At 47.4% G+C, this 235,207-nt stretch overlaps 13 protein-coding genes and 3 long non-coding RNA genes across 34 annotated transcripts; 8 read left to right on the forward strand and 8 right to left on the reverse strand.

Annotated features, from left to right (window-relative positions):
• Window positions 1-367: 367 nt before the first annotated feature.
• On the reverse strand, window positions 368-12,533 carry LOC307207446 (uncharacterized protein). Of its 2 annotated transcripts, XM_079961307.1 has the most exons (7): window positions 11,913-12,533; window positions 10,242-11,058; window positions 8,719-8,842; window positions 7,991-8,073; window positions 6,492-6,618; window positions 5,446-5,526; window positions 368-1,976 (listed from the first exon to the last, which is right to left on the reverse strand). In XM_079961307.1, the coding sequence occupies exons 2-7, from the start codon at window positions 10,893-10,895 to the stop codon at window positions 772-774; spliced, it is 2,274 nt and encodes a 757-aa protein (XP_079817433.1). In that variant the 5' UTR covers window positions 10,896-11,058; window positions 11,913-12,533; the 3' UTR covers window positions 368-771. The 2 variants fall into 2 exon arrangements, with proteins under 2 accessions (XP_079817433.1, XP_079817434.1); XM_079961308.1 differs by lacking the exon at window positions 5,446-5,526.
• Window positions 3,007-93,499, forward strand: LOC307208513 (uncharacterized protein). Its single transcript, XM_079963153.1, has 3 exons — window positions 3,007-3,014; window positions 89,691-89,877; window positions 91,747-93,499. The coding sequence occupies exons 2-3, from the start codon at window positions 89,778-89,780 to the stop codon at window positions 93,468-93,470; spliced, it is 1,824 nt and encodes a 607-aa protein (XP_079819279.1). The 5' UTR covers window positions 3,007-3,014; window positions 89,691-89,777; the 3' UTR covers window positions 93,471-93,499.
• LOC307208117 (uncharacterized protein) lies at window positions 18,573-42,285 on the forward strand. Of its 8 annotated transcripts, none has more exons than XM_079962491.1 (8): window positions 18,573-18,818; window positions 24,855-24,931; window positions 30,316-30,453; window positions 33,342-33,470; window positions 34,987-35,073; window positions 36,015-36,037; window positions 36,592-36,698; window positions 37,713-42,285. In XM_079962491.1, exons 2-8 carry the CDS (start codon window positions 24,890-24,892, stop codon window positions 39,125-39,127), a joined length of 1,941 nt encoding a protein of 646 aa, XP_079818617.1. In that variant the 5' UTR covers window positions 18,573-18,818; window positions 24,855-24,889; the 3' UTR covers window positions 39,128-42,285. The 8 variants fall into 8 exon arrangements, with proteins under 8 accessions (XP_079818617.1, XP_079818615.1, XP_079818616.1 ...); XM_079962489.1 differs by lacking the exon at window positions 18,573-18,818 and adding an exon at window positions 23,871-23,990; XM_079962490.1 differs by lacking the exon at window positions 18,573-18,818 and adding an exon at window positions 23,888-23,987.
• On the reverse strand, window positions 30,857-33,335 carry LOC307209272. The gene is made up of 2 exons (XR_013835498.1): window positions 31,635-33,335; window positions 30,857-31,493 (listed from the first exon to the last, which is right to left on the reverse strand). It is a non-coding gene; the product is annotated as an uncharacterized lncRNA (long non-coding RNA).
• LOC307209187 lies at window positions 40,174-43,814 on the reverse strand. Of its 2 annotated transcripts, none has more exons than XR_013835394.1 (2): window positions 42,786-43,814; window positions 40,174-42,402 (listed from the first exon to the last, which is right to left on the reverse strand). It is a non-coding gene; the product is annotated as an uncharacterized lncRNA (long non-coding RNA). The 2 variants fall into 2 exon arrangements; XR_013835395.1 differs by having other exon boundaries at window positions 42,665-43,814.
• Window positions 44,990-53,163, reverse strand: LOC307208641 (uncharacterized protein). Of its 2 annotated transcripts, XM_079963466.1 has the most exons (4): window positions 52,993-53,163; window positions 52,471-52,602; window positions 49,374-49,508; window positions 44,990-47,829 (listed from the first exon to the last, which is right to left on the reverse strand). In XM_079963466.1, exons 3-4 carry the CDS (start codon window positions 49,393-49,395, stop codon window positions 46,298-46,300), a joined length of 1,554 nt encoding a protein of 517 aa, XP_079819592.1. In that variant the 5' UTR covers window positions 49,396-49,508; window positions 52,471-52,602; window positions 52,993-53,163; the 3' UTR covers window positions 44,990-46,297. The 2 variants fall into 2 exon arrangements, with proteins under 2 accessions (XP_079819592.1, XP_079819591.1); XM_079963465.1 differs by lacking the exon at window positions 52,471-52,602.
• On the forward strand, window positions 56,448-65,224 carry LOC307208518 (uncharacterized protein). The gene is made up of 4 exons (XM_079963173.1): window positions 56,448-56,591; window positions 57,912-58,765; window positions 60,301-60,427; window positions 62,378-65,224. Exons 2-4 carry the CDS (start codon window positions 58,028-58,030, stop codon window positions 63,331-63,333), a joined length of 1,821 nt encoding a protein of 606 aa, XP_079819299.1. The 5' UTR covers window positions 56,448-56,591; window positions 57,912-58,027; the 3' UTR covers window positions 63,334-65,224.
• On the reverse strand, window positions 68,313-73,730 carry LOC307208839 (uncharacterized protein). Its single transcript, XM_079963835.1, has 3 exons — window positions 73,713-73,730; window positions 71,889-72,009; window positions 68,313-70,889 (listed from the first exon to the last, which is right to left on the reverse strand). Exons 1-3 carry the CDS (start codon window positions 73,713-73,715, stop codon window positions 69,877-69,879), a joined length of 1,137 nt encoding a protein of 378 aa, XP_079819961.1. The 5' UTR covers window positions 73,716-73,730; the 3' UTR covers window positions 68,313-69,876.
• Window positions 73,405-79,828, forward strand: LOC307207252 (uncharacterized protein). Of its 2 annotated transcripts, none has more exons than XM_079961071.1 (4): window positions 73,405-73,697; window positions 75,358-76,219; window positions 77,075-77,195; window positions 78,167-79,828. In XM_079961071.1, exons 2-4 carry the CDS (start codon window positions 75,467-75,469, stop codon window positions 79,627-79,629), a joined length of 2,337 nt encoding a protein of 778 aa, XP_079817197.1. In that variant the 5' UTR covers window positions 73,405-73,697; window positions 75,358-75,466; the 3' UTR covers window positions 79,630-79,828. The 2 variants fall into 2 exon arrangements, with proteins under 2 accessions (XP_079817197.1, XP_079817196.1); XM_079961070.1 differs by lacking the exon at window positions 73,405-73,697 and adding an exon at window positions 74,335-74,463.
• A 2,667-nt stretch (window positions 93,500-96,166) lies between the features above and the next one.
• LOC307209255 lies at window positions 96,167-99,280 on the forward strand. The gene is made up of 2 exons (XR_013835481.1): window positions 96,167-99,177; window positions 99,219-99,280. It is a non-coding gene; the product is annotated as an uncharacterized lncRNA (long non-coding RNA).
• Window positions 99,281-99,937: 657 nt separating this feature from the next.
• LOC307208573 (uncharacterized protein) lies at window positions 99,938-110,030 on the reverse strand. Its single transcript, XM_079963314.1, has 4 exons — window positions 109,925-110,030; window positions 105,074-106,069; window positions 102,762-102,861; window positions 99,938-101,189 (listed from the first exon to the last, which is right to left on the reverse strand). Exons 2-4 carry the CDS (start codon window positions 105,929-105,931, stop codon window positions 100,444-100,446), a joined length of 1,704 nt encoding a protein of 567 aa, XP_079819440.1. The 5' UTR covers window positions 105,932-106,069; window positions 109,925-110,030; the 3' UTR covers window positions 99,938-100,443.
• Window positions 110,031-117,207: 7,177 nt separating this feature from the next.
• Window positions 117,208-170,458, forward strand: LOC307205645 (adhesion G-protein coupled receptor G4-like). 4 transcript variants are annotated; one of them, XM_079958299.1, is made up of 25 exons: window positions 117,208-117,351; window positions 117,975-118,116; window positions 122,391-123,014; window positions 125,559-125,630; window positions 128,772-129,227; window positions 131,708-131,802; window positions 132,805-132,869; window positions 134,339-134,378; window positions 137,021-137,046; window positions 138,148-138,290; window positions 140,415-140,547; window positions 142,927-143,045; window positions 146,892-147,102; window positions 153,234-153,399; window positions 153,658-153,807; window positions 153,926-154,039; window positions 156,799-156,844; window positions 158,499-158,602; window positions 160,009-160,121; window positions 160,926-161,194; window positions 164,183-164,279; window positions 164,965-165,254; window positions 166,543-166,641; window positions 168,329-168,472; window positions 169,386-170,458. In XM_079958299.1, exons 2-25 carry the CDS (start codon window positions 118,020-118,022, stop codon window positions 169,511-169,513), a joined length of 3,801 nt encoding a protein of 1,266 aa, XP_079814425.1. In that variant the 5' UTR covers window positions 117,208-117,351; window positions 117,975-118,019; the 3' UTR covers window positions 169,514-170,458. The 4 variants fall into 4 exon arrangements, with proteins under 4 accessions (XP_079814425.1, XP_079814426.1, XP_079814428.1 ...); XM_079958300.1 differs by having other exon boundaries at window positions 118,020-118,116; XM_079958302.1 differs by lacking the exons at window positions 117,208-117,351; window positions 117,975-118,116; window positions 122,391-123,014 and adding an exon at window positions 124,913-124,940.
• Window positions 170,459-188,541: 18,083 nt separating this feature from the next.
• Window positions 188,542-198,218, forward strand: BRS3 (bombesin receptor subtype 3). Of its 2 annotated transcripts, XM_079963776.1 has the most exons (4): window positions 188,542-188,625; window positions 188,766-189,207; window positions 193,059-193,410; window positions 197,748-198,218. In XM_079963776.1, exons 2-4 carry the CDS (start codon window positions 188,774-188,776, stop codon window positions 198,141-198,143), a joined length of 1,182 nt encoding a protein of 393 aa, XP_079819902.1. In that variant the 5' UTR covers window positions 188,542-188,625; window positions 188,766-188,773; the 3' UTR covers window positions 198,144-198,218. The 2 variants fall into 2 exon arrangements, with proteins under 2 accessions (XP_079819902.1, XP_079819901.1); XM_079963775.1 differs by lacking the exon at window positions 188,542-188,625 and having other exon boundaries at window positions 188,644-189,207.
• Window positions 198,219-201,861: 3,643 nt separating this feature from the next.
• Window positions 201,862-209,842, reverse strand: LOC307208482 (uncharacterized protein). Of its 3 annotated transcripts, none has more exons than XM_079963091.1 (5): window positions 209,745-209,842; window positions 208,835-208,952; window positions 207,442-208,474; window positions 205,374-205,500; window positions 201,862-203,633 (listed from the first exon to the last, which is right to left on the reverse strand). In XM_079963091.1, exons 3-5 carry the CDS (start codon window positions 208,237-208,239, stop codon window positions 202,636-202,638), a joined length of 1,923 nt encoding a protein of 640 aa, XP_079819217.1. In that variant the 5' UTR covers window positions 208,240-208,474; window positions 208,835-208,952; window positions 209,745-209,842; the 3' UTR covers window positions 201,862-202,635. The 3 variants fall into 3 exon arrangements, with proteins under 3 accessions (XP_079819217.1, XP_079819218.1, XP_079819219.1); XM_079963092.1 differs by having other exon boundaries at window positions 208,895-208,952; window positions 209,745-209,826; XM_079963093.1 differs by lacking the exon at window positions 208,835-208,952 and having other exon boundaries at window positions 209,745-209,839.
• Window positions 209,843-212,257: 2,415 nt separating this feature from the next.
• LOC307207537 (uncharacterized protein) lies at window positions 212,258-220,887 on the reverse strand. Its single transcript, XM_079961540.1, has 4 exons — window positions 220,392-220,887; window positions 216,832-217,726; window positions 215,312-215,441; window positions 212,258-215,140 (listed from the first exon to the last, which is right to left on the reverse strand). Exons 2-4 carry the CDS (start codon window positions 217,573-217,575, stop codon window positions 213,807-213,809), a joined length of 2,208 nt encoding a protein of 735 aa, XP_079817666.1. The 5' UTR covers window positions 217,576-217,726; window positions 220,392-220,887; the 3' UTR covers window positions 212,258-213,806.
• A 1,026-nt stretch (window positions 220,888-221,913) lies between these two features.
• On the forward strand, window positions 221,914-228,691 carry LOC307208538 (uncharacterized protein). 2 transcript variants are annotated; one of them, XM_079963211.1, is made up of 4 exons: window positions 221,914-222,113; window positions 223,968-224,925; window positions 226,262-226,388; window positions 227,652-228,691. In XM_079963211.1, exons 2-4 carry the CDS (start codon window positions 224,143-224,145, stop codon window positions 228,494-228,496), a joined length of 1,755 nt encoding a protein of 584 aa, XP_079819337.1. In that variant the 5' UTR covers window positions 221,914-222,113; window positions 223,968-224,142; the 3' UTR covers window positions 228,497-228,691. The 2 variants fall into 2 exon arrangements, with proteins under 2 accessions (XP_079819337.1, XP_079819336.1); XM_079963210.1 differs by having other exon boundaries at window positions 221,914-222,109; window positions 223,961-224,925.
• The last annotated feature ends 6,516 nt before the right edge of the window (window positions 228,692-235,207 follow it).

Consider the following 235,207-nt stretch of genomic DNA (forward strand, 5'->3'; position numbering starts at 1 on the left):
CCAAGTTGTTGGCCTTCCCTGCCTCTTATGTGAGGGAATTCCACTTTCTTTTGCCAGTCCAGAATGTACCACTATCCGGGACTAAATGGCCCTTTGGCCTGATCCAGCAAGGATCTCCCTATTTTCCCTGCCAAGTATGCAAAAAGAGAGTGGCGTCCTATTTCTTCCATTTGTGGAGTTCACACTTCCACATCCGTACACTGTCACTGGGAGCTGTTGTTCTCATTGTGGGTCTGTAGCTGCCCTTGTGATGTGTCCCTGGCCTTGGTTGGGAACCATCAAGTTGAGATACTTCATAATGGAGTCTAGAACATTTTGGGACTTAACGAATTAACTTGGGCTGGGGTATTTTTTTAAAAAATAGCTATTCACCAACAAAACACAATCCATTTTGTTATCTACTGCAGTTGGTGCAACAGACTCTTCAAAATAAACTTTCCTCCCACTCCATCCTTGAACCCCATTGTTTTTCTACTCAGATCATATAAATCTTCTAGAATAATACCTATGACATCAACTGTTTCTCCTCCTTTTAAAAAAATCTTTTTCTGATAACAGAAAACATTCATCTGATTTCTATTTTTAATCTATTATTACTTTAACCTTCCTGTTGAACCAATTTACTTATTTCAGCCTATTTCCCCTAGGTTTCTCTGTTGTCATCTGCCTATGTCTCGTGACATAGATAAGGTTTGGCTTCTCCACTGCAAATCAGGATGTAACCAACACTTCTCCCTCTTCTTTCTGTGGAATGTGGCATTTTCAAGAATATTAGCTGGACGTATTCCCTAAATGAATTATCTGGTGTCTGATGAATGCCTTCTTCTGAATGAAGCTTTTCCCACACTCAGGACATTCATAAGGTTTCTCCTCCGCGTGGGTCCTTTGGTGTTTGATCAGCGTATCTCGCCGAGAAAAGTTCTTCCCGCACTCAGGGCATTCGTGAGGCTTCTCTCCCGTGTGAATCTTCTGGTGGTCAATCAACCTGCAAGGATGATGGAAACTTTTCCCACACTCGGGGCACTCATAAGGCTTCTCCCCTGTGTGGGTTCTCTGGTGCTTGATCAGCGTATCCCGCCGGGAGAAGTTTTTCCCACACTCGGGACATTCGTGTGGTTTCTCCCCTGTGTGCGTCTTCTGGTGTTCAATTAAGTTGCACGGGTGGTTGAAGTTTCTCCCGCAATTGGGGCACTCGTACGGCTTCTCCCCTGTGTGAGTCCTCCGGTGATTGAGTAAAGTATCTCTCCGGGAAAAGCTTTTCCCGCAGTCCGGGCATTCGTGAGGTTTCTCTCCCGTGTGGATCTTCTGGTGCCTCTTCAAATGGAGTTGCCACCGGAAGCCTTTCCCACACTGGGAGCATTGATACGGCCTCTCTCCCGTGTGGATTCGCAGATGACTCACCAAATTGGTCCTCTGACTGAAGCTCTTCCCACAGTGGGAGCACTTGTGCGGTTTCTCCTGGGTGTGGATCCGTCGATGCCGCATCAGAGTCGCTCTGTAACTGAACCCCTTCCTGCACTTGGGACACTCGTATGGTTTCTCTTCCATGGGGCCGCTCTGATGGTGCACCCAGATCTCTCGCTGGGGAAAGGGCTTCTCTCCCTCAGACCCTTCGCACAGTTCCTCTCCCAAGTGCCTCCTCTGGTGTTCAGCCAGAGCGGATCCTCGCTGGAAGCTCTCCCCACGCACGGGGCATTCGTAAGGACCTTCTTCTGCATTTAGCGTACCCAGACCCAAACTGTGCTGGTTGTTCCTCCCGTGATTTGAGGAGAAGGGCTTTTCCACTCCAAACTGTGCTGTGTTTTCGCTAACGGGAACTTCTGGGAGATTGCTGTATTCCTTTGTTTCCTGGTGCCCTTTGGACTCATGCTTTTGCTCTGCAATCGCAGCTAAAAAAGGAACATTCCCCTGGGACATTTCCTCTGGCACAGCTTCCCCTGGGTGGGAACTCTCCATCTTCATCTCTCTCCTTTTACCTGCAAGTGGTGGTGAAACGAAAAACATTTTTTTAAAAAAATTATTGAAACTAGATGCCCAAGGGAAACCCATAAGTAAGATCTGAGCAGAAGAGCCCTCCCCTTCTAGAATCTCCAGCAACGAATATTCAGAAACAGTATTCTGTTAAAAAGGGACGCGGGTGGCACTGTGGGTAAAATCTCAACACCTAGGACTTGCCAATCGCATGGTCGGCGGTTCGAATCCCCACGGCGGGGTGAGCTCCCGTCGTTCGGTCCCAGCTCCTGCCCACCTAGCAGTTCGAAAGCACGTCAAAGTGCAAGTAGATAAATAGGTACCGCTTTATAGCGGGAAGGTAAATGGCGTTTCCATGTGCTGCGCTGGTGCCGGTTCGCCAGAGCAGCTTCGTCACGCTGGCCACGTGACCCGGAAGTGTCTGCGGACAGCGCTGGCTCCCGGCCTCTAGAGTGAGATGAGCGCACAACCCTAGAGTCTGTCAAGACTGGCCCGTACGGGCAGGGGTACCTTTACCTTTACCTTTATTCTGTTAAAGCCCTCCAGGTTTAATATTAATTAATAATAATAATCAAGATAGTACCAAGCAATCATATCTTAGGAAAGAGCCCCATAACTCGGGTGCCACCATGTAAAAGGCTCTTGTCTCCAGTGGCAAAGCATGTGCATTGCAGGCAGAAGGTCTCATCCCATAGGACCACTGGTCCATTGAGGTCAGCATTTCCTCCACTGACTGGCAGTGGCTCTGCAGGGTCTTCAGGCAAGGGCAGGTGGGCAAGACTGGAAGTGGCTGTTTCAATCTCAAGTTCTTTGCCAGCAGGCTAAAAATGGATTAAGTTAAAATTAGCAAGCAGACTTTTAGGAGTTTTCTTCACGGAATCAAGTCGAGGAGACTAAACCAGAACTCCTGTGGATTTAGAGCAGCAGATTTTTTTTTCCAATTCAAAAATATCAAGGAAGCCTATGAATGAAAATGGTACCACAACATCCTAGGTGCTTGTGTGTGTAAAAAAGCTACTTTACAACTTCTTGTAAAGAAGCTGGTAAAATGCAGACTTGACTATGCTACCACTCAGTGGATTTGTAACTGGCTGACTGACCGAACCCAAAGGGTGCTCATCAATGGTTCCTCTTCATCCTGGAGAAGAGTGACTAGTGGGGTGCCACAGGGTTCTGTCTTGGGGCCGGTCTTATTCAACATCTTTATCAACGACTTGGATGATGGACTCAAGGGCATCCTGATCAAATTTGCAGATGACACCAAACTGGGAGGGGTGGCTAACACCCAAGAGGACAGGATCACACTTCAAAACGACCTTGACAGATTAGAGAACTGGGCCAAAACAAACAAGATGAATTTTAACAGGGAGAAATGTAAAGTATTGCACTTGGGCAAAAAAAATGAGAGGCACAAATACAAGATGGGTGACACCTGGCTTGAGAGCAGTACATGTGAAAAGGATCTAGGAGTCTTGGTTGACCACAAACTTGACATGAGCCAACAGTGTGACGCGGCAGCTAAAAAAGCCAATGCAATTCTGGGCTGCATCAATAGGAGTATAGCATCTAGATCAAGGGAAGTAATAGTGCCACTGTATTCTGCTCTGGTCAGACCTCACCTGGAGTACTGTGTCCAGTTCTGGGCACCACAGTTCAAGAAGGACACTGACAAACTGGAACGTGTCCAGAGGAGGGCAACCAAAATGGTCAAAGGCCTGGAAACGATGCCTTATGAGGAACGGCTAAGGGAGCTGGGCATGTTTAGCCTGGAGAAGAGGAGGTTAAGGGGTGATATGATAGCCATGTTCAAATATATAAAAGGATGTCACATAGAGGAGGGAGAAAGGTTGTTTTCTGCTGCTCCAGAGAAGCGGACACGGAGCAATGGTTCCAAACTACAAGAAAGAAGATTCCACCTAAACATTAGGAAGAACTTCCTGACAGTAAGAGCTGTTGGACAGTGGAATTTGCTGCCAAGGAGTGTGGTGGAGTCTCCTTCTTTGGAGGTCTTTAAGCAGAGGCTTGACAACCATATGTCAGGAGTGCTCTGATGGTGTTTCCTGCTTGGCAGGGGGTTGGACTCGATGGCCCTTGTGGTCTCTTCCAACTCTATGATTCTATGATTCTGCCAACTATGATCAGAACCAAGAAAACATCCCAGATGTTGGATCCAAAGTCCCTGCAAAAAAAAGGTAAAGGTACCCCTGCCCGTACGGGCCAGTCTTGACAGACTCTGGGGTTGTGCGCCCATCTCACTTAAGAGGCCAGGGGCCAGCGCTGTCCGGAGACACTTCCGGGTCACGTGGCCAGCGTGACATCGCTGCTCTGGCGAGCCAGAGCCGCACACGGAAACGCCGTTTACCTTCCCGCTGGTAAGCGGTCCCTATTTATCTACTTGCACCCGGAGGTGCTTTCGAACTGCTAGGTTGGCAGGCGCTGGGACCGAGCAGCGGGAGCGCACCCCGCCGCAGGGATTCGAACCGCCGACCTTTCGATCGGCAAGCCCTAGGCGCTGAGGCTTTAACCCACAGCGCCACCTGCGTCCCTTATAGTCCCTGCTACCCTTTAACAAAAAATTAAGGGAGACCTGTTTTATTATCTGAATTTCACCTTAGTACTCACCCCTTTAATAAAACAGGACTTCAAATCCTTCATGGCTTCTTCATTGGTAGGTGACATGTGACTGATCACCAGAGCCCCTTATCCAGTCTCCACAGGGACAGTCGCTGCTCTTTAATTAGACATGGATTTAACATGCCCCAAACTTTTCTTCTTTTTTTGCAGAGAGGCAATACTAAGGATGACTGTCCTGCGAGCCCTAAACACCTCCTAGCCTAAGGACCTCCAAAGAATCTCGCCTCTTCACAACCCCCTGGTGACTCAGCCAAGTGAGCAAACATGGCTGTTTGTTCCACAAATAATTTTGGGGATGAACTTCTGCATTATCAGGAAACTAAAGTGATCCACACTGAACAATTACAGTTATCAGGGGATCCTGATTATCACTGTCTACACCTGCCACAGATTCCTGAAGGGAGTCTCTCTAACTTTGGGTTATAAGTATAAGTTCTGCTGGAGCAGCCAAAGGCCCACGGAGTCCAACGTCCTCTTCTTCCAGGGGCCAACAACACCCTCCCCACTTGTGATTCTCAGCAATGGGCATTCAGAGGCATCTCCCCCCCCCCCTTGTACAGGTGAAAAATAGGGTCATCCTCCATTAACTTGTCCTAAGACCAGCCAAATTTGTGGCTACAGTTATCTTTTGTGGCAGCAAATCCCACTGTTTAACGATGCAGCCTGTGAAGAAGTCCTTTCTCATGTCAGTCCTGGGGAGTCAGGGGGAGGTATCGGCTGTGGCCCTTGCCATAGCACAGTGGCCCCCGGCAGCTGCTGAACAAGGTCAGGGGCCAGCAGCACCCAGAGCTCTTCTCAAACTGCAAGCATCACCCAGCAAATTTCACCAGCCTCCTTTACCTGGTTCTGGTTCCTGCAAGAACATCTTCCCCCCCTTTTCCGTTTGGAAGAAAAGGTCAAGTTTGGGAATCAGAAGCCCCTCTGGGGATGGGGAGAGAGAGAGAGAGAGAGAGAGAGAGAGAGAGAGAGATTATTATTTGCAGAATCTGGATCATCCAAATAATATTCCTGGAATTTAGTCTTTCTGGACAATGGACACATTTCTTTTCAACATTTTCATCCCCCTTCTTAAAAAAAACAAAAGCAAGAGATAAATATGAAAAAACACAGAAAATTAAACAGTTATATACTGCTGTGCTATAACTCGTATTTATTTCTTAGTTGATTGACATGCAGAACAGGGCTTATGAAGTAGTGATATTTATTTTGGTTTGTGGTTTTCAATGGGTATAGACTTCTGGACTAAGTTGTTGCATTTTTATCTCCTTATATAAGAATTAAAAAGAAAAATAAACAGATTGTTTTCATAAACAGTATTCCAGCAGAGTGCACTTAAATCATTCAGTACACACAGATGTACATGCGTGGATACATACATTCACCCAAAGGACACATTTTTATTGTTTATGGGACACAACCTAGCCAAAATTAAGCACCTTTTAAATCCCACTCTGCACTCCCAAACTATGTTTATTGGACAGTAAGACTCACTGAACACACAAGACTTGCCTCTGAGTAACCATGCTTGAATCGTAGCCAATGGGCCCTGGTAGAGTTGAGTATGAAAAGAAAGTGCTGCAGTCTCCCCAGTGGGGCTGACCCCTTGGAAACACGCCTAGGATTGCAGCATGAAATGTTTCTGGGGTTTGCTGCAATCCTCACCCCCACTTACCTGGGAGTAAGCACCCCCAGGACTTACTTCTGAGTAAACATAATTAGGGCTGAAGCCCTAGGCCAGCTGTGGGGAACCTTCGACGCTCAGATGTTGCTGAACTACAAATCCCATCATCCTTGGCCATCGGCCACACTTGCTGGGGCTGAGGGGAGATGTGGCTCAGCCCCACCTTGGAGGACCAGGTTCCCTCCGCCAAAACGCTATTCCTTACCCAGAGAGCCCACAATGCCACAGTTCTCCTCTTTGACTTGCCAGAACATCGTCCTCTGGCCTGGCTGTGTCAGAGATGCCTCCTCCTTGCCAAAAGGCCCCTCCTTCTCCTTGGCGCTCGCTGGGCCCTGAAACAGCCAAACATCCCCCACTCAGGTTCTGCCATCCTAGAAAACGCCATTTAAAGATGGAGGCCCAAGATCCCACACATGCTCCCACTCCCGATTTCACAATGCCAAGCCGTGTAAAATCACAGCCCCCAGTCCCATCCCTAAGCAGCTGCTGAGAGACAGTGTAGTGTAGTGGTTAGAGTGTGGGACCAGGACCTGGGAGGCCAGGGTTCAAATCCCCACTCGGGCATGAAGCTCACTGGTGACCTTGGGCCAGTCACGGGCTCTGCCTAGCCCACCTCACAGGGTGGTTGTTCTGGGGATTATAAGAGGAAGGGGAGAACCTGCAGCTCCTTGACGTAAAGGTGGGATATAAAGCACTCCATTGTGGGCCCCATTTTATGGAACTCCCTTCCAGATTGTGGTCAGACAGGCCCTTCTCCCTGTTGAACTTACTGAAGACATCATCATCATCATCATTAAAGGTAAAGGTAAAGGTACCCTTGCCCGTACGGGCCAGTCTTGACAGACTCTGGGGTTGTGCGCCCATCTCACTTAAGAGGCCAGGGGCCAGCGCTGTCCGGAGACACTTCCGGGTCACGTGGCCAGCGTGACATCGCTGCTCTGGCCAGAGCCAGAGCCGCACACGGAAACGCCGTTTACCTTCCCGCTGGTAAGCGGTCCCTATTTATCTACTTGCACCCGGAGGTGCTTTCGAACTGCTAGGTTGGCAGGCGCTGGGACCGAGCAGCGGGAGCGCACCCCGCCGCAGGGATTCGAACCGCCGACCTTTCGATCGGCAAGTCCTAGGCGCTGAGGCTTTAACCCACAGCGCCACCTGCGTCCATCATCATCATCATCATCATCATCATTATTATTATTATTATTCTAGCAGGCTTATTTTATAATTTCCACTCTTTTTCATTGTACTGTATGGAATACTTTGCACACTGCTTAGAAGCAATGGCAATCAAGCGGTATAGAAATGGTTGAGACAAATTAAACTCGGCTGGGAAGTTCCCCAGTGATGTGGCAAATGCGCTCTAAACGTGGATTTCGATTTGATATCCCGCTTGATCACTACCCGAAGGAGTCTCAAAGTGGCTAACATTCTCCTTTCCCTTCCTCCCCCACAACAAACACTCTGTGAGGTGAGTGGGGCTGAGAGACTTCAGAGAAGTGTGACTGGCCCAAGGTCACCCAGCAGCTGCAGGTGGAGGAGCGGAGACGCGAACCCGGTTCCCCAGATTACGAGACTACCGCTCTTAACTACACCACCACACTGGCTCTCACACATGCTCAGGTGTGCTCTGATCCTTAGCTCATCGTTTACATTCGCCCTGCTCAAGGGAACACCCCAGGCCTGCCACTAAGTGAGATGTCCACTTACCTCAGTCAGCCCAGCTTCGGCCACTTCCAGTCCCTCAGGAGGAAGCAAGGAACAGGGGTGAATTGGGAGCGTCGTTCCGTTGGCTGTGAGGGACAGAAGAGAGGAAGACGACTGGCTCAGGGACAGGGCACAAGCATGGCAGGAAGATCCCGCTCTCCCTCCCTGGCACCTCCAGTTAAAAAGCAGTCAAGTAGCAGGTGATGGCAAAGGTCCTCTGCTGCAAGACCCCCTGAGAGATGCCACCAGTCAAGACTGGGAGTTGGCCAGGTCCTTTGCGGACTTATTTTCTGGCTTCTGGGGTGCTTCAAGCAGGAGCAGATACACATCTTGGGTGGCATTCAGTGAAACTCGAATGCCAACTCGAGGTTTAGGATTAGCACAAGGAGACTTTGCCCCCTTCCTCCCCTTCCTGCCCACCCAGATCTGCTAGGGAAGGTCAGGGGGAAACCCAGAACAGATTTGGGGAGAGGAGAGGGGGATAACGTTCCGCCACACAAGGAAGGCTCTTCAGAGTCTCAGGAAAACAGGATGTCCATCCCATTCAAGTGCCAAGTTGAAAGAAACAACACACAGAGGGAGGTCTTCTGGGTGTACGATATGCAGTTACGACATTCCCTCACCCTGGAGAATCCGCCAAAATCTTGAACCTGCTTACAGGTCCTCTGGAAGACCTCCTCCCAATGCCTGCTGGAGTTTTATCCAGTAAACATTTAAAAATAAAGCCTTACCCGGCAAAATCATGTCCTCATCGCATTTCAGTGCTGTGGTGTCCACGTAGCTTTGTCTCTGGGAGTTGTCTGGTGAAGCCTCATCTGTCTCAAGGGGCCTGGTGGCTGTCCCCTGCGACGGCATCTGAAACAGAGAGGAAGTCAATACTGCCATAAGCCAAAGTCCCTCAGCCGCATCCTAGTTTCCCTAGCAGAATGGCTTGTGCAAAAGAAGGTGCAGAAAGTCGACATGCTTGTGGGGGCAAACGACCACCAGCGCTGATCACCCTGCTAGCTAAATTCCCACAGGCTGCCAGTCAGCTCCTGGGCCAATATACCAAAAACCAGAGAGGGGCTTATGCCTTATACACCACGAGATACCTGCAGTCTGTGGGTGTGTCTCTCCTGCACATCCCCAAGATCTCAGAAGCCCTTTTGCACAGTGACTCTGAGCAGGGCCTTGAGAGTAGCTGCCCCTCTTCTATAGAATACTGTTCCTGTCAAGATGTGAAAGGCACTCTCTGCACTTTCTGGAGACATTTTTGCTCCAACAGGCTGCATAAATAGCTCTTTACCACAAGGGTCCACTTGGGATAGTATTTAATGTATTTGCTGTTCTTGTGATTTAAAACTGTTTTCAATTGCGTGTCAATTGCCTTGAAACGGTGGTTTAGTGAGGCAATTAATAAATCGATGGCAATAATAATAATGGGTCCCTTGACAGATTCCTGCCCACATACTTCCAAACTTTTTGGGGGCCATCGCCCCTTTCGGTTCTATAAATGCAACCTCTTGCCCCCTACCCTATAAAAAGCATTATTCAGAACAGAGGTTTGAACAGCCCACTACGGAAGGTAACAGCATAATACAGTGGTACCTCGGGTTACAGACGCTTCAGGTTGCAGACGCTTCAGGTTACAGAATCCGCTTACCCAGAAATATTATCTTGGGTTAAGAACTTTGCTTCAGGATGAGAACAGAAATCGTGCTCTGGCGGCGCAGTAGCAGCAGGAGGCCCCATTAGCTAAAGTGGTGCTTCAGGTTAAGAACCGTTTCAGGTTAAGAACGGACCTCTGGAACGAATTAAGTTCTTAACCTGAGGTACCACTGCAAAATCCAAAAAGTTCATGATTAATTGCACATTTAGTCAGCATCCAGTTGAAACTAGTTTAGTTTAATGAGTGCAACAAAACTGATGAACTTGTTCCAGTGATGCCAGCTTTTCCAAGTCTGGTAGTCATTTCCATCGCCAGCTCCCCACTGCCTCTTAGTGCCCCCCCCCCATGTCATGCCCCCTCCCCTTTCCCAGGGGGCAGTACTGCCCACTTTGAGAAGCACTGCTTTAAACAGAAGCATGAGCACCTTAAATTAACCCCAGAAACAACCTGGCAGCCAATGCAGCTGTTTTAGGGGTTCTGTGAGTACCAGCGGCAACCCTACCCAGGGATCTGGCTGCTAGTCGTCTCTGAGGGCAGCCCCACACACAGCACACGGCAACAACCCAATCCGGAAGTCCCTGGAGAAATTGGATTAAGCGCTCTGACCTGCCACCTCCACGTCTCAGCTTTCAGGAAATCCTCCGCCAGGGCCACGGCTTGGGCGCAGCTCCCTGGCCCCTCTTCCCTGACCCAGCCCTGCAGCTCCTGAGGAAGGATGGCCAGGAACTGCTCCAGGATCAGCAGGTCCACGATCTGCTCCTTGGTGCGTCTCTTCGGCTTCAGCCAGCGGTGGCACAGCTCCCGCAGCTGCCTATAAACCCTCTGGGGGTCTCCGGCCTTCTGGTAGCAGAACTGCCTGAAGTCCCGGCGCTGCGCCTCCATCCTCACAGCATCCTCCCGCAAGACAGCGGCCTTCACTTTCCCATAATCTTCCCTGTCAGCGGCTTCCAGTCTACCCAAAGCCTGTTCAGTAGAGCTGCTCAGTGCAGGCCGGAGCCGGCCCACCCATTCTCCTCTGGGCCATTGGCAGGCTTCGGCGATTTGCTCAAAGGAGGAGAGGAAAGCTCGGACGTTGTCCCGCTGTGTGTCTTCCAGAGGAACTGGGTTGCCCCACGCCCTCAAGAACTCCTCAGGACAGTGCAACCCCTTCCGCTCTTCTTTGCCTGACCACTCCAGATTCCCCTTCACGCCTTCGGGTAGGTCCCCTCCTGCTTCCGTTCTCCCTTCTAGTTCTGGACTTGCAGGGTTTGGTTGCTCCATTTTCAGCTCCAGAGCAAGCAGAGGTGACCATCCAAGTTTGGGGTGATCCCTGGTCTAAGCCGAGCCTCTGATTTTGTAGACAGGTGGGGATCACAGGCAGCTGTGTCCTCAGGGGCCGATCACAGCCCTGGGTGCCCTGGTTTGCACGATGGGGAAGCTCTTCCTACAAGAAAAACAAAAAGCGACACATACACAACTGCACCTTCCTACATGGCAATCTTATTTCTTTATAATTATATGGCGAGGATTACTTGGATTCAAGATGAGTTAAGGAAGTTCAAACAACGACGTTTGTATCTCCCTCATGCCTCCAGCATTAGTGTTATCAAAGCTAATAATGACAACCCGCATCTTATGCTCCTTTTAAATGTTTTTGTGTCAGGCGTGGGGAGAGGAGAGGTATTGGTTTGGAGTGAAGTCCCAGTTTTTATCGTTTATTTTGTGCTACTATACTGTATTTTTATGTCGTGAACCGCTCCAAGATCTGCAGGTGAAGGGAGCCGTGCAATTTTTAAATAATAATAATAATAATCATAGCAACAGTAGTAAAAAATAAAAATAATACCGGGAACAGCTTGGATTCCCAGACAGAGGCAGATGTTGGCCTTTCAAATTTCAGCAGCACTCTTTGCAAGGCCAAAATTCTGCATACCCCCTGCGCCTCTGCGATCCTATGACTCTATATGAGGCAGATTTCCACGTTCCCATAAAACGTGTGGCTTGCTCAAATCTGCCTGGAAGCAACATTTCTCCGATCTTTCGGGATATTGTTCCTTTAAGGTCCCAGATTATCTGCCCTCCTTCCAAGGAAGGGGACCCCATGCAGTCAGAGACCTGAACACCCCCCTCACTGGGTTTTTTTGGGGGGGGCGGGTGTCGTGGTGGGCTGCAGCTTTCTGCCACTCACCCTTCTCTGATGTCTCCATTTCCTGAATCTCCATCTTTCTTTTGCACAAAGACCTTTTTGGGGAGGTTAAATATATATCATTTTTTTTAAAAAAATAAAGACAGACTTACCTCTCCCGCAGCCATTCAGAAGCAAAAATCCCTGCAAGAAGAGGAAGCGGCCTTTCTTTGTGGGGGGAGGGAATCCCCACTGATACCCCCCCCCCCGCGTTTCTGCATTGCTCCCTGGAAGCCCAGATTTTAACCCTTTCGAGTGTTTCAGGGAAAACAAACCCCCCGGAAACAGCGGCCGCGCGAGGGGAGCAACGAAGGGTCCTGGGTCCTGTTAGACTTCGCATTTCTCCCTTCATTCTGCCACCCTCTTCCCACAATTTTTCCGGACACGAAGGGAAAAAGAAGTGATGGAGGAAATGTCCTCCTCCCCATCCCGCGGCTTCATATATTTGTGTCAGTCTGCTGCAAAAGGGCACAGGAGCAGAGGCAGGGGTGGAAGTTGGCAAACCCCTAACACTATGTTTTCCAGGGTGAAGTCTTTTTCTGGTGGTTTTATCTGTCTTTTTTAAAAAGCGTTTTTCTTGTTGTTGTTTTTTTAAGGTGCCGTTTGAGTCAAGCGCTGCAAAGGGCACAGGAGCAGAGGGGAAAGCTGGCAGCTCCTAGCGTCAAGTTCGCTACAGAGAAAGCAGATTAGAGACTGTCCATGGCAGGGACAGAACTGCTCCTGGTTTGGTTTGGGTTTTAATTGACTTGGGAGGTTTTAAAATTGAGATCGGGATGTTAATTAGTTAAAACTATTACTGTTGTGACGTGGGGTTTGTGATTTCAGCTCTCTTGACATAATATGCTGGAGACAGTTCTCTAGTAACACTTCTTTATTAAAGCAACAAGACTGGGACCTGAGGAGGGGAGAGCTACATTTATAGGGACAGGGAACTAGCTAGAAAGGATACATTTTGGAGGGAACAATATCAGGCAATCACAGTCCTGCCTTTTGGAGGAAACCAATAAGACAGAGGATCCAAATACAGCAGCTTAAATGAACCAATAGTAGCTGTACCCTCTGGACCCAAAAGGCAGTTAAAGGTAAAGGTAAAGGTACCCCTGCCCGTACGGGCCAGTCTTGACAGACTCTGGGGTTGTGCGCCCATCTCACTTAAGAGGCCAGGGGCCAGCGCTGTCCTGAGACACTTCCGGGTCACGTGGCCAGCGTGACATCGCTGCTCTGGCGAGCCAGAGCCGCACACGGAAACGCCATTTACCTTCCCGCTGGTAAGCGGTCCCTATTTATCTACTTGCACCTGGAGGTGCTTTCGAACTGCTAGGTTGGCAGGCGCTGGGACCGAGCAGCGGGAGCGCACCCCGCCGCAGGGATTCGAACCGCCGACCTTTCGATCGGCAAGTCCTAGGTGCTGAGGCTTTAACCCACAGCGCCACCTGCGTCCCATCAAAAGGCAGTTACTTTACCCTAATGCAAATACAGACAATAATAATACAGATATAAAATCCTTTGACTCAATACACAACACCCCTCCCCCCCTAGTGAGCACAGCAGACGTAATCTCTCAGGTACTGTGGGGTCCTACAACTTCTACTTGATCTCCTGACAACAGGTGTTGCCGGTTCTGGATTGGGTGTCACCTGTGGTAGGGGGGCTGCTATAGGGGTTTCGTCAGGAACAGATGAAGTCCCAGACATCTCAGGGTCCCCTACCTGTACCTCGTCATCCTGAGGACTAGCAGACCCTGGTTCATTTGCTGAAGCCCCTGGTGATTGCACCTCTGGGCCATTTTCACTCTGGTCTTGCAGCTCTGCGTCATTAGCCAGGGATGAATTATCAGACTCCTCCCTGCTGAGCGCCCGGCGCCTCAGCTGATCTATATGTCTCTTCCAAACTTGCCCATTTTCCAAGGTCACATAATAGGACACAGGTCCACTAGTCCGGGTGACCACACCAGCCACCCACCGCGAACCTCGTGAATAGTTCCTCACCCAGACCAGATCTTCCGGGGCGAAATACCTTGTTGTGTCAGTCTCAGCCTGGGGGTTTGCTCTTGAATTACGGTTTGGCATTTTATCCGGGTGGACATAATCCAGCACCGTTACCAATCTTCTACCCAAGAGCAGCTCAGCTGGCGACTTGCCCGTCGCAGTACATGGTGTCGCATGCTGCAAAAATAACATTTGCGCGACGCGAGCTGACCAGTTACCCTCCATTAAGCGCACAGTGGATTCTTTGGCTGTTCTTACCATGCGCTCCGCCTGCCCATTGGAGGATGGGTGAAAGGGCGCGGATGTGACCCCTCTTATGAAGTTATCATCCAAGAATGCCCTGAATTCTTGGGATACAAAAGCTGCCCCATTATCTGATACAATGGTCTCAGGTAACCCGTGGGTTGCAAACAGCTGCCTCAACACCTTGATTACGGCAGCTGATGCCATGCTAGGGACCATCGCCACTTCTAACCATTTGGAATATGCATCGACGATAACCAAAAAGACCTTCCCCTGGAATGGCCCAGCAAAATCTAAGTGCAGCCGGCTCCAGGGAGCTCTGGACTGCTCCCACCAGTGAACTGGTGCTCTGGCCACTTCTGGCCGCACCTCTTGGCATGCCTTGCATGTTCGTACCCATTGTTCTATGTTCTGGTCCATTCCAGGCCACCACACATAACATCGGGCTAGCGACTTCATCCTGACCATTCCCGGGTGTCCCATGTGAAGTGTCTCAAGAACCCTGTTTCTCAGTGGTGCTGGGATGATCACCCTATCTCCCCACAGGAGACAACCCTTATGCATGGATAACTCGTGCTGCCTTGTCGCATAAGGCCTGAATTTGTCTTCATGCGGACCACCTGGCCACCCCCTCCCCACCCAAGTGAGCACACGGGAGAGAAGAGCATCTTTCCTCATTTTCTCAGCAATATCAGTAGCCGTTACAGGAGCCCCCGGAAGTGTTTCCAGCATCATTATGTGCTCCGCTGGAGCAGGATCCTCATTGCTCCCGCCAGGAAGGGGCAATCGACTCAGCGCATCAGCGTGGCACAACCGCTTCCCCAGCACATGGGTCAAGGTGTACTGAAACCCGTTCAGGAATATAGACCAACGCAACATTCTGGGGGAGAGAATTTGTGGCGTTTGTTTGTTCGGGTTGAACAACCCCAACAGTGGTTTGTGGTCCGTTTCAATGGAGAAATGACAACCATACACATAATCATGGAACTTTTTGATTCCTGCCACAATTGCAAGTGCCTCTTTGTCAATTTGAGCATAGTTGCGCTCCGTGGGCGACAACGTACGGGAATAGAAAGAGATGGGCTTTTCCAACCCATCCGGTTCCCTATGACTCAGCACCGCCCCAAGGCCGTATTGAGAGGCATCACATGCCAGGACCAGCGGCTTCGATTCATCATAATGAGCAAGGACGCTCTTGCTACTCAGCATTCCTTGCAAGGAGTCAAAAGCCTTCTGCTGCTCCTGCCCCCATCGCCACACATTCTTTTTCTGCAACAGTCTATGTAATGGTTCAGCTACCGAAGCTTTCTGGGGTAAGAACGAATGATAAAAGTTAATAAGTCCCAGGAATGACTGCAACTCCGTCTTGTTCTGTGGTCGTGGTGCCTCGATGATGGCCTTAACCTTAGCATCTGTGGGGTGGATGCCTGATGCATCAATTTTAAACTCCAAGAATTCCACAGTTGGCACCCCAAAACTGCATTTTTCCTTTTTTAGTTGCAACCCCACCTCCTTGAACTTGAGCAACACGGCACGGACACGCGCAACCAGTTCCTGTGGGTCTTTTCCAGCAATCAAAACGTCATCAAAAAATGGCAAGACCCCCGGCAGACCTCTTAACAGGCGTTCCATGAGCCCTTGAAAAATCCCTGGGGCCACACAAACTCCAAATTGTAATCTGTTAACTCTGAACGCCCCTTTATGTGTGACAATAGTCTGTGCTTCCGCTGATTGTGGGGTTACTGGCAGCTGTTGGTAAGCTTGCGCCAGGTCAATTTTGGCAAACACCTTGCCCCCAGCCAGTTTAGCCAACAGATGTGATACGATTGGAATGGGGTATGAGTTTCCCCTGAGTGCCTTATTGATAGTACATTTGTAATCAGCACAGATCCTGACTTCCCCATTTGCTTTAAGGGGCGTGACGATTGGAGTCTCCCACTTAGCGGAGTCCACGGGTGAGAGAACTCCCTGCTTGACCAATTTATCCAGCTCTGCTTCGATCTTGGGTTGCAGTGCAAATGGCACTCGCCTTGGTTTGAGTCGGATTGGGGCCACCCCAGGGTCCAATTCAAAGTCAACTGGGGGCCCTTTATAACAACCCAGTTTCCCATTAAAGAGACCAGCAAATTCTTTGCATAATGCCTCGCTCATCTCAGGGCAGGTTTGGATTGAATTAAGCCCTGATATACTCAGTCCCAGGGCAGGGAACCAGTCAGTGCCCAGGAGACTGGGGCGACTGCCCTTCGCAATCACCAGTTTGAGTACCGCCTGTTTGTCCCGGAACTGTACTCTCACGGCACACATTCCCATGACATGGATGCGGCCCGCTGAGTATGACTGCAAAGTTGCCGGGAAGGGCTCCAGAGGGGGCAACTTACCCCTGGGAAAGAATGTCCTCGCGGTCTGGTCCGACACGATAGTGAATCCAGATCCGGAGTCCACCTCCATGTCGCACAGCTGACCCTCAATCTTCACCTTGACGTGTGCCTTGCCTTGTGCTGGAAACTGCACGACCCTCCCGTTGATCTCTGTTACGTAGTGGCAGTCCTTTAGAACATGGTTTGCTGTGGGCGATCTGCGATGCTCCAGTCTAGGTGCTCCTGTCGCTCCCAATGCCGCCGATCTACAGACCCTGGCGATGTGACCTGTCTTTCCGCACGTCCGGCACATAGCATCCCGGAAACGACAACTCTTCCGCTCATGGTTTCCGCCACAACCAGGGCACCTGCCTCGGTGATCTTTGTGCACTGTGCAGGCCTGACGCACTGACTCGACCCCACGGACTGGGCTCTGGCTCGGAGTAGCTTCTAGCTCGTCCATGGCATGCGCAGCTTCTATCTGTGGCTTAGGGGCCCTGCGACTGGCATCAAGCTCCTCTCTTTCATAATTCTCCGTGGCGGTGGCCTCCTTCAAGGCTGAAGCAAGGGTAACCTCTTCTTTGGCCACGATGCGTCTTCTGGCTTTCTTGCTGCTCAGACCACCGATAAACCGATCCAGGAGAGTCTCTTCAAGATCTTGGAAGTCGCAGTGCTGAGCTAGCTTCCGCAGTTCAGCTAGAAATGCAGATACAGAGTCCCCAGCACGCTGCTGCCTCTTATGAAACTCCATCCGCTGGGCCACCTTGGTCTCAGTAGGCGCTAAATGGCTTGTTAGGCAGGCAAGAATATCTCTGAGAGATGTCTCACTTAGCTTCGCTGGGGCAAGCAATGCCTTGGCCAGCTTGAAGATCTCAGGCCCACAGTAGCTCTGGAATGTGGCCCTTCTTTTGCTGGCATCAGTGATCCCTTGAGCCACTGCAAAGAACTCGAAGCGTTCGACGTAGTCTTCCCACGTGTGGGGCTCTGATGGCTGGAAGGGCTCCAATACCCTTGGACTCTCCATTGTCCTGTGGGCAGGGTCGTCTTCTCAGCTGGCCAGTGAGTCTTGTTCTTAGATACAATCCAGACTCTGAGGCAGGGCTGCGTTTAACCGCTCCTCAGCATTCCGGATCCCACCTTCGTCGCCAGTTGTTGTGACGTGGGGTTTGTGATTTCAGCTCTCTTGACATAATATGCTGGAGACAGTTCTCTAGCAACACTTCTTTATTAAAGCAACAAGACTGGGACCTGAGGAGGGGAGAGCTACATTTATAGGGACAGGGAACTAGCTAGAAAGGATACATTTTGGAGGGAACAATATCAGGCAATCACAGTCCTGCCTTTTGGAGGAAACCAATAAGACAGAGGATCCAAATACAGCAGCTTAAATGAACCAATAGTAGCTGTACCCTCTGGAACCAAAAGGCAGTTACTTTACCCTAATGCAAATACAGACAATAATAATACAGATATTAAATCCTTTGACTCAATACACAACAATTACCCCCCCCAAAAATACCACCACTTAACACCAGCAAAAAATAAATCAATCAATAATCCAAGGTCAGCTGATGTACTTTGTTTTTAAAATAATAATTGTTGAAAGCAACTGTAAAACAGACAAATTCATTTTTATCGATTTCGCTTGTGAATTCATTACCAACAAATATTCTCTAGCTGACAAACACCGTGAAACAGACAAAATCAAGACCTAGTCTTGCAATAATAAAATCTAGGGATAAAATCCAACATAGACTGGCATGGATAAAAGCCCCAGCTAACAACACTCATCTGCATTTTTAACAAAACATAAAAGTGGCTGAATTTCCTCTTGGATTTATGCTAAAATACTCTTTTAACATCCTTAAGATATCAATGACTTCCCTTCTTCTCTTCCCATGGTTCATTTTAGATATCATAAATCCCTGCATACAGTGGTACCTCAGGTTACATACACTTCAGGTTACAGATGCTTCAGGTTACAGACTCCGCTAACCCAGAAATAGTGCTTCAGGTTAAGAACTTTGCTTCAGGATAAGAACAGAAATTGGGCTCCAGCGGTGCGGCGGCAGCAGGAGGCCCCATTAGCTAAAGTGGTGCTTCAGGTTAAGAACAGTTTCAGGTTAAGAACAGACCTCCGGAACGAATTACGGTATTCTTTTTTTTGGAGGGATGTTTTAAATGTACACTGTTGTAAAGAGCCACAGTATGCATCTTGTAATTCAAAAAATAAAGCAATCCCTCTCAGGCTCCGCCCACCAACAAGGGGAGGAGCCTACAGTCACATGAGCAGGAAAGCAAATCTTACTTAGCTCCTGTCCTCGTACAGTGTGGAAATAAAGCATGTGAAGGCCGTCTCCCACTGCACAAACCTGATGCCAAGCTACCCAGCGTGCTGAGAGGAAGGTGACTGACTTGTGGCAAGGCTAGGGTGAGTTCGTATTGCGGCAAGCTATAGCTTTGAAACACAACCCCATTTTTTAGAGTTTGGGCAAATGGCATCAGGACTTAATAAGCCGGGATGTGAAGAAGACTTTTGTGCGCAGACACAGGCCCTTCAAGAAAGCGAGCCAAGCAGGGAGTCTCCACCAGGTTCCCATTTTCATCCGAAGCAGGAAGCTGTGGTTAAAATGGCTCCGCAGCAGTTGAAAATAATAACAAAACTTCAGTTAAAAACCACTGGTATACTCATACATGTGTGTGTGTCATAGCCATGGAGAAGAAGGAAGATCTAAATCATCCTGTTGTGGCAAGACCACCTGGAAGAATTTTACCCTCATGATTTCTATATAATCATATATCCATATATAACCATATATCCTAGAGATGATTTTTATATATCCATGTATCCTTGTTGTTGTTGTTTAGTCGTTTAGTCGTGTCCGACTCTTCGTGACCCCATGGACCAGAGCATGCCAGGCACTCCTGTCTTCCACTGCCTCCCACAGATTGGTCAAACTCATGCTGGTAGCTTTGAGAACACAGTCCAACCATCTTGTCCTCAGTCGTCCCCTTCTCCTTGTGCCCTCCATCTTTCCCAACATCAGGGTCTTTTCCAGGGAGTCTTCTCTTCTCATGAGGTGGCCAAAGTATTGGAGCCTCAGCTTCAGGATCTGTCCTTCCAGTGAGCACTCAGGGCTGATTTCCTTCAGAATGGAGAGGTTTGATCTTCTTGCAGTCCATGGGACTCTCAAGAGCCTTGTCGTACTCCTTTCCCAATTTTGAACCAATCAGTTGTTCCAAATCCAGTTCTGACTGGAGCTTCTTGTCCCACATAGAGATTTCTCAGGAGACAGATGAGGTGATCAGGCACTCCCATTTCTTTAAGAGCTTGCCATAGTATCCTAATGATGTTTAAAATCACTAAGGCTTCAGCAGAGCAAAAAGTGCTTAAATCTCAAGAAACCAAAGTTTCCCCTTTGCCCTCTTTCTCTCTGCCCTGCTACTGTGCTTGAAGGAAACAATAAATCTGGTGTGCTGGCATTTTTCTAGACTGCTTCTCATGTTCACGAGATGGGGTGGGGGAGTGGTATAGGAAAGAGCAACCACCACAATGCAGTGTTCTAAGTCGATAACAGATGGTGGGGGTTATTCAGGCTTCAATGGTCAAATAGATTTCTTTTCCTCTTTATTGCTGAAAATTGACGCACCATTTGAGAAAAGCAGAAGTATTCTTTACATGGTCAGAAGAAGAGCTTGTGCGCGCTCATTGGTTTGATTTTTGCTGCAACATACGACTATGTCATGTTTTATGCTATTTGTAAAGGTAAAGGTAAAGGGACCCCTGACCATTAGGTCCAGTTGTGGCCAACTCTGGGGTTGCGGCGCTCATCTCGCTTTACTGGCCGAGGGAGCCGGCGTACAGCTTCCGAGTCATGTGGCCAGCATGACTAAGCCGCTTCTGGTGAACCAGAGCAGCACACGGAAACGCTGTTTACCTTCCTGCCGGAGCGGTACCTATTTATCTACTTGCACTTTTGACGTGCTTTCGAACTGCTAGGTTGGCAGGAGCAGGGACCAAGCAATGGGAGCTCACCCTGTTGCGGGGATTCGAACCACCAACCTTCTGATCGGCAAGTCCTAGGCTCTGTGGTTTAACCCACAGCACCACCCGCGTCCCTTATGCTGTTTGTACTCAGGTATAAAACCCCAATGCACAGGGGTTTCGGCGTCCAGGCTCTGGAAACAATTCCACTGGGTCTTTATTGCTCAGCAATAAACTTTGCTTTCTTTTTCTCGACTGCTGCGTCTGTCGATTCTTGGACACATTTTGAGTGGGCACCAGGTATTCCTTATATACTTGCAACATTGTGATGGCTTTTTTGGTAGAGCATCTCAGGGTCATGGGTTAGAGCCTCACTTGGGGCAAAAGATTTCTGCATTGCAAGGGGTTGGACTAAATGACAGCCGGGGTCCCTTCCAACTGTACAATTCTATGATTCTATAAAGCAAGACTTGTTTCAGGGCCTGAGGACTTGGATGATGGACTCAAGGGCATCCTGATCAAATTTGCAGATGACACCAAACTGGGAGGGGTGGCTAACACCCCAGAGGACAGGATCACACTTCAAAACGACCTTGACAGATTAGAGAACTGGGCCAAAACAAACAAGATGAATTTTAACAGGGAGAAATGTAAAGTATTGCACTTGGGCAAAAAAAATGAGAGGCACAAATACAAGATGGGTGACACCTGGCTTGAGAGCAGTACATGTGAAAAGGATCTAGGAGTCTTGGTTGACCACAAACTTGACATGAGCCAACAGTGTGACGCGGCAGCTAAAACAGCCAATGCAATTCTGGGCTGCATCAATAGGAGTATAGCATCTAGATCAAGGGAAGTAATAGTGCCACTGTATTCTGCTCTGGTCAGACCTCACCTGGAGTACTGTGTCCAGTTCTGGGCACCACAGTTCAAGAAGGACACTGACAAACTGGAACGCGTCCAGAGGAGGGCAACCAAAATGTTCAAAGGCCTGGAAACGATGCCTTATGAGGAACGGCTAAGGGAGCTGGGCATGTTTAGCCTGGAGAAGAGGAGGTTAAGGGGTGATATGATAGCCATGTTCAAATATATAAAAGGATGTCACATAGAGGAGGGAGAAAGGTTGTTTTCTGCTGCTCCAGAGAAGCGGACACGGAGCAATGGTTCCAAACTACAAGAAAAAAGATTCCACCTAAACATTAGGAAGAACTTCCTGACAGTAAGAGCTGTTCGACAGTGGAATTTGCTGCCAAGGTGTGTGGTGGAGTCTCCTTCTTTGGAGGTCTTTAAACAGAGGCTTGACAACCATATGTCAGGAGTGCTCTGATGGTGTTTCCTGCTTGGCAGGGGGTTGGACTCGATGGCCCTTGTGGTCTCTTCCAGCTCTATGATTCTATTATTCTATCATTCTAGGACACATCCACACCATACATTTAAAGCACTGTGATACCATTATAACAGCCATAGCTACCTCCACCCCATAGAATCCTGAGAACTGTCATTTGTTATGGGTGCTGAGAGTCTATTCCCTCTCTCCAAGCTACAGTTCCCAAAGTGCTTTGACAATCAACCCCTCTTTAAAGGGAACTCTGAGATTTGTAGCTCAGAGAGGAGTCTCCTAACATCTCTCAGGGATTTATGACAGTCAAACCTCGGCTCCTGAACGGCTCTGTTTTCGGACGATTCAGCTCCCAGATGCCCAAAACCTGGAAGTAAACATTCCAGTTTTCGAATGTTTTTTGGAAGCCGAACGTCCGATGTCGCTTCCGCTGAGTGCTGGAAGCTCTTGCGACCAATAGGAAGCCACGATTCCGTTGTCGAACGTTTTGGAAGCCAAACGGGCTTCTGGAACGGATTACATTCCACAACTGAGGTTTGCCTGTATTATTATTATTTTAGAAATCATACCACCATTCACCCGAAGATCTCAGGGCGGTTCACAGCATAAAGAAGCGATAAATAATAGTAATAACTTCTGCCTGTCACATGGCTGCAAAAGGCAGAGGAGCCCCCCTCCAGAGAAGAAAGAAAAAGTTGGCAACTGTTTATTTGCTTTGCTCTTAATTCTTGCACTCAACATATACAGCCACAACCAGATGGTTGGCTACTCTCCCCCGGGAATGTTCTCCTGGCACCTTCATTATACACCTTTAGGCACCAGGAGAAAGTATTCCTTTTCTTCCAGGCTGATTGACATCCAACGCCCTTAAATGGATTACGGGAGAGGGATTATTGGTTTGTTTTTGTTCTTATGTTTATTATTTATTATTTAGCATGGAGTTTTTTGTATTGTAATTTCATGTTGTGAACCCCCTGAGTTCTATGGATGAAGTTGTTGTTGTTGTTTCTGACCCTTCATGACCCCCTGGACCAGAGCATGCCAGGCACTTCTGTCTTCCACTGCCTCCCGCAGTTTGGTCAAACTCATGCTGGTAGCTTCGAGAATACTGTCCCACCATCTCGTCCTCTGTCGTCCCCTTCTCCTTGCGCCCTCCATCTTTCCCAACATCAAGGTCTTTTCCAGGGAGCCTTCTGTTCTCATGAGGTGGCCAAAGTACTGGAACCTCAGCTTCACGATCTATCCTTCCAGTGAGCCCTTCATGGATCACTGTCTTCCCGTGGCGAAGGGGCTTGAATAACTCAGAGAAGCTATGAACTATGCCGTGCAGGGCCACCGAAGATGGACAGGTCATAGTGGAGAGTCTTGATCCAACGTGATCCACCTGGAGGAGGAACCGGCAAGCCACTCCAGTATCCCTGCCAAGAAAACTCCATGGACAAAGACAACGGGCCTGGATGAAGGGCGGTATACAAATTCGATGATAATGATGATGAGCTCTCCATGGCCACAGGAGGGCCCTGGGCATAGCTGTCAACTTTCCCCTTTTCTCGCGAGGAATCCTATTGGGAATAAGGGAATTTCTCTTTAACAAAAAGGGGAAACGTTGACAGCTATGGCCCTGGGTAGTCCTGGCAGAGGGGAAGCAGAAGCCACGGATTCCTCTCCTTATTGCTCTGCTCGCTTCGCAGGGCAGCCGGGTTTTGTCCCCGGGCGCTGCCCGTGTGAACGGTGAGCTCAGCCCGCGCCTCCGCCCGTCCCGGATCCCTGGACCCCGAGGGGCGCGGGAGACAGGCAGCGGGGAAAGAGGTCTCCTTTCCTTGAGCGGCGCGAAGCCGCGTCTACACGGCGCCCCTTTAACCCGGTTTCAAACCGGTTTCCTGAAAAGGAACCAAACTCCAGATGCGGGGCGAGGAGACGGACAAGAAGTAAAGAAACTACAAATGAAAACAAAAGCCCCCTGCTTTGAAGGTTTCATCCCCCACTGACTCTTCTCTGCAAAACTGGTCTCTGCTCCAGGCGCTTCTGCTCCGATCCCTTTGCAAAGCTCGCCGCGTCCATCGCCTCGCAAGGAACCCTGGGAGTTGTAGTCCCGGAGGCCGCGCGGAGAATGGCCGCGCCGGGCCTGCCGCCCTACAACTCCCAGGGTTCCGCGGGAGGGGAAGCGAGTGGGTGGCTAACCGGTTTAAGTTAGCAATGCAGACGTTCCTCCCAAAGACTCGGGGATTAGAGAAGCTAGGCTCCGCTGGAGCTGCTCCGGCAGATTTGCAGAATTAGTAGTATTATATTTATATTTATATTATTGATTTTTCCCTCCCGCTTTCCTGCACAAGAAAGGATCTTCTAGCCTGCGGGCGGGGGAAGAAGAGAGGGGTGCACTTTGCACATGCTCAGAGGCATTCTCTTCAACGATTTCCGCCTTCCCCCGCCCCCAGCCCTAGGTGGGTGTGGGAGGGGGCGGGCTGGTGGGTGGGCGATCCTTGCAGGAAAGGGTAGCGGGGCGCGCTTTGCACATGCTCAGAAGGAGCCTGGCCTTCCCTGTTGCATCACCCTCCGCCTGCCGGAGGGACTTCTCGGCGCCTTCAGACGAGCTTCGCTTCGCCATCCGTTTCCGTAGGTTGGAGTGCGGGGGGGGGGGGGAAAGGGAAGACTTTTTGCACATGCTCTAAAGCATTTTTTAATAATAATAATAATAGTAGTAATAGTAATAAACTCCTTCCGCCTCCGCCCGCAGACACCTTTTATTTTCCCTGAATTTTTTTTTTTGGGGGGGCGAGTTGAAGTTAGGTTGTGCTTGCTTCCCGGGGAGAGCTGGGTGGTGCTACGATTTGCACTCTGCACGTGCTCAGGGGCTCGGCGCTGCAGCACGTGGGGCCTAGCGCTCTTGACCGAAGCGATTGCTCCTCCTGATTTTTCTCCTGATGCGGAAGGAGATCGAGAAGCAAATGTTCTACGATGGAGCTTTGGTAGCGCTGCAAACTTGAACTCACGACTTTTCTGCGCCCCCAGAGAGAGAGATCCGGGTTGCTTGCTTGCTTTTTCTCCCACCGCACCCTGCTTTCCCTTTCAATCATTTAAAAAAAATAATTAAAACTCCCTTTTCTTTTCTTTTCTTTTCCTCTCCTCTTCCCCTCCCCCACTAGGAGCACAAAATTTCCGCCATCACCCCAGCTTTACCATGGACACCGGAGTTGAAAAGGGTGCAGAAGAGAAAATTCAGGTAGGAATTATCAGGGAAGAAAGGGGAGCGTGCAAATGTCCACATTCAACAAAGATCATTAACTTTAAATTTTTTTTAAAAAGCTGTATTAATTGGTCTGGATTAGAGCGTTGCTTTTGAATGGAGGAGTTTGCAGGTTCAAACCAGTTGCATGGGTGTAGCCAAGGCAAGGCGGGGGAGCATCTGCCCCCCCAAAAGAAATCAATTTTTTAAAAAATCAATACAGATCTGAGGTGCTGCTCCCACTTTTTATAGGGAAGGAAGGCAAATTACTGGCAGAGAACCGGCTTTTTATGCAGAAGGACCCAGGTCCAAACACCAGTGGCATTTCCAGGTAGAATCATAGAGTTGGAAGGGACCCTGAGGGTCATCTAGTCTCCAACCCCCTGCAATGCAGTAATCTTTTGCCCAATGTGGAACTCGAACTCACAACCCTGAGATAAGAGTCTCCTGCTGTACCGGCTGAGCTATCCCAACTGGTAGGACTCTGGAAGGTGGTGGCGGTCTCCTGCCTGACAGTCTGGAAACCTGCTGCCAGTCTGTGTTGACATTACTGAGCTAGATGGACCAAAAGTCTGATTCAATATATGGCAGCTCCCTTTGTTCCTAATTATCTGAGGACAGGCTGTAGCTCAATGGGAGAATGCTTTGTCCCAGGTTCAATCACTGAAATCTCTTAAGTATTTTTTTAAAAAATAAAAAGAGCATCTGGCTGCTGTGAGAAAAGGGTGCTAAACTTTATCCAATAGCTGAGCCTTTCTTATGTTTTAAAACAGTGGTTCTTCAAACTTTTTTCTCCAGGCCACATTTTCAGAATAAAAAATGTGCTCAGACCACACCACATTTTTATTTGATAAGAAATACTTTGGAAAGCAAAGGGACGTGGGTGGCGCTGTGGGTTAAACCACAGAGCCTAGGACTTGCTGATCAGAAGCTTGGCGGTTTGAATCCCCGTGACGGGGTGAGCTCCCGTTGCTCGGTCCCTGCTCCTGCCAACCTAGCAGTTTGAAAGCACGGCAAAGTGCAAGTAGATAAATAGGTACCGCTCCGGCAGATAACTGTTTCTGTGCGCTGCCCTGGTTCACCAGAAGCGGCTTAAGTCATGCTGGCCACATGACCTGGAAGCTGTACGCCGGCTCCCTCAGCCAGTAAAGCAAGATGAGCACCGCAACCCCAGAATGGGTCACGACTAGACCTAACGGTCAGGGGTCCCTTTACCTTTGACCTTACTTTGGAAAGCAAAAAGAAACAACACCTTGCAGCGCTTGATTTATAACGTCGAATAAAATTACTGTAGTTTATAATGTAATCGTGCGACACTTAGAAACTGTAAAAGAATGCATCCGCATAGCAACAGGAATTATAAACGAGCCTCGTACCTTAAGTATGTATACAAACTCAATGAGTCGTGAGCTTGCAGCATCACTCGATGCTGCTGCTCGCATTTTGAAAAAAATATCTGGACATACTCTGCAAATAAATAAAATCATTTTGATGCTATACTACGCTGAAATGTTTAAATGTTTCTTGGTGGTTCACAAACTGCACCTGGTTCAGAGCCTGGCAGCCAGGTTACAAGTTGGTCTGGGCACACAATGCCAATCCTGGCCCAACTGCACCGGCTACCAGTTAGTTTCAAAGTGCTGGTTTTGACCCATAAAGCCTTATGTGGATCAGGATCCCAATACAGAGGTGCCTCGCAAGACGAAAATAATTCGTTCCGCAAGTTGCTTCGTCTTGCGATTTTTTTCGTCTTGCGGAGCACGGATTCCCCGGGTATTAACGGTTTTACGAAAAAGGAAGCAAACCCGCAAGACATTTTCGTCTTGCAAAGCAAGCCCATAGGGACATTCGTCTTGCGAAGCACCTCGAAAAACGGAAAACTTTCATCTAGCAAGTTTTTCGTCTTGCGAGGCATTCGTCTTGCAGGGCACCACTGTACCTCGACCGGGACATTCGCAGGGAAACCAAAATGCTTGTTTACAAAGCTATTGTACCACCAGCCTTACTGTACGCTTGTGAAACATGGGCCACTTATAAACACCATCTCTAACTCCTCAAAAGATTCCATCAAGGGTGTCTCTGAAATTTTTTTGCATATCACTTGGGAAGACAGGTGAACAAATGCCAGTGCACTGGAAGAAGCAAAGATCACCAGTGTTGAGGCAATGATTCTTCAACATCAACTTCGTTGGACAGGTCATGTTGTGCGGATGCCTGATTATCGTCTTCCAAAGCAACTACTCTTATTCCGAACTTAAAAATGGAAAGTGTAATGCTGGTGGTCAGCAAAAGAGGTTCAAAGACTCTCTGAAGAAAAGTCTTTAAAAATGTAGTATAAACACCGACAACTGGGAAACACTGGCCTGCGAGCGCTCTAATTGGAGAACAGCCTTTACCAAAGGTGTCATGGGCTTTGAAGACGCTCGAACTCAGGATGAAATGGAGAAATGTGCTAAGAGGGAGGCATGCTTGGCAAATCCACACCGTGATCAACTCCCACCCTGAAACCTCTGTCCCCACTGTGGAAGGACATGTGGATCCAGAATCGGCCTCCACAGTCACTTACAGATTCACTGTTAAAGCCATATTCATGGAAGACAATCTTACTTGGCTATGAGTGATTGCCAAAGAAGAAGAAGAGAAGGCCTTGAGGACTGCCTCTCTCCATTTGAACCTTCCTGCAAACCCTGGGATCATCATCCATGTGGGAAATCTGCAAGATGGAAACACGAGAAACAGGCCTTTTCAGTGGTGGCTCCCAGTTTGGGGAATCCTCCCCTCAGGGACTCTCGCCTGCAGCCCTCTTTGTCGAGTTTTAGACTCCAAACAAAAAAAAAATTCTCTTCAGCTGGGTTTTTGACCCTAAGTCTGAAAGGTTTTTAAGTATTTGTGGCTTTTCTAGGGCAGGGTCTGCTAGGCCCTGTGATTATTTGTACAGAAGGTGTGCATTTGTTTTTATTGACTATGTTTATTGTAATTGTTTTTGATATTTCTTCTTTTGTGTCTGTAAGTTGCTTTGAGCTGTTTTTATGAGTGAAGCGATTAGTAAGTATTAATAATGCCTGAGGAAGTACCATCCACCTTGGGCCCATAAAAAGCAAGTTGAGACTTTTGTGGGTAAGCTGAGAGCCTTTTTGGACCCTGGGAGATAACCTGGTGTGTCAGAAGGAAAATTAATTGAGATATATATAGTAACTTTGTATTAAGGTAACTTTTTTATATGTAACTATATTTTGCAATATTTTATTTAAGTTGTTGTTGTTTCAGTTTTCTGTATACCACTTAGAGATATTTTTAATATATTAAGTGGTATAGAAATTAAATGATGATAATAATATTTTCAAATGCAGCAAGGGTTGGGCCTTATCTCAAGTACAATTAAATTTATTAAAACAGGAATAAAATACATGTTTCTATTTTTGTAATGTCCTTTGGAGACTGGCCAGACCCGTGTACCAGACCAGTACATCACTACTCCCTGTTCCTTATCTTGAAACAATGCGTTTAGCGTCTCCTGTTATAAAAATAAAACTTTGAATTGGTCCAACTTAATCAGTCTTCTAGATTAGTCAAACAAGTTGTGTTCACAGCAAATGCTGTTTTTAGCACTGATGCTTTTAGTATGCCCAGATGCGAACCAAGCACATTCTTGGTTTTGGTAATATGTCTTACATAACTTCTATCCGAATATACTTTTTAAAAAGCAGCAGTTGTTTGCTGTTTGATATAGTTTTATTAGATGTTGCTGAAATGGTTTTGCTTTAATGATAGTAAGCTATGTTGTATCAAAATTGTTGCAGAAGTTGCAATGCATGTATTTTGGGCATACGATTTATCAAATCCTTTCATGTGGTTGGATATCTGTGGAATGTAATCTTGCTTTTCTTTGATAATGGCGGGGGGAGTCTCCTCCCAAGGAAAAAAATGGCTACAAATATCCCTTCATTTGAGCATCTCTCATCCCTTTTCCTTGTACAATTCTAGCTTTGCTGATTCTGGTAATTATGATTTAATTTCTCAACTCTGCTTCAAATCAATATTTTAGATTTGTAGTAATATTCATAACAATACTTTTATTTTTGTACGGCTTTTATGCCGTTAGCCTCATTTTATCTTCTTTTCTGTAGTGCTTAAGTTCTGCATGGTGGTTGTGGGGAGAGAATGGGTGAGGACAGAATGGTCCCTGAGCTTTTCGGAGGAAGGAAGGGATAACTGTCAGCTTCCTCCCGCCCCAGTTTATTATTTTCTTTATATAAAATATTTATATACCATTGTATCATACAAACACACCACTGCGGCTTACAACTTTATAAAAATAAAAAAACGGAGTAAAATAATAAAAGTAAACATCAATAGACAGATGGCTACATGGCAAGCAAAATAGTGTTTGATATTGAACACGGACTCTGGGGGTTGGTCTTGTTTTTATTATTATTAATTGAGTTTGTATACCGCCCTATACCAAGAGGTCTCAGGATGGTTCACATAAAAGATATATATGAGCATACAGACAGTAAGGGTGGTAATAGGATGCCAGAGGGGAACTTATTTTTGGAAATAAGTTATTGAGATTATTAGAAATGCACCACTCAGTCTACAGTGGTGCCCCGCAAGACGAATGCCTCGCAAGATGGAAAACTCGCTAGACGAAAGAGTTTTCCGTTTTGGAGGCGCTTCGCAAAACAAATTTCCTATGGGCTTGCTTCTTGCGAGTTCCTGCGGGTTCCCCCCCCCCTTTTCTAAGCCGATAAGCCGCTAATAGCGCTAATCCGCTAAGCCGTCAATGGGCTTGCTTTGCAAGACGAAAAAACCGCTATACGAAGAGCCTCACGGAACGGATTAATTTCGTCTTGCGAGGCACCACTGTATTACAGTTATAGGAAAGAAGAGGTTAGTATTCCCCTCGATAAAGATGGAAGATCTCATAGTGACAAAAGTCACTATGCATGCACTAATGCACTAATACATGCACATGATTTAAGCCACAGGGGTCAGCAAACCTTTTCAGTCCACTGTCCCTCAGACCTTGTGGGGGGCCGGACTATATTTTGAAAAGAAAAGAAAAAAAGGAACGAATTTCTATGCCCCACAAATAACTCAGATATGCATTTTAAATAAAAGGACCCATTCTAATCATGTAGAAACATGCTGATTCCCAGACCGTCCGCGGGCCAGATTGAGAAGGCGATTGGGCCGGATGCGGCCCCTGGGCCTTAGTTTGCCTACCCATGATTTAAGGCCTTGCCACATAATTTGTGGCCTTTAATCAGTTGGGAAGAAGCCGTAGCACAGAGCAAATGTTTCAAAGGTAGAAATGTCCAGGTTCAGTTCCTGGCATCTTGAAGCAAATCAGCAAGCAGGTAACGTTTCTCTTTCTTCAGGTGGTGCCGAAGGAACGCCTCACGCTCCTTAAGCAAAAGAGAGGAGACCGTGAAGCTCAGCCTGAGAAGCCAGCGGACAGCAAGAAGATGCTGACTGAAGAGAAAGTTGAAGCATCAGCTGCCACTGAGGAGCTAAAGGTTAGGAACATCCTCTCCTGTTTTCCTAGGGCTCCGTAAGACCTTGGCGTGCTGCACAAAAAAATTTAGGAGATTATCTCTATGATGTTAGGGTGCCAAAAGGCAAGAAAAAGATCTGAAAGCCTTTATGAGGTGTAGTTCAATTGGCAGAACATCTCTTGTACGTTCCTGGGTTCAATCCTCAACATCTCCAAAAAGAACTGGGAATGTTCCCGGCCTGAGACACTGCCATTTAAGTGTAGACAGTCCTGAGGTGGCTGGCCCAATGTCCTGATTCGGTATGAGGCAGCTTTCTGTAACTCTGGCAAATATTTCCACCTCTGCACCAGTGTTAGTGTTGCAAGTATATATGGAATACCTGTTGCCCACTCAAATTGTGCCCAAGAATCGACAGATGCAGCAGTGGAGAAAAAGAAGGCAAAGTTTATTGCTGAGCAATAAAGACCCAGTGGAATAGTTTCCAGAGCATGGGCGCCGAAGCCCCTGTGCATTGAGGTTTTATACCTGAGTACAAACAGCATAAAACATGACATAGTCGTATGTTGCAGCAAAAATCGAACCAATGAGCGTGCACAAGCTCTTCCTCTGCCCATGTAAAGAATACTTCTGCTTTCCTCTGATGGTGCGTCAATTTGCCCTTTACCCTAATTTTCAGCAATAAAGAGGAAAAGAAACCTATTTGACCATTGAAACCTGAATAACCCCCACCATCTGTTATTGACTTAGAACATTGCATTGTGGCTGACTGTTTTTTCCTGTTCCCTAACTCAGAGTCGGTCACGACTGGACCTAATGGTCAGTGGTCCCTTTACCTTTACCTAACTCAGCCCCATCTTGTGAGCCTGAGAAGCTGTCTGGAGAAAGATCCCTATAGAAAAATGCCAAAACATCAGATTTATTGGTTCCTTCAAGCACAGTAGCAGGGCAGAGGGCAACTTTTGGATTTTTAAGATCTAAGCACTTTAGTTCTGCTGAAGCTTTAGCGATTCAAACCTCATTAGGATACATGGATATATAAAAATCATCATTAGGATATATGGCTATATATGGATATATGATCAGTTACAGATAGGTAGCCGTGTTGGTCTGCCATAGTCAAAACAAAATAAAAAAATTCCTTCCAGTAGCACCTTAAAGACCAACTAAGTTAGTTCTTGGTATGAGCTTTTGTGTGCATGCACACTTCTTCAGATATATGATTATATAGAAATCATAAGGGTAAAATTCTCCCAGGTGGTCTTGCCACATTAGAAAACTCAAATATATAAGCTAGGCGTCAAACGGCTCCTTAAAAACCAGGGTTACAGTTGCCAAAACAGAATGCCTAGGTGCCATTTCTGGATCAGGCGGCTCGACAGTTGTATTTTTCAATGCAACTTTTGCCTTCCTGAAATTCATCCCAATTGTGCAGATAAAATATAGCAGATATAATCCTACAGGATGTGAAAACGGTCAAGATCCAATGATCCCCAGGCATGCACCTCCAGATGGTGGAGACATCAGGCGCCATCCTGGCACCTGGGAATCTTTATTTGGTTGCAAGTGGCCAATAACCAGGTGCAAAATGCGCCTGGAGAATTTCAAACGCTTCTTTGCACCAATGTGGCTGGTTCCAGAGATAACTGGAAAAGGACCTGTAGCTGGTTTTCCTCACCCCAGTTAGGCACAATTCAGCTTCTTGGAATGGAAATGAAAGGTATCTTCCTATTTGTGACGTCCTTCAGAGGCAAGGCAGACCGCCATACCAGACTGGTTCTCCACCACTTCCCCATCTTGAACCAAGGCACTTATGTCTCATCTCCTCCTTTAAAAAGAAAGCCTAGAATAGAGCTTTATAGATTACTTAGTTGTCTTCACAGCAGATGCTATTTTTAGCGTTGATATTTTTGGCATGCTCAGATGTGAGCCAAGCACATTCTTGTGTAATTTAGGATTTGATAATGCGTCCACGTAACCTCTGTCCAGATACACTTTATAAAAATAGCAGTTGTTTGCATTTGATGTCGTTTTATTAGTCGTTGCTAAAATTATTTGGTCTGAGGGTAGCAAACTGTTTCATCAGAATTCTTGCAGAAGTTGCTTATGATTTATCAACTCTTGCAGCAGTATAGAGGGAACTTTAGAAATCGGAACATAAGCCTAACAACCAGTTAAACCAGTAAACGATGCCTATAAGCCCTTCGGATGCTGTTGGACTCCCATCAGCCACCCAGCTAGCACGGCCATGGATGATGGGACTTGTAGTCCAGGAACTTCTGAAGGGCAACAGGTTCCACATCTGTGAAGTAAGAGATAAAACCTAGCCTAGCCACATCTGGAATGTTCCTCATCCCTTGTGTAAGCTGTTAAATGTAATAATACTGTAAAAAGAAAGAAAAAAACCCATAAAACTGGTCTGAGGTGCGAGTGGTTCTATCTGGTGGTTTGTTTCAGACAGTGGACCATTTTTCTGGGCTTATCAGCCAGCTTGTGTCTGATTTCCAAACTACTCAAAGTACATCTACTGCAAGATGCCGAGGTACATGTACATCGAGATGAGGTGCTGGCCTGTGGATTGTATAAACCATGGTTTCCTGTTACACCCATACCAGGAAACTGATTTAATCCCCGGTTATGAAACCAGGACTGATTTCTAACTAGTAATTCAGCCACGTGCCCAGTAAACCATGGTTTCTGTCAGAGAAGGTGGAGCCTGTGACCGACGCTTGCACAAATGGCAGACAGAATAATGTAAGCCGGATTCATAAGGGAACACTCCATGATGACCCAACTGCTGTTGTTTGCTGAAACCTTTTTAAACCACAGAAACTGCCGTGGTGATCAGGAATGTTATTCCAAATCAGATCCTAAAGGTTTCATTCTTTCTCCTTCCCATCCCCCATTTTCAGCACAAGAAATTGGAGGAGAGTCTCAGTGATCCATTAGACTTCGTAAGCGAGAAGGTTAAAGGGGACAGCAGCAGCGACGAACTGATGATTGAGGATGCTATGGAAGAGGAATGCGGAAACAGCAATGAGGTACAGCCAGAGGGGTGGTTTTTCTTTAGGGTTGTGGCTAAATGTTCCTGGAAATACAGGCAGAAATATTTTCCTGGAAATAAAGGAGGAAAAAGTATTCAGTAGTCCTTCCAAGACCACCAGCAATTTTCAAGTGGTCCGCTGGGGAGAGGGGGCAGGAAGTTTGGGAATTTTGTTTGTCAGTGTTGACGCCTTGAATTGGGCTTCGTAACTGGCAAGCAGTTGCAGGAATAAGCCATGATACAATCAGTGCAATCCCTGTTAAGGCTTCTGCACATATCACCACTATAGGCCATGAGTTTGATGGCACAATGATTTTTAATCTCCTACTAAACCAGCATCCCAAGGCCCTTTGCACGGAAGAGAATACAACAAATGCTTTTAAAACAAGACCAAAGCCCTAACAAGTGGCCGCTCGTGGTGAACACCCATTTAGCCTGCTGGGAAATACTCTTGGAACCAAAATGAGATTTGATCGCTTCCAGGAAGTGGGTGCTTGTTGTATCTCGACCAGAGTGCTATTCCACAGAACAGGGGTTGCCACGCTAAAAGCCCTGTGCCAGGTTACTCCTGAGGCCTTTGGGAATTTTAGGATAAACATTCCTGCAGACTGCAGCATGATCTAGGTAAAGGTAAAGGGACCCCTGACCATTAGGTCCAGTTGTGGCGCTCATCTCACTTTACTGGCCGAGGGAGCCGGCGTACAGCTTCCAGGTCATGTAGCCAGCATGACTAAGCCGCTTCTGGTGAACCAGAGCAGCGCACGGAAACGCCGTTTACCTTCCCGCTGGAGCGGTACCTATTTATCTACTTGCACTTTGACGTGCTTTTGAACTGCTAGGTTGGCAGGAGCAGGGACCGAGCAACGGGAGCTCACCCCGTTGCAGGGATTTGAACCGCCGACCTTCTGATTGGCAAGTCCTAGGCTCTGTGGTTTAACCCACAGCGCCACCCGCGTCCCTGCAGCATGATCTACTTGGGTGTAAAAGGGATAAGGCAGTTTCCCAAGTAAAGTGGTCCTGAGCTGTATGAGGGTCTTCTATGTTAGTACCAACACGTATACAGTCATACCTTGGAAGTCGAACGGAATCCGTTCCGGAAGTCCGTTTGACTTCCAAAACGTTCAGAAACCAAAGCGTGGCTTCTGATTGGCTGCAGGAAGGTCCTGCAGCCAATCGGAAGCCCCTTCGGACATTTGGGTTCCAAAGAGCGTTCACAAACCGGAACACTCACTTCCGGGTTTGCGGCGTTTGGGAGCCACAACGTCTGAGTACCATGGCATTCGGGATCCAAGGTACAACTGTATATCACAGCTGAAGTGGCTGAAAATGTGGATAGATTTCGTGGCTAGATTGGGATGAAACTTGAAGAGAGACACTAGGAGAGTGTCTGGCCACATGAATTCTTAATCTTCATAGTAACTGGAGCTGCAAATTTCTTTAAAAAGGAAATACTCAAAAGGAGGAAGCAGCGGCTGTTGGTTTCTGTTGATCTTAGTAATTTTATTCATTGGAAGGTGTTGCCGGATTCCGAAGCGATGGACCTGAGGAAAGAGAAGAAGGAAGAGGATGGAGAAGAAGGAAACAGCAGTGAGGAGATAGTGGTAAGGTTTTTTGGGGGGTAGAGTTCAGTGTAGGGTAAGCAGACTCAATAGTTGACACGGGTGGGCAGATTCCTTATTGACCCAAAACACGGAGCCAAGCCGGCTATCATAAATTGCAGGGATTGCCAGCATATTGCCCAAGGATGCCAGCATGCCTGCCAGTACCTCCAGCAGTGGCACCTGCAAAAAACCTTTGTAAATATCCCCTGAAAAATCCACAATGTACAGGAGACCCTTTGCTCTTCTTGCCAAATTCCTGTTGCACTGCCTCAGCTTCTCCTAAATGAAAAACTCCCTCTTAAATGTGCCCACGTTTCATTGGATGAGAGGACTGGGCTCCTTCCCTTCTGCGCTGAACAGGGGAGAGGTGCAAAGAGTTGATGTGGGTGCCTCTTCCCCCATTGATTGGGGGGCATGCCCACATCATCTTGGGGTCCTGTTTCTTTTTCTTTTTTGCTCATCAGTGTTACACCACGCCACCATGGCGGCCATTTTGTGACTGGTGCCCCCGGCACTTTCTCAACCTCTCTAATATTTATATATTATCTATATAGTTTTAAAAAGGTAAAGAAAATGTGTTACATTTGCAGTAACTGTCCAGTGTCTGTGAGTTCCACAGCTGCTGTCCATTTTTATTAGCTCCTTTTTCCAAACAAACATTAAAAACAAGTGCAAGAGAACAATCTAAATTTTTCACCCAGGACCTCCGTACAGACTCGTGCCCCGGGAAGTCACTTTGGTACTGCACCCCTGGAGGTGCTCTCCATTGCCCCTTGGGGCAGAGGCCAACAACCTGCTGCCTGTTGTTCTTGCTGGGCTCTCATTTTTTGTAAGAAAATGAACAATTTTTCCCTGTACAGCTCATGGTTTGTGCCTTTCTCTCTCTCTCTCTCTCTCTCTCTCTCTCTCTCTCTCCCTCCGCCAACACTTTTCCTTTGTAGGATTCAGGAAGCATTGAAATCAGGTAAGAATCCACCTGCTTTAGGGCTTTTTTCCCAGAGGTGGGGGTAGGAATCATCATACTTGTGTACATCAGACGCCCCATCCGTACCATACATTCAAAGCAGTAATGTACCAATTTACACAGCCACGGCTTCTCCCAAAGAATCCTGGGAAGTGAAATTAATGGGCCTACAATCTCCATGTCCATTAAGAGCCAGCATAGGGTGTTGAGGCCTGGGAAATCATGGTCGAGTCGTAAGATAAGAACGACCTACAACCTTCCAGATGTTGCTGGAATCTCAGTTTGCCACCATCTCTAGCCATGCTTGCTGGGGCAATGGAAATCCAGCCTTACCCCCTGTTGCCCATCTTTCCTGCAAGGAACGGAAAAATAAAACACATCTCTGAGGTATTTTGTGCTGAAGGTCTTGACAGGGATACGAACCCAGGGCATTAAGGAGGCTTTCTATTAATGTAGAGTCTTTTTTTTGCTGTTCAAACTTAAAGCTATTTACATGGTTCATTTTCTGTTTACGTATTCCCCCCTCCCCTCTCCCACTGCCTCATAATCCTCAGGGAAGAAGAGGACACGCTGGCGCAGAGACTTGAGGAGCTCAAACGGAAATACGGTGATCTCTGTCAGAACAGCCCTGCCTTCCAGGAGATGATGCTGAGACTCAAAGGTCTGCATCTTCCACTCAGCGTTGGGCAGAATGACCTTTGTTTGTGAAGGGTTTGGGGATTTTTAGCTCTGAAGGGGGAACAACAGATCCCAGGGTGGGTGTCCTTTAAATGCATGCCCCTTAGCTGCTTAGATCTCTCTTTGCAGTGAGCTGCCTAGTTTGCTTCCTCTTTTATTTGAAGCATTTTTGCTCCACTCTTTAGTCGAAAATGCTCAAGAGTGACTTGGAAAGATCAGTCATAAGAGGGTCGGCCCTCAATCCGGAAAACACAACGCATGTGGAAAAAGTGATGGGGAGTGGGGGAGGAAAAAAGCAACTGCACCCGTTCCTTGAAGCTGCAGTTCTTATAATGATTAGTTCAGATGGATAATTACTATTTATACCCCACCCATCCAGCTGGGTTTCCCCAGCCACTCGGGGCGGCTCCCAACAGAATATTAAAAACACAATCAAACATTAAAAACTTCCCTAAACAGGGCTGCCTTCAGATGTCTTCTAAAAGTCAGATAGTTGTTTATCTCCTTGACATCCATGGGGGGGGGCATTCCACAGGGTAGGTGCCACTACCGAGAAGGCCCTCTGCCTGGTTCCCTTTAGCCTCACTTCTCACAGGGAGGGAACCGCCAGAAGGCCCTCGGAGCTGGACCTCAGTGTCTGGGCTGAAGGAGAGTTCAGGTAGCTAGATGATGCCAGTTCAAGGATGGCCAAATGCAGTCAGGCTTCCTCAGCAGAGGCGATGGAGTAGCCTAATGGACTGGCTGCCACTAGGTAATTTAATTTAAGTTGCCAGCTTGATTTCAGTTCTATCTTTGCAGCAGGAGTAGATCTGCTGAAATGAGTGGACCTCATACTTAGCTGCTTTTGTAAATTTCAGTGGGTCTGAAATACAACCCATGAGGAATAGAACCTTGTTTCCAAACGGCGCCTGCAATAATATCTACCTTTGCTTAGCCAAATCTGCTGCTGCTCCTTTTGATGATTTCTCTCCCTGTCTTGACATTCTCGTCCCTGCAGCTGGCTGGTTAGGCCACAGCAAGGAAGGGGAGCCTTCTCTGGGGAGCTCGGAGCGGCTGCAGCTGAACCGGATGATGTGGGGGGGAGACGAGGTCAGCTTCCCCCGGGGGGACGGCCAGGCCGGAGCATCCGAGGCCCACTCTCTGGACAGCCGGGGACCAATTTCCATCCCTTTCGGCAGGGGCTTCTTCGACTTCAGTGAATTTGCCGTACAGCAGAGCTTCTTGCAGAAGAAGGGCTTCCCGGAGGTCTCAAAGGGCTATGGGGTGGTGGGCCTGAGCCCGGGCACCGAGAAACCCCTGCCGGCCGAGAAGCCCTACAAGTGCAACGAGTGCGGGAAGAGCTTTGGCAAGCGGTCAACGCTGAACACGCACGGGCGGACGCACACGGGCGAGAAGCCCTTCAAGTGCTCCCACTGCGACAAGCGCTTCAGCCAGAGCTCCCACCTGCAGCTGCACGAGCGGACCCACACCGGCGAGAAGCCCTACAAGTGCCTCCTGTGCGAGAAGAGCTACAACCAGCGCTCCAGCCTCATCATCCACGAGCGCAGCCACACCGGGGAGAAGCCGTACACCTGCCTGGAGTGCGGGAAGAGCTTCAGCCAGAAGGCCACGCTGGTCCTGCACGAGAAGAGCCACCGGGGCGAGAAGCCCTACAAGTGCCTGGAGTGCGGCAAGGGCTTCAGCCTGAGTGCCGACCTCATCCGCCACCAGAGCATCCACACCGGCGAGAAGCCCTACACCTGCTCCGAGTGCGGGAAGAGCTTCAGCCAGAACTCGCACCTCATGGCCCACATCCGGACCCACACGGGCGAGAAGCCCCACAAGTGCCTGGAGTGCGGCAAGGGCTTCAACTGGACCTCGGAGCTCGTCGCCCACGAGCGAACGCACACGGGCGAGAAGCCCTACCAGTGCCTCTACTGCGAGAAGAGCTTCAGCGTGCGCTCCAGCCTCAGCAAGCATGAGCGGACCCACACGGGCGAGAAGCCCTACATCTGCCTGCAGTGCGGCAAGGGCTTCATCCAGCGCTCCAGCCTGGTGGCGCATGAGCGCTCCCACACCGGCGAGAAGCCCTACATGTGCCTGGGCTGTGGGAAGTGCTTCCGCGAGAGCTCCCAGCTCATCGCCCATGAGCGGACGCACACCAGCGAGAAGCCCTACGTCTGCCCCGAGTGCGGGAGCTGCTTCAAGGCCAAGGCGGCCCTCATCCGGCACCAGCGTTGCCACCTGGGCCTGAACTCTTTCATATGCGCGGACTGCGGGAAGATCTTCTCGTCGGCCGCCGAGAGCCCAGAGAAATGCCCCGAGTGCGTCAACCTGGGCCTGATGGCCGACCTCGCACAAGCCTCCGGAGAGGCCTACCTAGAGGGGGCAGAAGGAGAAGGAGGAGAAGATGGAAGTGAGGCAAAGATATGAGAAGCGTTTTTTCCTTTCCTCTTGGCCGGTGACTTCTTGCACCCTCTTTCAGGTGAAAGGATGGCGTCAAAGAACTGCCACAGCTGAGGGTGAAGTCTGGTCTGGTCACTGAAGGAAGACCGGTGGACACGGTTGCCTTCTCCAAACATGTCTGTGAAAAGGATGGGGCGGCCCTCCCCTCCATTTTGGGCTAACTGCTTCCTTCTCTTTCCTTCTCCTCTTTTTTCTGGCCCTACGGCTCTCCTTTCTCCATGTTGGGCTTGGTAAGGAAGGGGCGCTATAGAGATGTGAGGCTGTTGCCTAGCAACAGCCCACCATGTTCTCCATTGGCCTCCCAGGAAGCAGGAAAAGGCCTGTGCAACAACAGGCCCATATGCCTAACGGTTCTCTCCTTGTGGCAAAACAATGGACATTTTCAGACCACTGGGCGAGGAAAGCATGGGGCGGGGGAGAAGATTATGCATAGGAAGGAGGGATGGTGACGTGGTTTGAGGCCTACCCCATTAGTCTCCCCCTCAACCCTTGCCTCATTTTGTTTTTATCTGGTGAGGAGGGTTTGGCGTGGCAATTGGGCAGCCATTTTAGCATTGATTCATGCTGTGGCTTGGGCCCAGATAACCCCCTCGCTGTCAAGCCCTAACCGGACTGCGACGTTGCTTGGATTTGGCAAATGAATTTTGCCCGGGCTTTGCTTTCCGCAGAATAAGTTTATGAAGAACTGCCCATCAGGACAAGGTGGACCCAAGCTGGGGTCGAGAATGGGAATAGCACTGACTGCCAATCTGAGCCGGCCGAGGTGCCGGTCCATGTGTTGGCACACAGCAAAGGATTTGAATCCATGCCAGCCATTTTACCCTGAGAAATGGGTTGGAACCGTGGCATCATAATAGGAATGGACCAGGAACAGAAGCAAAACTGGCTTTCTTTTTTAGATGAATTACGTTTTGATTGTAGGAAATGAATTCAATTTTTTGTCTTGTTTAGCATCTGGCTTGGGTAGCAGTCTCAACTAGCGGTGTATGTGATATTATTTATTTATATGTGTATATATATATATATATATATGTACGTCTGTGAACTGTCTCCTCTTTGTCACGCTGAGGGTAGGCTTTTTGCTGGGGCATTTTTATCCTGTCTCACATACATTTTCCAAACATCTCCAAACTGCTGGAATGGGCACAGAATTGGACTATAGTTTAGAGATGTAGCAGGATGCGGTGGTAGAATCCAGAAAAGGGTCTGACACCACTCCTGCCCCCCTTTTGGAATCACACAGATATGTTTGGTTGAAAGGAGAAAGCTAGCAGATAAGGGGGAGGGGAAGAGTCTAGCCCAGACCACTTCTTGCAAGGGAGTTTGTTAAGTGAGGAATCATTTTTTAAAACGCGGTTCGGTTACAGCCCCATTTTACACTTCAGGACTCTGCCACCTCATTCTGTTCTTTGTGGAGACAAGGCCTTAGAGCAGAGATGGGGAACCTCTGGCCTTAAATATGGTGTTGGACTCCATCTCCCATCAACATCAGCCTGCAGAGCAGCTGGGCATAATGGCAGTTGTAGTCCAGTAACACCTGGGAGGACAACCATTTCTGCCTCGGGAGACTGTCAACACCTCATAACAGGTTCAAGGAACCTTTGGGTGTTGCTGAACTACAATCCCCTGGCTACTGGCCATGCTTACTGGGGCGGTGGGAGTTGTAGTTCCTCGCACCGGTTTTAGACAATTGGGCGCTAGCCCAAAGAATCATGGGAGTTTCTGTGAAAGGGACAAAGAGTTTTTCCAACAAATAATTCTCCTCAGCAACATTCCCCAGCCTGGTGCCCTCCAGATTTTGTTGGACTCCGATCATCCCTGACCATTACTGTGCTTCCTGAGGCAACCTTTGGCTCTCCAGATGTTGATGAACCACATCTCCCATCAGCCCCCACAAGGGATGCTGGGTGTTGTAGTCCAACAGCAGGGTACCATTTCCTCATCTTGGCCTTAGAAGGCCCTAAAGGGCTATTGAAGGCCTCACAGGAAGGGTCATTCCCCCCCTTCACCCCACTCCTGAGCTGCTCAGCTGGGGGGTGGGGATCTCTACCACCCGTTCAACAAATCTTGACTTAGATTGACTTGGTGCAGAAGTAGTCCCTTTTTCAGATGTGGGTACCATTATCTCATGGCCCAGATGCCTCGTTTGAAAGTAGAAATTCAGTGTCGGATTCTCCCTTTATATGACGAGCTTTCAAGCCAGGGAGAAGAGTGGATTTAGAAGTCTGGCACCCACATGCTTCAGATACTGGAAAAAGATTATAGAGGAAAGCACAGGTGCACTTTCAAATAAGTAATGCCCCTCTGCGTGTGATGTTTCTGTCACTTATTTCAGATAAACACATAACTGTGGAGGATCTATGCCGGTATTCGGGAAAGGCCTCTTCAGAGTGTGGCATCTGACGGGGACCCTTTACCACTGTGCTAGATCCCAAATATAGGAATCTGCGGTCTGAAAGTTGTGTGGTTACCTAAAAAAAATAACCGCAGAAGGAAGAATCACACATTTCATTCCTGCCAGCAATATAGGAGGTGAAGCTGTGACCCTCCAGAGGACGTTCGACTCCAACTCCCATCAGCCCTGCAGCCACCATGGGTCGGAGGGTGATTGGATTTGTAGTCCCACAACCACTGGAGGGCCACAGGATCCCTAGCCCTGATCTATATCTACACCACCAGAATCTTCACTGGTGTACGCAAGACACAGGGAGCTTGTAGCCTTCAGTATGTTTTTGAACTCTCAGTTCCCATCCCCAGCCTGCATGGAAAATGGTCATGAATAATAGGAATTGTAGACCACGTTTGGAGGGCCACAGATTCCTGTGTTGCATTCTAGGGTTTATTTAAGGCCATGAATTTCCCCTGAAAACTTGGACGCTACTAGCAAGAAAGGGGAGACGTTATTGAACAGCCCTAACAAACAAGCAAACCGACTGCCTGTGCGTAGCTTTTTTTAATCCCTTTTTGCTGATTTTTGTTTTATTTTATAAAATGGTATTGTTCGCTTTCTCTCTCTCTTCATCTCTAGCTTTGCTTTGAATACAAATATGCTTTGTTTTGAATACTTTTCTGCCTCTTTTTCTGCTTTATTTCTTAAGCTGAATAAAATGATCTTTGCGAAAGCAGGATGTTTCCACGCTGGTTGTCGTGCCACACCGTCGGACTACAACTCTCAGCATCCCTAACCTTTCTGGCTATGCCTGATGGGTGTTGGAGCTCCATCTGGAGGGGGCCTCCCTGTCCTAATGGTTAAAAAAAATATTACTTAAGTCAAGACTCTTGGTCTATGTAGATAAGATTTACACACACACAAATACCCCAACTTGGAATGGATCTCTTTATAGACTTTTCCCAAAGAATTTATAGCAGAGCTTTCCAAACTTTTCATGTTGGTGACACACTTTTTAGACATGAATCATTTTGTGACGCAGTAATTCAGTTTTACTAGCAAACCAGAGGTTAAACTAACCCTTTTCTAGCCCCGGGAGCATTTGCGTGACAGACCTTCACATTGCAGTTGGCGCACTAACATGTCGCGACACTCTGTTGGGAAAGCTCTGATTTAAACGCTCCCCCACCATTTTATCCTTCCAACAATCCTTCGAGGTAGATGAGGGTGACTTACCTCACAAAACGTCACCCAGTGAGCTTCATAGCTGAGGGAGGGATGGGAATTTGAACTGGGGTCTCTTAAAAAGCACAACGCCAAACCCAGCCACAATTTGGGAAACCACCATTGGGTGGGATGTGTTGGGTGCCTCATTTTTAGTCAAGATCCCATCTGTGGATGAAACTGATTTAACACTTGCTGTAAATTAATGGAGAACAGTCCTTCAGCCCATGATGTTCTCTTCAGTACAGTGGTACCTTGGATAACAGACGCTTCAGGTTACAGATGCTTAGGTTACAGACTCCGCTAACCCAGAAATAGTACCTCGGGTTAAGAACTTTGCTTCAGGATGAGAACAGAAATTGTGTGGTGGCGGCGCAGCGGCAGCAGGAAACCCCATTAGCTAAAGTGGCACCTCAGGTTAAGAACAGATTCAGGTTAAGAATGGACCTCCGGAACGAATTAAGTTCTTAACCCGAGGTACCACTGTACTATCAGTAGCTGTGGGGACTAGCCCACAGCCTTCCAGTCGTTACTGAACTACAACTCCCAGTCGGAGATTATGGGAGTCGCAACCCCGCATCTAGAGGCTGTGCCGGCACCTGGGAAACTCATGCTATGCCAGTGGCAGCTGGTGAGGTTTGGAAGGGCAGCGACTTGGGCAAGGAGTGTCCTTCAGGCATTACGGAAGAATCCTTGGAGGCTGATGGCAGCAGTTCCCAGGGGATGGTGCAGGATCCTACAGCGGCGGGGACACTGCGAAGGACCAGGAAGCAAGTCCCTCTCTGTGCTGCTTTTGGTCTTTGCCTCTGAACAGTCTTGGCTCAGAACCACAACGCCAAGAAAATCAAAATTCAAGCATCTACCCGCCTGTACCAAACACCCCATTCCAAATTTCCTTTCCACATAAAACCTGCCAATAATAAATTTCCATTTTGTGTGGCTAGGAGTGGTTCCAGAGGAACTCTTGGGGAGATAGGAATCTTCGTAGTAATCTGCCTTATGCAGAGTCAGACCACTGACCCATCTAGCTCAATACGGTCTATACTGTCCAGGTTTTCAGGCAGAAATCCTTCCTAAACTGGAGATTCCTGTGTTTGAACTTGGGATTTTCTGCACCCAGAGCAGGCATTCCTTGAGCTACATTCCCTTCCCTTCAAAACTGTCATGTGTTGAATAACTGGAGGGCAAGTTAATCTTGAAATTCCTTCTCTGGCACAATTTTTTTAATCTCAGCCAGAGAATAATTTGTCATTCTGATGCTCATCTCTTATTTGAGCAGGGGCATTACTAGCCTCCTTTTGCTCCGCTCTCATTTCGGATACGTCAAGCTTTACCACATCTCTTGTTCTGATTCTCCACAGTCAAGGAAGTTTATATTGAAACCTGGCAGGTAGTATTAATATCCCTAGCTGTCTCCTAACAGATGCACCACAGTATGGAGAAATTCAAAAGGCAAGCTTACACCCATCGCTGCAGCACCTGTTGAATTCCTGCCTGTGTTACATGCTCTCCATTTCTGTAATCCACTTGCCTTGCTGCTGAGATCGCTTTTGTTTTTGATTGTTTTAAAACACTTTTATACAGTGGTACCTTGGTTTAAGAAGAGTTTAGTTTATGAACAACTTGGATGAAGAATGCAGCAAACCCGGAAGTAGGTGTTTTGGTTTGTGAACTTTGCCTTGGAATAAGAACATGTTTCACATCCTGTTGAGTGTGTTCCATTTGTAAATTGAGTCCCCCGCTGCTATGGGAAAGCACGCCTTGGTTTAAGAACACTGTAATACATAATCTGTTTTGTTTAATGTTTGTGTGTGTTTCAGTTAGGGCTGCAACATTAAGTTCATCCGATGGTTAGATCAGTTGACTGGAAATGTTTTGATTGAATAATAATAATAATAATCCCAGATTAACTGATTTTTAGTCTGTTCCAGTAAGGGAGAGTTCGTGGTTTCATGAGTGACAGTCAATACTGTGCAACAGCCCAACTCTGAAAATTCAGGACTGACACAAGTACTGGCCAATCAGTGCTGTGCAAATCTGAGTTCAACTAATAAAATATACCAGCAGATTTTCCTTGGTCCTGATCCTAAGAAGAAAGTTGTCTGTGTGTCAGATACACTCCAAGCACATGTCTGTGACATTTACACTCAGCATAAAACCTGCATGTTCTTTGTATCCCAGCCCCGTTAATGGGGCAGAGTGAGAAAGGAAAGGACTTGGAGGTAAACCAACTAGCTTTATCAAGCAATGTAAGAGATGAGCTCAAGAGAAGTAAAGACTGCATTGGACACAAGGAAACGGAAGAAATAACCAACAAAATAATAACAGTTACAGATAGGTAGCCGTGTTGGTCTGCCATAGTCAAAACAAAAAAAATTCCTTCCAGTAGCACCTTAAAGACCAACTAAGTTAGTTCTTGGTATGAGCTTTCGTGTGCATGCACACTTCTTCAGAAGTGGTATCTGAAGAAGTGTGCATGCACACGAAAGCTCATACCAAGAACTAACTTAGTTGGTCTTTAAGGTGCTACTGGAAGGAATTTTTTTTGTTTTAAAATAATAACAGTGAGACATATACATCACATTCTTATGTTGAAGACTAGCGCCTTTGCCTCATAAGACCAAATCTTGGGAACTAGATGTGAATCTCCGTCTGCTGCAACAGCATCGACGGCTCCTCTTCTGGGCCTGAAGATTCGTGCGAAGTTTCCTTGTTGGGCTTCGATGAATTTTTGCCATGCCACCCCATACTTCTCTGCCCCCCAACCCTGGTTCATTCTCTCTCGCCATACAAAATGCATACCGCTGATATTAATTCTCTCAGGCCAGCCCCACCTGCACAATACATTTAAAGCAGCATTGTACCACTTTAAACAGCCATGGCTTCTCGTGAAGAACCCCAGGAACTGTAAAGAGTATTGGGAGATCCCCTCTATTCTCCCTCAGAAAGCTACAACTCCCTGGGAAGAAGGACGGAAAATCGGTCTGGGAATTGTAAGCGCTGTGAGGGAAATAGGCGGCCGGGGTGTGTGTGTGTGTCTCCCAATGTCTTTCATCACCCTTAACAAACTACAGTTCCCAGTATTCTTCACACGAGTGTTTAGATGGGGACGTCGAGGCTCTTAAAACTGGGCGCTTGGCCAAGGCCAACTAGCGAACTCGCGGCTGAGGTACGATTCGTTCAGAGGGCTTTTGGGTCGCACTCTGCTATGCCAGCCCAAAGCTTCGAACGTTGAGATGGCTACCCGTCTGTATGCAGTCGTGGATGGTGACTGTTGAGCCTGGTGGAAGCCTGACAGTAGGTGGCGCCAGAGAGCCAATGTCAGGCAGAGCTGACTAATTCTAGTTCTGTCCTGCCATCTTCCCTGCCGAATTCTTCCAGGGAAACATGGAGACTATAAAGAGGAAGCTGACAGACGGTGCTGCCACCCCCTGGACTGGAAGTCGGGTAGTTGGGAGGTTGGCGGGACATCCCCCTATTTGCCCTCGTGTCTCAGCCACTGCTCCTCGCAGGGATTCTTCATTCTACATTAAGCCGCCACCTTCATTTAAAATGTTCTCCCCGATTAAAGCATCGCTGTCTGCCTCCCGCCCGTGGGTTCTTAAGTGGGTGGCAAGGTGGGTGGTTCGAATGAAGCTCTTCCCGCAATCGGGGCATTTGTGGGGTTTCTCTCCCGTGTGGATCCTCCGGTGCCGAGTGAAGGCCGACTTCCAGCTGAAGCTTTTCCCGCAGTCGGCGCACTTGTAGGGCTTCTCCTCGGCGTGCGTCACCTCGTGGGAAACCAGCTGGGCCCTCTCGCAGAAGCTCTTTCCGCAGTCCAGGCAGTTGTACGGCTTCTCCCCGGTGTGAAGCAGGAGGTGCCTGATGAGGACAGAGCTGCGGCTGAAGCTTTTCCCACAGTAGGAGCACTTGTAGGGCCTCTCGCCGGTGTGGGTCCTCTCATGCAAGAGGAGCTGCGCCCTCTGGACGAAGCCCCTCCGGCAGTGGGCGCACTTGTAGGGCCGTTCGCCCGTGTGGATTCTCTGGTGTCTGATAAGGTCCGAGTGCCAGCCAAAACGCTTCTCGCAGCCCAGGCACTTGTAGGGCTTCCCTCCGGTGTGGGTCCTCAAGTGCTCAATGAACTCCGAATTCCAGTTAAAGCTCTGCCCGCATTCGGAGCACTTGTAGCGCTTCTCCCGGGCGTGGATTCTCTCGTGAATGGCGTGGTAGGCCCTGCGGATGAACCGCTTGTTGCAGAAGGAGCATTTGTACGGCCTCTCGCCCGTGTGGATTCTCTGATGTGTCAGGAAGACTGACTTCCTGTTGAAGTCTTTCCCGCACACCACGCAGTGGAAGGGTGTCTCGCCCGTGTGCGTTCTCTCGTGCGCAACGAGCTGCTCCTGCTGCCGGAAGGTGTTCCCGCAAACTAAGCACTGATACGGTTTCTGTCCGGTATGGATCTGGTGGTGCCGGAGCATGTTTGCCTTGGAGCAAAAGCGCTTCTCGCAATCCAGGCACTTGTACGGCTTTTCTGCTTGGTGGACTTTCTTATGCACGGCCAGTTCTGAGCTCCCCGCAAAGACCTGCTTGCAGGCGGTGCATTGATGCGCTTTCTCCCTCTTGCGCATTTTCCTGGTTACTGGGAGCTGCGTGCTCTGACTCACCAGCTCTCCGCAGCTTGAGCATGTCGCCCTCGCCTGGGTTTTCTCTCCCAAAAGGTTCGCCCTCCAGCCAAAGTGCTTCCCGCAGTGCGTGCATTTGCGGGTTTTCTCTGGCTTGTAGATTCTTTGACGTCTAAGGCGATGGGAGGCAGGCTCTGCACTTTCCCCGAGGCGCAGCTTGCGTCTGCCAGCCTTCCCAAGCGCCTGCACGTTTTCCAATTCACCGACATCCGCTGAGAGTCCCTCTTGGGATACACTCCTCCTCTGATCCATGGGGTTACCTGCGAGATCTACAGATGCTTCTTCCGGAACATGAGACGTGGAAATGCTCTCTTTGGCTCTGTCAGGTGAGGCTCCGGGTTCGGAGAGCTCGAAGTGCAAAGAAATCTCCTCACTCTCAGTCATGGAAGCACAACCTACGACAACAAGATTTTTTTAAAAAATGAATCTCTTCTTCTTAACAAGGTAACAGCCTATTGGCTGGATCAGGTCTGTGGCCGGTCTAGTCCAGCCTCCTATTCTCACACTGGCCAAGTCCTCAAGCAGGACATGAGTACAATAGCAATTTGTCTAATCCTCTCAAAGCCACCCAGATTGGTGGCCATTCCTGCCTCCTGTGACAGAGAGTTCCATAGGTTAACTGAGATCTACAGGTATAGGGCAGTATACAAATTTTATTAACAGTAGTACTAGTAGTGATAGGGACGTGGGTGGCGCTGTGGTCTAAATCACAGAGCCTAGGACTTGCCGTATCAGAAGGTCGGCGATTCGAATCCCCGCGACGGGGTGAGCTCCCGTTGCTCGGTCCCTGCTCCTGCCAACCTAGCAGTTCGAAAGCACGTCAAAGTGCAAGTAGATAAATAGGTACCGCTCCAGCGGGAAGGTAAACGGCGTTTCCGTGTGCTGCTCTGGTTTGCCAGAAGCGGCTTAGTCATGCTGGCCACATGACCTGGAAGCTGTACGCCGGCTCCCTCGCCCAATAAAGCGAGATGAGCGCGGCAACCCCAGAGTCAACCACGACAGGACCTAATGGGTCCCTTTACCTTTTGTTTTTTTGTTTGCTTTATTGCTTTTAGTTTTTTTGTTTGCTTTATTTCCAAAAACGACTACTGTGTGTTTTATATACAAAAACAACAACTTTGTTGGACTTGTCATGTTTGGATTATTGTCTTCCAAAGCAACTATATTCCAAACTTTAAAATGGAAGCGCAATGCTAGCAGTCAACAAAAGCAGTTAAAAACTCTCTCAAGGCAAATCTAAAAAAATGTAGTATAAACACCGACAACTGGGAAACATTGGCCTGTGAGCACTCCAATTGGAGAACAGCCCTTACCAAAGGTGTCATGGGCTTTGAAGACACTTGAACTCAGGACGCAAGGGAGAAACGTGCTAAGAGGAAGGCACGCTTGGCAAACCCTCACCATGATCAACTCTCGCCCGGAAACCTATGTCCCCACTGTGGAAGGACGTGTGGATCCAGAATTAGCCTCCACAGTCACTTATGGACACACTGTTAAGACCGTGTTCATGGAAAACAATCTTGCTTGGCTAAGAGTGATCGCCCAAGAAGAAAGACGACTATTACTAAGTTGCATTCCAAAGCTTGAATTGTTTCCCATTCCAGTAGGAGTGAGAAGGAACCTGTGGCCCTCCACAAATTGCTAGACTACAACTCCCATTGGCTCCAGCCAACATAGCCAAGCAGAGAGGAATGATGGGAGTTGTAGTGCAACCAAAATATCTGGAGGACCATGCAGGCTTTGCATCCTTGTTTCAGTCAACGGTGAATTATTAGTTCACCGGTGCCATTCAGATATTCCCTCTTCAGCTCAGATGCAGGGGGGGGGGCAGTTTTAATGGTATTATATGCTTCACCCACCACTGGGATGTGGCCCCTGAAAGGGAATGTGGCCCTCGAGTGAAAAAGATCCCCCATCCTTGTCACAGCCAGAGTCTTACCTGTTTTGGAGTCCAGCGCCATCTTATAGTGTCTTTGGGAAAAGAGAAATAGGCTGAGAATCTTGCTTCACAGACATTCCAGCGAAGCCGGCGTATGTTGTCATTTGCCTCTACGTAAAACAGGAAGGCCAGTCCCTACACGAAAGAAGAGGACAAAAAAAAGAAAGAAGATGGTGGCGCTGTGGGTTAAACCACAGAGCCTAGGGCTTGCCGATCAGAAGGTTGGCGGTTCGAATCCCCGCGGTGGGGTGAGCTCCTGTTGCTCGGTCCCTGCTCCTGCCAACCTAGCAGTTCGAAAGCACCTCAAAGTGCAAGTAGATAAATAGGTACCGCTCTGGCAGGAAGGTAAAGGGCGTTTCCGTGCGCTGCTCTGGTTCGCCAGAAGCGGCTTAGTCATGCTGGCCACATGACCCGGAAGCTGTACACTGGCTCCCTCGGCCAGTAAAGCGAGATGAGCGCCACAACCCCAGAGTCGTCCACGACTGGACCTAACAGTCAGGGGTCCCTTTACCTTTTAAAACAAGAAGGCCAGTCCCAACACAAAAGAAGAGGACAAGGGCACAACAACTCTGACACCAGAAATGGCAATATCTAGAAAGCCATAGAACACGTCAACTGACCAGGGCAGCCCGTTAGTGACCTTATGGTGGCTGCCCCTATATAACAAAACGTCAAAGGGAGACCCCAGAATGCAACTTTTAGCCCCTGCCTGCTCCAAAGACTGAAAACACAAGGAGCTTGGGGTTCGAGAGAAGCTACAAGTTCTTTTATGTACAATGGAACTTCACAGAACACACAATTTAAGTCACTCCGAAAGAAGAAGAAGAAGAAGAAGAGTTTGGATTTGATATCCCGCCTTTCACTCCCCTTCAGGAGTCTCAAAGCGGCTAACATTCTTCTTTCCCTTCCTCCCCGACAACAAACACTCTGTGAGGTGAGCAGGGCTGAGAGACTTCAAAGAAGTGTGATTGGCCCAAGGTCACCCAGCAGCTGCAGGTGGAGGAGCGGGGAATCGAACATGGTTCACCAGATTACGAGACTACCGCTCTTAACCACTACACTACACTGGCGGACTCTCCTTCCTCAGAGGTTCTTTTTAAAGCAGAGGTTGGAGTGCCATCTGCCACAGATACTTGAGATCCCTGCTCTGTAGGGGGTTGGTCTAGATGACCATGGGGGAGTCCATTCAACGCTACTTTTTATGATTCTATATGGGAGCACTCCCAATAATCTGCCCAGGTATGTGCACAGGTAAAATAGCAGATCTAGCCAAAAGGCAAAACACAGGGAGCTGCACCAACTGTCACAGTGCATTCCTAATTATTATGGCATTATTATTATTAAAATTAAAATTTGTATACTGCCCTATACCCATAGATATCAGGGCAGTTCACATAATTAAACGATTACTGTATATGAAGGTCGTATCATCTTAGGAGGAGAGTGGCTGTAAGGGGGAGTGGCTACGGCCATGAAGGGACGCTGCACTTTGGAATCTGCCATTATATTAGACTACAACTCCCATCATCCCTCACTGTTGGCTACAGTGGCTGATGGGACTTGGAGTCCAGCAACTTCTGGAGCGTCACAGGTACTCTGTCCCTGATTTAATGGGAGATGCCAGGGATTGGCAGATTAAGTTGGTGGATTATGCCAAATTGGCAAAAATGACCGGAAGAATCAGAAATCAGGAAGAATAATAAGGGATGGGGAAAATTTATAATTTCTCTTAAAAACCATTGTAAACTGTTGGAACTGTTTGTAGGCCTGGAATAACACTTGTAGTTTAATGGTGAATTTTGGAAACACGGAGATGTAAAAGATTTGGATTATCGTGAAAGATGCAGGAGGAAATGGCTAACAATAGGACCCACAAAGAGGAGGAGAAAAGTCTGGGAGATTCTTTGGAATCTTGTTTTTATGTTGTATATTGGATATGTGACTGTAAAACTTTGATCTGAAAGCAAAATAAACAAATGATGATGATGATGATGATGGAAGCAGTTGCTCTGCCCCTAAACTCCATGTAGGAGCAAAAAGACATGAACCAGGCAGGACTCGGGAGTCAGGCTACAGGGCTGGCATTCCTACTACAGGCCTCTATGCTGCAGTGGCGTGGCGTGGGGGGTGCAGGGGGGGCCGGCCGCACCGGGCGCAACATCTGGGGGGGGGGGGCGCTCGCCGCCTCCGGAGTCGCCAAAGAGCCTCGGGCGCAGGCTGTAGCAGAGCCCCATGGCAGCAGGCCAGGCAGCAGCAAGAAGAAGCTGGCAGCGGCGGCAGGTTAGGGGTTAGGGGCGCAAATTACTTGCCTTGTCCCGGGTGCTGACAACCCACGCTACGCCGCTGCTATGCTGTGAACTGCCCTGATGTCTGCGGATGGAGGGCAGTATACAAATTGCATTAATAATAATAATAATAATAATAATAATAATAATAATAATATGCAACTGGTTTTGCTGATTAAGACTCAGCAGTCTCCTTCCCATTCGTGAAACTGGAAGCCCTGGGCCCTCTTAAACCCAAAGCGGAAGTGTTGCTCCTGGACCATGGATGAGGGAGTCTGTGTGGCCCTCCAGGCGGTGCTGGACTCCAACTCCCATCAGCCCCTGCTGTTGGCCAAACTGGCTGCAGGGGCTGATGGGAGTTGAAGTCCAACACCAGGTAGTGCTTAGCCAGGCCCGTTTTAATCCACGACATACACAGGGCTTTAATATACTGATCAAAAACCGAGGAGAGGAAATGAGGTAACTAGGCATGTAATTATAACCATAACAACAACAGAAACAACACTTTGGGCGCCTGACGACTCCAGTCCAGAAAAACTGACAATCTAGCACCCGCCAGATGCTGTTGAACTACAACTCCCATCTCCCCCTGACCACTAGGCTGCACAGCCTGGGGGCTGATGGGAGTTGGGAGCCCCACAACCTCTGGAGGGGCCAGGGGTCACCCCCCCCATCCCTGTAAGAAAGAAATGTGCCTGGATGACATAACTATTTATATTTATTTATAAAGGTCTGGATCCAAAAACTCAGATCGGATCTCTCCCCCAGGTGCAGAAGACATTAGAGGCAATATATGAGAAATGTTTTCTCACGGAATCTCTCTGACAGCCTTTTTCATGCCTTTGTCTTTTCTGATGGCCTTTGTTCCCAAATGCAGCAGACCCCAGACCGTTCCATACAGCCTGGTTTCTTGATTTCTTTTTCACCCTATTGAACATCTGCCTCTGGCAATAAAAAAAATATAAAAATGCAATAAATCTGAAGTGAATTGGCTTTAAAAAAGAGAAATATCTCGAGTGGATTGACATTTATTCAAAAGAAAAGGGCTGGACTGCAGTCCTGTCTCTGCACCTCTATTCCTTAGGAACGTAGCCCTGAGCAGGTAAAAATTAAAATTAATATCAAGGCCCCCGCAGATCAGTTTGCTTGTGAGTTCCTTCGCTCCACAGACCCGTGGAGATTAAAAATGGCAACAAGGACATAAAGCTTCTTGTATCCAATTTCAGGGCCTCGGATCTTACCTCTGGCATCCTCCCCCTTCTTTTTGCAAACCCGATCTCAGATACACACCCACCCGCACCCCAAAATGCACACCCTTCAGTTGTGAAACTTACCAGGGGCTGCAGCAAGGCTCCCCCACGGAGACAGCCGCGCCCCGCAAGCCGTGCAAAATAAAATGCATGGGAAGCCCAGGCAGCCCCTTGCAGAGCCGATCATTTAAGGCTGGACGGGATCCCCTTTCCTGTCTTTCCCAGCGCAACCTCCGGGGCCCCCTGGCGGCCGCACGAGGTATAAAATCGTAAAGTTGGAAGGGAACCCTAGAGTCATCTAGACCAGCGTTTCCCAAGCTTGGGTCTCCCAACTGTTTCTGTACTACAATTCCCATCATCCCTGACCATTGCTGCTGCTAGCTAGGGATGGTGGGAGTTGTAGTCCGAAAACAACCGGAGACCCAAGCTTGGGAAACACTGATCTAGACCAACTCCCCCCCCCCCCCCCCAATGCAGGAATCTCAGAGAAAGCATCCCTGACAGAGGGCCATCCAACCTCTGCTTAAAAGCCTTCAAGGGAGAAGAGGCCACAACCTTCCGGGGGAGCCTGTAGTGACCTCGGAAGGTTGTTTCACAGGCCAGGGTGTGCAATGTTTTCCACCACCCCCACCACCCCCGTTAGAGGGACTCTTTGCTTTTTATTCTCCGAGTGAGGAAAATCAAAAGCTGCCTTACAGAATGGTAGAATTGTAGACTTGGAAGACAAACCTAGACAGCATCTTAAAAAGCAGAGACATCACCTTGCCAACAAAGGTCCGTATAGTCAAAGCTATGGTTTTCCCAGTAGTGATGTATGGAAGTGAGAGCTGGACCATAAAGAAGGCTGAGCGCCTTTGAATTATGCTTTTGAATTATGGATTCATTTGGATGCTTTTGAATTATGGTGCTGGAGGAGACTCTTGAGAGTCCCATGGACTGCAAGAAGATCAAACCTTTCCATTCTTAAGGAAATCAGCCCTGAGTGCTCACTGGAAGGACAGATCCTGAAGCTGAGGCTCCAAGACTTTGGCCTCCCCATGAGAAGAGAAGACTCCCTGGAAAAGTCCCTGATGTTGGGAAAGATGGAGGGCCGAAGGAGAAGGGGACAACAGAGGACGGGATGGTTGGACAGTGTTCTCGAAGCTACCAGCATGAGTTTGACCAAACTGCGGGAGGCAGTGGAAGACAGGAGTGCCTGGCATGCTCTGGTCCATGGGGTCACGAAGAGTCGGACGCAACTAAATGACTAAACAACAACAGACTTGGAAGGGATCCCCAGAGGTCATCTAGTTGAACCCCCCACCCAAAAAAAAAAAATAGTGCAGGAATCACAACTAATGCATCCCTGACCGATGACCCTCTGTTTAAAAATTTCAGTCCGTCACCTTCTGAGGGAGTCCATTCCGCTGTCAGAAAGTTTTCTCCTGCTTCACAGGGTGAGAGCCGAACCAATAGCTTCAGGTTACAAGAAAGGAGATTCCGACTAAACACCAGGAAGAACTTTCTGAATGTGAAAGCTGCTTGACAGTGGAAGGGGCTCCCTTGGGAGTTTGTGGCCTCTCCTTCTTTGGAGGTTTTTAAGCAGAGGTTGGATGGCCAACCGTCATGGATGCATTGCAGGGGGTTGGATTAGATAACCCTTGGGGTCTCTTCCAAGTCTATTATTCTATGGTCTGCAGAAAACGCATCTGGTATGGCCACTGTGAGCACAGCAAGTTGGACGAGATGGGCCACTGGCCTGATCCAGGTGAAGGCTCCTCTGAAGGATGATGATGATTGTGGTGATGATGATATTTATCTAATTTATATTCCGCCCTATACCCGGAGGTCTCAGGGCAGTTCACAGAAAAGATCAACATAAAAACCACAACACAGTGGTACCTCGGGTTAAGTACTTAATGCGTTCCGGAGGTCCATTCTTAAACTGAAACTGTTCTTAACCTGAAGCACCACTTTAGCTAATGGGGCCTCCTGCTGTTGCCGTGCGGCGGCTACGCAATTTCTGTTCTCATCCTGAAGCAAAGTTCTTAACCCGAGGTACTATTTCTGGGTTAGCGGAGTCTGTAACCTGAAGCGTATGTAATCCGAGGTACCACTGTACGTATATATAAGCAAAATAAAAACAATAACCTAATAACACCCCCCCAAAAAACCCCACATTTTAAAAGGGTATAGGATGTCAATCAGATCAAAGGCCTCCTTAAGAGGAAACGTTTTTGCCTGATAATTAATAATAATAATAATAATACAGCAGCAGCAGCAGCAACGGAGAGCTTTCTTCATTTCCGTGCAGGTTGAGCTTTATCATGAAACCAGGATGAAACAGTTAAATCAGCTATGATTAAATGGGCACAAGATATTGGTCATAATATTATGTTTGCTGACTGGGAACAGTTGTGGACCACCGGTATGAAATTCACGGCATGCAATGCCTTAATAGAGAATATTATGAAAATGATCTACAGGTGGTACATGACCCCAGTCAAGCTTGCAAAAATATATCATTTGCCTGAGAACAAATGTTGGAAATGTAAAGAGAATGAAGGTACATTCTTTCACCTTTGGTGGACGTGCCCAAAGATTAAGGCTTTCTGGGAGATGATTTATAATGAAATGAAAAAGGTATTTAAGTATACCTTCTTGAAGAAACCAGAGGCCTTTCTCCTGGGCATGGTCGGCCAATTGGTGCCAAAAAAGGATAGAACTTTCTTTATGTATGCAACAATGGCAGCAAGAATACTTATTGCAAAGTATTGGAAGACACAAGATCTACCCACCCTGGAAGAGTGGCAGATGAAGGTGATGGACTATATGGAATTAGCGGAAATGACTGGCAGAATCCGAGACCTGGGAGAAGAGTTGGCGGAAGAAGATTGGAAGAAATTTAAAGACTACCTGCAGAAACACTGTAAAATTAATGAATGTTAAAATGATGTTGGATTGAAAATAAGTGGCATTAGCAACAAAGTTAAAAAGCGTATGCAAAAATGAATTGATAATGGGTGAAAACATAGAGTTATAATATGTTAAGATATAGAGTTAAGATAAATGAAAGAGGGTAAGGATTTGCTGATTTGATTATATTAATGGGAATACAAAAAGGGGAGGTGTGAGGAGGTCAAAGAAACAAGCTAGTGAGTTTAAAGTTATAAAAAATGGATTTGTTTTAACTTTCTTTTTTCTATTTTTCTTGTTTTCTGTATTTTCTATTTTTGTCTGAGAGTTTTTTCTTTTTTTGTTTTACTATGTATTTTTGTATTTATGACTTTGTAAAATCTTAATAAATATTCTTTTAAAAAAAATAATATCATGAAACCAACAAGCTCTCTTCCTCCTGCTGCACAGCACAGCACAGCACACAAACACCACAACACACACTCTTTCTCAGGCACAAGCACACGAACACTCAGAGGGAAGGCAGAAGGCAGCTCCGCCCTGCTTCGGAGCGGCTCTCTCAGGGTTAAGCGCAGCGAGTTCGGAGTGCTAGAGCGGACAGTCCTCCCGCCCCCGGGTCCTCCACCCGCACGTGCCGGGGAGGAGAAGGAGGCGGCGGCGGCGGCGCGGGGACTTCCTGGCCCGCCCACCGTGGGGAGGCGGGCTTTGGCGGACTCCGGGAGCCTCTTCCCGGCGGGTTCAGAGGAGCGGAGGAGGGAGGCGGCTCCGGGCTGGTCTTCTGCAAGCAGGTGCTTCTTCGGGTTCAGTCCTTCGCCGCGACCCCCTTCCGTGGGGAAGGGAAAGGTCTCAAAGCCCCCCCCCCCCGCGCCCCATAGGATACTAGGGTGCCCAGGTGCGGAAAGAGGGCAGGAGATCCTGCACCTGGAATGGCTGTTGCAGGGGAACCTTTAATGGTTGTTCAACAGGTGCAGCTGCCAGGTGCACCTTTAACATTTTTTATCATTTTTTATTGGGATTTGTGAACTCCTTAAATCTCTTTTTTTAAAAAATAAATAAATCCCCAAGCACCTCACTTAAAATAAAACGTACATTTAAAAAGTACTGGTAAAAGTCAGTTTTGCTTTGCTTTTTAAAAAAGGTTGGTCTTTTTAAATGCAGTATATAAATAAATCAGCATGGTAAAATAAAGTTATATGCTAAGATACAAGTCGGCTTTGCAAAATACCATCACTGTTCTGATAAAACTGATCATAGTTGCAGAGAAGACAGCCGTTCAGCTGGTGCAGCTGTCAGGGCTCCTGCAACATTAATTTATTTTAATGAGATTTGTAAGCGGCTTAAATCTTAAAAACTGCCAAGCACTTTGCTTAAAATAAAATAGACATTAAAAAATTTCAATAAAAGTCAGATTTAAAAACAAGTTGATCTTAAAAAAAAATAAACAAACTATCAATAAATTAGCAGTTTAAAATATACATTGTAAAATAAAGTGATATGTTAAAATGGAAGTCAACTTTACAGCAGTATTCTGGAGCAAAATGCCATCACTATGCTGATAACACCCAGTCATAGCTGCTTAGAAGTTCAGCAAGTGTAGCGTTCAGGGCTCCTGCACCATTAATGGTTGTGTAGAAGGAAGAAGTTCAGCAGGTGCAGCTTGTGGGGCTCCAGCACTTTTCACAGCTGTGTAGAAAAAGTAATGCCAGGCAGTGTAGCTTGCCCTGCAATTGCTGGCTTCCCCAGCTTTTAAAAGTGATCCTGAATTGACTTGTAGCAATGAGAAAAGAGAAAACCTTCCTTATAAGGTGTAATGATGCCCACTGACATACAGATACCTTTAAAAAAGGACCAGGTAAATTAATAGAGGATAAGACCATTGATGTCTCCTAGCCATGTTCTCCCGCCATTGTCAAGCATTCTTTGGGAAGAGGGATTGATTGTTAAGCCATTCCGGGAATTGTAGATCCATGACAGCGTTTCTCATAACAATACTTAGCGCCATTAACAAACCACTTCCCAAAATTCTTCCTATACTGCCTTAAGTTCAGATGGGGCCCGAGGCTGTGGGTTTTGACTACTGTATCTTTGTTGTCTTTCCCTTCCATTAGGGAGAAGCCTCCTTTCCTTAACCCAGATTCCTAAATTCTGGCTGTATAAGCCACCTTCTCTACCTGTGGACTTCTCTGAAAACAACTGACCACTGCAGGTCAGGCGGCAGTGGAAAATGGCAGTAGAGCGGGGCGATGTATCGACACTGGGTGTAAAGTTAAAATCTGTCCCCTGGACGACAATTAAGGTTGAGGAGCCGGACCCAGAGACGGAGCAGAATCTGGTTCTTGAGATCCAGGAAGGGGGCACTAGAGGATTCTGGGAAAGAACCGTTCCACCACAGGCCAACCGGGAAGGCAACGAAGAGGTGCAGCGGAGCTGGGAAGCTCAACTTCAGGGCTTTGTGAAGGCGCTTGAGTCCCCTCATTTGGACGGGGGCCGCTCTCAGCCGCCACGGCCCACCCCGCAGGACAATTGCGTTAGGGAGGCAGCTGGAGGACAAAGGGCCACCAAACTCCCGCCAGGCCTCTGCTCGGAGGAGTCGCACAAAACCCTGCTGCCCCAAGATGGGGCAGGCGGTGGAACAGTGAAGGAAGAGGTTCCAGAGGGCGAGACGGTCGCAGATGATACTCTGCGGCTGCGCTTCAGACATTTCTCCTGCCGCGAAGCGGAGGGGCCGCGGGACGTGTGCCGGAGGCTCCGCGAACTTTGCCACCGGTGGTTAAAGCCTGAAAGGCGCACCAAGGAGGAGATTGTAGAGCTGGTGGTCTTGGAGCAGTTCCTGGCCCTACTCCCGAAAGAAATCCAGAGCAGGATCAGGGCCTGGGACCCAGAGACTTGCTCCCAGGCGGTGGCCTTGGTGGAAGATTTCCTGATGAGGCAGCGGCATGATGAGGAGGAAGAAAAGAAGGAGGTAGCTGGGTTTGATAGCTGAGTGGTCCTCGTTCAGCCTTGCTTTAATTTGTTTATTCCAGGGATGGGAAACCGTGGTGACCTTCCAGATCTTTGCCAGACTTCAACTCCCATCAGCTGCAGCCATTGTGACCAATAGGCATTGGATGATGGGAGTTGTAGTCTGGGGATTATTTAACTGTAAGCCACTTTGGGGGCTCAAGAACACTGAGTAATGGATTTGTCCTTCTCTGTGCAGGATTAGCCAGTGTGGTGTAGTGGTTAAGAGTGGTGGACTTGTAATCTGGTGAAATGGGTTCGATTCCCCGCTCCTCCACATGCAGCTGCTGGGTGACCTTGGGCCAGTCACACTTCTCTGAAGTCTCTCAGCCCCTCTCACCTCACAGCGTGTTTGTTGTGGGGGAGGAAGGGAAAGGAGAATGTTAGCCGCTTTGAGACTCCTTAAAGGGAGTGAAAGGCGGGATATCAAATCCAAACTCCTCTTCTTCTTCTTCTTCTTCAGATCACTCATCAAGATGGAAGGGCCAGGGCTCAGCGGCAAAGTTTCCTGACCTCTCTCATAATGCCAAAACTCATGGGCTGAATGTTGGAAGATTCAGAACAGACAAAAGAAAGAGTTAAACTGTGGAACTCGCTGCCACAAGAAGCAGCAATGGCCACCAACCTAGATGACTTTAAAAGAGGACTAGATGCATTCATTGAAGAGAGGGCTCTCAATGGCCATTAGCTGTGATGGCTGTGCTTGACCGCCACAGTGGAAGGCAGTAATGCTTCTGAACACCAGTTGCGAGAAACAGAAGAGCAAAGGGCTCTTGTGCTCAGATCCTGCTTGTGAGGCAGCTTGTTGGCCCCATGAGAACAGGATCCTGGGCTAAATGGGTCTCTGGTCTGATCCATCAGGCTCTTCTCTCATATATAGAATCATAGAATCATAGAGTTGAAAGAGACCACAAGGGCCATCGAGTCCAACCCCCACCAAGCAGGAAACACCATTAGAGCACTCCTGACATATGGTTGTCAAGCCTCTGCTTAAAGACCTCCAAAGAAGGAGACTCCACCACACTCCTTGGCAGCAAATTCCACTGTCCAACAGCTCTTACTGTCAGGAAGTTCTTCCTAATGTTTAGGTGGAATCTTTTTTCTTGTAGTTTGGAACCATTGCTCCGTGTCCGCTTCTCTGGAGCAGCAGAAAACAACCTTTCTCCCTCCTCTATGTGACATCCTTTTATATATTTGAACATGGCTATCATATCACCCCTTAACCTCCTCTTCTCCAGGCTATATATATATATATATATATATATATATATATATATGTGCGGTGTGTGAGCACATTTTTATTCTGAAAAGTGTGGCCCAGAGAAAAAAGTTTGAGAACCACTGATCTAGGAGGAAGCCCATGAGTGCTAGTGGTACGAGACACAGGGAGAAAAACACTTCTCTTACCTGCTTTCTCTGCTCCTCTGTTACGTTCCCCTGCCTAACTTGCCTTTTCCCTTAACTAAATATATATATGTCAATGAAATGCTGTTTCAGGTAATGAGGTCATCCAGGGATAAGCCAGATTGTCTTCCTACAGCAGAAGTGGAACCCCTGGACTTGTGCCACACGCCAGCCCTGAAGGAGATCAAACAAGAGGAGGACTTGGATGTTACAATACAGGGTAAGACCTTTTCTGTTATTGGAGTCAGAGTTTCCAATTAGGGGCTTCATCAAAAGACGTTTGATGAATCTGGCATACGGTTCTGGTAGGAATGTGTCCCGTCCCCCCTAATTTTGCTGCTTGCCGAATTCTGCACATGCTGTAGGGCTGGGCACTTTATCGAATATCGCCCAAAAAATGGTTTGAATTCCATATTGTCTTATCAGTTTCATAGTTTTTGACCTGGCAATGTATTGCGAATCATGATACATGTGTGCGCGCGTGCTATGCAAAAATCGCAATGTGGGGAAAACCGTCACCACCCTCATTTCAGACATTGTGATATATCAGTACAGTCGTACCTTGGAAGTCGAACAGAACCCATTCTGGAAGTCCATTTGACTTCTGAAACGTTTGACTTCCAAAGCGCAGCTTCTGATTGGCTGCAGGCAGCTCCTGCAGCCAACCTGAAGCTGCGGAAGCCCCGTCAGACTTTCGGCTTCCGGAAGAACGTTAAAAAACCGGAACAATCACTTCCGGTTTTTGATCATTCAGGAGCCGGAACGTTCAACTCCCAAGGCGTTCAGGAGCTGAGATACGACTGTATATAACAATGTTTAGCTGGTGATATCTCACAAAGCTGAAAAGCAGCTCAATCCTTAATCCAGACATGGTGCTATATCTGAATATCGTGATGTTTAGCCAGTGATATATTGTCATGTTGAAAACTGGATATCGCCCAGCCTGACACACTGGAAGGTCCCTTTGAACTCTATGATTCTGTGACTCAAGGGGGCTGCACCTCTTATCATCCCTGACTGTGGGTTTTGCTGGCTATGCTCTGGTGGAGGCAGTGGGAGGCAGTGGGAGAGAGCTCTTGGGCTTAGATCTGGCTTGCGGGTTTCCCCCAGGCATGGTTGGCCACTGTAAGAACTGCTGGACTAGGTGGGCCATTGGCAGGATCCTGCAGCTGGGCTCTTGTTACATTCTCATGGCTGTGGGTGCTGATGGGAGCTGGATTCTTCGCTACGTATGAAATAGATCAGGGGTCAGCAAACTTTTTCAGCAGGGGGCTGGTCCACTGTCCCTCAGACCTTGTGGTTGGGCGGACTATATGGGGGGGGGGGGAGAATTAACGAATTCCTATGCCCCACAAATAATCCAGAGATGTATTTTAAATAAAAGGGCACATTCTACTCATGTAAAAACACGCTGATTCCCAGACCGTCCATGGGCTGGATTTAGAAGGTGATTGGGCCGAATCCGGCCCCTGGGCCTTAGTTTGCCTACCCATGAAATAGATCACTGGGAGGAATGGGAATGGGATGGAGCAGCTGCAATTCTGGCAGAACAAAGGGTGGCATTCAACATCACACTGAGTTAAAGGTCCCCCAGTGGTCTACGACTTGTGCTTGCACAAGAGAAGGCCACGGTTCTCACAGCTGGTTTCAAAACTGATCGCCGTAGCCGCTGATACTTCTAGTTGCACAACTGTTTCACTGGATGTCATATTGTGCAACCGTTATTCTTGCTGTTACATCGGTGGACAAGAGAGCATTGAATCTGGGCCATAGGTAGGATTCAGCTTTCTCAGAATAGACCCATTGACATGAATGAACATGACTAAGTTTGTTCTGTTAATTTCAGTGGCTCTGCTCTGCATAGAATCTAGTTGAATAACACCTATAATATACCTTTTCTGCTCATTTTAATTCTTTGCATTTATATGTATGTCAGCATATATATCTCTGGTAAATAATCCCCGTTCTCAAACAGATATATCTTTGTTTCAGGGTGTGGGTGTATTGTTCTTAGTATTTGATTTGGATTTCAGTAAAGTTCTACATGAGGATCCAAAGATATCTTCTTTATTCAGGTCTCCTGTTGTTTTATTAAAATGTGATTTGAGGATCCCTTTTCCACTGTTCAGGGAATCATTTAGTTTCTGCATTCTCTCCCTTTGTATTCTAGAAAGTAATTTGAGGAAGGAGAAGACCCATACAGAAGTTTCTGGAGACGTGCAGCCATATTGGACGTCGTCAGGGAGCTGCGACCATCACATTTCCCCCCATCCTGATCTTTGGGAAGCCTCCGAGAGCTGCATGGGAAGTGGACCCGAGAATGAAAGCTCGGTTCATTGTCCTCAAGGCTGTTGCAAACAATTCAATGGAACAACCAACCCCCAGAGAATCTTCAAAGGCGAGGGACGGATCTCTTGCACCGAGTGTGGGCAGCTTTGCAGAAGCGATCATGGTGAAGATTGGAGAATGCACTTGGAAGAGAAACCTTACGAGTGCTCGGATTGTGGGAAGAGGTTCAGCCGGAAAGCCGACCTTGTCAGTCATCAGAGAATACACACGGGGGAGAAACCCTACAAATGCCCAGACTGCGGGACCAGCTTCAGCGACTGCTCGAGCCTCAGCAGGCACCGCAGGACCCACAGCGACGAGAGGCCCTACATCTGCTCGGAGTGTGGGAAGAGCTTCGCTCAGAGAGCAAACCTTATTAAGCACCACCGGACCCACACAGGGGAGAGGCCTTATACCTGCTTAGAGTGCGGGAAGAGCTTCAGCCAGCAGTCGAACCTTATCTTGCACAGGAGAACCCACACGGGAGAGAGGCCCCATAAGTGCCCCGAGTGCGGGAAAGGCTTCAGCCGGAGGTCGCACCTCCGCGTCCACGAGAGAGCCCACACCGGAGAGAAGCCGTTCCTGTGCTCGGTTTGCGGGAAAGGCTTCAGCCGGAGGCCTAAGCTGGTGACACACCAGAGAATCCACACGGGAGAGAAACCGTACGAATGCTCCGACTGTGGCAAAGGTTTCACGGGAGCCTCTAGTCTGAACAGGCATAAGCGGATTCATTCTGGGCAGATCCCACAGGTCCCCCCACGGCAACTGATTTTTAACAGAAGCCATGTTTTGAACTGAGCAACAGTTTTGAGGGTTCAGTAGGCCCCAGTGTTCAGTAGGCCCCAAAGACCTACAGGCCCCAACGACTGACTTCTATGCACAATGGACTCTGGTGTCGTGGTTTGAGCATCCGGCTAAGACTGTGAATATCCGAGGTTGTAGTCAATTCACTCCCAGCCTGAGCGGACCCATTGAAACGAAAGAACCTACATCAGTCATGTCCGTTAACGTCAGTGTGTCTACTCTGAGTAGGACTAGCATTGAATACGACCGCCGGGATCAAATCCCCACTCAGCCATAAGGCTTCCTTAGGGGACCTTGGGCTAGGGCAGTGGTTCCCAAACTTTTTCGGGTCACAGCCCTCTTGGTTCCATAAGTTCACCCCCTACCCTATGAAAAGCATTATTCAGAATAGCGGTTTCCACAACCTGCTAAGGAAGATAACACAATCAAATTCAAAACAGGAACAATTAATTGCACATATATTCTAAATCCAGTTAGAACTATTTCGTAGCATTGGAAGGGACCCTGAGGGTCATCCAGTCCAACCCCGTGCAATAATTTAGTTTAATTCAACAGAATTGATTAACTTGATCCCCTGGTACCAGCTTTTCAAAGTCTGCTGTTCATTTACATTTCCTGTGTATATTGTTGTTCTTTACATTTTAAGCAGTGTGCTCCTTGTGTTCTCCCCCCACCCCCACAGCATCCCTTAGAGTCTGCTTGAATTTATTTTGCCGCAAGTTTGTGTTCCATTTTGTTTCCTACATTTGGACAAGACTTACGTTTTCTGAAAGATGCCTTCTTGCCTTCAATAGCTTCCTTGACTCTGCTCATTAACCACGCTGGCATCCTCTTGGATCCGGTGGCACCTTTCCAATTTATTCTAGCTGAGCTTCTGTTATTGAGGTTTTGGTGCCGCCCCACTTTGGGACAGAGATTTGACCTCTTTGGCTTTCCTTTTCAAACTTCTTTATACTACCGGGTAATTCCTTAGTTTTTTTGTAAGTTTCCTCAATTTGAAGTCAAACATGACTGAGTTGGACTTCCTTGCCCTTTGTTCAGTCAGAAATATATTGAATTTGATAGCGCTTGGGTCGGCATTTCCAGTTGGTTCAACACCACTTCGCAGCACTTAAGATCTCAGCCTAGCCTCCCTCACAAGGTTGTTGGTAAGGGGAAATCCTTGCAAGGTGGGGTATAAAAATGTAATAAAACACATGAAATAAGCAAAAAACCAACATATGGGCAGTGGTGTGCGATCCCCTCCCCTGGAAAAGTGGATTTTGTGTGATCCCTTGGCATATTCACTTAATGAGGGGTGAACAATGCATGTATGAACTTGCCGCAAGAAGGTGATTTCAGGTGCAGCTGGGGATCTTATAGATGGCACTTGGCCATGCTGGCAGGGCCTGATGGGAGCTGGAATCCAACAACTTCCAGAAGGTCATAGGCTCCCCATTCCTGGATTAAAACATCCACTGTATATTTTGGAATCTTGTTTGTCTGTTTAATGTGCATTTTTGGACACCTCTTAAGATAATTGTGACCTAATTTCCAGTTACTGTCCCTGAGTTCAACACACAGGTTTTCTTCCTTGTTTGGATACAGCTGGACGCCATTTTGAATCAAGATGGCTGATTGGACCCTTCAGAACAACACTGATTTCAACCACTGATTTTAAAAACTGCAGTGATTTTGTTGTGGTCGTTGTTACTTAGGGTTGTATCCAGTGTTGGTCCTACTCAGAGTAGACCGATTGAAGTGAATGGGCATGACTAACTTAGGTCCATTAATTTCAGTGGGTCTACTCTGAGTAGGACTTCACTGGATACAGCCCTTAGGATTCCAGAGGATTGCCTGTGTATGAGGCTGCTAGTCAGTAAATAAAGTCCTGCTTATCCAGAAAGTTCCTTTCCAGTTGTCCGTCTGTTCTCTGGCTTCCATAATAAATGCCCATAACCAGCTGTTCCTTGGGTTCATTCCCTTCCCTTCTCCTCTCTTTAGGGTCTAAAAATCCTTTGCAGTGGACTTAGGCCCAATCTGTACTATACATTTCAAGCAGTACTGGAGTTCTTCAAGCAGTCATGACTTCCTACAAAGAATCCTGGGAAATGTAGTTTTTTTTAAAAAAGGGGGGCTGAGAGTTGCTAGGAGACCCATAATGCCCATTCTACACTTTTGGTGTGGCAGCTTTTGCACTTCGGAACTCCCTGCTCATTGACATTCGGCAGGTGCCTTTTCAGCGCCTGCTAAAATCTTTTGTGTTTAGGGAATCCTACCTGGACATGTAAAATTGATGTGCGTTTTAATCTGGAGTACTAGTTTAGAATGTATACTTTTTAAACTCCTGGCTCCAGTCACCTTTTTATATAAACTTGTTACTAACATTGGTTTCTACGGGCAGTTTTGATGCATATTTCATCTGCTTTGTAAACCGCTTAGGGGTTTCATTTGCAGTCAAGTGGTATACAACTTTTGTTGAATGAATAAAACGCAAATACAGTCAAACCTCAGTTCCTGAACAGCTCTGTTTTCGAACATTTTGACTCCCAAACGCCGAAAACCCGGAAGTAAATGCTCAGTTTTTTGAACATTTTTCGGAAGCCAAATGTCCAACGCGGCTTCCGCTTGAGTGCAGGAAGCTCCTGCAACCAATCAGAAGCCGCGCTTCAGTTGTCAAATGTTTCAGAAGCCAAACAGGCTTCTGGAATGGAGTATGTTCTCCGTACAGTCAACTGAGGAGAGCTGTAGGCCAGGCACAGGAAACCTGTTTACCCTCCAGATGTTGCTGAACTACAACTCCCATCATACTCTGCCATTGGGGGCAGATGGGAGATGTAGTCCAGCGACATCGGGCACACCAAAGGCTCCTTGCCAGTGTTAGAAACTCAGCGTATAAGCTAGGTGCCAAATTTCTATGATCTCAACTACATTGCTTGACTGTAGCTTGCTTTTACAATTCATTGGCCCCTGTGTGCAAGGAGAAACACACAATGGAAATGGTACTGAAGATGGACTAAGGCCGAGGTTTTTAAACTGTGGTCGCCAACCTGGTGCCCACAAACCTTCACGCGGTTGCAATTGGACCCTCACCAGTAGCAAAAAAATTGCAGATGACACCAAACTGGGAGGGGTGGCTAACACCCCAGAGGACAGGCTCACACTTCAAAACGACCTTGACAGATTAGAGAACTGGGCCAAAACAAACAAGATGAATTTTAACAGGGAGAAATGTAAAGTATTGCACTTGGGCAAAAAAAATGAGAGGCACAAATACAAGATGGGTGACACCTGGCTTGAGAGCAGTACATGTGAAAAGGATCTAGGAGTCTTGGTTGACCACAAACTTGACATGAGCCAACAGTGTGACGCGGCAGCTAAAAAAGCCAATGCAATTCTGGGCTGCATCAATAGGAGTATAGCATCTAGATCAAGGGAAGTAATAGTGCCACTGTATTCTGCTCTGGTCAGACCTCACCTGGAGTACCGTGTCCAGTTCTGGGCACCACAGTTCAAGAAGGACACTGACAAACTGGAACGTGTCCAGAGGAGGGCAACCAAAATGGTCAAAGGCCTGGAAACGATGCCTTATGAGGAACGGCTAAGGGAGCTGGGCATGTTTAGCCTGGAGAAGAGGAGGTTAAGGGGTGATATGATAGCCATGTTCAAATATATAAAAGGATGTCACATAGAGGAGGGAGAAAGGTTGTTTTCTGCTGCTCCAGAGAAGCGGACACGGAGCAATGGTTCCAAACTATAAGAAAGAAGATTCCACCTAAACATTAGGAAGAACTTCCTGACAGTAAGAGCTGTTCGGCAGTGGAATTAGGCTGTGTGGTTTAACCCACAGCGCCACCCGCATCCCTATCTCTATCATACAGGATTAAAAAAAACCAAGAGTAGATTCCTAGACTCGGCCAAACCACGCTGCCTCTTGTCTGATGAAGTGAAGCCTTTGCTTCCTGTTCCTCACACACTCGCTGCATCATGGGAAGGGAGCTTATGGGCTGTTCTTATTTTTATTTTTTCTTTGTGTTTTTATATTGTGATTTTATCTTGGGAACAGTGCAGAGACCTGCGGAATTGAGTCATCTGCTTGGACACCCTGAGAACAAGAAACTGAACTTGATAGACCATTGACCTCCTGCAGGCTTCTCTCACTTTCTGATTTACTGTTGAATGTGGTGCAAGTTTGTGTTGGCGTGTGTGGCTGTACTGTGAATTGAACATTGCCCTTTGTGGCTTGTCCAAGTTTCCCAAGATTGATCCGAAGGCTGATGGAGCAATGAACACGTCCTTCTGTGAATGTGTGTGTGCCACCTGTGTGGCCTAATAATAATAATAATACTTTTAATAATACAGTGGTACCTCGGGTTAAGTACTTAATTCATTCCGGAGGTCCGTTCTTAACCTGAAACTGTTCTTAACCTGAAGCACCACTTTAGCTAATGGGGCCTCCCGCTGCTGCTGCTGCTGCGAGACTTCTGTTCTCATCCTGAAGCAAAGTTCTTAACCCGAGGTACTATTTTTGAGTTAGTGGAGTCTGTAACCTGAAGCGTCTGTAACCTGAAGTGTATGTAACCCGAGGTACGACTGTAATTTTATTATTGATACCCCACCCATCTGTCTGGGTTTCTCCAACCACTCTGGGCAGCTTCCAGCAAAATATAAAAACATAATATAATGTCAAACATTAAAAACTTCCCTAAACAGGGCTGTCTTCAGATGTCTTCTAAAAGTTAGTTGTTTATTTCCTTGACATCTGATGGGAGGGCGTTCCACAGGGAGGGTGCCACAGCTGAGAAGGCCCTTTGCCTGGTTCCCTGTAACTTCACTTCTCTTCTGAATAAATGCTCCCTACTATCCTATTGCAAATACAGGAAGCTGGTTGCGCAAGACAACCATTTCCCCCACCCAATCCCATCGTAACCGTTCTCTTTCCCCCACTCCAAGCTTTCCAGAGTAGTTTTCGGTCATGCATTTTACTACCCAAGACAGGCTCGTTTCTTTATTAATATCACCAACAATGTACAAATGAATAAAAACAAATAGCAGGATTTGCTTCCTCGTTCTTTTAAAAATTCATTTGAAGAATATACATTCCCTGGTGCAACAAGAACTGACTTCCAGGGTCTTGAACAACTGTGATTATGTTATTCGTAACAAAAACCCTGGGATGTAGGCTGCCAATATTTGCCTCCCTTTCTTGGCTAAGTGAACCCAGATCTGTCAGGTCTTAGTCTGAAACTAATAAAACTGGAATGATTTGACAAAGGATGAAATAAGGCAGGTTTAGACATTTTATTTCCACCAGCTCATCTACTTGAAAGAAGTACCCTAGCTGCTTATCTACAAACCCCTTTGGTGGTTTTTTTTTTAAAAAATAGAAGCTACCAACTGGGACAGAGAGGAGGAAAGGATCCTTCAAACTCCAGATGACTTTTTGCAGAGAAAGAGGCAGCAAAATAGTCTGAATTATCTGGAGGGCACTAGACTAAAAAAGGCTAATAAAAAGTGTGGCTGGGAATGTGCTCTGTGAGCATACAATTTTCATTTTACAGGATTTTCCACCTATGTGAGTTCTTTAATTGAGATCAATGGTTCCCACAATGGGCAGTACCACCCCCTGGAGAGGGGGGATTTCCTAGCTGGGGGCTAAGAGGCAACAGGAGAATTGGAAGGGACCCCAGGGGTCATCTAGACCAACCCCCTGCTGTGCAGGAATCACAGCTAAAGCATCCATGACAGACAACCATCCAACCTGTTCAAAAACCTACAACAAAACGGATCAAGTTCACTAGTTTGTTAAAATAAATTAAACTAAGTCATTTTAATTGGGTTTTAAATCAATGTGCACTTAATTGTTGCTGTTTAGAATTTTATTGTGTTAATCTCTTAAGGGAGTTGTGCAAACTGCTATCCCAAATAATGCTTTTGAAAGGGTATGGGATGGGGCACTGGGCACAAGTTTATCAAAACAATGGCCCGAACAAAGTTTAGGAACTGCTGATCTGCAGTACGGATAGGGAAACCCGTGAGCCCTCCGAAGTTGTTGGGCTACAACACTCATCATTCCTGACCATCAGCCATGCTGCCTGGGGCTTGAGGGGACTTGATCCAGAGGAGAGCTCTGGGTTTCTCCAACTCTAGCGTAAAGAGCATGTGAATGACATTTGAAGCACATTCCATTTGATCCAGGAAGCCCATGGATTGTGCTGCTGTACAGTGGTACCTCGGGTTAAGAACTTAATTCGTTCCAGAGGTCTGTTCTTAACCTGAAAACGTTCTTAACCTGAGGTACCACTTTAGCTAATGGGGCCTCCCACTGCCGCCGCCGCACAATTTCTGTTCTCATCTTGAAGCAAAGTTCTTAACCCGAGGTACTATTTCTGGGTTAGCGGAGTCTGTAACCTGAAGCGTCTGTAACCTGAAGCATCTGTAACCCGAGGTACCACTGCACGGTGTAATCACACGTCAACCCTCTCTCTGGAGCGGCACCACAACTGGAACAGCAGTGCGTCACAACCGGCCGGAATTTCCAGGGACCCCAGGAAATGCTCAGGCGGAGCCTTCATCTGTTCCCACTGGAGTTTCTCCACCTTTGTGGGTTATCTGATGCTTCGTCAGGATTGCGCTTCGGCTAAAGCTCTTCCCGCACTGCGAGCACTGGTACGGCTTCTCCCCCGTGTGCACTCTCAGGTGCGAGGTCAGGTGGTCGCTCCGATGGAAGCTCTTCCCGCACTCCGAGCATTTGTACATCTTCTCCTCCGTGTGGATTCTCCGGTGCAAAGTAAGGTGCGGTCTCTGGCTGAAGGACTTCCCACACTCCAGACACTGGTAAGGTTTCTCCCCGGTGTGGATCCTTCGATGCAAAGTGAGGTGCGTGCTCTGATTGAAGCATTTCCCGCACTCCTGGCACTTGTACGGTTTCTCCCCGGTGTGGATTCTCTGGTGAGAGGTAAGGTGTGTGCTCTGGCTGAAGCTCTGCCCGCACTCCTTGCACTTGTATGGCCTTTCCCCTGTGTGGATGGTGCGGTGGATGGTCAGCCGCCTGCTGTGACTGAAGCTCTTGCCGCACTCCAGGCACGTAAACGGCTTCTCTCCCGTGTGGGTTATTTTGTGGAGGATAAAATAGGTGCTCTGGCTGAAGCTCTTCCCGCACTCCAAGCACTTGTATCGTTTTTCTCCCGTGTGCATTCTCTGGTGCTGAGAGAGATGCCCGCTCTGCCTGAAGCTCTTCCCGCACTCAAAGCACTGATAGGGCCTCTTCTCGGTGTGGATTCTCTGGTGTACGTTAAGGCGTGACTTAGAACAAAACATCTTCCCGCACACAGGGCACTTGTTCCTTCTCTTTTCCTCCTGCACATCTACTTGGGCTGGGGTTTTGTGGGCCTCCCCATCTTTGCTGACATTGGACGGACTCCCGCGCTTATCTCTGGTGGGTGTTTTCCTGCCTTTCTGCCTTGTGGCTTCATCTTGAGTACTGGTGCTGACATCCATGTCTAGATCTTCCATTTTTGTAGACGCTCCTCCTGGTTCGCCTTCGTTTTCCCTCTCCCAGCGTCCTCCTACTGGAGCAGAGAAAGAAATGAGAGCCAAGGGGAAGAGACACTAGTTAACAGGAACATTATTTCATCAATCCCCAAAAGAAGCAAGCAAGCATTCCCTATTGACAGATAATCTGGGCCTCGGCCCAGTAACAACAACAATAATAATAATTTATTATTTATACCCGGCCCATCTGGCTGAGTTTCCCCAGCCACTCTGGGCGGCTCCCAATCAAGTCTTAAAACAATACACCATTAAATATTAAAAACTTCCCTAAACAGGGCTGCCTTCAGATGTCTTTTAAAGACAAGATAGCTGCTTTATTTCCATCACATCTGAAGGGAGGGCGGGCGCCACTAGCGAGAAGGGCCTCTGTCTGGTTCCCTGTAACCTCACTTCTCGCAATGAGGGAACCGCCAGAAGGCCCTCAGTGCTGGACCTCAAGTGTCCGGGCTGTATGATGGGGGTAGGCAAGGGTCATCTAGTCCAGATCTCTACAATGCAGGAAACTTTTGCCCAACATGGTGCTCAGGCCAGTGACCCTTAGATTAAGACTACAATGGTACCTCCGGTTAAGAACTTAATTTGTTCTGGAGGTACGTTCTTCATCTGAAACTGTTCTTAACCTGAGGTACCACTTTAGCTAATGGGGTCTCCTGCTGCGCCGCCAGAGCACGATTTCTGTTCTCATCCTGAAGCAAAGTTCTTAACCCGAGGTACTATTTCTGGGTAAGCGGAGTCTGTAACCTGAAGTGTCTGTAACCTGAAGCGTCTGTAACCCAAGGTACCACAGTAGTAATAATAATAATACTTTGGGGCCTAGATGCTCCACCACTCAGCTTCTCCTCCCCAAAGTTTCTCCTCCTCATTTTCTCTCTGCTCAAGTGCACATTGGAGGTTTTTAAGCAGAGGTTGGATGCCCATCTGTCTCGCATGCTTTAGCTGAGATTCCTGCATTGTAGGGGGTTGGACTAGATGACCCCAGGGTCCCTTCCAGCTCTACGATTCTACGTTCACCTTACCCAGTGAATCTTGGCCATCCTCCTGCTTGACTCCCTGGGACACGAGCCTCTGTGCACTGTCTGAAGGAGCATCCTCTGCCTCGGGGAAGGTAGCAGCCCAATCCATAAACAGCACCGACACCTGAAACGGTTAAGGATCCCAAGAAAGGTAAGAGGTGGGGCAATGGGTCAGTGCGCCTGGCTGTTAACCAGAAGGCTGTTGGTTCAAGCCCACCCAGGGATGGCTGTGGGCAGGATTCCTGCAGAGGGTTGGGCTGGATGACCTCTGGGGTCCCCTCCAACAATACAATTCTATGAGAAACGGGCCATCTTGACCGGGGGTGCCCTCAGCCTTGCCAAGTTCAATGAGGCAGTTTGGAACAGCCACCCCATATGCAAAAAGCACCATCTTGGCGCATGGTCCTTAAAAATGGTGTGTTTTTCGGGTTCTTCCTTTCCTAGGTTGGGAAGGGAAGTGTGTGTCATCAGAAGCCGGAGAATGATAGGCAGCGCCATGGATTAAGTGTCTCTGCTGCTCTTGAGCTTCACATCGCCCATGTATTGCCCACCCTTCACCGGCAGGTCTCAAGGCAGCTTACAAAAAAAGTAAATTCATAAACTAAAAACAGCAAAAAAACATTTGTTACTAATAATAATATTATTATTAGGATTATTGTGGTGGTGGTGGTTTATTGCCATCCCTTCAGTAGCAGGGCAGGTTGCAACATAGCTGTCAACTTTTCCCTTTTCTTGTGAGGAATCCTATTTGGAATAAGGGAATTTCCCTTTATAAAAAAGGGAAACGTTGACAGCTATGGGTTACAACCGTTTAAAATCCAGAATTAAAAACAATTTAAACAGGTTTCGGACACCGAAACTGGGTGGGTTCCAAAAATACACGTGTGAGGGGTCAAGAAATAAGTGCACCTCTCGCAAGTTTGCAACCCCTGACCCGCTCTCCTCAGATCTTGGGGGTGCCTGGGAAGAAGAAGAAGAAGGAGAAGAAGGAGAAGAAGGAGAAGAAGACAATGCAGCCCTATCGGCAACACAAAACCTTTGAGGATCTTGAAAAACAGGATAAAACCTTTTTATAACTTGAACAGAAGTAAGAACATTTTATATAAAAAGACAAGCAGGATAAATCACTGATTGCACAGCTTGCTTGCTTGCTTGCTTGCAAAATCCTGCTGTTCAGGATCCACAAACTAAGAAACCTTCCTAGCCATCATCCTTTGCATATTATTCCATGAAAACCCCCACTTTTGCCTTCCTGCTTCCCCGCTTCGGCTCTTCTCTCCTAAATCCTCTTTGAGCAAACAGGCTCCGCAGGCGCTGATCTCCACCACGAAACAATTCAATGAACAGCAACACCCCTAAAAACACACACACAACCCTCTCCCTAAAAGAGGAGGGGCAGGAAATGACTTCAGCCCCATTGCAGATCTTTCCTTCCTGCCAATTCGCTTTTCTAGGGCTGCAAACTCGCACACTTTAACTCTTAAGCCGAATTGCAACGAGGCAAACCCAGAAGCTCATTGGGAACTGTAGTTTGCCCTGCACCCAGCACCCTCACACTACAGTTCTTATGTTTTTGTTTTTTTCGGGGTGGGGGGAGGAGATTTGCTTTTAATGTATGATGTCCACACACGAGAGCCAATGTTATGTAGTATTTAAGGGTGCTGGATTAGGACTGGGGGAGACCTGAGTTCAAATCCCTCCTGGGCCAGGAAGCTGGACAGGCAGCTGCCTCTCAGCCTAGCCTACCTTGCAAGGTTGTAGATCAAATGAAGAGAGGGAGAACCATGAGCACCACTTCTTGAAGAAAGAAAGGTGAGAAATAAATACCATAATTAGCAAATCAAATCCTTGCAATGGAGGAGCTCAGGGCGAAGACCTCAGTTCAAATCTCGCCTCTGTGCCCAAACTCCAGAGTAAGGGATCCCAATTGCTGGAAGCCACAGGAGAGGAGGGGGCTCTTGAGGCCAGATCCTGTTTGCTGGTTTCTCACAGGCATCTAGCTGGCCACTGTGGGAAAAGGATGCTGGACTCGATGGGCCATTGGCCTGACTCTGCTAACTCTCTTTTTTGTATGCGCACAGCTAGCAAGATGTTTGCCCGCGAAGCTGCTCCGTACCAGAGGTTAGCCTATTTGTTCACCAAGGCCAGTATTGCCTGCACGGGCTGGCAGCGGCTCTCTCGGGTCTCCAGCACAGAAAGGTCCTTCCCTTCGCCTTTTCAGTGGCCGATACCAAGAGGACCTTCTGCATGTCAAACATATGCTCTGCCACCGAACTACAGCCCCTAAAATGCATGCACACTTAGGTTTTTATTTGCACTGTCAGACCAACATGCTTCCAATTTGGCACAGGCGAGGGGTATTCAAAAATACAAAGGAAAGCCGCTCTGCGCTCTGGTCGTCACAAAGGGTTAAGCTGAGAGAGTCGGGATTTCTAGAGCGGCACTTCGGACGGAAATTGTTCTGACTACTGAAGGCCCTCCTCTTCCTTTTCTCCCCCTTCGCGACTCTATGGTGCTTTTCTTTGCTGCAAAGTAGAGGCTGGAAAAAGAGATTTTTCAGCTCCGGGGAGGGAATCCGGTAAGTGAGAAGCGCCTTGAGGCAGGAGCAGAGAGCTGGCCTGGAATTGGAAGGTTTGCTTTAGGGATCTGCTGGATCAGGCAGACCCTCCCAGACCAGCCTCCTGCTCCCAGCCAGACCTGGGCAGCCAGACCTCCCTGGGAGGCTCAGAGGCGGCAAGGCAGCAGCTAACCTCTTGCTGCTCTCTGCCTCCAGCACTTTGCAGGTAAACTGCTCCTGAACATGCAGGTTCCACGGAGCTGTAATGAGTTTTGGAACATCCTCTGTGGATTTCTCTATCTCCATCCCCCACCCCTTTTAAACATAAAGTCTATCAAGGACTATTCTTCATCATGGCTATGTCTTGCCTATATCTTGCTTGATATGTCTTCAGGGACATTATGTCAGGGGTGGTCAGAAGTCAGATGGGGGGGGGGCGGGATTTGCAGTACATCACTAAGTGTCTCTAAGGCTCCTTGATTGCCAGTTGATTAGAAATAGTAGCAACAACTCTTTCTCTCGCCCTGCAAAAATGAAAGGAACAGCTTCTGAATGTGAGAAAGCGCAGTGGGAAACCAGGACTGGACTCTTGAGTGAAAGGGCTGTAATCAGGGTGACGTCTGCACTATGCATTTAGCAAAATGTAATTCCACTTTTAACTTCCATGGCTTTCACCAAAGAATCCTGGGAACTGTAGTTTGTTAAGAGTGCTGAGATTGTTAGGAGACCCCCCTATTCCCCTCACAGCTACAGTTCCCAGAGGACTGAGCATGCTCAGTTTTTCACGGAATACTGACTGATGATTGGTGGGAAGGAAAAACATGGGGGCAGAGAATGGAATGGAGTATCCTGAACAGGAGTGTTCTACGATGCAACTTTTTTGCTGCAGCTCCCACTGATTCTCTTTCCTTGCAGAGGCACCGGGCCTTATAAACAACCCTGGACCTGGCAGTTGACATCACCGAGAAACATGGGATAGCAGTGTGTGAGTGATCCCTGCCAAACCCCGGAGTTAAGAGGGGTGATGGCGTCCAAACGCAGGAATGCAGCTGTCTGGGCTGTCCCCCGAGATGCCCTGCTGGAGGACACAGTGAAGACGGAGGCCCAGGAGGAGGCATCGGAGTCTGAACCAGAGGAGGCTGCAGGAACAGGCCCCTTGGCCGTCCGCTCAGAGAGCCTCAAGGAATTGTGGGAAGGGACCATAACAGAGCACATTAAGCAGGAACCCGAGGAAGGGCCTCAGGAGGAGTGCTGGGGAGCTCAGTGTCAGGGGCTCCTGAAGGCTGTGCGGTCTCCACAGTCTGAACCAGGAAACCTGCAGCTGGCCAGCAATGGCCCAAGGGACACACAGGCTTCCTTTGAGGGGCGACCAGACATTGGGCGAGGCAGGGTGATCCGCCACCTGCCCGGCCCTGGAGGAGACATCCCCCCGCCCACCCACAGCATTTTGGCCCTGGATCGTGGGGAAGTGAAGAAGGAGGCTCCCAGCCAGGAGGTGGAGCGCCTGTGCTTCAGGCAGTTCCTCTACCAGGAGGCCGAGGGGCCGCGAGATCTCTGTGGGATGCTGTGGAGGCTCTGCCATCGGTGGCTGCAGCCGGAGAGGCGCACCAAGGAGCAGATCCTGGAGCTGGTGATCCTGGAGCAGTTCCTGGCCGTCCTGCCTCCGGAGATGCAGAACTGGGTCAGGGAAGGCGGGCCGGAGACTTGCGGTCAGGCAGTCGGCCTGGCGGAGGATTTTCTGGAGAGGCAGCAAGAGAACGAGCACGAAATACAACAGGTGAGAGGGCAGGAGAGCAGTCCTGGGAAGAACAAAAGGAACAGTGGCAAGGAGCCCAGAGGACTAGCTATTGGGGCAGTTTTTGCTGACTGTAAATATGCATTGGACTGACTGTTCCTTTAGATCAGATATAGGCAAACTGGGCCCTCCAGATGTCTTGGGACTACAATTGGGACCCAGTGGTCCTGCTAGCTAGGGATCATGGGAGTTGAAGGTCAAAAACATCTGGAGGGCCGAGTTTGCCTATGCTTGCCCTAGATGGTTCGAAAATGGGATCTGGCCGAATCAGCAGGGGTTGGCTGTATTGGCAAAGTAGAACCTCCAGGTTCTGAGGCAGTGTACCTTAGAACGCCACTTGCTGGGGGAAGACTAAGGATGGTGGGCAGCGCACTCTCTGCCCTAATGGACCAGCTTCCACTGCTGTGAACAGGCAGTCAGTGTTGGTTGGAGAGAAGCTATGTGGACACAGGAGTGATGGATTCCTGTGCTCCAGTCCCTGTCTTGAGATGGGCTGCCACATTCTGCACCAGCTGATTTAATGCATCCCCCTTCAAAGACAGTGCAGAGGGCAGCCTTTGCCTGAAGAAGGTCTCCTTGAGATTCTGGAGAGCTGCTGCCAGTCAGTGTAGGCAATACTGTGAAAGATGGGCCAATGGCCTGACCCAGTCAAAGGCAGGGAGTCTTTGGCCCTGCAGATGTTGCTGGACTCCCACTCCCCTGACCCTTGGCCATGCTGGCTGGGGGCTGATGGGAATTAGAGTCCTGTAGCATCTGGAGAAGCCCCAGAGGTTCCCCACCCCTGAATCTCAGGCGATTTGCACCCATTTCTTTGTCTTGTTCTTTCTGCTGTTTCAGGTCCTCTGGCCCTTCAAAGAGAAAGCGGATGATTCCCCTGAGGCTGACGGGGCTCTGTCAGACTCTGGCGAGTGGCCGCTCACCAAAGTGGAGGATTCGGCTTCTGATGCCCCTTGGCTGGGTAAGGAGTCTTTGGCTGGAGGGAGTTCTCTTGCGGAGCAGGTTGTGCAAATGAGGGGCCACCACAAAAAAGGCTCTCCCACAGATCTAGTGCACACCAATTATTCTGATTATCATTGTGATTTATTTCATTTCTATACAGCTTTATATTTTTAAGAAAAATCTCAAAGCAGTTTACAGAATATTAAAACATCAATAAAACAATTTGAAGAAAGTCAAATATAGAGTACGCAGCCAAAGCAACATAATTAACAGAAAACTAAAATATGATCTTAAAGATAATAAAATGAAACATTACAAAGGTGGTGAAGTACAGAATACATATTTAACACAAACAAAGTTAACAAAATAAAAACTTAAAACATTTTTTAAAAAACCATTACTAGTAAAGTAAAATATAAAATGCACATTTAAAACAGCATAATTAACAAGAGAATAAAAGCATGACAATGCTGTTTGGCAGGCACAAAAAGATGGGGCAAAAGAATCCAACTGTTAGGGTTTGTTGTCAGGCATAGCAATGTCCCTCTGGTTCTCACCGGGAGCCTCTTCAGTGGGGCTGGTGAGTGTGGGCCCTGCCCCCTAGGCCTGCTTTGCAGGGAGCAGCCTTCAAGACTCACAGCCAGGTACTCTAACTCAGTGTTTCCCAACCTTGGGTCTCCAGCTGTTTAGGGACTACAATTCCCATCATCCCTGACCACTGGGTCTTGCTAGCCAGGGATGATGGGAGTTGTAGTCCAAAAACAGCTGGAGGCCAAAGGTTGGGAAACGCTGATCTAACTGACCTTATAGATGCATTAGCAAGCAGGATCTTTGAGGCCACTCTTAGGGCTTGTGTGGGTTCCTGCAGGTGGTCCTTCAAATAACTGGGCCCCAAACCCCTTCTTTGCTGTGTAATCTGATCCAAGCCATCCTTTCTTCCTGGTGAAGGGAAATCTGCCTTTGTAAGGATTCTCTGTTTTTCCCCAACAGACAATGAGAGGGCATGTTGGAAGAAGAACCTGCCAATCAGTTCTGAAGGAGCTGAACTATGTTGGATGCTGCCAGGGAGATCAGAACAGACAGTTTCCCGTTATCCTTACTGGGGAGAAGCATCCGAAAACCAGCAGGAAACTCACCCCCATAATGAAGAAGGCAAATCCGTTTCTTTCCAGCTCCCTGCCGTGCCAGTCCAGCAAAGGTTCCTCAAGGGTGAGACATGCGCTGAGTGCGGAAAATCCTTTCGCTGCAAGGCGGAGCTCACCGAACACCAGAGAATGCACTCCGGAGAGAAACCCTACATCTGCTCCGACTGTGGGAAGAGCTTCTGCAGTAGGAATGTCCTGGTTGCCCATCAGAGAACCCACACCGGGGAGAACCGCTTCAGTTGCTCAGATTGCGGGAAGAACTTCAGCCAGCAGTCGCATCTTACGGCACATGAGAGAACCCACAGGCAAGAGAAGCCCTTCGTTTGCCCAGATTGTGGACAGAGCTTCAGAGGGCACAGCGGGCTTTCGGCTCATCTGAGAATCCACACGGGAGAGAGGCCCTACCATTGCCCAGACTGTGGGAAAAGCTTCCGGCAGAGATTTGACCTTAACCGACACCAGAGAATCCACACGGGCGAGAAACCGCACCAGTGTCCCGATTGTCCCAAAAGCTTCAGGAACAGGTCGGCTTTTGTCGTGCACAGGAGAATCCACACCGAGGAGAAACCGTACCCGTGCTCTGGGTGTGGCAAGCGTTTCCGTCATCGCACGAACCTCCTCACGCACGAGAGGCTCCACACGGGAGAGAAGCCCTACAAGTGTACGGTGTGCGATAAGAGCTTTGTCGAAAGCTCGTCCCTCATGAAACACAAGCGAGCCCACACGGGCGAGAAGCCGTACAAGTGTGCTGAGTGTGGGAAATGCTTCTCTCAGAACGCAGGCCTGGTTCAGCACGAGAAGATCCACACGGGAGAAAAACCCTTCCAGTGCCCGGACTGTCCCAAAAGCTTCCGGGACAAGTCGGCCTTTGTCGTTCATCACAGGACGCACACGAGGGAGAAACCTTTTCACTGCTCGATCTGCGAGAAGAGCTTCAGCCATCGCTCCAACCTTCTCAAACACGAAAGAACCCACACTGGGGTGAAGCCATACAAGTGCCTAGAGTGCGGAAAGGGCTTCACTCAGAAGTCAAGCCTCCTCTCGCATGCAAGAAGCCATCGGCCCCGTATACCTGAAGCAGTGTCTCCACTTGCATCGTTCAGCCTGGGCATGGAGGTCCAGCTCCGTGGAGGGCCTTCAGGCGGTTCCGTCGCTGTGAAAAGTGAAGCTATAGGGAACCAAGCATTGGGCCTTCTCAGTAGTGGCCCCTGCCCTGTGGAATGCCCTCCCCTCAGAGGTCAGAAAGATAAACAACTGCACGACTTTCCGGAGAAATCTGAAGGCAGCTCCGTATCGGGAAGTTTTTAATATCTGAAGTTTCATTGTATTTTTATATTCTGTTGGAGGCCGCCCAGAGTGGCTGGGGAAACCCAGCCAGATGGGCGGGGTACAAATAATAAATAATGATGATGATGATGTATACATTGGCTTAGAGGGTGGGGAGTACCGTCTCCCTGGGCATCCATGGAGGAGCAAATGGCTGAACAATAAAATAAGGTCACCTGTCTGCTTTTAGAGATCTCCAGTTTCTTGGCATTTACTGCCATTATTAGTTGGCAACGAGGAATATTAGGAGATGTGCGTGCTTTTTATCTGGTGCGAAAGGAAGGGGAGGGCGCCGGGCCACAGTCGTGTCTCATTGCAGATGGCAAGACCTTATTGCGAACATCCTTTCCCTATCATTCAGTAATTAAATCCTGCAGGGATGAAAGAAGCACCTAAGAACATCAGGAAACCCAAAGGCCTGTTGAGTCCCAACAGCAGGTTTACCACAGCTTAGTTTAATTTCTTCAAATGCCACTTTCCCGCAAGAACCTCTGTCCCAAAGCAGCTCACAATAAACATTATAGCTTTCCTTCCAGTAGCACCTTAAAGACCAACTAAGTTAGTTCTTGGTATGAGCTTTCGTGTGCATGCACACTTCTTCAGATACACAGCTCACGAAAGCTCATACCAAGAACTAACTTAGTTGGTCTTTAAGGTGCTACTGGAAGGAATTTTTTTTGTTTTGACCATGGCAGACCAACACGGCTACCTATCTGTAACTGGCATTATAGCTTTGTAGAACTGAATAATTATAAAGATGCCCGACATTTAAAAACACGCCCACCCCAATTTGCCGCACCACATATCAGTAAATTCAAATGTGGCAATATCAACAGTTTGGTGAGACATGGGATAAATCCAGGATCACAATGGAATAAGGTAAAGGTAAAGGGACCCCTGACCATTAGGTCCAGTCATGGCCAACTCTGGGGTTGTGGCGCTCATCTCGCTTTATTGGCCGAGGGAGCTGGCGTACAGCTTCCGGGTCATGTGGCCAGCATGACTATTTTTTTTTAACAAAATAATTTTTATTAAGTTTCCATTTAACAAACCAATCGTTATCATATTAGTCATTCCAAATTATATCAATACAATTTAATTACACACACACACACACCGACTACCAAAATCAACACAATAACTTCTGCAAATGTCCCCACAAAACACTTCATTACAGTTTTTCCTACCTATTCAAAGGGCCTCTGCTGCACATAACAATTCCCTGATAAATGCATCTATGCACTGGCTCACTGGGAAATCTTCAGAAATTCATATAGAATCACTTGAGTGTCGGATTTACACCATTCCAACGTTCTTCTGTTGAGGAAGGAAATGGCTGCCAAGGGAGGAGCTTGGGACATGAGTGAGGGCAGCCATAATCTCTGAAGTGTGAGCCCATGTACTCAGCAGCCCCTCTGCCTGAGTGATATAATCTCTGGCATCCTGATACCTGAGTGCGGGACAGGTAGCCATTCCAGAAACAATAGCAAACCCAGATCAAGACAAAAGGGTGTGATTAACATGGCTGGGAAACAGGGACATGTAAATATCTCTTTTGCATCACTTGATGAGTGTATGGTGGAGGTCAGTTGAAGGGGGGGGGGCAAGCCCTGATGCTCAGGTTTCTGTCGCCAGACCCTCCCAATTTGTGACGTAATTTGTAATGTATCCATGATGTAATTTTAGGGGTGTTGTAGGTATCTCTCTAAAACTGATCAAAGTGGGAGCCATACTTTGTTCTGGGCTTCCTTCCTGGTGGTGGGTGGAAGTCCTGTTGCAATGGTTTTTTAAAAATAAAGATCAGGCCTCCTGGCTGCTGCTTTGCTCCTATATTCCTGGCTGGCGTCTTTGTTTGGTAATCCAGGTGAGCCCAAGGATTTTCCTATAACAAGACCCTTGAACTTGCTCCTTAAAATGCAATCTGAACAAAACTGGTGAAGCAGTGAGGACAATATATTCTTGCAAGAGCTGAGAGCCAAAGCAGGTACAGTCCAGCTGGGGCAAAGAATGAGCTTATATTCCCCATGCACACGTTCCCTCCCTCGTCTCCCCATTGCTTGGGTGCTACAAGGTTTTCCTCCCCCCAATTATCAAATAACAGACAAGAGGCTGAGCGTGGAAACAAACTTCTTCCTCCTCAGAGTTGCCTCCACTTCCGGCTTCACCAGCAGAGATAAAATTGGGGCTTGCAAAGGAAGGAAGGAAGGAAGGAGGCGGGAAGGGGGGCTGCATCCTGCGGAGGCGGAGGAGGGGCTTCTTCCTAATCAAGCCTCCTAATTAAGCGCGTCACTTTCTCCTTCCCACGCGGGGGCTCCCATTCCCGCCCCCGCTGCCCGGGATTTCGGGTGAGTGCAAAGCCAGTGGCGGGGAAGGAGGGAAGGGGCTTTGCGAGGGGGTCCAGGATGAGAAGCCCCCGGATGGGGAGGAGAGAAGGGAGGAAAGGGAGCTCTTTTCTTAAAGGGGGCCTTGAAGGGGGGGGGGGGAGAAGCTTCCTCCTGCAGGGATCTGGTGCAAAGGGAGTTGCAGGGAAGGAGGCGGGCATGGGGAGAGGGGTGGGCATTGCTGGCCAGGATCGCCTTAATAATAGTATTAATTTTAATTTTAATATTTATACCCCAGCCTCAGTGTCCGGCTTCCTTCCTTCCTTCCTTCACCCGGCACGGAAAAAGGTAAAAGGCGGATCTACACGGATCCTCGTGAATTCATATGATTTTTTCATTCAAATTAAATAAAACCACCATGATACTGTAGACCAGGTCTTACTCTGTAGAAAGCATCAAAAAAATCACGCATCCACTGTTTCGGGGGGGGGGGCGCACGGGTGCAAAAACATGGTTAAAAAACACGGATCCTCATGGATCCTCACACTTTTTGCACTAGATCAGTCCAAAGTCACCATCAGATGAAAGATCATGGCCATGAGCAGAGCATCCACCACAAAAATCACGGATCCACAGCTTCCTGGCAATACCGTGGCCCAAAAACATGGTTTTGAAGCATGGATCCTCATGGATCCTCATGATTTTTGCACAAGACCAGCCCAAAGTCATCATCAGATCAAACATCAAGGCCAGGGGCACAGTATCCACCACAAAAATCACGGATCCACGGCTTCCTGGCCATACCGTGGCCCAAAAACGTGGTTTTGAAGCATGGATCCTCATGGACAGGGAACCCCAAATTCACCCTTTATTCAAATATATTGTACATAACCACAGATCTGACCACAAACATCATGGATCTACTGCTTCATGGCCCTGGTCAGATGCTACCCTGGATATATTGGCCAATTTTTAGGTGGGTGTGCTGGGATGGAGGAAATGGAGTCGGCTTAATCTCTATCCATTAAAGATGGGCGCCCAATGGCTGGGCCAGAATGATTTCAGTTCGGTTTGCCAGCTCCCAGCTCTTCATGGGGCGCAATAGTCACCTGTAGCTGCCATCAGGAGTCCCTTTGTGATCCTGGATGCTTCTGTCTCTATGGAGGCATTGGTCACAAATGTAGCCAAACTGGAATTTTTGAATCTATGTCAGGTTAGGCAATCAGTACTGTACCTGTCCCTTTCCAACCTAGCCATGGTGATCCATGCAGTAGTCACCTGCAGACTAGACTACTTTAACTTGCTGTACACCTGAGCCGGGGAGTGCAGGGTATAAATGTGATAGAGAGTGAGAGAGAGAGAGAGATGCAGGGCTACCCTTGAGACTGCTCCAGAAACTCCATATGGTCTAAAATGCAGATGCATGAGTTCTTACTTGGACTTTGTGGAGAGCCCACATTCAGTTGGTTGTTCATCAGCTGGACTGGCTCCAGGTGGAGTATCGAATCAGGTTAAAGGTTTTGGTGTTAACCTTTAAAGCCCTAAACAGTCTGTGACCTTTCTTATCTGTGGGAGTTATCTTCCAATACACCCCCCATGAGTGTGACGCTCATCTAACAGCAACCTACTGGTGGTCCCTGGTCCAAAACATATCCAGCTGTCCTCAACCAGAGCCAGAGCCTTTTGGGTGGAACGCTTTGTCTAATGAGACCAGGGCTCAATGCAATCTATCTCAGTTCTCTCACTTGTCATGGTGAGTGGGCTTGCACATTCCTATGACCCTTGTGAGCGAAGCCATTGGGAATCTTGTACTCCCAGCAGGGTCACCCAAGGCGGTAAGGTCAAAGAAAATTAAATATGCTCAGAGTCCTGTAGTGATTTCATGCTCTTTATTGCAGCTTGTAAAGCAGTGACTGAATTTCCCCCCAAACCTCAGGCTTTTATATACATTATTTACACAATGAGTCCCATCTGACTGGCTGATTCTGCTTCCCTCCTAGAGCCTGATTGGTCTTTTCCTGCAAGCCAATCAGTTCTTGCATTCTAGGATCCTACTTGCCTATTGTTCTAGGATCCAAGCTTAGTACATAACAGGGAAGGAGCTAGACAAAGAATGATCCAAGAAGTCCTCAACGGCAGAACAGGCGGGTGATAACAAGCAGTGTGTTACAACAGCTCTGAAGGCAGATGAAGGCTGCAGCAGATAGGATTCACCAGTTCGTCGTGACTACTCATGCCATCAGAACAGAGCCCTACTGCAAAGGCTGTGCGTTGGTCAGCGTGCACTGATCTACACACATAAAACAAATTCACGCACAGGCGTCTTCCAAAAACCCAACCCAACCCCCCCAAACCCTCCCCCCATGACGATCACTAAATGGCTACAGGGGCAGGAATGTGAAGTCCCTAGTCATGAACCGACACATGGGCGGTCAGTCGTTCTGACTCAAGGAATGAGGCAGTTGAGCAGCTTAGCAGCTGTATCCCTGACTGAGCAGCCCTTTTTAGGATCCACTATGCTCACCCCGAAAAGGGGAAGGGGCTGGAAACGGTGCCCTAAACATAGTATACCTCCCTTTTTCCCTGACTGGATTACCGCGCCCAGGTGGAATCTCTTTTCCCATAGTTTGAATCCATTATTCTGCATCCTAGTCTCTAGAACAGCAGAAAACAAGCTTGCTCCCTCTTCAACATGACATCCCTTCAAATATTTAAACATGGCTATCATGTCACTCCTTAATCTTCTCTTCTCTAGATTAAACAAATCCAGCTCCCTAAGTCTCTCCTCATAGGGCTTGGATTCCAGACCTTTTACATTTTGGTCACCCTCCTCTGGACATGCTCCAGTTTGACAATATCCTTCTTTAACTGTGGTGCCCAGAACTGGACACAGTATTTCAGGTGTGGTCTGACCAACCAGAATAGTGTGGTAGCATTCCTTCACTTGATCTAGACACTATACTCCTATTGATGCAGCCCAGAATTGCATTGGTGTTCTTAGCTGCCACATCACACTGTTGACTCATATTTAGCTTGTGGTCGACTAAGACTCCCAGATCCCTTTCACAGGTACTGTTGTCAAGCCAAGTGTCCCCCACCTGTGCATTTCATTTTTTCTATCCAGGTGTAGTACCTTACATTTTTCCTTATTGAACTCCATATTGTAGGTTTGGGCCCAGCTCTCTAGGCTATTCAGGTCATTTTGAATTCAGACCCTGTCCTCTGGTGTATTAGCAACTCCTCCCAGTTTGCAGTCATTTGCAAATTTGATTAGCACGCCCTCTATTCCATCATCCAAATCATTTATAAAAATATTGAATAGCACCAGGCCCAGGACAGAACCTTGTGGAACCCCAATAGTCATTTTTCCCCAGGATGAAGGTGAGCCACTGATGAGCACTCTTTGGGTCCAGCCCGTCAACCAATTACAAATCCACCTAACAGTAGCTTTGTCTAGCCCACATTTTACTAGTTTTTTTTGCAATAATATCACGAGGGACCTTTTCAAAGGCCTTACTGAAGTCAAGGTAAGCTGGTACAAGGGAAAGCAGGATTGTAATTACCGTAAAAATTACTGATCACTTTGGATCAGCAGTCTCAACCTAACCCGCTATGTGGGGAGAGCCACGTGTTCCTTTGGAAGGCAAGTGGAATACAGTGTGATATACTGACAGCTGTTTTAAAAGATGTAACTGTAACTTAAAATCCAGTATCAGAAAAAAATAAAAATAGATGGTCCCTGTGTGGATAGTCATGTTTGCATGAAGGGGTTCTAAAATCAGTCCTGAAAGTAGACTGATTGAGAATGACACACGCATAGCTTTTGCTCTGCCATTAACAAGGTGAGCTGAAACAAATTCTTGCCTCCCTTTGGGCTTAGCAATATTTCCTACAGCATTCTTGTTGAAGGGCATTGGAGAGTTAGGTGAGGGACACTTTTCTGTTTTTCCATCAAGCCCCCAGACAAGAATGCTACAGCATCAGCCCCAAACACTCAGTCTCATAACAAAAAATACTCAACGGGTTTAGGGCTGAGGGTAGGGGAAGTACAATCATAATCTTTCCAGTCCTCTAGAAGCTGACCCTTTTGGTCATTTTGGTCATGGAGCCAAATATCTGTTCCCAAGTTTAAAGATATAAACAAGTAAAGAACAAGCTTGCCCTTTACATGCAAAAGCCCTGAAATTCAGCCCATTGGGCAACGGATCATGGGGCTGGGAGGAGGGAGGTAAGGACTAGCACCTTCTCTGCCCTCCACCTCCAACAGCTACACCGTGGATCCGAATTTTTGGCAGTGCAGGCTGTGCCCCATGGCATGAAGTGTGATTTGACAGTGCTTTAGGGGTGGCCCAGTGCAAAAGGTGTGAGGATCCGTGCTTCAAAACCACGTTTTTGGTCCACGGCGTCGCCAGGAAGCCATGGATCCGTGATTTTTGTGGTGCAGGCTGTGCCCCTGGCCATGATGTGTGATTTGACGGTGAGTTTGGGTTGGCCCAATGCAAAAAGCGTGAGGATCCATGAGCACCCGTGCTTCAAAACCACGTTTTTGGGCCACCGTATGGCCAGGAAGCCGTGGATCCGTGATTTTTGTGGTGGATGCTGTGCCCCTGGCCATGATGTGTGATTTAACGGTGTGTTTTGGTTGGCCCAATGAGAAAAGTGTGAGGATCCATGAGGATCCATGAGGATCCGTGCTTCAAAACCACGTTTTTGGGCTGTGGTATGACCAGGAAGCTGTGGATCCTAGTTTTGTGTGGTGCAGGCTGTGCCCCTGGACATGATGTTTGATCTGATGGTGACTTTGGGCTGATCTTGTGCAAAAATAATGAGGATCCATGAGGATCCGTGCTTCGGAACCACGTTTTTGGGCCATGGCGTTGCCAGATAACCATGGATCCGAGTTTTTTGTGGTGTAGGCTGTGCCCCTCGTTATGATATGTGATTTGATGGTGAGTTTTGGTTGGCCCAATGAAAAAATCATTAGGATCCGTGAGGAACCAACCTTCAAAACCACGTTTTTGGGCCATGGCGTTGCCAGATAACCGTGGATCCTAGTCTTTTGTGGTGCAGGCTGTGCCCCTGGACATGATGTGTGATTTGACAGTGAGTTTGGGTTGGCCCAATGCAAAAAGCGTGAGGATCCATGAGGATCCGTGCTTCGAAACCACGTTTTCGGGCCATGGAGTGGCCAGGAAGCCGTGGATCCAAGTTTTTTGTGGTGTAAGCTGTGCCCCTGGGAATGATGTGTGATTTGACGGTGACTTTGGGCTGATCTAGTGCAAAAAGTGTGAGGATCCATGAGGATCCGTGCTTCAGAACCACGTTTTTGGGCTGTGGTATGACCAGGAAGCCGTGGATCCTAGTTTTGTGTGGTACAGGATGTGCCCCTGGACATGATATGTGATTTGACAGTGAGTTTGGGTTGGCCCAATGCAAAAAGTGTGAGGATCCACGAGGATCCGTGCTTCAAAACCACGTTTTTGGGCCACCGTATGGCCAGGAAGCCGTGGATCCGTGATTTTTGTGGTGGATGCTGTGCCCCTGGCAATGATATGTGATTTGACAGTGAGTTTAGGTTGGCCCAATGCGAAAAGCATAAGGATCCATGAGGATCCGTGCTTCAAAACCACATTTTTGGGCAGTGGTATGACCAGGAAGCCGTGGATCCGAGTTTTGTGTGGTGTAAGCTGTGCCCCTGGAAATCATGTGTGATTTGACGGATGACTTTGGGCTGATCTAGTGCAAAAAGTGTGAGGATCCATGAGGATCCGTGATTGAAAACCACGTTTTTGGGCCACGGTATGGCCAGGAAGCCGTGGATCCGTGATTTTTGTGGTGCAGGCTGTGCCCTCGGACATGATGTGTGATTTGACAGTGAGTTTGGGTTGGCTCAATGCAAAAATCGTGAGGATCCATGAGGATCCGTGCTTCGAAACCACGTTTTTGGGCCATGGAGTGGCCAGGAAGGCATGAATCCGAGTTTTTTGTGGTGTAAGCTGTGCCTCCGGACATTATGTGTGATTTGACGGTGAGTTTCGGTTGGCCCAATGCAAAAAGCATGAGGATCCATGAGGATCCGTGCTTCAAAACCATGTTTTTGGGCCACGGTATGGCCAGGAAGCCGTGGATCCGTGATTTTTGTGGTGCAGGCTGTGCCCTCGGACATGATGTGTGATTTGACGGTGAGTTTGGGTTTGCCCAATGCAAAAAGCGTGAGGATCCACGAGGATCCGTTCTTGAAAACCACGTTTTTGGGCCATGGTATGGCCAGGAAGCCATGGACCTGTGATTTCTGTGGTGGATGCTGTGCCCCTGGACATGATGTGTAATTTGACAGTGAGTTTGGGCTGATCTAGTGCAAAAATCATTAGGATTCATGAGGATCCGTGTTTTTTAACCATGTTTTTGCGCCGTTGCGGCACCACGAAACAGTGGATGCGTGATTTTTTTGGCTCCTCCTACAGACTAAGATGTGGTCTACAGTAGCATGGTGTTTTTATTTTGTTTCAATATAAAAATCATATGAATTCATGAGGATCCGTGCCTCGGATCCATGTTTTTGTGGGGCTGCAGCGCGGCAAAGTGTTGGATCCACGTTTTTTATAGTCCAGTTTGGAGGCGTGCCTTCTAGGTGTGATTTGACATTGCATTCGTTGGAATTATTTTTTAAAAAGTGGAGGATCCATGAGGATCCGTGTAGATCCGCCTTTTACGCAGACCCCTTAGGCACCAAGTGAAAGCATTGCTCTTCTCCCAGGCGTTTGGCTCATTAAACAATCTATGGACTTCACAACTGCATTGGGGGGGGGAGGGTTGTCGTTTTTATTTCCTACTCTGCTATGCATCTCTGTGTTTTTCTGTTGTAAGCTGCCCTGTGATCTTTGGAGGAAGGGCAGTATAGAATTGGAAAGAATAGCAGTAAAAATAGGTTTTAAAGAAGTGCCCTCTTTAAGAAATCACGTGGTGTAAACGTGTATGTTGTCCTCTAGGTCCAAACACACACAGAACACCCACAGTATGAGCAAGCAGTGCTCCAAAGTGCTTCTCTTGTGAACTTGCCATGTAAGTTGTTTACTCCTGGCCAAAGGTCCTGTTTCCCAAAAGGACTGGAGGGGGGGTCTCCTCACCGCTTTTAACCCACCCCACTCCCACCGCATGGAAGGCGGAGGATGTGTTCATTCACAATCCCAGTGTTTACCATGTGTGTATCTGCAGTGAACCATGCACTGCAGCTCCTTCCCCTCTCATTGGGCTGCAGAGGAGGAAAGGCATGGGTTTGAAGGCTCTTTCTGCCTCTCTCCTCTGAGGAACAAGAGCAAAGGGTGTTTGCAGGCCAGGAGGGCAGAGGAGGAGGCAGCGAGGGAAGAGGGAGCAGTGGGCGGATCCCCCGCCTCTCCCAGGGGGTCCAGATGCAAGCAAGGGGCTTCCTTCTTCTCCATGCAAGGGCCACCCATGTATTCAGAGCAGTCCTTTGCAGATTAACTCTTAAGTTCCAAGGGATTTACTCTCAGGCCACTAATGTGCATACCATGCCAGCCTTAGGAAGGGAGGCGGGACAGGCAGGTGAAAGGAATTGCCAAAAGTGTTTGAAAATGGGTGGAGGCTCTTGGGAAGGGGGTGCCCAATTGGGGCTTCTCCAGGGACAGCAGAATGTCTTGGGCAGGAGAATCCCTGCAGGGGCTCTCAGACTCCCTTGGCTTCTTCTTCTTCCCTCCCTCCCAGGAAGCTGCAACTTGCTCTGGATTCTGCGCTCCTCAGGAAGCTGAACCTGCAAACCTAGCTGAGACTGAACCTGCAACCCTGGCCAGGATGGAAGGAGGAAGATGGATGGGTGACCTGGTCAGGCTGTCTCCCGCATCCCTCCCCACAACCTCTGAGCATTCCCTCCCAGGACCCTTGGAGAAATCTGGTGAGTTCCAGGGGAGAGGAGATGGGGACAGGGATAGATGGATGGTGGAGGGAGAAAGAGGAAAAGATGGAGAGGAGACAAATGGAAGGAAGTTCCTGACAGGAAGAAGGAACGGGTGAGGCCTTCTCCGGAGCAGCTCTTTGTTTCTTGAATCCTTTTCAAGTGGGGGCAGATTTTCTTCCTCCAGGCTTTGAAACCTTAGGTGTTATTTCCATGGCAGGAATAATTGATGATAATGATGTTGCACACCAATCCTGAAAAATGGGTGAAGGGGAATGGAAATGCTTCCCATAATTATAATTAATGTATTTAAATTGTTTCTATTACTCTTATTTTTTATAGACAGGGTCAGAATGATACATTCCACCAGCATCAAAACACAATAAATGCATGCACCTCCCCAGTTTGGTGGGCTTAAGGGACAAAGGACCCGTTATCATGATACACAATTCCTGTGGCTGGAGGCTCTACACTTAGGATTGGGCATATAAAGTCCAAGAGTGTCTGGTATTATAAGCAAGTTGTGTAAATTTTAGAGACTGGAGTTGTTTGTGAGAGGGAGGGAGTGGGATAATAATTTATAGCACCCCTGTGTAATGGCTTGGTTCTCCCGCACAGACGCGAGACAACTCCAGTAGTAATTATCTCAAACTCATAAATCACTGTGGAGCTCAGTCTTCAGCCTGTTCATCCCAGCTTGCAGTTGCCGAGTCCTCCAGCAAATAAGCCCCCACTTTCACTTTCTTTTCCCCTCTTCTCGCAGATTCTCTCGAGCCTACGATTTTTTGGACAGGCTATTTCGGGGGCTCTGTGTCAGAGCTCAAACTGGAGATAACAGTCTGTGCCCCCCCCTGTTGGCACCCCCTTTTCCTGCTCTTTGTTCTTTGCTCCTGCTGCAGCTTGGCTGCTCCTCCCATGCTTCACATTCCAACCGAATCCCATCTCTTGCGCTCTCAGGCTCTGTCAGCGGAGGCACGAGAGGCTTGAGATTCACAGAGCTGACACCCTGTAATTTTGTCCATCCCTAAGCTTCCATGGAGATACTGTGGTACAACCTTGGTGCAAATTTCAAAATAAGTACACAAAGCCAACAAAGAGACACAGAGGTTTATAGTGGCACCAGCTTTCCTGGTCAAGAGTCCACTTTGTCAGACTGCAGCCCACAAAAGCTTAGGCCATAATACATTTATCTGCCTTTAAGGGCTGCAAAAGATGAATAAACAGAAGCATAGTTCATCTATGGAATCCATCCTACAGGAGAGAGTGACGGACAGCAACATGGATAGCTTGAAGAAAAGGATAAGACTGATGTCTCTGCTCTGCCCTCGCGGTCTAGGCAATAACGCTTCTTAATACTAGTTTCTGGAAAGCACACGAAGGCAGGGAAGACTCTTGTGCTCCAGTCCTGCTTGCCGGTTTCCCACAGGCATCTGGTTGGCCTCTGTGAGAAGAGGATGCTGGACTAGGTGGGCCTTTGCCTGATCCAGCAGGCTCTTCTTAGCTTCCAATATATTGCAATATTTTTACAGTTACATGTAGCACTTAAGTTTTATTTATTTCACAAGGGAAATACTGTTACTTGAGCCTGAGATCATTTCTTCACTTCAGAAAGAGAAATAGAGATGTGTCTAATAAGCCAGTTCTGTATTAGATCTGTATTATAAAACGATGGTGCTTTATTAAGTGTGAATGAAGTGATCATGTGTTGCTCTTGCCACTATCTCATCAGCTTTTGTAAAATTTGGAACCTCGAGAGGATATTGGAGAATGAAGGTGTTACAATGAGAGAAGGTACAAATTGGGATTGACATGTGTTCAGTTCCCTTTTTGTCTTTCTTGAAAGTCTAACAGGATTCTCTTTCCTCCCAGACTCCCAAACAGGTGAGGAAGATGAAAGTCAGAATTCTATGAAGCCACATGTGAATTTATGGGGGGAAACAAAGAAATTGAGGATACAACAAAAAACTCACAAAGGAGAGAAACTATTTGAATGTACGGCATGTGGAAAGAGCTTCAGTGAAAGTGGAAAACTTAGAATACACCAACGAACTCACACAGGGGAGAAACCATTTATATGTGTTGAATGTGGAAAGGGCTTCAGTACAAGTGGATCACTTAGAAGACACCAACGAACTCACACAGGGGAGAAACCATTTCAGTGTATTGAATGTGGAAAGAGCTTCAGTACAAGTGGATCACTTAGAGTACACCAACGAACTCACACAGGGGAGAAACCATTTAAATGCATTGAATGTGAAAAGAGCTTCAATGAAAGTCAAACACTTAGAGTACACCAACGAACTCACACAGGGGAGAAACCATTTAAATGTGTTGAATGTGGAAAGAGCTTCAGTACAAGTGGGAAACTTAGAATACACCAACGAACTCACACAGGGGAGAAACCATTTGAATGTATTGAATGTGGAAAGAGCTTCAGTACAAGTGGGAAACTTAGAATACACCAACGAACTCACACAGGGGAGAAACCATTTGAATGTATTGAATGTGGAAAGAGCTTCAGTACAAGTGGGAAACTTAGAATACACCAACGAACTCACACAGGGGAGAAACCATTTAAATGCATTGAATGTGAAAAGAGCTTCAATGAAAGTCAAACACTTAGAGTACACCAACGAACTCACACAGGGGAGAAACCATTTAGATGCATTGAATGTGGAAAGAGTTTTAGCATAAGCAGAGCACTTAGAATACACCAACAAACTCACACGGGGGAGAAACCATTTAGATGTATTGAATGTGGAAAGAGCTTCACTCGAAATGATACACTTAGAATACACCAACAAACTCATACAGGGGAGAAACCATTTATATGTGTTGAATGTGGAAAGAGCTTCAGTACAAGTGGGAAACTTAGAATACACCAACAAACTCACACAGGGGAAAAACCATTTAAATGTATTGAATGTGGAAAGAGCTTCAGTGATAGTGGATCACTTAGAAGACACCAACAAACTCACACAGGGGAGAAACCGTTTCAATGTATTGAATGTGGAAAGAGCTGCCGTGAAAATGGAGCACTTAGAATACACCAACGAACTCACACAGGGGAGAAACCATTTAGATGTATTGAATGTGGAAAGAGTTTTAGCATAAGTGGAGCACTTAGAATACACCAACGAACTCACACAGGGGAAAAACCATTTAAATGTATTGAATGTGGAAAGAGCTTCAGTGATAGTGGATCACTTAGAAGACACCAACGAACTCACACAGGGGAGAAACCATTTCAATGTATTGAATGTGGAAAGAGCTTCAATACAAGTGGATCACTTAGAATACACCAACAAACTCATACAGGGGAGAAACCATTAAAATGTGTGGATTGTGGAAAGAGCTTCAGTCAAAGTGGAGCACTTAGAATACACCAACAAACTCACACAGGGGAAAAACCATTTAAATGTATTGAATGTGGAAAGAGCTTCAGTGATAGTGGATCACTTAGAAGACACCAACGAACTCACACAGGGGAGAAACCATTTCAATGTATTGAATGTGGAAAGAGCTACAGTCACTATGGAGCATTTAGAAGACATCAACGAACTCACACAGGGGGAAAATCACAGATACTTTAATAAACCGTATAGGTGTTCTTTACCTTTCCTTCTATGCTTCCTTGCAATACTGATAAAATCAAACCACCCCAATGCTTTCAGCCCCAGAAGAGGAGCTCCCCTTGGTGTCAGGGGAGGGGTCCAAGGGAGCATCTGAAGCCCTGCCATTCCTTCTGTCCCTGGCCCCTTCCCCTCCTCTCTCTGCCATCCCAGGGCCACTCTTGACTCCACAGCAGGAGACTGGATCTGTCTGTGATGGTGAGATGTCCTGGCTGGTTGAAGGACCACTTCCTGTTTCCTGCAGCTCCATCCTGCCTTCTCATGCAAGGTGGAGTCATGAAGCAGGTGAAGGCTGAGCACACCTAAGGGTGGCACAGCGGGTGGGTGGGATTCTGCTTACCCTTTTCTCTGCTCCTTTTCTGGATCCAAATCCCCACACAAAAAGGGGCAGTGTGAGGGCGCAATCAGTGTTATGGAGCTGCACTGAAAATCATTGCTTTGTGACCGTAAGAGGCCCTTCTCAAAAAAACAAGCATCAAGAGAATTTAAGCTATAGAATTTAAACTCCAAATATTTAGCCGAATTTTAAATTTTTGTTGGGGGGTACCCATGCTTCGAGTTCAGTAAGGGTCTAATCATCTCATATTTCTGCTGCTTTGATATTCACAAGTCCCATCTTCCCATCTCCTTGTTGTTATCGTTTTTCTTCTTAATAACATCCAAGTTGTTTCCACAGGCGAGTTGAAGCAAGCATTATGTATTTTTCTGTGTGAACTTTTGTAATGCTCTCCCGTAATTCTCACGCTGATCCAAAAGTCCTGTTCAAGCGGCTGGTGCCATTTTCGTCAGTTCCAATGAAATACAGTATAAGCGTCTGCTCCTTAATTTTCCCAGACCAGTTGCACCATAAATCAGTCTTTCCAGGGGAGTTTTTGTCCATTCAGATATACAATCCAAAAATGATAGCAAAACAGTGTCTCGCCTCCCGCTATGACTGTAAATCTCGCAACAAAGTCTGTCTCATAATGGTGGATCCCAATAATAACTGCGCCACAGGAAAGCCTTTCGTTCTTTCCAAATCTTCCACAAAACAAAGCCTTTAGTTAATATTTTTATTTCCACACAGTTTATTTCCAATCTCACTTGCTATCAATCATGTGACAGTTCTTCTAGGGGAGGGGTTGTCAGGTAAATCATATTGAAAAAGAAAGAAAGCCCCCCCCTTTCCGTTCCATTTCAACATAACGGCATAGGTGTAATTCTTTGATGTAATCTTCTGTTCATTCCGTCCCATCACTCTTGTCTTCTCAGTGGTAGATTTAATTAGCAGATAATACATCCTTTACTTCGCTTGAAACATGTGCATTTACTTCCTCCAATTATTTTATCTTAAGCAATGCAGCTAGTTTCGCTGTTGGAAGAAGCTTTCGTGAGATCCAGAACTCACTTGAGGGCTTTCCGTCCAGTGCCCCCACCCCCTACTTCTTTTGAACTTGGGGGTGATTTATGGGCAACCACGGGCGAGGCAGCATCTTCCCATCCCTTGGGAAGAAAACGGGAGGCTGATATACTCCCATAATCAGCCCCTAAATTACCTCGTGTGAGACGGAGAGATGGTATTCCAAGGCGCCCCTAGCGGCACCCGTGGCCAGCATGACTAAGCCGTTTCTGGCGAACCAGAGCAGCGCACAGAAACGCCGTTTACCTTCCCACCAGAGCGGTACCTATTTATCTACTTGCACTTTGAGGTACTTTCAAACTGCTAGGTGGGCAGGAGCAGGGACCGAGCAACGGGAGCTCACCCCGTCGCGGGGATTCAAACCGCCGACCTTCTGATCGGCAAGTCCTATTCTCTTTGGTTTAACCCTCAGCGCCACCCGCATCCCTTACCTAAAGTTAGAATCAATTAATTGTAAGTTGGAGGGGAACCCGGGGGTCATCTAGTCCAACTCCCTGCAATGCAGGAATTTCAACTAAAACATCCAAGACAGATGACAATCAACACTTTAAAAAATCTTTATTATTATGACAGATGGCCATCCAACCTCTGCTTATAAACCTCCCAGGAAGGAAAGTCCATCACTTCCCGAAGGACACCGTTGTACTGTCAAAACAGCTCTTACCGTCAGAAAGTTCTTCCTGATGTTTTGTCAGAATATCTTTCCTGTAATTTGAATACATTGGTTCAGGTCTTACCCTCCAGAGCAGGAGATCTACGATGGTAGTCATTGCTACTGTTCCTCGACAAAAAAAGGCTCCTCTACCCTTTCTATACCTATTTACTCAGAAAGCACCCCAGCGGGTTTACTCCAAGGCAAGTGAGTATGGGACTGCAACCTTCAGATTTCGTTCTGGTAGCAGAGCAAGGCTGGAAGATTCAGTCAATGCTGAAGGCTTTTCAGGAAATGTTTAGGAAAGGAGAAACGTTTAGGAAAGGAGAGGCCCAAGGCTACTTGGTAGTGATTGCAGCCCTGCCATGAAACACCACACAGGTAGCAGCCCAGAAGAAAAAGAAAGAGATGGGGATACACCTGATCCTATTACAGTGGTACCTCGGGTTAAGTACTTAATTCGTTCTGGAGGTCTGTTCTTAACCTGAAGCACCACTTTAGCTAACGGGGCCTCCTGCTGCCGCTGCATGATTTCTGTTCTCATCCTGAAGCAAAGTTCTCAACCCGAGGTACTATTTCTGGGTTAGTGGAGTCTGTAACCTGAAGCGTATGTAACCCGAGGTACCACCGTATTCAGATGTTCACAACAGCAGCAGCAGAATCTACCCCTTCTGAAGCTGTGTTACTGGGGTGGGAGGGGCATTGCTGGAAACTATATATATTAACTAATAAAACTCTTCAAATCTCTCCAGAAAGGTTCAAATGATGCTCATTCCACTTCCACCAAACCCATCCTTCAGATCTCTCACCCCCTGGAAATGTTAACTTTTACTGCCATGCAGGTTATCTTGGGGAGAAGAAAGGGCTCAGGAGTAAACCCTACACAAATCCAGAGCAGAGTCCCTAAGACGGTTAGATGGCACCTTGTAATAATAATAATAATTTATTATTTATACCTCGCCCATCAGGCTGGGTTTCCCCAGCCACTCTGGGCAGCTTCCAACAGAACACTAAAATACAATAACCTATTAAACATTAAAAGCTTCCCTAAACAGGGCTGCCTTCAGATGTCTTCTAAAAGTTTGGTAGTTATTTTTCTCATTGACATCTGGTGGGAGGGCGTTCCACAGGGCAGGTGCCACTACTGAGAAGGCCCTCTGCCTGGTTCCCTGTAACTTGACTTCTTGCAGCGAGGGAACAGCCAGAAGGCCCTCAGCGCTGGACCTTAGTGTCCGGGCTGAACAATGGAGGTGGAGACGCTCCTTCAGGTATACTGGACCGAGGCCGTTTAGGGCTTTAAAGGTCAGCACCAACACTTTGAATTGTGCTCGGAAACATGTCTTTCTGGCAACTCCTGCAGCCAAGCTGGTTCCAAACGTCTTGCTTTCCTTTCCTTTGGACCACATCAGTGAGGCTGAGATGGGAGACCTTGTCGTCTGGGCAGCCCAGGACTTCCAGACACACTACCCCATGGAGGTCACTATCACAGCAGTTTTAACTTCACCCCCAGAGGCACACTCCATTGTCTCTTGAGACAGGCAGGTGCCAACATGGCATCCATGCACATCTGCTATGGCTGAAGACAGGATGAATGGGTTAGGGAGAGGTGGATTCTGATCCTCCCCCCGCCCCCGCCCCCCATTGTGGACAGGATGAAAGGTGGCAAGAGAGGGCAAAAGCCTTAATTTGCTCTGCAAGGTTTACTTCCATGTCAGTATAAACCCTGCTGGATTAAGTTTAAGGTTGGAGAGACCAGCATCCTGTTTTCACAGTTGCCAACTGGCTACATCTGGAAAGCAGGATGTGAGCGCAGCAGGACTCCCCACATGTGATTCCCAGGAATTGGTATTTGGGAGTATATACTGTATGGACTCAGACAGTAGAGAACACAGGCATTGATAGGTACAGACTTATCCTCCATGAATTTGTCGAATCTTCTTTTAAAGCCATCCATGTTTGCCAGCCATCCCTACATCTTACAATCATAGAATCAGAATCATACAGTCCAAAGGGACCCCGAGGATCATCCAGTAGCCCCCTGCAATGCAATATTGTGGGAGCAAATATAAGTTATTTCCTTCCTCTGAAGGCAGCCCTGTTTAGGGAAATTTTTAATGTTTGATCTTTTATGTTTTAAATATCCTGTTAGAAGCCACCCAGAGTAGCTGGGGAGGCCCGGCCAAATGGGTGGGGAATAAGTAATATATTATTATTATTATTATTATTATTATTATTATTATTAATCTCTCTGGACTCTTCCGACATTCGGCTTCAATGGATGAACACACTGGGCTTTAGTATTACGAGAAGGAAAGAAAGAAGTTCTCTCTGCCTTTTTTTGCCAGGGAATGGTGATGTATAGAAACTAACAGAAGCCTTCTGGTACATTCTGGTGTTCAAAAGTTCTCCGATCTTTTAGAAGGCAGAGACAGATGTTGTTTTGTGCACTGACTTGTGTTATCTCTGTCCAAGGCCATTCACTCCCAGGATAAGCTGTATCAATTGTCCGCCGGGAGCATTTTCTCTCTCATTCTTTCACTCTACTCTTCTGTTCATTTTACATTTTTGCATTTGTGTGGTGTATTTTTACGCAGAAACTGGATTCTGCTCTGCACAAGCCAAGATTTGCCATGCCAGGGATCTGGTACTGAACGGTAAGAAAACAGTAAACTTGTACTAATAGTTTTTCCGGCCTGCTGTGTCTTTTTGGAATCCCATGTTCCGCTGCTCTGCTCCTTTACTGAACAAACAACAGGCGGGGGGATCTCCTGGCCTGGTATACTGTTTCCTGACATTCTCTCCAAACCATGCACACATTTTATGTATAATCATTTCTCTCTCTATCGGCCCTCCGGTCCTTATTTCTGCACTAAAACCCGCAGCCATCTCCTAAATTTTGAATGTGCCTGGCATGTTTGAAGATGACGTGAAGATGACCAGGAGGTTCTCAGCAGGGAGGGAGCTGAGGGCTGGCAGTGGGACTTATTGCAAGGCTTTGTGTCCAATAATGCCAATCCTGGACACCAATCCTGGATCAGGTGCATGTGATAGATGTATTGATTAAAAAAAACTTTGACTGCAAGCTATCCACCTAGAGCAGTGATGGCCAAACTTGGCCCTCCAGCTGTTTTGGGACTACAACTCCCATCAGGCGCAGCAGAGACTGTACTTTTTGAGAATCCTAAGGAAAAACCATCTTCCACAGAAACTGCTGCTTGCCTTCTATCACTGTGCCATTGAGAGCGTGCTCACTTATGTCTTATGTGTGTGGTACGGAAGCTGTACTACCCAGGACAGGATGGGGTTGTGCAGAGTTGTGAAGGCAGCAGAGAGCATTGTTGGCTGCCCACTCTCCACCTTAGAGCAGATTTATGCCACAAGGTGCCATAGGAAGGCACTGGACATAGCAAAAGATCCATCGCATCCTGGTCACTGTCTCTTCGAGCTCCTGCCGTCGGGACGGAGATACAGGGCGATGAAGACAAGAACGAGCCGTCTCAAGAACAGCTTCTTCTCCAGAGCGATCTCGGCCCTGAATGGGAAACCTGGACTTTGAAAGTCATCTAATCTTCCTTGGTGTATTATACTGTATTGTTTTAATTAGTGTTTTTATAGTTGTTCTGATTTTGAGTGGAGTGCCCTACCTGGGTGGATGGAGCAGCCAAGTAATTTCGTTGTCCCCGAGAGGGGGCAATGACAATAAAGATATTATTATTATTATTATTATTATTATTATTATTATTATTATTATTATTATCATCCCTCGCTAACAGGACCAGTGGTCAGGGATGATGGGAATTGTAGTCCCAAAACATCTGGAGGGCCAAGTTTGGCCATCACTGACCTAGAGGTATGTTCCTCTACCCCACCAAACCTTCATGGTTCAATATTCAGCACGGCATCCTTAAAAGAAGGCGGCGATCAGCAATATGCCTGAACCCATTACAAACATTTCCACAATGAACTGCTTTCCTCTACTCACTCAAAAACAACAACAACCAACCAATCCCAACTTTATTTTGTGTGACAGGTGTTTCTGAGCAGCTCTTCAGAGTCCCTGAGTTTGGATAGAATTGTAACACTGGAAAAAATCAGTAGGGAAGAAAAACCCTGTAAATGGAAAATCAGGCAAGAAGGGCTCAGGAGCAGGCCAGCCTCTCTGCACTGGGATTTCCAACATCAGGAGGTTGTTCTCTTCAGCGTGCGAGTTTGCTGGGTACCACCTTCTGTCAAATATTTTGTACATGGCACCTGCAGCTTAAGATGCAGCTGGTGAGCTGAAAGCTATTATGTGAAATTCAGTGCTCAGACACCACATGTTTGGCCTCACTCGCATTTTGGCTCTTCGCCCCTCAAGCCCCACCCCACCCCCGAAACAACAACAAACAACTCTCAAAAACTTCTTTTCCAGCATCCAATGGTTTCTTGGTTTTCCCCACCTAGTTATGTTGGCCTTACTCTTCCCTTCCCTTTGCTCTTATCAAAGTACAATTAGTGACAGTTTCCCCGACTGATCAGAAACCATTCCATGACATCACAGCAGCTTTGACCTATCAGCCATTTCTAAGGTCCCATTCACACCACCCATTTAAAACTCTCTTACACTGCTTCCTCCAAAGAATCCTGGGAACTGCGGCTTGTTATGGGGTGCTGAGAGTGGTCAGGAAACAGCTAACAACTCCCAGCACTGAGCTTCAACTCCCTGCACCCTTAACAAACTAGTTCCCAGGATTCTTTGAGGGAAGCCGCGGCTGTTCAAGCAGTGTAAGACCACTTTTAACTTGATGGTGTGGCCGTGTGTGAAACGGCTGAGGACTGCAAAAAGCTACGTTATGCCCAGAAAGGAGAGCCCATGCAGAGCTTTCTTCAAACGTCCAGACGCGCTACAAATTCTCTCTCATGTGGACCTTCTTATGTTTCGTAAGAGCTGGCCTCTCCCGGAAGCTCCTCTCACAGATCAAGCATTTGTAGGGTTTTTCTCCTGTGTGGATCCTGAGGTGCGCCATGAGCAACGCCGTGCGGGTGAAGCTTTTCCCGCAAACAGAGCAGGTGTACGGCTTCTCCCCAGTGTGGACCCGCCGGTGCACAATGAGGTTGGAGTGCTGGCTGAAGCCTTTCCCGCAGTCGGAGCAGGTGTACGGCTTCTCCCCGGTGTGGGACCTCACGTGGTCGGTGAGAGCGGAGCTCCGGTGGAAGCTCTTCCCGCACTCCAAGCACTTGTAAGGTTTCTCGCCCAGATGGATCTTCTCATGCTGGTGGAGCCCTGAGCTCCAAATGAAGCTTTTGTCGCAGTACGAGCACGAGTAGGCTTTCTCGCCCGTGTGGATCCTCTGGTGACCCAGCAGGCAGGAGCCCTGCGTGAAACTTTTCCCGCAGTCCAGGCACTTGTACGGTTTCTCGCCGGTGTGGATTCTCAGGTGCCTGTTAAGGTGGGAAATCTGATAGAACCGTTTCCCGCACTCGGAGCATTTGTGAGGCTTCAGGCCAGGGGGCGCGTCTTCGCGCTCAGCCACGTCCGAACCGGCACCAAAGTCCCTCCCGCAGTCTCGCAACGGATCCTCTTGTCTCGGGATTTCCTGGGGCAAAACGGCCGAGGCCTCCCTCTCTGGCAAATTATCTGCTGGAAGATCTGCATCAATAAAAAGAAAAGAAAATAGAGTCAAATGAAAACATGGGCAGGGTTCGAATTATGAGCAGCAGATTGAAAACAGTGATAAGTGGAATATGAGGAATGGCTGATGAAGATGATGGACTATGCCAAAATGGCAAAATTGACTGGGAAAATCAGAAACCAGGAAGAGAAGAATTTTAAGAAGGAAAGGGAAAAAATTGTAATGTACTTAAGAGAACACTGTAAACAACTAAAAACTTTGGCAGGGTTTGAGCAATGCAATGCTTGTAATGTACGAAAAACCATGGAAAAAATTATTACTGCTTTTTAAAAACAAATTAGAAAAAATAAGATAAGCAGTTGGGGGGAACCACGGAAGGGCAGAGGGAAGTCAAAAGATTCAGGGAATCCTAATGAAGAGGTGAATGATTTGTTAGAATTTAAATTTCTTATGTAAAACTGAATAAAAATATATTTATGGGACCGCCTCTCCTGGTATGCCCCGCAGAGGACCTTAAGGTCCATAAATAACCATAGTTTAGAGGTCCCGGGCCCTAAGGAAGTCAGACTATCCTCCACCAGGGCCATGGCCTTCTCAGTGATGGCTCCGACCTGGTGGAATGCTCTGTCCCATGAGACCAGGGCCCTGCAGGATTTAACCTCCTTCCGTCGGGCCTGTAAGACAGAGTTATTCTGCCTGGCCTTTAATTTGAATTCATCCTGATTTTTTATTTCCCTTCTCTTCCCTCCCCCTCCCCTTTTATGAAGATTAGTAGCTCTGGGATCCCACAGCTAATTCTCCCCTGGCCTCCTTGCTGGCCCAAGTAGGACTAATTCAGCCAGCTAGCCCTGGCGACTATCTAATGTTTATTGGATGGATTTCCCCCAAATTGATTTTTGAACTTTGAATTTTATTGTTATTCATGCTTTTATACTGTATGCTGCTTCTATGTTGTATTACAATCAAGTCTTTTAAATTTGTTGTTAGCCGCCCTGAGCCCGGTTTTCTGAACCGGGAAGGGCGGGGTATAAATAAATAAAAGAAAGAAAGAAAGAAAATTTAAAAAGAAAACAATGATAAGTGGAAGACATGATAATTGTATTAGATTAAAGTATGTCAAACAAAGCAGCAGGTATAAGACAGGAATAAAACCATCATGAGCGTAAAGGTGGGAAGTCAAAATTTTAGAAAAATTGTACACTGAAATAGAAGTAAATTTGGAAATCAATAAAAAATTACGTCTTAAAAAAATAGAAGAAAAGAAAAAGTTGTGTTTTAGCCAGATAGAGCAACAGGGGCAGGCCACACACCCTGTTTCAGGCCAACACCGTCGTGGCAATAAGAGTTTGTGCTGGCTCAGATGGGCAGTGGGAGCTGCAGCCCTTTCTCTCTTCTTCCTCACATCGTTTACATTTTATTCCTTTCTGCCGTCATAGCAGCCGCAGGAACAGCAGCAGCTAGCGCTTCTCACCCCCTGCCTCCCTGCCTGGCTCTGAGAAAGGGTCAAGGCGTGTGCGTCTTCCTTCAGAGCAAGGCATTCTGGGAAAGGTGGCAGCAGCGAGAGCCACTGAGGCGCCATAAACGCTTACCCTGCAAAGAAGCATCTCTGCCGCTCTCCTGCTCGTCCGTTTTGAAGGTGCCTCTCGCTTTGGAAGAATACAGGCAGACCTCCGCCAGAAGCCCAGACACCTGGAACAACACAAAGGGCATAGCCAGGGCAGAATATGGCAGCGCCTCATTTTACGCTCAAATGACTTGTGCGAAACCAAACAGTATACGGCTGAAACTGTGCAACTCAAGGGGATTGGGTGCGAAGAGAGATTTTAAGCTTGGTTCTCAGGTAAGGCCTGCTCAGCATATTGGCTCTGGGATTGCTTGGGATGCTCTCGCAAGAAGTCGAGTTGTCCTGCGAGATCTAGCAAGAGCATCTCCAGCACTCCCAGAGCTGGTATGCTGAGAGGGCATTGCCTGGCAAGCAAGGCTGAGAGTTTAATAATAATAATAATAATAATAATAATAATAATAATAATAATAACAACAATTTATTATTTATACCCCGCCCATCTGTCTGGGTTTCCCCAGCCACTCTGGGCGGCTTCCAACAAAACACTAAAATACAATAACCTATTAAACATTAAAAGCTTCCCTAAACAGGGCTGACTTTAGATGTTTTCTAAAAGTTTGGTAGTTATTTTTCTCTTTGACATCTGGTGGGAGGGTGTTCCACAGGGCAGGTGCCACTACAGAGAAGGCCCTCTGCCTGGTTCCTTGTAACTTGGCTTCTCGCAGCGAGGGAACCGCCAGAAGGCCCTCGGCGCTGGACCTTAGTGTCCGGGCAGAATGAAGGAGGTGGAGACGCCCCTTCAGGTATACTGGACCGAGGCTGTTTAAGCTCTTTTCGCACCCGTAACCCCAAGTAGACCTGGTGCAAAAAAGAGGTTTTCAGCTCTCAGTCTTGCTTTCTGGGCAACACCTGCCCGGCATGTCCTGTTAGGAGCGCAGTGGCTTTGGGAGTGTTGAGGGTGCTCTCTATCTCCCTCACTACACCAGCTGCGTATAGAAATATTTTCTATTTTTTCATGTACACACATAGGTCTTGGAACCGAACCCCTGAGAAAGATAAGGTATCGCCATAATCACAAATGGATAACAGCAACGCATTACACATGGGGTCTACCTTCAGCTGGTAACTGGGCTTGGCAAATACAATCCCTCCTTGGTTTGCTAGTTTCAGCTGTTCATGGACTAGGATAGCTTGGCCTCAGGAATCCACCCCCTCACCTCATTCTTTATTGGTTTATAAACAATACATCCAATCCGCTTGCAACACTAAAACACAAAACTATTAACAAGCAGCCCACCACCAATACCAAATAAGACAAAATATATTGAAAACGATAAAAATAAATTTCTTCTCCGCCTGATGACTTCCGCCCTCCTCTGCGTAGTTCTTTTAGTTCCTTGTTAACTGCATCTGTTTTTCAATAAGCTTAAACAATATTGCATGTTGTTTATATTCCTTTTAACTTGAGTTATTACAAGAGTTAATCAAAGCATATTAAAGATTTGATGTGGGGACAATGTTCTTTTAGATATAGTCTATAGATGCCCCATTCTTTTTTAAACTTTTGGGTCGATCGGTCCCTGACCTTTTCTGTCATAATCACGAATTCTGTGTACTCAAACAGTTTAACTTGCCACTCCTCTTTAGTTGGCAAATACAACCCCCCCCCCCCTTAGTTTGCTAGTTTCAGCTGTTTGTGGACTAGGATAGCTTGAGCTCAGGAATCTGCACTCTCTCAATATCCACATGGCTGGATTGGTTAAAACTGTGGCACATGCACCCACAAGAGGTAATACGAGCCACCAACCTGGAGTCACAACACTTCCCAGAGCTAATACCTGAGCTGAGCTACGGAACTCCTTGCCACAAGGGCTGTGTAGGTTTAGAGCACACTTCCTCCTCAAAGGATCCTGGGAACTGTTGCTTGAAGCTCTGTGAGTGGCAAATAATTCCCAGCACTAACTACAGTTCCCATGATTCTTTGTGGAGGGGGCAGGTGGATGTGCTGTGAAAGTGCATACACGGCAAAGGAAGATCCTTTGGCAAGGCATTTAGCAACTGGCAAAGAGGGGTTAGCAGGAGAAAATGATCTGATTCCTTCCCTGCTGATTATACCCAACTCTGCCTCCATCCGCCACCATTTATTTCTGAGATCTATCCCAGAAATCTCCAGGCCCATCAAGTGAGGCCTGGGACTAGAAGATTTGAAAAATCCTAGTCTAGGTAACAGACAATTTCGGTTTGGAGCAAAAGGGAAGTCCGGGCAGGGAAAATGAGAAGAAGAGGGGAAGTTGGAGGGATGGAGAGGCAGAGCAGAGGGGAAAGGCGGATCCATACCACTTTCTCCATATGTTGCAAAGGCAACAGCGCCCCAAAACCCTTCTCTCCTGCTTCAAGAGGCTGGGGGACTTTGCCGTCTGCCCCCAGGGGCTCCTCTTCCTGCCTCAGCATGAAGTCCTCTGCCAGGGCCACCGCCTGGGCGCAGGTCTCTGGGTTGCGATCCTTCACCCAGCTCTGCACTTCCGGCGGCAGGACGGCCAGGAACTGCTCCAGGATCAGGAGCTCCAGGATCTGCTCCTTGGTGCGCCTCTCGGGCTTCAGCCACTGGTAGCACAGGAACCAGAGGCGGCTGCAGACCTCGCGGGGGCCCCCAGCCTCCCGGTAGCCAAAGTGCCGGAACCGCCGGCGGCATTTCTCCGTGTCGGCGGCCTCTTCATCCGGGGACGCCTTCTCCTTGACTTTCCCGCAGGCTGCCTCACCGTCGGCTAGCGGCCCACCACCTGCCCCTTGAACATCTCTGCTGGGGCCAGGCCACGGCTGGGCTGCCCGCTCTCCTCTGGGTAGGCCGCCAGCATGACCTGACCCCTGGAAAGGAGAGGGCGAAGCCTCGGCATGGCCCCAGGGGGAGGGCGCGCCCCCCCAGATTGTGTGAAAGGGCCGCGGCTCCCGTGGGAAGTGCTGCCACCGAGGCTCCCACTGCTGTGCCAAACCTTCGTCGGCTTCCTCTTTGATGTGCGGGGACGTCATTCTCTGGGGAAGTTCGGTTGGGATGCTGGGAGACGTTTCACTCTTTCCCTCCAATTCTTCCTCCGGTTTGGGGCTCAGGAGTCCACACTGCAACATTTCCTCCCCTGGCTGTAGCCCGGCTTGGAACCGGGGAACCAGATCTCCCAGAATCCCTTGCTCGGCAGCCATTTTTCTCGGGCCAAGGCTTTACTCCAATTCGCCTCTCTCAAACACACAAACAAGAAGCTTTGGGGGGAGTATCTTCTTTCTGAGTTTACTTGGGTTCTTATCCCAGGCTAGCCCCAGCAGCAGAATCCACAAGGGTCTCTGAAAAATATAATTGAGGGGTTCATTTATTTCTGAGCCGGTAACAATAGAGGTTGGTTCAACAGGTGTCTTCTTAAGGAATAAAACATACACAAGAATGACAGAGAGCACATAAAACTCAGATCCTTTGGGGGTAATTTTATTTTGATTCTAGACATCCCAGTTCCTGATTCTCCCAGACCATGCCTCACTTTCAAGCCTATTTCTTCAGGGTCATAAGGGACCAAAATTTGGTCCCCCTCCCCAACCCAAGAAATGAAAGCTGAAATACTAAGTTCTGCCACCGACAGCAAGTTCTGGGCTCATGCAGAATACCATATGAAAAGTCAATACAGCAAACATTTACATTCCCTCCCCCCATTACTTTTTTTAAAAAATGAATTTCTTTTATGTTTGCTAAATTCCCAAATATTTAATATTTCAGGCACAGAATGAGCAAGAAATCAGGAGTTTGATTACTTTTCAAGAAATGCTCTGTTTCTGAATTGTACCATTAGTACCCTGGGCATGACTTATACATTTTTTAAATATCATAATATCAAAAAAATTCAGACTGTCTTTTAGGGCATAAATTATTTTATTTTATATTTTATACTTTATATTATGTTAATGTTTATATTATTTAGCCTTTTAATGTTGTTTTAAGGGCTGGACAGCTCAGTTTGGTTAGAGCCTGGTGCTGATAAAGCCAAAGTTGGCAGGTTTGGTCCCCATATGGGCAGCTGCATATTCTGCATTGCAAGAGCGTTGGGCTTAGATGATCCGCCCTCCAGCTCTACAACCAGGCAGAGGGCCTTCTCAGTGGTGGCGCCCACCCTGTGGAACACCCTCTGATCAGATGTCAAGGAAATAAACAACTACCTGACTTTTAGAAGTTTTTTATGGTTCATGTTTTGTCATGTTGGGAGCCACCCAGAGTGGCTGGGGAAACCCAGCTGGAGGGGCAGGGTATTTATTTAGATTTAGATAAATTTATTGTCATTGTCCGTATATACACAGTATACACAACAACGAAAATCAAACACCCAAGACCGGATTCACATACACATTTGCACGTATCTCCAACACTCTCATCCTATTCAGACATAATCTATTAAAACATACATAATCCAGAATATAACACAACCTATTAGAAGCATAGCATAACCTAAAACCTATCTCATTCCTTACTACTCACTGCTTGCTATTTCTTACAACTGGCCCTGAGATCATTGTTTAGTGCAATCAGAGCTCTTGGATAGAAACTATTCAGAAGGCGTGTGGTTCGTGTTTTCATTGTCCTATATCTTCTGCCCGAAGGCAACAGTTCAAAGAGGTTGTGAGCAGGATGGGTGGGATCTCTCAGGATATTGTGTGACTTCTTCAAGCTGCGAGACGTGAAGATCTCATCCAGGGTTGGTAGTTGGAGCCCAATAACATTCTGGGCAATTTTAATTATTCTCTGTAAGGCTTTTTTATCCATTCCAGAGCTGCTCCCATACCACGATAATATACTATAGGTTAAGACACTCTCAATGGTACTATGATAATAGGACAGAAGTAGGTGCTGAGATAGATTCAATCCTCTGAGCATTCTCAGGAAATACAACCTCCCCTGTACCTTCCTCACAACCATATTAATATTTGCAGTCCATGAGAGGTCCTCAGAGATGTAAGTGCCCAGGTATTTAAAACTACCAACCCTCTCCACCTCCTCGCCATTTATGTGCAATGGTAAAAATACACTTTTCTTTCGCCTAAAATCAATTATGAGTTCTTTGGTTTTTTTGGTGTTAAGCATAAGATTATTTATTATTATTATTATTATTATTATTATTATTATTATTATTATTATTATTATTATTTTCTATGATTCCTCGTGAATTTATCATGGTATGTGTTTCTGTTTTTAAACATGCCACTTGGAGAACTTGGTAAGAAGCAACTAAATCATAGAATCACCACAGAATCAGAGAGACAGAAGGGACCTCTTGGATCATCTAGTCTAACCCCCTGCAAGGCAGAAATATGCAGCTGTGCCATACAGGGATTGAACCTGCAACCTTGGCATTATCAGCATCACACTCTAAGCAACTGAGCTATCTAGGCCCTCCTGGAAAGATTAATATTAATAATAATAATAATAATAATAATAATGTCACATGCAAAGCACTAGAGTATATCAAACAGTACAAGGATACGGGAGACACAAACAAAAAAATAAGATCTAAAAGAACTATGGTATATCACATAGTGAGATAGAAAATAGGGATGAACAGAGTCAATACTACTGGTCTACCTAGCTAGCAGCTGCTCTCCAGGGTTTCAAAATGGGAACCTAGAAATGCCACCAGGGATTGATTGAGCCAGGGATTTTCTGTCCCAGGGCATGAATTGTAGCAGAGTAAAAAAAGCAGCGCAGATTCCAAAACAACATGTGGTTTCAAAAAATGACTCAAATGCAGCCAAGTTCATTAGCAAAATTTACTATGGCAAATTCACATAACAAGATCCAGATCCCTGGATAGCAGAAAAACTCTTTAAAATCCAGTTGCGGTTTAACAGTAAAAACGGAAACCTTAAACTTAATGTACTTATGTACAATGCACTCAATGAGAGAAACAAACTGAAGAGAAGAGATAGACGGAACGAACGGAAGCGAGAAACCAGTCATTCCCAGCCTGTAAATTAATAATAGGCAGTTGAAAACATCTCGGCCTTGAGAAACATGTTAAGGTTCACAGGCAAAATAGCATCTGCATGCTTCTTAGCAGAATGGAAATTTGCAAACCAGCTAGAAACTTCCAGCTTGTGCCACATGCAGAGAACATACCAGAAACTTCTGCTTGAATTGATAGACGAGAAATGGTTTCCATATATAAATGGCTCCTATTTGAATCAATAAACTATCAATGTTTTCGTACCTTAGAAGTGCTATACCTGACATCTTCTGTATGCATAGCCAATACTCTGCCACTGAGCTAGGGTCCCCTTCAAGAGAAAACAAGATCCTAGTCCTCATGGGCAGCTGTTTAAACAGGACTCCTTGTGGGGAGTCAGACCAGGGTGGTCTACAGTGACAGGCTCTCTTCAAAAGGCATCAAGAAACATATGTGTGTTCCGGATCCAATTTAGCACCCCAAAAATGTTTGCCTTCTTTACCCATTTAAAGGCGCAGGAGCCCTCTCCCACGTCACCTGCGCACCTTTGGCACAGATTGAACACCTGTCCGGAAACATAAAACTTAAATCCCAACAGAGAGCACTAACATCACAATCCTATCCAGGTTTTCTCAGGAGTAAACCCCGCCATTTCCAACAGAGCTTACTCCCAGGTGTGTATAGGATTCTTGCAGTCTAGGATTCTCATCCCCAAAGGGCACGTGTCATTTGCAGCTATTAATAAAATTAATTCTAAGTCAACATATCAGGGGGCCGGCCACAAAGCATGAAAACACAGCCAGCTCAATGGAAACGGCATCAAATGATACATATTGTAGAAGGAGTCCTAAAGAACAGAGAATCCTGGCGATATATATATATAAAACAAAAGGGGCGTGTGGACACAATAGCAATCAAACGGAGGAGATTTTAATCCCACCTTCCCCCGCAGCAGTTATGGTGTGGCATAAAGGCACAGGAAAATATTTGCGAATTTTAAAGCAACTAGGTAAATTCCTATGAGGTTGCAGTGAGAGCCTTGACAGATCCTAATTCATTTTGTAACGCTTGGATTGCAAAGAGCAGATCAATTTAATTATTATAATTATTATTATTTTAAAAGGTGGCATAATCCTACGAATGGGCCAGTGCAAATTTTACCCTTGGAATTTATTTGTTGCAACTGAAAGGTCCTATTCCAGCCTTTCAAACTCACCCCCACCTCAGCTCTGCAGCAAGGAAAACACAACAATAGCTCCACAGCACAAGCTTAGCTAGGAGCTGGAGGAGGAAGGGACTTTGCAGTATGTACAGTCCGCCCCCCTCCTCCTTTTCAAATTTCTTGGCTTCTCTGGGAATCAGTGCTCTGTGGTTTTAACCCTTTTAAAGGGCCACCCTTGGAAGCAAAAAGGAGAAAAATGGTAATAAGCCGCAGCGGCTAATGTCCATCGGAAATGATAGGACGGAGGGCAGGGAGCCCGACAGTAGGTGGCGCCAGAGAGCCGATGATCAGCGGAACCGAACAATTCTAGTTGAGCCACCCATCTTCTTCCTTGCCCAGCTCTGCAAAGGCAACGCTGAAGAAGAGGAGGAGGTTGACTGGCAGGGCCACCCCCTGGAATGGCTTTAAAGGAAGGAGATCGCTGGCCAGGGGCTGGCTGAGGGCAGGCTGAGGTTGATGCTGGGTTGCCCTAATGGGCCAGCCTCCATTGTGGGGCATCTGAGCAGAACTGCAGATTCACTGTGTCAGAGTCAGCGAGGAGTTCATAGAATTATTGAAGAGAAGGGTTGGAAGGAGATCCAATGGTCATCTAGTCCAAGCCCCTGCAACACAGGGATCTCAACTAAAGCACCCATGGGTCAGTCCTTAGCGCATCGCCAAGTGGGGCTGGGAATGCTCCCCAACTCTCACCCTGGAGAGGAGCTGCCAGTCAGTGCCTGTAGACAATGCTGAAGACACAGAGGTGGGAAGCGCAGTGGCAGGAATTCCTAAAGGCAGTGGAGTGCCCTCGCTTTGAGTTGGCCACCTCGCCACGTTTAGATCCCGCGCTGTTGCGAGATACAAAGTTGTTTCCGGCCCTGAGGGAAGATGTGGCAAACACTGGTCAGTCCCTTCGAGGAGAGGTGGAAAGGAAGTCACTGGAAGGCGTCCACCAAGCACAAGGTGATGATGAGAAGGTCAAGGAAGAAACCCCCGGAGAGGATCTTTCCAGTAGGGAGACGTGGCGGCGATGCTTCCGGCAGCTCTGCTACCAGGAGGCCGAGGGGCCCCGAGGGGTTTGCAGGCGGCTCTGGGATCTTTGCCACCGATGGCTGAAGCCGGAGAGGCAGACCAAGGAGCAAATCGTGGAGCTTCTGATCCTGGAGCAGTTCTTTCTGGTCCTTCCCCAGGAGCTGGGGAGCTGGGTCAGGGAAGGCAGGCCTGAGACCTGTGCCCAGGTGGTGGCCCTGGCAGAGGATTTCTTGCAGAAGCGGCCCGAGAGACTGGAAGGGCAAGAGAGAGATGTAAATCAGTAATCCCAAGAAGAGGAGAGAGGCGTAACTCAATAATCCCAAAGTCTCCCGGCATCAGGGATGTGTTTGAGGTTGTTGTTAAGTTGTGGGTGAACATATCAGACAACACAGCGATTCTTCAAATAGCTCTTGTTTATTCACAGGCCAGAACACAACAGAACTGAAGGGTTCAGTCAGCCTGCTTATATAGAGCTCCAGTACAACGTAACTGTAGTAACTTTCTGAAACTATCCAATCACTGAACATCACTTTCAATCCCTTATTTGCATATGTGGACCTGAGTGAAAAGTATCTACAGTATCCCCCTACTGGCCCAGGGTGAGAACTTTAGTACATAACAGTTGTGATTTAGGATAAGGGAAGGGGCCATAGCTGAGTCGCAGAGCATCTGAGTTGGTTGCAGAAGGCCCCATCTCTAGGTAGGACTCAAGGTTGGGTAAAGACTCCCTGTCAGAAATCCTGTTCAGCTGCTGGAAGTCAGTGTGGACAATACTGAGTTGCTTAATAATAATAATAATAATAATAATAATAATAATAATTTATTTACATGCCACCCAACTGACTGGGTTGCCCCAGCCACTCTGGGCAGCTTCCAGCAAATCAAAACATCAAACACAGTAAATTCAGCAACCAGGTTGCTCATCGAAGCAAGATGGTTTGAGCATATTGCACCCATCCTGGTCCGACTGCACTGGAGTTTAGTTTCCGAGCCCAATTCAAAGTGCTGGTTTTGACCTATATAAAGCCTTAAACGTCTCAGGACCGCAGTACCTCAAGGACCACCTCTTTCCATATTAACCTACCCGGATCCTGAGATCATCTTCCAAGGCCTTCCTTTGTCTGCCGCCTCCTTGAGAGGTCCGGAGAGTGGCAACACGAGAACGGGGCCTTCTCTGCAGTGGCTCCCTTTCTGTGGAATTCTCTCCTCCCAGGGAAGTTCGCTTGGCACCTTCATTAAACACCTTTAGGCGTCTGGCAAAAACGGTTCCTTTTTTACCAGGCCTTCGGTTGACCTGATCAACATCCTATATACCCTTTTAAAATGTGGCTGTTTTTTGGGGGTCCACTAGGGGGCGCATTGGAAGATGGCCCACAATACCATCTCTCCGACCCACACGGGTAATTAAGAGGCTGTTATGGGAGTAGGCAGCCTCCCTTGTTGCCCCAAGGAAATGGGGAACACTGCCCTTGCCTGCTGTGCCCATAAATCACCCCCTAATTCGAAAGAAGGGGGTGAGGGCCCTAGGCAGAATGCCCCCGTGTGGACTCCTGGACGCTGTCTCTGATCGCGCACTAGTTGCAGCAATTTGGAATAATTAATTACAAAAGAAGCAAATGCACATATTTCAAGTGAAGAAGGGGAGTGAAGTCTGCTAATTTAAGTGACCTCTGTGAAAGAAGACGACGGGCTGGAGAAACAGGAATATTTTACGATGAAGATACACCAAAGGCGGGGTATGTTGACAACGGGGCTGAATGGGGGGGGGGAACCTTTTTTACTTTCCTTCTATGTGATTTACAAGAACCCTCCTCATTAGAACCGTCGGTTGAACTGACCCAAGCAGGATGATTAAGGTCTGTGTGGAGATAAACTTTAACCAAAAGTATGCTGTATGGAGACCGAGAAGCAATAAAAGCTTTTGGGAATGGCGCAGCAATTAATTTGGAGTCGCCATCTTGCCAAAGGCTTTATAGCCAGGAGGAAGAACGGACTTGTTTTCAGACTACATTCCTAGTGAATCTCCTCAGAGGTTTTGAGAAAGGAGGCAGATTGGTGAAGATTAATGACGCTAAGACTGTTTTGATGTATGGAAGTGATGTTATATGGAAAACGTCTGGATATGGCTACTGGATAAAAAAAATATATATCCACGCAGGATTACAAACTGTTCTAATCAGCTTGCGGAGACTATCAGAGGTCACAAAGAGAAAGGAAAAATATATGAAAATAACAACAAGAGATGTGGAAAAATAAGAAGAAAGGACTGGATAGTACTGTGAACATCATAAGGTTAGATTTGTGGACATTAAAACAGCAGTAAGAAGCAAGAAGTTGATTGGATCCCTTCGGAACTTGAAATATGGGTACCCCCAACAAAAATTTAAAATTCGGCTGTGTAATTTGGAATTTATGTAATTTGGTTTGATTTGATGTGATTGGTCGGTTAATAAAAAATTATTCTTAAAAAAATAAATAAAATGTGGCTGTTTCCGGGGGGCGTGTTATTGGGTTATGCCTACGGAATCTCCAGGTAGGGTTGGGAGAGATTCCCTCCATGAAACGCCTGTCAGAGTAGACATTACAGTTCCCAGTGTTTCCTCTCTGTGTTTTTTCTTCTCCTGGTCCATCCACTGTGAAACAGATGACAAGACTCACAGGGCTCACCTCTTCCCATAGGGAGATATGCAAGCGATGTGGCTGGAAAGAATCCAACTGGAACAGCTTTCCTCAACATTTTATGGCCTTGCCAATAATTTCTCCCATGGAGCTGGGAAAAGTACAGGAGTTTATTAAAAAAACAAAAACACAACCACAAATGTGTCACTGAGATGCTGTTAATCTCGCCCATTCAAATCTCCTTTATTTTATTACTCTAATCTAATCTTTGTTACAGCTTTCTGGCAAGATTACATTTTATGAGCATATATGTAACTTAACATTGGTATTTCTATGGTTGTTAAACACCGTAAAGGTTGGCGGTCAGAGGTCAGTACTACCCAATCTGTTAAACTTTGCAGAGTAGAACAGTTTAACAGCTTGAAGTGTCTGCCTTAATTTAGAGTACATGGGGATCTGGAAGCTTTTCTGAGAATCAGCCTAAGAAACCCAAGCTTCTAGCCCTCATAATTGCAGAAAGACCTTGAAAACGTAATATGATCTTACTATATCATAAAGTTGTAATGTTGTCATCATGCTGTCATTTGCAATGCCCCCAGCAGGTGGCCATGATAACTCCTGTGTGGTGACAAAATAGCAGGTAGGCAAGTAAGAGCAGTTGGAGTAGGTGGCCCAGGTGACCCTTTCAAAGGAGGGAGGGAGGTGCTTCAGAGTGTGATATGGCAAACTGAAGTGCCTTCCTTTCTCCATTAAAAACACCACTGGATCAATGTTTAAAGGAGAGGGGTGCTTTAAAAGGGGTTGAAGGCAGGGTGGATTTGATTTAAATCCAATTGATTTAAATCACGCTTTAAATCACTAGTCAGTAAGACTTGATTTAAATCATTATTTTACAGAAAGACTCATTCTTGCTGGTATAATCTTAATATTTACAACCAGATGAAGGTTTCATTTTTGGAAAAATAAATTTTCAGGGTAGTTTTTACAGTTATATCAAAAATTACTGATTTGTTTATACTGTTAGAAATACATAGACAGATATTTATGAAGTTATTGTGAGGCTTAATAAGTTAACTGTTTATATTTGGACAACTTTTCTGTTGCACTTTATTGGAAGGAGAAAAACAATAATTTCCTTAATAACAATTTATTTAACTAAAATAACAACATGATAGCATATGTATCCATGTTTCTTAACTGATGTGGTTAAACAATTTAAAAAACCCCAAAAACTTAGACTGAAAAAAGTAAAAACAAATCCTTATTTCCTGATGAATAGCCTTTGGACTATAATGTAACTTAAATAGAAAACTATATTTAGAAATATTTTTCCTCCAAGTGCATTTTATTTTTAAAATCCAATTAAAATAAATCTGATTTAAATTTAAAAATCTGATTTTATTTTTTTAAATCATTGATTTTTATCCACCCTGGTTGAGGGGGAGGTGTGGTGGGAGGGGAAGAAGAGGTTTGGGCAGACTGTGATGGGGTAGATAAGGGTGAGGCACAAAGGAAGGGCATTGGTCAGGTATAAGGGGTGGTTCTTCTCATTGTTAACTCTCAGCTGTCCTGTCTGCGCCTCACCTGCAGCAGGAGTGGGGATGAGGTTCTTCCAATTTCATTTCCCTTCGGTTCTTGGTTTTCCCACTCTTAAATCTGGTTTTCTACATTTTTGCAGCAATCCAGGGGTCAGCAAACTTTTTCAGCAGGGGGCCATTCCACTGTCCCTCAGACCTTGTGGGGGGCCAAACTATATTTTGGAAAAAATAATAATAATGAACGAATTCCTATGCCCCACAAATAACCCAGAGATGCATTTTAAAGAAAAGCACACATTCTACTTGTGTAAAAACACCAAGCAGGCCCCACAAATAACCCAAAGATGCATTTTAAATAAACACATTCTACTCATGTAAAAACACGCTGATTCCCAGACCGTCCGCGGGCCGGATTTAGAAGGCGATTGGGCCGGATCTGACCCACAGACCTCAGGTTGCCTGCTTCAAACCTCCTTTTCAGAAACCCTCATAGGAATTCTGCAGCATTTTAGTGTAATATATATAAAAATATAAAATAATTGTCCAGTAGCACCTTAGAGACCAACTAAGTTTGTTCTTGGTATAAGATTTTGTGTGCATGCACACTTCTTCAGATACCAACCTTTTAGTGTGGATTTCTCCGAATCAGCACATTTTTGTGTGTGCTGTTTTGACTAACACGAACATCATTTCAAGCGATTTCCCCCAGTATAATGCATTTTTGTATGCTACTTTCACTAATACATTCAATTTACATATAGGTAAAGGTAAAGGGACACCTAACCATTAGGTCCAGTCGTGATCGACTCTGGGGTTGCGGCGCTCATCTCGCTCTATAGGCCGAGGGAGCCGGCTGACAGCTTCCGGGTCATGTGGCCAGCATGACTAAGCCGCTTCTGGCAAACCAGAGCAGTGCACAGAAACGCCGTTTACCTTCCCTCCGGAGCGGTACCTATTTATCTACTTGCACTTTGACGTGCTTTCGAATTGCTAGGCTGGCAGGAGCAGGGACTGAATGACGGGAGCTCACCCCGTCGCAGGAATTCGAACCGCCGACCTTCTGATCAGCAAGTCCTAGGCTCAGTGGTTTAACCCACAGCGCATATACATTTGCCTAATAGATGCTTTTTGTAAACTTTGGCTTGTTGGTGAACAGCACTGCAAAATTCAGAGAAGTGCAAATATGAGAAGAATGGGTGTGTTTTGGTTATCACATTGTTTCACTTTTTTTAAAAAAAATAATATTTATTAACAGTTTAAAGATTACAAAGAAAAAGAAAGAAAATTAAACAATACAATACAATACATTACAAAAACAAAAAACACTACATAAAACATTGAATTAACAAAACAAAACAAAACAATTAAAAACACATACAATAATTTCAAAATCTTATCTTTCATTCACTTGTTTCAGCGACCTCCTCACACCTCCCTTTTTGTATTCCACTTCAGTTAACTGTTTCAGCAATTCCTTTCCATCTTCCTCTGTTTTCTGTCCTGTAATTTATTTTAACATATTCTAACCTTATTTTTCCCTTTAATGCATTAACAATCTATTTGTACTTAATTCATAACATTTCTGCTAAAGCCATATAACTTCATTCCAGTTATCACATTGTTTCAGAAAGTGTGAATTTGGCAACTTTGGTTCCAAACATGAGCTGAATTTCTTCCCCTCCTCTCATCCCTTGGAGAATTTCTGACTTGGTGCTCTTTAGTTTCCCAGTATCTCTGATCCATGGAGCTAATTGCAGGTCAGCGTCACACAGAATTACTGCATTTTTCCGTGTATAAGATGCCCTCCATGTATAATACAAGCCCCAATTTTAAACCTAACTTTTTTGGGGGAAAACACCCTAGTCTTAGACATGGAAAAATATGGTAATTCTTATCTTTAAAATCTCGGTAGATAACAGATAACTGCTACCCATAAAAAGGGGAGGAAGAAAATGAGCCCATAGTTAAAAAGCAGAGTGAGAGGGAGGACAGAGAATGGCAGCAAGTGTTGTAAAATATAAAGTGGGCAGGGCAGATCACTTGGCCTGTGGATCTCCTGCCAGCCTATAAGGGGAAGTCCTTCTTCACACTAGCAGGGAGGGTCCCATTTGCAACACTAGAGCGGCATTGAAATTGTCTTTCTGCAAAAAAAGGGAAAACACAAATTGGCAAGTAGCTCATTTGTATGGCCTGCAGAAGGGACTAGAGCTGGCAAAATAACACAGGAGATCTTATTAGTGGCTTCCTTGTTAGGTAAGTGGTCTTGTTTTTGAATCTTTGCAAAGTGTCTTGTAATGAATTCATTTAGACATGAATGAATTGAATAAGCGAATAAAAAATGTGCAAGAACTTGGTTAAGGAGGATATTAAAATGCAAGGCTGCCGTTGACCCTAATAGCCTTAGACCATTTAGCTCAAGGTGGTCTACACAAACTATGCATTTCTTTCTTTTTTATAATAATATTTATTGTTTGCCATTTTAACAATCCAATAAAAATCACATTAAAAACATTCCAAATTATAATACAATCAAACAGTCCAAATTTTATGCCAAATTATAAATCTTTGGGTGACTTCCCATGCCCTGGAGGTTGAGGAGTGATGATCTCACATAGTACTGCATTCCTTAATTAGGCCACATTTCTAATCCACGTTTCTCCCAAATATACACATTTCTGTACATACAGTTTGGCTGAAGATGTGCATTGCAAAAATTGAGTTTTGAAGGTTAGCTGTGATTTGGTTCTAGAAGTGTGAAATGGTTGTATCCCCCTTAACATGCACAAGTAATCCAGTTTCGCCAAGAGAGCTTTGATTTGATCCAGAATCGAGCAAGCCTCACCTCTTCTTCTTCCATGTGTCCCTCCCTACTCCAGAAAGTGCCTCGCGGAATTCCCTTCTGCCTTTCAGAGCGTGTCTAGATGATGAGAGGGCGAATGGGGAGTTTAGCTGGAAGTTCTTCAGACAAGATCCTCTGCAGCCTGGTCGTCATCTTTGTGGGCTTGTTCCTTCTGTCAGGTAAAGGTTTTCCCAGTGCTTCTGTTCATTTGCCTACAAATTCAGGAGTACGAGGGCCCGTTCACTATTAATATACTTCTTCTTAATTGTATTCCAGTTCAACAATTACTTTGATAAAATACATCTTTGGTGACATGCAAATGGCCTTAGATACCTATTAGGTCCATAAATTACCATATAACATATACAGTGGTACCTCGGGTTACATATGCTTCAGGCTACTTACGCTTCAGGTTACAGACTCCACTAACCCAGAAACAGTGCTTCAGGTTAAGAACTTTGCTTCAGGATGAGAACAGAAATTGTGCTCCGGCGGCACAGCGGCAGCAGGAGGCCCCATTAGCTAAAGTGGTACTTCAGGTTAAGTACAGTTTCAGGTTAAGAACGGACCTCCGGAACGAATTAAGTACTTAACCCGAGGTACCACTGTACAGTCACACCTCATGTTACGTTTGCTTCAGTTTGCGCGTTTTCAGGTTGTGTCCCGCGGCGACCCGGAAGTACCGGAAAGGGTTACTTCCGGGTTTCTCCGCTCGCGCATGTGCAGACAAGCAAAATGACATCACATGCATGCGCAGAAGCGGAGAATCGCAACCCACGCAGATGCGGGTTGCGTTCTTTTCAGGTTGTGAACGGGCCTCCGGAACGGATTCTGTTCGCAACCAGAGGTACCACTCTATTCAAAACAAAAAACAGCAACAATTCGTTGTTGAGAAAGGACAGCTGGACATATAAAGGGCCCCATTACCTTCAGCAGCTTAGGGCCGCATCAAACCTAAATCCGGCCCTGCCTTGCAGTGTTGTAACCTGCCCTGTGACCTTAGGGTATCGGGTGGGAAATGAACAAATGAATAGTAAGGTAAAGGTAAAGGTACCCCTGCCCGTACGGGCCAGTCTTGACAGACTCTGGGGTTGTGCGCCCATCTCACTTCAGAGGCCAGGGGCCAGCGCTGTCCGGAGACACTTCCGGGTCACGTGGCCAGCGTGACATCGCTGCTCTGGCCAGAGCCAGAGCCAGAGCCAGAGCCGCACACGGAAATGCCGTTTACCTTCCCGCTGGTAAGCGGTCCCTATTTATCTACTTGCACCCGGAGGTGCTTTTGAACTGCTAGGTTGGCAGGCGCTGGGACCGAGCAGCGGGAGCGCACCCCGCCGCAGGGATTCGAACCGCCGACCTTTCGATCGGCAAGCCCTAGGCGCTGAGGCTTTAACCCACAGCGCCACCTGCAGTGATTAATAATAATGAAGAAGGGATCCTGGACTAGATGGGCCGCAGGGCCAGTGTGGTCTAGTGGTTAAGAGCGGTGGACTTGTAATCTGGGGAACCGGGTTCGCTTCTCCGCTCCTCCACATGCAGCTGCTGGGTGACCTTGGGCCAGTCACGCTTCTCTGAAGTCTCTCAGCCCCACTCACCCCACAGAGTGTTTGTTGTGGGGGAGGAAGAGAAAGGAGAATGTTAGCCACTTTCAGACTCCTTAAAGGGAGTGAAAGGCGGGAAATCAAATCCAGACTCTTCTTCTTAAGCAACTCCAAGCTTTCTCCCTCAGGTGGCTTCCAGCTGCCTCCGAGTGCAGAGGCAGAGCAGAGCCATCCTGGGAAGAAACCATGAGGGGGCTGAGTCTCCTCCGTGAATTTGTCCAACCCCCTTTTGAAGCCATCCAAGTAGTCGACCATCACTACCTCCTGGGGGATGGAATTCCATAATTTAACTCTGTACTGCATGAAGAAGGACTTTGTGGAGGAATGATTATTTTTATTATTTATTTATTGGATTTATATACCATCCTATACCCTCAGGGTGTTTCCCATAAAGGATCACAGTATGCCCTTGATCATTTTTGGGGGTGCCCTTTACTGGACCTTTTCCAAGTCCACAAGACCCTTTTTGAGACGAGGCAAACAGAACACAGTACAGTGGTACCTCTGGTTAAGAACTTAATTCATTCTGGAGGTCCGTTCTTAACCTGAAACCGTTCTTAACCTGAGGTACCACTTTAGCTAATGGGGCCTCCTGCTGCCGCCATGCGATTTCTGTTCTCATCCTGAAGCAAAGTTCTTAACCCGAGGTACTATTTCGGGGTTAGCGAAGTCTGTAACCTGAAGCGTCTGTAACCTGAGGTACCACTGTACACAGTATATTCCAAAAGGGGTCACATCATGGATTTGTAGAATAGCATTTTGAAAGTGGCAGTCAACCTGTTCATTGGGCCACCCACTATAACCTCAGGGAGTCTCTTTCCTGGTCCATCACCTCCAGTTCAGAGTTTATGTGAAAGCACTTTTTTTTGCACTTCAGTCACTACGTTTGTATTGTGCAACGTTTTTTTAATTTTTCATTTGTTATGCTTTATATTTCAACTGTCATGGATCTCTGTAAATATCACTGGCTGCCCCAGAACACACACACACCAGCCAGGTGTGCTCCAGATAGTTTACATATTTTATTTAAAAGGATTTATATAGTGCTTAATCTTAAAAACTTCTGAACGGATTGGGGCTGTACTGACTGGGGCTGGTGCAGGTTGCTGGTCGATGAATTTTAACAGGGAGAAATGTAAAGTATTGCACTTGGGCAAAAGAAATGAGAGGCACAAATACAAGATGGGTGACACCTGGCTTGAGAGCAGTACATGTGAAAAAGGATCTAGGAGTCTTGGTTGACCACAAACTTGACATGAGCCAACAGTGTGACACGGCAGCTAAAAAAGCCCATGCAATTCTGGGCTGCATCAATAGGAGTATAGCATCTAGATCAAGGGAAGTAATAGCGCCACTGTATTCTGCTCTGGTCAGACCTCACCTGGAGTACTGTGTCCAGTTCTGGGCACCACAGTTCAAGAAGGACACTGACAAACTGGAACGTGTCCAGAGGAGGGCAACCAAAATGGTCAAAGGCCTGGAAACGATGCCTTATGAGGAACAGCTAAGGGAACTGGGCATGTTTAGCCTGGAGAAGAGGAGGTTAAGGGGTGATATGATAGCCATGTTCAAATATATAAAAGGATGTCACATAGAGGAGGGAGAAAGGTTGCTTTCTGCTGCTCCAGAGAAGCGGACACAGAGCAATGGTTCCAAACTACAAGAAAGAAGATTCCACCTAAACATTAGGAAGAACTTCCTGACAGTAAGAGCTGTTGGACAGTGGAATTTGCTGCCAAGGAGTGTGGTGGAGTCTCCTTCTTTGGAGGTCTTTAAGCAGAGGCTTGACAACCATATGTCAGGAGTGCTCTGATGGTGTTTCCTGCTTGGCAGGGGGTTGGACTCGATGGCCCTAGTGGTCTCTTCCAACTCTATCATTCTATTTACAGATAGGTAGCCGTGTTGGTCTGCCATAGTCAAAACAAAAAAATTCCTTCCAGTAGCACCTTAAAGACCAACTAAGTCAGTTCTTGGTATGAGCTTTCGTGTGCATGCACACTTCTTTAGATACACTGAAACAGAAGTTTCCAGACCCTTCTATATAGTGAGAAGGTGGGGAGGGGTATTACTCAGAAGGGTGGTGGGAATGGGTGATTGGCAGATAGCTGTGATGAGCCTGTTGATGACTCTTAACGACTGCAATAGGTCTTACAGGAAAAAGCAAGGGGTGAAAAGGTGAAAAATGGCTTTGTCATGTATAATGAGATAAGAATCCAAGGTCTTTGTTCAGACCAGGTCTCTCCATGGTTTTAAGTTTGGTGATAAGTTGCAATTCAGCAGCTTCTCTTTCCAGTCTATTTCTGAAATTCCTTTGTAGTAAAACAGCTACTTTGAGATCTTGTATAGAATGTCCTGGGAGATTGAAGTGTTCTCCTACTGGTTTCTCTCTCTTGTGATTCCTGATGTCCGATTTATGTCCGTTTATTCTTTGGCGTAAGGTCTGGCCTGTTTGTCCAATATAGAGAGCTGAAGGACACTGTTGGCATTTGATTCCTGTAAGACCTATTGCAGTCGTTAAGAGTCGTCAACAGGCTCATCACAGCTATCTGCCAATCACCCATTCCCACCACCCTTCTGAGTAATACCCCTCCCCACCTTCTCACTATATAGAAGGGTCTGGAAACTTCTGTTTCAGTGTATCTGAAGAAGTGTGCATGCACACGAAAGCTCATACCAAGAACTGACTTAGTTGGTCTTTAAGGTGCTACTGGAAGGAATTTTTTTGTTTTGTCTATGATTCTATGATACATTCAGGGCACTGGCTTAGGGAAGGCTAGGCTATGCAGCTGATGGATTGATCAAAAAATGTCCTCATTCTCTTCTCTTATTTCTCTTGCTACCCATGTCATGAACAGAAGCTGCTTCTCTGAAAGGGAAGCAACTGGTCCTGTCTGGACAGACACAGAAATACCCTTCCTTGGCCGGCCGCGTTTCCCAAGCCTTGCACATATTTACCGTGTGCATCTATCTGAGCAAGACTAATAAAAGTGTGGGCACTTGGGCGGCCTTTTCTTATGACATCAGCAGTTCCTCCAGAGACCCCAAAGATGTGGAGCTGGCTTTGTTTGCCAATAACTATACCCTGCAAATGTCCCTTTTCGGCACCCTGGTTGATTTGGGGGAAGATATCATGGTCCCCAAGATGCACCAGATGTGCTGTGTGTGGGACGGGAACAAGAGCTTGCTCGAGGTCTTCCATGATGGGGGCAGGATGATGAGCATAGAGCTCCCTCACGTCAGGCACAAGCGCCTGAAGCCTCATGGGACTTTTGTGATTGGCTGCCTCCACAAGAAGCAGGCTGAAGACATGGTTTCGCCCTTCCGCTTCGTGGGCACCCTGCATTATTTCCAAATGTGGCGTTCCGTGCTGGAGGAGCAGCAGATGAAGAAGTGTTCCTCTGGAGATGTCGTTAGCTGGGAAGGCGATTACTGGTCCTTGAACGGCGCAACACTTGAGTCCGACCATCGCCAAGATTGCGGTGAGTATCATGCCAACAGAGCCTGCGCAGAAGCCTCCTCCATCTTGCTTGCGCCCATCATTTTGAACAATACGTTTTCACGCGCACACCCCAATGTCTGAGCCTCAGGGCTGCCTGCACTCACCCAGGTTTCAGTTTCCTCGGAATGAAGTTTGGCGGAGACTATGGTGTCTTTAGGGTAAAAAAGGTAAAGGGACCCCTGACCATTAGGTCCAGTCACGGATGACTCTGGGGTTGCGGCGCTCATCTCGCTTTATTGGCCGAGGGAGCCGGTGTACAGCTTCCGGGTCATGTGGCCAGCATGACTAAGCTGCTTCTGGCGAACCAGAGCAGCACACGGAAACGCCGTTTACCTTCCTTCCAGAGCGGTACCTATTTATCTACTTGCACTTTGACGTGCTTTCAAACTGCTAGGTTGGCAGGAGCGGAACCGAGCAATGGGAGCTCACCCCGTTGCGGGGATTCGAACCGCCGACCATTTGATCAGCAAGTCCTAGGCTCTGTGGTTTAGCCCACAGCGCCACCTGCGTCCATCTTTAGGGTATATGGTGTTATTTGCCCATATGTACGGGGTGAGCTCCCGTTGCTCGGTCCCTGCTCCTGCCCACCTAGCAGTTCGAAAGCATGTCAAAGTGCAAGTAGATAAATAGGTACCACTCCGGCGGGAAGGTAAACGGCGTTTCCATATGCTGCTCTGGTTCACCAGAAGCGGCTTAGTCATGCTGGCCACATGACCCGGAGGCTGTCTGCAGACAAATGCCAGCTCCCTCGGCCAGTAAAGCGAGATGAGTGCCGCAACCCCAGAGTCATCCGCAACTGGACTAAACGGTCAAGGGTCCTTTACCTTTACAACCTGAACATGGGGTGGAAGGGCTCACAGCATTAATCCTGCAGTGGATCTTGTTTCCCATTAGATTCCCAGGGAGATCCTCAAGCCACAGCTTTGGGTCCAGCACACAAAGCAAGACAAGCCTTTGTCTCGCCAGCTTCCAGCATCAGCCAAAACGCTCAAGCACAGACATCTTTGGCCTCTTGTTCCCCATCCTAGGAAGTTGGTGGCATGCAACCAAATGCTTTGTTATCTAGGGGTTTGTTTGCACTGGAGCTGAAAGTAGATTCACACCAGCCTGCCTCCCCATCAGTGCAGAGGAATTTCCCTTCCCATGCCAGCACTATCCCAGATCTTCCACCCTTTAGAATCATATCACAGAATCATAGAATTGTATGGGATCCCAAACACCCTCTAGTCCAACTTTCTCAATGCAGGAATCACAACTTTATTGTGGGGGGCTAATCCTTGGGAAATCCAAAATGGCCAGGATTTTTTCAAAACCCTAATTCAAGCAGCGTAGGGGGATGAGCCTTGGGACGAAATTAGGGTGGGGTGTACGTCACTATGTCAATGAGGAGACAGGCCAGTGCAAACCCACCTAACTCCAGTGTGGACAAGTTCTCTGACTAAGCTTTTGAGATCCGGGTTGGAGACAGAGCAGTAAAGCTTTATTCATTAATCTGCCGTGCGAAATCTCTGCTGTGGCGTGTGGGAACTTCTGCACAAGCTATAAATTTCCTCCTTTGCCTTTTATGGCTGTTTTTGACAACCTGAAATTTATGAAAAGCTGATAGTACCTGGAACAGATAATGGGGAATAAGGAGAAAGCAGGAGAACAACAAGCAGGTGGTTGAGTTTATTGGAGCGCATGACTGGCCAGCAGATAAGAGCCCCTCTGAGGTCCTGTTGCTGTTCACCGAAAGGCACCTCTCGTCACAGCCCTTTCATGAGAATCACAGGAAATAGCCGTCAGGGGACTTGTAGGGGGTTCAAGGTGTGGGGTTTTATTCCATCTCAACAACTCCCTGCCATAGAAAGCTGTATTCTTGCCCCACACCTATTTAATCTATTTTTGAATGACATGAAACATCTAGGTAAAGGTAAAGGGACCCCTGACCATTAGGTCCAGTGGTGACCGATTCTGGGGTTGCGGCGCTCATCTCGCTTATTGGCTGAGGGAGCTGGCATTTGTCCGCAGACAGCTTCTGGGTCATGTGGCCAGCATGACAAAGCTGAGCAGCGCACGGAAACACCGTTTACCTTCCCGCTGGAGCGGTACCTATTTATCTACTTGCACTTTTCGTGTGCTTTCGAACTGCTAGGTTGGCAGGAGCAGGGACCGAGCAACGGGAGCTCACCCCGTCGCGGGGATTCGAACCGCCGACCTTCTGATCGGCAAGCCCTAGGCCACCCGCGAAACATCTACCTGTTGTGAATGGCCGCCCTCCTAGGTTAGGACCTAAGGCAGTTCCCATATTTTTATGTCATATTTTTTATGACACTGTCCTCCTCTCCTGCACCAGAGTTGGGCTCCAGAGATATCTAAAAGCATTCTTTCATTAACCTATTACTCAGACTTCAAGATCTTGGTATTTTCAAAGAGTTGGCATCCATATGAATGGTGTATTGGTGAACCCTGTCTTTATTCGTATTTATGCATTTCTCAATCTTGTATTTATTCGTCTCTGTGCATTTCTCCCTCTTTTCAACAGGGTCACGTGACTTTAACTATACATCTTTAGCTCCACCACTGACAAGCAAAGCCCCTGACCCCTCAGTCACAGGTACGTAGCGAATAGAATGGGGTGATCCAGGTTAAAACCTTGCCTAATGGGCAGCTGGCCCTGGACAGGGAACCTGTGGCCCTGCAGGTGTTGGGCTCCAACTCCCATCAGCCCCTGCACCCAGCATGGCCAATGGCCCAGTCCCAAGTCCTGCTTTACAGGGAGGTAGCAGGACCCTGGCTGGGTCTTCTTACGATTATTTGCTAAATTTATATCCACTTGTCAGGGGTTCAGGAGCAGAGGCACAGGGGAGAGAGGAAGCGGAGAGCGAAGGGGAACAATCCGAGGGCAGCGTAGGGGAGTATGACAGTGGGCCGAGAGATTCCATGAGCTTCTCCAGCGATTCGGAAGATTCCCAGAAGGGGGCACCGATGGCCAGGGCAAGGGGGGTCCCGGGAAGGACGCACCAGAAGCAAGGGGCCAGCGGCGACTCCCAAAGCAGCAGCTGGAGATCGGGGCCAGCTTCCCCACCAGGGCGTAGCGGGGGGGAAGAGTCCCATGTGTCAGGGCCGGCTTCCACTCCAGTGGGGAGAGAAGATGAGGCAGGGCTGACCACGCCCCTATCGCTGAGTGAGGGAACGGAGGGGAAGTCAGACCCAGCTAACCCCCCCGAAGGGGGAAGCAGTGACAGGAGCAGTGTAACGGTCAGGAGGAAGGTTGCCGGCTGGGCGCGCGCGCCAAGTTCAAATGTACAGGAGCGCAGGACAGCAGGGAGGTCGGATTGGGAGCCAGGTCCTAAAGCACGCCGGAAGCAGGGGGAAGAATCCGGGGAATCAGCATCAGAAGAGTCCAGAAAGGGCGACACCCCAGCAGGCAGGAGGACCCAGAGGAGAAAGGAGCAAAGGAGGAGGTGGAGCAAGGCTAGGGTCTTGAACTGGTGTCGAGGGGGAGGAGATTCAGATGGAGCTTCAGCGGTCTAGGGTTGAGACGTAGAGCTGCGCGCCGCGGCTTTGAAATGGAAACTGAACCTTAATAAAGACTTTTGTGTATAGCAAGAACTGGCGTTGGTCCTTTGTGAGCTGGGACCTTGGGCAGCTCTGACACCACTTTTTATTTATATCACAAAATACGTTATATACCAATTGATTGTAGTAAAAGCATCATCATCATCACTGTCTCAAAGCTGTTGAATCATCCAAGGTAGCTAACAAAAATGTATATAATAAATAATAAAATTCTCTTGATAATATTCTCCTCTCATCAGTTATCACAAATTTAAAAATGCCCAGTTTTCTAAGTTGTGTATTTCTCTTGCCTGGCATAGATAAAAAAATTGTCCCAAGTATCACTCTCTCAATGCATTATGTAAATATATATATATATATATATATATATATATATATATACACACACACTCTGTGTGTGTGTGTGTGTGTGTGTGTGTGTGTATATATATATATATATATATATATATATATATATATATGTACAAGATTTTCACCCTGTTTTAGACCACAAGGACAGGTAGATTCAATTCAGAATATGGTGTGTTTCTGAACCTTCCTTCTGAAACAGCTGAAGCCATCAGATTTGAGTGGGTTTTGTAGAGTGACAGAGATGACATGTATTTCAAGATGTTCATTCCCACTGGAAATGCTACCCTGGAAGCCACAGTTATCAAGGACCCCAGTATAGCTCCTCCCACATTTCCTATTGGGCCTCCTGAGACTCAGTGAAATCCTGAGCCAACTCTGATGTGGTTGTAACTGTGCCTCTGTCTTCTTTAGCAACAACCTCTAAGTCTGCAGCCACGCTTCCGGACAATGGTTTTCCATGAATCTCTTCTGGGACTGTTCCTTCATGGGCTGGTGTGGAGGATTCCCTGGTCCTGAATGGGGTAACTGTGTCCCTGAAGGACCAGGTGCGCAGCCTGGGAGTCATTTTGGACTCACAGCTGACCATGGAGGCACAGATCAATTCTGTGCCCAGGGCAGCTGTCTACCAGCTCCACCTGGTACGCAGGCTGAGACCCTATCTGCCTGCAGACTGTCTCACCAGAGTGGTGCATGCTCTGGTTATCTCCTGCTTAGACCACTGCAACACGCTCTACGTGGGGCTACCTTTGAAGGTGACCCGGAAACTACAACTAATCCAGAATGCAGCAGCTAGACTGGTGACTGGGAGTGGCCGTCAAGACCACATAAGACCAACATTGGCTCCCATAACATTTCCGAACACAATTCAAAGTGTTGGTGCTGACCTTTAAACCGCTAAATGGCCTCTGTCCTGGCATCTGTCCTGTATACCTGAAGGAGCATTTCCGCCCCCATTCAACCCAGACACTGAGGTCCAGCTCTGAGGGCCTTCTGGCGGTTCCCTCCCTGCGAGGTTACAGTGAACCAGGCAGAGGGCCTTCTTGGTAGTGGCGCCCGCCCTGTGGAATGCCATCCCATCAGATGTCAAGGAAATAAGCAACTATCCTACTTTTAAAAGACATCTGAAAGCAGCCCTGTTTAGGGAAGCTTTTAATGTTTAATGCTGTATTGTGTTTTTAATATTCTCTTGGGAGCCACCCAGTGGCTGGGAAAACCCAGCCAGATGGGTGGGGTATAAATAATAAATTCTTATTACAGTGGTACCTCTGGTTAAGTACTTAATTCATTCCAGAGGTCTGTTCTTAACCTGAAACTGTTCTTAACCTGAAGCACCACTTTAGCTAATGGAGCCTCCCGCTGCTGCCGTGCCGCCGGAGCACAATTTCTGTTCTAATCCTGAAGCAAAGTTCTTAACCCGAGGTACTATTTCTGGGTTAGCAGAGTCTGTAACCTGAAGCGTCTGTAACCTGAAGCATCTGTAACCTGAGGTACCACTGTACAGTGGTGCCCCGCAAGACGAATGCCTTGCAAGACGAAAAACTCGCTAGACGAAAGAGTTTTCCGTTTTTGAGGTGCTTCGCAAGACGAATTTCCCTATGGGCTTGCTTCGCAAGACGAAAACGTCTTGCGAGTTCTTGTGAGTTTTTTCCCTTTTTCCCCCTTTTTCTAAGCCACTAAGCCGCTAATAGCGCTAATCTGCTAAGCCGCTAATAGCCATGCTTCTCAAGACGAAAAAACCGCAAGACGAAGAGACTCGCGGAACGAATTAATTTCGTCTTGCGAGGCACCACTGTATTATTATAATTTTATAAAACCAAATGGACAGTGTCTCCTTCCAGGTCTGATGAAGCCACACCCAAAGCAGAACCTACAGCATCAACAGCTGATGGGGTTCCTTCTAACTCTTATGTGAAAATACCAACCTCTGACAGAGATGGAACAACACATGAACAGGAGTTGACTGCATCCACCTCTCGACCCGATGGAGCTACCCCTCCAGGCGTCGCAACTCAACCCACCTGGTACATGCCAACTTCTCATTATGCTGAGACAGCTCCCAAAAGCACCTGGAATGTGCCCACCTCCAAACCTACCCAGGTTTCTTCAACCTCTAGATACGATGAGACGACACATCAGGCTTCTGAAACCGTATCTGTTCCTCATCTTACCAATACAAAACTTATCACTGAATCGAAAGCATCAACCATCGATATAAATGCCAAGAGCACGCTGGAGACTTTTTGGTCTACACCAGCACCCACAGGTACCATGCCAGTTTCAGGTAATAGATGGGATTTCCATTAAAACGTAATGTGGAAGCAAGATATTAAGTTTACTGCCTGTTACACAATTAGAGAAGACCAGATGAAGATGATGATACACGTGGTCAGACTAGCCAAAATATACAAATTAAAATCAAGTAAGTGTTGGAGAAGTCATGAGGTAGAGGGAACAATGTAACATGCGTGGTGGGGATGTGGGAAAATTAAAAAAATTCTGGAGCAGTATTTATGAAAAATTTTAAAAAAATGTCTAAACCATCATTTGAGGAAAAACCAGAAGTCTTTCTATTAGGCTTAGTTTCAAAGGACATCCCTAGTGACAATTAAAAGTGTTTTTATATGCTGCGGCCACTGCCAGATTGCTAATACTGTAGCTAAAAATTGGAAAGGGGACAAGATTCCATCAGTAGCAGAGTGGCAGTACAAGCTTTGTGAATTCATTGAATTGGCCAAAATGACAGCAGCTATTAGATTACAATCAAATCAGAAATTAAGAAAAGAAGGGGAATGTGTGGAAGAATACATGACAAAACATTGTTCCAAAACAAATTTATTGATATGCATTGACTGAAGTTCATAAAGTTAAGGTTAAAAGAAGAAAAGGGATTAATGGGCAATATGTAAATAACTTTCTTTAACGCAATATTAAAGGAATGAAAAACAATGGAAGCTGAGCATGGGTAGAGGTCACAACAGTACAAATATGGAAAATAGATAGATAGATGATAGATAGTTTAGACAAAAAATTCCTTCCAGTAGCACCTTAAAGACCAGCTAAGTTAGTTCTAGGTATGAGCTTTCGTGTGCATGCACACTTCTTCAGATACACAGTTTAGATAGTTTAGATAGATGATAGATGATAGATAGATAGATAGATAGATAGATAGATAGATGATAGATAGATATAGATAAATATAGATAGATGATAGATAGATAGATATAGTATGTATTGCAAAGAATGATTAAGGATGTAATTGAATGTAATATTGCAAAATAAAAGAGAAAAAAGGAAAAATAAAATAAAACTTAATGTTTTATTCAGCTCATGTAACCAAAACCCCCTCACAGTCCAACAGAAAATTTCTCCTTATCTGCACTGAAGTGATAATTTATTTGTCAATCTTCTCAGTGGCAAAAGGAGAAAAGATTCCTTAAGCAGAATAATACTATTAACAGCTACCCCATAACAGGACGTGCTTTCAAACTGCTAGGTGGGCAGGAGCTGGCGTCAAGGGGATTTGAACCGCCAACCTTCCAATCGGCAAGCCCTAGACTCAGTTGTTTAGAGACCACAGTACCACCCACATCCCATGGCACTTAACCAGCACTTAACTCTGTTATTGTCTTTTCCTAATTAACATACAGCTGGAGGAGGGACTGCCTTCCTCTTCATATCTAAAGCTGAATGTCCCACCTTTTGTCAAAGTAATGAGTCTGCCATTACTCTGATGATGCCTCTCTAAGCCAAGCTCCTGGGAAAACAGGCTTGACATTTACCTATTTCAGAAATTATGGGAAGAACCTGGCACCCAGGAATGGGTGCCAACCCCCAACACTACAAAATATTTGGGAGACCTTTGCAGGAGAGTTCTTCGTAGCAGGAGAATTAATATGTCATTCCACTCTGCGCAATCACAGTCAGCCATTAGCAATGCAGTAAGCAGCACATTAGAACAAGTGAATAAGGATGTTCTCCTATTATTTGGAGACGATTAATGTGTACAAGTGTGAAGCTGTGGTGATTCCATGATTTGAAGGGCAGCTGAATAATAGAGGACTTGACTGGTAGCTGCAATTCTTGGATAACATAGATACAAGTCCACTAAACTCTGGAGAGCAAAAATATTTGAGCTTTCTGTAGCCCATCATTGCCCAAGACTTCAGAAAAGGAGCCCATCCTAAATATCACTTTCTTCTTTTTTTTTAATAATAATATTTATTGAGTTTTACAGAAAAAAGGTTCACAAAAACAGAAAAAAACACATACACACACAAAAAGAAACAAAACCAAAACTTAAAAAGACAAATTAAAAATCCCTTTTTCAAATATCATACCATTCATTAACTTATTTCCATGACTTCCTCACATCTCCCTTTTTTGTATCCCATTTAAAAATTTAAACGGCAAATTCATATCTTCTTAATTTTACCCTTAGTAACCCTAACCCTAACCCTAACCCTAACCCTAACCCTAACCCTAACCCTAACCCTAACCCTAACCCTAAATATCACTTTCTTCATCTTTCTCATCCATTTACTTAACAAGAGAAGAGCAATAAGGAGAGATAAGTGACAGGAATCGCTAGGGGAAAAGCATACACAAAGCCACCATCTCAGGGCATCAGCCACAGCTTTGCATTCAGCAGATTAAATGCCCACTTCCCCAAAAATAGCTGTGTTCCCCACAAAGGATGACGTGTAGGAAAAGTCACTTGTGAATTTCAATGCGGATATAATTCTCCTTCCTCTCTTGTTGCAGAAACGTTCTATAACATCCAGATGAACTTCTCTGTGTTCTCCAATCCTCCAGAGACATTTGATTACTATGATGTTAAGAAGCTCTCAACAAAATGGGTGAGTACTAATTCCTCTCTTGTTCATCCCTGAACACTGGTTTACATGTTAGCAGATTATAATCAATTCCACTGTACAGAAAGTGGAGCACAAAGTCAACCCAAACTATGTTGTTGTTTAGTCGTGTCCGACTCTTTGTGACCCCCTGGTCCAGAGCACGCCAGGCACTCCTGTCATCCACTGCCTCCCACAGTTTGGTCAAACTCATAGCTTCGAGAACACTGTCCAACCATCTCGTCCTCTGTCGTCCCCTTCTCCTTGTGCCCTCCATCTTTCCCAACATCAGGGTCTTTTCCAGGGAGTCTTCTCTTCTCATGAGGTGGCCACAGTATTGGAGCCTCAGCTTCACGATCTGTCCTTCCAGTGAGCACTCAGGGCTGATCTCCTTAAAAATGGATAGGTTTGATCTTCTTGCAGTCCATGGGACTCTCAAGAGTCTCCTCCAGCACCATAATTCAAAAGCATCAATTCTTCGGCGATCAGCCTTCTTTATGGTCCAGCTCTCACTTCCATAACCCAAACTATAGGCCTCTGGTTTTCATCTAGCACTGAGCTATTGCCCTGGTGGGATGGCTTCTACTCGCCCAACAGAACTTCCTTTGCCCCTATTCCCCCTGGCGACCCTGCAGGCCTGCCCCCCATTTGGTTTAGGGGTTCCCTCAACCCACTGGAGCAGATTTGGGGCAGGCAGGGGACACACACAGGGGAAGGAGAGTGAGGGAAAACTACATTCTGCAAGTGGAAGACTTAATTACAGAACTGCATTTACCATGTATGTGCACTACTATGTGTGAATGCTTAGGGGTCTGTTCTGGGGTGGGTGTATTCGTTTCTAGTTGTGGGGCAAGCTCAATGGTTTAGCAGCAATCAGCTCTTTTAGGCAGCTACTACCGCAATGTTTAATGGTTGGCTTTTCACAGAGGATCACCATCGTTAGACAAAATGCTGAACAATTTTTACCCAGGGAAGCAAACTGTAGTTAACTTCTTCTCTCTCCTACAGTTGATGAGTTTATTCCGTGGTCCTGAATTTGTTGTTACAAACCATAACATCAAGGCAAACGCTCGGTGAGTATTTTATTTGTCTGTTTGGTTGTTTTGCTTTCTGCCACTCTTATCAAATGTAGGAATAGGTGGTTAGCAAGAATACATTTAAAACCAGACTAAAAACTCACATTACTAAGGAGCAGCAGTATGGGCAATACAGTACTATATTCCGGGGGGGGTGGGGGGTGGAGAGAGTTCTCCTCTAGGATCTGCTGTCTCTGATCCAGGGTGGTGTAGTGATCAGGAGACGGGGGATCAAATCCCCACTCAGCCCTGAAGCTCACTTGGTGACCTTGGGGCCCCATCACTGTCTCTCAGCAGTCTAACCTACCTCTCAGGGTTGCTGTGAGGGTAAGAATATGCCACATATATCAGCCAAGTGAGCAGGATGGGAGGAGGGCAGTGTTTCCATGGAGCTCAATCATTTAAGATGGAACCAACGCTTTTAAGATGTAGGTGTCTGGTGCTTAGCAGAGCAACTAAGGTCATTGCCAGGGGTCAGCAAACTTTTTCAGGAGGGGGCTGGTTCACTGTCCCTCAGACCTTGTGGGGGGCCAGACTATATTTTTTGGGAGGAGAATGATGCAAGAACAAAGCCCTAAAGCCCTAAACGGCCTCGGTCCAGTATACCTGAAGGAGCGTTGGTAGTGGTACCTGCCCTGTGGAACGCCCTCCCACCAGATGTCAAAGAGAACAACAACTACCAAACTTTTAGAAGACATCTGAAGGCAGCCCTGTTTAGGGAAACTTTTAAAATTTAATAGGTTATGGTATTTTAGTGTTCTGTTGGAAGCCGCCCAGAGTGGCTGGGAAAACTCAGCCAGATGAGCGGGGTATAAATAACAAATTGTTGTTGTTGTTGTTGTTGTTGTTGTTGTTGTTGTTGTTGTTACACCATGAGCCCTGGTGGCTGCTTACTTGTGTCTTGCAAGTGGCAGGGGTTGGCAGCGTAGGGACAATGAGTGGTCCACGAAAGGGCTCTGGAGAGGGGCTGCTTAAAATGGCGGTCGCTGGAGGGCTGCTGCTGCTGGCACCAACAGAGGCCAGCCCCCTTCCTCCTCTAGGCAGGGCAGGAAGAAGCCAGGAGGAGCGAGGGAGGAGCCGCTGCCACCGCCGCCGAAGGAAGGATAGGGAAAGAACGAGCGCGCTGCCGATCCACGTGGCGATTCCCGGACCATCTGCAGGCCGGATCCAGAAGGCAGTTGGGCCTGATCTGGCCCGTGGGCCTTAGTCTGCCGACCCATGGTCATTGCCTTCACAAAGGGACTAGTTTGGCTGCTCCACCAGGTTCCCTCATACACTCTAGCCTCACAGATATAGATCACAGGTTTTGGAAGGAACCCAGAGTTTCATCTAGACTGGACACATACACCCAGCCCATAATTCCATGCAGGGTTGCTGAGCGTCCTCCCCTCCCATATTGATGTTTGCCTTTCTCCCCCTGTTTTTGTCTGTTTTGTTCCCCCCACCCTCACTGCTTTTTGATCCAGAGTCCCTATTCCACAAAGGAGGGAGCGCATGAGAACTGGGGTATGTATGCATTTTATGCACCATAGTTTGCACAAAGCCTCTTCCCCTTTCTCCTTCTTACGTAACATAGTCACTTGGGTGTTGTTTTCCTCTTTTCTTCAATCTCTTCTTTGCATCTCATGCTTTTAGGAAATTAGTTCTCACGGAGTTCTGGCGCCTGAAGGGGGGATTGCCATGGCAGCAGTAAAGGATGCGCCATGGCAACTGGTTTGAGGAGGTTTAATGGTAAACATGTCTTGCTTTTGTACATTATGCAAAGATAAACAACGGTGGCATATAATCTTTTACGCAACTGGTCCAGACCAATTCAAGCTGTCTCTGCCACTTCCATTGCCATCAACTATGGGCCAACAGTAACCAGAACGGACACATGATGCTTCCTCATACTGCTGCTTTCCAGGTGTTTGGAACTATAATTCCCATCAGCCCCAGCCAGAGTGGACAATGGCAAGGCATCATGGGAGGAGTTGCAAAGGCCATCTTAAACCTACTTGGACTTGTAACTACCGTATTTTTTGCTCTATAAGATGCACTTTTCCCCTCCTAAAAAGTAAGGGGAAGTGTGTGTGCGTCTTATGGAGCGAATGCAGGCTGTGCAGCTATCCCTGAAGCCAGGAGAGCGAGAGGGATCGGTGCGCACTGATCCCTCTTGCTGTTCTGGCTTCAGGGATAGCCGCGCGAAGCCTCTTCAGGGCAATGGGACGAACGCTCCCCCTGCCCTGAAGAGGCTTGGCATGGCTATTCCAGAGGCCAGAACAGCAAGAGGGTTTGCTGCTTTTGCTGCACAGTGATACCTGTTGCTTTCCTGGCTTCGCTTCGCTGGAGAGGCTCTGCGCAGCTTTCCCTCTCTGCACAGCGCCCCTTCAGCAAAGCAGGAGGAGAAACAGAGCCCCTTCCATTTCTCCTCCCACTTTGCTGGAGAGGCACTGCGCAGAGAGGGAGAGAATATTTTTTTTCTTGTTCTCCTCCTCTAAAACTAGGTGTGTCTTATGGTCTGGTGCGTCTTATAGAGCGAAAAATGTGGTGATTTTGCAAGTCATGTGGTTACTACCAAGAGTAGCAGCGCTGCCTTTCTCTTCAGTAACATCTGCCTACCTAGAGAAGTTGGGTGGTGTGATGTCATCATGCTCAGAATTCCCTTGCCTGCCAGTGATGAGGAAGGTGTGTGCGTGCGTGTCAAGGCAAGGCACCTCTGAGCACGATGATGTCGTGCCAGGTATTTTTGGAGATACAAGATGGACCATTTTTCTCTCCTCCCACAGTCAAGCAGCAGACCATGCTCTCTGAATAATGCTTGGTTCCCACTGAGTTGTTATGGAATATTGACTCCTCCCTTTTAGGGTTCCCCCCACAAATACCTTTTGTGCTTCTGCAGACTTTGAAGTTCTCCCAAGCCTGCTGATAGCTCAACTTTTGTGTGTGAGTGATGCCTTTCCGTCAGAAATCTGTACGCTGAGAATGAGTTGAGTGGTTAAGAGCGTTCTTGCATCCATTGTAATGTCTGCTTTGGAGCCTACTGGAAACTGTCTTCTTGGTTTCCAGTGGAATTTAAGCATGCATAATATTCCCTGGCCTACATCTCAAATCTTGGAAATATTGTTGTGCTCTTCAGTGGTGAGAGACTTCGGGGATGCCTGCCCCTGATCCGTATTGGTTTCCTTACAATGAAGGTCGTTGAAGATTGTGGTGTCTTTAAGATATATGGTTTAATCTCCACCTATATACAAACTGACTGTAGAATGGAGGGGCTCACAGCATTAACACCCCAACAGATCTTCGTTCTGCATTAGGTTTCCAGGGAAGCCCCTAGTCCAGTTTGGGTCAGCACACAGTAATACAAGCCCCTGTATATCCCGCTTGCAGCATCAGCCAAAACTCACAAACACCTATTCTCCATCCTAGGATGATGTGGCATCCTGCCTGTTGTCTCTATGCCTGCCTCCATTTGTCTCTATGGCAACAGAGCAGCCTCTTTGGACATGTCAGTGGTGGTACTTAACTAGACAACTAAAGTCATTATCTTACAAAGAAACTGGTCTGACCAGTTCCGCGGCCTTTTCTGCTAGATTCTAAACTAGAGTAGCAGGCCCCGAAGGAATCCACAGATATAATCCAGACTGACCCCTGGCCCCAATCTAGTAACAATATAAATGGTTTTTGTTTTTGTTTGCTTTGTAGAATCTCCCTTTCCCATCCTCAGGTACACCCATTTTTCAGAGCTGCCTGTTTCTCCCCCCCAACCCCCAAAGTCACCCTTTTGAGATTTCCTGTATCCAAGGAACCTGAAATTGCTTTAAATTGCTCCAAATGTTCCAGGAGAGCTGAGTGACTTTCAGTTTTTCCTCATCACAGAGTGAAAAACTGCAGAAGGCAATTATCAGAGCATTTAATAGACAAACTAAGGGACTACTCAAAATGCCATGTGATGTCAGAGAAACATGGTGTCGTGCCAAAGGCATTCATGGCACATGGAGGGCAATTGACGTTAGAATATTTCATTGCAACAAGTATGAGCTAATCAGCTGCCTTTCTTCTGCCAAATCATCTTGATTGAGCTCTTGCACTTAAAGATATCATTCCTTAGTAATCGCCTCTTTTTGATTTTTTTTTTTTACCGGTACTTTGCATATTGTGAACTGAAGAGAGATGAGAAGCAGGCTCCTGAAAGGTAGGCTGTTCATTTTCTTCAAGTAGTTGTTTCTATACTTTCTGCCTCCGGAAAGTGATTTGCACATTCACTGCACTCATGTTGCAGAATCTACATGCACATTGCTGAGGATTCTGGGATATGTTGCCACAGGCCTCACCATTAGCCCATGTAATGTCAAGCGCTTAGAACGTGCCACAAATGCTTCCAGGAAGTGGCATGTTGATGAAGAGGGGGTGGCTTAATAATAATAATAATAATAATATTTCTACCCCGCCCATCTGGCTGGGTTTCCCTAGCCACTCTGGGCAGCTTCCAACAAAAGATTTAAAATACATTAAAACATTAGTCATTAAAAACTTCCCTAAACAGGGCTGCTTTCAGATGTCTTCTAAATGTCATATAGTTGTTTACTTCTTTGGCATCTGCTGGGAGGGTGTTCCACAGGGCAGGCGCCACTACTGAGAAGGCCCTCTGCCTGGTTCCCTGTAATCTCACTTCTTGCAATGAGGGAACCGCCAGAAGGCCCTCAGAGCTAGATCTCAGTGTCTGGGCTGAACAATGGGGGTGAAGACGCTCCTTCAGGTATACTGGGCCGAGGCCGTTTAGGGCTTTAAAGGTCAGCACCAATACTTTGAATTGTGCTCATCAGATACATACTGGAACCAACCTTCGGAAAGGACTTAATGTGAAAACCCTGTTAAAGCCCCTTGGAAGTTATGAGAGACTCTCCTCCTTTCCCAAACCAGCTCCATCATTAGTGTGTTACTGCTGGTGGAAGGCTGCCCCAGCTTTGGTTGCAGTTTCACCATTTCTAGACAAAGACGTTGACGGGACGTTCGTTGGCAACAACACCCTTTGAGCTTAATGGCCTTGTGACTGTATAATAAATGATTGATCGATTGGGCATCCTCTGAGCCAGAAGAACCTCCCCTGATCCCTGATCTGTGAGGGTTCCCTTTGTGTCTTCAGAAATGAGGGAAATGCTCTCTGCACTGGCTTAGGGGCAAAGGTAGAAGTCTGTATTGGAAAGAGATGCCAAGGTTGAGCCCCAATACAAAGTGCAAGTGTCTGTCTGTCTGTCTGCCTGTCTGTCTGTCTGTCTGTCTGTTGTGCTTTCAGCTTTTCCTCAAAGTCTGTCATCAAGGCCAATTCTAACCAACCCAGAGAAAACATCAGGGAAATGTTACAGGCTGCCTTGAATGGCAGTTATACTGAAAAGCCTCTTTCAATGGAACCTAAAGATGTCGCCGTTGTTTACTTAGGTAATGTATCCATCAGATTTAAGCTGTTAAATCGAGGTTGGCTTATTTGTGCTGTGTCATACAGTGTTGCATGGATTGATTGATTGATTGATTGATTGTGTGTGTGTGTGTACAGTGGTACGTCGGGTTACAAACACTTTGGGTTACAGACTCTGCTAACTCGGAAGTAGTACCTCGGGTTAAGAACTTTACCTCAGGATGAGAACAGAAACCGCGTGGTGGCAGCGGGAGGCCCCATTAGCTAAAGTGGTACCTCAGGTTTCAGGTTAAGAATGGTCCTCCGGAACGAATTAAGTTCGTAACCAGAGGTACCACTGTATTTACTTACTGTTGTGGTGGTTACTTCTAGTACATTTTTCAGTTGAGCAATTTTATCTACTGCTCAACCCCTCAGCTTCCAAGCACTTTACAGCAGAAATGCAGGGGAGGTTATAATACAGGAATACACTGCAGAAATCAGTTAAAAGTTAAGCACAAAACCAGGGGGCAAAAAACCTTCTTTGAAATGCCTGCTGAGAACATAGTTGTTAGAATGAAGGCTTGTTTGGTTTGTTGTTGTGAGCCACTTTGGGCGCAATTCTGTGGGAAAGTGGCACACTACTAAAACAGAAAATGGTGGTTTCTTAATCCTGACCATCCCCCAAGCATAGCTGTCAATGTTTCCCTTTTTTTAAAGGGAAATTCCCTTACTCCGAATAGGATTCCTCGCAAGAAAAGGGAAAAGTTGACAGCTATGCCCCCAAGGAGCGCAAAACGGCACACCTGGTTTCCCATTTTCTGTTCTTACAATGACCCTGCGCGGTAGGCTAGGCTGAAAGATGGTGAACAGCACAAGATGACGCAGTGAGCTTTGTGGCTGGGAGGGCATTTGAACCCGGCTGTCTGTGGCCTCAAGGCTCAGTTGAACAGAGGTCAGGTGAGTGGTGCAGCCCTGCCACAACATATGTTGCTGTGAGCATGCCAGTTTCTGCACCCCGCTGGCTCTCTCTCCAGTAAAGGAATTGCTGGGTTGCAATTTTGCACTTTGTGCCCTCAAAGGAAAAGGGAAACGCAATTTTCATTGTGGTGGGTGTGAGCGGAGCCCCAGCCAATATAAATCTCTGTGTCTGAAGAGATCACTTTACCATCTCCTGGTAAATTAACTGTTGTATATATACAGTGGTACCTTGGTTCTCAAATGCCTTGGTACTCAAACGCCTCAGTTCTCAAACACTGAAAACCTGGAAGTAAGTGTTCCGTTTCTTGAAGGTTTTTGGGAAGCCGAATGTCCGATGCAGCTATCAGCTATTGTTTCTGGGGCACACCTAGGTTTTCGAACATTTCGGAAGTCAAACGGACTTCCGGAATGGTTTAAGTTTGGCGCTTTTGTTTTTGCTATTTATTTTGCGTTTTTGTTTTTGAGGCTTTTTTGGTTAATTTGTTTTTGTGACTGTGTGGCACCCTGTTCAGCTACTGATTACTTGATTGTGTGACTGTGGAAATGGATAAAAGCCCCCCATCCAAAGAATGGCTATCGTCAGTGCAATTAAGAAAAAAAATTAATTTTAATTTTTATCATCTACAATGCTGTCTTATTTATTTTATAGTACAGTACATTGATGATTGCTTTCATTTTGTGGAAGAGTGGTCTTGTTAGATAGTAAGCTTCATGTTAAATCGCTGTTTTAGGGGTTGTTTTTAAAAGTCTGGAACGGATTAATCCGTTTTGCATTACTTTCTATGGGAAAGTGTGCCTTGGTTTTGGAACGGTTTGGTTTTGGAACGGACTTCCGGAACAGATTAAGTTTGAGAACCAAGGTACCACTATATATGAAGAGATCTCTTTACCATCGCCTGGTAAATTCACTGCTGTATATATACAATTCAATAGCAGTATACTGTGGATGTGATGGCAGTTTTAGAAGGGAGTTAAGACAAATGCATGCAGGGCTGGGCTAACTGCTATCAGCCTTGACAGCTAGAATCTCCACTTTTAGAAGCCGGCTCCCACTGATTATTCGTTTGCTGGGCAGCAAAACAGGGGGAAGGGCTCTTGCTTTCATGCTCTGGAGGTTGTTGGGGGAAAAGATGCTGGATTGGCTGGGTCCAGTGGAATTGGCTCTCATTGTCTGCTCTTGCTCCAAGACCCAAAAATGTGCTCTCAGCACACACCGCCATCCACATACAAGGGGACCTACGAGTGGCTGGAGACACCTCCTGCCACTGTGGCATCTCTGCCCTGCAAGATGAACGAAGACCAATTTGCTACCAGAGCGTGGTGAGTTGTGGGTCCTTCTCTCTTCTTCCTCAACCTCAACACATTTCACCTGTATGAATGCATTTATACCCTACCTTTCTGTGAAGGTTCATAAGGCAGTTTACATGAAAGCAACAGCGCTTTCAAGGCCTTTTACAAGACAAGAGTAAAAAAAAAAAGAATGTAATTAAGTTTTCCATTTTAACAATCCAATAAAAAACCACATTTAAAAATTCCAAATTATAAAATAATTGAACGATCCAAATTTTATACCAAATTATAAGTCTTTGGTTGACTTCCCATGCTCTGAGGTTCGGGGAGCAATGATCTCACTCACAATTTTGCTGCTTCTCTTAATTAGTCCAGGTAGTTCCAATAAGACATTCCGATATTGACCCTTCATTTGTTTTTAACAGCCTCTGAGTTCGTCTAGCAGGCGGATTAGACCAATATAGTATGATTCTGTGTAGAAAAAAATCCTTCATGTTTATTTTCTTTGTTTACCTCTTTCTACTCCAACAATCTGTCCGTGGCAATTCACTTTCACTTCTCACTCCTGTAAATTCCACTGTAACACATCCCAAGCTGGAGGAAATCTGGCTTTCCGCTATTTGTACCAGGCATATACCGTATTTTTCCACGTATAAGACTAGGCTTTTCCCCTAAAATATGTCTTCCCCCCATTTTCTTAAATCTGAGTCCCCCAAAATAGTCTTATACTTGGGGGCATCTTATAGATGGAAAAATACGGTATCCAAACTTCTTTGTTTTATCTCCTTCCAAGACAAATAAGCCTGTACTTTAGCTAGAAACCATAATTTCCATTGTCTATTCTTTTATTGATCCATTAAAAGTAATTGCAAAATTCATAAACCAATCCCACACAGTTAATTCTGTAGTTAAACCTTAATCATAACAATAATGAAGTAATCTTTCTTTCAGGCAGTCAGTCCTTCCAAGGAGATTTGCCAAGTAAGATAGCAAATGGAAAATATAACAAAAGGAAATAATGGAGGCTCACCCCACTTCCGTTCCAACATACCAGTCTCATGATGATGATAATCCTTCTTCCACTCGAATCCTTTGGTACCCCAATGGCTGAATCAGTTTGCAGAATTCTTTATCTCCCCTCGCTCAGAGCATGCCCGTTAATTAAGTCCAAATTTCATCTTAAAAAGCAAGTGTTTGTTGCTCATGGCGACAGCTTTGGAGAGTTGCCAAAGAAATGCATGGTGCTTTACCCCCAACCCCCCCAGCCCCCTCATTCCTTCCAGACTGGGAGCAAGTGTTGGGTGATCTGTGGGTGGAGCTGCCCCCCCCCGACCCTGGGGGGTTTGGGAGGGTGATTACTCCCATCTCATCCTCAAAATATTCCATGTGAGACAGCTCTGATGCAATGGGCAGCCGTTCGCCATGGCCGCCAAACAGGAAGACAAGATTAAATGCATAGACTCATTGGAGTTGGAGTTATCCAGTCCAACCCTCTGCAGTGCAGGAATCACAGCTAAACAATGCCTGACAGGTGGCCATCCCATCTCGGCTTAGTAACCTCCAATGAAGGATGGTCTACCATGTTCTGAGGTTCTCCCTTCCACTGTTGAACGGCTCTTAACTGTCAGAAAGGTCTTCCTAATGTCGAGTTGGAATCTCCTTTCTTGTAACTTGAAGCCATTGGTTTGTGCCCTACTCTCCAGAACAGAAGAAAAGCTTGCTCCCTCTTCCATGGGTAGGTCCCTGAGATATTTTAAGATGGCTTTCATCATGCTTCTATGTGACGCACCTCTGTGCTCTCTGAAGCCTGCGACTGCTGTCCTTGTTCCCCAGGCCCAAGATGATACAGCATGGTTCCTGACAGTCCTGCTTAATTATTAATAATAATAATAATAATAATAATAATAATAATAATTTATTTATACCCCGCCCATCTGGCCGGGTCCCCCCAGCCACCCTGAGCAGCTTACAACAAAGTAATAAAATACAGTGGTCTGTTCAACATTAAAAGCTTCACTAAACAGGGCTGCCTTCAGATGTCTTCTAAAAGTCTGATAGTTGTTCTTCTCTTTGACATCTGGTGGTAGGGTGTTCCACAGAGGGGTGCCACTACCAAGAAGGCCCTCTGCCTGGTTCCCTGTAACTTGGCTTCTCGCAGCGAGGAAACTGCCAGAAGGCCCTCGGCGCTGGACCTCAGCGTCCGGGCAGAACGATGGGGGTGGAGACGCTCCTTCAGGTATACTGGACCGAGGCCGTTTAGGGCTTTAAAGGTCAGCACCAACACTTTGAATTGTGCTTGGAAACGTACTGGGAGCCAATGTAGGTCTTGCAAGACCGGTGTTATGTGGTCTTGGTAATGCATGCTCTTAATTTCTCTTGGTTTCTCTTTTTCTCCTTTACATTTTGAAGTGTGATTAATATCAACACGGGAAATACTTATTGGAGGAGACAAAACCTGACTGTGTGCCAGCTGGTGCAAACGCTACCTAATACTATCATGGAACTGAAAAACATGACCATCACAGTGGGTAAGTGGGTTTTCTTTGCTTGACATACAACCATAGAATTGTAGAGTTGGAAGGGACCCCCGAGAGTAATCCAGTCCAACCTGCTGCAGTGCAGGAACCTCAACTAGATTAAATATGGCAGATGACCATCTAACCACTGCATAAAAACCTCCAAGGAAGGAATGTCCACCACCACCACCTGGGAGAGACCATTCCACTGTTGAACACCTCTTACTGTCAGAAAGTTCTTCCTGATGTTTAGTTGGAATTTCCTCCTTTTTTGTAACTGGAAAAATTGGGATACGGGTCCTACTCTGCGGAGCAGGATAAAACAAGCTTGCTCCATCTTCCATGGGACAGCCGTTTAGATATTTGAAGATGGCTATCATCAGGCTTTTGTTGGGAAATCTGAATACGTGCAGCTACTCACACAGAGTCAATTAAGGTTTGGCAGACAGCCAGAAGGCAATCTGAAGGAGTAAGTCTGCCTGGTGATAACAGAGGCATGGAGACAGCTCCCTGATTGGTCAAGCTCTCTCTGAGGAGTGATAATTAATGGCCTACTAACTGGAATGTGTTAGTTCAGAGTTCAGTGTTCAGAGTTCTGTGTGTCAGTGTAGGAGTTGTGAGTTGTGTATGAGAGAGCTAGCAAAAGATCCGTGTTCTGTTCCTGTAAATAGTCCACTGTATATAATAAACACCTAACTACAAGTTCCTGGTTCCTGCTTCGTCTATCCTGTCTATCCGCCAATTGCTTCCGTGGATTCTGCGTTTACTCTGCTAGGTCTCGCTAAGGTCCTGCAACTAGTCAGAAAGTTGCGAAACACCAAATAGGTTTTGCCAATAGCTTTGGTTCTGGGGGTGCTCAAAGGTACACAGTACCGACACCTTTTTGTCTTTAGAAGAAAAGCACTGGTTAAATGTGTGGCACTTACTGTAGCAGCTTCATGGTGAGTACTATGAAGAAAAGCACTGGCTATCATATGTCCTCTCTGTATCCTCTTATCCATGGTGTTATGAGGTTATTGTTTGTCTGTTCCTTCAAACCCCAGGGACAGGGGACCTGTAGACCTCTAGGTGTTGTTTGGCTGCAGTTCTAGCAGCCCATGTAACCAATGGTCAGGGGTTTCCAGGACATATAAGAGAAAGTCCTCTTTCATGCAGCACATGGAGTTTGTTGACGCAAGAGGCAGCGATAGCCACCAATTTGGATGACTTTAAAAGAGGATTGGGACGCAGGTGGCGCTGTGGGTAAAACCTCAGCGCCTAGGGCTTGCTGATCGCATGGTCGGCGGTTCGCATCCCCGCGGCGGGGTGAGCTCCCGTCTTTCGGTCCCAGCTCCTGCCCACCTAGCAGTTCGAAAGCACCCCTGAGTGCAAGTAGATAAATAGATACCGCTTTCTAGCGGGAAGGTAAACGGCGTTTCCGTGTGCTGCGCTGGTGCTGGCTCGCCAGCTGCAGCTTCGTCACGCTGGCCACGTGACCCGGAAGTGTCTCCGGACAGCGCTGGCCCCCGGCCTCTTAAGTGAGATGGGCGCACAATCCTAGAGTCAGACACGACTGCCTGTATGGGCAGGGGTACCTAAAAAAAGAGGATTGAAGGAATTCATGGAGGAGGAGAGGGCTATCGATGGCCACTAGCCATGACAGCTCTGCCCTGCTTTCACAATCAGAGGCAGCAATGCTTCTGAATGTCAGTTTCTGGAAAACTCAAGGGAGGAGAGGGATCTTGTGCTCAGAGTCAGCAGGCTCCTCTTATGCTGGTTCTCCCGGGCCGCTTTAGTTGCATTCCAAAAGCAAGGAAGGATTGGACTCTGATTAATAGAATACACACGAGGCTTGGCCAGCAAGACTGGGAGGAAGTGCGCATAATAATCTGTCACACCCTGGCCCAGGTCCCTTTATTAACAAAAGAACTTTTAACACAGTCCTTGTAAGAACCAATCAGATGTGCTCTGAGCATTTCAAAAACATCTCCACGTTGGGCAAAGTCAGATCAGTGAAATCCTTGTAACTACAAAGAAACTATTTCCTACTTGAGCATGCATAAAGGTAAAGGTAAAGGGACCCCTGACCATTAGGTCCAGTCGTGGCCGACTCTGGGGTTGCGGCGCTCATCTTGCTTTATTGGCCCAGGGAGCCGGCGTACAGCTTCTGAGTCATGTGGCCAGCATGACTAAGCCGCTTCTGGTGAACCAGAGCAGCGCACGGAAACGCCGTTTACCTTCCCGCCAGAGTGGTACCTATTTATCTACTTGCACTTTGACGTGCTTTCGAACTGCTAGGTTGGCAGGAGCAGGGACCGAGCAACGGGAGCTCACCCCGTCGCGGGGATTCAAACCGCCGACCTTCTGATCGGCAAGCCCTAGGCTCTGTGGTTTAACCCATAGTGCCACCCGTGTCCCTGAGCACGCATAAAAAGGTAAAGGTAAAGGTACCCCTGCCCGTACGGGCCAGTCTTGACAGACTCTGGGGTTGTGCGCCCATCTCACTTAAGAGGCCAGGGGCCAGCGCTGTCCGGAGACACTTCCGGGTCACGTGGCCAGCATGACATCGCTGCTCTGGCGAGCCAGAGCCGCACACGGAAACGCCGTTTACCTTCCCGCTGGTAAGCGGTCCCTATTTATCTACTTGCACCTGGAGGTGCTTTCGAACTGCTAGGTTGGCAGGCGCTGGGACCGAGCAGCGGGAGCGCACCCCGCTGCAGGGATTCGAACCGCCGACCTTTCGATCGGCAAGTCCTAGGCGCTGAGGCTTTAACCCACAGCGTCACCTGCGTCCCTAGGAGTAAATAAAATAGGAATCAAGGAGGAATGCTTTTAGCAAACCCTGGAGGTCATAAACAGCAGTAAAAAGGAGAGGGAGGATGGCATAGAAAGATAGGCATCTTTATCATCTCCTTGTGAACTCTCTTCCTGGCTCTAAGATTAACAAAACCAAGAGAAGCGAAATCAAAGCTACCTAATATCTTTATGCCTGGTGAAGCAACCGGCAACTGGTCTGTGTACGTGACTCGTCAAGCAAGAGAAATAGGACAGAGATGCAGAGGCGTGGATTGATCAGAAATCATATCAAATGGCTCAAGCCCAGTCAGCGCATTGCTTTCATTTCTGACGCAAATGGCTTGCTCCGTATTTTTATAATTCCTCATAGCAATGCCACCTGATCACTACAGCTTTCAACTTTGCTAGGAATCTGAACTTGTGCTTACTTCATGAGCGTGGCTCTCTGGGGGTGGGGTGAACAACGGGTCCACGTTCTTGGGTGCCCCGCCTGTGGCCAAGCTCACACAAGGTTTGGGGGATGGAAATCCAGCAAGGAGCCTTGGGATAATGGTGAGACCCATAAAATTTGGCCAGGAGTTGCCTCACCTGTACAAGGTCAGGAGCCACAGACCAGAGAACAAGGTCTTTCAGGTCCCTGGGCAAGGCAACTTGTTCAGACAGATTTCGAGATCCTTATAAGCCTATATCCTTCTTTGACTACCATTCACAGGTCCGCGTCCTTCGAGAGAAAGAAAGGCACGTTCGTCCCCATACCAGTACAGTAGTACCTCGGGTTACATACGCTTCAGGTTACATACGCTTCAGGTTACAGACTCCGCTAACCCAGAAATAGTACCTCGGGTTAAGAACTTTGCTTCAGGATGAGAACAGAAATTGTGCAGTGGCGGCGCGGCAGGAGCAGGAGGCCCCATTAGCTAAAGTGGTGCTTCAGGTTAAGAACAGTTTCAGGTTAAGAACGAACCTCCAGAACGGATTACGTACTTAACCCGAGGTACCACTGTACCAATACCAAGTAGCCTCCTGGTGATGCCTTCATTCGTGAGGAAGAAAAACCTACTTGCATTTTTTTTTCTGTTGCAGAAAACGCTGAGGAAGTGGCAGATCTCATTTTGATTCTGCTGAATTCTTCTAAGCTGAGTAAGGAAAAAATCGAGGTCCTTGTGAGCAAGCTCACTGAAATTGCCAACTGTGAGGAGATCAGCGAGGCGCTGGCGAGGAAAGCATTACAAATAATAGATATCATTCTGACACAGGCTACCAACGCCCAGGGCTTGCAAGGACAGATCAACAGGTAAGGGGTCTTTCCAGAGAATCAGTTGCTACCCACACAGGAAAGAAGGATCCTTGTGTGACTTTAAAGTGTAACTAGGACAGCCTTGGGGTGCGGGTGGCGCTGTGGGTTAAACCACAGAGCCTAGGACTTGCCAATCAGAAGGTCGGCGGTTCAAATCCCTGCGACAGGGTGAGCTCCCGTTGCTCGGTCCCTGCTCCTGCCAACCTAGCAGTTCGAAAGCACATCAAAGTGCAAGTCGATAAATAGGTACCGCTCCGGTGGGAAGGTAAATGGCGTTTCCGTGTGCTGCTCTGGTTCGCCAGAAGCGTCTTAGTCATGCTGGCCGCATGACCCGGAAACTGTACGCCAGCTTCCTTGGCCAATAAAGTGAGATGAGCGCCACAACCCCAGAGTCAGTCACGACTGGACCTAATGGTCAGGGGTCCCTTTACCTTTACTAGGACAGCCTTTGCCCAGCTGCTTATTCTCCAGGGTTTTTTGTGCTCCCGTTCCCATTTGCCTCTGACGCCTATAAGCCCCCACATTATGCAGCCATGCTGGCTGATGGGAGTTGTAGTTCAGAAACATTTGGAGGGGACAAGCTTTGCAAAGCCTGGCTAGGGGATTTAATACTCCCTTGTATTAACCCCTTCCCCCTTCCCCCAAACCCAAACCCCAACATTCATAAAGGAAACTTTGTCAGGGAAGGGCTAGTGTAGGAGGGCCCTCCTTCATGGCATGCAGTCTACATGGAGGGAGTCTGGATCTCACAGCATGGTCCTTTCAAGAGGAACTTGTTCCCCACAGCAGTCAAAAGCATCTCTCCCAGCCAGCCTTCAGCCAGCCTGCCCAAGATGGATCTCTCTCTTGGTTCTCTCCTTCTTCTTCCCAGCACACCTAGCTAAAGACTCTCTTTTCCTGTCACTTCACACCCAGTTACCCTGGCAACCTTCTTTCTCCCAGGCCCAAGATCCTCTTAGAAGGACCATCAGCACTTTTTGTCACGTTAATGTCTCTAACCCCAGGTGAGGCCCTGGCTTTGAAAGGAAATTTAGCCTGTACTTTTCCACTGGCCTCCAATCTTCCCTTCACTACGCAAAATAATCAAAATCCTTACCATTTATTAATTTCTAGGGGTTAGGGGGTTCCGCACCCCCCAAATCTATAACACTTATAGTGGGCACAACAGAAACCTGTTGGAATGGAGAGAACCAGTTATCTTTGGATGCAAACTTTTTAAGAAGAGCAGAGAAGGATGTACCAGAAGTGGTGTCACCCTGTATGTTAAAGACAGATTGAATCCTGCAAGCTAGGAATCCCCAACGGGGCGAAATGCTCCACAGAATCATGGCGGGTGGTGACACCAGGCCCCAAGAGCAGTGGAAGCGCTATTATCCCCCCTGGTGAAAATGCTCAGAATGGGGGAGGCAGTTGAATCAAAATGCTGCAACTCATTTAAAGCTTGCTGACTGTGGACCAAATCAATTTTGCCAGCCAGATTCACTCCAAGGGCTGCTGGTTCAACCCTGGGCCTAAACCAATCTCATGGTAGGGGGGTGAGTTTGGGATACGGAGGTGGTGCCTAAAATTGTCAGGGTCTTTGAAATGCAATGTGGGATCCTCAGCCTCTCATTTTTTAACACGTGGGAATCAAACATTATGTTGGGGGGCTGAAAATAGAACTATAGGCTTGCCGAATAAAAAGCGCTGGGTCGTGTCGTGATTCTCCCCACTGCGTTCCGCCCCCCTACTGTAGCCTGCCAGGCTGTAGTGATCTGAGTAGCAGCTTTCGCACAGCACCTTTTCTCTAGTTAAATTAGGCTGTTTTTTCACATCAGGGTCATAGGCAGGACAGGCAGATTCCTAGGGCAGCGGAATCCAGGCAAGGGGCGTGTGGGCTGCTCTATCTCTTCTCCTTCACCCTTAGGACAACCAGATTCAAGATGCATGCAAACGCTTACTAGGAAACGTAGTTTGCAATTGCTACAAGCCGAACTGAAAAATCTGAAGGCTGCTTCCAAACCAGGACCAAACAAGTGTCTTTTTTTGTTTTTGTTTCTCACTTCAGCACCTTTTTGGGTAGCAGATGGTGTGAAAAACTGTGAAACTGGAGGCAGGCTTCCCAGTGCTAGGAGGAGACATGATTTGCTCCTGTCCTCCATTTGCCCACTTAATTCAGTGAGAGCGTCAGAAGAGACTGGCTGCTGGAACAGGCAATGGCCCATCGAGTCCAGCATCCTATTCTCACAGGGGTAGTAGTAATAATGATAAATGATAAATTTATTTATACATACATACATACAGGTAAAGGGTGAAGGGACCCCTGACCATTAGGTCCAGTCGTGGCCGACTCTGGGGTTGCGGCGCTCATCTCGCTTTATTGGCCAAGGGAGCCGGCGTACAGCTTCCGGGTCATGTGGCCAGCATGACTGAGCGGCTTCTTCTTTTTTTTTTTTTAATTATTAACAGGCCAATCAAATCCCATTAAATCCAAATCACATTAGTTCCAAATTATACAGCCAAATTTCATAAACTTTTGTTGGGGGTACCCATACTTCGAGCTCCGAAAGGGATCCAAACATCACTCTTGCTGCTGCTTTAATTACACAGTTCTGTCCAGTTCTGTCCAGATAGTCTCTTTGTTATTTTCCTCATCTTCTTGTTGTTATCGTATATTCCTTTCTTTGTGATCTCTGATAATCTTCACAAGCGGGTTGAAAACAAACATATCCTGTGTGGATTTCACACTCTCCAAGAGCCATATCACATAAAGGACAGAAGGCATTTCCACACCTCCGTAAAGAACATTCCCACAGTCTGTCTGTTGATTTCCACAGGCTTGCCAATCTGTATCTCAGGGGGCCCTGCCAGGTCAAAATCACATTCCGATAACCATACATTCACATTCCCATGACCATGGTCCTCCTCCCCCTCGTCCTCCTGTGGGCAGGCCTGTCTTAACGAATCTCCATTTGTAACTGCGTCACAAAGCTTTCCATTCCCGATGTTCCCACCAGTCCTCTCTTTGATCAGTAATTCATTTCCACACAGTTCTTAATCTCCTGCTTGTGATTAGTAATTTGCAACGATTCTTTCTCTCTGGGGGGGAGGATTATTGGGTACTCACATAAGACCAAAAAAAAAAGTTTTTTCCTCCCCCCGCCCCTTTCCGCTTCGCTCCGACATACCGATCTTTTAATGATGAGTCTTCACTTAATTTATATGACTTAGCCGCTTCTGGCGAACCAGAGCAGTGCACAAAAACGCCATTTACCTTCCCACCAGAGCGGTACCTCTATTTATCTACTTGCACTTTGACGTGCTTTCGAAGTGCTAGGTTGGCAGGAGCAGAGACAGAGCAACGGGAGCTCATCCCGTCGCAGGGATTCGAACCGCTGACCTTCTGATCGGCAAGTCCTAGGCTCTCTGGTTTAACCCACAATGCCACCCGCGTCCCACATACATACATACATACATACATACATACATACATATATACACGGTGGGCGGATTCCAACAAAAGATTAAAAAATACATTAAATGGCTGCCCAGATGCCCCAATGGGAAGCCCACAACCAAGTCTGCCCACCTTTGGTTTCCAGCAACTGGGACTCAGAATCGTTGCTGCCTCCAGCTGTGGAGGCAGAGCAGGGCCACCATGGTTAATAGCCAGTGCTCACCTGTGCAGATTAGAGAACTGGGCCAAAACAAACAAGATGAATTTTAACAGGGAGAAATGTAAAGTATTGCACTTGGGCAAAAAAAATGAGAGGCACAAATACAAGATGGGTGACACCTGGCTTGAGAGCAGTACATGTGAAAAGGATCTAGGAGTCTTGGTTGACCACAAACTTGACATGAGCCAACAGTGTGACGCGGCAGCTAAAAAAGCCAATGCAATTCTGGGCTGCATCAATAGGAGTATAGCATCTAGATCAAGGGAAGTAATAGTGCCACTGTATTCTGCTCTGGTCAGACCTCACCTGGAGTACTGTGTCCAGTTCTGGGCACCACAGTTCAAGAAGGACACTGACAAACTGGAACGTGTCCAGAGGAGGGCAACCAAAATGGTCAAAAGCCTGGAAACGATGCCTTATGGGGAACGGCTAAGGGAGCTGGGCATGTTTAGCCTGGAGAAGAGGAGGTTAAGGGGTGATACGATAGCCATGTTCAAATATATAAAAGGATGTCACATAGAGGAGGGAGAAAGGTTGTTTTCTGCTGCTCCAGAGAAGCGGACATGGAGCAATGGTTCCAAACTACAAGAAAGAAGATTCCACCTAAACATTAGGAAGAACTTCCTGACAGTAAGAGCTGTTTGACAGTGGAATTTGCTGCCAAGGAGTGTGGTGGAGTCTCCTTCTTTCGAGGTCTTTAAGCAGAGGCTTGACAACCATATGTCAGGAGTGCTCCGATGGTGTTTCCTGCTTGGCAGGGGGTTGGACTCGATGGCCCTTGTGCTCTCTTCCAACTCTATGATTCTATGATTCTATGAAAGTAATTCTACCTGCAGCTCCTTGCGGAGAGAGAAAGAGACTGGAACCTGGACCTGCCTTACCAAATGCAAGATGGTTCTTTTAAAATTAGATTCAGAAGCAATACAAACTCAAGTGGGTGAGAAGATTAAAGATTTTATTCCAAATAGTAAGCAAAATATACATTACCAAACAACACTTCAATCTGCCACTGAGAAGCCCTGAAGGAGTTGCGAAGTGTATACCCCAGATAATCTTGGTGCACAGCTCTACAGCCGATAGACCAGGGGTCAGCAACCTTTTTCAGCAGGGGGCCAGTCCACTGTCCCTCAGACCTTGTGGGGGGCTTGACTATATTGGGGGGGGGGGAATAAAATGAACCAATTCCTATACCCCACAAACAACCCAGAGATGCATTTTAAATAAAAGGACACATTCTACTCATGTAAAAACAGACTGATTCCCGGAAAGTCCACAGGCTGGATTGAGAAGGCGATTGGGCCGCATCTGGCCCCCAGGCCTTAGGCTGCTTACCACTGCGATAGACTGTGCTGAGATTTTTTTATAGACCTGTGTCCTGTTGGGCTAAAACAGGCTCAACTAGAGCTACTTTACATCAAAAGACAAAAATGCCAGGCTATACATTAAAGGCTTTACTGACCAGTGTCATCAACGCATCAAAGACCTTTTTACAAGGGATATAGAAAGTAATAAAACATAGAAACCAGAAACAGGAAGAGATAACCAGACAGGAAGATTTGACCATGCCATCTCCTCAAAATTACAATAATCTTCCGCATTATCCAAACAAAGGGGCCGGAAGAGATTGCTCCCCATTCCACCCCACATTGACATATCCCTTGCATTGTGTATGTTGGTGTAAGGTACAGTGGTGTCCCGCAAGACGAATGCCTCACAAGACGAAAAACTCGCTAGACGAAAGAGTTTTCCGTTTTTTGAGGTGCTTCACAAGACGAATTTCCCTATGGGCTTGCTTCGCGAGTTCTTGCGAATTTCTTTCCTTTTTCTTAAAGCCGCTAAGCCGTTAATAGCCGCTAAGCCGCTAAGCCGTTAATAGCCGCTAAGCCGCTAATAACCGCTAAGCTGCTAATAGCCATGCTTCGCAAGACGAAAAAACCGCAAGACGAAGAGACTCGCGGAACGGATTAATTTCGTCTTGCGAGTCACCACTGTAAAGGTAAAGGGACCCCTGACCATTAGGTCCAGTCACGGATGACTCTGGGGTTGCAGTGCTCATCTTGCTTTATTGGCCGAGGGAGCCGGCATACACCTTCCGGGTCATGTGGTCAGCATGACTAAGCCACTTCTGGCGTACCAGAGCAGTGCACGGAAATGCCGTTACCTTCCCACCAGAGTGGTACCTATTTATCTACTTGTACTTTGATGTGCTTTCGAACTTCTAGGTTGGCAGGAGCAGGGACCGAGCAATGGGAGCTCACCCTGTCGTGGGGATTCAAACTGCTGACCTTCTGATTGGCAAGTCCTAGGCTCTTTGGTTTAACCCACAGCGCCACCCGGGTCCCACGTTTGTTGGTGTAGTAAGGACCAAATAGAATAATACATGGGTCGATAATGAGAGAGAAGGGGATCCCACCGTCTAGTTGTGAGAGCCATAAAACAAAGCTCACTTGTTTTGTTCCCTTTGTTGTTTAGCATTTTAAAGGTACTGGAACAAATAGGTTTCAAGCTGGACTTCAGTGGGAAAAGTGAGTCCATCGTTCTCCCAAGGCTGGCTTTGGCTCTCATGCGCCCAGATCCCGTGAATTTCAAGGGAGTTGCTTTTGGGGTCACATCCTATGACTCTGCAATGGATCCACAGGTAAGAGGCCCTTCTTTTGACTCTGTCCTTCTGCCCCACGACCAGTTCCTGCCAGGTCCAGAGAGCTGCTAAGTCAAAGTCTCCCACTCTTCCACTGAAAAATGGGGTGAAAGTGGGTTTTGCTCTCTGGAGTGTGGCTTAGATGTACATAGGGAACTTGGAAAGGCACACAGGTGTGAGGAGGAGGACGATATGTGACCATCTGTAGTTTTGTCTGGAGGTGACTCTAGCCCCCCAAACATTTTCTCTTCCACGCAGATTGATATTCGCCAGGCACCCTTTGACACGGCCCTGGCATCCATATTTTTGCCAGAACTGCTGAAGGGTTACTTGGAGGCCCAGTCCTTTGAGCCAGAAGATCACACAAAGATCCAGTTTTCTTTCTTCGGAACAACTTCACCATTTCAGGTAAGAGAAAAAGAGGATTGTTGTTGTTGTGTTGTGTTGTGTTGTGTTGTGTTGTGTTGTGTTGTGTTTACCAATGGTTGGCTCCCAAGCTATGAAACTTTGCGCCTGTCTGTTACAGGAAAAGAATAAAAAACTGATCACCTATGTTGTGGGCGCCAGTGTTGAAAATGTGGCTGTTCAAAACCTCTCGGAGCCAGTGAATATAATTCTGCAACATATAAACTCAACGACGGTATGGTATCCTGTTGTCTCCAGTTGCGTAAGTGTTGATTCTGCAGCATTAGAACACATTGATTGCTGGCAGATAGAGATGCTTTGCTTTGATTTGGGGATGATGCTAAAGGCCAGCTGTTGGAATTCAAGAATGCAGGAAGCTGCCTGAACACGGAGCCAGACCAGTGGTGTATTCCATATTGTTTACACTGACTGGCAGCAGCAGCTCTCCAGGGCGTGCGTTGCTTGCTGTGCACCCCCCGGACACGCGACACGCCCCCTGGGACACGCACCAGCCACACCCCCAGATGTACGCTGCTCCCGCTGCCGGAGCAGTTAACTTCGCCACTGCGCACTGCTGCTGCTCACCTGCGGCCCTTCCCAACTTCTGGAAGCAAAACACCTCCTAAGCAAGGGGTGGGGAACCTTTTAGAGACCGAGTGCCCAAACTGCAACCCAAACCCACTTGCCGTATTTTTCGCTCTATAGGACGCACTGGACCATGGGACGTGCCTTGTTTTAGAGGGGGAGAACAAGAAAGAAAAATTCTCCCCCTCTCTGCTCAGCGCCCCTTCAGCGAAGCGGCAGGAGAAACGGAGCCCCTTCCATTTCTCCTCCCGCTTCGCTGAAGGGGCGCTGCGCAGCTCTCCCTCTCTGCTGAAGCCAGGAGAGTCTTCCTCTCCCGGCTTCAGCAAAAGGAACCCGAAGCCTTTGGAGTGCAGCGCGAGGTCCCCCTGCGCTCCAAAGGCTTCAGGCAGCGATCCCTGGTGTTGTGTATTGAGTCAAAGGATTTTATATCTGTATTATTATTGTCTGTAATTGCATTAGGGTAAAGTAACTGCCTTTTGGTTCCAGAGGGTACAGCTACTATTGGTTCATTTAAGCTGCTGTATTTGGATCCTCTGTCTTATTGGTTTCCTCCAAAAGGCAGGACTGTGACTGCCTGATATTGTTCCCTCCAAAATGTATCCCTTCTAGCTAGTTCCCTGTCCCTATAAATGTAGCTCTCCCCTCCTCAGCTTTTAGTCTTGTTGCTTTAATAAAGAAGTGTTACTAGAGAGCTGTCTCCAGCATATTATGTCAAGAGAGCTGAAATCACAAACCCCACGTCACAACAACTGAAGTGTGGAGAACGAGAGGGGTCGGTGCACACCGACCCCTCTCGCTCTCCACACTTCAGCGAAAGCAACACGAAGCCTCTGGAGCGCGGAGGGAGCGCTCCCTCTGCACTTCGGAGGCTTTGCGCTGCTATCGCTGAAACCAAGGAGCCTGCATTTGCTCCATAGGACACACACACATTTCCCTTCAATTTTTGGAGGGGGAAAAGTGCGTCCTGTGGAGCGAAAAATACGGTATTTATCGCAAACGTTTAATATAGGATAATAACAATTAACACGGCCATTTAATATGGGATAATAACAATTGTCTGCATGTACACATACAAATAAATAAATAAATAAACCCAGCCAGATGGGCAGGATATAAATCTATTATTATTATTATGTTTTGCTGTTTGATGAGAGTTTGCCTAAGAACCCCATGAATGCTAACCTCCAGTTCTGTGATGAAGGAAAGGCAGGCTATTGGTGTACATAAGACCAGTCTGGATAGTTAGCCTTGGTGAAGACTTGATGTTTTCATCCCCCAAAAAGTTTTTGAGTTTCTGCTGAAATGAGGCTGCATTTTAATGTATTTTAATCTTGTTTTTAAGTTGTATTTCGATCAATTGTTGTATATCTGGTGTTAGCCACCCTGAGCCCGGTCTTGCCTGGGGAGGGCGGGGTATAAAATATTATTATTATTATTATTATTATTATTATTATTATTATTATTATTACATAGGGGCAGCCATTATGGTGCCCTTCAGATGTTGCTGGATTCCCAACCCCACCAGCATGGCCAATAGGCAGAGATCAGAAGTGTTATAATTCAGTAGCATCTGCAGAGTACCATGTTGGCTACCCCTATATGAAAGAATAATATCAGCTGAAAGAAGGTACATGTCAGGCCACACAGGTCACCTAGAGAAGCAAAAGCACAGGTCCAGGTGGTTTTGCCTTTCCAACCTGTTATTCAGCACTAAATCAGGATAAATATCATTCCACAGAAAACCCACTTGACTTTGCTCTGATCCAGAGGGAAACAGCGGGTTCCCCCCTGGGGAAAGTGATGGGTCAAGCGGATGAGCCCTAAGTCAACCCTAAGTCATAAAGAGATGGAATCATTGCTCGCTCAACCATTTTAGTCAAAACTGTTGGATTTCAAGCTGGTCTGTAATTTCCAAAATCACCAAGCCGAGAGGAGGCTTCTTCAGTAAAGGTGTAACTGCTGCCCCTCTCGGAACAGATTTCTTGAAATGTCCTTCATGCAGAGAAGCACTGACCACAACCAAGATAAAATCTGAATAATTTGTCCTGCAGGAGAATGCTATCATTCTAAATTTTTTGGAGCTTCTTGGCTAGAGGTACCAATACTGATTTTGGAGGCTGAACTTGCTTGGGGACTAGTAGTTCCTGGCTGGCTTTATTTTGTGTGTTCATCCACCTTCGGCTTATTATCTTCATAACAGCTAACAACATAAATAGCTACCTGCCTCTTAACTGATCGGCCTGTCTGTTTTCAATTGGGGGGGAGTGGCTGCCCACTTTGCCAACCCCCAGCAACGGCCCTGCTGGGGTGATGGTGCGTGTGCCCACAGAGAGGTCTCCGAGTGCCCACTCTGCCACATGTGCCACACGTTCGCCACCACTGTCCTAAGCCATTACTTTTGCCTTTCAGGGCAATGAGTCTGTGCACTGTGTATTTTGGAACTTTAAGAAAAACGGTGAGTATGAACGATATAACTTGCTCTGCTCTGGGCCAGAACAAAGGTCCATCTAGTCTGGTGTGCTGATTTCCGTGGCGTCCCTGGGAAGCCCACAGAGAGCGCTTGAAGGCAAACAGGCCTTCCCTGCTGTTGCTTCCCAGCGCTATGCAAACAGGGCATCATTGCTTTGATATCTTCTCCTCCAGCAGAAGTCCTCTTGAGCAGAAGCCAGCTGTGTCAAATGCAGCTGCCTTAACTTTAACTACTACTGCAATGCGCTCTACGTGGGGCTATCTTAGAAGGTGACCCGGAAACTACAACTAATCCAGAATGCGGCAGCTAGACTGGTGACTGGGGGCGGCTGCCGAGACCACATAACACCGGTCTTGAAAGACCTACATTGGCAAAAGGCGAAAGATTTATACGATCTGAAGAGAAACCAGAGTTCCAGACTTTTAAAAACAACCCCTTTTAAAAATAGCAATATAACGTGAATTTTACTATCTAACGAGACCATTGATCCATAAAATGAAAGCGACAGACCAGGCTTCCTCAACCTCGGCCCTCCAGATGTTTTTGGCTTACAACTCCCATGATCCCTAGGTAGCAGGACCAGCGGTCAGGGATGATGGGAATTGTAGTCTCAAAACATCTGGAGGGCTGAGGTTGAGGAAACCTGCAATAAACAATGTCCTACAGTCACACACACACAATCAATCAATCAATCAATCAATCAGTAGCTGGACTGGGTTCCACACAGTCACAAAAACAAAATTCAAAAAAGCCACAAAACAAAAACACAAAATAAATAGCAAAAACAGACAGACCTCAGTGTGATACTCAAAACAGTAGTGTGGCACTCAAAATGGAAGCATGGCACTCAAATCGGAAGCGTAACACTCAAAATGGAGCATGTTCAGCTTCCAAAAAAAGTTCGCAAACCAGAACACTTACTTCTGGGTTTGCAGTGTTTGGGTTCCAAGTTGTTTGAGAACCAAGGCGTTTGAGAACCAAGGTACCACCGTAGTAATAAGCGGTTAAGTTCTGATTTATGGTTTTAGCTGTTGCCCATGAGAGCATTTAACACTTCACCAGCTGGACACAGACAACAAATCATCACTTATTTAAAACCGGGATGGAGGGCGAAATGTTAGGTTTGCTCCAAAGTTAGTCACTTCAGTATGACCCTCTTTCATTAAACAAATTTAGTATTTAGGTCAAGACTTCTAGGCAAAAATGCAGCAAATTCAAAGTTAGCTGAGAATTGCATGATTTGAAGGAGTAGCTTGAGGGGAGCTGTAACTGAAATAATATTTTGATGCATTCAAATGCGCGTCTGTAGTTCAAAGTTCCAGTGCAACAGCTCTAGGCAGCAGAGAATTATGCCTCTGTTTAAAAGGGATGCAGCCAAGTAATGCACAACTTTCAAGGTTTCTTTCTCCCACAAATTTACCAACAGCAGTCTTAAGTGGGCGATCTGAGGAGTGCATGGTGGGAGCATGAGAAGTTTAGCGCTTCTCCGCCCCTCCCTGTGATGGTTGCAGCTAAGCCCCAAGTCAGCAAGAGTCTCTGCAGAGAGTCACACATCCCCCGTGTTCTGTTGGGAAAAGATCTATAAATGGTGAGGGACGAGTAACTGCAGATGAAATCTCTTCTCTTCCCTGCTGCGCAGATAACCAAGGAGGCTGGGATACATCAGGGTGTGAGGTGCAGCGCACAAACGCAAATTACACAATCTGCAACTGCAGCCACCTGACCCATTTTGGAGTCTTGCTGGTAAGCCTTTGTCACTGATTTGTCAGAACTAATTGCCCCGTGTGGTTCCTGCAAAGGACAGCGCGGAATGTCTCTTTTCGTTCAGTTCTATAGCAGTATTCAGTGCTTTTCCCCCCTAAAGAAAATGTTTAGGGGTACTCTCATTTTGACTCAGGAAAATCACTATTTTATAGTTCCAGTTGGGGAAAATAAATATAGCAAATAGACAAAAGTACAAAGATTCACAAAATGTTTAGGGGTATGTCGATCGAAAGGTCGGCGGTTCGAATCCCTGCGGCGGGGTGCGCTCCCGCTGCTCGGTCCCAGCGCCTGCCAACCTAGCAGTTCGAAAGCACCTCCGGGTGCAAGTAGATAAATAGGGACCGCTTACCAGCGGGAAGGTAAACGGCGTTTCCGTGTGCGGCTCTGGCTCGCCAGAGCAGCGATGTCACGCTGGCCACGTGACCCGGAAGTGTCTCCGGACAGCGCTGGCCCCTGGCCTCTTAAGTGAGATGGGCGCACAACCCCAGAGTCTGTCAAGACTGGCCCGTACGGGCAGGGGTACCTTTACCTTTACCTATGTGTACCCCTGCGTCCCCCCAGAAAAAAAACAACACTGGTTGTATTTCTTTTAAAATCTTATCTTCAACATCAGACAAGAGGGCTGGGGTTCAGTTGTGGATTCAGTACCTTTGGCCTGGTAGAGTTGGTATAGTGGCTGAAAAATGTGCCCACCGTCCACGCCCCACAATCCCATCCCACAGCCATGATGTCATTGGATCATTTTGAAGCAACGAACTGGTATTAGTGTAATAGTTTGGTATCTTTATGTTTATATCTGCTGGTGCAAACAGCAGATTTTGGGAAACAATTTCAACCAGGAAAATGGCACAGAGAGAAAGGATTCAACTTTCTCCCGTAGTGCCTTGGGCCTGATCCAAATCACTCACTTGTGTATACACACACACACACACACACACACACATTGGTGAAATGCCAGAACTTGTGATACTACTACTTCTGGAGGTTATATTTCTGGAATTTGCAAAATTGCATGGAAAATGTGCTCCTGAGGGTTTTGCAAACTGTTTTTGCACACATACAGTCTCTCACTTACAGGCATTCCAAAATTTGCAGTAAAGAAGCATGAGTTGCGAGGTTTCAGAATGCAGGAACAAGGATGAGCTGAAGAAAGAATTGGTTCACCCTGAGCCTTAGGTCCCATGTGAATCTTTCCTTTCACTCCAAATTTCACAGAATACTTGGGGGGGGGGGCGTGGCAGGAGGGAGTGGGGCAGGGGAATCATGATCCAAAGAAGCAAAAAATCCACACCTCAGTCAGCAATGCCCAAACAGATATCATTTTGGGTCTGTTTCCTCACCAACTCTTCCAATGACAGGCTATTGACTTCCACCCTGGTTTCTAGGACGTATACCGGACGGGATGTGAGGATAAGATTTTAACATTGGTCTCCCACGTGGGGTGTGGCTTTTCCTCCATCTTCCTCGGCTTGGCTCTAGTGGTGTACCTTTCCATCGAGTAAGTAGGACCCACCTGCCATTTTCTATACGACAGCAACGTTTATTTACTTAGATTTTATACAGCTACATAAGCCTGTTTCCAGGGCCAAATCTAGTTTGTGGTTCGCCATCCTTGCAGCAAGCAGCGTGGGGTTCTTGCGACGCAGAAGGGGCAGGCTTTGGCAATACGGTGCCCTCAGCAAGGACAAAATTTGCCACCTCCCTCCCCAAATTTCTTTATTTTCACAATAATTCATTTTGGTAAAGGTAAAGGGACCCCTGACCATTAGGTCCAGTCGTGGCCGACTCTGGGGTTGCGGCGCTCATCTCGCTTTACTGGCTGAGGGAGCAGGCGTTCAGCTTCTGGGTCATGTGGGCAGCATGACTAAGCCGCTTCTGGCGAACCAGAGCAGTGCACGGAAACGCCGTTTACCTTCCCGCCGGAGCGGTACCTATTTATCGACTTGCACTTTGACGTGCTTTCGAACTGCTAGGTTGGCAGGAGCAGGGACTGAGCAATGGGAGCTCACCCCGTTGCGGGGATTCGAACCGCCGACCTTCTGATCGGCAAGTCCTAGGCTCTGTGGTTTAACCCACAGCGCCACCCGCGTCCATTCATTTTGGTACTGTTGCTTTTTTATGGAGCTTCTCTCAGCAGGTATAAATATAGGTCTGTTGTTCTTGTTGTTGTTTGGCTCCACAACAACTCCAGGGCTGCATCCCGCTCCAAACTCTTCACACGCCCAGCAGCCCCACTGGGGATTTCAAGGGGCTGCGTCTTGGGCACAGGGGGTGAGCGAGCCTTTCACCTCTTTCGTTCCAGCAAGCTCCGTGGGGACGACCCGTCCAGAATCCTCGTCCACCTCTGCTCTGCGCTGCTGATGCTCAACCTCACCTTCCTGCTGGACTCCTGGCTGGCCTCTTTCCAGGTGCGCGGCCTCTGCATCGCTGTGTCCGTGGCTCTCCACTACTTCCTGCTGGCTGCCTTCACCTGGATGGGCCTGGAAGCCGTCCACATGTACTATACGCTGGTCAGGGTCTTCAGCACTTACATCCCGCATTACATGCTCAAGGTTTCCCTGGCTGGCTGGGGTAAGTGCAGGGCGGGGTGGAGGGTTACTTCCCATCCGAGGGCTACATCCCCTCACGGGGAATCTTCTGGGGGCCAAATACCAGCGGTGGGCGGAGGGCGGATATGTGATTTCCCCCTTGGTTCAGGAGGTGGCATTAAGACCCTGCAGAAGACAGAGGGGCGTCCCATCTGTCTCTCCGCCTCTCTGCCCATTTCTCTCTCTCTCCCTCTCTCTCTCTCTCTCTCTCTCTCTCTGTGTGTGTGTGTGTGTGTTTTTCTCTCTCTGTCTCTCTGTTTGTGTCTGTCTGTCCTTCTGTCTGCTTTGTCTCTCTTTGTCTCTTTGTCTCCATCAATACAGTGGTACCTTTGTTCTCAAACTTATTCCGTTCCGGAAGTCCGTTCCAAAACCAAAGCGTTCCAAAACCAAGGCATGCTTTCCCATAGAAAGTGTTGCAAAACGGATTAATCCATTTTAAAAACAACCCGTTTTTAAAACAGCAATTGTACTATCTAACGAGACCACTGATCCGTAAAATGAAAGCGATAAACAATGTACTACCGCCACACAATCAGTCAAGTCAGTAGCTGGACTGGGTTCAACACAGTCACAGAAACCAAACAAAAAAGAGCCACAAAAATGCAAAATAAATAAGAAAAACAGACACACCTCAGTGTAACACTCAAAACAGAAGTGTGGCACTCAGATCAGAAGCATAGTGCTCAAAATGGAGCACATTTGGCTTCCGAAAAAGGTTCGCATACCAGAACGCTTACTTCCGGGTTTGCAGTATTTGGGTTCCATGTTGTTTTGAGTACCAAGGCGTTTGAGAACCAAGGTACCACTGTAAAATCTATGCACACCCTCTCCATCCAAGAAGGCAAGAGGCATTGTCACAGTTCAAGAACTCACTCTAGGCCAATAAAAGTAGTGTGTGTGTGTGTGTGTGTGTGTGTATGTGTACGCGCCCGTACATGGCCTCTGGGAGGGGGTATGGCCTGGGGAGGCTCCCAAGGGCCAGGCAGGGAGGTCAGGAGGGCCATATTTGGCCCTGGTCCTGCAACTCCACAGCTTGGCATGGAGGGCTGAGCCTGCCATTTTGGCTTGATAGCATCTAGCACTCAAGAAGGAACAACGGCCAGCTCCGAATGGCACTGCAGCCCCAAAATGCTGGGTGCTTAGATTGCATCCCTATGGACAGCATGAAGTAGCAGCTCTGAAGCAGAAGAAGAAGAGTTTGGATTTGATATCCCACTTTATCACTACCCGAAGGAGTCTCAAAGCGGCTAACATTCTCCTTTCCCTTCCTCCCCCACAACAAACACTCTGTGAGGTGAGTGGGGCTGAGAGACTTCAAAGAAGTGTGACTGGCCCAAGGTCACCCAGCAGCTGCATGTGGAAGAGCAGGGAAGCGAACCCGGCTCACCAGATACGAGTTTACCGCTCTTAACCACTACACCACACTGGCTCTCACAACACACAAGCAGAGCACTGGTGTTCTTTGGAGGCTCAGAAGAGGTGTGATTGAAGGTCAGGAGCGGCAGAGAAATATCTCTGAAAGGCCAGTCAGAATCATAGAGTTGCAGTGCAGCAATTGCGGCTGAATCACTTGCCTCCTGATCTTCCCAAAAGGGACTGGGCATATTTGTGGACGAAATGTCTGCCCATGTCTCTTGGTCGCGATGGCGCACTAGTTCCTGGGGAGCGGCTGTGGCGGGGGCCGCTGCTTCTTGCAAGTCCTGCTTGGGGTGGGATTTCCATTGGGACGTTTATGTCAGCATCGCCCTTGAGCCAGTGTCACCAACTGGACTCATCCACTTCAGCCCCGACTGGGCTAGGCGAGCTGGGTAGCACTGCCAGAGACCACCTTCTGCACAGGAACAGGTCAAAGTGCTGTGGACTCACAGCTTAGAGTTGTGAGCACCAGATTCACTTCCACAAGAAGACGGTCGTCGCACAGCAGAGTATAGCAGAGTCTTGCAGTGTATAAACCACTCGGAGAGCAGCTCTGTAGAATATCTTCTTTTATTCTATAACTGCAACTATAATACAAAACTATATACAGAGCTAAATAGGTCTAAGCATAAATGAATGCTGCACTGAGTGTCTGCAGCTGCTCTTAGCAGCAACCTTATCTCTACACACAATCTCTAACACTCAGTCTCTCTCTCTCTCCGACACACTGACTGACTGACTGACTGACTGACTGACTGACTGACTGACTCTGACTCTTTGATGTGGTGCTGGAGCTGAATAAGTAGAAAGCAGAACACTGCTCCTCCTCTCTGGAGAATCAGCAGACTCGTCAGGAGATTCTTGGATATGGGAGGGGTGAAATCTCCTCAGTTTAGCCAGCCTGGGCGTGGGGAGACAGCTCTTGATCCAGAGGCTGTACGTGGCAAGGGCGAGAAAAGGGAGCTCACTCCCTAGCAATATCCCTCATTGCCTCTTCTGTTTCAAGGCATGTGCAATCACAGCCTAAACTGAGGTCCAGCGCCGAGGGCCTTCTGGCGGTTCCCTCGCTGCGAGAAGCCAAGTTACAGGGAACCAGGCAGAGGCCTTCTCGGTAGTGGCACCCACCTTGTGGAACACCCTCCCATCAGATGTCAAAGAGAACAACAGACTTTTAGAAGACATCTGAAGGCAGCCTTGCTCAGGGAAGCTTTTAATGTTTGATGCATTACTGTATTTTAATATTTTGTTGGAAGCCACCCAGAGTGGCTAGGGAAGCCCAGCCAGATGGGCGGGGTATAAATAATAAATTATTATTATTAAACGTATTCTCAGAGCCAACAGCATTGTGTTTATTTCAGTGGACTCTCCCAAGTCAAATGTCATAAGCCGAATTAAATTCTTGCTGTGTGCCTTTGCTGTCACCCATCCCCGCACTTCCCTGGTGATACAGGTCTTCCTGAGGACTCTCGTCTTCCTCAGTCGGTCACAATTGCATCCACCCTGGTCTTTTCCCTTTCCGGCTAACCCATTCTTCTTTCTCCCCCTTTGCCATTAGGAATTCCTGCGGTCATCGTTTGCACGGTTCTCATTATAAGCAGAGACTTCTATGGGGTTTTAAGCGACCCCCTAAGCAGCAGCCCAGTCACACCTTTGTAAGTCTCTATGCTTTGATTCTCCTCAGATATGCCTGACAGCAGGAAGGAGGTCATACTTATATCCCCTTCCTCCCCCCCCCCCTTTTTGGAGTGTGTGTGTGGGGGGGGGAGAGAATTCAACCTTCCTTGCTTTTCAGTACACCAAGCTGTTCACTCCCTTCCATCTGATGGGTCAATTGATGGTCCTGGCCTTTCTCAAGGAGATTCCTCTGTCTGTTTAGCTGCATGCATAAAATGCCCAAACATCCGAAGCTTACAATTCCTTTACCGCTTTGCAAAATCATATATATTAAGATCATGCAGGATTTGTAACCAGAAAGCCTGACCTCCAGCATAACCCACTCTAGAACTTATTCTGCAATTTCCAACATAAAATTCAGGTTTGTTTATTGAGGATTGTATCCAGCCTTAGTCAGTTTTTGTTGTCTTCAGCGCCTTCCTCTTCAACAAGCCTTTTAAGTTGAGTCTGCTTCTGTGCTGGGATTGGTTTTAAGACGTGTTTATTGTCTTATCATTTGTTTGGGAGAAAGGAGAGGGTATGAATTTAACTAACCACCACTGACGGGTGTCTCATTGAAAAGCCTCAAGAGAGACTTCCAGCTGTCATGAGCCCATCTGAAAGAAATGACCCTGCCAGCAGCCTTAACAGCATCTCTCTCCCTCCTCACCTTGTCTGCTACAGTTGCTGGATCCGTGATGACCTTGCGTTTTACATCTCTGTGCTGGCCTATTTCTGCTTGGTGTTCCTGTTGAACACCATCATGTTCATCGCGGTCCTTCTGCAGATTCACAACATGAAAACGAAGAGTCCTGGCCGAGTCAGCAGCTGGAACCACAGCTTCCTCCACAGCTTGAAGCGGGTGGCCAGCTTAATGGTCCTGCTCAGCTTAACGTGGGGTTTTGCCTTTTTCTCGCTGGGGTCCATGCAGACACTGTTCTCCTACCTCTTTGCCATTTGCAACACCTTCCAAGGTAAGCGTTTGCACACAGGTGGGTGGGCTTCAGAAGAGGGACCAGAGAAGCCTGCTGAGTCAGGCCAGAGGCCCATCTAGTCCGTCCTCTTGTTCTCACAGTGGCCGTTTATGGGATGTCCATTATGGGAAACCTGCAAGCCAGACATGAGTCCAAGAGGAGCTCTATTTCCCCTCCTGCGGTTCTACCTCTACCTCTCTTTTAAATCAGAACCAGTGAGGGCAGTGAAGGTCCTGTGTGAGTGCCTGGAGGCAATTGGAGGATGGATGGTGGCTAATGTATTGAGGTTGAATCCTGAAAAGAAAGAAGTACTGTTTTGGGGGACAGGAGGCGGGTGGGTGTGGAGGACTCCCTGGTACTAAATGGGGTAACTGTGTCCCTGAAGGACCAGGTGCGCAGCCTGGGAGTCATTTTGGACTCACAGCTGTCCATGGAGGCGCAAGTCAATTCTGTGTTCGGGGCAGCTGTCTACCAGCTCCATCTGGTACGCAGGCTGAGACCCTACCTGCCCATGGACTGTCTCGCCAGAGTGGTGCATGCTCTAGTTATTTCCCGCTTGGACTACTGCAATGCGCTCTACGTGGGGCTACCTTTGAAGGTGACCCGGAAACTGCAACTAATCCAGAATGCAGCAGCTAGACTGGTGACTGGGAGCGGCCGCCGATACCATATAACATGGTCCTGAAAAAGGCCTACATTGGCTCCCAGTACGTTTCCAAGCACAATTCAAAATATTGGTGCTGACATTTAAAGCCCCAAACGGCTTCTGTCCAGTAGACCTGAAGGAGCATCTCCACCCCCGTTGTTCAGGCCTTCTGGCAGTTCCCTCCCTACAAGAAGCGAAGTTACAGGGAACCAGGCAGAGGGCCTTCTCGGTAGTGGCGCCCGCCCTGTGGAACACCCTCCCATCAGATGTCAAAGAAATAAACAACTATCTTACTTTTAAAAGACAGCTGAAGGCAGCCCTGTTTAGGGAAGTTTTGAATGTTTAATGCTGTATTGTGTTTTTAATATTCGGTTGGAAGCCTCCCAGAGTGGCTGGGGAAACCCAGCCAGATGGGTGAAGTATAAATAAATTATTATTATTAGTAGTAGTAGTAGTAGTAATTCAGCAACTAAAACTCATTACGGCCACCTTGCTCTCTGCTGGCAGCAAAATCTCTTGGTCTGACTCTGACCCATTCTGTAGTTGAAGAGATGATGGCAAAATTGTGGCCAGAGGAGTGGGGAGGGGGGTATAATCTAATGAATGTTTTTCCTGCTCCCCGCCCCCTGACTCGTCCTCTAGGATTCTTCATTTTCGTGTTCCACTGTCTCATGAAGGAGAACGTGAGGAAACAGTGCCGAGTGCATTTCTGCTTGGGAAAGCTTCGGCTCAGCTGTTCTGGTATGACATTCTCATATATATAAAACCAACCCTTGGGTCTGGGCTGACATTGTTCTCTGTGGCTGCTTTTGCAGTTGTTGTCATCTGAGCTGCCCCCTGCCTGTACTGGAGGGACTGTGATGGAGCAGCCCAGCCATTGCCTTGCCCAGTAAGAGGCCATTATAGCACAGGGAGTGAGGGAACTGGACCCCCTACGAAAGTCCTCAGATACAATCCACCAATCCCGTATGTTATGATATGTGTTAACGGTAAAGGTAAAGGTACCCCTGACCGTTAGGTCCAGTCGCGGTCAACTCTGGGGTTGTGCGCTCACCTCGCTCTATAGGCCGAGGAAGCCGGGGTTTGTCCACAGACAGCTTCCAGGTCATGTAACCAGCATGACTAAGCCGCTACTGGTGAACCAGAGCAGCGCAGAGAAATGCCGTTTACCTTCCCGCCAGAGCAGTACCTATTTATCTACTTTGACGTGCTTTTGAACTGCTAGGTTGGCAGGAGCAGGGACCAAGCAATGGGAGCTCGCCCCATCATCGCGGGGATTCGAACCGCCGACCTTCTGATCGGCAAGCCCTAGACTCTGTGGTTTAGACCACAGCGCCACCCGCGTCCCTTATATGTGTTAGGATTATCATTTATTATATTTTAAAATGAACATCCCATTTTTTATCTTTTTTAAAAAATAGATTTAAGTGTGGCCAACAACAAAGGCTCAAAATACCAAATGATTTAAAACAACGCAACAAAAATTTAAATGAGTTATTTAAAAAGCCCAAGAACCTCATATAAAGGTAAAGGTAAAGGTACCCCTGCCCGTACGGGCCAGTCTTGACAGACTCTGGGGTTGTGCGCCCATCTCACTTAAGAGGCCAGGGGCCAGCGCTGTCCGGAGACACTTCCGGGTCACGTGGCCAGCGTGACATCGCTGCTCTGGCGAGCCAGAGCCGCACACGGAAACGCTGTTTACCTTCCCGCTAGTAAGCGGTCCCTATTTATCTACTTGCACCCAGGGGTGCTTTCGAACTGCTAGGTTGGCAGGCGCTGGGACCGAACGACGGGAGCGCACCCCGCCGCAGGGATTCGAACCGCCGACCTTTCGATCAGCAAGCCCTAGGCGCTGAGGCTTTAACCCACAGCGCCACCTGCGTCCCATCAAGAACCTCATATACAGGGCTTTAAATAGAGTGAAACAGCAGTTAAAGGGGAAACAAAGCAACAGCAAGCTTTTAAAAAAATCTATTTAAGTTAAGCGGAGGCACAGGTTCTGTGTCTGTGTCTCTGTGTGATGGTTCTGTTTTTTTAGGGCTTTATAAATTCCAAGTATGACCAGTCCTTGTCCCAGGGGGATTCCAATCTCATACAGACACAGCTAAACAACAGAGGAGGCAGCGGCAGATGAGAAAGAGGTGAAGGAAGCAATGGAAAGAATATCTGACGGCTTTAATTCCACATTCTTTGGCTTAGTTTACAAGGAGGCATGGGGAGCTAGTGGGATGACCCCAAAGGCTTCTGGGAAAAGCCGAGTTTTGAAGAAAGACCTAAAGTAATCTAGGCTAGAGAAGAGGTCATGTGGAGGCATTCTGGGATGCAGTACTAGGCATAAATGGCAGCAAATAAAAAATGGATTTCAGGGGGGAAGGAGACCGTTTACGCTTTCACACCCTCCAAAGCCTGCCCTCCTACGCTGTTTCAGATTGTAGCAGCTCTGCCACAACTCTGGGGTATCACATTCACTCGCAGAGGACGTCACCCCATTCTCTGAAGTCGCAGAGCTCTTGCACCACCAGCTCCACATCAAATGGTTCCGGAAGCTTACCAGGGGCTGCTCCAGAGACTGGTAAGTAGGCACTATATATATATATCTAGATAGCTGGATAGATAGATAGTGCTATGTACTGAAGTTCTCATCCTGGGCCAGCAGGGGGATACTGTAGATAGTTTTCACTCAGGTCCACATATGCAAATAAGGGATTGAAAGTGATGTTCAGTGATTGGATAGTAACAGAAAATGGTTACTGCTGCATTCTAGTAGAGCTCTATATAAGCAGGCTGGCTGAACCCTTCAGTTCAGTTCTATTCTGGCCTGTGAATAAACAAGAGTTGTTTGAAGAATCGCTGTGTCGTCTGATATGTTCACCCACAACTTAACAGATAGATAGATAGATAGATAGATAGATAGATAGATAGATAGATAGATAGGATCGTAGGCCACAGGCTACCAGTGCTGCAGGACGAGATGGGAAGTGGGCGGTAGAGTCTGGAACTGGCACTATGGAGGATGACATTTCAAAGTGAGGAGTTTAATGCACCCTGTTTTTGAGTGCTTTTTCTGAGAAGACTCCCCCAAAGTAGAAAGCTAGCACAAAAGGTAATAAAGTTCTCATTCCCCCACCTGCCACGATGGCTGCTTTGATACTTTTTTTGAAATACCAAATTCTTTCAGAAATTTATCTCCCTCTTATTTTATTTTTTTATGCGTTTGCTTGTATGGTGCCGGAAACAGACCCCCCTTAGCCTGTCTCTTGAGCAAATCTGGCACTGGCTTGCGAGGTGGGTGGGTTTGTGGGTGAAGCATCTTCCTTTCTTTAAAAATAAAAATAAAAATGTTCCTAATAGTTTCCTAGGTTTTACAGGACATCTTGAAAACGCAGAAAGAAAAATCGTATTTCCAGCTTAAGCTTTCCTGGATTATTTTCAAAAGGCGTGAATCATTGGAGGGGTGGTTGACTCCCTCTGTATTTATTTCCTAGATGAAGTTTTGCACAGCACCCCCCATACATCCTTTACTCACCAGAAGGTCAGGCTTCCTCGTGTGAGAAGAACGTCACCAATGGATGCAGAGCTTCACTGCACTCAGAAAATGAGTTTTTTGCCTTGAGGGCCTGTCTGGTTCTTCCTGGGTCTCTGACTGCCCAGTCTGCTCTTCACAGTCATGACAAATCAACGGTCGGCTGAAGATCTTTTTTCAGCCTCTCCTTCCACCCTTCTCAAAGTATTCTGAGCCAATTCAATAAGTTAGTTTCAGTTAAGGGTTTAGAAAAGCCTGCCAGTGGAGCAGGCAAGCTCTCAGCCTATGCCGCATGAAGACAAAAGCTTGGACAGACCAGTGGTTGCAAACCTAAATGAAAATTAAGTGAGGGATTAACATCAGAATGGTTTATTGACTAATTAAGAAGTGCAATGTGATATTAGATGATTAGCCCTCCGCGAAATTCAGAGCATGGGAAGTCACCCAGAGATATATAATTTGGCAATATATTCGGCTTTTTTTATTGTATTGTAATTTGGAATGTTATAATGTGTTTCTTATTGGATTATTAAATTGGAAAACTCAATAAATTATAATATATAAGCAGGTAAAGAAGAAGGCAGTCTGACCTCTAATCCTGACCCTAACCCTAAGTTCTCCTCTGAGGAGGTAGAGCTTGAGGCAGCCACCTATTTAAGTTTAGAGCAAGTGCTGGACTCTGTTGGTGGAGCAACACTCAAATATCTCTGCTTTTGAGCTTGCCTTGTGTCTGGTAAGCAGCTGCCTGGGGTCCTGATAACCTAAAGCCTCACCTGGGCTCTTGCTGTGCTTTGCCAGAATGGATCAGGGCTCACCTGAACAACGGGAACTCAGGGCTCAGAGAAAGAAAGGGAACCACACAGGTCTTGGCAGGCCCAGACGGGGGGGGGGGGGGGATATGGGCCACTTGGCCCGGGCCTCCAATTCCAAAGCATATTCACAATTGCAGGGGACCATTGTATATCTATATTTTCCATTTTGTCTTTATATGCAGATACGGTTCAAGCCTTGAAATAAAATTATTTGTCAGCGTAACTTTTGTGAAAATTATTTATATACCGTGGTACCTCGGGTTAAGTACTTAATTCGTTCCAGAGGTCTGTTCTTAACCTGAAACTGTTCTTAACCTGAAGCACCACTTTAGTTAATGGGGCCTCCCGCTGCTGCCGCGCCGCCAGAGCACGATTTCTGTTCTTATCCTGAAGCAAAGTTCTTAACCTGAAGCACTATTTCTGGGTTAGTAGAGTGTGTAACCTGAAGTGTATGTAACCTGAAGAGTATGTAACCCGAGGTACCACTTATTTATAAGACTTCAGTTATTCCCAGGGTAAAAAAAAAGGGCGGGGAACAGATTATCTACCTGGCCTGGGCCTCTGCCTGGCTCTGCAAGGCCCTGGGTCTTGGATTCAACAGTGAGATAGTAGGAGCAAAATACACACAGACCAGTGTAATATAAAATCGTAAGTGAAGAACCAGGTTGGCTAATTGGTCGGTGTCAAAATCAGTTGTCTCCAAAACCTCCAGTTCTTGCTTATAAGGCCCATTGCACGAAAACAATAAACATGCCTTCCCTTTGATTGCACCCTCGTCCACCACTGATTCATTAGTGTTCTTTAAATCCCACCTTTCTTCCCAAGAGCTCAGGGCAACGTGGTTCTTCCTCCCACCTGCCTTCGCTGCTTACCAGTATGGTGTAGTGGTGTAGAGCCAGTGTGGTGTAGTGGTTAAGAGCGGTAGTCTCGTAATCTGGGGAACCGGGTTCGCGTCTCCGCTCCTCCACATGCAGCTGCTGGGTGAGCTTGGGCTAGTCACACTTCTTTGAAGTCTCTCAGCCCCACTCACCCCACAGAGTGTTTATTGTGGGGGAGGAAGGGAAAGGAGAATGTTAGCTGCTTTGAGACTCCTTAAAGGGAGTGAAAGGCGGGATATCAAATCCAAACTCTTCTTCTTCTTCGACTTCATGCTTCAGAAGAACTAGGCTGAAAGGTGGTGGCTGGCTCAAGGTCACCCACTGAGCTCCGCATTTTACAGTGGTGCCCCGCAAGACGAATGCCTTGCAAGACAGAAAACCCGCTAGACGAAAGTTTTCCGTTTTGGAGGTGCTTCGCAAAACGAATTTCCTATGGGCTTGCTTTGCAAGACGAAAATGTCTTGCGAGTTCCTGCGGGGTTTTTTTCCTCCCCCCCCCCCCCCGCTTTTTCTAAGCCACTAAGCCGCTTATCAGCTGATCCACTAAGCCGCTAAACAGCTGATCCGCTAAGCCGCTTACCAGCTGATCCGCTAAGCCGCTTATCAGCTGATCCGCTGAGCCGCTTATCAGCTGATCCACTAAGCCCCTAAGGCGCTAATAGTGCTAATCCGCTAAGCCGCTAATGGGCTTGCTTCGCAAGACGAAAAAACCGCAAGACGAAGAGACTCGCGGAACGGATTCTTTTCGTCTTGCGAGGCACCACTGTATTTAAAGACATTGCAAGACCTCGCTGGCTCATGGACTGCCCCCGGGGTTCGTGTGTGCACACATGCCTGTGTTTGACTGGCTGCTGCCCCTGAAGGCAGGGTGCTTGGTAAAGGGGCCTCTAGCCGGATCCAGCTGCTCCCAAGCACTGCTGAGGGGTGCATGTGTGTGGAGTCTGTCTGCATTACTCCTGCCTTGCAAGGGGTTGGACTAGATGACCCTCGGGTCCCTTCCAACTCTACAGTTCTATGACAGTTCTTTCTGCGTGTGTGTCTCCTGTTAAAGCAGCAGTCTAAAAGAACATCACAAGCTGAATTTTATACGTTTCCCTTGGACTTCTCTGCATATTCTAGTGATCTCACAGTTTCCCAAATTGGCAGGAGAGGGAAGGGAGAGCTCAGAACGTGGAAGAGCCTTTTTGGATTGGACCAAAGGCCCATCTCACCCAATATCTGGCTTCCTACAATGGCCATCCAGGTGTCCCCAGGAAGCCCCCAAGCAGGGCTAGGGGGCACCTGCTCTTTCTTGTCATTTGCCTCCCCCTGACACACACATCACCCTGTAATATTCAGAGGTGTAGCATGATGGCTTGTAGCCACTGCAAGACCTGTTTTCTCTATGAACTCAACTGAGCCTCTTACAAAGCTACCTGCTAGTAGCTGTTGACACAGTTCGTGGCGGAAAATTCTGCAGGTCAGTTCTGAATTGTGCCTGCCAGTCCCTTCCATGGGAAGACCAGGAGATGGAAACACACACACACACGAGAGACAGAGAGAGAGAGAGAGAGAGAGAGAGAGAGAGAGACTTCTCTCTATCCACTTTACTTTAGTAAAGGTACCCCTGACTGTTAGGTCCAGTCGCAGACGACTCTGCGGTCGCGGCGCTCATCTCGCTCTATAGGCCAAGGGAGCCGACGTTTGTCCGCAGACAGCTTCCAGGTCATGTGGCCAGCATGACTAAGCCGCTTCTGGCGAAACCAGAGCAGCGAACGGAAATGCCATTTACCTTCCCGCCGGAGCAGTACCTATTTATCTACTTGCACTTTGACGTGATTTCAAACTTCTAGGTTGGCAGGAGTAGGGACCGAGCAACAGGCGCTCACCCCGTCGTGAGGATTCGAACCGCCGACCTTCTGATCGGCAAGCCCTAGGCTCTGTGGTTTAGACCACAGCGCCACCCGTGTCCCACTTTACTTTAGTTAAGTTAAAAATACCTATTTTTTTATTGATGGGGGGGGGGAGCAGATCCCTCCCCTTGGAGACAGTTTATTTCACCCTGAGGATATGTATGATGGTTAATAAATCTGGCCTATGGAAGTGAATATGATTGCTGGCTTTGCCGTTCAGCCCCACTTTCTGCCCATGAAGGCTTTCGATAGTTGCTCATCATTTGTACCCAGAGCTGCCTTAGCAGGGATGGCGGCTGAGTGAGTCTCCCCCACATGGGGGAGCAAAATACAAAAGGCTCTTTTATTCCCACGCAGAAGCAGTTAGCGATGACTGGGGGAGAAGGAGAGGAGGAATATTTCAGTAAGAACCTTTCCCTGAAGGCAGCAGCGAGAACTCCCAGGCCGATCCCGCAATGCCTTGAATTGGGCTGTAACTGTCAAGGAAGGCAATGTAAAAGTTTTTGTGGGTCCTTTTAGGAAGAAAAACAACCAGAGAAGTTGGGTGCAGGCAGTGAATGAACAAACAAAACCAACTTAAAAGTCTTAAGATGTACAGAGAAGATCTGCAATGAGGATATTCAGCATCCCTGAATTCTGCCCCTTTGAGATCCAGCATGGCAAAGTGTCAGACTAGGACCTAGGAGACCAGGGTTCAAATCCTGTCACTGCCTGAGGAGAGGGGGGAACCATGTTCATGAAATAAATCTTCCAGAGCAGCCAGAAGGACAGTGGCATAGAGTGAGGAGGGCTAGAGGGGCTGTTGCTCTGGGAGCAAAAAAAATAAATTGAGGGGAGGGCCAAAATTTCAAAAGGAAAATAAACCACTTTGAGGGGCTTTTTTAAACAACCAAGTGTGGTAGAAGTGTCATGAAACAAATAATAAAAGAAATAATAAAAGAAACGGCCACTGCTGCTGTCCCCCTCCCTTGCTCCCCTCTGCTGGGAAGACCCTTCCCTCACCACCATTGCTGCTGTCGCCCTGCCCTGACAGGGGGCGCAAAACTTGCCCTGGGCACTGGCATCCCACACTACACCACTGGGTTAGGATACAGGAATTGATCCTTAAAACTATATCCTTAGGAGTTATCAAATCTATGACCCAAGGGAAAACTTTGGATCAGGACCGTATTGAAATGAAGGGGAGGGAGCAGACCCAAGAATAAGAGTAATAGTAATAATAATAATAATAATAATAATAATAATAATTTATTATTTATACCCCGCCCATCTGGCTGGGTTTCCCCAGCCACGCTGGGCGGCTTCCAACAAAACACTAAAATACAATAACCTATTAAACATTAAAAGCTTCCCTAAACAGGGCTGCCAATGTGGACATGTGTCTCTAAATGGCAGAAGAGAAAGTTAACTTTCACATCACCAGTGGAGTAGAATTGAGTGAAGAAATGGTGCACACCAATGTACTACTTCTTTAGCACATTGGGCTCAACCTCCTAAACTTCCTAACTCAGAAAAAGCAACCAAAATGGTCAAGGGGATGGAGCAACTGCCCTTGGGACTTTCAAGTTTAGAGAAAAAGCGAGCACAAGAGGAGAGCAGCATTGCAGAGACCCACAATAACAGGATGGGCCTTGTTGGGCTTCATCTAGCAGGCTCTTCTTATGTTAAAGGTAAAGGTAAAGGGACCCCAGATCATTAGGTCCAGTCGTGGCCGACTCTGGGGTTGCGGTGCTCATCTCCCTTTATTGGCCAAGGGAGCCGGCATACAGCTTCCAGGTCATGTGGCCAGCATGACTAAGCCGCTTCTGGAGAACCAGAGCAGTGCACGGAAACGCCGTTTACCTTCCCGCCGGAGCGGTACCTATTTATCTACTTGCACTTTGACAGGCTTTCGAACTGCTAGGTTGGCAGGAGCAGGGACCGAGCAGCGGGAGCTCACCCCATCGTGGGGATTCGAACCGCCAACCTTCTGATTGGCAAGTCCTAGGCTCTGTGGTTTAACCCACAGTGCCACCTGCGTCCTCTTCTTATGTTAAGAACAGGTAAAAGGGTAAAGGACCCCTGGACGGTTAAGTTCTGTCAAAGGTGACTATGGGGTTGCGATATTCATCTCGTTTTCAGGCTGAGGGAGCCGGTGTTTGTCCACAGACAGCTTTCTGGGTCATGCCAGCAAGGACTAAGCCGCTTCCGGCACAACGGGTCACAGTGACGGAAACCAGAGCGCATGGAAACTCTATTTACCGTCCCGCCACAGTGGTACCTATTTATCTACTTGTGCTGGCGTGCTTTCGAATTGCTAGGTTGGCAGGAGCTGGGACAGAGCAACGGGAGCTCACCATGTCATGCAGATCTGATCCGCCGACCTTCCGATCAGCAAACCCAAGAGGCTCAGTGCTTTAGAGCACAGCGCCACCCGCGTCCCTTCATGAAGAACAGCACTTTTGGGGGGAAACGTGTGTGTGTCTTGGTAAAGAAAAGTATTTCAATTATTACTTTTGGTCACATTTATTTTAAACCCTGTCTTTAAAAGCAATTAGAAGCCAAAGCAAAACAGAAGCCTTTTGGTTTCTGTGGAAAAAAATAAGAGCAGAAAGGAGCTTTTGGCTGGTCCCTGTTGCTATCTTCTATCTAAGCCAGCCCCCCCCCCACCTCATTCCATAACTCAAGAGTGCTTCATTTAAACTTCAAACGCAGCATTATTTAAGTTGTCAGGTGGAATGAAGGCATATAATTTTATGATGGGGCGTGAATCAGCCTCTCTCTACACCTGGCACCCTCTCATTTGTCTCTCTGATGCCTCCTTGCAAGATGGGGGGGCATTGCGACAGGTATGGAGCTGCAGAGACAATAACACCTGCTGAATTCATCTCAAGTCATTTCCTGATCACCTCAAAGAATATTCAAATGTGAACATGAAGATACACCCAAAGGCAGAGGTGGCAACAGAGATCCAGTTGCAGGGGGGGGGCTGGGGGCTGGTGATATCTGGGAATGTGTTTACGATGCGGATGCATGGAGCTGGAAGTGATCCAAATTACTCTTAAATGGCATGTTTACCGTTTTCTACTGTACACTGGAGTTGAAAACATCTCCTCCTCAATGCTTTGCTAACAGCACCTGCGCAGCTAAAAGGCTCTTCTTATGCCAAAGACATAAGAGACACCTCTGATGTCATGATGTGAGAATAGAAAATAGAGTGTGTCGAATTCAGTAATTTGTACATGGGGATGTGGGTGTATGAATGCCACGTCGGCTAGGTAGAATAGGGAAGTAATAGGTAGAATAGGGAAGTAATGAGTAATTCCATAAAAGGGCAGAGTTAGAATAGAGAGTGTAGATTGGCTATTGTATTAGTGCGGTGTCTAATGATGCTAGGTAGATTGTAAGCCAAGCCTCTAACGAGGGGCGGCAGCTATAGGGTATAAATGTTTGTGCTGGAGTATGCTCGGGGCTCTTCGCACCAATTCGGAGCGGAGGGCCCGCCTTTGCAAACGCGTACCAATAAAGAGGAAATCTAGATTCCTGACTTGGTGTCTCCTTGTCCAGTTGTTGAATCCACGTAAGTAATATATAACAATTTTGGCGCCCCACGTGGGGCCCTCGACGATCTGCGTATCGGGGTATTGGAAGGGGATCAGCCGGCACTCCGGTATTTTCGGAGAGATCCGCTATTCAGACCCCGGTAGCGACGGATCCCGAGGGCTTAAAGAACGGAACACCAACTCAGAAAGCCGAACAGGATAGTGTTGGGAAGTGTTGCAGTCAGGGACTGTATTACCCTGCAGGGACGCCTGCCAGTTTACCAGCCGACCGAGAAGGAGGCGCTAGACTGAGAGGGGTGAGTATATAAATAAATCCCGGGAAGGGATGGGTGTATGAGTGGTCTCAGTGCGAAAGAGAGGTTCCGAACGGACGCGTGAGTGTGGACTGGGGACCAGGACCCAGCGAGAGGATTAGCTTGCGGTTCCGTATTCCCGCGAGGGGAGCGGCCAGGCGATTCCGCGTAATTGTGTGAACGAGAGTTGCAAGAGACATATCTAATTTGAGGATGGGCAAAGGACAGAGTAAATGTAAAAGGGGGCCAAGGATTGAGGACAGGGATCCGATAGATCCAAATAGTCCCCTGGGACAAGTCCTATTAGAATGGGACGAAAAGGAGATTAAGCCCTATAGTCAAGGATTATTGAAGACAGTAATGATTAAATTATGTAGGGTAACCTGGCCAGAGTATCCCATAGGTCCAGAAGGGGAGTCCCGGTGGAGGCCAGATGGGGAAACAGATCCATATTGGATAAAACAGATGAAACTGTATCTAGTGAAGACCAAAAAGGAAAAAGAGAAACCTTATATAGAGGTTTGGTCCCGAGTAACATTTTTCGGACCAGATCCCCCGCCTTTTAAACAATTTCCCTTAAAAGAAAAAAAGGTGGAATCAGATGAGGAGGATCGGATTAGATGGGAGGAGATTAAGAAAACTTTAATAGCCAGCCCCGCTCTGGCTTTGCCAAATTTGCAATTACCCTTCCACTTATACGTAACAGTGGCTGCCCAGACGGCAGTAGGAGTTCTGGCTCAAAAGAGGGGAGGGCGATATCAGCCAGTGGCCTATCTAAGTTCTACCTTGGAACCAGTGGTCAGAGGGTGGCCAGCATGTATTCAAGCCGTGGCCGCTGCGGCAGAGCTCGTTTTAGAAAGTCGAAAATTGACTTTTGGAAGGGCTCTGATAGTGCACAGTCCTCACCAGATCGGCGCAGTAATGACAGGGGCCGCGCCCGCCTGGATGACAGACAGGCGTTTGGTACAATATGAAGGTATACTCAGGACAGGTTCTGATATAACTATTGGAACCGACAGAAATTTAAACCCAGCAGAGTTTCTGAGAGGCGAGCGACAGGAATGGGAACCTGGGGAACATGATTGTCTCAAAGACATAGAATTGATGGCCAAGGTCCGGGAAGATTTGAGGGAAGAGCCTCTGAATGAGGGTGAAAGATGGTTTGTAGATGGATCAAGCTATGTTAAGGAGGGGAGGAGAAGATCGGGATATGCGATAGTGCGAGAAGATGGAGAAACCATAGAAAGTGGTGCACTCCCTAGCACTTGGTCGGCCCAGAAATGTGAGGTAATGGCATTAGCCCGGGCATTGGAATTAGCCAGGGGGTTGGATGTGACGATTTGGACGGATTCAAGATATGCATGGGGAGTGGTACATACTTTTGGAAGGACATGGAAAGAAAGGGGATTTATAAAGGCAGATGGAAAGCAAATAGAACATGTAGCTTTGCTTGAACGATTATTGGAAGCTTTGATGGGGCCGCATAAGATCAGTATTGTACATATTCTGGCCCATACCAAAGGACATAGCCCAGAGCAACGAGGAAATGCATGGGCGGATCACCGAGCGCGGGAAGCGACGGAGGGTGAAATAAAAAAGGAAATAATTAGGCAATGCACCTTGCGAGTGCCTGTAGTAGAGAACCAGGACCTGGAACACCTGATATTTAGTCTAAAAGAGAAGGAATATATGGAAAAAGAGGGATGGAAGAAAAAGGGAAATAATTGGGAGACTCCTGAAGGACAGACAGTGCTCCCAAAATTGGTTATGTTAAATTTATTGGAGAAAGTGCATGAGGGAAGTCATTTCGGTACAGAAGGGATGATAAATTTGATAAAACCCCTATATTGGAGTAAGGATATGTGGCCAATGGCGCACGCCATCGCATGGAAATGCCTATTGTGTCAAAAAGTCAATAAGGCTCGGGCCAAGAAAGTAGAGAGAGGAGGAAGACCCTTAGCGGTATGGCCATTTCAAAGAGTGCAGGTGGATTTTACCGAACTGCCGGAAAGAGGGGGGCAAAAATATTTGTTGGTTTTTAAAGATCATCTGACCGGGTGGGTTGAGGCTTTTCCTAGCAGGAGAGCAACGGCCCAAGTGGTCAGCAAAGCAATTTTAGAACACCTTCTCCCTCGCTACGGGATAATAGAAGCAATAGATTCTGATAGAGGGACACATTTTATACAAAAAGGCCATGCAAGAGGTGATGAAAGCAATAGGAATCAAATGGGACCTTCATACACCGTGGCACCCTGAGAGCAGTGGGAAAGTGGAACGGGCAAATGGAGAGATAAAGAAACATCTAACTAAATTGTATTTGGAAAATGGGCTACCTTGGACGAAAAACCTCCCGCTGGCGTTGTTAAGAATGAGGGTGGCCCCACGAAAAGACACGGGTCTATCGCCTTTTGAAATGATGATGGGTCATCCCTACTTGGCGGTTGTAGGAACTCCTCAGGTGGAATTTAGGGATCAATTCATCAGAAAATATCTGCATACACTGTCCCAGTCTTTATTGTCTTTTCATAGGCAAGGCATATTAGCACAGCGGCCCCCGCTATTGGAGCAACAGCACACTTTTCAGCCTGGAGATTTGGTCCTGATAAAAGCGTGGCGGACGGAGAAGCTCAGCCCGACTTGGGAAGGCCCATACCAGGTCCTGCTCACAACTGAATCAGCAGTACGGACCAGAGAGCATGGATGGACCCATTATCATCGGGTGAAAAGAGCTCCAACGGAGGATTGGGCGGTGACCACCAGTCCGGACAATCCGCTAAAAATAAGACTTACTAAAGCAGGGACCAAGGATAAACAAGCATCACAAGAGTGATGTGTTTTTATTGTGATTGTAAATGTTTATTTGAATGCTGTTGCTGTAGTCATTGCGAGGGGTGTGTGCTATGTGTGCATTGCACGGAAAAGTGTAACCTCTTTATATGCATTGAGGAAATTATATTAGAATTCTGTAAGATAGAAGAGGGAGGACGGATAACGTGCCTATTGAAAGAAACCCCGACGGTAAGGCAAGCATTAGCCCGTTTAGATTCCGAATATGAAGGCTGATTGGCAATTTTTAGGCATATTAATGGGATACATAATCATAGAGGGAGAATGTAAGGACCCAGGTTCATGTACCGAATGTATTAAAACCACGAGAACTGGGAAGAAAATTACACAAACATTGATGTATTATAATGTGGCCCCAGAATGCATCCAAATCATGGAGCCTTGCATCCACAACCAGACCCAATATTATAGATGTAAAGTAAAGGGAAACAAAACGGAATGTTATGAACCCCTGGCAGTAGGACCCATCACCTCTAGCATATATGTATATGGATATAAGGGAGGAACTGCCAGCAAAAGGACAGATAGAGAAAGTATGTTTTCTATGGCTCAGACTCGACAGGGGTACATAGCACATAATATAACAAGGGGAGAGGGAAAAATTATGGTTTGCTTTGATGCGTGTAGCGCTATTAGTAAAGGACAAGGCCCAAATGGGGGAGCGGGAGTTGGATGCGGATCACGTGGATGGGAACAAGCATACCTAACCAATAGGAAATATGTTTTCCAGCGAATCCAGGGAGGAAATATCGGAGCTGGGGGAGGAGTATATAATTATTGGTACACGGAGGGAGTTAACCAACAACCTACGTACAGGGGCCCAGAGGGGATAAATCTTACCCAAGGAGCGGCCTCCACGGATTGCTCCGCAGGAAAATGTAACCCCGTGTGCTTATGGGCAAGAGAAGGGGTTTCTACCACACCCAAATACGTGCATTTGGGCATAGGGATAGATGGGAGTGGAAAGGACCCCTATGGGTACCTGGTCATCAAGTTACATACCACTAAGGTAACAAGACAGCCCATTTCTGTGTATGAGGACTTTGAAGAGGAAATGCAACATTTGAATACTCTTCCCCTTCCTTCTAAAGCTCATAATATGTTTATAAGCTTGGCTGAGACTATAGCCAGAGAATTGACAGTAACAAACTGCTTTGTGTGTGGGGGAACAAATATGGGGGATCAATGGCCATGGGTAGCTCATGAAGTAAATTACACGGAGGTTTTCAGGAGTCAGAATAATTATACGTATAAGCATATGGGAAATGAAATATGGCAAATTTCTAATGATTTGGTTGGGATAGAGTGTTTCACTCGGAATGTCACAAAGGGTATACATGTGGGAGATCTTCCCTGTTTAGGACAATGGGAAAATACACAATGGTGGAGTCAAGACAATCACACGAGAGAATGGCCCTCTTCTTTGGGGAACATAACTCAGATGAAATTCCTATTAGATCCAGAGAATCAGACATTAGAATGGACAACTCCTGATGGGTTCTATTGGGCCTGTGGGAATTATGCTTATAATAGATTACCTTTAAATTGGACAGGTTCATGTGTATTAACCACTTTGAGACCCAGTTTCTTCCTACTCCCGTTACAGACAAAAAGAAATCTGGGGGTGCCAATATATGGTGAGATAGGGCCGCGACGAAAGCGAAGCATCCATATAGGAACATGGGATGATGCAGAGTGGCCCCCTGAAAGGATTATTCAATATTATGGGCCAGCAACATGGTCAAATGATGGCACGGCCGGGTCTTTTGGAAGGGACCCCATATATTTATTAAACCGTATCATTCGTCTCCAAGCAGTTGTAGAGATTATAACCAATGAAACGGCTGCAGCGTTGAATAAATTGGCCAAAGAAAGTGCTAAAAGTCGAACTTATATTATGCAAAACAGGCTTGCTTTGGATTATTTATTGGCAAAAGAGGGCGGGGTTTGTGGAAAATTCAATTTAACTAATTGTTGCATAGAGATCGATGATAGCGGAAAGGTTGTAAAAGATATAGCAGATCGAATGGTGAAGCTAGCTCACGTGCCGGTACAGACATGGGACGGATTAAATTTCAAAGATATGTTCGGATCATGGTTTCCCAAGTTACCAGGATTGCAGGCAATTGTGGCCTTGATTGGATTGATAGCTGCAGGATGTGTATTAATCCCATGTATATTACCCATATTTGTGAAAACAATCAATAATTCTTTATCCCTCCTAGCAGAACGAAAGGCCTCGACATATTTCATGAAAATGAAATACACACAAATACCCACCTCTAAGGATGAAGGAGAAAATGTGGCCCATGAACTTTTATGTGAATTCGAGACAAGATACAAAAAGAGGGGGGATTGTGAGAATAGAAAATAGAGTGTGTCGAATTCAGTAATTTGTACATGGGGATGTGGGTGTATGAATGCCACGTCGGCTAGGTAGAATAGGGAAGTAATAGGTAGAATAGGGAAGTAATGAGTAATTCCATAAAAGGGCAGAGTTAGAATAGAGAGTGTAGATTGGCTATTGTATTAGTGCGGTGTCTAATGATGCTAGGTAGATTGTAAGCCAAGCCTCTAACGAGGGGCGGCAGCTATAGGGTATAAATGTTTGTGCTGGAGTATGCTCGGGGCTCTTCGCACCAATTCGGAGCGGAGGGCCCGCCTTTGCAAACGCGTACCAATAAAGAGGAAATCTAGATTCCTGACTTGGTGTCTCCTTGTCCAGTTGTTGAATCCACGTAAGTAATATATAACAATGATGACACCTCTTACCTATTATGGGATGTACATGTGTGGGGGAAAGGGAGGGTGAGCCTTTGGCCTCCAGTGCGCACCAGCCCCAGCCAGCAAGGCTGCAGGTTAACTATGATGGGTTCAATCACGTCCGTGTAAATGGTGCCTGGAAACACCGGGATCTCTGCTTCTTCTTTCTTTGGCGATCACTCGTAACCGAGTAAGATTGTCTTCCATAAACACGGTTTTAACAATGAGTCCTTAAGTGACTGTGGGGGCCAATTCTAGAACCACACGTCCTTCCACAGTGGGGACATTAGTTTCAGGGTGGGAGTTGATCACAGTGAGGGTTTGCCAAGCATGCCTTCCTCTTAGCACGTTTCTCCCTTTCCTCCTGAGTTCGAGTGTCTTCAAAACCCATGACATTTTTGGTAAAGGCTGTTCTCCAACTGGAGCGCTCACAGGCCAGTGTTTCCCAGTTGTCAGTGTTTATACTTTTTTTTAATTTGCCTTGAGAGAGTCTTTAAACCTCTTTTGTTGACCACCAGCATTACGCTTTCCATTTTTAACTTCGGAATAGAGTAGTTGCTTTGGAAGACGATCATCAGGCATCCGCACAACATGACCGGTCCAATGAAGTTGATGTTGAAGAATCATTGCTTCAACACTGGTGATCTTTGCTTCTTCCAGTACACTGGCATTAGTTCTACTGTCTTCCCAAGTGATGCGTACAATTTTCCAGAGACACCGTTGACGGACTCTTTCAAGGAGTTGGAGATGGCATTTATAAGTGGTCCATGTTTCACACGCATACAGCAAGGTTGGTAGTACAATAGCTTTGTAAACAAGCATTTTGGTTTCCCTGTGAATGTTCTGGCCCTCAAACACTCTTTACTTCAATCAGGAGAAAGCTGCACTTGCAGAGCTCAGGCGATGCTGGGATCTAACCCTGCTTGGAGATTGGGGTGGCACACAACAAAGAGTTAAACTGTCCATCTCAACCTCCTCCCACCCCGTGCTTCTGAGACTGCTCAGGCTTATCCAGGATCCCTATTTACATTTTTGAAAGCATGCAGGTTGATTGCATTTGCAATTAACTCCTGGTTTCTAGTTTGGAAGTTGGAAGTTGGCTTTCTCCTTATCAGGGCGTGAACTGAGTGCTCCAGCTCTCCAGCAAATCTCCAAAAGAATTTTTTAAAATGAGAAATATCTCTCTACCCCTTTACCCACACTCTTGCTCTCAGCTTTTACACACACCAGCTCCAGAAAATGTGGGCTAACAAAGCAACGATGAATTTGATTAGCCTTTTCGAAAGAGTGAGCGCAATCTTCTATTATCCCAGTGACTCAAATCTTGAGAATATTAATATATACCAGAGATGAATTGCCCAATTCAGATTACTGATAGGCTTTTAACAAGCCCTGTGTTATGCAATTAAGGAACTTTAAAGAACTTTCAGACTCTAAACATATTATTTGCGTGTCCACACGCCCACACATGCCCATCTCTGGAAAGCCCATGCAATTTAGAACTCATCCACACTTACATTTTGCCCTACAATTTCTAGGCACGGGTCCACATTTCAACCTGATGTGCCCAAACACTTTCTTTCTTTCTTTCTTTCTTTCTTTCTTTCTTTCTTTCTTTCTTTCTTTCTTTCTTTCTTTCTCTTTGCTTTGCTACTTTCCCCAGGAAAACCTGCTCTTCAGTGCTGAATCAGAACAAACAGCAATTCAGGTTTGCTGCAGAATTGTTTTCAGTGGTAAGAAGCAGGTTTTTGTGGGGAATGTGCTGGGAAAGAAAGGAGGAAGGGAGGGAGGAAGGGGGGAAGGAAGGAAGGAAGGAAGGAAGGAAGGAAGGAAGGAAAATGCTCATACACAAGCTTTAAAGCACAGCCCTGTGGCTAGAAACAAGGCAAAAAAAGAATGTCCGGATGATACCTTTTTGAGTAAAATATGTCCTAAGTTGCAATGTTCTTAATTAGTAAAACTGGATGTGTGCAGTGTGTCTTCATCTCAAAGAGCAATGCTAAAATAAAGTTGCCAGTCTCTTATCTTTGGGGCATGAGAGGAAAATGATGGACAGACATCCTGCTTTGAGGCACGAGCTGCCCTTTGCTAGCCTGTTACTGTTTTGAATTCTATTGTGTTGTTATGTTCCTTAGGGGGTCCTGCAAAACACTATTCTGAATAATAATAATTTATTATTTCTACCCTGCCCATCTCGCTGGGTTTCCCCAGCCACTCTGGGTGGCTTCCAACAGAAGGTTAAAAATACATTAAAACATCAGTCATTAAAAGCTTCCCTAAACAGGGCTGCCTTCAGATGTCTTCTAAATGTCATATAGTTGTTTATTTCTTTCACATCTGATGGGAGAGATTTCCACATGGCGGGCACCACTACCAAGAAGGCCCTCTGCCTGAATCCCTGGAACCTCACTTCTCGCAGGGAGGGAACTGCCAGAAGGTCCTCGGAGCTGGACCTCAGTGTCCGGGCTGAACGATGGGGGTAGAGACGCTCCTTCAGGTATACTGGGCCGAGGCCATTTAGGGCTTTAAATGTCAGTACCAATACTTTGAACTGTGCTCAGAAACATACTGGGAGCCAATGTAGGTCTTTCCAGACCGGTGTTATGTGGTCTCGGCGGCTGCTCCCAGTCACCAGTCTAGCTGCCGCATTCTGGATTAGTTGTAGTTTCCAGGTCACCGTCAAAGGTAGTCCCACGTAGAGTGCATTGCAGTAGTCCAAGCAAGAGATAACTAGAGCATGCACCACTCTGGCGAGACAGTCAGCAGGCAAGTAGGGTCTCAGCCTGCGTACCAGATGGAGCTGATAGACAGCTGCCCTGGACACAGAATCGTCCTGCGCCTCTATGGCCAGCTATGAGTCCAAAATGACTCCCAGGCTGCGCACCTGGTCCTTCAGGGACACAGTTAGCCCATTCAGGACCAGGGAATCCTCCACACCTGCCCACCCCGTCCCCCCGAAAACAGTACTTCTGTCTTGTCAGGATTCCATCCTCCGACCGCCTCCAGACACTCACACAGGACCTTCACCGCCCTCACTGGTTCTGATTTAAAAGAGAGGTAGAGCTGGGTATCATCCGCATACTGAGGAACACCCAGCCCAAACCCCCTGATGATCTCTCCCAGTGGCTTCATGTAGGTGTTGAAAAGCATGGGGGAGAGGATAATGTTTTTTATAGGGTTGCACAGGGGCCACTGGGATGTGTTTGTGGAACCAAGGGTCAGTGGCCCACAAAGGCTTGAGAGCTGCTGGTGTGGACAGTGCTGCGCTAGCTGGACTGAGCAATGAGGTCCCAAGTGGGTTTTGCAGTGACCCTGCCCTGACCACCTGGCATAACTCATAGATGGGATTGCTTGGTTCTTCCCCCAAAGGGAAAGAGGTGCAAGGGCCCCCCCTCCCACAAAGCATGGTGCCATTTGCACCTCCCTCAGAGAACTCTGCACACTGTCCCTGGGTGTCACTCAGCTTAGCTAGGCATAACTGAGCCTGAAGCCTGGCTGCCCGTCAGAGAAGACCTGCTATCAGCTTGAAATGAGGGTGAGCAAGTCGAAAGGTGTTGTCTTTTTCCTTGATGGATCTTTGTCCAGAGGAGAGCAAAGTCGGCAAGCTGACCCTCCAAGCCAAGCCGAAGAGCTTCTCTTCTGAAGAGATGGGGTGAAGCATTCCTGGCTTCGGGGAACGCTCTGATAAAAGCCACCACCCCTTTCCCTCTGGGGAACAGTATCTCTGCAGCAGGAAGAACAATAGAAGTCATTATGCAAGAACTGGGAGGGGGAGCAGTGATGTCTCAATGGGGGAAAGGATTCATTCTGGAAGGAAAGAACGAAATGCGCAACTTGCAAAACAGACATTTTCTTCATCTTAACTTTGTTCATTTGCAAAATCTGGAGCATGTGGGAAGAAAACATTGTAATAGGGGGAGGTAAAAGCTGCAGAAGTAAGTGCACGAAGAAGTGAATGACTTGGAACCAAGAGCGACAGGCAAGTGTGCAATACTTTCTCCCTGGCTACTAAAAGCCTGTATTGGACAACGTCTTGCTTTGGAGGCCATGGAAGAAATCCCGTTCCCTATGTACTTTCCAGCATTGCTACACAACAACAATAATTGGTGGCTTTAAAAGTTTAGGCATATTCAAGGAGTTGAAGATAAAGGACCCTGGACAGTTAAGTCCATTCAAAGGCGACTATGGGTTGCGGTGCTCATCTAGCTTTCAGGCCGAGGGAGCCAGCGTTGGTCCACAGACAGCTTTCTGGGTCATGAGGCCAAAATAACTAAACCACTTCTGGCGCAATGGGACACTGTGCCAGAAACCAGAGTGCATGGAAACGCTGTTTACCTTCCTGCCACAGCAGTACCTATTTATCTACTGACACTTGTTATAAGAACTTTAAGGTCTCAAAGACAGAATAAATATTCATAAATATACATGAACCATGAGTCTGAAATAGTATGGGAGAGCAATCCTGGAGCCATTTCGACTCTCCCAATGACCTCAAATATTCCTCCGCAATAAGGGAGGCTAATGAGGAAAGCCTTCACATTGTCTTTTTGCTTGCAAATCTTGTCTTAAGGCCACATTTGTGTATGAATAAGGGTAAGCCTGTGACCTGGATTCAGGAACTAAAGTATTAACCATCATAAAAAAATGGCCAGGCTGCCCAGGTAATACAATCAATGACCATTATCAGGTATCCTGGCAGGAAGGATTTCTGCTGTAAACTGCCTCCTTCTGTGATGTATATATGATGTTTTGGGGGTGGTCTTGGGCTAATGGGTGGGCAACTTCAAAAGTCTATATAAGGGCTTGCACACCATTTCTCTGGGTTCTCTCCTCCCTCCTGCGTGTGGGGAGTGGGGACCCTGTTGCAACAGTTCCTTTAATAAAGATCCGGCTTACTAGCCAATTTGCTTCTCAAAATACTCTGGTTGGCCTTTGTTTTCTCCTACTGACAGGGAAGCTGCAGGAGGCAGTGGAAGACAGGAGTGCCTGGCATGCTCTGGTCCATGGGGTCACGAAGAGTCGGACACGACTAAACGACTAAACAACAACAACTGACAGGGAACCCACTTAAGGACTCTATTCGGGCTCCAGAATACCCCATAAGGGAAAGTTTTTCTTATAGCACATTGGTGTGCTTTCAAACTGCTAGGCTGGCAGGAGCTGGGACAGAACAGGATCTCACCCTGTCGTGTGGATTCGAACCACCAACCTTCTGAGCGGCAAGTCAAAAAGGCTCAATGGTTTAGACCTGTGTCCCTTAACTTTCAAGGTGGAGAAGGCAATCAGTGACTACAAACCCTGATGAGTATATTCTGCCTCCAGCGCCGGGGTGGGGTGGGGGTGGGGGTGGAGAGCTGGCAGGGGCCAGGCTGGTGAATGTCCTGGGGGCAGGGCGCCCAGCGTGGGCGGGGGAGCAGCTGTGATGGCACCCTGCGACGGAGTGAGCTCCCGTTGCTCGGTCCCAGCTCCTGCCAACCTAGCAGTTCGAAAGCGCGTCAAAGTGCAAGTAGATAAATAGGTACCGCTCCAGCAGGAAGGTAAACGGCGTTTCCGTGCGCTGCTCTGGTTTCGCCAGAAGCGGCTTAGTCATCCTGGCCACATCACCAGGAAAAACTGTCTGCGGACAAACGTCAGCTCCCTCAGCCAGTAAAGTGAAATGGGTGCCACAACCCCAGAGTCGTTGGCGACTGGACTTAACTGTCCTTTACCTTTTTAAGGATGCCTGAGATTGCATTTGTGAAGTCTTTTAGAACTCGATATAAGGACTGAGTACTGTAAAGCAAGAGCCAAACATGGTTTGTCTTGTTTGCCTCTATTTTGAGACAAGGCATTCCCTAATTCCCCGTTACAATGTTATATTGGGTACATAGGCACTCAGCCGGTGCGCCATAGACACTTTTAATACGGAGAAAGTCATTTCAGCGTGCAAATTGCGCAAAGAGCCAGCCTAATCGAAATAACAGAGTACTGTTGACAGGGAAACCAGTGAGAAAAAGCCATCAATCCCCACCCCCACTCCAATTTTCTCCTCCTCTCTCTTTCCCCCACAGTAGCTGCTGAAAGGCATCTATATTTTTTAAAAAAAGATAAAGACGCTCCACACCTCCCACACAGTTCAGCAGTGAATCTGCGAGCATCCATTCCTATCATGCTTTGAGACTCCTCAGCGAGAAGATGTGAGTAAAACATCTTGTGGAATTGGATTTGCAGCCAGTTTGCTTACATTCTCTCTCTCTCTCTCTCTCTCTCTCTCTCTCTCTCTCTCTCTCTCTCTTATCAGCATTAATGCTTCTGACCAATTTAATTCCACCCTCAGCTGGCAAAATGTCCAGGGCACCTCCGCTGGGGATGAACGCGGCTCCTCCCGATTTTGCAAACGCAACTGGCCACCCGGCACCTGCCACGGGGAATCAAACTGCGGAGGAAAGGGGGTCCGAAGAGACTTCGCTGGGCTTGGGAGTGCTCTGCACAATCTGCGTGGTCTACGCCGCGATCATTGCCGTTGGTCTGCTTGGGAATGTGATCCTCGTTCAAGTCTTCTTCAAGATCAAGTCGATGCAGACCGTCCCAAACATCTTCATCACCAGCCTGGCTTTCGGGGATCTGCTGCTCCTGCTCACCTGCGTCCCTGTGGATGCTGCCTGCTACATGGTGGACACCTGGCTGTTCGGAAGAATGGGCTGCAAGCTGCTCTCCTTCATCCAGAGAACCTCTGTCGGCGTCTCCGTATTCACTTTAACCGTGCTCAGTGCGGACAGGTGAGTTGGAAGGACCCAGAATTGGACAGCGGGGCGGGGTTTGCTCGCGCCTTGGCTTGGATGGGGCTGAGTTTGGAGTCTTGCATACCCTCCAACATTTCTCCAGGAAAAAAATAGGGACGCCCATTAGCGGAGTCTGTAACCTAAAGTATATGTAACTGGAGGTAGCACTGTGTGTGTGTGTGTGTGTGTGTGTGTGTGTGTGTGTATAAAATGTTCATAACTGCATATATAAACCACATGTCTGAAACCCCACAGAAAAAGTCCTGAAACCATTTTGTCCCTCCCAAATTGACCTCAAATATTTCTCTGCAAGGTCGAAGGAAAATGGAAAAGCCTCCCCATTGTCTTTTTTGTTCACAAATCCTGTCTTAAGGTTCCAGTTACAGATAGGTAGCCGTGTTGGTCTGCCATAGTCAAAACAAAATAAAAAAATTCCTTCCAGTAGCACCTTAAAGACCAACTAAGTTTGTTCTAGGTATGAGCTTTCGTGTGCATGCACACTTCTTCAGATTTTTTTATTTTGATAATTTTACTGTTTCTATAAGAGATGGGAGGGCGGGGGGGGGAGGACTAGAAAAATAGGAGGAAAACTGGGGTTCCCCATTTTTCCCTGGGGGTCCTTTTTTTCTCCAGGAAAAATGGGGGGGGGATTGTGTGGAATATTAAAACTATATCAAACTTTTTTTTCTTTCAGTTTTTCTGGGAAAAGGCAGCATTGGGGAAGGGCGGAAAAAACCTGGTGCCCCCCCCCATTTTTCTGGTTTTTTTCCAGGCCTTTCCCCTCTCTAGTTTCTACCCCATCCATCTGACCGGGTTGCCCCCAGTGGCGTAGTGTGGGTTGTCAGCACCCGGGGCAAGGCAAGTAATTTGCGCCCCCTAACCCGTGGATTTGCGCCCCCTAACCCGTGGATTTGCGCCCCCTAACCCGTGGATTTGCGCCCCTAACCCTAACCCCCAGATGTTGCGCCCGGTGCGGCCGGCCCCCCCTGCACCCCCCCACGCTACGCCACTGGTTGCCCCAGCCACTCTGAGCAGCTTCCAGCATATATAATAATAAAACATATACAGGGCTGCCTTCAGATGTCTTCCAATCAACTTGGCTTGGGGGGGTCGCATAACTCCATACCCTCCAACATTTCTCTGATGAAAATAGGGGCGTCTTAAGGAAAAGCAGGAAATCCTGGGATCAAGAAACTGGGATGGCTTCTGTAAATCCAGGACTGTTTCTGGAAAATAGGGGCACTTGGAAGGTCTGAGTGACCTGCACAGGGACACCAGTGAAAGAGTCCATATGTGCCATGGCACCCTGTATTTATCACCTCTCATTTTAAAAACCGCCTTCTAACAATAACTCAGTTGCATGCTAGGCATTTACAGAGTGTTGTCCCATAGCCCCTGCCCCCAAAATAATCCTGGTAACAGTGGTTTGTTAAGGGTGTTGGGAATTGTAAAGCTGGGAGGAGGTCAAAACTGTTATTTAATTATTACCTTCATAAAGGTAAAGGTAAAGGGGCCCCTGACCATTAGGTCCAGTTGTGGCCAACTCTGGGGTTGCGGCGCTCATCTCGCTTTACAGGCCGAGGGAGCTGGCATACAGCTTCCGGGTCGTGTGGCCAGCATGACTAAGCCGCTTCTGGCAAGCCAGAGCAGTGCACGGAAACGTCGTTTACCTTCCCGCCGGAGTGGTGCCTCAGGTTACATACGCTTCAGGTTACATACGCTAACCCAGAAATAGTGCTTCAGGTTAAGAACTTTGCTTCAGGATGAGAACAGAAATTGTGCTCTGGCGGTGCAGCAGCAGCAGGAGGCCCCATTAGCTAAAGTGGTGCTTCAAATTAAGAACAGTTTCAGGTTAGGAACAGACCTCCAGAACCAATTAAGTACTTAACCTGAGGTACTACTGTACTTGCACTTTGAGGTGCTTTCGAACTGCTAGGTGGGCAGGAGCAGGGACCGAGCAACGGGAGCTCACCCGTCGCAGGGATTCGAACTGCTGACCTTCTGATCGGCAAGTCCTAGGCTCTGTGGTTTAACCCACAGCGCCACCCTTGTCCAATTACCTTCATAAACCACATTTTTCTTCCAAGGAGCTTAAGAGAGTGTACATGCTTCTTTCTCCCTCTCCCCCAATTCATCCTCACAACGACCCTGTAGGTTAGGCTAAGAGGCAGTGGCTGGCCCAGGGTCACCCAGTGAGCAGGATTTGAACCCTGGTCGCGCTAACCATTATGCCACACTGCCTCTCTACGGTTATAGTTACTGTTGTTGCTGTTATTAATTAAATTTATGTTGCTCAAGGAAACCTAAAGCAACTTACAACCAGTTTCCAGATTCTTTGAGGGGTCCTTTGCCTTTTTTACCTATAAAGGGGGGGGGCTGGGAATTGTAGCTCTGTGAGGGGTGAACTGCAATTCCCAGGATCGTTTGGGTGGAGGGGGATGTACAATGTGTATACAGTCTTTGAAACGACCCCTTAGCCTGGGAGGGTGGGATTTGAACCTGTGGCCCACTCCACCAGGTATTGGATTCCACCTTCCCAACCAGCATAGCCATGAGCCAAGGTGATGGGAGCTTTTGATGTCCCTGTTTCCCATTATTTCAAAGCTTTGTATTTCCAGTCTGTGTTTGGAGAGTAAGACCTCCCTTTATGTTAATGGAAGCAACTGTAATTTTTAGCAATTTGTCTCAAATATGTAAAATGTTAACTCTTGATTCCTGAATAACAGAAGCTGAATGTGACATGGAATATTTGGAACAAATCCCAAATGATTAAACTGCTAGCATCTGGAAGAACAACATTTCCCACTTTATATGATAGTGATAACGATGGTTGTTGTTGGTGGTGGTGATGATACAATGTTGTTGTTTAGTCGTGTCCGACTCTTCGTGACCCCCTGGACCAGAGCACGCCAGGCCCTCCTGTCTTCCACTGCCTCCCGCAGTTTGGTCAAACTCATGCTGGTAGCTTCAAGAACACTGTCCAGCCATCTCGTCCTCTGTCGTCCCCTTCTCCTTGTGCCCTCCATCTTTCCCAACATCAGGGGCTTTTCCAGGGAGTCTTCTCTTCTCATGAGGTGGCCAAAGTATTGGAGCCTCAGCCTCACGATCTGTCCTTCCAGTGAGCACTCAGGGCTGATTTCCTTAAGAATGGATGATGATACAAACCAAGCGCCAAAAGGCAGGATAAAGAGAGCTGTGTCTTCATGCCACCTGGTGGTGTATTAAAGCAGTTCAGGAAGAGCAAAAATTGAAGTGTAAGAATGACAGAAAACCTTTGCAGCCCATTTATCAGTGTAGATCAAGGGTCAGCAAACTTTTTCAGCAGGGGGCCGGTCCACTGTCCCTCAGACCTTGTGGGGGGCCGGATTATTTTTTTTGGGGGGGGGAATGAACGAATTCTTATGCCCCACAAATAACCCAGAGACGCATTTTAAATAAAAGCGCACGTTCTACTCATGTAAAAACACGCTGATTCCCAGACTGTCCGTGGGCTGGATTGAGAAGGCGATTGGGCCAGATCCGGCCCCCGGGCCTTAGTTTGCCTACCCATGGTGTAGATGAAGCCCCAACCAAAAAGCAGAATAGAATCTCCAAGGCTCAATATATTTGGTCAAACAGTCTGAGATCAGCAAAGCCAACTGCATTCAATTTCATTAATTCCCATATGCACGCAAGAGTTAGGCATTCGTAACAGATTGTTCCAAAAGTTTGGAAGCCAAACACATTTCCGGGAGTCTGATGGGGCACAGACAATGCCAGGGAGACAGTTCTGGGGAAACGGGGTGTTCCTTTGATTTCGCTCAGTGCTTTCATTGCTTTCAACACTTCGGCATTAATTGCCATTCCAGGTACAAGGCAATTGTGAAGCCCTTGGAACTGCAAAGGGCTGATGCCGTCCTGAAGACCTGCTGCAAAGCCGCCGCCGTCTGGATCATCTCCATGTTATTAGCCGTTCCAGAGGCCGTGTCCTCCGACCTCTACGCCTTTCACATTCCTGATAAAAATGGCTCTTTTGAGACCTGCGCTCCTTACCCCGTCTCCGAGAGAATCATCCAGGAAGCCCATTCCCTGGTGTGCTTCTTGATGTTTTATATCATACCGCTAGCAGTTATATCGATCTACTACTTTCTCATTGCAAAGGCGCTGTACAAAAGCACATCCAACATGCCGGCAGAAGAGCACAGCCATGCTCGCAAGCAGGTAAGTAGAGATCTAGGGCAGCCTTCGCCAACCTGGTGCCCTCCAGATGTTTGGGGTTGTTGCTCTGGCACATGGCTGATCAAGAGTCTATCTCCCTGGAAGCCCATAGCAGAAGCTTATTCACTTATGGAGCAAAGGTTGTATCAATAGGTGAGGGAGGAGCCATGCACCTAGAAAGCACCACTTTGCTTAATTAAGTAGCTAATCAGCAATGTTAATTAACTGTGCTACTGAGATGTACCGTATTTTTCACTCTGTAAGACACACCCGACCATAAGACGCACCTAGTTTTTAGAGGAGGAAAACAAGAAAAAAAATATTCTGAATCAAATGTTGTTGAAGAGGCTTTGCACTGCTATCCCTCTTGCTGTTCTGGCTTCAGCGAAAGCAACGCAGCCTGCATTCACTCCATAAGACACACACACATTTCCCCTTACTTTTTAGGAAGGAAAAAGTGTGTCTTATAGAATGAAAAACACGGTATGTTGTGCTGACTTGAGCAGTGGTTTTTAACTACTGGTGGTCATCTGCTTCAGGGAGTTGAAAGCCAGATTTCTGTTCATTGATGGGAAACATTGCTTTCTCATGTCTCCTGCATCAAACCTTACTTTCTTTTAACTCTCACCTGGTTTATCAGGGACAGGCTATGCCCAGTTGAGCTTCTGTGCTGAGAAGGTATGGAACGGAAAGCCACCAATGTTTTCCTCCACCACTGAGAGGGTTTGGTTGGCAAATCTCTGGTCATACCTAGCCAAGTTCATATATATGGATGAAGTTGTGTGAGTCAGGCCGTTTCAAGGCCTGCCTGCAAAGGACAAATCTTCATTTGCAGGTGCAGCTTGAATAAGCTGTGGTTCGTTACAGTATTAAACAATTAATTTCATCCCCCCCCCCTCCACACCATCTTAGCCAGACCCAGCTGAGTATAGCAGAGCATACACAGACTTCCAGAAGCAATCAGTTGCAGGCAGGAAGGATGAAGCAGGAACAAGACACTGTTACCTGTTACTAGTAACTTGGTTACTTAGAGGCGTTTACTATTTACGGCAGACTCTACAAGTTACTATATACATGAACAGATATGGATCTTAAACTAGCTCTCTCATAACAAAGTCCAAACAAACACCACACTGACCAACACTATCCAGTCAGGGAAGCTTATGAGTCATCATGCCTAAGTGGAAACATCAACCAATAGCAGAGTTGTATCCAAGGTCCCATATCTCTAGGCAGAATGACTCCCTCTGCTCAGTCTTCTTGGCCTTTGGCCAAATCTTAATTGCTTTGTATGAAGCTGCACATAGACAAAATCCCAACACAAGATACATTTGATAAAATGCTGTTCTGTTTGTCTGAACCTTGCTTTGACCAAGGTTTGGACCATAATCAATGAGCATGCAACACAAGAATTCTACTTGTGTTTTTTTTTCCAAAGTGAGCAGGTGCAATCCTGTACTCAGAAGTAAGTCCCATTGAATTCAGTGGGAAACTCTTTGGTAAAGGAGTACCCTAGTCTTTTTGTAATTCACCAAGGTATCAAATATTTTGATGATTAAAGCATTTTTGTTTTTGTTCCGATAAAAGATAATACTTTAAAAACACATTGCCAATATTTGACATTTAAGTTGGTCAGCCACTCAAATCTTCTTGAACTATTAAAATCTCCTAACCTTCCGCAAATAAAAAAAATTGCAGGATGGAGAGTTCATTTTGTTTCCTCCAACACATAAACCATAGCTCCCGCCCAGAGAAACTTTAGTACAGTGTTCCCCAATCTGGTGCCTCCCAGATGTTTTAAAATACAACTCCCATCATCCTGAGCTACCAGAACTCACTGGGCACCAAGTTCAGGGAGACTGGTCTAGCCTTTACTGCCATGTTGATTTGGGGCTATTTTCTTTTAAGATTGTATGCAGAAGGGCACCCAAATACCCTGGCTAACACACCACCAATTGCACACCTTCCTTAACAATGGGAGGATGACATAGGCTACGAAATCAACCCCACCCAATGGACCAGAATGTGATCTAAACCTCCCTTTAAGTCCATATCAGTGAAGAGAAAAGAACTCACTCTGAAACTCACCTACAGGTGGCACCTAACACCACAGAAACTAGCACTAATACACCCAGGAACGTCACCAAAATGCTGGAGTGGCAAAACCTGGAAGTAACCCTTTCTGGTACTTCCGGGTTGCCGCGGGACATATCCTGAAAGAACGTAACATGAAGTGGACGTAACATGAGGTATGACTGTAACTAAACAGGTATTAGACGTCACCCCAGAACTGGCTCTACTGAACATCTTCCAAGATAATAATGCCCACTCATAAAGAGCTCATAACTCATCTACTCTCAGCAGCCAGAAGCTTCATAGCCAGACACTGGAGAGACCTGTCAGAAATAAACATGGACCAATAGTATGAAATTGTATGGGGAACAGCCTTATTAGAAAAATTAACCAATAAACTGAAGCTACCACAGGGACAAAAAGAAGAAGACGCCTTCACCCCGGTTTGGTTCCCTTTATCACATACGCAGCCCAACAAGACAACGACAAGAATCCACCGTCAGCAAACAAATCAATATGGCTAACCTGATTCAAAAACACCCACCCACCCATCCCACAAATGAAAACAAACCCCACTGCAGCCAACCACAGACAACCAACCACACCCTGGCCCCCAATACCTCTCACTACCAAGGAAACGTAATACAGTGGTGTCCCGCAAGACGAATGCCTCGCAAGACAGAAAACCCGCTAGACGAAAGGGTTTTCCATTTTGGAGATGCTTCGCAAAACGAATTTCCTATGGGCTTGCTTCGCAAGACGAAAACGTCTTGCGAGTTCCTGCGCGTTTTTCCCCCTTTCCCCCCTTTTTCTAAGCCGCTAAGCCGCTTATCAGCTGATCCGCTAAGCCGCTCAACAGCTGATCCGCTAAGCCGCTTAACAGCTGATCTGCTAAGCCGCTTATCAGCTGATCCGCTAAGCCGCTAAGCCGCTTATCAGCTGATCCGCTAAGCCGCTAAGCCGCTTATCAGCTGATCCGCTAAGCCGCTAAGCCGCTTATCAGCTGATCCGCTAAGCAGCTAAGCCGCTTATCAGCTGATCCACTAAGCCCCTAAGCCGCTAATAGCGCTAAGCCGCTAATGGGCTTGCTTCGCAAGACGAAAAAACCGCAAGACGAAGAGACTCGCGGAACGGATTCTTTTCGTCTTGCGAGGCACCACTGTAAATGAATAGAAAGAAGAACCTACCCAGCTGACACAAAACCCCACACATCCACTAAATAAAAAAACATAAGCTTTACCACCACCCCTCTCCCTCTCCAACTCTTTTCTTCCTAACCTTATAATGCATATGATGCCGATGTCTCACAACAAATGAAACTGATCGGTAGGAAACACAACCTGAAGAAAGAGACAATGCATGTGCTTTTCTGAATGAGGAAAATCTCTAGTCACATTTTTTTTTAAAAAAAGAGATGATATGCAGATTTAATTTTTTTTGGACAGGAAATATCTTTAATATCAGAAGTCTAAGGAACACTTTGTTAAGGAGCCACAAATCTTCTACAGTGGTACCTAGGGTTACAGACGCTTCAGGTTACAGACACTTCAGGTTACAGACTCCACTAACCCAGAAATAGTACCTCGGGTTAAAAACTTTGCTTCAGGATGAGAACAGAAATCGTGTGGCGGCAGCGGGAGGCCCCATTAGCTAAAGTGGTGCTTCAGGTTAAGAACAGTTTCAGGTTAAGAACGGACCTCCGGAACAAATTAAGTTCTTAACCCAAGGTACCACTGTACATAACACAGATGTATCCTGATGGCAACTCTTAAATTCTCCCAGAATTACCACAGAGCTAGCTGCATTCACTTTCATATCACAGGTGCAGAGCTGCGTGTTTACTCAAACTGAACAGACTCAGGTTTTCATCAGCTATGCACGAGGAGGACACAGGCTTATATTAACATTTATTTCAATTTGCTGAAGAGTTTGTGAGCCACACAATGGTCCCTAGCATGCAAGAAGTCAAAGAGTTCATCTGTACACTCCTCTAAACGTTCCCAAGCTTTCACACATTTCTCAATCTGTTCACAATGCTCCCTGACAGTAGTTTAAGGATCCACAAGCTCTTCTTCTTCCTTCTCAGCACCTTTTCCAAAGGCGACGAACTTCTTCAGAGGGCTCCCTTTCTCGATGTACACGGGGTGGAGTGGGGTGGAGTGGCGTGGCGGCGTATGGCATACACATTGCTTTTTGTGACTCTCGTCTGCAGATTTTTTTATTACAAAATGTGGGTTTTTTACATGTGCAACGATTTTCCCCTGCAGATTGAATCTCGCAAGAGAGTCGCCAAAACTGTGCTGGTCTTGGTTGGCCTGTTTGCCCTCTGTTGGCTCCCAAATCATGTCCTTTACCTTTATCGTTCCTTCACTTACTACGCTTCTGTCGACACATCAACCTTCCACCTCGTTGCCACAATATTCTCCCGGGCTCTGGCTTTCAGCAATTCCTGCGTCAACCCCTTTGCTCTCTACTGGCTGAGCAAAAGCTTCCGCCAACATTTTAAGAAGGAAGTTCTGTGCTGCCAAGCCAAGACCCCTCCGGGCCATTCCCGCATCATCCAGAGTGCAACTCCCACCAGGGCCATGTCGGTCACAGGCTCCGAAATCAGTGTCACTCTGCTGACAGATTATAGCATCACTAAAGAGGAGGAGAGTGTTTAATTCTGCCGGGCCTTTGGATAATTGTCCTGCCAAGGCCCAGTGAGATTAAAGCATGTCAGGGTGCAGAAAAGAGGTGAAGCCCCTTTTTAAAAATAAATAAATAAATAAATAAATAAATATTATTTTATTTATTTCATTAATTTTCCAAAACCAACAACAAATAAAAGCAACAATACATATTCAAACATAGGGGGGAAAATAGAGTTGACTTCCCCTTATTCCCTTCCCTGGTTCCATTGTTTATCATCCTACTGCATGTCCATTTTAAATTATGAAATCATTAAAATTACTTCTGGTCCAATCATAATGTCTTTACAAGACTTTTTGAAATCCTGCTAATGTATTAAGCTGTGTACATTGCTTCTGTATATATGCAATAAAGTCCTTCCAATCTTGCTTCCAAAAATCGGATTTTTTTTATTTAAATTGGATTTTTAAAATAAAATGCTTTTGGAGGAAAAATCTTTCTAAATATATTTCTGTTAAATTATAGTCCAAATGCTATTCATCAGGAAATAAGGATTTGTTTTAAGTTTTTCATGTGTGCTAAAACTCAGTCTAAGTTTTTTTTTTAATTGTTTAAACACATCAGTTAAGAAACATGGATACATGTGCTATCATGTTATTGTTTTAGTTAATTAAGTGGTTTAAATTGTTATTAAGGAAATGATTATTTTTCTTCATCCAATAAAGTACAGCAGTTTCTTCTCCGCCTGATGACTTCCGAAATCCTCTGAGTGGTTCTTTTAGTTCCTTGTTAACTGCATCTGTTTTTCAATAAACTTAAACAATATTACATGTTGTTTATATTCATTTTAACTTTAGTTATTACAACAGTTAATCAAAGCATATTAAAGATTTGATGTGGGGACAATGTTCTTTTAGATATAGTCTATAGATGTCCCATTCTTTTTTAAACTTTTGGGTCGATCGGAACCTGACCTTTTCTGTCATAATCACAAATTCTGTGTACTCAAACAGTTTAACCTGCTACTCCTCTTTAGTTTGGCAAGTACAATACCCCCTTAGTTTGCTAGTTTCAGCAGTTTGTGGACTAGGATAGCTTGACCTCAGGAATCTGCACTCTCTCAATATCCACATGGCTGGATTGGTTAAAACTGTGGCACATGCACCCACAAGAGGTAATACGAGCCATCAACCTGGAGTCACAACACTTCCCAGAGCTAATACCTGAGCTGAGCTGTGGAACTCCTTGCCACTAGGGCTGTGTAGGTTTTTAGAGCACACTTCCTCCTCAAAGGATCCTGGGAACTGTTGCTTGAAGCTCTGTGAGTGGCAAATAATTCCCAGCACAAACTACAGTTCCCATGATTCTTCATGGAGGGGGCGGGCGGATGTGCTGTGAATGTGTGTACATGGCTGTGGCATTTGTATGGAGCCCCCGGTCGTCTCACGGACTATTGACCCGTACAGCACTAATTCTCTGCCACGAACCAGGTCCTCCCCGCTAAATCACTTCGACTCATTCAGGTTCTTAAGTTAACAAAGAAGAGTGTAAAAAAGGTAAAGGGACCCCTGACCATTAGGTCCAGTTGTGACCCTGCCCAGTTGCTATGCCAACCCTGATGGTCCTAGACAGAAGACCATCAAGATCACAAAGAACTTGCATATGGGAGTGGATTCAGCATGGACTGGAACAAAGGACAATGATCAGGTCTTCCCTCTGGGGCCAGGAAACTGCAAACTCCCCTCTGTCACCTGGAAAGTACTCATGGGGAGGGGGAGAGAAGGGAACCAGCCAGGTGACAGGACACTCAGGTTACCACCACAACTCCTCCCTCAACCCCTCCTTTCTGTGATGTAGGTGTGATGTAGACTCAAGGGTGTAGTTTGGGGGATTAGTAACTAATAAAAGTTGGGGTCTTCTTTTGTTCTGGGCTTCCATTTTGCTTCATCTTGTTGCGGGTGGGAGTCCTATTCAATAAAGGCCAAGCCTACAGGCTGCTGTTTTGCTCCAAGTTATCCTGGTTGGTGTCTTTGTTTTTGTCCAAGGGAGCCCTCGGATTTTTCCGTTAACACAGGTCTTTGGGCCGCTTCCCTTCACCCAGCTCTGCACTTCCGGTGGCAGGACGGCCAGGAACTGCTCCAGAATCAGCAGTTCCAGGATCTGCTCCTTGGTGCGCCTCTCGGGCTTCAGCCACTGGTATCACAGGAACCGGAGGCGGCTGCAGACCTCGCGGGGACCCTCGGCCTCCCGGTAGCCAAAGTGCTGGAACCACACATATTACAGTCACAGAACGAGGAATAAATCAGGAGTTTGATTACTGAAATATACTTGGAGTCCAGAGTGGATTTCATGCTCTTTATTCAGCTCATAGTGGTGAGGAGGAATGGAAGTTCCCCCAGAATGTCTGCTTTACATACATTATTTACATAATGGGCCCCACGTGATTGGCTAATTCTGGAATTCTCCTGTACGCCAATCAGGTTGCGGATTCACTTCCCCCTGGAACTGGATTGGGTGGCTCCTGTGGACCAATCAGACTGCTGCATTCTGGATCCTATTGTTCTAGGACCAATCAGACCGCTGCATTCTGAATCCTATTGTTCTAGGACCAACCAGACTGCTGCATTTTGGATCCTATTCAACTCAGTACAGTGGTACCTTGGGTTAAGTACTTAATTCGTTCTGGAGGTCCGTACTTAACCTGAAACGGTTCTTAACCTGAAGCACCACTTTAGCTAATGGGGCCTCCCGATGCCGCCGTGCTGCCAGAGCACGATTTCTGTTCTCATCCTGAAGCAAAGTTCTTAACCTGAAGCACTATTTCTGGGTTAGCGGAGTCTGTAACCTGAAGCGTATGTAACCTGAAGCATATGTAACCCGAGGAACCACTGTACATAAACAATTACGTTTCGAAAAGATATTATCATGCTCTGTTTCTGAACCGTACCATTAGCACCCTGGGCAGGACTTAAATGCATTTGTTAAATATCATAATATCAAAAATTTCAGACTGTCTTTTAGAGCATATATTATTTTATATTTTATATTATTATATATATTATTTTATTTTATTTAAAACAAATCACCTGAACAAAAAAAGGTATCATGTTAATAGGAAGAGTACTAGCCATGTGCAGCTTTTAAACATTATTTAGATGGAGGTGCATTTAATTGTATGAAACACCTCTACAATTGGAGGTAGTATTGTTCAGACAGGTGACTGGAGCCCCTGCCCCTTTAAGACTTGTATAGCAGAATGAATTTCATCCACAAACTACATCTGTTATAAGAGACAAAAGGGAAAGAGGTTGGGGAACAGTAGCAAAACAGAATAATGGGGTATGTTTTCCTGGGTGTTGTAGACGCCTGGATGAGAATGCTATCCTTTCTCTATAAAGGAGGAGCTGGAGGAGGAAGGGACTTTGCAGCGTTTACAGTCCGCCCCCCTCCTCCTTTTCAAATTTCTTGGCTTCTCTGAGAATCAGTGCTCCGTGGTTTTAACCCTTTTAAAGGACCATCATTGGAAGCGGGGGAAAAAAGGGAGAAATGGTGATGAGCAGCAGCGGCTGATGTCCATAGAGAATGATAGGGCGGAGGGCAGGGAGCCCGACAGTAGGTGGTGCCAGAGAGCTGATGATAAGCAGAGCCGATCAATTCTAGTTGAGCCACCCATCTTCTTCCTGAACCTAATCCAACATCAATAAATTATTGACTAGGAGAGAGAGGGAAATAAGTAATGTACTATAAACATTTCTTATTTTTTCCGTTGGAATTTTATTAAATTGTTTCAAGTATCTCAAACTCTGCAACAATTCAAACACGTTCAGGACAAAAGCAGCAACGAAAAAGATTAAGCAAAGCCATAAGCAGATTTCAAGTAACTCCACTGGGGCAAATAAAGTAACCATTGAACGTCGACCCAGTGGAAGCAGGAACTCCAAAACGGTATATGAGTTTCGTAAGATGTCTCAGTCCGGGGAGTGCTCATCAGAGGGCGACTGGAAACCTCTGCTTCAGAGTAAGTCTCAGATCAGGCTCAATCTGGGGATGAGGAGCCAGGATCCTTGGGACGAGGCAGAGGAAGGCCTGTCTGCACAAGAGCTCAGCTTCGGCAGCATCAAGATCCCCACCCAACCTCTCCCTGCAGCCACCGGAAACTATTTTGATTCTTTTCCATGCCCTTCGGCATCAGGAACAGCGGCCCTCTGAACCAGGGTCTCTAGCTGTTTTTGGACAACAGTTCCCATCGTCCCTGACCGCTGGCCCTGCTAGCTAGGGATGATGGGATTTGTAGTGCAAAAACAGCAGGAAACCCAAGTTTGGGAAACTGCTCTAAACAGTGCTGAGCTACAACTCCCATCTGCCCCAGGGAGAAGGGACAATGGGAGTTCTAGCTCCCAGAGGTTCCCCCGCTTCCGTTCTGCACAGACATTCTTGCGCCTAACAGAGCCAGAGTTTTCGACGTCCCCATTTGTCCAAAACGTGCCTGGCTTTGCTTTTTCTCTCTCGAGAGCCAAGCGCTTTTCACACGGCCTCCCTGGTGTGGATTCTCTTGTGGCTGAGAAGGCGGGAGTTCTGGCTGAAGCCTTTCCCGCAGTAGGAGCACTCGTAGGGCTTCTCGCCTGTGTGCGTCCTCTCGTGAACAATGAGGTTCGAGCTGCGGCTGAAGCTCTTCCCACAGCTGGCGCACCGGTAGGGCTTTTCCCCCGTGTGGGTCCGGGTGTGCGCCAAGAGGTTCGAGCTCTGGCAGAAGCTGATGCCGCAAACGCCGCACTTGTAGGGCTTCTCGCCCGTGTGGGTCCTCTCGTGGGTGATGAGCTCAGAGCTCTCAATGAACCTCTTCCCGCACTCGGCGCACTGGTACGGCTTCTCGCCCGTGTGGATCTTCTGGTGGCGGATCAGGAGCGAGCGCAAGCTGAACGACTTCCGGCACTCGGCGCACTGGTACGGCTTCTCGCCTGTGTGGATCCGGCGGTGGCTGATGAGCTGCGAGCTTCGGGAAAAGCTCTCCCCGCAGTCCAGACATGTGTAAGGCCTCTCTCCTGTGTGGGTCCTCTGGTGGTTGATCAGGTTCGAGCTGCGGGTGAAGCCCTTCCCGCAGTCCGAACATTTGTACGGCTTGTCGCCCGCGTGGGTCCTCTGGTGGCTCATGAGGTTCGAGCTGCGGGAAAAGCTCTTCCCACAATCCGCACAGTTGTATATTTTCACGTCGGCGTTCACTCCCTCGGGTGCCGGGCGGTCGGGGCACACCCTCGAGAGGTCCTCGCTTTCACCCTTGGAAAGTCCTTGCAGAGTCCCAGCCATGCTGATGTTGCCACTGTCCTTTTCTCCACTGCAGCGAGAGAGTCTATTGGGCTTGATCCCTCTGAGCGGCTCCTGCTTCCTCTCTGGCCTGTCCAGATTCTTAAGGGCATCCCCCTGGTTAGGACATTGGACCACGTTCTCCTTCGCCTGCCTTGGTGTCGTCATCTGCTCGCTTCTTCTGAGTAAGAGGTTTTTCTCATCCTCGCTTCGCCACCCACCTGGAATAAGGTAAAAATAAAAGGGAGTCAGCACGTGAGTCATAGCTTGTGCCTAGGAGAGATGCTCCTCAGCCCTGGGAAGGGCAGTGGTTTTTTGTGGGGGTGTATTCTACAACATGTGGCATTGTGATCTAAACCACTGAGCCTAGGGCTTGCCGATCAGAAGGTCGGCAGTTCGAATCCCTGCAATGGGGTGAGCTCCCGTTGCTTGGTCCCTGCTCCTGCCAACCTAGCAGTTCGAAAGCACGTCAAAGTGCAAGTAGATAAATAGGTACTGCTCCGGCGGGAAGGTAAACAGCATTTCCGTGCGCTGCTCTGGTTCTCCAGAAGCAGCTTAGTCATGCTGGCCACATGACCCAGAAGCTGTCTGCGGACAAACGCTGGCTCCCCCAGCCTATAGAGCGAGATGAGCGCGCAACCCCAGAGTCGTCTGCAACTGGACCTAACGGTCAGGGGTACCTTTACCTTTTTATTCTGCAACATGGACTGCCAATTAGCTACTAGGCCAAGTTCAAGGTGCTGATTTGTTTATTTACAGTGGTACCTCAGGTTAAGAACTTAATTCGTTCTGGAGGTCCGCTCTTAACCTGAAACTGTTGTTAACCTGAGGTACCACTTTAGCTAATGGTGCCTCCTGCTGCTGGAGCACGATTTCTGTTCTCATCCTGAAGCAAAGTTCTTAACCCGAGGTACTATTTCCGGGTTAGCAGAGTCTGTAACCTGAAGCGTCTGTAACCCGAGGTACCACTGTATTTCATAAAGTTAATCAACCTCTTGATTGTAAAACAAGACCAAAACCACCAGCTGGACAAACTTTCTGGCAGTTAAGAGCTGTTTGACCGTGGAATACAACTCTCTGATTCTCTACCAAGGCAGTTTACAACAAAACAAAACAAAGAAAAATTAACAATTGAATACATTTGAAAAATTAAAACAGCAAGAGACTAAAAACAGATTAAAACTCACATGGCTTGGGTGCATAAAAGCTATATAGCTTGGGGCCAGGATACCTGAAAGATCCTCTCATTCCTATATTCTCAATTGATTGCTGCATTCCTCAGGGGGCGGAGGACTCCTGCAAATGCCACCTTATCAAGAGTTCTGTTCTGTGCAGTGTAGGAATCAGGCCTGTAGTGTAGCAGGAGAAATCTCCTCCCATCTCTGCTGTCTTTTTGCTGTCTGCTGAAGACCAACCAGTCTTTTCAGCAGAGATCCTTCCCGGTGTGCATGCGCCAGAATTGTTTTTAAGACGCTTTAAATAAGTTTTATGATTTCTAAATTGTGCTCTTATATCAAATTTCCTTTTCTGCGTATACTGTAATGTTTTACTGTTGCTATGGCCATTGGCTAATGTGAATAAAATTTTATCTTATCTATGATTTTTAAAAATTCTTTTTTATCACTCGCTGTTTCCTGCCTTTGGCTCCTTTGGCAGGAAGGGTCTGGGTGAAACTCACTAAACGTATGAAGGAATGAATGAAAGGTGAACGATCCATGCTTAAAGGAAGTATTGGCATGCTTGGGAGTAAGGGGATATACCCAAGTTTGCAGAAGTACAAAATAAAAATAAAAATCCAGAGCCCCTTTCCCAACGAGTGGCAGGAAGAAGAACCTGATAACATCCCAAGGAAGGACAGCATGAAGGACAAAAAACTTAACTTGCATATTTAAAAAGAGCCAGGACCGAAATCCCATTATTAATGTTCCTGTCTCCTGCCGATGACACGTTTCTCTCCTTACCCAGCAAGCCGGCGTCTCTGCCCGCCTCTAGCTTGCTCCCTCTGCTGAGGTGTTTCTGCCAGATGTTGGAAAGCGTCCACTCAGCCGTTGAGAAGTTCAGAGCCGTCGTCTCAAGAGGCCCCGGGACCTGCAACAGCAGCAGTGAAGGACTTGCATCAGTGCAGGGGGGCGGGGCTGAAAAGGGAAAAGCTACAGGCAAGGGCTGGATGCCGTGCGCTCACACAGACGGCACACATACCGACACATGCGCCCCTTCCCAAAGTCACCCATGGGAATGCCTTTGCAAGCAACATTACAGGTTAGCAGGGCAGCAATGGGTCTAATAGCTGGTTTCCAACACACACTGCACTCTGGCGCATCTGTACGCAGAATTAAATGACGTCAAACAGTCAGTGCTTCCCCCAAAGCATCCAGAGAACTGTAGTTTGCTGGGGGCGCTGAGTATTGTTAAGAAACCCTCTATTGTCCTCAAACAGCTACAAAAAGAGGGACTGATATTTAAACCACTCTGTGCATTGTAGCTCTGCCTCACTTGTTTTCCTTACGTAGGAAGTAACTCTTGTACGCTGTGGTCTTAACCACTGAGCTTTTTGGGCTTGCCAAGCGGAAGGTCGGTGGTTCAAATCCCCGCGACGGGGTGAGCTCCCATTGCTCTGTCCCTGCTCCTGCCAACCTAGCAGTTCAAAAGCACATCAAAGTGCAAGTAGATAAATAGGTACTGCTCCGGCAGGAAGGTAAACAGCATTTCCGTGCGCTCTGGTACCTGTCACAGTGTTCTGTTGTGCCAGAAGTGGTTTAGTCATTCTGGTCACCTAACTCAGAAAGCTGTCTGCGGACAAATGCTGTCTCCCTCGGCCTGAAAGCGAGATGAGAGCCGCAACCCCATAGTTGCCTTTGACTGGACTTAACTGTCCAGGGGTCCTTTTACCTTTACAAATAAAGTAGATCTAGACAGGTAAAGTAGCATAGAATATGAAATAATGTTTGAAGCTACATTATCTTGAGCCACACAATTGCTGGTCCACCTAGCTCAGTATTGTTTATCTCATGGGTAGGCCAAACTAAAGCCCGGGGGCCAGATCCAGCCCAATCGCCTTCTCAGTCTGGCCTGCGGACGGTCCGGGAATCAGCCTGCCTGGTGTTTTTACATGAGTAGAATGTGTGCTTTTATTTAAAATGCATCTCTCGGTTATTTGTGGGGCATAGGAATTCGTTCTCCCCCCCTAAAAAAAAAAAAATAGTCTGGCCCCCCACAAGGTCTGAGGGACAGTGGACTGGCCCCCTGCTGAAACAGTTTGCTGCCCCCTGGTCTACCTGCACTATTGTCTACCTGCAAGTGGCTCTGCAAGGTAGTTGGGAGTTGGGATACATTCCCAGGAATGCTGAGGATTGAACCTGGAACCTTCCGCATGCAAAGTAGATGAGCTACGGCTCTTCCAGTTGCAGGGAGATGGGGGGGACACACACACATCATCACAGAACCCATCCTTGCTCTCTCCCACCAGAAGTCTGCCTTCTGACACTTCAGATCTGCTCTGCAATCCATGCCAGTCCTCCCTCCATTGGGGCAAGAGATGCTCGCCTCAGGGAAGTCACAAACTATACCCACAAAGGAGGAATGGATTTGTAAACTAAATGAATATTTAATTTTGGCAAAATTAACTGCTATAATAAGAAATCAAATCAAATCAAAAATTAAAAAAGGAGTGGAAATGTTTTGATGAATATATGGCAAAATATTGCTCAAAAAAAAGATATGCTAATATGCCTAGATTAAAATGTGAAATACTGGATGGAAGAAAAATTAGTAAGGAAAGATAATAAGAATATATAGATGATTTGAGAAGATTGTAGAATGCAAAGATTACTGTAAATTGTATAATGTGGAGGAAATCGAGTGGGGGCGGAGGGAAGTGGGAGGAAGGAGAAAAGAATAATATGATGAATTGAGGAAATAGAAACGTAAATGTATGGGGGGATGGGGAGGAAATGGTGTTGGCTTTGGTACATCTGTATTGTAATGTAATATGTGAAAACCAATAAAAATAATAAAAAGAGAGATGCTCACCTCACGCTGCTGCTTCTTGGCCTCTTGACACCTCAACAGGAAAGCCTCAGCGAGGGCCACTGCCTGGGCACACGCTGCCGGGCAGCGCTCCCTGACCCAGCTCTGCATGTCCGGCGGCAAGATGGAGAGGAACTGCTCCAGGATCACCAGCTCCAGCACCTGCTCCTCCATGGGTGTCTTGGGCGTCAGCCACTGTTGGCAAAGCTCCCGAAGTCGGCAGCAAACCTCCCAGAGGCCCTGGGCCTTCTGCGGACACAGCTGTGGGTCCTTCATCTCTGTCCCCATGAAGTCTTCCCTACCCTTCCCAGGGGACCCCACCTCGGCCACGTTCAGGGGGCTGGAAGCTCGGTCTGCTTCTCTGCCGGAGGAAGGTGAGAGACGGGTCACCCACTCTCCTCGAGCCCAGCGGCGAACAGTAGCTGCTCCCTCAAAGGAGGCAAGAAAGGCCATCGAGTTGCTCCACGGCGGACACGCCGGCGGGTCTTCAAGTGTCGAGCGAAGGGATGGTGTGGCCTTCAAGAATTCTTGCCACTGGGCTTCCCAGTGCTCAGTCAGTTTGTCATCTGCTTCTTGCTTCACCTGAGGGAGAGGTGGCCATCTCAGCAAGTCCTCAGTGGCTCCACACTGGATAATTCGAGGGTTTTCCTTCCCCTCTTGCTTTTCCTCTGCTCGGTCCCCCGGCCCACAGCCCTTTGGGTCCAGCTCGTCCACCTTTGCTCTTGACTTCTCAGGCACATCTTGGTCCTGGCTTCCTGCTGACTCCCATTTTGACACCCTCTTTCTTTCCACAAGAGACATCTCTGAAGTCAACCGTTGTCTCCCTTCCAGTTTCCAAACGCCAGCTCAGGCTTACAGCTGCTCTCAGAAGAGCCCACCATGAAGTCTTCGCCGTCCCACAGCCCATGAGTTTGATGCTCACCCTGATGCTCATTCAACAGGCTGATCTGATGCCACAGATGCGACCTTCTGCAGTGTCACAGTTTTGGAAAGGAATGGCAGTGATGCCATAGGCTCAGGACAAGCTCAATTCTCCCTGTTTGTGAGAAAAAGAAAAGCCTCAGCACATTTTTGCCCCTATTTGAAAACAAATGTTTTTTTTATAATTGTCCAAACCTTCCTTTTGAGCTTTATCAAACCAGTATCTTCCAAACTAAGTTATTAGGCAAAACTGTTTGCAATATTAAACTGTGTTCCACAAATATCAGTCATTTGGCAATCGATCGGCCTTTGGAGACCGCACTCTCCCCCCTCCGGGCCCTAGAGGGGGAGCTGCTAGACATCCCTTAGCCTTCTCTCTCGCTCATAATGAATATAAAATACTTCTGCAAACAGCTGCACTGTATATTGTAAATGTTTTTTTATAAAAGATTTCTTACAAACTCAGATTTCTTACACGCTGATGCAGCTCAGGAACCCAATATGTTCTGGAATGTCTCTCCTGATATGAACCTACCCAGACCTTTAGATCTTCTTCTAAGGTCCTTCTCCAGGTCTCCACTCTGAGGGAGGCTCTGAGGATGTTGAAATAAGATGAACCTGCAAGCAGGATCAGAGCACAAGGTTACGATCATTTCCTGTGGTTTCCAGCAACTGGTATTCAGAAGCATTATTTCCTCCAAGCATAGCCAAGCATAGTCATCAATAACTGTCAGGTTCAGTCCCCGGCATCTCCATGTTAAAGGCTGGAAATTTCTCCTGCCCGAAACCTCACGAGAGCTACAGCCAGCTCAGCTAGATGGTCTAAAAAACAATCGGTATAGGGTTGTGGATTCGAGCCCCATGTTGGCCAAAAAGATTCCTGCATCGCTGGGTGTTGGACTGGATGACCCTCAGGGCCCCTTCCAATTCAACAATTCTGTGGTTCCAAAGTTACACTCCTAATTTGATTCTGAATTGATTTTAAAATGAATTGATTTTAGAATGCATTTCTATAAATTGACTGTGATTTTATGTAAACTGTGTTACTTTTACTGTTGTTAGCCACTCTGAGCCCGGCTTCGGCTGGGGAGGGTGGGATATAAATAAAATATTATTGTTATTATTATTAGCACCCCATCCCACCCTAGCTTTAAAAAGATAGGGAAACGGTGTGGGATGGGAAGGAGTGTTGTTCCCCCACCCCACCCCACCCCACCCACCGCAGCGGCTTTCAACCAACCAACTGAATCTGCAGGACCTTTTGGGACTCCAAACTAAGGGGAAACTGCAAAATAAAAAGCTCCACTGTTTACCTCGGCCTGGAAATATATATGCTGAATTCGCTTTGCGCCCCGCTGAGAAGGGAGGCTCCGCGCATCTCTCACCTCTTTTGAGGGCGACCCCTGCAAGGTCGCTGCTGCAGCTGAACTCCAGGTGCCACTTCTGTCAACAGCGGGAGGGCGGGGCCAGAAGGCGGAACAGGAAGGAACCTTCAACACGAATCGGCGCACACCCACGTGCCCACTCATTCTCAGGGCCGCTCTAGGAAGCGAGGCGCGCTTTATCTTTTTTTTTTTTTTACCCTTAACCCTTTCACACCTACCACCCCTCCGGAATCGTTTTAAAACGCACCCAGTAGGTTTGATTGAGATTTGTGCTCCTCCTTTTGAAGGCGCCTCGTTGCCAAAAGCGGCAGGGCCCCTGCACCTCGTTGACCTGTGCATTAAGCAGTTGCTGCAATATTAAAATGTGTTGCAGGAGTTTATGTATAGGTTTTGGGGGGATGTTGCCCCTCCAGCAGATATCATGCCCATGCAGCCCACTACCAAAATCAGCACAATCGCTTTTGTGACTTTTGTGATTTGTCCCCACAAAACACTTCATCACAGTTTCTTCCTATCTATTCAAAGCACAATACCAAATGTAAGAATTCACTGATAAATGTACTGGCTCACTGGGAAAACTTCAGAAATTCATATAGACATGTGAGCTCAGCTACTCAGCAGCCCTCTCTGCCTGAGTGATAATCCCTGGCATCCTGATACAAACCCAGATGAAGACAAAAGGGTGTGATTATAACTTGGCTGGGAAACAGGGAAATGTAAATATCTCTTTTGTTACACTTGATGGGTGTTTGGTGGAGGGCAAGGAGAACCATGGGGCAGGGTCCAGGATGCTCAGATTACTGCCACCAGACCTCCCCTTTCATGATGTAACTGTGATGTATGAGTGATGTAGTTTGGGGGGGGGTAACATGTGGATTAGCAGCTAATAAAAGTATGGGGGCTCTTTTGTTTGGGGCTTCCATTTTGTTCCACCTTGTGGCAGGTGGGAGTCCTGTCACAATAGTCTTCAATGAAGACCAAGCCTACCGGCTGCTGTTTTGCTCTGGTATTCCTGGCTGGTGTCCTTGTTTCTTGTCCAAGGGAGCCCTCACAAATGCAATGTTAAAACCAGAATCAGAAGGTGGGACCTGCAAAGTCAAAGTGCATCTTGCTGGTTAACTTTAGCCCTGAACTTACTGGTCCCACAACCCCCTTCCGATGGCCATTTGTATTGCTTTGGCTTTGAAGCCGACAGTTAACATTTCTTACCCCCAAACCGCATCTCCATGCTTGACTTCTATTTACTAGAAACATTACAGCAAACAACACCACCACCCTGTTCCTGTAATGGCCTTCTAAAAAATGTTCTTCTTTTTTCCATTTGGAACAATTTCATTATTTTCACAAACTCTGTATAATTTGGACATAATCCGCCAGCGGCATATCCAAAAAACCACCAGGGCTAAGGGACAGCTATGAATTTTGCGTCCTCACTTGCTCATTTAGCTGTTCTTTACTTTCAATACCAAAACACAGCCCATGTAAGGGAACTGGAAGTGACAAATTTAAGTTAACCTTCGAATAAGCGTAGAACCCTGTAATTGTAGAGTTGGAAGGGACCCCCCCCCCGAGTGTTATCTAGTATAACCCCCTGAATCTCGGCTAAAGCATCCATGGACAGATGGCCACCCAACCTCTGCTCAAAAACCTCCAAGGAAGAAGCCCACCACCTCCTGAGGGAGACCGTTCCACTGTCGAACAACTCTTACAGTCAGAAAGTTCTTCCTGATGTTTAGTCGGAATCTATTGTAGCTATTCTTTTGTTCTGGTTATTGTTGATGAAGATTAAATACCAATAAAATAATGTTTTAATTGCTTTAATTGGAATGTTTTCTGGATTTGTCACTCCTCAGGGGTTGCCAGAGTGGGGCCTGTGGGTGCCAGTACCCCCTGATGGCACCTGCAGGTCTCAGTAAATATTCCCTCATAAAATCACAATACCCGAGAGACTGTGCATGCTGATCAGCTGAGGGAGGCTGGGGTTACCATACGCTCTGTGCTCATCGAACTATGGTGCTGATGCCAGAGGAGGGGCCATTTTTTATCCACTGGTGAGAGCCAGTGTAGTGTAGTGGTTAAGAGCGGTAGTCTTGTAATCTGGGGAACTGGGTTCGCGTCTCGGCTCCTCCACATGCAGCTGCTGGGTGACCTTGGGCCAGTCACACTTCTCTGAAGTCTCTCAGCCCCACTCACCCCACAGAGTGTTTGTTGTGGGGGAGGAAGGGAAAGGAGAACGTTAGCCGCTTTGAGACTCCTTAAAGGGAGTGAAAGGCGGGATATCAAATCCAAACTCCTCTTCTTCTCTTCCTCGCATAGCAGGACTCTCACTGTGTGTGAGCTGGACTGACATTACCCTTGCCAAAATCAGTGTTTGGGGGTCCAGAAAAAGATGTGGAGAGCAGAAATCTGCCTAAATGGGAATTAGCCACTCTTGCTTTAATCAAACATTTTATTGCCCCCCCCCCAAAAAACCCCCACAGCTCTTTTAAATACGCATCCCAATTAACCATCCATTTTTAAAAGAAATATCCATTCTTTTTTTTAATACAGATGCAAGTGAAAAAAGCATACAACAGACACCACCTTAGGTGAGATATTTTCCTTTTCACATGAGGGGGTGCCCCTCAATCCCCAGCACGTGTACATACACCATTGAAAAAATGAAGACATTTGGACACAAACAGGGTGTGAGGTATAGCTGCCCTTCCAGGTCTGAACTTGGTAGATAAGGCAGCTTCCTAAGTTCTCATGAATTCTGCTTTGTTTGTGGGAAGGCTACTTAAGATGGCGTCCAAGCCAGGGTTACCTCAGTGAGTTTCCCCATCACTTTCCTTCCCGAAAGAAGTCTAATCCTTTCTTGGGGGGATGGAAGTGGATTTGTGGCACAAGACCTCCCCATCAACTGCAACTGTGCAACCTGCATTTGCTGGTATATGAAGGAATCCTGCCCACCAAATAGCAAGAGTCTGGAAGCGCCTTTTGTGGCAGGTAAAACCATGTTAAGAAAAAGACAAGTTGGGATTAGAAAAATAAAGAGCAAACACCTTGCTTACTGGAACAACAACAAAAGCTGTGGAATAGCTTATTGTTTGAATGAACATTCAAATGGGAGACGCTTGAGTTGTTGGGGGCTACAAGGACCACCCACAGTTCATGTTGAAGCCCTGAGAAATGCAATTCACTTATTGTGGACTTGGTACTGTTCACATTTTCCACAGCATCTTGACCCTGTCATCCTCAACCAAATGACGCCCCTTCCTCCCTGCCCAATTTAATCTGCTTTTACAGCTTCTTTGTTTGTTTTAAATTTATTGGATTAAATTCCACAGCAACAGGTTTTCCACAGGGATAGTACGTCTCAATTAAGGGGGAAATTATACAGGGTAGCATTTTGATGAGGACAATAGCGTGTGGTCAGCCACATTTTTTGGGCCAGTGGAATTCTGAGAAACGGCCAGCGGCACCTGTCACAAAATGGCTGCTGTGAGGATGTGGCAAAGCACAAAATGGCGGGCACATCCACAAGAGCAGGAAAAGAGACAAGGCCGCAAAAAGATGCAGGCATGCACCTTCCCCCTCAAGAAAAAACAGGCACCTACATCTGCCACCACTTATAGAGAGAAGGGAGTTGCTCTTCTCTCCCATTCAGAGCATCTCTTTGAAGCCCTGGCACCTAATGAAATGTGGGCAGCTATAAAGAGGCGCATTCAATGTAGGAGGGGCTGAGACAGTGCAGGCAGGAACTGAGCAGGGAGGGCAGGGTCCCTTTCAACTTGTGGATGTTTGAGAGGTGATTTATTTATTTCCATAGGTGCCACAGGAGGGCACACTGTCTCCTGTGGGTGTTGTTTGGCGACACCTGGCATGGACACAGGTCAAAATGTGCCACATGGCACTGCTGTGGGGATGCGCCCACAATCAGGTTTGCTAACGGAGCCCACTGTTTGGCAGCCCTCACATGTAACTGATGCTTCCCCCCCACAAGCACACCACAGACCAGAGGTTTGAGGTCCAACGTCTGCCCACCTCACACCCTGACCCCCTGAATGAGAAAATGTAAAGTTATTCTGTCAGGTGAGTTCTCTCGTGCTTGGTAAGCTTTGACCTCTGGCTGTAGCTCTTCCCGCAAGCTGAACACTGGTAAGGCTTCTCTCCCGTGTGGGTCCTCATGTGGAGCGTGAGGCCTGAGCTCTGGCTGAAGCCTTTCCCGCAAGCTGGGCAGGCGTACGGCCTCTCCCCGGTGTGGGTCCTCTCGTGTTTGATAAGGCCCGAGTGGTGCCGGAAGCTTCTACCGCAGATGGAGCACTTGTACGGCTTCTCGCCCGTGTGGGTCCTCTCGTGGGCAATGAGCGTTGAGTTGTGACCGAAGGACCTGCCACACTCGGCACACGTGTACGGCTTCTCTCCCGTGTGGGTGATTTCGTGCCTCACCAGGTCCGAGCTGCGCAGGAAGCTCTTCCCGCACTCGGAACACCGGAAAGGCTTCACCCCGGTGTGAGTCCTCTGGTGCAGGATAAGGTTGGACCGCTGGCTGAAGCTTTTCCCGCAATCCCCGCACGCGTAAGGCCGCTCGCCGGTGTGGATTCTCTTGTGGAAACGGAGGCCAGAACTCTTACTGAAGCTCTTCCCACAAGTCGGGCATGTGTAAGGCTTCTCTGCCGCCAGAGTTTTCTCTGTCACGGAAGGAGGGCTGTCGCTCCGGCAGATTCGCTTCCCGGCCTCAAAGGGCGCATACATCTCCTCTCCAGCGTGGGTGTGCTTGTGTTTCATGAGGCTCGAATAGAGGCTAAACTTTTCCCCGCAGGTTAAGCACGCATAACACTTCTCTCCTGCATGGATTATTGCACGCTTAACAAGTGCCAAGCCCCTGTCGAGGTTTTCCCCGCAGTCTGAGCATCTGCAGGCCTTTTCTTCCCGTGCGCCACTTTGCTCGTGCTCAGCTGGGCTTAAATCGGAGTGCAAGCTTTTCCCGCAGCTCAAACAGCAGCAAATCTTCTCACTTGCCACTTGGGCTCCCGCGTGATGCTTCATAAACTCAGCTCTCTGACTGGACGTCTCAAACTCTGAGCGTTTGTGGGGCTTGCCCTCAGCATCGATTAAGAAGTCTGCATCGTCACCAAAATCGCCCCCCTCTTCCTCACAGGGCTCCACCTTCTCGAACGCAGGCCTCGCTGGGGTGTCCTTGACATGGTCTACTCCAAGGAAAGAGGCACCTGATCTTTTGTCTAGGCTGCATTCCTGCTTCCTTCTTGTCTTGAGCCATTTCTTGGAAGTTTGTCCTGGTTTTGGATGGTGCCGGGAAACACATTTTTCTCTTCTGAGCAAGGCTCCATCAATCTCTGTTTGCTTTGGATTTCCCACAGATGCCTCGTTTTCACTGGATCCCTCGAGGTCACCTGTTAGAGACAACATCCAAAGAGAGATCTGTATGAGTGACAAGGTCCTGGGGCTCAGTTTCTGCCCAGCAGGGCAAAGGAGGTCTCTAGCTTTCATGGCTGCAAAGGCAGGTTTCAAAGCAACACAAAGGGAAGATCAAACCTAGCAACTAACCCATGTACTGCACTTACCACAGACGCTCTCATCTGCTGGGTCGTTCTCTTGCTCAAGTTCACTGTCCAGCTGTGTCTGGTTGGAATCCAACAGGATCTGCTCACCCTCGAGGGAATCCCCAGCTCCTTCTTCAAACAGCCCCAAGACCTGGGAAGGCAGCAAGAACCCAACAGTAAGGACGGGCAAATCTGTCAATTACAGTTCCTCTCAGTTCCCCATTTTTCTAATTGTAAGTTCAGCTCCTTTGTCAGTTTGCTATTATTATTTTTCTGGACGAGATACCACAACACACTTTTGTATGCATGTTTGCATAAAATACACATTTTTTGCAGCGCATTTCCCCCCCACAACAATATAATGCATTTTTGGCTGTTATTTTCACTAATTTTTATGCATACTTCTTTACCCCGACATATGCATTTCTGTAATAATAATAATAATAATAATAATAATAATAATAATTTATTATTTATACCCCGCCCATCTGGCTGGGCCTCCCCAGCCACTCTGGGCGGCTTCCATAAAAACCAAAAATACAGTAAATGTACATGCCACTTGGCCAGAGAACTGTATGGCAAAACTCAGAGAATTGCATAAAGTGGACGCTTGGGTTGTGAACGTGATCCATGCGGGATCCATGCAGAATCCGCAACCCGCAGCAGCACATTTGTGCATGCACAGGTTGTGATTCAGTGCTTCTGCACATGCGCAAAGTGCGATTTAGCACTTCTGCACATGCACGACTGCCAAAACTCGGAAGTAACTCATTCCAGTACTTCTGGGCTTTGGGGGTCCGCAACCCGAAAAAACGCAACCTGAAGTGTCTGTAGCCTGAGGTATGACTGTATTTTGAATGAGCTGTAGTCCAAAAACAGCTGGATATGAATGAATATATAATGATGATAATCATATTGTCTGGGCAGCCCAGGGCATCCATACACGCAACCTAGGCTTGAAACCTGGGCTTGAGACCTGAGGTCGTAACACTCCAATGTCTCTTGAGTTAGGAAGAAGGCAACAACCACAACAATACAGTGGTACCTCGGGTTACAGACGCTTCAGGTTACAGACGCTTCAGGTTACAGACTCTGCTAACCCAGAAATAGCACCTCGGGTCAAGAACTTTGCTTCAGGATGAGAACAGAAATTGCGCAGCGACGGTGCAGCAGCAGCAGGAGGCCCCATTAGCTAAAGTGGTGTTTCAGGTTAAGAACAGTTTCAGGTTAAGAACAGACCTCCAGAACGAATTAAGTACTTAACCCGAGGTACCACTGTACTAGGAAGCAGGAGCAATGAAGAGGTGGCCTGGGGCAAGCAGAGGCTGGGGGTGGCCCCCAGGCCTGAGGTTCCCAACCCGAGCTAAAGGCAGCACAGCTTGCATGTCTGAAGCACCATAACTTCAGGGGCTGAGCAGATGCAAAATGTTCAGCCTCACGCATCTCCGGTCCCAGCTGGGAAAGCCGCTGGCCAACTGGTGCCAGCAGTACAGAGCAATAGCAGCTCTCGGGCTTTGCCCTCTCCCTCTCGGCAGCCTCACCTCCTCTTCCTGGCGCTCGCCCTCTCGCTGCCTCAGCAGGAACTCCTCCGCCAGAGCCACCGCCTGCCCGCAGGTCTCCGGGCCGCTTCCCTTCACCCAGCCCTGCATCTCCACGGGCAGGACGGCCAGGAACTGCTCCAGGATCACCAGCTCCAGGATCTGCTCCTTGCTGCGCCTCTCCGGCTTCAGCCACTGGTGGCAGAAATCCCGCAGCTGCCCGCAAACCTCCCGGGGCCCCTCGGCCTCCTCGTAGCAGAAGAGACGGAAGCGCTGGCGCTGCCACTCCCTGCAGCTGGCCTCCCCGCGCAAGATGGCCGCCTTCATCTTCCCGTAACTCTCTCGGGCATTGGGGACGCCCAAGCCCTCCTCGGCTGCTTCTCCCAGCCGGGTGGCCCACTGGTTGGCCTCGCCGGCCCCCTCAAAGTGGGCCAAGAAGGCCTTGATGTCTCCCCAGGGTATGGCAGGCTCTGTTGGCTGCGAGCAAGGGGCCTGCTTCCCCCCGGGGGACTCCAGCCACTCGGACCCCTGGCTCTGGAGCAGGCCCTCCTCTGTCTCCTCTTTAACCCGGGGGATCGTTATCCTCTTCATAAGTCTCCTGGTGCTCCTGGGATGAAGGATGCCGTGAGGTGCTTTCCCACGTCTTCCAGATCCCTCAACTTGTTCAGGGCCCGTGAGGTCCTCCTCATCCATTTGGTCTTCATCCAGAGCAGCCTGGCCTCCCAGAATCCTTTGCTGGTCGGCCATTTTCTTTCCCGAGCAACGGGACAGCCTTATCGCAAGTCAAGCCTCACACCACTCTTCCTCGCCTTCTTATAACTTCAGACTTTTGGATAAATGGCTCGTGTCTCTACCGTACTTCTGCCCTTCAAACAAGCTGAACTCACAGATGATGGGCCTGTTTAGAAAAAGAGATATGGATTTTTTTGTTTGTTTTAGTTTTTATTCATATATTAATATGATATATGCAGAACAAATACACACACACACACACACACACACACACACACACACAATTGACCTGTTAGTGTGACACTTTGGAACTCCCTCCCATTGACATCTGGGAGGTCCCTTTACTGTACTCTTTCTGGCGCCTGCTGAAAACATTTTTCTTTAGGCAAACCTACCCAGATATGTGGACTATTTACGTGTGTTTTAATCTGTTTTTAGCTGATTTTAATTATTATTTGAATGTTTTAAGCAGCTGCTTTTAACTGCTTTTACTGATCACTTTTAGTTTCATTCTTTTTGTACATCGCTTTGAACAGTTTTTTCAGTCAAGAAGTACATAAATTGTATGAGATACCTTGTATGAGATAAGCTGTATGATATAAAAAAAATAATTTCACAGAAATAAAACAATGTTGATAAAAATATATATTTTTAAAAATAAATAAATAAAACAGTGTATGCATGTGTATACACACACACACACATGTATACATACATGTATACTGTAGTTACAATATTTCAAATAGTAAACAATACTCCAGTTAACAATTAAAAGTTGTCTTCCCTTTTAAGATGTATTTTCTATTGTTCCTTATCAGAATAGAGACCTCAAAATGTAATTTGCCAAATTGTGAAATTGGAAGGGTGCCATCTTTGCCAGTGTTAAGACGGGGATTAAAGTGTGTTAAGATGGGTCTCCACACACTTGTTGCAAGTCCCAGTATACTGCCTCCGACAGTGGAGGGAGGACACAGCCATGGATCGAGTCCAGTCCAGCATCCTGTTCTTACACGTAAGTAAGACCTGAACACAAGAGCACTGCTCTCCCCAGCTGCTACTCTATTTATTATCTTCTTTTTCTTTTTTTTTCTTTTTTTTAAAATAATTTTTATTCGTTTTTCAGACAGATAATAAAAACAAAACAAAACGAACAGAAGAAAAACAAGAAAATCAAAGCACACAAAACAATTAGACCAATATAGCTTCAAAATCATCATTTCATACCCTTCTTTCTTTTGACTTCCCCATACCTCCCCATCCCTGCATCCTTGTTTAGTGATTCTTTAGCAACCCTTAAGTCAATTGTCTTAATTCCCTTTCATAAAGTTTCCTTTAGTTTTTTAGTTACTGCTGCAGTTCTTTACCTCTTACCCCCTGACATCTTAACATTCCTCAATTTTGCAATTGTTTTTGAGATATATTTTAAATTTCTTCCAGTCCTCTTCCACTGTCTCTTTCCCCTGGTCGCGGATTCTGCCCGTCATCTCAGCCAGTCCCATAAAGTCCATCACCTTTGTTTGCCTCTATTTATTATCTTCATCACCATGATCCTATACATTGTTGAAGGGAAACGCACCACCGGGGTAGAAATCATATACTGAACAGATGAAAAGCTCTTTAATCTGAGTAGGCTGAAAGCAAAGAGTAAGGTTACCATAACTTTCATCATAGAGCTTCAGTATGCTGGTGACAACGTAGTGTGCGCACACTCAGAGGATGACCTCTAAACCAGTATCGTCACAGAAGCTTGCAGAAAGCCTGGCCTATCACTCAAAATCCAAAAAAAACCCCCAACAAAGTACCTGGGCAGTTATCTTTTCCACAAGGGCTGACATCGATGCCAAAATCTGGCATTGCCTGAGCTCTGCGAGCGCAGCTTCCTCCCAATTGAAACATAGAGTGTTTAAAGACCAGGACATTTGCAGGGAAACCGAAATGCTTGTTTACAAAGCTATTGTACTACCAACCTTACTGTACGCTTGTGAAACATGGACCACTTATAAACACCATCTCCAACGCCTTGAAAGATTCTATCTCTGAAAAATTTTACACATCACTTGGAATGACAGGCGAACTAATGTCAGTGTACTGGAAGAAGCAAAGATCACCAGTGTCGAAGCAATGATACTTCAACATCAGCTTCAACATCAGCTTCGTAGGACTATTCATGATGTGCAGATGCCTGATTATTGTCTTCCAAAGCAACTACTCTATTCTCAGCTTAAGAATGGAAAGCATAATGCTGGTGGGAAAAACAAAAGAGGTTTAAAGACTGTTTCAAGGCAAATCTTTTAAAATGTAGTATAAACACCAACAATTGTGAAACACTGGCCTGCGAGTGCTCCAATTGGAGAACAGCTTTTACCAAAGGTGTTATGGGCTTTGAAGACGCTCAAACTCAGGACGCAAGGGAGAAACGCGCTAAGAGGAAGGCACGCTTCGCAAACCCTCACCATGATCAACTCCTGCCCAGAAACCAATGTCTCCACTGTGGAAGGACGTGTGGATCCAGAATTGGCCTCCACAGTCACTTACGGTCTCACTGTTAAGACTGTGTTCATGGAAGACAATCTAACTCGGCTACCAGAGATCGCCAAAGAAGAAGACGATGAATCCAAAGCACATAGTGGATGCAGGAAGCAGATGAAATAACCAAGCAGAAGCTGATTGTGGCAGGTGAAATTTGCACAGGTGCGTCTAGGTGTTTGTTTGCTTTTTAAATGACTGGAGGGTGGGCGGGTGCCGGTAACTGGTTCCTGCAGCCCATTACCTTCCTCTCCTGGTGTCTTCCCCCCCTTTTCTGATCTTGCACCCACCCCTTTAAAACTCACCTCCCTTCCAGAGATGCAGCAGAAATAAATCCAGAGCAAAACTCTTTTGCAGATCAGCCAAGCAACGCAGTGCAAACGGAGGCTGGCGATTCAAAAGGCAGGTTCCCTCCTGGAGAAGGTGGAGCAGGAAGGAGACTGGAGGGTTTCCCATTCTCCACCCCCCAGCCATACACACACAGAGACACACTTTTAAGAAAGGAAAACCCACAGATTTCCGGCCCTTCTCTAGCAACTACAGCCTCTGTTGCCTTAACTCTTTGCAGCATCCCAAGATCCCAGTTTAAAAGGATCAAGGAGATTGGCAGAGCGAGGAGAAGGAGCTTTCTCTGCCAGCCAGAGTTTTATTTATTTGTTGCATTTATATCCCTGAATTTGTTGCATTTAGACTCTTTCCAGCCACACGCCCTGCCATAGACTGGCCTGCTGCTTTTCAGTGCTGGGCTTTTAATTGTTGCTGTCATGGGCATAGCCAAGAGGGGCAATAAAAATCAATAGCAAGCTCAGGTTCTGCCCCTGCCCCAAGGCAATGCAGGAATTAAATAAACACTAGTTCTTTTAAATCACCAATGAACAAGCTTAGCAATGCAACTTTAGGACCACACGGTACCACCCGGCCTGTCGCGATACTTTCTTAGTTCATCATGAACTTCCGAATAAGACCGAACCTTCACGCAGAGGCAGTGTGGGGTAGTGGTTAGAGCAGGGGTCAGCAAACTTTTTCAGCAGGGTCCACTGTCCCTCAGACCTTGTGGGGGGCCAGACTATATTTTTTTTTTGGGGGGGGGGGGATAATGACCGAATTCCTATGCCCCACAAATCACCCAGAGATGCATTTTAAATAAAAGCACACATTCTACTCATGTCAAAACACCAGGCAGGCCCCACAAATCACCCAGAGATGCATTTTAAATAAAAGCACACATTCTACTCATGTCAAAACACCAGGCAGGCGCCACAAATCACCCAGAGATGCATTTTAAATAAAAGCACACATTCTACTTATGTAAAAACACGCTGATTCCCAGACCATCCATGGGCCGGATTGAGAAGGTGATGGGGCCTCATCCAGCCCCCCGGGTCTTAGTTTGCCTACCCATGCTGTATGCCCCTTTGAGCTCCTTAGAGCAGAAGGTGGGGGGAATGCAATTTGTCGTTGTTATGTTTTTACATGTGTTGGAAACCGCCCAGAGCTACTGGGGCAACCCAGCCAGATGGGTGGGGTATAAGCAAAATGATAAATAAAATTATAGTATAAAATTATAAATATCTATCAGTGCGCATCAAACACAGCCCTTCCTGAGTTATGGGGGTTATCTTGCGTCTTTCAAGTGGCAGGCAGAAATTCAGCAGGCAAAGCTCTCCCCGGGCATGGAAATGCAAAGCTGTGCCTGGCTGCACCTGTTAAATGTCTGCCTGTCATGCTGCTGCTTCAAGGCCAGGGCTTTGTTTGTTTTTTAAGGAGTACCACTCTGGCTTGTCCCAGAGAGAGAGAGAGAGAGATGTCTGCAAGAAGGGTTAAAAAAATAGTCACCCAGGCAGTTCTCTGCTTCCTAGAGAGGCCAGGAAAGGCAGGAGGCTGCAAGGGAAGATCTTCTTTCCTCTTCCCTTCAATGCCCTGGCGAGGAATCCTTTCCTGTGTTTTGCCACAGAGGAAAACCAGAGCCTTGGCAGGACATTGCCAGGAGCGTTTGCAGGGCAGCAGCTGCTGCAAGGAGCTGGTGAGTTGGAGGAAGGAGAATGGGGGGATCTTTGTGGGGGGCGGGGAGGAGGTTTCACTGGGGTTGGAGAGGAAAAGAAACAGCTGGAGGGAAAGGGATTACTTTTTGCTCCGTGGAAAGAGAGAGGGGCATTCTCCCCAAATGTGCCCGGAAAGAGAAAATTGTATTTACTGGCACATTGGTGCTGCGCTGTTGGTTTTGAGCTGCTTTCATTGGCATAACAGGGTGGTGTGCAGTTCTGTCATAAGGCAGAAAGGCAAATGGTCAAATATTTTGGCAGGCGGACAAAACCAATCTGATCAATAAAAAAAATGTTTGTATGCCGCTAAAAAATATCAAAGTGGTTTACAACAAAGGAGTGCACAGAAACACACACTAAAGAAACATGTAAAAATGAAAACCCAAGATTACCCACTAACTATTTATAGTAGCCTGCATAAGTCTGGCAGCATGGGAAAGTTCGCAGCAGACTTTTAAAGATTAAAGAGAAGGCAGCCATTGGGTCTCTATTGAGCCTTCCACAGGATTGGGCCAATGACCCTAAAGGCTCCCGTTTCTTGCTGCTCTCAGTTCAGCCTGGATGTGATCCCTCTGATCTGAGCCAGGATATAAGGCTTCAGGTGGCCCCTACATATTTTGATCCCCCTTTCTTCTTCCTTCTCTCTTTGTAGAAACTTATTTTGCTGGCTGTAATCATATTTTGATCATCCTATTCCACCCTGGGCTCCTTTGGGGGAAGGGAAGAGTATGTATTGAATAAATGAATAAATATTCCCCTGGAAGGGTCTTGAATACTTCTCCCTTAAAAGGGGAAAGCTAGAAACCTGGAGAGTATTTTATTACTATCATTATTGTTTCTTTGTGTTCTCCAGGTGTTTCAGGCTACAACTCCCATCGGCCTCAGCCAGTGCAGGATGGCACTGATGGGAGTTGTAGTCCAAAACGAAATGTCAGGAGGGCGCTGGAGAAGGCTGATGTACCGTATATAAAGCTCTACATCTAGGGCAAGGGTAGAAATTTGGTTCACAAATTTTTATTATTAGTTACATTTGCATACCATAGATCTCAGGGAGATCCATAGATCTCAGGGAGGTTCACAGCATTGAAATACAGTACAAGATAAAAACACAAATGCATAATGAAAACAAGAACAAAGCAAACCAATAACCCCCCAGCCCACCTAATTTACACTTTCTGGAAATAATATGTAACCAAAATACAGGGATCCTTCAAAATGTGCACTTATCCGAAATTTACAGTGCCATTCCCCAGCCAACAGGAAACTGTGTATATTTGTGAGAATATAGAATATAGCAAAAATGTGTTCTGTTTGTGAAAGTCGCTTGCCAAAATGTACATATTAGGCAAAAATGCATAGAAAGAGGTTTATTTTAGGTCAAATGGGCACTAACAAAGTTTCATAAGGAACGTTTTTTTAAAAGGAAATTGCCAAATAATTCCCTTTCCGGCATGACAATGTATGCCAAAATATTGTCATGCTTTCTCATCAGGCAAGAAACAAAGAGGTGTGAAGCTTGAAATGGGAAGAGGGCGCAGAGCATGCTGCCTCACATCTTGCAACATGAGTGGCAGTGGCCTGAACCCATGAAAAAGGTGGCAAAATTGCAATGAGAAACACCACTAGGTTGAGGGGGGTGCAAACAGATTTATTTGGGAATCAAATGACACGGAAACGAGTGCTAAACGATGCCATTGCATTGCAGCTCAAATATTATGCGCAAAATAACAGGAGAAATGGAATAAACTGCAGTGAGGAGCCAAAAGCAGTCTGCTCCAAAAGTAACAGCACTTTAACAGTTCTTTCTCCTTCTCTCGGTTTTCTTCTTTCAGGGAGAAGGCCCAGTCGCCAGTCGAGAGGGCCCCCAACTTCTCTTTCGGTACCAGTTTGGCAAAAAGAGACTCCGATTCTCATGTTTGAATGCTTAGCCATCTGCCCCGGCACAATGTTTCCCTCGGACGTGTGCTAAGCCCTGTGAGTTTGAGAGCCACGGCTGAGGGAAGGCCAGGACAAAATGGCCGCTGAGGAAGGAAGCGCCTCACCATCCCTGAGCCTGCAGTTCCGGGTTGCGCTCGGACAGCACGGCGGGATAAAAACAGAGGCTCAGGACCCGGCTGACGCCGACGCTCACGATATCCAGATGGTGTGCGTCGGCGAGCCTCATGGGTGGACTGCCGCAACCCATGTCAAGCCGGAACTGGAGGAAGTGCATTGGGAAACCCGAGAAAACGAGGTGTTCTTGAAGGCGAGGCCACCCCCTCGCTCAGGGTGGGGAAGCCTGCCGCCGTGTCAGGAGGCCCTGCCTTGGGACGGGGTCAAAGTGTTGCCCGCCTCCTTCGAGGGAGCGCTCACGACGTGCAAATGGCTGGCCAGAGAGTGGGGGTCTCGACAGAGGACACCCGCCTCCGAAATGGAAGGGCAGCAAGCGACTGGCACGCCAAACGGTGCCAGAGCGAGGAGGGGCAGCAGGAAAGGGAAGGCCGCTGTTCTTCTGAGCGGTGCGGTCGGGGCAGAGGCCCAGCGCCAGCAGTTCAGGCGCTTCTGCTACCAAGAGGCTGAAGGTCTGCACAATGCCTATGGCCAACTCCGGAGCCTGTGCCATCGGTGGCTGAAGCCGGAGAAGCACTCGAAGGAGCAGATTTTGGAGCTGGTAATCTTGGAACAGTTCCTGGCTGTCCTGCCTCCGGAGATGCAGAGCTGGGTCAGGGAACAGGAGCCTGAGACCTGCGCCCACGTGATCGCCCTGGCTGAGGATTTCCTGCTAAGGCAACAAGAGGCAGAACAATTGGGGCAGGAGGTGACTGGGGCAGTGGCCGGCCTGAAGTTTGGGAGGTTCACGTGGGAATTTGCTAGATTAGGTGGGGGCCGAGTGCCTGGATCTGTTGATAAACCAGAGTTTAACCTGAGTGGGTGGGACAAAGGGGGGAGAGGGAGTGAACTGGAAGTGTGGTATAGTGTGTAGAGGAGTGTGGTGTAGTGGTTGGACTCTGACCACATCCACAGTACACACTGTAGAATCCTAGAATGGTAGAGTTCGAAGGGACCACGAAGGCCATCTGTTTCCACCGCCTGCAATGCAGGAATCCTTTGCCTAACCTGGGGCTCAAACCCAGACCCGGAGGTTAAAAGTCTCATGCTGTACATTCAAAGCACATTCATCACACTTTTTGCAGTCATGGCTTCCCCCCAAAGATTCCTGGGAGCTGTAGTTTTGCCTCTCACAGAGGTATAATGCCATCCAAGCTCTGCTTAAAAACCTCCAATGAAAGTCCTTCCTGATGTTTAGTCAGAATCTCCTTTCTTTTAACTTGAATTGATTGGTTCATTGTGGTGCCCAGAACTGGACACAGTGTTCCAGGTGTGCTCTGACAAAGGCAGAATGTTGTTGTTGTTTAGTCGTGTCCGACTCTTCATGACCCCCTGGACCAGAGCACGCCAGGCACTCCTGTCTTCCACTGCCTCCTGCAGTTTGGTCGAACTCATCCTGGTAGCTTCAAGAACACTGTCCAACCATCTCGTCCTCTGTCGTCCCCTTCTCCTTGTGCCCTCCATCTTTCCCAACATCAGGGTCTTTTCCAGGGAGTCTTCTCTTCTCATGAGGTGGCCAAAATATTGGAGCCTCGGCTTCAGGATCTGTCCTTCCAGTGAGCACTCAGGGCTGATTTCCTTCAGAATGGAGAGGTTTGATCTTCTTGCAGTCCATGGGACTCTCAAGGGTCTCCTCCAGCACCATAATTCAAAAGCATCAATTCTTCGGCGCTCAGCTTTCTTTATGGTCCAGCTCTCACTTCCATACATCACTACTGGGAAAACCATAGCTTTGACTATATGGGCCTTTGTTGGCAAGGTGATGTCTCTACTTTTTAAGATGCTGTCTAGGTTTGTCATTGAAAGGCAGAATAGAGCCATCCTATTACTTCCCTTGATCTGGACACTAGACTTCTGTTGGTGCAGCCTAGAATAGCATTAGCTTGTTTTTTGCTGCTCCATCACAAACATTCCATCGCAATTTAACTTTATGAAATGACGCATTTCTTAACAAAAATTGGAGGAAATTTCCTCCCACCCTGCTGCCTCTAGTGGATCCTTTCCCTGTCCCAGCTCTGACAGAAACCTTTCCGCTCTTCTTACAGGAGCTGGGACCCTTTGTGGAGGTGATGGTGAATTCTCCCGAGAGAGAGCAAGTTCCATCGGATGCTTGGCAGAGACCGCTCTTCAAGGAGATCAAGCAGAAGGGTGACAGAGATGCAGAAACACTCGGTATGGAGTCACTTAACTTGCAGGAGGGGGAGGGGGGAGGGGGGGAGCTAAAAAATATACCTGAAGGAGTGTCACCACCCCCATCGCTCAGCCCAGACACTGAGGTCCAGCTCCGAGGGCATTCTGGCGATTCCCTCACTGTGAGAAGTGAGGTTACAGGGAACCAGGCAGAGGGCCTTCTCGGTAGTGGCGCCTGCCCTGTGGAATGCCCTTCCACCAGATGTCAAGGAAATAAACAACTATCTGACTTTTAGAAGACATCTGAAGGCAGCCCTGTTTAGGGAAATTTTTAATGTTTGATGTTTTATTGTCTTTTTTATATTCTGTTGGGAGCTGAGGGAAACCCAGCCAGATGGGAAGGATATAAATAAATTATTATTATTATTATTATTATTATTATTATTATTATTATTAACACTCTGATGGTGTTTCCTGCTTGGCAGGGGGTTGGACTCGATGGCCCTTGTGGTCTCTTCCAACTCTATGATTCTATGATTCTATGATTATTATTATTATTATTAAGCTTGTAAGCGAAAAGTAGGCCACACCACTAATTCAAAGTATTTGTCATGGCTTCCGCCAAGGAATCCTGGGAACTGTAGTTTGTTAAAGGTGCCAAGAGTTGTTAAGACACACACACACACACACACACACACACACACACACACACACAACCAACGACACGGCCTTATTCCCCTCACAGAGCTACAGTTTAACAATGGTTTAACAGTCAATCAATCCCTCTTCCACGGGAACTCTGGGAACTGTAGCTATGAGAGGGGAATAGGACACCTCCTAGTAGCTCTCAGCGCCCTTAACCACCTACATTTCCCAGGATTCCTTGGGGGAAGCCGTTATAGTTGCACCTTGGTTCTTGAACAGAATCCCTTCTGAAAACATTGGAAAACCAAGGCACAGCTTCCGATTGGCTTCAGGAGCCTCCTGCACTCAATCAGAAGCCGTGTTGGATGTTTAGCTTCCAAAAAACATTCGCAAACTGAAACACTCACTTCCAGTTTTGTGGTGTTTGGGAGCCAAAATGTTTGAGTCACAAGGCGTTCTAGAACCAAGGTACGACTGTACTGTTTAATGTGGTATCGTACTGCTTTGAACGTATAAGGCAGGAAGAAGTGACGTTAGATGGGAAACCGCTTCAGTTTTTGAATTATTCTTAAGTGGCATCTAAATCTTATTAAATAAAACTAAAAATGATTTGGCCGGGGTGGGTGGGTGTCGATGACTCAACCATGTCTTTTCCTTCAGACAGCCGTACAACGTCCCAGGAAGAGGAAGAGGTTGGTCAGCAAAGAGATTCGGAGTTAGTGGAAGCACGCAGGGTGTTCCTGGGCAAATCCGCCAGCCGCCTCACGCTGAGGTGCGAGAGCTTTGAGGAAGCTTGCGGATCGGAGCGGCAGCAGGAGTGGCTTCCCGCGGTGACATGGGAGGAGCCGTCCCACCGGTCGGAAGCCGACGGGCCTGTTCCCGAGGCGGCGCTCCATGGCGTGGTGGTCAAGTACCTTTGCCCTGAGTGCGGCCGGAACTTCCAGCACAAATCGACCTTAATCCGCCACCAGAAGATGCACACAGGCGAGAAGCCCCACGTCTGCCTGGAGTGCGGGAAGAGCTTCCGCCGCAGGGACAAGCTGATCCGCCACCAGAGGATCCACACAGGGCAGAAGCCCCACGAGTGCGTCGAGTGTGGGAAGAGCTTCCGCGAGAGGGGGAAGCTCACCAACCACCAGAGGATCCATACCGGCGAGAAGCCCTACGCCTGCCCGGCCTGCAAGAAGACGTACCGCTGGAAGGAGGAGTTTGTGAAGCACCTGAGGATCCACACGGGCGAGAGGCCCTACGGGTGCGTGCTCTGCGGCAAGGCCTTCATCAGCAAGGCCCACCTGGTCTCCCACCACCGCAGCCACACCGGGGAGAAGCCGTACGAGTGCACCGAGTGCGACCGGCGGTTCTGCAGCAAGCAAAGCCTGGCCAAGCACCAACGGGTCCACGCGGAAGAGAACGCCTACGAGTGCCAGGATTGCGGGAAGGTCTTCCGCTATGTGTCGAACTTCGCCAAACACCAGAGACTCCACACGAGCGACAGGATCCTCTAGGGAGGAATAATTATAATAATTTAATTTTTGTACCCTGACCAGGTTGCCTCAGCCACTCTGGGCAGCTTCCCACAGAATACAGTGGTACCTTGGGTTACAGACGCTTCAGGTTACAGACTCCGCTAACCCAGAAATAGTACCTCGGGTTAAGAACTTTGCTTCAGGATGAGAACAGAAATTGTGTTTGCAGCAGGAGGCCCCATTAGCTAAAGTGGTACCTCAGGTTAAGAACGGACCTCCAGAATGAATTAAGTTCTTAACCAGAGGTACCACTGTATACTAAAACACAACAGACCGTCGTCGCACATTAAGAGCTTTCCAATGCAGGGCTGCCTTCAGATCTCTATGGAAAGTCGTATAATTATCTCATTGGCATCTGAGGGCAGGATACATGAGTGTAACCAGGATTTGTGTGGGGGGGGGGGAGGGCAAACACGCGGCTGTCATCCTCCTCTGTCTGGTTCTGTCCAACAGATTCGGAATGAAACGTCTCAACAACCGTTCTTTTAAATTACTTTCTTTTGACCCTAAGTGCTCGGGAAAAATCTGTTAAAGCCTTCAGTCATTTGAAAGCTAGGAAGTTAAATAAAAAAATTCACATCATCGACTGAGGGCTTTCCGCTGTATAGAAACTTCCAGTTGTTTCTAGGCTGGCCCTGCAGGTGCACGCTCTCAGGAGAAAATGCTGGAAAGGATGAGAAGCTTCCAGAACTGAGCCATCTGCAACGCGATTGGTCAGTTCACGGAAGCCATGCTGATCGCTCAGTTGAGTTGCTAGAATGCATCACATCATCCAAGTGACCTCAGTGAGCATTTCAATTTCAAATATTCTGATTCATTTAATTATTTTTATTTATTTACTTAATGGGGGGGGGAGCTGCCCTCCTGCCCCCTCAGCTACGCCCATAGGTGGCCATTCCACAAGGCAGCTGCCACTGTCGAGAAGGCCCTCTGCCTGGTTCCCTGTCGCTTCACTTCTCGCAGTGAGGGAACCGCCAGAAGACCCTCAGAGGAGGACCTTAGTGTCTGGGCTGAATGATGGAGGTGGAGATGCTCCTCCAGAAACAATTATCATTCCATTATAAAAATCCACTTCTCCTTTGGCACTGTCAGACACCACAGCTTGTCTCCTGAGGCCCCCAAAATCCCACCAGCCTGCAGACATGAGAGAATCGACTTGCTCGGTGGAAGGGCCTTATTTCATATGCCTTTCATGTAGAAGGTCTCAAGTTCAACTGCCCAAAAGCATTTTCAGGTACAGCAGGGAAGAGTCTCCCTGCCTGAAACCCTGGACAGCAGCTGCCAGTCAGTGTAGACACTACTGAAGTAGATGGAGCAACAGTCAGGTTCAGGAGAAAGCATCTTCCTATTATCCTGTTTATAACTGCTTATAAAACCTATTGCCTCGTTTTGGTTAGCCTTGTATGCTCAAAATCTTTGTAGCCACATAAGGCTAGACAGCTGTGCATTTCTTTTTTTGTCTGAATGTGAGGAATGATGGTCTATTTGTCAAACTAAGCTCTACTGGCTAATTTGAGCAGGCAGACCCTCTGCTCAGTGGACAAACATTTTGAGAAGCAATTTACACAGCCGACCACCAACAGATTTCAGTGACTTCAGTGACAGAAACCACTTAAACCCTTCAAGGGCCAAATGTGGACTTGCCTCGGACAAGAGTCATTTTTAAAAGTCTTGATAATGGAGAGAAAGGCTTCAGAACGTTTTGACCACAGAATCACAGCTGAACGGTGGAAGCATGAACGGCCGCAGGGAATGTTTCTAGAGAAAAAATTGGATAAGAACTTGCAGGTCCCGTCCCAAACCTCCTGCTCTCAATGAGCTCATTGTGAGCTGGTGCTTCTATGTGCAGTTTAGGAAACACTGGTAAAATTAGTAACACACTTTCTCAAATGTTTCTGTTGTGATTATTGCTGCTCCGCTTTGGTGTAAAGGGACCCCTGACAGTTAAGTCCAGTCGCGGATGACTCTGGGGTTGAGGCGCTCATCTTGCTTTATTGGCCGAGGGAGCTGGCGTACAGCTTCCGAGTCATATGGCCAGCATGACTAAGCCGCTTCTGGTGAACCAGAGCAGTGCACGGAAACGGCGTTTACCTTCCCGCTGGAGTGGTACCTACCGTATTTTTCACTCTATAGGACGCACTTTTTCCCCTCCAAAAATGAAGGGGGAAAGTGTGTGCGTCCTATGGAGCGAATGCAGGCTTTTAGTGAAGCCTGGAGAGCGAGAGGGGTCGGTGCGCACCGACCCCTCTCACGTTCCAGGCTTCATGAAGCTATCCGCACGCCTGCGGAGCCCGACGGGAGTTCCCGCCGGGCTCCGCAGGCTTGCGCACAGCTGCCTACGGCCCGAAGCCCGGGGAGCATGGCGCTGTGCACCCCGGGCTTCGGGCAGCTCTCCGCAAGCCTTCAGAACCCGGTGGGATTTTCCGCCGGGCTCCCAAGGCTTGCAGATAGCAGCCTGCTGTCCCCAAAGCCAAAACAGAGAGACGAGCGCTGTGCAGCCCTCCGTCTCGCTATTCCAGCTTTGGGAGGGCTTCGCAAAGCCTCCGCAGGGCGACAGGGTGAAGGCACCCCGTCGCCCTGCGGAGGGTTGAAAAGCTGTCCCCGAAGCCAAAACAGCAAGACGGGGCGCTGCGCAGCCCTCCGTCTCGCTGTTCCAGCTTCGGGATGGCTGTGCAAAGCCTCCGCAGGGCGGCGGGGTGAAGGCACCCCGCTGCTCTGCGGAGGCTACAAAGGATGTCCCCGAAGCCTCAAGCCCTTGGAGTGCAGCTGCGCTCCAAAGGCTTCAGGGATCTTTGAGGCTGGCGGTGGGGGAAAGCAGCACTTCCCCCCACCGCCAGCCCCACAAGCTCAGGGGGCAGCGGCAAGACCTGCTATTGAATGCACCTTGTTTTTGAGGGGGAGAACAAGAAAAAAAATTTTTTTCCTATTGTCCCCCTCCTATGGTCCGGTGCGTCCTATGGTCCAGTGCGTCCAATAGAGCGAAAAATACGTTATTTATCTACTTGCACTTGGATGTGCTTTCGAACTGCTACATGGGTATTATTATTATTAGTAGTAGTAGTAGCTGTAGTAGTAGTACTGTTATTATTATAAATTATTACCTGCCCCTCACCCTAAGATCCCAGGGCAGGTTAGAGCAATTAAAAAATATAATTAATTTTAGAAAGAGTGAAAAACAACTCGAAATTACAAAAATAAGTTGAGTCCTGAAAATATACACCTCAAGGTCGAAAGCATTGTTTGTTATAAAACCATGGCTCGTGTGGTGAAGGCGAACAGGGTTGCATAAGCTGTACCTTTAAAGCACATTCTTTCCCTCAAAGAATTCTGGGCCTTATAGTTTACCCCTCACAGTTACCATTCCCAGCACTCCTTAACAAACTACAGCAGCGGCGTAGCGTGGGTTGTCAGCACCCGGGGCAAGGCAAGTAATTTGCGCCCCCTAACCCAGGGCAAGGCAAGTAATCTGCGCCCCTAACCCCTAACCTGCTGCCGCTCCCAGCTTCTTCTTGCTGCTGCCTGGGCTGGGGTATTTACGGTAAGGTAGCGGCGGCGGCGGCGGGTCTGTGTCAGGTGATCTGAGGCGAGTTGCCGCTGGCGCTGCCGCCCAAACGACGCCGCTTGCCCGGAGGAGGAGGAGGGCAGAGAGGCAAGGAAAATGCAACATGGCCCAGCAGCTGCAGCAGCAGCGGCGGCGGCGGGGCTGTGAGGAGGGGCTGCCTGGCGCGCCCTCTGTGGCCCTGATGCGCGGGGACCGCGGCGAGCGCTGCCTGCCGGATGCCTTCAGCCCGGACACGCGCACAGCTCGTCAGTTCCGCGAGACATGGGGCTCTGCTACGGCCTGCGCCCGAGGCTCTTCGGCGACTCCGGAGGCGGTGAGCGCCCCCCCAGATGTTGTGCCCGGTGCGGCCGGCCCCCCCTGCACCCCCCACACTACGCCACTGAACTACAGTGCCCAGAATTCTTTGAGGTGGGAAGAATGTGCTCTGAATGTGCTTTAAAGGTGGTGTCTTGTATGAAGCCTAGGAAAGCTTTCTCTCTCTCATAACATTAGAAATTGGGGTCATCCAGCGAATTTGACTGGCTGGACTTTCAGGCAATGAGGAAGGTGGTAGAGCATCTGACTTGCAAATAGGCAGCGCGGTGTAGCGGTTAGAGTGCTGACCTAGGACTTGGGAGATCAGGGTTAAAATCCCCACTCGGCCATGACACTCGTTGGCCAGTCACTGTCTCTCAGCCTAAGCTACCACACAGCGTTGGAACTGTAGAATCATAGATTTGGGACCCCAAGGGAAACCTAGTTCAACCACCTTGAGCTCCTGGGATGCTGAAGCTGCAGAAAGGTCCCTTGTTCAAACCCCAGGGTAACATTGGGAGAGACCTCCCCTTCTGAAACCTTGGAGAGCCCTTGGCAGTCTGTGTAGAGAACACAATCAAAATCATCTTGTCAAAATCATCTTGGTAGCTTCCTCAGTTTGTCACGGGTTCCCAAAGTCATGCGGCTTAAAAGGCGTTGCTTATTTTCACTTGTGACTCAAAGAGGGCATCTATTGGGAAAGATCAACAACACAGGGCCCTTGCAAATCTGCTCAGAAGGAAGCCTGATGGAATTCGGCGGGGCTTTCTTTTGGGTAAGTGGGGTTCGGATCACAGCCTGAGATGCCTGCCTTAACGCTGGCTCTGCTAAAACAGAAAATACGTTCATATATCATACACAATGCAGGAATCTACACAATGCAGGAATCTCAACTAAGCATCCCTGACAGATATGATGATCAGTGATGGTGGGGAGAGGGCAAATTCAGCCTCTCCCCAGGCCATGCCTCCAACCGACTTTGCTTCAAATTCTCCCTGAGTGTTTGGGCCTGGCTGATGTGTCCTCAAGCTCCAGTGATTGCATGGATGGAGGGTGGAGAGGGTCGTGTGTGCATGTGTGAACACCAGCCCCCACTGCAAAGGCAACGTTCACCTTTGCTCCACCCACTTCTGCCTCCGGCCCCTCCCACCACTTACATGTGGCCCCCAGAAGGGAAAACCTGAAAATGGTTCTCTGCCCTTGCTCTGTTCCAAATTGGGTTCTGTGCACCCCACTGGGTGAGTGGTGGTGGCAGAATGTTTGCAGGCAGAAATTCAACCAGTGCCACTTCCCCAAACATTTGCTGCCTACGTGCCCCATGAATTTCTGCCCAGCCCTCCCTGCCTCCCAAAACACACTGAGTTGCTCTGCTGCAGCTACAACTGATGGGGATGTGAGTTAATGCAGCAGGTACAAAGCGGTGCAGAATCATTGTCCCGCCAGATGTTGCAGGACTACAATTCCCGTCATCCCTGGCCATTGCCCATGCTTGCTGGGGCTGATGGGAGTTGTAGTTGGACATCTGGAGGGCCGAAGGCTGACTGAAGCAGAGCCTCTGGCCCTCCACATTTTTGAATACAGCTCCAGGAAGAAGAAGAAGAAGAAGAAGAAGAAGAAGAAGAAGAAGAAGAAGAAGAAGAGGAGGAGTTTGGATTTGATATCCCGCCTTTCACTCCCTTTAAGGAGTCTCAAAGCAGCTAACATTCTCCTTTCCCTTCCTCCCCCACAACAAGCACTCTGTGAGGTGAGTGGGGCTGAGAGACTTCAGAGAAGTGTGACTGGCCCAAGGTCACCCAGCAGCTGCATGTGGAGGAGCGGGGAAGCGAACCCGGTTCACCAGATTACGAGACTACCGCTCTTAACCACTACACCACACTGGCTCTCTAGGGAAACACTCCCTAGCCCCAGTTTTCCACACTAGGGAGCTGTAAACCTTTGATACCCCACCTATCTGGCCTCCCCTATTCCCCAACACTGGGATCGGATGTAAATCAAGCTGTTCCCAGAGGAACCTGCTTTTTTTCTGCATGGGAAACTCTGCTTCTAGCCTACCTCATAGGCTCGTTCTGAGGATGGTGTGAGACCCAACAGCAGTGCCCTGGGGCCAGGGGAGAACAGTATAGTCAATAGTAATAAACGTTGTTGTTTAGTCGTCTAGTCATGTCCGACTCTTCGTGACCCCATGGACCAGAGCATGCCAGGTACTCCTATCTTCCACTGCCTCCCGCAGTTTGGTCAAACTCATGCTGGTAGCTTCGAGAACACTGTCCAACCATCTCGTCCTCTGTTGTCCCCTTCTCCTTGTGCCCTCCATCTTTCCCAACATCAGGGTCTTTTCCAGGGAGTCTTCTCTTCTCATGAGGTGGCCAAAGTATTGGAGCCTCAGCTTCAGTATCTGTCCTTCCAGTGAGCACTCAGGGCTGATTTCCTTAAGAATGGATAGGTTTGATCTTCTTGCAGTCCATGGGACTCTCAAGAGTCTCCTCCAGCACCATAATTCAAAAGCATCAATTCTTCGGCGCTCTGGAAAAACCATAGCTTTAACAATACGGACCTTTGTCGGCAAGCTGATGTCTCTGCTTTTTTAGATGCTGTGTGGGTTAAAGCCTCAGCGCCTAGGACTTGCCGATCGAAAGGTCGGCGGTTCGAATCCCTGCGGCGGGGTGCGCTCCCGCTGCTCGGTCCCAGCGCCTGCCAACCTAGCAGTTCGAAAGCACCTCCGGGTGCAAGTAGATAAATAGGGACCGCTTACCAGCGGGAAGGTAAACGGCGTTTCCGTGTGCGGCTCTGGCTCGCCAGAGCAGCGATGTCACGCTGGCCACGTGACCCGGAAG

Source organism: Podarcis cretensis (genome assembly GCF_951804945.1).
Source record: "Podarcis cretensis genome assembly, chromosome: 2".
Taxonomy (NCBI): domain Eukaryota; kingdom Metazoa; phylum Chordata; class Lepidosauria; order Squamata; family Lacertidae; genus Podarcis; species Podarcis cretensis.

Excerpts from the sequence above, each read along its gene's own strand:
- LOC307207446 (XM_079961307.1), bottom strand. The coding sequence starts at position 10,895 with ATGGAGCAACCAAACCCTGCAAGTCCAGAACTAGAAGGGAGAACGGAA. Across the intron at positions 6,619-7,990 it reads CCGAAGCTGGGCTGACTGAG|GGCCCAGCGAGCGCCAAGGA; the intron begins GTAAGTGGACAT and ends TGGCTGTTTCAG. Across the intron at positions 1,977-5,445 it reads CTTGCAGGAACCAGAACCAG|GTAAAAGGAGAGAGATGAAG; the intron begins GTAAAGGAGGCT and ends CACCACTTGCAG.
- LOC307208117 (XM_079962486.1), top strand. The coding sequence starts at position 24,225 with ATGCTCAGAAGGAGCCTGGCCTTCCCTGTTGCATCACCCTCCGCCTGC. Across the intron at positions 24,932-30,315 it reads GTGCAGAAGAGAAAATTCAG|GTGGTGCCGAAGGAACGCCT; the intron begins GTAGGAATTATC and ends CTCTTTCTTCAG. Across the intron at positions 36,038-36,591 it reads TCAGGAAGCATTGAAATCAG|GGAAGAAGAGGACACGCTGG; the intron begins GTAAGAATCCAC and ends CATAATCCTCAG.
- LOC307208641 (XM_079963465.1), bottom strand. The coding sequence starts at position 49,395 with ATGGCGCTGGACTCCAAAACAG. Across the intron at positions 47,830-49,373 it reads GGCGCTGGACTCCAAAACAG|GTTGTGCTTCCATGACTGAG; the intron begins GTAAGACTCTGG and ends TTGTTGTCGTAG.
- LOC307208518 (XM_079963173.1), top strand. The coding sequence starts at position 58,028 with ATGGCAGTAGAGCGGGGCGATGTATCGACACTGGGTGTAAAGTTAAAA. Across the intron at positions 58,766-60,300 it reads AGGAGGAAGAAAAGAAGGAG|GTAATGAGGTCATCCAGGGA; the intron begins GTAGCTGGGTTT and ends ATGCTGTTTCAG. Across the intron at positions 60,428-62,377 it reads CTTGGATGTTACAATACAGG|AAAGTAATTTGAGGAAGGAG; the intron begins GTAAGACCTTTT and ends TTTGTATTCTAG.
- LOC307208839 (XM_079963835.1), bottom strand. Across the intron at positions 70,890-71,888 it reads GGATGGCCAAGATTCACTGG|TAGGAGGACGCTGGGAGAGG; the intron begins GTAAGGTGAACG and ends TCTCTGCTCCAG.
- LOC307207252 (XM_079961071.1), top strand. The coding sequence starts at position 75,467 with ATGGCGTCCAAACGCAGGAATGCAGCTGTCTGGGCTGTCCCCCGAGAT. Across the intron at positions 76,220-77,074 it reads ACGAGCACGAAATACAACAG|GTCCTCTGGCCCTTCAAAGA; the intron begins GTGAGAGGGCAG and ends CTGCTGTTTCAG. Across the intron at positions 77,196-78,166 it reads TTCTGATGCCCCTTGGCTGG|ACAATGAGAGGGCATGTTGG; the intron begins GTAAGGAGTCTT and ends TTTCCCCAACAG.
- LOC307208513 (XM_079963153.1), top strand. The coding sequence starts at position 89,778 with ATGGAAGGAGGAAGATGGATGGGTGACCTGGTCAGGCTGTCTCCCGCA. Across the intron at positions 89,878-91,746 it reads AGGACCCTTGGAGAAATCTG|ACTCCCAAACAGGTGAGGAA; the intron begins GTGAGTTCCAGG and ends CTTTCCTCCCAG.
- LOC307208573 (XM_079963314.1), bottom strand. The coding sequence starts at position 105,931 with ATGGCTGCCGAGCAAGGGATTCTGGGAGATCTGGTTCCCCGGTTCCAA. Across the intron at positions 102,862-105,073 it reads TGCAACATATGGAGAAAGTG|GTGTCTGGGCTTCTGGCGGA; the intron begins GTATGGATCCGC and ends GTGTTGTTCCAG. Across the intron at positions 101,190-102,761 it reads CAGAGATGCTTCTTTGCAGG|ATCTTCCAGCAGATAATTTG; the intron begins GTAAGCGTTTAT and ends TTATTGATGCAG.
- LOC307205645 (XM_079958299.1), top strand. The coding sequence starts at position 118,020 with ATGATGAGAGGGCGAATGGGGAGTTTAGCTGGAAGTTCTTCAGACAAG. Across the intron at positions 143,046-146,891 it reads AAACATGACCATCACAGTGG|AAAACGCTGAGGAAGTGGCA; the intron begins GTAAGTGGGTTT and ends TTTCTGTTGCAG. Across the intron at positions 147,103-153,233 it reads TTGCAAGGACAGATCAACAG|CATTTTAAAGGTACTGGAAC; the intron begins GTAAGGGGTCTT and ends TTTGTTGTTTAG.
- BRS3 (XM_079963775.1), top strand. The coding sequence starts at position 188,735 with ATGCTTCTGACCAATTTAATTCCACCCTCAGCTGGCAAAATGTCCAGG. Across the intron at positions 189,208-193,058 it reads ACCGTGCTCAGTGCGGACAG|GTACAAGGCAATTGTGAAGC; the intron begins GTGAGTTGGAAG and ends TTGCCATTCCAG. Across the intron at positions 193,411-197,747 it reads ACAGCCATGCTCGCAAGCAG|ATTGAATCTCGCAAGAGAGT; the intron begins GTAAGTAGAGAT and ends TTTCCCCTGCAG.
- LOC307208482 (XM_079963091.1), bottom strand. The coding sequence starts at position 208,239 with ATGTCTCTTGTGGAAAGAAAGAGGGTGTCAAAATGGGAGTCAGCAGGA. Across the intron at positions 205,501-207,441 it reads CCAAGAAGCAGCAGCGTGAG|GTCCCGGGGCCTCTTGAGAC; the intron begins GTGAGCATCTCT and ends CTGCTGTTGCAG. Across the intron at positions 203,634-205,373 it reads CAGAGACGCCGGCTTGCTGG|GTGGGTGGCGAAGCGAGGAT; the intron begins GTAAGGAGAGAA and ends ACCTTATTCCAG.
- LOC307207537 (XM_079961540.1), bottom strand. The coding sequence starts at position 217,575 with ATGGCCGACCAGCAAAGGATTCTGGGAGGCCAGGCTGCTCTGGATGAA. Across the intron at positions 215,442-216,831 it reads GCGAGCGCCAGGAAGAGGAG|GTCTTGGGGCTGTTTGAAGA; the intron begins GTGAGGCTGCCG and ends CTGCCTTCCCAG. Across the intron at positions 215,141-215,311 it reads AGCAGATGAGAGCGTCTGTG|GTGACCTCGAGGGATCCAGT; the intron begins GTAAGTGCAGTA and ends TGTCTCTAACAG.
- LOC307208538 (XM_079963211.1), top strand. The coding sequence starts at position 224,143 with ATGGCCGCTGAGGAAGGAAGCGCCTCACCATCCCTGAGCCTGCAGTTC. Across the intron at positions 224,926-226,261 it reads CAGAACAATTGGGGCAGGAG|GAGCTGGGACCCTTTGTGGA; the intron begins GTGACTGGGGCA and ends CTCTTCTTACAG. Across the intron at positions 226,389-227,651 it reads CAGAGATGCAGAAACACTCG|ACAGCCGTACAACGTCCCAG; the intron begins GTATGGAGTCAC and ends CTTTTCCTTCAG.